Source organism: Heptranchias perlo, chromosome 14 (assembly GCF_035084215.1).
Source record: "Heptranchias perlo isolate sHepPer1 chromosome 14, sHepPer1.hap1, whole genome shotgun sequence".
NCBI classification, from domain to species: Eukaryota; Metazoa; Chordata; class Chondrichthyes; order Hexanchiformes; family Hexanchidae; genus Heptranchias; species Heptranchias perlo.
In genome coordinates, this window is record NC_090338.1 from 44,144,142 (window position 1) to 44,391,333 (window position 247,192).

Genomic DNA, 247,192 nt, shown 5'->3' on the forward strand with positions numbered 1-247,192 from the left:
ACAACATAAAAAGAAATAGAAATCACACCAGAACATTTGTTCTAACAACCTTGTGCATACCTTGGTGAACTACAAGTGCTTAAACTTACGTTTTCTAATGCTTCTATGTGGTGCACCCCCTGTGGCTTCAATAGAGGTAGAGGCAGGCTGCTCAGATCCCTGCCCTGACTGCTGAGATGTTTTGGCCTATGACCTCTGCGTTTTGGAGCCCTTGAGGGCCCCGCCAAAGACTGCTCCACCTGCACCTGTGCAGGGGCAGACTCAGCCATCAGGAGAGGAGGCAGCATTGTGGTTACTGGTTGTGGGAGAACAACAGATGAGCCATCAGAGCACTCTGAGTGGAGTTCCCATTTCCATGTCCCCTTTCACCACCATCCCTCTCCTGGGCCAGCACAACGTCACTTCTGCCATTCTGCTGGAGAGCAGCTTGGTGAAGATCAGTGATGCATTGAAAGGCCACTGATGAGGTATCTGTCATCCTGTTTAAGGCGGCAGACATGCTGTCTTCCAAAGTCTGCATGGCCAGTGCTAATGCCGTGCATAGACTTATTTGTGAGCCATGCTTGAAGGTCAATAGAGGTGACCACTCTCTACATTGCAGACATTCTCGCACTTACCTGTGACATCACTCCACTAATGCTGGAGTGGGACTCCTCCAGCATCTCAGCTATTGTGGAAATATTCCAGTACCTCGGAAAGGTGCACCTGCCCCTCAATCATTCTCCTTCTCAACCATGGCTCCCGTGGTTCAGCATCTATGTCCAGCTGAGCAGAGCATGGAGAGGAGTGCAACCTCCGACGTGGACTCTCCACAGCTGCAACTGCCATCAGTATCTGCTCGTGCTCACTTGTGACTCTCCTCGACTCCATTTCTCCTTTCTCCTCCAAAATCTATGTTTGAACTGGTTCTTTAAATACTATAGTTCTGATCGCATCATTTGGGTGTGCAGGATGCCCGCTGTGCAGCTTGGAGGCACGATTCCTGGAAGCAAAGATAATTGCCTGCAATCGAATTGCAATTGCAGACTTAAACACGCACACTTGACTTCCGGGTTCCCCACATGCAAATCCACCCACCCGCTGAGTTCCCAGGCCAAGTTAAAATCGAAGCTAGTGTGACACTACACAAATTTATTTGAAGATCTATCTTATTTAACAAAAAATTAATTTGACTTTTCTTTCCTTCAGTTTAATATATAGTTGTCCCTTCAATACTCCATTAAATCCAATATCAGGAGTCAGTGTGTTTTTTTGTGCCAAAGCCCATAACAATAAAGCTTGGATTGGTGAAATTTCATAGGTGTATTATTTAAAGCAAAAACAAAATGGATACATGTAACTCATGCTGTGGTACTGAGCCATCGAAACCAAAAGCTTCTAGGTTTGATTACCGGCCTATGTGCTACAATTGGCCTCAGCACCCTAGGTGGGGGTAGAGGTGGGGGTAAAATATCAGCCAGGGTTCCTGCTCCTGATCCAATCCAATGATCCTTGCTGGAAAATGTGTGTCTATCTGGTTAAGACAGAATGGGCTGGGCTCGGCTCGGCTGTGATGCCCACATTCACTGACCAAGCTCTCAGATGAAGGATGACCACTTTGGTGAGGTCCCAGAGGGTACTTGGCATCCATGAAACACAACAAAAGTCAGGAGAGGAGAAGAAGCAAGGGGTTAGCCAAAAATGCAAAAAGCAACATCAGCATTATATTTTTGTAAGAAAGTAGCCATGTGCATTCAAGTTGTATTCCCTTGAAATAAACACTAAAACTCATGAAGATATGGACAAACCAATTAAATAAAATGTTAGAGTAGCATTTTCCTTATCCGCAGTAATAGAGACCCACCTCCTCTTGGTGTGAAAACATTGTAGATATCAAGTAATGTCCCACAGGACAGTGCAAGGTCGCAGGCAGTGGATAAGGTTACTTTCTGATACTCTGAAGCACTGTGTTGCACGGAGGGAAGGGCCGTTTTATTGCAATTTTCTGAGGTGTTTCTTAGATCTTGGAGCCGATTCGTGAACGGTGCTAGATTCAGGGGTGGAAGGAGTCAGTACCAGGCCAGGAGGGGAGAGCAATGAGGAAGAGCTGCTGCCGACGCGGCTGATGAAGGACACTTGAGTAAAAGTCCCGCTGGGGCAATCTCTGCAGTCTGTGGTGGTCCATCTTACACTCAGCGTAGGTATCCTTTCACGGGGCCCCGTACAATTTCATGGGTTCCATGGCCTTAACACCACCCCTGCAGTGGCAAGGGTATGGAGTTGTGATGGGGACTGAAGATGATGGCTTCAGTCCTATCAATGTTTAACCGACAGAAATTATGGTTCATCCACGACTGGATATCGAACAAGCAATCTGACAACACAGAGACAATGGAGGGGTCGAAAGAGAGGTGTTAGAGAGGTAGAGGTAGGTGTTGCCAGTGTACATGTAGCGGCTGACCCCACGTCTGTGGATGATGTCACTAAGGAGCAGTGTGTAGATGAGGAAGAGAAGGGGCCAAGGATAAATGCTTGGAGGGCTCTAGAGGTTAACAGTGCAGGGGTGATTGGCGAGTGGAACTTTTGCATAAAGGTATCACCTGATGCAGCACTAACCCCTACAGACAAGAACATCTTCCAGTCTATCCTCAGTTAGCTGCTGTCAGACAGCAGTAGTTGGCTAAAATTGGCCTCAGTGTCCCTGGGCTGAGAAGAGAAAAAGTCATCCAAGATTCCTGCTCCAGGACAGATTGGGTTCAGCTACAATGCTCCATAATAGCGTGCCGACACTAACCATCTGACCTTGCACAAAAGAAGAAGAATCACTTATGTGGGGTACTGGAGGGTTTTACCACAGCAAGAGTCAGCACCTTCCAGAGAGTGGGAAAAAGGGAGAATTTTCTTTTAAAAACACACCCCATTTATATGACAGGGTACTTTCTACAGCAGCAGGGAGGACTTTAAAACAAATGCACTTGTTTAATTTTCCTGCTGACTGGCAGTAAGTTAAAACTCAATAAAGATGAAATTAAAATGTGATTAGCTCACTGGTAACTACATACAGTTACTACTACAACCTGTCTTTAAACTCAGTGATCTGAAAAGAGAGCCATGATTAATCATTAGGAACTAATTCCGTCTCAGGGGTAAGAATGGAAACAATACAAAAACATTTTTTTTTGACAAGTATTATTGGCTGCTGATTAATCCTACTGCATTATGAGCTTTGCAGCCATCTTCCCCCACCAGGAGTTACATCAGTCCTCATCTCCAAGCTGTTTTCATACTTGCAAGTAACAAAATTAGCAGTCGGTAATCCAGCGTAATGATATTAATGGATGTCAATGTGTCACTTCGCCTGCTTCCATGCATGCCCAGCTGTGTGCCTCTTTATATAATGCAGTCTTTGGGAACTATACAAAAAAGCAAGGGGCCTGTAAAACAGAGAAAGTTTTATTTTGTTAGGGAGCTAAAAGCAATCCAATTTTTGTTGCATCAGTGGTCACAGTATATCAGTGATTGCATTGAACACCAATTATCATTGTATCATTACTAAACAATAATTTACATTAAAAAATCCATCTCTTTTACCTCAATAATAAATATCATAAGGTTGAAAAGAAGCATTCAAAAATTAACTGACTCATAAAAGCAAAGTATCGATAAAGTCAATTTTGCTGCTCTGGGTTCACAGAATCATTAGCTTTCAGTGTTCCAAAGTTACTGTGCAAAGAGTTTAATGTTGAAATCTCACATCTTTGCAGCACCCTGGGCCCAATTATCAGAGATTATTTACCAGTGCAAATGCTTGTCAGACTATTTATTTTACAGTAAAACGTTTGATCTTGCAACCAACTTTTACGACTTATTTGGTCAGAACTTAGACTTTTGTGCCAATTTTCTACAGCTTGACACTGATGCCAGACTTGGAATGGAACCAGCACAGTAATGGAGCACCTATAGACCAAAGCACCCTCTTGATTCATTAAAATTAAATTACAAAATTAAAGCAGTATCACCGAACCTTTACCCATGCAAGCACAAGGCAATTGACAATAGAAAATTGGTACTGCAGCACACTCACATAGCACAACTTAAGTCGCATACACATTGAAATTCTGTATTTGTATCAGTTTTCTTATTCTTGCCACTCCCTGTATCTTCTGCACCAAACGCTGTTAACCCAAGCAAAACTAGTAAAGAGATGATTATTATAAACAGATCTCCTTCAGTTGTGCATTACCCGTGTGGAGCTTGTTGCTCATTTTGAATAACAAGATCCTCATAATGGCAAGAAAACTGAAACCATTCCAGAGGAGACATAATCATTTCTATAAAACTTCACATGATTATGCTAACTACATAACTTACAAAATTACTGCAGGCAATCAATGAAGGAGAAAATAATCAGATCAATTAATTTATACTTCAGCATATTCCAAATGTAAATTTTCACCACTTATGTCATTTATTTTCCATTTTACTACTTTTATTTTTAGTTGTGTCAGTCATTAAGCTGAAATGAAATTGAAATCCAGAATTAATGTACTATAATGTTTGCTCTGGATATTTTAGCAGTTTAAGTCATGCTTCATCTACTCCAGAGGCTTGAACTATCATCATTTCTCATTTTAAAATATTTTGCAGTGTAGTATATTTTATTTTATACATATTTTTGATTCCTGTAAAATATAGATTTTTACACAATAAATATTGGATTCCTCCCCCCCCCCACATCAAATAAAAGTAAATCAATTTTATTTCCTTTATTCCAAGGATTTAGTGCTCACTTGATAGAGGCAGAAATATTTTAAAGAACTTGTGTGTGCCACTGACGCAATCTTTCTGGTTATGACAATTTTATCCAGTTTCTTATGCTGCCACCTTTGCGTATTCTGATGTAATTTCTACAAAGTATGAAAAATATATTTTATGGTACATTGATATCCAAATGATATTTTTTGCATGTGCAAGTGAAAACTTTAATTAAGGCATTAAAAGACACAAAAGACCAACTAGTGGTTAAATTTAATCATATTATTGTGGAATATATATATAGTTTGTTTTGTTTAAACCCTTATTTTGGATGATAGAAATTTCAGTTACTGAGGAAAAAAAGGCAAACCAAAAAGTTTTAAATGAAACAAATTCAGGAAGCAATTTGAGCAACTTTTGGGGAATGGCCACCTGGTGGCCAAATTGTGCAATTACAGTGTGACGAATTTACATAGATTCTGTTATACACGTGGATATAGGAATTTATAATTGGAATAATTTTACACAAAAATGTGACAAAGAGTGCCATCAAGAAATAAGGTTTTGTGGACAGGAAGTGTACATGGACATAAGATTTTCACCTTTGGGCAAAGGTTTATATTGAGTATTCTTTTTTGTATGTTCTGATGTGTGTGAGAGTGTGTCAATGGGCCATAATTTGCTGTAGATGGCATCTAACAGCATCTACCACTAGTTAGAGTTGCCCTTGCACGTTTAGGTTTTTAAAATTTTTGAAAAGGAAGCGTGTGAGCTGATAACATCTCAGCGAGGGAAACCAGGCATCTGGGACCTGAGTGAACAGAGCAAGCAACTGGGTATCTCCTTATCCAATCAGATTGAAGGATTGTGAAATTAACAGCACAAGGACTGAGAAGCAAGTGTAAGTTAGAATGGGTGAATTCAATGTCAAATCAGGTACAGAAAGAGAAATAAAGAGGGAAAGAAAGATTGGATTAAGAGAGAGAGAAGAAAGAGACGGAAAGGTAAAGTAAAATAAAATTTAAAATTTCACATTTTCAAAATCTCCAACAATAATTACAACCTGAAGGAATGAGACTTCACCCTTGTAATAGTTAATTTTCAGTGCCAGAGAGGTTGACTGGCAGTAATTAACACTTATCACATCATTAGAAAGGTGCTTAGACTGAAATGGACAAGACTTAACTTTCTGTTCGTTCACCGCTCACAGCAAAATCTAGCCCATTGTACTGATTACAAACCTATTATACCTTATAAACTTCAGAAAGTGTATTCAGCTGTGGGAAAGAGAGAGCAACTGGGATCATAGAGGGAGAAGGAAGTGTGAGAAAGAGTGGATATTCTTTTCTCATGCTATTCTTAGTTCAATTTTCAACAACAAAAAATACCAGTTTTGAAGCTCACCTGTGTTTTCTTCACAGTTAGAAAAGGTAACTACTCTAAATTCTTACACTGATGAGAAAGAAAGAGACTCACACAGAAAGAGAGATGGGCAGATGTGTTTCCTCAAAAATAATTTTACTGTTAAAAAATGTAGATTGAATTTTAAAAGCAAACCGAGCTTCTTTGTGGGAAACAAATAGGAAAGGATGGTAGAAGGAGGGAAAGGAGAAGAGAAACAAGCTGAAGGTGAGGAAGCCTCTGGCCTCTCACCACCCAACCTTGGAGGAATGAGTGGGAGTGGGGAAGAATGGATGGAGGGTCAAGAGTGAGGTGAATGACAGCGGAGCCAGGGGTTGAATGGGTAGTTTGAAAAACAAAAGGTAGAGATTGTGACAGGAGTTAGGAAGGGGAGAAGGCAATGAGAAGGTAAAGGGGTAGAGAATGTGCTGGAAGCAAGGGGGTGGGAGGAAGTATGGGTGATTGAGGGAGGGGTTGGGAATGAAGCCCGTGAGGGCCACAATTTCCCTGTAGCCCCCACCTGAAATGCAGCCTGGAGACTTTGGAAGCTCCTTCTCCCACCACACTATGCCACACCACCTCACCCACCCAAAAGGAATGAAGAAAATTTAAAAAAAAGAGAGTGAGAGAAACAGAAAAGGACAGAGAGAGAAGCAAAAAGAAGAGTTAGTGAAAGAAGCTGAGGAGAGACAGAAAGCAACAGAAAAGGAGTGACAGAGAAACAGCAACAGAAAGACAACAGAGACAGACAAGTGAGAGACTATTTTTTCTGACTTACCATATGCAATGCCACAGGAAATCATCGAGTATGTAATAAATCTATATCTATATTATTAAAATATGTTACACCTAGTGTACATTTCTTTTTCACCATACTCAAATTTGTGTTTCACAGTTTTTGAAACAAAAACATAGAGAAACAAAGACAGCCATTTAACATATGAGGAAGAGGGCTGTATTTCCTCTATTATACTGCTCAAAATTAGAAAATCAGGGAAAATAGGGCCAGGAGACCTACTACTATATCTCTGCCTCTACTATTCTCTTTCAATTTCTCTCCATCTTCCAGCGCAAGGAAGTAAGCAGCCTGGCCGCAAACCAACAAGCAACATCACCAAAAACATATCATCAAGATCCCTACGTACAAGACAATTCAATACAAAAAAAACATATAGTGGCATTGGATATCATTAATATGCATTGTAAACTCCACATTATAACCATACTGTATCATTCTAATTTTCTCCCTGCTTTCTCCTCCTCTTCTAAAGATGCTGGTTCTTGAACAGGTACAGTTTCAAATGCATTGACAGTTCATCCCAGGAGCTATTCTTCACATTTAAGCCAGGACAGTGAATGTAGGCAGACTTTTAGACAACGGGGAGGACCACAGCTGAGCCTTTCTCTGTCCTCGCTTAACATCCATACACAGTTTTCAGCATAAGCCATTCCACAGTGATCAGAAGTGAGAACCCGAGCTGATTTTTCCTCTCCTTGTCCCAGGAGCACTGAGGCCAAAAGCAGTGCTTCGACTGCTGAGATCAACTAATTCAGCACAGACCAAGGATTGAACGTGGGTCTCTTCTGATCTGTCTGCCTTAGTACTACACCAGACAGTGATTTCTCAACTGAGCCATCGTGGAGCTTAGTAAAGTATTCCTAAAAATGTGAAATCAAATTCCACTGGCAACAAATAAGTACTGCATATTTTTAACTTGAGGTTTGTCTTTTTTTTTGTTAGTGCTGAACTGGGTCAGAACAAGATTGACAAATTAAGGCCATTTAATTTGAATATTAATACAGTTTAGTACAATGAGCTCACAACCACTAAGATACTGGAATATAACTACCTACTTGTTTCCTCCAGAACCTTACTAGCTGCCAAAGAGGAGATCTTAACCTCCGTCTGACAGGTAAATTCATAGATGAAAACAACTATGTTCTGTAGCAGTTCCTGCCAAATCCTTCAGACTGTCACCTTGTACAGATAGAATGTAACTGCAATAGGGGCCACTTGAGGAAGGGTAGGTTTTGCTTTCTGTTGAACTGTTTTGCATCTCGTTTTATTCAGGTTATGCGAATATAGCATAAATTTAAATTAGGTCATTTTGCTTTCGATTTTGTTCTTAAAACCGAATTATGTTTCTGTGCATCTACCATAGAAAATGTCTCCAGAGTACTATTCAGGGGATTTCAATGGGATCTTTCTCACAAAACAAGCCTCCCATGGAAGCATGCCAGCAAGTACTTACTGACACATTATGAAGGTCACTCGTGTTACATGGACATCTGTTATACTAGGAGAGAGATGTAATTAATAACAAGAGTAACCTAAAAACAGTTTGAGAACTAACAGAACCTCACAGTGTCAATTTGGAAAATCTATATTCAAAGCGAGCCATCCTTAGTTTTAACTTTTGGAAGGTTCAACATTTTGGTTTGACATTACCTACACAATCTATTAATAATACGTAATAGAAAAATTACATAAACAAGCTGGTAATTTCCAGATATAAAGTACATGTAGCCCTTTCAGTCTAAAATGTTCTACTTAGTACTACTGTAATAAAATGACTTCAGTTCAATAATTTCTATGAAATTTAGGTTGGATTAAAAACTAGGTGCTAGAAGTGAAAATAAATGTCCAGATACAAGATAAAATGCAAACTACTCCCAGCATGCCAGGGTCACAATAGAATTTTCAGAGCAGATTATTGATGCCTCTACCAGGAAATGAATGTGTCTGAAAACTCCTTGGTGTAACTGTTACCTCTCTTTTCTCCCCTCCTCTCCTGGGATATGGTTCCACACAGAGCTCTACAGTCTGTGTGAGGCTAGATATTGAGTTTCTGCAGACTATTTGATTGTGGAGGACGATCCCTAATCTCAAGCAACTTCCACACATGTACACTTTCCACAGAGGGTCATTGGATAGCAATCAGGAAGAGAAATCCTTGGCTGATTTTTAATCTCCCTAGCCAGGGGTTGATGAGGCCTGTAGTAATGCTCCCACTGCTACCCTGTCTGAGATCACCTAGCTCAGTAAAGACTAGGGACCATACCTGGGATCTTCCTGGTCTGTTTAGCAGTTCATTTATTAATTGAGCTACCAGGGATTGTTCTTTTCTAATAACGGAATGGTCCCCTGGATGATGTCATAATGTAAATAGATATTGCAAGCAATATGGTGGAGACTTACTAATGTAAGCTTAAGAGACACAAACATATTAATGGTGCATTAACAATAAATATAACCTCGAACATTTCAGCTATAACACGTCTGAGGAAATTTTAAGTGCAAATTTCTGCTTACATTTGCTATTTATTACCAGGAATCACTGACAGTTCACAATCATTTATCTAAAATCAATAGGATGTGACAAAATGAAGTATTTTTTGTCTAAGAATTAGTTTGGTACTGGTTTCTTTAATCCTGTCACAATGCATAAGGAATTAAAACCCGGCTTCATCCAGAGAAGAATGTTCCAGCTCATTTTGTTACATAATGTTGCAACAATCAGTAAGTTGATCTGACACAAACAAATGTTTCGGGGGGTGGTAGCAAGCCACTCAATTCAAATTCAAACATTCAGTGTGATATTTTCAAGTACTTATTTTGCAATTTAATATTCATGAAGTCAACCATGTTGGTGTGAGATTAGAGTCATGTATAGGTCAGACCAGGTAAGGATGGCAGGTCTCCTTCCCTAAAGGACGCTAGGTTTTTATGACAATCTGACAGCTTCATGGTCACTTTTACTGATACGAGCTTTTTATTACAGATTTATTTCATTTTTAAAAAAAATTGAATTCAAATTCACAAACTGGGATTTGAACTCATGATATACTGGATTAGTTAATCCACAACTCTAGTAACAGAACCACTACACTACTGTATCTAAGGGAGTGCCTCACCACATGGACTGCAGTGATTCAAGATGAAGGCTCATCGCCACCTTTTCAAAAGCAACTAGAGATGGGCAATAAATGCTGACCTTGCTAGCAACTCCCATTTCCCGAGAATGAATTTTAAAAAATGTTGGAATGTATTAAAAGGTCAATATTGAGCCAAAATAGTGGGGTAATTCCACCACCTTATAAATCATTGATGTGACCGCATTTAGAATTTGGTTACAGTTCTGGTCGCTGCTGCACAAAAAAGAATTTGCAGCTATTGAGAGGATACAGAAGAAGGCAACGAGAATGATTGAGAGGATGGAGGGATTGAATTATGAAGAGTGATTATGTAAATTGAGCATTTTCTCACTGGAAAAGAGAATATTGAGAGGAGATATGATTGCTGTTTTTAAGATTCTAAAGGGACTGGATAATGTAGATCATGACAAGCTATTTCATTTTGTCCAGAACAATCGGACCAGAGAATATAACCTGCACTTGAAGGGGGGTAAATTCAAAACAAATCTGCAAAAACATTATTCAGTGAGCGAGAGGTAAATCTATGGAACAGGCTCCCTAGGGAAACAAGGAAGCAAAAAGTGTTGATGCAGTCAAATGCAAATTCGATCATTTCTTTCTGAAAATAATATTTTGGGATACAGTATATGATAAATTTGAGACATGATATATGGTAAGTGCAGCATGCTTGGAAGGAACAAGTGACTTTGCATCTATGGTTCCCAAAGTTTTCCACCATTGGCAAATTTTCCTTATCTCATGTCTGGGTCTGTTGTAAACTAATTGCAATAAACTGATTGTCATGATTAGTCAACAGCTCCATTATTGTTGTATCATGCGACTACCAAGATGGTAGAAGAGGAACTAGATGGACCTTGGTCTTTTTTCATCTTGCAATCCCTATGTTCCTAATTATTTTATCAATTTATTAACAGACCTCCCAAGTGTCAGCCTTGGCTCAGTGGTAGCAGTCCTGTATCTGAGTTCAGGAGGTTGTGGGATCTAAGCCCCACTCCAGAGACTTGAGCACATAATCTATACTGGCATTTCAGTGAAGTACTGAGGGAGTGTTACGCTGTCAGATGTGCCATCTTTTGGATGACACGTTAAAGCGAGGCCCCATCTTCTCTCTCAGGTAAATGTATAAGATCCCATGGCTCTATTTGAAGAGTAAGGGCGTTCTCCCCGGTATCCTGACAAATATTTATCCCTCTAAAAACATCACTACAAAACAAATTATATGGTCATTATCTCTTGCTACTTGTGGGACCTTGCTGTGGTAATTTGGCTGCTGCATAGCCTACATTATAACAGTGACTACACTTCAAAAGTACTTCATTGGCTACAAAGCGCTTTGGGGCATCCTGAGGTCATGAAAGGTCATGATATAAATTCAAGTTCCTCTTTCTTTCTATGACTGCTGATGGTGAGTTGGAGAATACAGTGTTTTATAATAATAGGGGAGTTTATATCATATAGGAAATGACATCAGTGCTATTGATTTACAGTAAATGAATAAGTCAGGATATAGAATCAGTATGAGTGGAGTTAAGAAATAACAAGGGGCAGAAAACACTGGTGGGAGTAATTTATAGGCCCCCTAACAGTGGTTATAGTGTTGGACAGAGTATAAATCAGGAAATTAGAGGAGCATGTAACAAGGGTACTGCAATAATCGTAGGGGACTTTAATCTTCATATAGGCTGGGCAAACCAAATTGGCAAAAGTAGTTTGGAGGACGAATTTATGGAATGAATTTGAGAGAGTTTTCTAGAACAATATATGGAGGAACCAACTAGGGAACAGGCTATATTAGATCTAGTATTGTGTAATGAGATAGGATTATTTAATAATCTTATAGTTAAGGATCCTCTGGGGAGGGTGATCATAATATGATAGAATTTCATATTGAGTTTGAGAGTGATGTAGTTAAGAGCGAAACTAAGGTCATAAATTTAAACAAAGCCAATTACGTAGGTATGAGGGGTGAGTTGGCTACGGTAGATTGGGAAATTAGATTAAAAGATGTGACGGTAGATCAGCAATGGCAAACATTTAAAGAAATAATTCATAATTCTCAATGAATATACATTCCCTTAAGGAATGAAAATTCCACGGGAAAAATGATCCAACCGTGGCTAACTAGAGAAGTTAAGAATAATATTAGATTAAAAGAAGAGGCTTACAATGTTGCCAAAAAGAGTAGTAAGCCTGAGGATTGGGAGGGTATTAGAAATCAGTAAAGGATGACCAAGAAATTGATAAAGAGGGAGAAAATTGAATATGAGAGTAAACTAGCAAGAAATATAAAAACAAATTGTAAGAGCTTCTACATGCATGTAAAAAGGAAGAGATTAGCAAAAGTAAACGTGGGTCCCTTAGAGACAGAGACAGGAAAAATTATAATGGGGAATATGGAAATGGCAGAGATGTTAGACAAATATTTTGTATCTGCCTTCACAATAGGAGGCACAAAAAAATCCCAGAAATAGTGGGGAACCAAGGGTCTAATGAGAGTGAGGAACTTCAAGCAATTATGTTTAGTAAAGAAAAAGTACTGGAGAAATTAATGGGACTAAAAGCCAACAAATCCCTGGACTTGATGGTCTACATCCTAGGGTTTTAAAAGAGTTGGCTGCAGGGGGGGGAGGGAGAGAATCTACTGATTTGAGCTCCAGGAGCTTTTTGTGTGGTGTAAAGAGCCCATTTTACAAATCTGCAGACATGTTGATCTAAATCAGACAAATCAATGAACTTACACGGACTGTATCAAAACGGGGTGCTAAATCTGATTCCCCTATCGTTGTGGGAATCTCAGCCAGTTTTGGATGCATTAGTTTTGATCTTCCAAAATTCCCTAGATTCTAGAGACAGGAAACAGAGAGTAGGAATAAATGGGTCTTTTTCAGGGTGGCAGGTAGTGACTAGTGGGGTACCGCAGGGATCAGTGCTTGGACCCCAGCTATTCACAATATATATCAATGATTTGGATGAGGGAACCAAATGTAATATTTCCAAGTTTGCTGATGACACAAAACTAGGTGGGATTGTGAGTTGTGAGGAGGATGCAAAGAGGCTTCAAGGTGATTTAGACAAGTTGAGTGAGTGGGCAAATACATGGCAGATGCAGTATAATGTGGATAAATGTGAAGTTATCCACTTCGGAAGGAAAAACAGGAAGGCAGTGTATTATTTAAATGGTGATAGATTGGGAAATGTTGATGTACAAAGGGACCTGGGTGTCCTTGTATACCAATTACTGAAAACAAACATGCAGGTGCAGCAAGCAGTTAGGAAGGCAAATGGTATGTTGTCCTTCATTGCAAGAGGATTTGAGTACAGGAGCAAGGATGTCTTACTGCAGTTATACAGGGCCTTGGTGAGATCACATCTGGAGTACTGTGTGCAGTTTTGGTCTCCTTACCTAAGATAGAATATACTTGCCATAGAGGGAGTGCAGCGAAGGTTCACCAGACTGATCCCTGGAATGGCAGGACTGTCATATGAGGAGAGATTCGGTCGACTTGGCCTGTATTCACTTGAGTTTAGAAGAATGAGAAGGGATCTCATTGAAACATATAAAATTCTGACAGGGCCAGACAGACTAGATGCACGGAGGATGTTTCCAATGGCTGGGGGGTCCAGAACAAGGGGTCACAGTCTCAGGATATGGGGTAGGACATTTAGGATTGAGATGAGGAGAAATTTCTTCACTTAGAGGGTGGTGACCCTGTGGAATTCTCTACCACAGAAGGCTGTGGAGGCCAAGTCACTGAATATATTTAAGAAGGAGATAGATAGATTTCTAGACACAAAAGGTATCAAGAGGTATGGGGAGAGAGTGGGAATATGGTATTGAGATAGAGGATCAGCCATGATCATATTAAATGGCAGAGCAGGCTCGAAGGGCTGAATGGCCTACTCCTGTTCCTATTTTCTATGCTTCTATGTTTCTAGAATGGTCCACGTGGATTCGAAGGTAGCAAATGTAATCCCCCTATGCAAGAAAGGAGGGAGAGAGAAAACAGGGAACTGTAGGCCAGTTAGCCTAACATCAGTAGTAGGGAAAATGCTAGAATCTATTATTAAGGACGTAGTAACAGGGCACTTAGAAAATCATAATATGATTAGGCAGAGTCTACACGGTTTTATGAAAGGGAAATTGTAAATGACAAATCTATTAGAGTTTTCTGAGAGTGTAACTAGCAGGGTAGATAAGGTAGAACCAGTGGATTTTTGGATTTTCAAAAGGCATTTGATAAGGTGTCACACAAGAGATTGTTACACAAGATTAGGGCTCATGGGATTGGCAATATATTAGCATGGATTGAGGATTGGTTAACGGACAGAAAACAGGAAGTAGGAATAAACGGGATATTTTTGGGTTGGCAGGTTGTAACTAGTGGGGTGCCACAAGGATTGGTGCTTGGGCCTCAGCAGTTTACAATCTATATCAATGACTTAGATGAGGGAACCGAGTGTAATGTATCCAAGTTTGCTGATGATACAAAACTAGATGGGAAAGTAAGCTGTGAGGAGGACGCAAAAAGGCTGCAAAGGGTTATAGACAGGTTAAGTGAGTGGGCGAGAAGATGGCAGATGGAGTATAATGTCGGGAAATGTGAAATTATCCACTTTCGTAGGAAGAATAGAAAAGCAGAATATTTTGTAAAAGATGAGAGACTAAGAAATGTTGGTAGTCAGAGGGATTTGGGTGTCCTTGTACATGAATCACAGAAAGTTAACATGCAGGTACAGCATGCAATTAGGAAGGCAAACAGTATGTTAGCCTTTATTGCAAGGGGCTTGGAGTATAAGAGTAAGGAGGTCTTGCTGCAATTATATAGGGCTCTGGTGGGACCACACCTGGAGTACTATGTACAGTTTTGGTCTCCTTACCTAAGGAAGGATATACCTGCCTTAGTGGGTGCGATGAAGGTTCACTAGATTAATTCCTGGGATGAGATGTTTGTCCTATGAGGAGGGATTGAGTAGAATGGGTCTATATTCTCTGGAGTTTAGAAGAATGAGAGGTGATCTTATTGAAATGTATAAAATTCTTAGAGGGCTTGACAGGGTAGATCCCGAGAGGCTGTTTCTCCTGGCTGGAGAGTCTAGAAGGAGGAGTCATAGTCTCAAGATAAGAGGTCGGCCAGGACTGAGATGAGGCAAAATTTCCTCACTCAGAGGGTTGTGAATCTTTGGAATTCTTTATCCCAGAGGGCTGTGGATATTCAGTCGTTGAGTGTATACAAGACTGAGATCGATGGATATTTGGACACTAAGGTAATCAAGGGACATGGGGATCGGGCGGGAAAGTGGAGTTGAGGTCGAAGATCAGCCATGATCTTATTGAATGGCAGAGCAGGCTCGGGGGGCCGTTTGGCCTACTCCTGCTCCTATTTCTTATGTTCTTAAGTCAAATTTCATTTGCACTGACTGGTATTCTTGGATCTTTACAGATGCTTTAGGGATTGAATTCCATGACTGTGTCCATCATCCTGTGAAAACCATAAATGAATGACCATATAAAATATATGCCGGCCATCACTCCCCCTCCCCCACCCCCAGGCCCCTGGTGGGTCTGATGCCAGTGTCCTTGTCGGCTAAACTTCGTCTTCTTCATGTCCAGTCAATCATGTCTTTTGGGGCATGATTGGCATCCCCAGCACACCTGTTACGTCCTGATGATGCACAAGGGCCAATTTTATGTAGTCCTCTTACTCATCAGTTTTGGCACGGCAGTTCATAACCGCTGCTGGGTTTGTGCCTGAAGTCAGGTCCGAAAGAATTTCTAGGCCCTGGTGTCTGTCTGCAGTGAGGGGAACTGGAGAGCATGTAGCATTGGGTGAAAGTTGGGGTGTGGTAGGGCATGACAGGCTTGGTGGCACCAATTTGTATTTTTCTAAGATATCTCTACAAACTTAAATTTGTTATTTTGCGATTGGTTAGTGTATCTCTGTTTTTGTCACTCTCTGTCTGCCCACTTTTCTCTCAACTTAATACACTTTCTGAAGTTTACACATTGCAGGATATGACCCTCATCTTCCATATTTTGACATCGCATGATTTTTTTTGTGGTTACAGAATGGACGTTTCTAGAGTACAAAATCAGGTAAAAGGTATGCAATCGGTAAAGTTAGTTACGCTTTTTTCCTTTTTCTCCATCTCCCTCTTTCATACACACACACACACACACACACACACACACAGTTTTAAAAACTCAATATTAGTTTTACTGAAATTAAGCTTTTGAAATTTGACATCTATCCTTTCTTCAAATAATTTTGAAAAAAACAAATAGATTATTATGGAATGGTATGAATGCTATTCAGAAATCCTGTTCAGTGATGTAGGTAGGCTTTACATTGGCATTTTAAACCTTTGTCTGACCCAGTAGGGAAATGCAAATGGTAGCCTGGTGGTGAGTTTAAATCATGAGTTTAAATCCCACCATGGTAATTTATGAAATTGAATTTTAAAAAGCTGGTAATTTGTGGGCTAGTACAGAAAATGACCAAGAAAGGTTTTGGTTTGTCATGGCAACTCATCTGGTTCACTTATGTCCTTTAGCGAAGGGATCTTGCCACCCTTACCATGTCTGTCCCATATGTGACTCCAGTCCCAAACTGTGTGGTTGACTCTGAATGCCCTCAGGGCAACTAGAGATGGGCAATAAATATTTTCTTGCCAGTGCCACCCACATCCCAAGGACATTTTTTGAAATGGCAAATGAGCTAGTGTTTGTTATTGCTGAGGTCTGCAAACTGGTTGAAAAAATGTCTTCTGTAGTGCCACAATGTAAAACTCATGCTTTGATCGAAATAAAATACAACATTGTGTTTGGGTGACTTTCAATACTCTTAGTGTAATGATCAGTGCCACTAACACACTTTAGAAACTGTGCAAAAGGGCTCACATTCCACCCTTAATTTCTTTTTGCTCATCTTGAACAGCAGGTTTGTACTGGGTGGTTCCAAGGTGTAAAATTAACCTATGGATTTAAGATGATGCATTGAACTCCTTGGTACCAACTCAATTGTGTAGCAGCAAAAGATGATTATGCAAGATGTCTTCAATCACACCAGCCACACCTGAAACATTTAGAAAGTACTTAATCAGTATTCCTCACAAAGCTTGACTAAGCACCTGCAAATTAAATTCTGACTATTGCTTTTGTTTAACATGTTTAGATCAGTTGATGGAATGATGGATCAGTTGGGATGCGTGTTTGGATTAACCAACAGTTTAAACTGTTTCTGTAAACCAGTTTTCTGCTAGAATGAATAGTGAATGATCAGACCTTGCACATGTGCTGCCTTTAAATAAATAAACTGTAAGGAACAATAGGAAACAGGAACATAGGAACATGAGTAAGCCATTCAGCCGCTCGAGCCTGTTCCACCATTCAATGAGATCATGGCTGATCTGTATCCTAACTCCATATCCCTTAATACCCTTAACTAGCAAAAATCTATCGATCTCAGATTTAAAATTATTAATTGGGCTAGCATCTACTGCTTTTTGTGGGAGAGAGTTCCAAACTTCTATCTCTCTTTGATATATCGAGTTATATAGAAACTACAGCACAGAAACAGGCCATTCGACCCAACTGGTCTATGCTATGCTCCACACCAGCCTCCTCCCCCCCCCTCCCTTACTTCATCCAACCCTATCAGGATACCCTTCTATTCCTTTCTCCCTCATGTGCTTATCTAGCATCCCCTTAAATGCATCTGTGCTATTTGCCTCAACTACTCCTTGTGGTAGCGTGTTCCACATTCTTACCATTCTTTGGGTAAAGAAGTTTCTCCTGAATTCCCTATTGGATTTATTAGTGACTGTTTTATATTGATGACCTCTAGTTTTGGATTCCTCCACAAGTGGAAACATTTTCTCCACGTCTACCCTATCAAACCCTTTCATTATCTTAAAGACCTCTATCAGGTCACCCCTCAGCCTTCTCTTTTCTAGGGAAAAGAGCCCTAAGCCTGCTCAGCTCTTTCCTGATAAGGATATCCTCTCAATTCTGGTATGATCCTTGTGAATCTTTTTTGCACCTTGTCCAATGTCTGTACATCCTTTCTATAATATGGAGACCAGATGTGTGAAGAAATGTTTCCTAATTTTTCTCCTGAATGGCCTGGCTCTGATTTTAAGGTTATGTCCCCTTGTCCTAGACTCCCCCACCAGTGGGAAAAGTTTCTCTCTATCTACCCTATCAATTCCTTTCAAAACCCTAAAAACCTCAATCAAATCACCCCTTAACCTTTTATATTCCTAGGAATACAACCCTAGGTAATTAGAATCACTGTTATAAAAAAGTGCATGCTAAACACTAGTGCAAATGCAATCCAAAAATTTCAGCTTTCTAATAAAGCTGTTACATCAGATTTTGAAATTCTTGTCTTGTTCCTAAGTGGCAGAAATTGTGCTTTTGGGCTGAAAATTGGGAGTTTTGCAAGCTTTTCGCCTCTCTTTAATGAGGGAATCGAAATTTCTGTGGTTTGATTCTGGCTTAAAAGTTTACAAGCTTGGCTTGGATTGAATTGAACTGAAATAAACAGTGTGTAAAGAGGCCTCTTGCACATCCTCAGTACATGTACGTTGGCGTGTTCTAGTGCCTCTGACCTCGTTTTCTCAGGGGTAGTCTAAATAAATTAAAGTTCAGCCTCAGCATGTTTAGTTAGGAATCTAAAGTTGACAGTGGAATCTGGGCACTAAATTCTATTTTAGTGGAAGTTGAAAGTCAGACTCCTTACAACTTAACTCCTTAAAGGCATGATTACGCTCCCAATTTTGATTTCTGAAAAAATCCTTTATTAATTTTTTGTTTACATTAATGTCCTTATACTTTATCATTGTTCTGCTGGCTAACTCTGGCTGGGGTATGGTGCGGACAGTCCTCCAGTACCTCACAGCAGTGAGTGTCCGCACACTACTTGACTGGAAACATCAGAGCAGAGTCCAATTCTAATCTCGCGCCTACATTACAGGGTTTTTTGTTTTGACCGGGTTTCCCACGATTCTTGACCTCTGAAGGCTGGCACTAGTATCTGTGCATTTATTGTTGACTCTGTTGCGGTAGACAGCCAGAAGTCTTATCTTGTTCTATCGGCATATTTATAGTCTCCTTTAAAAGTCTGGAGCGACTGAGAACTTCGTATGCAAGAAAGATTAGAAACGGTGTGTGTTTCTGCCCTACATAAATCCGAGGTAATTAGTTTTTTTATGTTTCTATTAAATAATGGTAGTTGCTGTAGTAGTAAATTTACATTTCTACAATAGTTTGTAACATCTGTGTCACTTTAAAAGAGTTGAAATGCTACAATGGCTTCAAGCACAATAATGAAGAACTTGCTGATGTGATCCCTGGATTGGATATGTTTGTTTTGCTAAGACCATGAAGGGTTGGAATGGCCCAGTTTACACTGAAAAGTAAGAACATTTCCAGAACCCTGTGTTTTTTTTGTGCGGCCGTCTCTTCCCCCCAGGCCTGTTTGCAAAGCACTTTTCTGCTCCATACTTAGCAACCCAGCTCGAGTTTCTCAAGAAACTGTATCGCAAAACTGGAGAAATAAGCAGCGCAGCACACACAGACGCCACCTCTCGTAAACAATATATTCTGGGGGCAGCTGTCTAGCTTGTTCTCACCCGATTGAATTGCTCGGATCAGAACATCCCACAAATTGTGCTGCGGCTATAATCAGCTGCTGTGCCGATCACAAGATAAATGAGCGGAGAGACCCCCAGATGGGAACCGAGAAACTCAGGAATCGAGGAGCCAGCCTCGAGCAATCTACCATCAGAGGATCGATCAAAGAAAGAGGAAGCGGCGGGGGGGCGGAGAGTGGGTGGTAAAATAAAACTGAGGGGGAAAAGAGACAGAATGGAAAATAAATTAGAGATTCCAGAAAAGGCGGGCGGCGGGGGGGGGGGGGGAGAGAGAGGAAATGGCTGAGAGAATAAAAGAGACAGAGAAGATAAAGAGATGGTTTAAGAGATGGGAATCGGAAAAACATGAGACAAAGAAGGGAGATAAAAGAGACTAAGAGGATTGAAGGTGGAAGAGAGACTGAGATGGAGGTTTAAGAGAGTGAGCGCTCTTTCCTCCTTGTGGAGAAATATTTGGCCTCTATAAGTCAATTCCCCGTAGTGAGGTGCCTATTACTGTATCAGGAAAACAGCAGTGTAGCGGACTCATGAGCACAAGCCTATGTCCTGTTATCCTGCAGCACAGTACCATACATTAACACACTGCCCCACAACACCTATGCATAGTGCATTTTAACAGGACAAGAAAACAACCAGTCGTTTTCATTTTAGTTCCTTTTTATATTACAGTATTTTGAATTGCACATACAATTTCTACTATATACGAACACAGCAGGTGCACTGCAATGATGTGTTTTAGTGCTGCGACAGTTTATACTTCACGAAACCAGATTCAAGGTGTAATAAAGTTTTTGAGGAACCAGCGAATTTTCATAAATGATAATTTCATGTGGTAATGTTTACAATAGTCATTTTACATCTGTATGGATTGAACACTGCTTTTATACTGATGGAAAGTAATGACTAAAATAAGATATAATATCAAACCATCTTTAGGTGTTCCTTGCAGATAACTTAGTTTTTCTGGTATAACAGGTTATAAAATGGCTAAATGTTTTGGAATTATAACAGCTCAAGTAACTGTATTAGTTGCTTTTCTGGTTTTTGGAAACTCATTAAAAAGTTTTTAAAAACGTTTTTAATTGGCCAATTAATTGGCACTTGGAAAATTATGGGCTAATAAATGAAAGTCAGCATTAGTTTGTTGAAGGAAAATTGTATTTGACTGACTTGTTTGAGTTCTTTGATGAAGTAGTGGAAAGAGTTGATGAGTGTAGTGTGGTTGATGTGTATATGGACTTTCAAAAGGCATTTGATAAAGTACCACATAATAGACTTGTTAGCAAAATTAAAGCCCATGGGATTAAAGGACAGTGGCAGCATGGATACAAAATTGGCTAATGGACAGAAAGCAGAGAGTAATGGTGAACAGTTGTTTTTCAGACTGCAGGGAAGTATACAGTGGTGTTCCCCAGGGGTCGGTATTAGCACCACTGCACTTTTTGATATATATTGACCTGGGCTTGGGTATACAGGGTATAATTTCAAAATTTTAAGATGACATGAAACGCAGAAATGTAGTAAACAATGTGGAGAATAGTAAAGGACTTCAGGAGGACATGGACAGACTGGTGAAATGGGCAGATACATGGCAGATGGAATTTAACACATGAAGTGATACATTTTGGTAGGAAGAATGAGGAGAGGCAATATAAACTAAATGGTACAATTTTAAAGGGGATGCAGGAACAGAGAGGCCTGGGGGTGTATGTACAGAAATCTTTGAAGGTGGCAGGACAAGTTGAGAAGGCTGTTTAAAATCATATGGGATCCTTGGCTTTATTAATAGAGGCATAGAGTATAAAAGCAAGGAAGTTATGTTAAACCTTTATGAAAAACTGGTTAGGCCTCAGCAGGAGTATTGTGTTCAATTCTGGGCACCGCACTTTAGGAAGGTCGTCAAGGCCTTAGAGAGGGTGCAGAAGAGATTTACTAGAATGGTACCAGGGATGAGGGACTTCAGTTATGTAGAGAGACTGGAGAAACTGGGGTTGTTCTCCTTAGAGCAGAGAAGATTAAGAGGAGATTGATAGAGGTGTTCAAAATCATGAACAGTTTTGATAGAGTAAATAAGGAGAAACTGTTTCCAGTGGCAGAAGGGTCAGTAACCAAAGGATTTAAGGTGATTGGCAAAAGAACCAGAGGCAACATGAGGAAACATTTTTTTTACACAGCAAGTTGTAATGATCTGGAATGCACTGCCTGAAAGGGTGGTGGAAGCAGATTTAATAGTAACTTTCAAAAGGGAATTGGATAAATACTTGAAGGGAAAAAAATTACAGGGCTATGAAAAAGGACCAGGGGAGTGGGACTAATTCAATAGCTCAGGCACGATGGACTGAATGGCCTCCTCCTGTGCTGTACCTACCATGATACTATGTTCAGTTTGCAAAACTTAGTTCTGCATCTCCCTCCAAGTCACACAGCACCCTGATGGACATATATTGCCATTCCTACATCGTCGCTGGGTCAAATCTTGGAACTCTCTACCTAACAGCACTGTGGGAGAACCTTCACCACATGGACTGCAGTGGTCCAAGAAGGTAACTCACCACCACCTTCTCAGGGGCAACTAAGAATGGGCAATAAATGATGGCCTTGCTAGTGATGCCCATATCCCTAGAATGAATTTTTTAAAATCTTCCACAAGAAAGGAAAATAATGGTTTTAAAAAGCCTGATACTGTTCTCAAAGCTGTGTTTGAATCTTTTGGCACTCCCTTAGAACAGGAAGTAAACAGTAACTCTACCCCTAACTTTAATTGTAATCCTAACCAAATCCGTACTTAACACTAATTTTAAGTGGTCCTGAAACAAATCTTGAAACAGTCACTTATTGAAGCCTGAAGCTGACTATAGAAGAACAGAGTAGAGGTTGCCTTTATATGTTTAGTTATATTACTTAGAAATGTGAGCAACACACAAAAAAGAATCACCAGGAAAGGTAATGGAAATTATTCAAAAGCTGACAAAATCTAACACGGGGAGAGTATCTACAGATACTGAGAACTAAAAAGGCCTTATTTCCGAGCTTGGATGTAATTCTAAAACTTTTTTTGATGAATTACAGTCCACCATAAGTTTGTGCTATCTTAAATTATTTTTAAGTGTGAGTTTTGCGGTGTCAATGAGTACTGGGACATTTTTAGAAGGAAGCAAATTGAGCCATTTTGGGGATAAAGCTTGTGATAAATGGCAAGTTTCTACCATGCACATTTTGGAAAATTGAATCCACTGTCTAATTAGAGGAGGCCCTTGTAAGTTTCACCAATGTTTAATAAAGTCTAACTTCTTGAGGATGCAAAATGTATTTATGGACTCTTAAGCTTACTCATGCTGATTCCTTGCTCACCTAACATCAAAAGAAACAGAATTTGCTACAGAAAAAGTTCCCTGTCAATTTCAGTGAAAATCCAGTAAAAAGGCTGTTAGTAAGGTGAGAATTTAGTGTTTGAGCAGAGAATGTTACCAGACATGCAATCCAATGCATGTCTGTTTCCAAAAAGTATTCAAACAATGACAAGAGAAAACCATTTGTCAAGTCGGGTGAAAATCGATAGAGGAGTTCTTGTGCTATAATTAAGCTATCATGTTGCTTCTTTGACAATGTAAATGGGAAGTCCGATGAGGGAAAAAAGCTTAGTTAAAATCCACTGAACTACTTGTCAGTTATTGGAAAGAAGTAGTGCTCTCCGACTGATGGATGAAAAGGCAGCACAGTAACAGAAATCCCTTCACATGCCGTTCCAGTAGAGTAAGGAGAATTAATAACAATTGAGCACATACTGACAAAAATAAAAGCTGGGAAAGTCAATGTTCTTATTTTCTACTTGGTTAACTAGATAATGGAACATTCCTGTCTATTGTTTTACATGCCTTGTATCTGAAGCAAGACCAATCTACTATCACAGCTTTTTTTTTCCATTTATACATTTGTTTTCCAGCAAAACACTACTTTAGGTGTTAGGACTTTAACATGCCAAACTTCTCCTACATTGCCATAAATTAACCCTATATCCATATGATAAAGGTATACCCTTTACTGATATCAATATTTGTTTATATAAATGCTTACTAGTACAATGCAAATTGTGAAATAATGTCTTTTTACATCAGACTCTGGTGAAGTGTTGCCAATGTATAAAACACTCAGAAACAAAGATTTATACCTCTGTATGTATGTACAAAATGTGGGATAAATCTGGATAATATCATAGTCCATTTACAAAATATATTTAGCCTTGGGACAAGTACTGCTTTCCTATACTTAAGTTTCTCCCAATACTACAGTAATGGTGCAAATTAAATTTATTTAAATTATTTCGGGAAACTAATTCACATTGAAAGCTCTGTCTCTTTGGATTCTTAAAATATGTAATTTCACATTCTAAATACACTTAAAAAGTACAGCCTTAACAAGGATGTCCTCAAGAGTGGACATTTAAACTAATTTTGTGATCAATGAATCAAAGTATTTTTGAGGGGGGAGGGAGAAACAGTTTTTAATTTTGTTTTTAATTTTAGCTTAGAGGATTCCCAAAGAGCCCAAAGGCCTCTACAGAGATAGGAAAGCAGCCGATTTCATATCATGAGGATGACTGAAAGGTCTAACATAATTATAATGGTTCCCATTAAAATGAGCCCCCTGTTTCAAAATTGGTTTTGCTTGGATACCATGGGGCAGAAATTCATCTGGGCCCAGACTTGGCGCCCCCAACCGAGAGGCCCGAGGCGTGAAGCCAGCCCGAAATTGGGCCTCGGGCTTCATTAACATTTCATGCACGAATTGCGGGCGACTGTCGTGCCTCCACAGGCACCTTGTGCATTTGAACAGCACGAATGTCGGGCCGCTTGCCTCACCAGCAGCAGCCGAAGATAAGTCCCGGGAGGGGAGTTGGCACAGGCAATGGGGGGAGGGGCACTTCTGCTCCTCATGGCTCCACAGGAAGTTTGTTGGAAAACTTGGAATTTTTTTTTTAAATTACTTTTAGTTGGTGGCTGCCAAAGAATCCTGAGCTGGGCAGGCTCGATGCACATCACTGCCCAATTTCACAGCTGGGGCCTAAAACAGGCGTTCGGCCCATCATTTAAGGGACTCAATGTCTGCTTTAGGTGGCTGCCAGGGATGCCTGAAAAATGGCTTGATCCACTTTGGGTCTCCGAAATTCAGCCTCGTTGCACCGTTTTATACCCGTAAAATGGGTGCAACAAGGTCCAATTTCTATAACTTCTGTAGTATACTGTACACCCTGAAAAGCAATAGCTTTAAAAATAACATTTGTTTTATGGTAATTTTGATAAAAACATTCACATAAATAAAAGATATTAAATGTTATTATAGCAATTTATCCTATTTCTAGCAAGCTTCAACAACTCTTAGATACCAACACCCCTCTTGATCCTTCTTCCCCTTCACTTTCCTCTGACCCTATCCCTCCCTCCAATCTCACCCTTTGTCGTGTTTTCACTATCCCCTCTGACCTTCCCCTCTCTGACCCTGAATGATCACTCCTCAGCAAAGGCTTTAGCTTCATCCCCTTACACCTCCACCTCAATGAATTTCGAGCTCGACACGATGCTGAGCTCTTCTTCCGTCGCCTCCGCGCCAACTTCTTTGGCAGGATTCTTCCACCCACGCAGTGGACCCTTTCTCCCATCTTCAGAATTCTCGTTCCACCTGGACCCCTCACTCTGACCTCTTACCCTCTCTTAATCTTCTCATTGAGAGCTGCCGGTGTGACACGGCCATCTCATTTTCTCTACTCTCCTCACTCACTCTAACCTACCTCCTTCTGAACTCGCAGCACTCCATTCTCTCAGGTCCAACCTTGACATTGTCATCAATCCTGCTGACGAGGGCGGCGCTGTTGTTGTGTGGCGAACAAATCTCTATCTTGCGGAGGCTGAACGCCAACTCTCCGACACCTCTTCCTACCTCCCCCTGGACCATCACCCCACCCCCGAACATCAAGCAATAGTCTCCCAGACAGTCGCTGACCTCATCTGCTCTGGAGATCTTCCCTCCACGACCTCCAACCTCATAGTCCCCCAACCCCGCACAGCCCGTTTCTATGTCCTTCCCAAGATCCACAAACAGGACTGCCCCGGGAGACCCATCGTTTCAGCCTGTTCTTGCCCCAGGGAACTTATTTCTTCCCATCTTGACTCTTTTTTGCTCCCCTTGTCCTGTCTCTTCCAACCTACATCCATGACTCTTCTGACGCCCTCCGCCACTTTAACAGTTTCCAGTTCCCCGGCCCTAACCGTCTCCTTTTCACCATGGACGTCCAGCCCCACTACACCTCCATCTCCACCAGGACGGCCTACGGGCCCTCCGCTTCTTCCTTGAATGGGGGCCCAACCAGCCCCCATCCACTACCACCCTCCTCCACCTGGCTGAACTTGTTCTTATGTTGAACAACTTCTCCTATGACTCCACTCACTTCCTCCAAGTAAAAGGTGTTGCTATGGGAACCCATATGGGTCCCAGCTATGCCGGCCTTTTTGCGGAATACGTGGAACATTTCTTGTTTCAGTCCTACTCAGGTCCCCTCCCTCATCTCTTTCTCCAATACATTGATGGCTGTATCAGTGCTGGTTCCTGCTCTCGCTCCAAACTGGAAAATTTCATCAACTTTGTTTCCAATTTCCACCCTTCCCTTGCCTTCACATGGTTCACCTCCGACTCTTCCCTTCCCTTCCTCGACTTCTCTATCTCCATTTCTGGGGATAGGCTGTCAACCAATATCTATTATAAGCCCACCGACTCCCTCCCACAGCTACCTTGATTACACTTCCTCCCACCCCGCTTCTTGTAAGGACTCTATTCCCTTCTCCCAGTTTCTCCGTCTCCATCACATCTGTTCTGACGATACCACCTTCTGCACCAGTGCTTTCGATATGTCTTCCTTTGTCCTCAACCGAGGAGTCCCCTCCACTGTAGTTGACAGGGCCCTCGACCATGTCCGTCCTATTTCCTACACTTCTGCCCTCACCCCTTCCTTTCCCTCCCATAACCACCCCATTGTCCTCATCTTCCACCCCACCAGCCTCCACATTCAACATATCATCTTCCGTCATTTCCGCCACCTCCAGCGCCATCCTATCACCAAACACATCTCACCCCCTCCCCTTTCAGCATTCCGAAGGGACCGATCCCTCCATGACACCCTGGTCCACTCTTCCATTACCCCCAACACTTGCGCTCCTCCCCACGGCACCTTCCCATGTGAGCGCAGGAGATGCAATATCTGCCCCTTCACCTCCTCCCTTCCCACCATCCAAGGCCGCAAACACTCCTTCCAGGAGAAACAGCAGTTTACTTGTACTTCTTACAAATTAGTATACTGTATCTGCTGCACGCAATGCGGTCTCCTCTAAATTGGGGAGATCAAATGGAGACTGGGTGATCGTTTTGCTGACCACCTCCTCTCTGTCTGCAAGTGAGACCCTGGCCTGCCGGTCGCTTGCCATCTTAATTCACCTTCCCACTCCCACTCTGACCTCTCTGTCCTCGGCCTCTTACACTGTTCCAATGAAGCTCAATGGAAGCTCGAGGAACAGCACTTTATCTTTCGTTTAGGTATTTTACAACCTTCCAGACTCAACATTGATTTCAATAACTTCAGATCATAACCACTGCTCCCATTTTTTCGGTCAGCAGGTGCTGCTAATGGTTCTGCTGCTGCCATTTACAGTTGCTACTGATCAATCTTTTGTTTCTTAACCTGTCCCATTACCTCCTTCCTTGCCTTGCACCATCATCCCTTATGTCATTTAATCACTCGTGCCCTCCACCCTATCAAAGACCTTCCCTTCTGTTCTTTCCTCCCCTTCCTCCCTTCCCCTAGCTCTGTACTTGCTCAAAAACTTTAACTCTTTTAACATGTTCCAGTTCTGACGAAAGGTCTTCGACATGAAATGTTTCCTTCTCCACAGATGCTGCCTGACTTGCTTAGCTTCTCCAGCATTTTTCTGTTTTTATTTCAAATTTCCTGTGGAGATGTTTCAGGTCAAAGACCTTTCATCGGAACTGGAAGATGTTAAGGAGTTAACAGTTTTTAAGCAAGTACAGAGCCAGGGAAAATGGGGGAGGGGAGTAAAGAACAAAGGGGAAGGTCTGTGATAGGGTGGAGGGCAAAAGTGATTAATTGATGGTGCAAGGCAAGGAAGGTGGTCATGGGACAGGTTAAGAAACAAAAGATGGGTCTGGAGTTGCTGTAAATGGCAACAGCACAACCATTACCAGCACTTGCTGTCCGGAAAAATGGGAGCAGTGGTTATGAGCTTCTCCAGCATTTTCTGTTTTTATTATGTATCGTTACATATTGTTTAATGAGCTGTACACTATCGGTAGAATCACTAGGATAGTGATTTACTAATAGCATTATAGTTATGTTACCACTAATCAGTTTTTAAAGATAAAACATATGGGTATTTTGTTTGTTACATTTCAAATAAAACTAGTGAACTGGCTTGTTGCATTTGCGATGCCCTATGCTAATTACAAATCTGTGGTAATAAAATAAATACAAGTGCTCAGGCCCATATGGAAGGGGCGCAGGTAGCAACTGCAGCCCAGAATTTCCTCGATCTGACTTACGCTGAAATCTACATCGAAATGTATGCTGATCTTGCCGTCGGCAATTTAGGCCATAATATCCTGCGGATCTCATTTCCATATGTCGGAACGTAAAAATCTGCGTAAAGCAAGCACAAATTCAGTGTAACCATTAGGGGCCTGAAGAAACATGCGGAGCAAACATCATCTTCCTTCTTCTTATTGATGTTATGAAAACATATACATTAAGCACTGCTGCATGTTTAAGACAATGCAATTGTGGAAGCTTATCTCTTTTCAGAATCTGATGTCATAACAAAGCATTCAAATATAAATAAAAATCAGTGTGGATCCCAGTGAGAAAAATTGAAAAATAAAATCGCCAAGAAAATCGCTATCAAACTCCAGAAATAAAGTTTGAGGCCTGTCAAAGGCCGAAACTCCTTAGTTACACCAATTTTGGGTTAGGTGAGGGCGTGCTGCGCCTAAATGTTTGGACGTACATTTACGCCTGTTCAGGACTGCGGTAAATGCAGGAAACGTCCGCTCCCATGTCTTTTGGGTGGAGGTAGAGCTATGTTCATGAGCTAAGCAGGGTTTCGGCGGACATAATTCAGGAGTGGCGTAAATGATCAAGTGAATTTGCGCGTTGTAAGGTTTTGGCATAAAACTGTCATAAGTCACTTACACGCGAATCTTCTCAGTTAAAAAGCAGTGCAACGCGGTTCTTACACCACTGGTACACTGAGAAGTAGGAGGAAATTCCGGTCCCGCATTATAAACAGTTTCTGTTTCGTGAGTAAAGACATGCTGGGTACAAGTCATAGAGACCAGAAGGTTTCAGATTCAATTCATGGTCTTTGCTGAGTTAGCTACAGCATCATTCGGGAGCTACAATAGGTCTTATTGCTCCTGGGTTATCCAGTGACCTTCAATGGAGTGCATGTGAACAAGATCTGTGATGCCACCAGCCACCGACGAAGCTCTCGCATGAAAAACGGCACCTGTGGAATCATGTGCATGCAAAAAGTCTTCAAGGCCATACTTGACCAAACCTCTCGAAAGTGTGGTTCAATAAAGTTTGAACAAATTTCAGAAATCTTTCTAAGATATTGAAGATCTTCTAAACTTAATTTCTAATAAATTCAATCTACCGTAGTGGGAACTAAGCCACAAGACAGTAAGAAAAAATGTCACAAGTCACAAGGTTAAAGCAACTGATTCCGTCGCCTCGTTTATAAATTCAGTTTATTAATTTATTTTAAAATGTGTATTCACTAGTTTCCCAAATTAAATTTAAATTGGAAAGCCAATACACTCAGTGCTATAAGTGGTTAAAATAATAAGCAATCTAATGCTGCAAGGTATTTTCAGAGAGCAGATCAGCTGGTCAGTCAGATCAACGTTGCAGGGCCCTTCATTGAAATGGCATAGCACGGTGTACATTGGTGTCCTACGGGTAAATATCACCAAATGGGACGAAGCGTGCAGGAGAAAAAGAGTTGGACTTGAAAGGCCAGAATGCCTCTTTTAACAGCGGGTGAGCCCAGCCGACCTGATCAGAAGTGAAATCTCACCGGCATCCCGAGTTGGGGTATCGATGTGTCGAGTCTGAAAGTGACAAGCTCCCGATGGGTTTTTTGAAGCGCTGGCTCCGGGAAGGTTGAGCTGAACACAAAGTATCGGCTGCGGCTGGAGCCCTGGATTCAATGTAACAATCTGCAGCGTTCAATCCCGAGCCGGCATCGCCCGGCTCACAGCCCAGACACAGACAGACAACATCGTGTGAAATTAGACAGCGACTGAAGAATCAGGCTGCATCTGCGCGGCATTTTGTGTGTGTGAGTACAGAAGTTACTGTACTCACCATAAAGTTTTTGGCCAGGGTTGCTGGTAGAGAGGCGGAAACTATCTCGTGTCGTTTTCTGAACGGATCGGGTTTGGGGGAAAGAGAAGAACCAGCTGGAATATCCTGCCTTGCCCGTGGCACTGGGCTGTGACCATTTTGCGTGTGTTGGATTCTAAGTTTGGCGACCGCCGAGATTGAGTCTGAATTTAGACCAAAAAAAAGGAAGCGAAGAGGGGAAAAAAAATCTACCGGTTTAAAGGGCCAAGACTGTCGTGGGTTTAATGGAAAGTTTAACGTCCGTGATTTAGATGAAGGTTTAGCTTTGAAGGGGAGGGGAGAAGGATTTATTTTTAATGCCGATTGTGAGTAGTTCCCAAGCGAATGGGGAGCCCCGCCTGTGTCCCCGGTTCAATCCCCTGCTTCCAGCCAAGCGCGGGGCTCTTTGCCAAGGGGGAGGAATTCGGGAGTCAGCCGGTCAGTTGGGAGCCTCTTCGGGTGGAGAGGAGAACCGCCTCTTGATGCAGTCTTTCGATGCTCGCAGCAGCCCGCGAACCACACGGCGGCCCCAGGGTAGTCCGTTCGGCCCCGGGGCTCAGGGCGCCGGCTGCAGCCCAGCTCTTCAAGCCGGCCCGGGGGCGCTGCTGGCGTCTCGACGCAGTGCAAGGATTGCTTCTCCAGGTAAGAACCGATTAACGAGATCATTAAACGTTGGCGACGTGATCATTTTTTTTTGCTGTTGGAAGTCAGAGGAAGGGGCGGGATTTCAAAATACCTGATCATGTTTTGGGTGATGGTTACCGTCTAAATGTTGATAGCAACCTCAGGCTGTCGTTTGAAGAGACCTCCGTTTTATTAATACGTGTACACTTAAGAATGCGTTCAGAAATGCAATGGATGTTTTATCGCTAGCTCTCATTTTTATATTACTAGAGTAGCAAACTATGTTTTAATAGAATTGTTAAAGTAAACGGTTGAACTTTTGTGACTGAAACGGGCGTCCGATAATCTGTTTGGGGGCTGGACAAGAATTGCTCTCTAATTCCGAGTGTGCCTAATTTCAGAAACCTTTGATGGACAGGTGTCTTTTTTGGCACAAATGACTATGTTGGATTGCTGGAGAACGAGTCCAGACATTCCAGTTTTAACACCGTTGTCTCCATTTGCCCTAATGTCCCTATGGAGGGTTTTGTCTGATTCATTGCTGTAGGCACAAATGTATTCTTCCAAGTTGGCAGCTCTAATGTGAGCAGGAATACATTGCTGCCTTCACAGTGGCAAAGTTCAGGCTGTGAAGATACTGCCACTGAAAAGCCAGGTGCAGTTTCTCTGTACATGCAGTAAAGCAAGTGTTATACCCATGTTAGAAACCCAGGGGCTGTATGTCTATGCCAAGCATATGGATCAAAGAATTGCTCCAGTTATGTAGGATATTTTCATCAGGGCAGCTCCACAGCAGAATTATTTTTGGCTGGAAGATTACAGAATGTGGTGGGCAGTGTGGGACATGAAATTAAAGGGATGTGGTGCAAAGGGTGATTTTTGGTACTGAGTCAGCTGCCAAGTTAAAATGGCAACTGTTCAAATCGGTGCTACTGTGAAAGAAACCTGAGATGGATTTGGTTTACATTGGCACTGATTTTGAATGCTAAAATTGACATAAATTATATATTTTCAAGGATGAAGTTTAGCTGATTCTGCATCTGGTCTGACCTCTGAAACACCACATAGACAAAGCAAAGGCTCAAAAAAGGCACGAAAGAAGTGATATATGCTTATAGTTCCCTCTGATACTAATACAAGTTACAATAAGCGGTCCATTCCAGCTCATTAATAAACCATAGAAAAATAATTAAATTATTTGACATATGTATTGCTGCCTACTATTACTATGCCCGTGCTATTTGGTTGAATCCACATATGTTTGTGTTTGCTGAAATAACAGAACAGCAGGATATTTATTTCTTCAATGACCTTGTATAACAAGGGTCAGCTCTGGATTTCAAGAACTTCCATCAGAAAAAGAATTATATTTGAGCAATGTTTAACACTTGTGCTATAGAAATGTCTGATAACAGGGAAAGGTCTAAAAGATGATTACAACTCACACAGGCACAGCGTGACAATAGGACCCGATTTATCAATCTTGTGGCTATTATAGCCAACTATAAAGAAGCAATTTTTTCATATTTTTTAAAATAGAGAATACACATTAGGGACCAATTATATCTATTTATCTGACAGGTTGATTGGATGATATGACATTGGGCCTGTCTGTTGTTAGAATCATAGAAGTTTACAACATGGAAACAGGCCCTTCGGCCCAACATGTCCACGTCGCCCAGTTTATACCACTAAGCTAGTCCCAATTGCCTGCACTTGGCCCATATCCCTCTATACCCATCTTACCCATGTAACTGTCCAAATGCTTTTTAAAAGACAAAATTGTACCCGCCTCTACTACTGCCTCTGGCAGCTTGTTCCAGACACTCACCACCCTTTGAGTGAAAAAATTGCCCCTCTGGACCCTTTTGTATCTCTCCCCTCTCACCTTAAATCTGTGCCCCCTCGTTATAGACTCCCCTACCTTTGGGAAAAGATTTTGACTATCTACCTTATCTATGCCCCTCATTATTTTATAGACTTCTATAAGATCACCCCGAAACCTCCTACTCTCCAGGGAAAAAAGTCTCAGCCTATCCAACCTCTCCTCATAAGTCAAACCATCAAGTCCCGGTAGCATCCTAGTAAATCTTTTCTGCACTCTTTCTAGTTTAATAATATCCTTTCTATAATAGGGTGACCAGAACTGTAACAGTATTCCAAGTGTGGCCTTACTAATGTCTTGTACAACTTCAACAAGACATCCCAACTCCTGTATTCAATGTTCTGACCAATGAAACCAAGCATGCTGAATGCCTTCTTCACCACCCTATCCACCTGTGACTCCACTTTCAAGGAGCTATGAACCTGTACTCCCAGATCTCTTTGTTCTATAACTCTCCCCAACGCCCTACCATTAACGGAGTAGGTCCTGGCCCGATTCGATCTACCAAAATGCATCCTCACATTTATCTAAATTAAACTCCATCTGCCATTCATCGGCCCACTGGCCCAATTTATCAAGATCCCGTTGCAATCCTAGATAACCTTCTTCACTGTCCACAATGCCACCAATCTTGGTGTCATCTGCAAACTTACTAACCATGCCTCCTAAATTCTCATCCAAATCATTAATATAAATAACAAATAACAGCGGACCCAGCACCGATCCCTGAGGCACACCGCTGGTCACAGGCCTCCAGTTTGAAAAACAACCCTCTACAACCACCCTCTGTCTTCTGCCGTCAATCCAATTTTGTATCCAATTGGCGACCTCACCTTGGATCCCGTGAGATTTAACCTTATGTAACAACCTACCATGCGGTACCTTGTCAAAGGCTTTGCTGAAGTCCATGTAGACCACGTCTACTGCACAGCCCTCATCTATCTTCTTAGTTACCCCTTCAAAAAACTCAATCAAATTCGTGAGACATGATTTTCCTCTCACAAAACCATGCTGACTGTTCCTAATCAGTCCCTGCCTCTCCAAATGTCCGTATATCCTGTCTCTCAGAATACCCTCTAACAACTTACCCACTACAGATGTCAGGCTCACCGGTCTGTAGTTCCCAGGCTTTTCCCTGCCGCCCTTCTTAAACAAAGGCACAACATTTGCTACCCTCCAATCTTCAGGCACCTCACCTGTAGCTGTCGATGATTCAAATATCTCTGCTAGGGGACCCGCAATTTCCTCCCTAACCTGCCATAACGTCCTGGGATACATTGGGGAGGGAAGGGGGCAGGGGGCGCGTACTGTCTACAATATGCTTTCCAATTATACATGGGTTTAAATAGAAACACACAAATAGAAGAATTCAGCTTATAAAATACAAGTAAAACTGAGATCCCCTTACCACCGATGAAGGACATGTAGTGTATAATGGAGTCATAGAAACTCTGTCACAGCAAATGGAAGCAGCATTTGCGGTTGGAATCATTTGGGCAGTGGGTCTTTTTTAATTCTTCACCATGTGAAGAGGTTTGTCTGGCTACAGAATGGTTGAGGTGAATCTAGAGGAAAAAGTGTCCATTTTTTTTAAAATAGTGACCTGTACCCAATAGCTTCTACCAACTCCCCAAATAGAAATATTAAGGTTTCACAAATGATTATCCATTATACTTTTAAAAATATATATATTTATGACTAGCATTAGTAACATAGGAACAGGAGTAGGCCATTCAGCCCCTCGAGCCTGTGCCACCATTCAATTAGATCACAGCTGATCTGTATCTTAACTCCATCTTCCCGCCTTGTTCCGTAACCCTTCATACCCTTGTCTAACAAAAATCTATCAATCTCAGTTTTAAAATTTTCAATTGACCTAGCCTCAGCAGCTTTTTTGGGGAGAGAGTTCCAGATTTCCACTACCCCTTGTGTGAAGAAGTGCTTTCTGACATCACCCCTAAATGGCTCAGTTCTAATTTTAGGTTTATGCCCCCTTGTTCTGGACTCCATCTTTAGAGAGTAGATGGAGAGAAACTATTTCCTATCAACTTCTTTGATCATCTTAAATATTTCAATTGGATCACCCCTTAGTCTTCTATATTCAAGGGAATACACACCAAATCTATTCAACCTGTCCTCATAATTTAACCCTTTTAGCCCAGATGAATTACTATGGCGACACTGAGTTCTAATGGAATGTATAGAAAGATAATTGAAACTCCTGTAGTAATTCATGCTGGTTAATTTTGGGTAGTGATCTGATTTGAGAGTTCTGAAATATGCCTAACATGAACAAAAGTAATTCTGTAAAAATCATTCGTGGTCTGTGCTCTCTTGAGCTGAACAGTGAGATGGAATATTTTCCTCACTGTCATTCCACCCTCTGACATTATACATAGCACACAGCCTCTAAGGAGCACCGGGATCGTCTGTATGATAACCTCCTGTTGCTATGGTAATGGTCAGCTTCTGTCAGACACAACTGCCAGAGGTGTGTAGGGTCTTAAAAGGAAACAAAATGATGCACGTTTAACTTTGAGACCCTAAAATAACTTTTTTTTTGTTTTGCAATAAAGTGTGTAAGAAATATCACCATGGGAAGCTGATATTTGAATAGTAGCTAGAAGACACTGTGGTGATGGTGTGCTCTATGGTGGGAGATAGTGAAATGCAGAAATGTTGGCAGGACCACTGCAGTCCTACAGAAGTGTAACTTGTGTCAGCTCCACAGAGCTGTATTGATGGTGCCGATGGAGGTGCCACCAGCCCAAACGAATCCCATCCATTTAGCCGAAGGAAGTAACACAGCCATTGTTAGTAGTGGCTCTAAAAGGAGCCAATCTAAAATCATCAAAAATGTTGTGATCTGCCTGTTTACAGAATGAGACCATAAATCTCAGCCCTCCAAAAGTAAATTAGATAAATGGCTTATGCAGAGATGACTTTTCTGATCAGAAAATGAAAATGGCACCAGTACTGGGGAAGGAGGAAGCTGGTCCATTGGGATGGGCTCCACTTAAACTGGGTTGGGACCAGTGTCCTGGCGAATCGAATAACTAGGATGGTAGATAGGGCTTTAAACTAATAAGAGGGAGGGAGGGAGGGATGGTTCAAGTAAGAGTAATTTTATCAGTCTAAAAGGAAAAGTCCAGGCTGTAGAGCAGAGTAGCGATTTGGGTAAAAACAAGCAGAGTGTGTCAGGAAGGAACAGAGAGTTTAACGAAGGTAATAGAGCATTAGTGACTAAGGTCATATCAGGGGGAAAAAAGCAAAATTAAAGGCGTTGTATCTGAATGCACAAAGCATTTGTAACAAGATAGATGAATTAATGGCACAAATAGAGATAAATGGGTTTGATCTTGTAGCCATTACTGAGACATCGTTGCAGGGTGACCAAGGTGAGGAACTAAATATTCCAGAGTACTTGACTTTTAGAAAAGATAGGCAAAATGGGAAAGGAGTTGGGGTAGACCTGATAATAGCGAAATGGCCTACTCCTGATCTTAATTCGTATGTTTGTATGTATAAAGGACAAAATAAAGACAGTAGTGACAAAAGATTTAGAATCTGTATGGATGGAGCTGAGAAATAACAAGGGGCAGAAAACACTGGTGGGAGTAGTTATAGGCCTCTTAACAGTAGTTATAGTGTTGGACAGAGTATAAATCAGGAAATTAGAGGACCATGTAATAAGGGTAATGCAATAATCATGGGGGACTTTAATCTTCATATGGACTGGGCAAACCAAATTGGCAAAAGTAGTTTGGAGGACGAGTTCCTAGAATGCATCCGAGACAATTTTCTAGAACAATATGTTGAGGAACCAACTAAGGAACAGGCTATATTAGATCTAGTATTGTGTAATGAGACAGGATTAATTAGTAATCTTATAATAAGGGATCCTCTGGGGAAGAGTGTTCATAATGTGATAGAATTTCATATTGAGTTTGAGAGTGATGTAGTTAAGTCCGAAACTAGGGTCTTAAATCTAAACAAAGCCAATGTTGTAGGTATGAGGGGCGATTGGTAGATTGGGAAATTAGATTAAAAGATATGATGGTGGGTAAGCAATGATGAACATTTAAAGAAATAATTCATAATTCCCAACAAAAATACATACCCTTAAGGAATAAAAACGCCACAGGAAAAGTGATCCAACCGTGGCTAGCTAAAGAAGTTAAGGATAGCATTAGATTAAAAGAAGAAGTTTACAATGTTGCCAAAAAGAGTAGTAAGCCTGAGGATTGGGAGGGTTTTAGAAATCAGCAAAGGATGACCAAGAAATTGATAAAGAGGGAGAAAATTGAATGAGATTAAACTAGCAAGTAATATAAAAACAGATTGTAAGGGCTTCTACAAGTATATAAAAAGGAAGAGATTAGCGCAAGTATACATGGGTCCCTTAGAGGCAGAGACAGGAGAAATTATACTGGGGAATAAGGAAATGGCAGAGACATTAACCAAATATTTTATATCTGTTTTCACAGTAGAAGGCACAAAAAACATACCAGAAATAGTGGGGAACCAAGGGTCTAATGAGAGGGAGAAACTTAAAGTAATTAAGATTAGTAAAGAAAATATTTTAGAAAAATTTATGGGACTAAAAGCTGACAAATCCCCTGGACCTGATGGCCTACATCCTCGGGTTTTAAAAGAGGTGGCTGCAGAAATAGTGGATGCATTGGTTTTAGTCTTCCAGAATTCCCTAGATTCTAGAATGGTTCTCAGGGATTGGAAGGTAGCAAATGTAACTGTGCTATTCAAGAAAGGAGGGAGAGAGAAAACAGGGAACTACAGACCAGTGAGCCTGACATCAGTAATAGGGAAAATGCTCGAATCCATTATTAAGGACGTAGTAACAGGGCGCTTAGAAAATCATAATATGATTAGGCAGAGTCAACATGGTTTTATGAAAGGGAAATCATGTTTGACAAATCTATTGAGTTTTTTGAGGGTGTAATTAGCAGGGTAGATAAAGCGGAACCAGTAGATGTAGTATATTTGGATTTTCAAAAGGCATTGATAAGGTGCCAAATAAAAGGTCGCCACATAATATTGAGGCTCATGGGATTGGGGGTGATATATTAGCATAGATTGAGGATTGGTTAACGAACAGAAAGCAGAGAGTAGGAATTAACGGGTCATTTTCGAGTTGGCAGGTTGTAACTGGTGCAGTGCCGAAGGGGTTGATGCTTGGGCCTCAGCTATTTACAATCTGTATTTAATGACTGAGATGAAGGGACTGAGTTTCATGTATCCAAGTTTGCTGACGATACAAAGCTAGGTGGGAAAGTAAGCTGTGAGGAGGGCAGAAAGAGTCTGCAAAGGGATATTGACAGGTTAAGTGAGTGGGTAAGAAGATGACAGATGGAGTATAATGTGGGGAAATATGAGGTTATTCACCTTTGGTAGGAAAAATAGAAAAACGGAATATTTCTTAAATGGTGAGAAACTATTAAATGTTGGTGTTCAGAGGGATTTAGGTGCTCATGTACACAAAACACAGAATGTTAACTTGCAGGTACAGCAAGCAGTTAGGAAGGCAAATGGTATGTTGGCCTTTATTGCAGGTGGGTTAGAGTACAGGAGTAAGGAAGTCTTGCTGCAATTGTACAGGGCTTTGGTGAGACCACACCTGGAGTATTGTGTGCAGTTTTGATCTCCTTATCTAAGGAAAGATATACTTGTCTTAGAGGTGGTGCAACAAAGGTTCACCAGATTGATTCCTGGGATGAGAGGGTTGTCCTATGAGGAGAGATTGAGTAGATTGGATCTATATTCCCTGGAGGTTAGAAGAATGAGAGGTGATCTCATTGAAACATATAAGATTCTAAGAGGGCTTGATAGGGTAGATGCTGAGAGGATATTTCCCCTGGTCGGAGAGTCTCTAGAAGTAGGGAACATAAGCTCAGGATAAAGGGTCAGACATTTAGGACTGAGATGAGGAAGAATTTCTTCACTCAGAGGGTCGCAAATATTTCGAATTCTCCATCCCATAGGGCTGTGGATGCTCAGTGGTTGAGTACATTCATGACCATGTGCAGAAAATAATCAATAGTCATGAACAGGTGCAGAAAATAATCAATAAGGCTAATGGAATGCTGGCCTTTATATCTAAAGGACTAGAGTACAAGGGGGCAGAAGTTATGCTGCAGCTATACAAAACTCTGGTTAGACCGCACCTGGAGTACTGTGAGCAGTTCTGGGCAACGCACCTTCGGAAGGACATATTGGCCTTGCAGGGAGTGCAACATAGGTTTACTAGAATGATACCCGGACTTCAAGGGTTAAGTTACGAGGAGAGATTACACAAATTGGGGTTGTATTCTCTAGAGTTTCGAAGGTTATGGGGTGATCTGATCGAAGTTTATAAGATATTAAGGGGAACAGATAGGGTGGATAGAGGGAAACTATTTCCGCTGGTTGGGGATTTTAGGGGTAGGGGGCACAGTCTAAAAATTAGAGCCAGACCTTTCAGGAGTGAGATTAGAAAACATTTCTACACACAAAGGGTGGTAGAAGTTTGGAACTCTCTTCCGCAAACGGCAATTGATACTAGCTCAACTGCTAAATTTAAATCAGAGATAGATAGCTTTTTGGCAACCAAAGGTATTAAGGGATATGGGCCAAAGGCGGGTATATGGAGTTAGATCACAGATCAGCCATGATCTTATCAAATGGCGGAGCAGGCACGAGGGGCTGAATGGCCTACTCCTGTTCCTATTTTCCAATGTTCCTAATAGATTATTGGATTCCATGGGAATCAAGGGATATGGGGATCGGGTGGGAAAGTGGAGTTGAGGTCGAAGATCAGCCATGATCTTGTTGAATGGCGGAGCAGGCTCGGGGCCGTCTGGCCTACTCCTGACCCTATTTCATATGTTCTTATCCATACAGTTTTGCTTATAACACGTGATTAAAAACAGGCACTGTTGCCAATTTGATTGTGGCCTGTAGTGTTAAAAATTGCCCCACATAGATTTTTGAAATGTCTGTGCAATTTGCAACAAAAAGCAGCTTGCATTTATAAAGTGCCTTTTGCATAGAAAAATATCCCCAGATGCTTCACAAAGATGTAATCAAAAAAGTGGATGCTGAGCCAAAGAAGGGAATATTAGGACGGATGACCAAAAGGTGGGTTTTTAAGGATGGTCTTAAAGGTGGAGAGGCAGAGGGATTTAAGGAGGTACCTGAAGGCATGGCTGCCAATAGTGGACCAAAGGGAGGTGGGATGCACAAGAGACCAGGTCAGAGGAATGGAAAGTTCAGGAGGGGAATTGTAGGACTGGAGGAGGATACAGAGACAGGGAGGGTCAAGGCCATGAACGGATTTGAACATAAGGATGAGAATTTTAAATTTGAGGTGTTAGGATAGAAGGAGAGTTTTGGATGAGCTGAAGTTTATGGAGGGTGGAGGATGGGAGGCCGACCAGGAGAGTGGACCAGCAGAAGATAGGTTGATCTAAGGATAGAGACGGGCAATGTTACGGAGGTGGAAGTAGGTGGTCTTTGTGATGGAGAGGGAGATGGGGTCAGCAGCTGAGCACAGGGTCGAATAGGACACTGAGGCTGTTTGAGGTAAGGGTAGAAGACAATGGCTTCATTCTTCCCAGTGCCTAGCTGGTGGAAATTGCAGCTCATCCAAGACTTGAATGTTGGTCCCTGGCACTTGGTGACTGGGAAGGAGACCAGGAGGGCCTCATGGCCCTGCTCCTCCTGGACCCACAAGGAAAGGTTAGAGAAAAAAAAATCACTTACCTTTTTGCACCTCTGCTAGCTCTGGCTCATCTTCCGCCAGGTTGTCCTGATGGGGAAGCAACAACGTCTTCTCCGCACAGGCCTCCAGCTAAAATGGCAATTGTGCCTCGATGATGTAATCGGAGCCCGGTTTGCATATTTAAAGAAGGACACCACTGCCTTCCAATAGGTGTCCCTTTCACCTGCTCAGAAGAGCAGGTTAATATCGGAACTCATGGGAAGACAGCGGGATCAGTGTGGGCCATTTTAACTGCCTAACCGCCCAGTTTCTACCGGGTGGGAAGAGTTAAAATCATCTCCATTGGTTTCCCAAGCTGATCTGTAATTACAGTAGTTTCTCTTTAAAAAGACTTTAGAATTCTAAATATGAACTCTTATTCCACACTTGTGAAATACTCTCTTTTTTCTGTATTGAAGTCGCTTTTAGTTTGAAATTTATTATACAACAAGTGCAAAGCTGCCATTTATTAATCTATTTTAATGAGAGCTCTTAAACCATTTTCGTTTTTACTACAGAACTGTGCGCCCAATGATTTCTGTATCAAAACCCCACGGTGTTGGTCTTCCATTGGTTATATCCAATCTTTTTCCATAAGCTGCATTCATTGCAGTACAATTTGGCCATCCTTTACTTATCACGGTCCGATGAAGTGTCTCATCCATTTTTCGGATGAGACATTAAACCGAGGCCCCGTTTTCCAACTCAGGTGGATGTAAAAGATCCCATGGCAGGATTTGAAGAAAAGCCGAGAATTCTCCTGGTGTACTAGCCAATATTTATCCCTCAACCAACACCACTAAAACAGATTATCTGGTCATTATCATATTGCTGTTTGTGGGATCTTGCTCTGTAAAAATTGGCTGCCACATTTCCTACCTTACAACAGTGACTACACTTCAAAATATAGTTCATTGGCTGTAAAGCGCTTTGAAATGTCCTGAGGTCATGAAAGGTGCTGTATAAATTCAAGTCTTTTTTCTTTTCAATGGCCATTTTTTAAGGAAGCGAGTACATGCCATTTCATTCTCACCAACATTTGCACCAGTTGCTCCATTACAAAGGCTCGAAAGGGTGTGAGCAATTCTTAGCTCTGTCAAGTAATCTGTTGTGAAGTCTTCATAGATGTACTTGATAATTTTGGAACAAACCAAGTCTGTTTTTTAAAAAAAATTGAAGTTCTTCTCAATCACATTTAGCTTGTTTTGGTTCATGGTAGTGATTATACAATGGTTACAAAAAACTTTCAGTAGATTTGACATATCAAAAGCAAAATACTGCGGATGCTGGAAATCTGAACTAAAAACAGAAAATTCTGGAAACACTCAGCAGGTCAGGCAGCATCTGTAGGGAAAGAAACAGTTAACGTTTCAGGTCGATGACCTTTCGTCAGAATTAGAAGAAGAGAGAGATTTAACAGTTTATAAGCAAGTACAGAGCCAGGGAAAAAGTGCTGGGGGTGGTGTGGATGGGGGAGGAAAGAACAAAACGGAAGATCTGTGATAGGGTGGAGAACAGGAGTGATTGAATGATAAATGGGATGATGGTGCAAGACAAATGGGGGGGTGGTAATGGGACATATCTTCAGGTTTCCTGGACACTGTGATCGCTCTTAATCAATTGAAGAGAAAAAATTTGCAGGGCGACGGGGAAATGGGACTAACTGGATTACTCTTACAAAGAGCCAGCATGGGTTCGATGGGCTGAATGGTCTCCTTCTGTGCTGTAACAATTCTATGATTCTAATTATTCTTGCTTTTCCACCAGATCTTTCAACAGCAAAATAACAAAACAATTGACATAACAAAATAAAATGTGTTGAAAATTTTTGTAAGACATCTATCTGCTGTGTACTGAATATATGGAGCTAGGACCAATATGGTGCTGTTCTTGCTGTATACTCTGTTCTTTCTCAACAAATTGTGGCTTTGGGCTCATGCACTTGGCTTTCTGAAATTATTGCGTTGTTATAAATCATGCCCGACTGACCTGCCAAATTATGATTTTTTTTTAGAACAATCATTGTATTCTCTTGCTTCAATATTACAAACTAGGTGAACTCCTTCAACCACAGAAGTAGATTCTCACCATGATCAAATGTTTATGTATTGCATCCATTTATGTTTGATCTTAAAGCTATCTGCAAGTCATGGTGCACTAAGACTAGACCTACAGAAACAAAAATGAGAAAGTAATGCAAACAATTAAAGCTCTAATAATGAGGATAATTAAAGCAGGCTGCCAGGCACATACTGCTCTTGCATTTATTAAGACAAGTTAATGAAATAGGAGGCTCTCCGATTTGTCACCTGATAGCCCCAAGTTATTGTTGCCTTATTTCCTTGCTTGATGAAGAATGGTTGGCTCTTTGTACTATTCTACCTGTTAATACTGGGACGTATCTATGGGCATGATGGGGAAATTCTAAATAAACAACTTTTTTTGTTGAATGCAGCCTGTACAATGCTACCCATTGCAAATGGGTACTTACTTGGACTTATTGTGAGAGAACAAAAGAGAGGTACTAGTTTGCATTAACGAGAACACTGCATCTATTTGACCCAGAGCTGAGCATTGGACCACATATCCCCTCTATCACAAAGACCGCCCACTTCCACCTCCATAACATCCTCCGTCTCCACCCGTCTCAGCCCATTTTCTGCTGAAACCCTCATCCATGCCTTTGTTCATCTCCAGACTGGACCAATCCTATGCTCCCCTGGGCGTCCTCCTATTCTCCACCCTCCATAAACTTCAGCTCATCCAAAACTCTGTTGCCAGTATCCTATCCCGCACCAAGTCCTGCTTATCCATCACGCTTGTGTTCGCTGACTTACATTGTCTCCCGGTCCCCCAATACCTTAAATCTAAAACTCTCATCCTTGTGTTCAAATCGCTTCATGGTCCTGCACCTTCCTATCTCTGTAATCCCCTCCAGCCCTACAACTCTCCGAGAATTCTGCATTCCTCCAACTCTGGACTCTTGTGCACCCCAAAATTCCATTGCCCCACCATTTGTGGTCCTAAGTTCTGGAATTCCCTTCATCAACCTCTTTACATCTCCATCTCCTTTGCTTAAAACCCACATCTTTGATCAAGTTTTTACTCTCCCTTCCTAATATCTTTCTTTGGCTAGCTGTCGATTTTTATCTATTTATGCTTCTGTGATGCATGTTGGGGTGTTTTTCTACATTAAAGGTGCTATGTAAATGCAAGTTGTTAATCTAAATAAAATAAACTTAAATACTGATAAGTGACAGGACATTTCATTTAACTTATTCTAACAGAGATTACTTGCAGTAAATTTTAAGAGGAGCTTGCTTTAAAATTAATATTCAATTTCAATCTTTCCATTTGCAAAATAAATAAACTTTTGCAAAGTATGTTTTACCACCTGCTGTAAAAGTAATAACTTGATTTAATTTCTCTCATTTAATGAAGCTTTGTTTAGAGTGCCTTATACTATTTGCACTTGTAATACACACAGCACAGCTTTTCATATGGGGGCACACCCAGATCAGCTGTTGCTAGCAGGATAGGGTGAGAAATGGGAAATCACTTGTACGCATTCTCTTGAAATGTTCCATATTTTCATTAGAACAGGAAGTAGCTGGGATACACTGAGGATTAATGTTGTTATCATGGTAACAAACTCTTTGCTGTGACGAGATGCACCTCACTACATGTCAATTTCTTTCAGCAAGGAGATGGTGCGCGAGCAGAACTGGGCACACCCAAAACTTGAAAATCGTTAGATTCATGTTATCATAAAGCCCTATATAGACAAACTTGTATGCTTGATAGATGCTTTGTTTTTCAGTTTTTCAAACATGGACAACAAATGAAATTCTCCAACCTACTATCCTGTTGGAAGCAAGTGCATACTGCATGTGTGAAAGATGTATTTTGTGTTGGCCTAGCCCCTTGGTTGGCCCTTATCTTCACTGCCATTGGTTTCAGTGGGAGAAGTGACTGTGGATTTTTTAAAATATAATTTGCTGTGATATGTAACATTTCTCACTTTTTACTGCTTATGGGAAACTAGAAAGATTGTAATTAGGCTGAGAATTTAATTGGTGGGGGACTTTGAATTTTGTATCAGACAACTTTATATATCACTTTTTCTTTAGAAATATATAATTATTGATTTAAAAATGGGCAGTGTTCTAAAGCTGGAATATAAAGGGGAGCAAGTTATGCTTCAGTTATAGAGCCTTGGCCAGACCCCATCTGGTGTATTGCGTTCAGTTTTGGGCAGGAAGGATATATTGGCCTTGGGGTGGGTGCAGTGCAGATTCACCAGAATGATACCAGGGTTTAAAGGGTTAAATTATGAGAACAGGTTGCATAAACTTGGCTTGTATTCCTTTGAGTTTAGGAGATTGAGGGGTGATCTAATTGAGGTGTTTAAAATTATAAAGGGATTCAATAGGGTAAATGCAGACAAACTATTTCTTCTGGTGGGGGGAATCCAGAACAAGGGGGCATATCCTTAAAATTAGAGCTAGGCCTTTCAAGAGTGAAATTAGGAAGTACTTTTTCACACAAAAAGGTAGTGAAAATCTGGAAAAGTCTTCCCAAAAGGATATGGATGCTGGATCAATTGAAATTTTCAAGACTGAGATCGATAGATTTTTGTTAGATAAGGGTATCAAGAAGTATGGAACAAAGGCGGGTAAATGGAATTGGGGTACAGATCATCCATGGTCTAATTGACTGGCGAACAGGCTGGAGGGGCTGAATGGCCTACTCCTGTTCCAATGTTGGTAGTTGAGGTAGAGTTGTAACAGATAAATTTGTATCTTTTATGCTTTTATGTTAGGGCAGGATTTAGTCTTATTACTTGGGTAGTGTGACAGCACCAATACTATTTGTGTAATCTTTCAAAGTCAGTATACTGGATTTGTAATGGAATCGTACTGCAGCTTTTTACAATATACGGTTGACTCAGCAAATGTTGTCAACCAACAATACCCAATAAACTCTTGCATAAATAAATCTGAAAGAATCCACATGCAGCAAAACTCCAACATGATTAAATATGGAAAATTCTCTTGTGTACAGTAGGATTTAACTTTACAGTTAGAATGCTTTGCTGCTGTTAATTTTGATTTGGATTGCAAACAAATGGCAGGACCTGATTTGGGGGGAGTGGGATTCTGAAGAGCACCCACAGTGCAACACTGAAAGAACAATATGCTCGGATATGACTTGTTAGTCCTGGAATTGGTAATGTTATGATTCTGGGAGTAATGAAACTCCAAACTATCCATAATATAGCATCCGTTTATAAAACGTGAAGGAGTGTTGCTGCATTAACATCAATGTTTCTGACTTGAGTGGACTAACAGAACTGCAGCTACATATTTCCTCCCATTTGCAGCCTGACCCTGTTGCCAAGGCAGCACGTTGTTCACTGACAGATGTAATAGGCTCACTATCATGTCGGTCAGTTTGTTTGACCCTGAGAATGTGTGCAGAAACCAGCAAAACCGGCTGCATTAAAGGAGTTCTTCCCTATTGAACACAAATGTTTGCCTGAAGGCTTAGCAGATGTAAATAGTGAGTATCTGAGCTACGTATACCTGGAAGCTTCATATCCGGTCCCCAGTCTGTGTTAAATTTAACTGATCTCAGCCAAGGTGGCAATAGAGCCACTAGAAATGGCCTCAGTCCCCTTGAGTTAGGAAAAGGGAAATTGGCTGGGATTCCTAGTTTTGATAGCTATCCAGCACCCCCTATTGGAAGTGTGCATGTATGAAAGTTGGATGAGGACAGGAGCTCAAGTGAGATGCTGTCCACAGTTAAATAGCCCACTAACACTCACTGTCAAGACTCGAGCATGAACAATGGTCACTTGAGTGACGTACCAGAGAGCATGGAACCATACTCCAACAAGGAGTCAACAATTTCAGATTTGGAGAGATGGGGGAAATTGGCAAGGAAAAAAACAAAAGAACACAAAAAAGGAGAGAAGAATTTTCAAGTGTATTCCGTAAGCAATATATATTTTGTACAATGCTTTACATGTAGATTTGCAAGTAATGATATCAAACAATACAGTCTTCTTGCACAGAACATTAGCATTTACCAAATGACCAGTGTGTTAAATTGAGGAAACTAATGTAGCTGCTTTTAAATGGGGGAAACTAAAACGTCAGTGTGCGTTCATGAATGTTTTGCTCATGGTCGGCTAAACTAAGACACACAATGACTCGTGAACCTGAGTGAGTCATTGCTGATATTTTTCATATTCAATATTTGTTTATCCCTTGGGCCACAGCATGCTTAATGAATAAATGCAAACAATTATACTTTCTGAAATAGCAAACTGTTTGTTTAAAATTTGAGGGGAAAATCTGCTGAGTTTAAAATAGAAAAGATAAACTATTCTCAAATCATGAATTACTATTTCAGGGAGACGATGGGAAAATACCAATTTAATAAGCAAACTTATAAATCCCAATCTGATAAAGTAAATGTTCTATAGCAATTTAGGGGACTTCAGTTGAACCACAAGGCTGTACCCCTTACATTATGAAAATTTGTTTATTGTTTTTCAGAGATGAGATTTCATTGTTTACTTTTCCCAGAATACTTTTATTGATATCGAAGCTTATAGAATCCCACGATGTTAAATATGGTATTCCCATTATCCAATAATTCCTATTAAGTGAACACTGTAATCAGATGGGATGATTAGGGCCTCAGGAAAAGCTGAGTTTAAAAGAATACTCCCCTCGACTGGCCTGTTCTGTTTTCCTGTTCTGCAAGGGCTCTCAAAGTGGAAGATCAGAGATTGCTTTGATCACTCACCATGCAGATGCTTACTGGCTTCATGTGGTGACGTACATCTCCATTTGGTTAATCTGCTAGAAAGCATCGGTGTGTTCCGAGGAGTGGCTGAGCTTCAAATCTGACTCATACAGTTCCTAAATATTTTTGGAGCTGTTGTAATGTGGATGGATGTACCTTTTTAGTTTTAGTCTTCTCCCAGTGAGTTGCAAGCAGCAGTTTCTTGAAGAATATCTCCTGTGAAACTTCAAAGAACACTCAAACTTGATTTTATAACTTTCAGGACTGATGTATGCCCTTAACTTAATGTTGCATCTATACAAGAAATAATTTTTTTCTTTCCCTCCTGTTTCGAATGTAGTGATTCATGCTGAGGTATGGTTCCATGGTTGCTGACGGGTCTTCAGTACTTCTCCCAAGTGATTATTCTTCACTGAATGTCAACAATCCTGGCCACACCTGATATCTAAATACACAGGCACTTTCTAGCAAAGGGCATGGAGTATGAATCCTGGCTGCTTATTTTTTCCTTCCTAGCCTGGGCATTGTGAACTGAACCAGGGATCATACCTGGATGGTCTGTATGACTCAGCACTAAAGGATGAGCTAAACATAGTTGATAAGTCATTCACTTGTTCTACAGCAGTTTAAATTTAAAATTGTTTCACTAAACATTAGTAGTGAAGCTCTCCCAATAGCTCAGTTTGTAAAAGTACTATATAACTGAGCCATACAGACTAGAAAGTCCCAGGTACAGTTCCAGATCTGTGCCGATCTCAACCATTCTAATTAGCCTCAACATCCCTGGGCTGTGGACGGGAACATCAGATAGGGCTCCCCCCTCTGATGGCTATTCAGTGACCCATGCAGGAAAGTCTACATATGCGGACATCTGGTGAGGACAGGGTCAGGCTTAGCTGCGACGCCCCCCAAAGTCTGCTGACACTCACTCTCTAGGATCACATCATAAAAACGGAGGCTGCACAGTGCCCAATGATGAGTCAATGCCAGAAGGAGAGGAGGAGCACATTGTCTGTGGGAAGGGGAGGAAAGAGCCATAAATAACCCAAAAGAATGAGAATAGCATGCAGCAGCATTCAAACTCTGCACACAACTCTCCACACTCTAACACACAAAACAATGATTTGTTGTTTGACTTTAGCCAAAACTGCCTGGAAAACAGTTACAATTTTTTTTAAAACTTTATATTGTACTTAGCTTTTATTTGATAGGGATCAGTTTAAATAGGGACATTCATTTCAATTTTAATAGATAAAATCATTGCATGTAATAACAGTTTACAACATTCCAATTTTTAAAAAACTACCAAAGGTGCTTAGATGCAAATAATCTGGAAATTGCATGAATAGTACTGCTGAATTTAGCAAAGGTTTGTTAAGGAAATTTTTTTTGTATATGTATTTTTTGTGGTAATGGGGAAGTGATACTTACCCTGCTCTGTAGTCTCTTTTCATTCAGTTATTTGATGTATGTATTCTGAGGATTAGACCCATGACATAGACTGGAAAAAATAATCTAATAACAGCAATTTTCTTGAGGATATCTATGTACCAAATGTAGCAACCATCATATTTGAAATTCTATTTTTTGGGAGGAGAGAGGAGAATGCATGTCTAAACAGCTGCGAACATTTTTTTTCTTCATAAGTTATTTTGTATTCAGAAAGTTATGGAACCAATTCCCTAATCCAGCAGGTTCCTTTTCCCTCCGGGTGAGCAGGAATGACAGACAATTTACTGAACCTATTGTGTCTGTCACAGTTTGAATAAGTGGGCATGCACAGCTCCAACCCATCCACTTGCAATAGGGTAGCTGCTTTGCTTGCAATTTTAAAAACCTATTCCAATGGTATTGAGCATATTTGGTGCATTGTTATAGTATTCTTGATTTTCAATCCCCCCAATCATTCCAAATCAATGTATGCACTTATTTGACTGACTGTTCTGAAACAATGTAGTTCCCTTAACCAGTTAGATGATGACTAATGGAGTCAGTTTATTTGCGTTATGTTCTTGAATATGAATGCATTTGAATCCTTCTGAGGTGTGAGAGTGAATAATATTGGAAAGGCAGTTCATTTAAAGTTCAGTTATTTCTATTTTTTAATTTAGAATTGAAATAATGGAATATTTGCCAAATGACTGGTCAAGCCGCATGCTTGCTGGGGGAGTCCATTTTCTGAAAGAAACCTTTTCAGACTGTAAATCTGATTGATCTGAAAGTGCTGGGGCTATGCAAAATGCACCCAAAGGTCTTCAAAATGACAAAAAAATGTATTTGTCAGTTTTGCAAGAAAAAATGAATCCAATAAATTTTGAACAATGATTTAATGAGGTGTGCTTCAGCTCAATGTGATAACACCGGTGTGTTTTTTATTGTTTAGTTATACAACTACTATGATTAACTGCTTTAAACACAACTTTATTTAGATTGATTAGTAGCTTTATCCTTTTTCATTTATATCTTTTATTTTCTTTAAGCAGGGGAGCTGAGTCCATCTTTTCAATACCAGGCAACCCAACAAACTTATAATTGTAATGAGGATGGTGACAACAAGGTAGGTGCTTCACAATACATTTTAGGCCATGTCCAACATTATAATTTCCATGAATAAATGATTTCAAAATGTTGGGAAAAGTCACTGATGTGGAGACAGTCCAATCAGTTAAATCTTTATATCTAGATCATTTATTTTTTGAAGCTGGTTAGGAAAGGATCAGTTGACGAGAACTCAAAAATATAAAAGGATTTGACAACAATTCAAAGTGTGTGAGGAAATTAAATTGTGTAACTCGTATAAAACGTGCAGTTGGTTGCATTTGCAGTCTAAAAGTCATTATTTGAATAACCATTTAAATACAATACCTGACTGAACTTCACTGGCCAATCACTGAAAAAGGGAAACCAGCAAATTTTATGAAAGACAATAAATCATTAACTTTAAATTTAAACATAAAACACAATGCTGTCCTTTACATGGATCTCGGATCTCTGATCCTTCATCACTGGAGTTTTGCCTTATTGAAACTGCTGTATTAAAATGGATGACTTTTTTGTTCTATTCCTGAGCCCTGTATTCGGGCATCCCACTAAATTATAAGTCTGAAAACAACCATGGTGAAACACGTGGTTGAGCAATTTACACATAACACAAGTATAGATGTACATGCTTATCATTTAAATTCTAATATAAAGGAACTTTTACAAACTTCCAATACAGAAAGAAATGAGCTCACTGTACACACATTACCAACACAGTACAGAGTAGAGACACTCTTTAATTTGGGGGTGAAGGCCAGTCAACACTTACTCAAATGTGTAGTATTTAAAATAAGATCTTCAGACAACTACATGTATCAAATAAACACTATTCAAAGTTTAAGCACTATCTTCTTCATACCTAATTGTGATGGAGTACATGAAGTAAACTCAATTCTGTACTCTTTAATAAACAATTCATTTCTTTTACCAGATTAAGAACATCTGAAATAGTGTATTTTTGAAATAAATTATTTATTTCCTGATTTTAAGTTGCAGCAAATGTGGGTATAAATTTTTATTATTTATTTTCCAAGGCCCGTTGTATGTAAAATTTCAAGATATTATTTGGTTTAAACAATTGGTGTTTTCAGATCTGTTCCTTGGGACCCTGCCGGGATCCTTTGGATTTTACTGCCCTGCACCTGTTGTATATGAACAGTGATGGGAAAGCGTTGGGAATTAATGAACATCAGAACCACTGAAGAAGGCAAATGGGATTTGCATGATAAAGCCAGAAAAGACCAATTCAATTTGCTGATAATTTTGAGGCAGATGTCATTGGGTCACAATTTAATAACGATGCATCATTTAAAGGAAGCTTGCGCCACTGTGAGTAATTTATTAGTTCTCGTCAATAGGCCAACATCTTGACAGCCAGATTAAACGTTGGTCTGTCAATAGTCAGATGCTACACAATTAGCAGACACGAGACACAGCTTTTTTAAATGCTCAAAACTATAAACCTGGTGAATGGCTTGATGATTATTATGTATATTGGCAGCTGTCTAGTTAGGAAAAAGAACAACATTTATTCATTGCAAAGACCCAAGATTAACCACATCATATTGTGGAAATCTGGTAGCAATATAGAAAACTGCATCAATACAACAAAGTTGTACAAGCATCAATATGAGGAATGTAGAGTTGAGGTAGAAGATCAGCTTTGATCTTAGTGATGGTGGAGGAGCTCCAGGTGCCGTATGGCCTACTCCTGCTTCTATTTCTTATGATGTGGAGATGCCGGTTATGTTCTTCTGTCAGTACTGGAGAAATGGAACAACTTTTCCCTTTGTCAGCACCAACAGCAACAACTTGCATTTATACAGCATCTGTAATGCAGAAAAAACATCTGAAGACGTTTCACAGAGACATAAGAGACAGAAATGGATGCTAAGCTAAAGAAAGAGAAATTAGGAGGAGTAACCAATAGTCATATATAGCTTGGACAAGATATAAATGGAGAAGAAAATTGGTTAGGGTGTAAAACGGACTACAGATTTGCAATTGCCTGTTTGCCTGTGTCTTAATGCCTGCCTCAGAACAGCAATCTCTCCTACACCACTGAATTTTCCATTTCCTATGTATCCTTATGGTTCTCTGATACTTGTGCCATGACACAAGTTTTTTTTACACATAGTGCCGCTTTACCTCCTGGGCTTGGGTTGAAATTTGTCAGTCTTGTCACTTACAACTTTTACGGCTGACAGAGAGAAGAAGCTTTCATTCTATTAATCTGGGCTGGATTTAAGCCCAGGACTTGGTGATGAAAGGACAACGTGCTAACTGGTTGCACCAACCAGTCCCTCTCTTTTGAGGTTTTAAATTGGTGGTGACCGTTTGCATTGCTTCTAACTTCAGGTTCAGAAGGACCTAAATTTGAGTCTTTTAAGATCAGCAGTGTTTTTTTTCCCCCCAGGTTACTTAGTGTAAATGGAACTGATCTAATGGCCAGGAGTATAAATAAGAACTAATGACATTTTCAGCTGCACACCACATGATTGCATCATTATGAAGTGGTCAGTCCTAATTAGACTGCTGGGGATAGACAGTAGCCACTTGGTCCCACAATTGCTCTAACACACCCTTGGAGATAAAGTGATACTACGTATACATAAACAAACATTTTGTCCCAGTGCCAAAAGGTGCTGGTTTGTTTTGGTTTTGTTTTTAAGAAAGGCCAAACCAACCAAAGCCTACAATTTGATAATTGAACCTAAATTTATTTAATTAGTTATTTTTGGTTTGCTGCTCCACCTGACCTTCGACCTCATAGATCAACAATATAACTGAATCTACTTTTAGACACGCCTTCATAACTGCATAATCTTAATTTTAAAAATAGATCTATTATTCAATAACTAGGCTTAAAGTATTTCACCAGTGCTGTGGCCAATAATTAAACTACTAAATATTCATGCCTGTGACAACCCATAATGTATCTGAAGGAAACAAAGTGGCTGGAGCATTTGAGACTGAAAACAAAGAAAAGTTCTATATTCAGCAAGTGCTAATTCATAGTGTATTTGCAATTCTGTGAACCTTTTATGTTGGCCCATAACCAGAAATTGGAAGGCAGAGTTGAATCTGTTTAGTATTGTGTGTTAGTGTATTCCAGTACCCTAAAAACAAGATGATGGTTGTGCATGGTCCTATTTTACATGTCTATTTACAAGAATATGAATGGATTAATTTCAATGAGTTCCTCACAGCCGTGACAGCAGTTTGATGTCTAGCAAATGACTTGAGATGGCACAGCAAAAATTATATTTTTTTCTTGCCTAATTTGGTGGAGCCACCATAGGAGGGAGGGGAGAGGGAAACTCATTGTGACCCTAGACCAGCAGTAATGGAGGTGATTGAAATTTTAATTTATTAAAACGTGAAACAGTGGCTAGCCAACATTTGTCCTGCACTAGGTAGTAGAGCAGGAGTTAGCTGATCTGAACTGAGGCACCAGTTGGGGCACTAAAATGGTCATAATGTCACTGGACTGTTACCCAAGGTACACTAATGAGGCAGAAGCAATGACATTCCTCCCCACCCCCACAATACAATGATGTTATGGACAGAATTTCACAACAGAATTCAAAATGTGTGACAAGAATAAAGCTATTGAAACTTTTTTACAAACTCGTCTTTTTCAACAGCAGTATAAATAATACATTTGATGGATAAATTTGGAATCATGAGGAAATTTGGCCTACATGGAATGAAAAAAAAACAGTATTCCATGGTTATCTAGCAACTCCTCTCAATGCAATTAAAAGAATCTGAAAATGTGGTTGCACAAAAAAAACTGCCACCCTGAGGTAACTATACAAAGTGGTAATTGTTCGATAGATAATACATACATTATCAGTTTTTCCAATATTTACTGTGCTAATTAATTCAAGTAACAGTTATTCATGACGGTTTGGCATCACAAGTGAATTTGTTTTGGACTTTTGTTTCAACAACCCCTCCATATTTTTATAACCTTCATTTTGTTGGCCTTTTGCACATCCTCCTCCCTTCATGTCACAATCGACAACTGTGTCTTCAGATGTTTGGGTCCCACTATCTGGAATTACCTCCCTAATCCCATTTTTCTCTCTATTCCAATCTGTCTCTCTCTCACGTTCTCTTCTCTCTTTCTCTTTCTTTCTTGCTCTCTTCCTTTCTCTCGCTCTATCTCATTCTCTCTCTCTTTCTCTTTCATTGTTACAAATTTAAATATTTCTTGACAGCTTATTTTACTTATCATTGAAAAGTTAACTGACCAATTTAAAGATTATGATTAATTATAATTGTGAATCACATGGATATTATGGAAAGCACTAAATACTTGTAGTGAGGACAATGAATTGCTTTACTGCTATACAATCCAAAGGAAAAGATTTGAAGTTGATGGGCACTGTACAGGAGGCACATCAAAGGCAAATACAAACCATTTTGACCATGTTTAATCACCTTTATATACCACTGGCTTGTCCCTAGCTCTTTATTAATAGGTCAACTTTTTTCATTCAGTCCAACAAAAGCTTGTGTTACCCAATATAGAATGTGAGGTTAGAGTCATGTAGATTGCTGCCTAGGTGTCCTGTAGTTCTACTTTTATGAACAAAATTAGAATCCTTGATGAAGATCCAAAGTCTATAGTGCAAAAGACTACCGGGTTTGGCAAGGGAGGAGGAGGAGGAGGAGGAGGAGAACAACAACAACAACAACTACAACTTGCATTTATATAGTGCCTTTAACATAATAAAATGTCCCAAGGCACTTCACAAGAGCGTTATCAAACAAAATTTCACACTGAGCCACATAAGGAGGTATTAGGATGGATGACAGATAGGAGAAAAAAGATAAAACAAGATCAATCGACAAATAATGATTAGGTGGTCCTGTTAAGAAAAGATCTCCATAGTAGTTTGGGAACCTGTGCATTATAGGAGGAAGGGAAAATTGAAGGAATTAAGGAGTTCCATAATTTTAAGATCCTGTGAAAGATTGGATTGGAATCGGAGATAATGAAAAAGCAGTTAACAAATCCAAGAAGTAGAAGAATGGAGCTGATATAGCCATAAACCTAATTTCTGAGAGAATTCTCCCAATACAAATTTACAGCTATCATCATGACCTAAATTTGAAACTGAATTTGGTTCACAATCAACAAATGTTTGAAAGATTCTGACAGGTATTTTAAAATATTTTAGTTGAACTGTGATCTAATAATCAGACACTTTGCAACAAAACTAAAAAATGAACATGTAGGATCTAATTTCTCAAAACTGTTAAGCTGCTGATGAGGTTAAAGTGTACATTAACCTGTACCCTATGAATCCATAGAACTCATTGTCACTGCATTCCACAGTCTCTTTGTGTAGTGAGGTATTCACTTTGGGTACAATATTGAATGATGTGTGAATTACTGCTAAATATTGTTTAAATCTGACCAAAACAAATTGACATCGATCTCCTGCAGCTGATAAATTTTGAAGTTTGTAATCAGTAATTTGGAATGGTACTAAGAAGGTCTTGCGCAAAGGAAATTTTCTATCTATTAAGATTCCTGTCAATGCTGCTGTAGAAAATGTCCATTCTGTAACTGTAAGATTTATTTATTGGGCAAAATGGAGTAGATCCATCAAAACAGTGGTTGGATTTCTGTATTGGCTTCTTTTGATTTTTACGGTTTACACTGGCGAGAGCTGTGACTATTCAATGCATATAATCAGAACCAATCGACCTGCAGCTAAAGGTTACTTGTTTCTAAATTTCATGTGATGCATTTGCTTTCTGACCATAAGGTTGGTTATAATTTACAATAACGTTTTTATCTTGCCATTATTTTTTCTCTTTTTTTCTCCTTTTCCTTTACTTTCCTCCTTGTTGGGGTAGAGTTCGATGGCTGCTAGTCATCCTCCAGTTCTCCACCCAATGGCCAGTATTTGTGTGTGAACCTAGACACATCATTACACTTGCACACTTTCAGCAGGAGTTGCTGGCTAGTGATCAAGAGTCGAGAACCCTGGTTGATTTTCCCCCTTCCCTGACCTAGCCAATTATAATGTTCCTACTGCCATTCTGGCTGACAGCTAACTCAGCACAGACCAGGGTTCAAACTTGGAACATTGCTGGTCTGTTTGCCTCAGCTAATCACTGCATACATTCACTGAGCCATCGAAGAAGCCTATTGTAACTTTCTTCTGGTATATGTTGTATAGTGGAGCTGGGCAAATGTTACAAACTAGCACACACTTCTTGGTCAGCAGTGTCCTCTGAATTAACTGAAAGAAAAACCTGCAATTGCTCAATTTCTCATTTTACTCTGGAGGTGCTGTTAGAGTTGTCAAAGTACTAATCTCCTGTATCAGACCTATTTGGATGGTGCACGAGTGTGGAACTGAGCCATGAAGACAAGGAATGGTCACAGTTTTGATCCCTGGTCTGTGCTGAATTAATTCATATCAGCAGAGCAGCATCACGGTGCTACAATTAGCCTGAGTGCTCCTGTGCGTGAGGAGGAGGGGGTGTGAAATTAGCCAGATACCTGTTCCTGGCTTCTAGCTGTTGATTCCTGCTGGAGAAGGTGTGTGTGGACCTTGGATGAGGACTGATCAGATTCAACAATGATGCCTCCATAGTCAAAAAATATGCCAAAACTTGCTGTCCATACACTCGCATGAAGCTAGGGCAGTTGGGTGAGGTACCAGAGGGCAGCCGTGAAACCACATCCCAGAAAGGAACATAAGAACATAAGAAATAGGAGCAGGAGTAGGCCATACGGCCCCTCGAGCCTGCTCCGCCATTCAATAAGATCATGGCTAATTCTCGACCCCAACTCCACTTTCCCGCCCTATCCCCATAGCCCTTGATTCCCTTAGTGTCCAAAAAAAAGTCAGTGGGAATCATGTTCTGAGTACATGATGGTGGCAGTAAACCTCACCCACTGGCAGTACAAATCAGAAAATGGCAAGCATGCTGCATATTTGAAAAACTACCCTTCAGTGCCTTCAGGAAAGACAGGATGAATAAAAGTTCAGTGTAACCCAGTCCAGTAACTCATTTACACAGTGCTTTATATCACAGAAGTGCTTCAAGCAGAAATGGTTCTAAAACCTCAGAATATGGGCTTCCCACTGACATTGAATTTCTCACTGCCAGCTTCTCAGCTAACTGTTTCCCATAACCCAGCAGTTTTGTAATCCCTTGTTCTGTGTGGATCACCCTATTGTTCCTGTACTTGCTTTGATGTTAAATGCTTCTCGCATATGTCTTTATGAATGGTGGTTATTTGTCTAAGTATCTTTGACAAGAAGGAGGAATGAATGGATTTTGAAAGCCTTTTTTCCTCATTGCTGTAATAAAATTTATTGCATACTAATGTCCTAATTAGCACAGGAAAAGTCAATTTGATTCTTTAGTTTTTGAATTGTTTCCTCATTATAACATTCTGTTGCAGTTATCTGTATTAACAATAGAGTTTTCCATTGAATTACTGTCGTTCTTGCTCAGTTGTACTTTATTGCTTGATTGCCTGCCTCGACGGTTAACAGAAATAACGATCAGAAATGTTTTGGTTTTGTGTTGGCTCTGGCTTTTCCAGTAACACTAACTACCAGAGGAATTATTTTGTTATCTGTAATGAGTAACGCAACTGGAAGGTAAATTAAGTTAATTACCAAAACTAAATTATTTTTCTGATAGTGCAGCAAGCAAACACCATGCAAAACAGTTGTAAAAGCCACATTTAAGATATTTCTTCCAACACAAATATACAGTTATCATAGAATCATAGAAGTTTACAACATGGAAACAGGCCCTTCGGCCCAACATGTCCATGTCGCCCAGTTTATACCACTAAGCTAGTCCCAATTGCCTGCACTTGGCCCATATCCCTCTATACCCATCTTACCCATGTAACCGTCCAAATGCTTTTTAAAAGACAAAATTGTACCCGCCTCTACTACTGCCCCTGGCAGCTCGTTCCAGACACTCACCACCCTTTGAGTGAAAAAATTGCCCCTCTGGACCCTTTTGTATCTCTCCCCCTCACCTTAAATCTATGCCCCCTCGTTATAGACTCCCCTACCTTTGGGAAAAGATTTTGACCATCTACCTTATCTATGCCCCTCATTATTTCATAGACTTCTATAAGATCACCCCTATATCTCCTACTCTCCAGGGAAAAAAGTCTCAGTCTATCCAACCTCTCCTTATAAGTCAAACCATCAAGTCCCGGTAGCAAGCTAGTAAATCTTTTCTGCACTCTTTCTAGTTTAATAATATCCTTTCTATAATAGGGTGACCAGAACTGTACACAGTATTCCAAGTGTGGCCTTACTAATGTACAACTTCAACAAGACATCCCAACTCCTGTATTCAATGTTCTGACCAATGAAACCAAGCATGCTGAATGCCTTCTTCACCACCCTATCCACCTGTGACTCCACTTTCAATGAGCTATGAACCTGTACTCCTAGATCTCTTTGTTCTATAACTCTCCCCAACACCCTACCATTAACGGAGTAGGTCCTGGCCCGATTCGATCTACTTTCACAATACATGACTCTTCATGATTCCACTGTCAAGGTGAATTTGATTCACAGATTACTAATATACAAATTTATTTAACCAAGCGTACATCAATTTCAGAGCAGTGGCACAGGCAGAATCTCCGGCAAGGAGGGTCTTCTCTGAGGAAATGTAAATGGAATTAGCCATTTTTGTTTTTAGAGGTTTTTGCCATTATTGGATGTTTATTTTCCCAGAACCCGTATTGAGATGAGGCAGGAGAGATCCTTGCCCTCTCCCTGTTCCAGAAGCACCTGTCAATTTATTGTTTTTATCCACCCATCTCTGCTGCCACTAATAATTAACCTTTTGAAAGCTGCATAAGTACAAATAGAAATATAATAAAGTTTATTCAAATATTGAGTGACAATGTTAGGCGTTGGGGTCCTGCACATTTGCAGAATTTAGAATTATAATATTTAGCACTATAATATTTAACATTATTTTTGCAGATATCTATTCAGAGCCTCCCTGAGACAATTAAGGTGGGAGTATAATGGTGGTTCTCTGCTCTTGCATCTATGCACTCCTAAAATTGTGGAAATGTTGCTGAATAGATGTATTCACAATATTTATTCAACTGTGAGAAGGCTCAGCTGTGATTTAAAAGTTCTGTGGCACTGAACCCAGTGGCACTTCAATTTCAAACAGAAAAGTTTGGTGGTTGGTAGCTTTGGGACAGCCTGGGTAGAAAAATGGAAGAGTCATGTATTGTGAAAGTTGTGTTTGTATTCTGAAGGTGAAGTTAAATTATCATGTTGCCTACCAATTTTTTTTAAGGATGTGAAGGCAAATTATGTATATTTTTTTTGAATGTAAGCATTTTTGGACAACCTTGAATTCCTGGGTGCCACTGAATCCTGGAAGAGGTGTGGGGAATATGTAATTTCATGTATTGTTTGAAGTTGGGCCTTATCAGAAGAAGAAAAAGGACTTTCATGTAACTCACCCTTGCAGTCCACATTGGCACAAAATTCCCCATTAATTTTCACAGTAAGTTTTAGTGAGACTTGGTTTTTAACTACATGTTGTGCAGAGTGGTAAGACGCAAATTTGTGTATGTAAGTCATATCTATCTATCTAAAATCTATCTTTGCTCTCCCAATTTAAAAAAAACACAATATAAATTTTACTTGAATAAAGTTTTTCAAATTTGTCCTTGGCTTTTGTTCAAATAATTTTGGGAAAAAAAAAGGTTTTGTTAGAGACTGAGAAGCATTCTATCATTTGGCTAGTTTAGATGCCTTTGATATATCCTTGGAAATTGGGCACACTTCACATCCTCAGACTGCAGAATCTGCCTTTTGCTAACAGAGTCACTCTCAGGGCAAAAATATTAAGTCCAAGCCCAGGTTTATGGAAGATGGTGAGAGCTTTAAGTCAAAACATTAATGAAGATATTGAAAGACATAAAACTAACGCAGTGGATACATTTAATAATGTTACTGTGAAATATGTAGCCTTCTGAACTTTTTTTGTTTCAAATCTTTTGGGCATTAGAAAAAATGACTTTTTTTTCCAAAAAGAACTTCGATTTATTTTGATTGGTGTATCAACAAACTGTGACAGTGGAATGTTTATATATGGATTTCCATGTGGATTTTATATACAGAATCCAATTATGCATAAATAGGAAGTTTCATGGATTATTTTTGTAACATATATAAAAAAAACATATGGAGGATGGCACTTTGGGTTGTGGTTCAATTCATAAGAAAAATCTTATGCAAAGCAGAAAATCCCATGTTCTAAAGTTGATCTCTGTCAAGGCAGTGGTAGGGTTGCTACAATTAGATTCAGCTCCTTCCCTGCCCACCCCCACCTTCCCCAACCCTCTACTGGCAAGTGTACATGTGGATTTTGTGTGTGAACAGGATTAGCGCACTGTGATGCTGCCATGACAAAATATCCTGCCAAAACTTACCAGGCTCGCACATGAAGAATAACCACTTGGGTGATATGCTGGATAGTTTTCAGCACTCATGGAACAGTAGGAGTCATTATTTTCAGGTGAGAAGAGGAGAAAATTAGCAAAAAAAAAGTTACATTACATTTTCAGAAATGGATTTTTTTTTTTAAATTCTCCACTGTTGAGTTTGTTATTACATAAGCATAAATGGACACTTTGAGAGGATCATTTGACAATGGGTAAAACCTAAAGGAGTCTTTAACCAAATTGAGCTCCGAACTCAATGTGTGTTGTTGTATAGATGAATGTTGTACAATTCAATGTTGTTACCAATTTGCCGAACATTAGAAGGAAACAATTCTTTTATCAAGTTTTGTGAAAATCCAACATTCAAAAAAATATTAAGGTGACCGGTTGATTTTCAAATACAGAATGCTAGCCTGTTTGGAAAAGAATCCAGGGAATGAGGACAGGAAATCACTTGCCAAATATTGTTAAATTCTGGTTAAAGCTTTATATGTTCATCAAGGTGAACGGGCAGAATGCAAAAGGAGGGGGTGTAGCCCTGGTAATAAAGGATGACATAAGGACAGAGGTGAGAAAGGATCTTGGCTCAGAGGATCAGGAAGTAGAATCAGTATTTCTGGAAATAAGAAATAACCAGGGGCAGAAAACACTGGTGGGAATAGTTTATAGGCCCCCTGACAGTAGCTATACCATTGGACGGAGTATTAATCAAGAAATAATAGGGGCTTATAACAAAGTTAATGTGAAAATTGTGGGGGACTTTAATCTTCATATAGATAGAACAAATCAAATTGGCAAAGGTAGTTTGGAGGACAAGTTCATAGACTGCATTCAAGACAGTTTCCTAGAACAATACATCATGGAACCAACCAGGGAACAGGCTATTTTAGATCTTGTATTGTGTAATGAGACAGGGTTAATTAGTAATCTCACAGTAAAGGATCCTCTGGGGAAGAGTGACCATAATATGATAGAATTTCACTGAGTTTGAGAGTGACGTACTTGAGACAGAAACTAGAGTCTTAAACTTAAATAAAGCCATGATGTGGAGATGCCGGTGATTGACTGGGGTGGACAAATGTAAGGAGTCGCACAACACCAGGTTATAGTCCAACAGCTTTATTTGAAATCACAAGCTTTCAGAGCTTTGCTCCTTCGTCAGGTGAAGTGAGGAGTTGCATAAAGGCACAGCATATATAGTCAGAGAACAATGCCTGGTGATTACAGATAATCTTTCTAACTGCCCTTTATCACACCTCGGCAGAGAGATAATCACAGCAATCAAAGGAGTGTTCAAACAGGTTAGTCAGGGAAACATTACATCCAAGAATACTGAGGTGGGGTCACGAGGGGTCAAATGTAGCAGATGCTGGGGTTTGTATTAAAAACAGATAACTTTTTTTTTGCTGGAAATCGCAGCAGGTCCGGCCGCATCTGTGTATGGAGAACAAGCCAACTACGACTTGAGTCTGGATGACTCTACGTCAGGTGGGGTTACATGTAGCATGACATGAACCCAAGATCCCGGTTGAGGCCGTCCTCATGGGTGCGGAACTTGGCTATCAATTTCTGCTCGACGATTTTGCGTTGTCGTGTGTCTCGAAGGCCGCCTTGGAGAACGCTTACCCGAAGATTGGAGGCTGAATGTCCTTGACTGCTGAAGTGTTCCCCGACTGGGAGGGAACCTTCCTGTCTGGCGATTGTTGTGCGGTGTCCATTCATCCGTTGTCGCAGTGTCTGCATGGTCTCGCCGATGTACCATGCTCCGGGGCATCCTTTCCTGCAACGTATGAGGTAGACAACGTTGGCCGAGTCACAGGAATATGAACCATGTACCTGGTGGGTGGTGTCCTCTCGTGTGATGGTGGTATCTGTGTCGATGATCTGGCATGTCTTGCAGAGGTTGCCATGGCAGGGTTGTGTGGTGTCGTGGATGCTGTTCTCCTGAAAGCTGGGTAATTTGCTGCGAACGATGGTCTGTTTGAGGTTGGGTGGCTGTTTGAAGGCGAGTAGTGGAGGCGTGGGGGTGGCCCTAGCGAGGTGCTCGTCGTCATCGATGATATGTTGAAGGCTGCGAAGAACATGGCGTAGTTTCTCCGCTCCGGGGAAGTACTGGACGACGAGGGGTACTCTGTTGGTTGTGTCCCGTGTTTGTCTTCTGAGGAGGTCTATGCGATTTTTCGCTGTGGCCCATTGGAACTGTCTATCGACGAGGGCGTCTTTCAGCGTCTGTAGGTGTCCATCGCGTTCCTCCTCGTCTGAGCAGACCCTGTGTATTCGCAGGGCCTGTCTATAGGGGATGGCCTCTTTGACGTGGTTAGGGTGGAAGCTGGAAAAGTGGAGCATCGTGAGGTTGTCCGTGGGCTTGCGGTAGAGTGAGGTGCTGAGGTGCCCGTCTTTGATGGAGATTCGTGTGTCCAAGAATGAAACCGATTCTGAGGAGTAGTCCATGGTGAGCTTGATGGTGGGATGGAACTTGTTGATGTCATCATGTAGTCTCTTCAGTGATTCTTTGCCGTGGGTCCATCGGAAGAAAATGTCGTCGATGTATCTGGTGTATAGTGTTGATTGGAGGTCCTGTGCAGTGAAGAAGTCCTGCTCGAACTTGTGCATGAAAATGTTGGCGTATTGGGGTGCGAATTTGGTCCCCATGGCTGTTCCGTGTGTTTGGGTAAAGAATTGGTTGTCGAAGGTGAAGACATTATGATCCAGGATGAAGCAGATGAGTTGTAGGATGGCGTCTGGAGATTGGCTGTTGTTGGTGTTGAGTACTGAGGCTGTCGCAGCGATGCCGTCGTCGTGGGGGATGCTGGTGTAGAGTGCCGAGACGTCCATCGTGGTGAGAAGTGTTCCTGGTTCAACTGGTCCGTGGGTGCTGAGTTTTTGTAGGAACCCTGTAGTGTCGCGACAAAAGCTAGGGGTTCCCTGGTTCCCCACCTCAGTATTCTTGGATGTAATGTTTCCCTGACTAACCTGTTTGTACACTCCTTTGATTGCTGTGATTATCTCTCTGCCAAGGTGTGATAAAGGGCAGTTAGAAAGATTATCGGTAATCACCAAGCATTGTTCTCTGACTATATATGCTGTGCCTTTATGCAACTCCTCACTTCACCTGACGAAGGAGCAAAGCTCCGAAAGCTTGTGATTTCAAATAAAGCTGTTGGACTATAACCTGGTGTTGTGCGACTCCTTACATTAAATAAAGCCAATTACATAGGTATGAGGGGCGAGTTGGCTATGATAGATTGGGAAATTAGATTAAAAGGCATGATGCTAGATAAGCAGTGGCAAACATTTAAAGAAATATTTCAATATTCTCAATGAATATACATTTCATTCAAAAATAAAAACTCCATGGGATAAGTGATTCATCCGTGGCTAACTAAAGAAGTTAAGGATAGTATCAGATTAAAAGAAGAGGCCTATAATGTTGCCAAGAAGAGTAGTAAGCCTGAGGATTGGGAAAGTTTTACAAAACCAGCAAAGGATGACCAAGAATTGATAAAAAGGGAGAAAATAGAATATGAAAGAAAACTACTTAGATATATAAAAACGGATTGTAAGAGCTTCTACAAGTATGTAAAAAGGAAGAGAGTAGCAAAAGTGGACGTTGGTCCCTTGGAGGCTGAGACAGGAGAAATTATAATGGGGAATAATGAAATGGCAGAGACGTTAAACAAATATTTTGTATCTGTCTTCACAGTAGAAGACACAAATAGCATACCAGAAATAGTGGGGAACCAAGGGCCTAATGAGAGTGAGGAACTTAAAGTAATTAATATCAGTAGAGAAAATGTGCTGGAGAAACTAATGGGACTAAAAGCTGATAAATCCCCTGGGCCTGATGGCCTACATCCTAGAGTTCTAAAAGAGGTGGCTGCAGAAATAGTGGATGCATTGGTTATGAACTTCCAAAATTCCCTAGATTCTAGAATGGTCCCCATGGATTGGAAGGTAGCAAATGTAACCCTGCTATTCAAGAAAGGAAGGAGAGAGAAAACAGGGAACTACAGGCCAGTTAGCCTGACATCGGGAAAATGCTGGAATCCATCATTAAGAAAGTGGTAATAGGGCACTTAGAACATCATAATATGATTAGGCAGAGTCGACATGGTTTTATGAAAGGAAAATTGTGTTTGACAAATTTATTAGAGTTTTTTGAGGATGTAACTAGCAGGGTGGATAAAGGGGAACCAGTGGATATAGTATATTTGGATTTTCAAAAGGCATTCAATAAGGTGCCACATAAAAGGTTGTTACGCAAGATAAGGGCTCATGGGGTTTGGGGTGATATATGAGCATGGATTGAGGATTGGTTAATGGACAGAAAACAGAGAGTAGGGATAAATGGTCATTTTCAGGTTGGCGGGCTGTAACTAGTGGAGTGCTGCAAGGATCAGTGCTTGGACCTCAGCTATTTACAATCTATATTAATGACTTAGATGAAGGGACCGAGTGTAATGTATCCAAGTTTGCTGACGATACAAAGCTAGGTGGGAAAGTAAGCTGTGAGGAGGGCAGAAAGAGTCTGCAAAGGGATATAGACAGGTTAGGTGAGTGGGCAAGAAGGTGGCAGATGGAGTATCATGTGGGGAAATGTGAAGTTATTCACTTTGGTAGGAAGAATAGAAAAACAGAATATTTTTTAATGGTGAGAAACTATTAAATGTTGGTGTTGAGAGAGATTTGGGTGTCCTCGTACAAGAAACACAAAAAGTTAGCATGCAGGTACAGCAAGCAATTATGAAGGCAAATAGCGTGTTGGCTTTTATTGCAAGGGGGTTGGAGTACAACAGTAAGGAAGTCTTACTAAAATTGTGGAGGGCTTTGGTGAGGCCTCATCTGGAGTACTGTGTACAGTTTTGGTCTCCTTATCGGTGGCGTTGCAATGAAGGTTCATTGGATTGATTCCTGGGATGAGGGGGTTGTCCTATGAGGAGAGATTGAGTAGAATGGGCCTATATTCTCTGGAGTTTAGAAGAATAAGAATTGATCTCATCGAAACACAAGATTCTGAGGGGCTTGACAAGGTAGTTGCTGAGAGGATGGTTCCCCTGGCTGGGGAATCTAAAACTAGGGGGCATAATCTCAGGATAAGGGTCGGCCATTTAAGACTGAGATGAAGAGGAATTTCTTCACTGAGGGTTGTGAATCTTTGGAATTCTCTACCCCAGAGGGCTGTGGATGCTGAGTCATTGAGTATGTTCAAGGCTGAGATAGATAGATTTTTGGACTCTGGGGGAAATCAAGGGATTACGGGGATCGAGCGGGAAAGTGGAGTTGAGGTTGAAGATCAGCCATTATCTTATTGAATGGCGAAGCAGGCTCGAGGGGCCATATAGCCTACTCCTGCTCCTATTTCTTATGTTCTTAAGGTGAATGCTGGTATTCCTTGACAGTCAGAATATAAATTCTCTTCTACTTCTGGCATGAAGGAAGCTATTTTTGTAATTGTGTATTTTGAATATGTTATTGCTTTTAACCAAATTGCAATTTCAAAAAAGTAGGCAATATGATCCTATCTAGTCTATAATAAACTTATGATTATTTGGCTGTAATATCCAGGAAGTGACAACAGCTCAAGGCCATTGCTGTTAACTGTTAAAAGGTGACTTTGTGTTTAGAATGGACAAAAGATATGAAACTGGGCTTTTTATTTGGTGCTGCGCCTTCCATCTTCAACATTTACAACATCCTGTTGAAAGGGCTGGACTTGTTCTGTTTTCTTGTTTTCTCATATGGAGCATAAACATCAGCACATATCAGTCAGGCCAAATGGCTTGTGATTCTTTGTAATTTGTGAATATCTCTGTCAGGCCACTCAAAAAAAGAGGCTATGTTTAATAGTTATAGGAACAGCCTTTTCTCTCGCTAGGTTTCTCTCCGATGACTCGGCTAGAACGACCTAGACTCTTTGTAGACCCGTGGAAGCTTTACCGTGAAAATTAATTGAGCCCAAGATTTGAATTTGGATTCACTCATTAAAATGAGACTCTCTGACTGTGGCTGCTGAATTGTCTCATGTGAGGTCACTTCTATAAGTTCAAGGGCAATAATTAGTACAGTCTACTTCTGATCGTTCAAAGTTTTTTGTGTTTTTTTAAAAAAAGGGAATTATCCAATAGCTTGAATTAAGTAATGTAATGCACTCTGTTCGTCTCAATTCCAGAGCAGTTTTGGCAAAGGCCTAGAACGGGCTGCCTGACTACTGTCTTGGTTGAGGAATAGCTAACCAATGCACAGTATGTAATAGAGAGATTTTTGGGGTGCAAGGAGCAAAATGGCATGAAAGGAAATAATCTTCTTAATCAGCTACTTAACAAACTCACAGCAAATGACAGGAAATTTGTAGTTTCCTAACTATATAACTTTTTGTTTCTCTTGGCCCCTCCCAGGCCCTTCTCTCCTGTGTCCTCCCCTTCCTGTCATCCAGTCATGTAACTTTTCATTTCTCCCCTCTCAGATACGTTCCTCCCCAATCCCAATCCCAATCCCTACCCTACCATCACTACTCTTCTGTCTTCCTACACTCATGCCGCCATCCCAGGATTGAATCCCCCTTGAATAAGCCCACAGCTTCCCAGCAAAGTACCAGTTGCTGCCTCCTTATGAATAGAAACCCCAACTGCCTCCTCCTCTCTCACCAACTTTCCCACCCAACATGCCCGCTGGCGGCTACCTCTGGCAACCTCCTTCCTACCACTACCCTCTTGGACTCTCCCAGCAGATCAACAATCACCGTCCCACTCCACGTTTCCCCCCAGAATGTCCATTCACACACGAACAAGGCCTTTGCCATCCAGGACCTTATTGTGGATGATTGCGTTGACACCCTGGCTTTAACTAAAACTTAACTTATGGATGGTGACACCTTGCCCCTTACCAAAGCCTCCTGCCTGGCTATACTTTCCACCAGTATCTACCCCCCCCCCCCCCCCAAACCAGAGCGCCACGGTGGCAGTGTGGCCATTATCACCAAGTCACACTTTGATCTTTCCCGCTATTCCACCAGTACCTTCTCTTCCTTTAACTACCTCACCTTGTTCTACCCCTCTCATCTCCTTTAAAATCCTCATACTGCCACCCTACCAGCCCCATCCAAGTTTCTCCCCAAAATATCCTGTTCCTCACCCGCTTTCAGCCTCTGCACTGAGCGATGACTCATCTGTTTAAATTTAAATTTCCATTGCCGATTCTTTTGCCTCCTTTCCCCTGAATTCACTACTTTCATGTCCTCGCAAAGTTCTCCCCCCACCCCCCCCCCCAACCGGAAAAACTTCCCTACCAGTATTGATGACACACCCTTGACTGTGCCTACTGTCTTGGCCCCTCTTCTCTCTCGGCCCCGATCATTTACAAAGTGATCTCCAACAACCTTATAACCCTCACCATCCATGTCCCTCAACCCCCTTCTGCATCCATTCCTGGAAAAAAAACCTCTTCTCTCAAATTACTTACAATAGTACTTCAAATTTCCATCACAAGATCTGGCTAGACCACGTCAGCATCATCGGGCCTCACTCTCCCCTACCAGCCTTAGATGAGCCACAATTTCCTCCAGATAAATATTAGGAAGACCAAAGCCATTTAATCCCTGCCACAAACTCCGTACCTATGCCACCGATTCCCTTGTATCTCTGTAACCTCCTCCCGAACTCTTTTGTTTGTCTTATTTCTGACTGCTTATGCATTCCCCACCCCACTCCATCTTTGCTTCACTATTGGTAGGCATGCCTTCAGCTGCATAAAACCCACGCTCTGAAATTCCCTCTGCCACTCCACCACTCTCTCCTCCTTTCAGACCCTCCTTAGTACCATCTCTTTCACCCAGCTTTTGGTCACACCATATATCTCCTCATTTGGCTTGGTCCTTTTTTATTGCACATCTGTGAAGCATCTTGTGACGTTTATGTTAAAGGTGCATATATAAATGCAAGTTTGTATCTGACCATCTGGATGCAGTGGAGTTGCCCAACTTTCTAAAGAATCACTTTAATTCCAAAATGTGATCATAAAGAAGCTGAAAGCAAACTTGCAGTTGTCTTCTTTTGGTTGAGCGCTTTTGCCACTATAAATAGCCCGATCTCCACTGTTCTCAGTGAGGACATAGACTCATATAATCCAGAGTGGAGCAGTCTGCCACCAGATCTGGTGTTCTTTCCTGCTTCACTAAACACACTGTGCTGGTTCCCATAAACAGAACCTCCTCAGAACCGAAAACAACTGTAAAGTACACTTTAAAGAAGCACAACTTTGGATGTTGCCCTTTCTAGAAATAAAGACAATTTGTTCTCTTTTGGCATCAGGTCTTGTGCAGCTGAAGATTTTGGCACTTTAATACAGTTAACTCTCATGGCTACAAGCGTGATGGCATTCAATTGCATCACAGCGTGTTGATCCCTGAAAGCCACTTCCAATGGGCCCAAGGAGAATGGCAGATGAAGGTCATGCTCCGAAAACCAAATCAAAAACAAACCCCTAATGTAAAAGCACCTACAAATATAATCCAGCAATGTGAGCTCCCCACTGGGCATGCACAGAAGGCGTTGTTATCGTGTCAGTTGCTCAGTAGGCTGTGTTGTGTTCTTGTTGCATGAAGCAACAAAATGTGACGTCAGTCTAAGCCAGCTGATCGAGTTTATTTTCACTTTTTAAAAAAGTCATTATTATAGTTCACTTTCGCCACTGTCTTCCCCCCCCTCCCCCATTAAAGGGGGAAAAAACCAAAATTCAATACAAAAAAAAAGTAAACCAGTCTTTGTGGTAAGCCAACAAACTTCTTCAGCTTGCCTTGACTCACTTCCTGAAAAGAAAATGACATATTAGCACGGATATTGAATATTTTTGCCTGTGTAATTCTTCTATAGTAAAGGTGGAGCTGATGTGGGGCAGTGGATGTTGCCTGCTATCTGCAGTCTGTGTGTGTGTCTCTCTCTCTCTCTCGCTGTGTGTCGGTGGAGCCCCTTGCCTCCGATCTGGGCACTGGGCTGAGCTGTCAATCAGCGACGTAGTTTATCGTAGCCAGTTTCAGCGTGAGCAGTCCCTGTGAAATCTACATGTCAGGGGTACACTGAGCCTCTGTCAGCGGCTCCAACCCATTGCCACCCGGAGCATTCTCCAGCAGCGCCCGCTCGCTGGGTCTGCTGGCCACTCCATGCACGAATTGAGAGTCCGCCTTGCAAAGAAGGATCCGCGAAAGAACCGCATTGGTGAAAATCGAGCACGATTACTTACCTATTTATGTTTGGTGACGCCCCTGGACGGTTCCATTTTGAGCCTTGGAGGACCAGCAGGGAAAAAAAACGAGAGAAAGAAAGAGAGCTCTTAGATAATAGGAAAGCACTGAACATGTAGTGAGAGGTGAAGGAGGATGAAGTGGGCAAGATCAGCGATTAAAGTGATGTCAGATTAAAAACCTAAATCAGGTATACGAGAATGCTTTTAAAGGCTTTGCATAGTGTTGCGCATATTTCGAATAGCAGTATTTGGGCGTATGTTTGCATTGAACGAAGGTTGCACCAAGCCAGCTTTGCTCCGATTGCATACGAGTCTCCAGCCTAAGCTGGCTTTTGTTTGTGCTTTTTTTCGTGCACTACCGTCAGATCACAGCCCCCGCCTTGTTTTTGTTGGTGCTGTCTTATATTTTTATTTCCTTATTCCCCCCCCCCAACCCCCCTTTTTCCCTTTCAGTGGTTGCTCGGGCTACGCGGCGACTTAGTGCGTCGGTTATTTTTTTGTATTTATCGGGATTATTGCATGGTCAATGCTGGGATCGTTTGCATTTCTCTAAGATCGTGTTTAGGCCTGAATTGTAACTGTACATTTTTGTCTGCATTGGGAGGAATACAAAGGCCCTTGGCCTTCTAGCTGTTTGATGTACAGTAATTACAGATGAGCAAGAGTGGCAGATTTTAGTGACCCAACAAAGCTTTAGCGCACTGTTTGGCCATTTATTTATTTATTTTCTAGGAAGGGTGTGTTTCCTTTTACACCAGCATGTGTAATTATTATAAAATATAATTTTAAAAACTATTTTTATGCAACTTAGCTAGTGATTTTTTAAAAACTAGAAAACAACCAAATGGTTTGAGGTATGTGATAGGCTTTGCAGGGAGATTCTTTCTGTGGCCTTCAGGTTTTCACTGCTGCTGTTTGGATTCAGTGGGTTTCAGAAACTTTTAACAGTCCAGATGAAAAGCGGGATCCTACTTTTCCATTGCGAGTATTAGCCTGGATTGTTGCCTTTATTGTCTACGTTGCAAATTCGAGATTGTATTCTTCAGTCTGGCTCAAATTCTGCAAAATATCTTTCTCCACTCAAAACATGCTATGTAGTAAATAATGGCCTTTAGCTTAAAAAAAGATTTTTAACATTTTAAACATTTGGGATCTATTTTTAAAAAGACTCTGCATGTTTTGTTTTCTAACAGTTTGACAATATTTTATATATCGCTTGTGCCCCAGAGAGCAGTTACCTCAAATGAGAAGCATTTCATGTGCTGATCACAGTTAGATTCTGATTTTGTGTGATTAAAATAAAATGGGTTTAAAATGCAGCATGCAATTTACACTTATATAGGCAGTTCATTCTATCCAATATACAAAAGAAACCCAATTCATTATTCCCCATTCACCAACATTTTCCATTTCCACTTTTTAAAAATGTCCTTAATCCGCAACTTCCTCATTCCCTTTATCCAGCCGCCTCTTGTGCATTGCCCTGGTTCTTGTGTGGTGTGAACTGGTCTCCTGTTCTCTGAGGTAACAACAGAACTCTGTCTTAGGTGTATCACTTGTTCTGTATCTCGCCTGTGTTGCTGTTTGGAGAGGGGGTGGGGGAGGGAGAAGAGACACTATTTGGCAAGAAGTGCAGGGGGTGGGGGGAGCACAGGCACATATATCATCACTGAGGGGACCATGCCTATTTATATTATTTATGTATCTATTTTGCAGGGGCTCCTTGCTTCCTATTACACAATGGTTAAGTAAATGCTACTCTCCTAGAACTTTTCACTTTATTTTGTGGCAAAGATTTGTTGGGTCTGCATTTACTTCATAAATTTTTGTGGGCTACTGAACTTTAGGAATAAGACTGGATTGATTTTAAAGTTACCGTAGATATTCTTTGTTTATCCATATGGAGGCTTCTCTTGTGCAAGTAATGTAAGATTGGTTACACAACACTGAGAATGCTGCGTCTTTATGATTTGCAGTGTAAACCATATTACCTGATGGAAATTCTTTGCTTCAGACTATGAATACTTTTATTGTGACGTAGAGATTGAAGGTATATGGCCTTGCATGATCATTTTTAATTACCCTTTTACTTATATGATCAATATTGACCACAGTCGCAATTTTTTTTATATGAAATGGACTATTGGATAAGACCAGCAGTGAGTTTTATAAACGTGAGCTTAACTCAATTGGTAGCACTCTCATCTCTGAACATGATGGTTGAGGGTCTAAGCCCCACTCCAGAACTTGAGCATGTAATCTAGGCCGATACTTTAATGCAAGTCTGAAGGAGTGCTGCATTGTCAAAGGTGCCAATGTTTTGATGAGATGTTAAATCAAGGTTCTGTATGCCTGTTCGAGTGAATTAACTGGACATACAAAATCCCATGACATTATTTGAAGAAGAGTAGGGAGTTCTCTCGGTGTCATTACCAATGTTTGTCCCTCAACCAACACCAGCAGAACAAATTAACTGGTCATTCTTCTCATTTGCTGTGTGCAGATTGGATGCTGAGTTTGTCTACATAACAACAATCACTGAAGCTCAAAAAAAAATTTGTAGTGAAGTGCTTTGAGATGTCCTAAGGATAAAGTGCTATATAAATGCAAGTTTTCACTTAATAGTTCAGTTTCATTGTTTTTCATGTTCAAACTGTGCAAATCACTACCTTGAAACTCACCATCAGCCATCTATTCTCTATACCTGATGCATTTCGTATATCTTTGGTATAACAAAAGTTTATCCCATGGCTAAACTTGCTGGTGATAATTCTCACAGTGACATTTAAAAACAACAGCACACTGTGTTGAATGATCACCTAAAAGTCCATACTGCATACTGCACTCCGGATGACGTTTAAATCCAACCTAAATGTCTGATTTATTGATTGTGTTGTTTATTGTACAATCACCACAGTGCATTCTGCTTTTATTTCACATGTGGGATATGTTTATATAACCCACTTGCCACATGGAACTGTGTTTGAGAAATGTCTCTTTCCACACTTGTTAAATAAAACCAATAATCCACCATCATTAGTGTAACGTGCTGTATTTCCTTTATTGCAACTGTATTTTCGGTGATTTTTTTCCCTCCACTCAAATTGGGAAGTGTAGTTTCTAGACTGCCTCATCTGCTGTGAATTTGCAGGGAGCTAACTGAACAATTCTGTAGCAGATGATGGAGTCAGGATTTTGCTGTCTAGTGAGTATTTGTCAGCATTAAAAACTTTTCTCCACAGATTTGATCCCTTTAATCTTTGAATAACACCAAATGCACTTTCTCTTTTCCTTTGTAATTTATTATAATCTTTATTAGCAGTATACATGGAATTCGTGGCACAGAGGCACAAATCCACAGGGGAAATATATCAGTATTGCTGGTCTATCAAAACTATGAATTAAAACTTACCTCTTCACACTAGTGTCTGTCAGAGACAGTTTAGTGCTGGTGCGAACATGGTACAAAGAGTCTCTCCCATTGGAATATGTACAGTCTCCCATCTATACGCATTCTGGTTTTGCTCTTGCTGATTCACTGCTGAATGCACTGGCTCTGGTTTAGGAGATGCAATGTTGTTTACAAGCTCTGTCATTGCTCCAGCTATATAAATAATGTGCCTGTCTGTGTTCAGAGTACCACACTGGGAAAAATCTTACTACCTCCACACAAATTTTGGATTTTAGTGTACATTTAACAGTTTAAATTGAATACCTGCTTTGGTTTTACATCAACAGTATGGGACATTCTGTATAAGTAAATACTTATGTACATTTTTTAGACTCTGAAGTTTACTGAATTTAAACACTAAACTACTTGAGGAGGAAAATAGGATCTAGAACTGTGACACCTTCCCCCCCACGCCCCCCCCTTCCACATTTTCTCAGTTGCGCATTATGGGCCACATAGGTATAGTTTGATAAATTGGTTATTTTTTAGTCCTGAGTCATTAACAAGTTATGACCTTTGATTTTCTGGCAATGTATTCTATAGAATACGCACCCCAAAATTGTAAGTGTATTCCTTTTTCCTCTCTTCAGGTGCATCTAATTGATTTATTTATTTAATTTGTGTTGGAAGCCCAAGCAATTAATGTTTGGACTTGAAGGTTAATGTCTTTTTCAACAAGAGGAGGAGCATAGCGTTTGTCCCACAGTGACCTTTATTAAAAGTGGGTCCCTGTTCAATTTTTGTACGTAATTTCTATACATAACATTGCCCATCACAGCTTTAACATGGCTCTGCTCAAAAGAGCTGATGGTTTTGTGAACAAGATTTCCATCTGTTTGTTCATACTTTTCTTGTATCCCCTTTTAAAAAGGGTGTTTTTTTACACTGTTAGATCAGCTTTTTTGTACTTTCACTTTTAGAATACTTCTTCCATTTACTTTTATTATCTTTCAGGCTTCCTTTATATATCTTTCTCATTTCATTCAAGTTTTCAAATGTTTACAAAACATACTTGACATGGTAAAAACAGTCGAGCATCTACATACATATGTAGGAATAGAGAAACAGTCTTCTAATCAGTCAACTGCTATGGGGTGCTTCCATTGCACTATTGAGAAACTAAGCATTCCCAATTTTTTTTCCTTTTACTAGCTTACTTATTTTTATTTTTAATCTTTTTCTTCCCTTCCCCTTCCAATGACTGAAGTGTCCATGTCCTGTGTTAACACTTTATGATGTTTCCTGCTGCTGTTGCTTAGGGAGACTCCATATGACCATTGCCACTGCTAAAGTGCAGACAGTGCATGAAAGAGAGGCCCAGTGGGCAGTGTCACCCAGGAGGTCACATGAGACTTGATCAGAGAATCAGCAGCTGGTTGGGGGAACAAAGGAGATGAGGCCCTGAAATTGCGTGTCTCAGACCTTTGTACGTTTTTGAGCAAATATTAGGAGTCGTGGGATGGTGAAGACATCTTAAGTGATGTTTTCACATGAAGCAATGTATTTTGTATGTATTCATGAGAGTGCAGGCTGGATATTTGCCACCAGATGCTCATTTGTCTGAATATTCTTTCTGTCTTGGTTTTGCTTCACTTCCATTAACTGTGAGATACATTTTTTTTGTTAAAATTGATACTGGCAGACAAGTTTACAACATTCAGCTCTTTTTTTGAAGAGATTAGTTATTTTGTTAAATACACCTTTCTTCCCCCCCACCCGACCATATTTAAAAAGCAGTGGTGTAAAGAAGTCAAAAGTAAGACATTCCAACATTTTTTATTGGTAGTTGTACTTGGAATGCTTGTGACATTGGAGATACCCTCTCTGGTATAGTGCAGTGATTGTTTAGGCACTGCTTCTCAAAAGTTTCACTGAATATTAATCTTTTCATTGACCTTAACATTTCCATCTAAAAAGTGTACTACAATTAGGTTTTGCATGGAATGTTAAAAATATAAAATAATTGCATCACAGACAGTGGGATGTTGGTTTCTGATCTTAGATATGCTGTGGTGTTCAGCAGAGGGAAGGAAGAGAAATATGACAGCATATCTCACCCACAGCACTTCTGCGTGGCTTCAAGTGACTGGTTCGATTGACCAGAGGTTTGGGAGCAGGTAGCCTGCCCCTCTGGTACAGCTGGTGAAAAGTGGATCAGGGGACTTAGAGGGGAAAAAATAATTTATAAAGTGAGAAGGAAATGATAGATTTTAATCCTAATAGTTTTTTTTTAAATCCTAAAAGCTTCCTGAAGTTCCGTGAGCTGGTGTGAAGTCCAGAGAGAATGTCGTATACAGGTTTGAGTGACTGCAGTATTGTTTAGGGACTTAGTTGTATATCTGAGCATGCCATGAATTAGTGAATGTCCTCAACTCTAACAACAAGTGCAAGGAGCTCATGGATTTCTTCCTCACCAAGATAGAGATCATCCATTCAGCTGCCTCTACCGCTTCCACCCCTTTCCTTTGCCCACAAAGCCCAGACACCCCCTACCCTAGCCCTGAAACCCTATCTGTCTTTAGGTTCTCTCCAGTCTCCCCTTGCGCCCTATCCAAGCTCATCACATCCATGGGACCCACCTCCTGTTCCCTTAACTCCATTCTCACTTCCTTGACCCTGTTCCCACTAAACTGCTGACCACCCAATTTCCCTTCTTAGTTCCTGTGCTATCTAGTACTGTAAATTTTCCTTCTCCATGGGTACTGTCCCTCTTTCAAAACTGCCATCATCACCCCCCCCCCCCCCCACCGAGAAAAAACCCACCCTCAACTCCTCTGGTCTTGCAAGTTATTGCCCTCCTCTCTAAACTCCCTTATCTCTCCAAAGTCTTTGAACGTATTCTTGTTTCTCAAATTTGTGACCATCTTTCCTGCAATTCCCTGTTTGAATCCCTCCTGTCAGGTATCCACGCCTCCCAAAACAACCATGATCAAAGTCATGAAAAACATTCTCTGTGACCGTGGTGCATTATCACTTCTGCTTGTTCTCAATCTATAGCCTTTGACACGGTCGACCAGACCATTCTCCCCCATCACCTCTCCTCTGGTCCTGCTCAGTAGAACTGCCCTCACGGTTTCACTCTTAACTATTCGATTGTAGCCAGAGCATCTCTATCAATAACTTGCTTTCCGCCTCCACACCATCACCTCTGGATGTTTACAACCTCGGCATCCTATACGACCCTATATCCTCTCCATCGCAAAGACTGCCTCCTTCCATCGCAATGACATCTCTCATCTCTGCCCCTGCCTCAGCCTCTCTGCTGCAGAAATCATTATCCATGCTTTTGTTACCTCCGGATTCAACTTTTTCAATGCTGTCCTGGACAGCTTCCCATCCCCCATAAACTTCAGCTTATCCAAAATTCTGCTGTCTGCATCTTATTCCGCAAAAGGTCCCACTTGGCCATCACCCCTGTTTTTTGCTGACCTACATTGGCTCCTGGTTCCCTCAGTGCTTGAAATTTAAAATTCTCATCCTTGTGTTTAAATCCCTCCATGGCCTTGCCCTTCCTATCTCTGTAAACAGCTCCAACACTATAACTGCAACCTCACTCAAACTCTCCTTTCTTCTTAGACTGCCCTCTTGTGCATTTCATTCTCCCTCCCCACCCTCCACTTCCCCTCTTCATGTACATGCCTTCAGCTATCTAGGCCCCCCTCTCTGGAATTCCCTCCTTATACCCCTCCATCTCTCCACCCCCCTCTCCTCCTTTTAAGATCCTTTTTAAAACCCAAGCTCTTTGACCAAGCTTTTTGTCACCTGTCTTAATTCTCCTTTGGCTTGGCATCCATTTTTCTATTATGTCTCTGTAAAGCACTTGGGATGTTTTTCTACATTGAAGAGGCTATAAAGAAAGAAGTTGCATTTACATAGCCACTTACTCCACCACAGGATGTCTCAATGTGCTTTACAGCCAATGAAGTACTTTTTGAAATGTAGTCATTGTTATAGTGTAAGGAAGGTCAGCAGCCAATTTGCACACATCAAGGTCCCCCAAAGAGTACTGAAATAAATGACAGACAATCTGTTTCAAGTGACATTGGTTTAGGGATAAATATTGGCCAGTACACTGGGAGAATTCTCCTGCCCTTCTTTGAATAGTGCCATGGGATCTTTTACGTCCACCTGAGAGCAGACAGGGCCTCGGTTTAACATCTCATCCGAAAGATGGCACCTCCAACAGTAAAGCAGTCCCTCAGTACTTCACTGAAGTGTCATTCTAGATTATGTGCTCAAATCTCTGGAGTGGGGCTTCAACCTGACTCAGCCAGCCTCTGACTCAGGCGAGAGTGCTACCACTGAGCCAAGGCTGACATCTTGGTTATATAAATGGTGGTTGTTGTTGTTGTAGTGGTTGTGTGTGTGTAGATGATGTAGTATATCTGAAATATAAGGCTGTGACAGTACATTTTGATTGGGACTTCAGCAATTAATATAAAAGGTTAATGGATTGTAACATTTTAATAAGTTAAATCAACTGAACTTGTCATCAAGCCATGGAACAATTTTTTAAAAATTATTTGCTAGTTGGCATACTTATCAGTGGGGAGAAAAGTATAACCAAAAGGGACTAGGGCTCAGTGAATATGATAAATAATGGATACTCAGTAATAGCTGAGTATCCATTTGACCAGGAAGTGTTTCTGTATTTCTAGTAATATAATTTTTCTCTTTATTGAATTAATCTCTTTGATCAATAGAATATATGAATTCAAAAATCAGGTACATGTTTATTAATGGTAAAATGAATTTAAAAGTATGTTAATAATTACAGAAATATAGGGTTTTGACAGTTTGTTCATGCAAATTTTATTGCATAACTATCTTTCATTCAGCTGTGAAAATAATTAATTGTTAGAATCATTGGAAATATTGGCATCATTACAAACTATTAAAAACTCAACCTCTTTCTGCGTTACTTTTGTAATTAATACATGTCAAATAAAGATTTTGTGGGCTCTAAATTTAAGGGTGATGCAGTGGAAGAGAGTGAGAAACAGTATCTTTTTACAAGACAGAACTGATAAACTGTGCAGTCCAGATAAGTGGAGATACATCTATTGTAATGGCTTGAATAAGCTGCACTTTGTCACCTGCACACAATAACTGTGGAGAACGTGTTTACAGTAAATGTAGGATACCTTTTAATTTGATACCAAATGTGTAGCTAATGTTACAACTTTGCAGTATTTTTTTACGTTAATTGTCAGTGCTATGCCTGTGCACTAATTCATTAACTAGTATCTATTTATCTTGCACTGTATTTTTCCCATTTCTTATTTAGACATTAATGGTCTGAATTGCTGTGAATGCATATGTATTTGCAGTTGTGTATTTTTTGCTGTTTGCTTTGTGTTTAGTATTAGGAAAAAAAGAACCCAGAATAATGTCTAGTTAATATTTGGTTAATATTTGGTTAACAGTTGGTGTAGTCAAAGGGATGGATGGAGTAGGTGTGCTTTGGTGGTCTATGAGTGTGCAGGTATAAAAAGGGGCACTGCTCAAGTCCATGTACAAATGTGTTCATTTATATTTGTAGAATGTATCTTTATTCTTGTATACAGTTGCTGTATACAGTTAATATTGTGAATCTCTGCAATCAATTTAACGTAATCTTACACACTTTTTATAGCTGAAAAACCAATTACAGGTCAAAGCTGACTTAATATGAATGTGCTATAATCAAATGTTCTGCACTAAATACTTAACATCTGATATTTTCACTAATTTAATCAAAAGCTAAAGAACCAAGAAATGGACTGAAATGATTCCTTTTCACTTGTTTAAAACCCACATCATTTTTGAAAATCTTGCACTTTTAGATAAATCTCCTAAAGGTTTTACAAAAATAAAGCTTCTTCACCCCCACCCTCCTGTGGAGCTGGGAAAGAAAAAGTACAAGATTTTTTTTGATCTGTGTCCATACCATTACTTATAATCCTGATCAACCACTTCTGCTTTTATCAGATAATCTAGTAATATTTTGAACTGTTTTAAACCTTTCCTGGACTACATTGTAAATCAAATCTTTCAAATGTTGGGGCAATCTAGTAACTACAGCAATATGGTATTGTATTCTGAATTCAAGACTTGCATTTATATAGCGCCTTTCACGACCTCAGGATGCCCCAAAGCGCTTTACAATCAACAAAGTACTTTTTGAAGTGTACTCACTGTTGTAATGTAGGAAATGCAGCAATCAATTTGCGCACAGCAAGCTCCCACAAACAGCAATGTGATAATGACCAGAAAATCTGTCTTCGCGGTATTGGTTAAGGAATAAATGTTAGCCAAGACACCGGGGACAACTCGCCTGTTCTTCTTCAAAATAATTCCATGAGATCTTTTACGTCCACCTGAGAAGGCAGATGGAGCCTCGGTTTAATGTCTCATCCGAAAGATGTTTAGAGGCATGAGCTAGAATCCCAGTTTCATCTGATGTCTCCACTTAGCCTTCCTCAAGGGAGTGAGGATGCAGGGGAAATGGGGGAGGAGGAGTTCTTGTTCTTTCCTGGAGGTCTGGGGCGGAAATTACTTTTCGGTCTTTTGTTTTGCACCTCATATTCAGTTGATCAAAAATCAGCATTGACTATGTCCATGGACTGGACAATTCCTCTCTCGTGACTAGGCACAACACAATAGTGTTTTTATTTGAGGGGCGAGGAGATGGATGGCCTTGGAAAAACCCTTTGCTGTAAGTGGTTAAACTTTGGCTCTGATCTCTCTGGTGGTTCCGTGAATTTGTGCATTGAATAGCTGAGCCATACACCAAGAAGGTTCCAGATTTGATTCCCAGCCTGTACCGAGTCATCTTACCTTTGCTGGGAGGTTGCTGAAGGTGCCACAATTGGGATTGACTGGGGTCCCCACTCCTGGTTGTGCACATGTTGATATCAGGAGATTGAGCTTGGTTGTGTTGCCCTTCAGTTGAATAACCTCCTGACACTAGCACATGAATAATAGCCATTTGGGGGACACCTGGTGCCCATGGAACGATAGCCAGCAAGGAGACTAGGGCATCATGAATGATGAGGAGAAAATTGGCAAGGAAAATTAGAAGAAAACGGTGCCTTGGTGCTTTAAAGGAGCACCATCTTTATAGAAAAAAGGATCTCAGCAAATATTTTTCATTTGTTTACAAATACACACCTAGAGAATGTAAATTGTATTTGAAAACTTACTTCCTGGATTTAATTATAACAAAAACATGTCTCTTTTCTCTCTTTAAACAAAAAAGATTTGCCACTTTCGTGAAGACCATACTGCTTTTGTGTAAAAAGTTAGGAGGCAGCAACACAAACCAAAACAATAGGATCATGACCTCAATGAGGCACTTTGTTCAAAAATCCTGAGAATGTTGGTATAAGGAACTGGAGGGATAGACTTTTAAGTGTAACGTGGCTGAATCTGCTCCCCTAATAATTTTGTGTGTCTGACTTGCTCAGGGGGCTGTTTGTATGTGACCGACTCTCCTGTATAACACGAGGCTGAGCTCCGTGAACGCGCGGCGGGAGCGCGCTCGCCCCCGAATGTTGTGAATCAAACTTTTTAAGGTTGTGCCGTTCGGAGCCGGGAGTTTAATCACAAACTTAGCGACAGCGGGAGGAGAAACGGAGCTTGCAAAAAAAAAACCCCAAATAAAACCCACACCGAGCCAAGTCGGTAGGAGGCAAGGCGAGATCTTGCGGACCAGAGGGGAAAAGAAAGGATCACAGAGGCGGCTGAGGGAGGGGAGGGGAGGGGAAGGAGGCAGTGAGTGAGTGAGTGAGTGAGCGCGGGGTTGGATACATTGACCTCGATACATTGTTTCAGCTGGAGCGGCTCTTCCTGATCAGTAACAGCAGGTAACAGCGCGGCTCCTTCAAACTTACCATCGACCCGGGGCTTACCAGCGCTGACCTCCGGGGAGAGGGGAGGGGAGGGGGGGGGTGTTATTGTGATGGTTTATATATTGATTGATTTATTGATCTGCGGCGCTGGCTTTAGACGGATAGAGCGCGGTTGAACTGAAATTGAATCCAGTTAATGGGGTTCGCTTCCCCCCATTCCTGGGATCTCTGTCACTCTTCAGAAAAAAAAAGCCTGGGTTGGGATCCCGATTAAAAAAGCCCTGCTCACCACCCACCCCAGGGTGGGGGGGGGGGGGAGAGAGAGAGAGGGTGGGGGGGGGGGGGGAGAGCTGTTTAACTGAACTGGGGGGTCCGGCTCCCCTCTTTTTTTTGTTATTTTGATCCTATTGTTCGGATTCGGGGGCGGTTAATGGATTCACATTTGCCTCTCTTCCCCCCCCCCCCCCAAGGAATGGTCCCGTTTATTACCCCCTCCCCCGTGCCCGGTGAGACAGTTGGGATCGTTGGCTGGGCTGGGCTCGGACTGGCTCGCTTGTGCCAGGTTCGGCTCGGCTTTGCTCCTTTTCTTTCCGGAGATTCATTGTTGCTTTGTTTGGCTGCGAGCACGTGGTGCCCTGGCGGCGCGGCCCCGAATCGCTGCTCCACTTGCATTCTCGTATTGTACACTGGGTTTTATACCAAACCACCTGGGGACGGTCGCTGGGAGCCGGGCGACCCCCTCTCTCTTTTTGCTTTGGTCGTTGCTACAGAATGTGCTAGTTGTGAGCTGGTTCTCCAAGTGCAGCAGCTTTGAACGATCATTATCGCTGTTACGCTCGGCAGAGTAAAAACCCATGTTTTTAAATGGTTACATTGTGTACTCTTTCTCCTTTCCGACTGCTGGATATTAAAACAAAAATATATCACGGTCACAACTGGGAAGTTTACCTACAGTAAGTTCGCGACTTTCTAAATTTCCAAATTGAATTGAGATACAAATTGAAAACTTAATCTGATACACAAAAGGTTTTATTCTGGGCATCAGATTGCAGCATATGGCCTTCTCGCACAACCCCAGTGTCAGCCAAATGCTCCCCTTGTCTTGTCTTCCAACCCATTTGTCAGATTCAAACATCTCTCTGGATTTGTCATCGTTTTGAGGTGGGCTCTCAGTAGATGTATTATAAATGGTATTCAATAGTAATGGAACTTTAAAGTATGATTTGTTTTATATAGGTTCCTTATAGTTCCACAAAATCCTGACACTTATTTCTGATTTGGATGCGAATGTCCTGCATACACCTGTGCAGTTATTTACCCCTCTAGTTTCCACCTTATGCAAGCCTGACTCCTCCATAGAAGCCTTCTCCAACAGAGATGTTGGAGATCCTTCTCCTTGTTGATAGTTTTTTTTCTGCTGGTCAGAACTCTGCTGGCATGACAGAACTCAGCCAGCAGTCGGATTCAGCTCTGCAAGATAGTTTAGTGAAACACAAATCATAAGGTATGCTGTTTACGGATGATCCTGGCAATTAGAAATGAAAGAGAAGCTTTGGTTGAGTTTGAATTTCTGATCCTAATTATATCTGTCTAGGTACATTGCACATAAGACTTTGAACACATTATAACAACAATCCATTGACGAAAGTGTTCAATAGTATTACTTGCAAAATGCCTTGTACTTAAACGCATATAATTAGGAGCAGAACTACTAACTCAGCCAAACTTCTTTGTTTTCTGGTTGGTAGAACCATTAGAAAACTTCACTGGAATAGGATGACAGTATAACAGTTAAGACTTGCTTCACAATGCTATAGCAAGTAAATGTAGAATTATCTAATTCCAGTTCATTTAAAATGGTAATGACTTAATTTGTGCCTATCTTACAAATCTGTTTAAAACATGGACACCATAGCAAGTAATGTGAAAAAATGATTTTCATATTTTATTTCAGTTCACTTATAGTACAGTACTTCATTCTGCTGTATATCATTTGGTGGTGGGATGCACCTCAGCCATGAGGTTGAAGAGCAGACCAAATGCAAAACCCTCAGTTTTGGATGTGTACCTCTTAGCAACCAGTTACAGAGCAACTTTGATGCAAACCTAGGAAAAGATAGCCAGCCAACTTCAGACATGGAATGGGGGAGGGGGGGGGGCTTTAAATAACTGAATCTTTTGCAACAACAATTTATTTTTTAGTGCACTCAATTAAGTTTTTGATAAATCATTAGACAAGGGAACATGTAGATTGAGCTTGAATAGATTGTAACAGATTGTGGTGGTTTGATTTTTTAAAAAAACGTATATGTTGCATTGTTTACAAATATTGTGGAAACATATTTTAAGTTTCCTGACAGCTAGAGGAGTGTGTGTGTGAGAGAGAGAGAAAGGGGCAGGAGGGGAGCAATTTTATAAACATTGGTTTGTAAAACATAAACTTAATCAGGTAAGTTAGTTTACAATTTGAAATGATGCTTAGATATTGAGGGACGTCACAGTGGCTGAAGAGGAAAGACTTGTATTTATATAGCGTGTTTCACAACCTCAGGATGTCCCAAAGCGTTTTACAACCAATTAAGTATTTTTGAAATGTAGTCACTGTTGTGATGTAGGAAACACTTATATGTAGGATGCTGTAATGCACTGTACTGTGAAGTGATGGATACAGATTTGTGCTCAAGATTCTCTACACCATGAGCTCTGGCTCTGGTACTACTCTCACTTGTGAGTCAAAAGGTCATGGATTCAAGTCCCACTCCAGAGTCTTGAGCCCATAATCTAGCCTAACCCTTCAGTGCAGTACTGAAGTGCTGTCTTTCAGATGAGACTTTAAATGTCTGCTCTCTCAGGTGGATGTAAAAGATCCCATGGCACTATTCGAAGAAGAGCAGGGAAGTTCTCCCGGTGTTCTGACCATTATTTATCTCTCAACCAACATCTAATACAGATGACCTGGTCATTATCTCTTTGCTGTTTGTGGAACCTTGCTGTACAAATCAGCTGTCGCATTTCCCTACACTACAACAGTGACTTCATTTCAAAAGTACTTCATTGGCTGTAAAGCATTTCTGTATGTCCTGAGGTCATGAAAGGCGTTATATAAAAGCAAGTTCTTTCATTCACAATTACCTTCTAGTCCTGGCTATGCTTCCATGTCATCAATTCTGCAAATGAATGATAACTATTTGAGGACAGGGAGGCATTTTTCAAACTCTGATTTAAGTAAGCTAATGTCTCATCACAGTTCAATAAGCTTGCAGTAGTATGTCCTTAAGCCAGTTGCAGTAATATAGTCCTTGTGTGGAAATGGTGCCAGTACACATTTGGATCATGTACCAGTGGCTTCATATATTAGTATCCCAACATTGCCCTTTGGTGTAAATTGATTAAAAGAGTTGTACATTTATGGAAATGGGATCATTCTGAAACGTGGGTCTTTGTGGTCACGAGCTTCTGCATGAGTATTTAAAGCTTTGATTACCAGAAAATGTCCTCACAGTGACAGTGAGTTACACCAATGTTTCACAAAGTGGTATTAGGAGTTATTTGTGAAATACTTTTTGTTCTCTGTGTAACTCCAGGTAAAACAATATTTGCATCTGTTAAAAAAAAAATTGATAATTTCTGTATGTTGCTGACTATTGTATGAATCATCATTCCAGGCAGTATATTGACTTTGACCATTTGCACCCACACCAAGTTGAGTTTTTCTTTGCTTGAATTTAACTTGGTTGCCTACTTTTTGATCTTAAACTGGATTAACGAACACCGTTTCAGTTTTGTACTTTGGATAAGACATTAAACTGAGGCCTGTGGTTCAAATGAACATTAAAGAACCTACGGTAATTTCCTGGAGCTATGGCCAATATTCCTTTCTCAAATAAGATCACCAAAGACAAATTAACTGATCGTTAACCTTATTGCTGTTGTGGGATCTTGCTGTGTGAAAAATTTACATGAAAACAGTCACTGCAGTTTTTTTCTTAAATAGTTTATTGTATGTGATGTGCTTTGGGATATTACTGAGGGACATGATAATGTTCCATTTAAATGCAAGTGTTCCTCCTGTGTTTTTTTTGCAAGTATGGTATCTGGCAAAGTTTCAGTCTTGGGTATTCTCCCCATCAATTTTAGATTAAATATTTGTTGGTTGCAAGATTATTGATCATCATTATTATTAAATAGTGGATATTATCAAAGTTGATCCTGGCAGACAATAAAACAACATATCAACAGTTCAGATTCAGACAGTTTGTTTCTGGAGACAGTGCAGCATGTGCTTGATCTAACTACTAGTAAAATCAGCTAGACACATCTGGCAATTGTCGTTAACAAACTAATTTACCTATGCTAGTATTTACATATAAGTGTCGTTATGCAGTATTGAGTTTTTTGTAGGCTCAATTCATATACTGAATGGTTACACTTTTCACCAATCTAAAATTGGCTTTATGATTGGGCAAGTTGACAAAATATTCCATGGTGTCAGATTTTTAATGTATTGGGTCTGGGGACGAAGATACACTGGAATACCATGAAGTTGAGATCACAAGATACTTGCAGATGAGGAAGTCCATTCAGCCCATCGTAATTTATCCATCCAAAAAGGCCTTGTAGTCTCCCCATTTTTGCAACTAATTGTTTCTATAATGTTTCCAGGGTTTTTGCCTGGCAATCCATTCCAAGCATTGATTACTCTCTGCATGAAGAACATCTTGATATCAGCCCTAAAATTATCTATTACTGATTTGAGCCTGTGTCTCCCTGTCCCACTCCCACAGTCTAATTTAAAGTAGTATTCCAGATTATTGTTTCCATTCCCTTAACTATCTTGAATACCTTTACAGGATCACCTCATTGTGCCTCCTTTCCAGGATTAAAAGCCCAATTCTTTCCTTATAACTCAGATCCCTGATACTAGGGATCAGACTTTTGGCTCCTCCTTGCACTGCCTCCAGCGCTTGACTGTCTCCCCCTTGTGTCTTGATGACCAGAACTGGATACAGTACTCGAGGTGTTGTCTGGCCAGAGCACTATGTGGTTTGATCACAACTTCCACTGAAATGTATTCAGCTGTTTTGGATAAGTTATGTAGAGTAGACTGAGGTTTTTTTTCTGAATCTAGCCCTTGCTGCGCCTTAATTGGGGATGCTTGATCTTGGCATTGGGTGACCAAAGTCAAAACAAATGTTCAGTTCCCTAATGCTGGCACCCTTCATCTTGAGCAAAAAATATCTGTTCCTGTTCTTCCCCAAGTTGATAGTGAAGAGGATAGCTGTAGACCCCAAGAAGATATCAATGGGTTGGTGGAGTGGGCAGAAAAGTGGCAAATGGAGTTCAACCCAGAGAAGTGTGAGGTAATGCACTTAGGGAGGGCAAACAGTAAAAGGGAATACGCAGTAAACAGGAATATATTGAGAGGGGTAGAGGAAGTGAGAGACCTTGGAGTGCATGTGCACAGGTCCCTGAAGGTGGCAGTACAAGTAGATAAGTTTGTGAAGAAGGTATACGGAATGCTCTACGTTATTAGCCGAGGTATAGAATACAAAAGCAGGGATGTAATGATGGAACTGTATAAAACGCTGGTAAGGCCACAGCTGGAGTATTGTGCACAGATCTGGTCACCACATTACAGGAAGGACGTAATTGCTCTGAAGAGAGTGCAGAGAAGATTTACAAGAATGTTGCCAGGGCTTGAAAATTGTAGCTACGAGGAGAGATTGGATAGGTTGGGGTTGTTTTCCTTGGAGCAGAAGAGGCTGAGGGGTGACTTGATTGAGGTGTACAAAATTATGAGGGGCCTAGATAGAGGAGACAGGAAGTACCTGTTTCCCCTAGCGGAGAGTTCAAGAACTAGAGGTCATAGATTTAAGCTGATTGGCGGAAGGCTTAGAGGGGACATGAGGAAAAACTTTTTTACCCAGAGGGTGGTAGGTGTATGGAATTCGCTGTCCGAATTGGTGGTAGAGGCAGGGACCCTCAACTCTTTTAAAAAGTACTTGGACGTGCACCTAAAGTGCTGTAAGCTGCAGGGCTACGGACCGGGTGCTGGAAGGTGGAATTAGAATGGGCACCTGGTTGTTCTTCGAGCCGATGCGGACACAATGGGCCGAATGGCCCCCTTCTGTGCTGTATCTTTTCTATGGTTCGATGGTTCTATGGTTCCTGCCCCCCAAATGTAAATGGGTCTGGTAATAACATTTAAATCTAAGACATTTTTCTGATTGGATAAGGAATTCCTACTCTCTGTGCCTGACGCATACAATTTTAGTTCAAAGCAGCCTCATTTATCTGGCCTAATCTTTTCTGTTTAACCAGGTTCTACATAATTGTGGTGTATGGATTTGAATTAATATGTCTGCTAAATGTTCTAAATGAACTATTGGTAGTTAGTGGCAACATACAGTTCAGTCTTACACATGGAAAAATTCAGTGTGATTAATTTTTGCTCTTACATATGTTTGATTAAATTGACCAACATTTGCATAACAAGTTGTATCTGGCACTACTTTTTCCTAGCAGCTGTGCTCATTTCTACAGGCTCCACACACTATCCCTACCTGGCAACCATTGTTAACCTAGTTTTAAGCTCCCAGTACAGTACTTGCATGCTAGACAAAGCATAGACCTCTGATTTTAAAAAAACAGTACCAACCTCAAATAAAACTGTCCAAAATAAAACTGCCCACCGCCGCAAGACAATTAAACTTTCACAAAAATGCAGCAACATTCAGAATAACATTCCTGTGTAAACGTGACAATGCTGTGGCCCACCTACTTAGAATTATAACCCAACAAAAAGCTGCAAAATCCTTCTATAATGTACTTAATTTAAATTAATGCGCTTGTACAACACTAATGTAAAAGCCAAAATAATACCTACTTTTAACGGCAGACATCTGCCTGCAATGGCTGAACACTTTAGGCATATGACTGACTTAATGCCACAGATTGAACTATTTAGAATCTTTTACCCAATTCTCAGAATCCTGATCATCACCCCAAGTCCCTCGAACAGCTGTTCCTCCCACACTACACGGAACATGTGCTGTGTTCTCTTCCTTTCTTGGTGTTCTGTCCGTGACAACTGAACGCACAAATTCAACTATATGTGGTCCACTTTAATTAATATCATAAAATGCACAAGAGTAAATTTCATAGAAAGGTTACAGCATGGAAAGAGGCCATTCGGCCCATCAAGTCCACGCTGGCTCTATGCAAGAGCAATCCAGCTAGTTCCACTCCCCTGCCCTTTCCCTGTAGCCCTGCAATTTTTTCCTTTCATGTACTTATCCAGTTCCCTTTTGAAGGCCATGATTGAATCTGCCTCCACTCTGTCTAGACCCTTCATCATTTTGAATACTTCTATCAAATCTCCTTGCAACCGTCTCTGTTCCAAGGAGAACAACCCCAGCTTCTCCAATCTATCCACGAAACTAAAGTGCCTCATCCCTGGAATCATTCCAGTAAATCTCTTCTGCACCTTTTCTAAGACCTTCACATCTTTCCTGAAGTGTGGTGCTCAGAACTGGACACAATACTCCAGTTGTGGCTAAACCAGTGTTCTATAAAGGTTCATCATGACTTCCATACTTTTGTACTCTATGCCTTTATTTATAAAGCCCAGGATCCCATATGCTTTTTTAACCACTTTCTCAACGTGCCCTGCCACCTTCAACGATTTGTGCACATATACCCCCAGATCTCTGTTCCTGTACCCCTTTTAGAGTTGTGCCCTCTAGTTTATATTGCCTCTCCTAGTTCTTCCTACCAAAATGCATCACCTCGCATTTTTCTGCTTTAAATTTCATCTGCCACGTGTCCGCCCATGCCACCAGCCTGTTTATATCCTCTTGAAGTCTATTACTATCCTCCTCACTGTTTACTACCATTGCAAGTTTTGTGTCATCTGCAAATTTTGAAATTGTGCCCTGTACACCCAAGTCCAAGTCATTAATATATATCAAGAAAAACAGTGGTCCCAGCACTGACCACTGGAGAACATCACTGTATACCTCTCTCCAGTCCGAAAAACAACCGTTCACCACTACTCTGTTTCCTGTCCCTTAGCCAATTCTGTATCCATGTTGCTACTGCCCCCTTTATTCCATGGGCCACAATCTTGATGATAAGCCTATCATGCGGCACTTTATCAAACGCCTTTTGAAAGTCCATATACACCACATCAGCTGCATTGTCCTCATCTACCCTCTCTGTTACCTCATCAAAAATCTCTATCAGGTTAGTTAAACACAATTTGCCTTCAACAAATCCTTGCTGGCCTTCACTAATCAATCCACACTCGTCCAAGTGGCTGTTAATTCTGTCCCGGATTATCATTTCTAAAAGTTTCCCCACCACTGAGGTTAAACTGACTGGCCTATAGTTACTGGGTTTATCCTTACACCCTTTTTTGAACAAGGGTGTAACATTTGCAATTCTCCAATCCTCTGGCACCACCCCTGTATCTAGGGATGTTTGGAAGATTATGGCCAGTACCTCTGCAATTTCCACCCTTACTTCCCTCAGCAACCTAGGATGCATCCCATCTGGACCGGGTGACTTGATTTTTTTTAATAAGGTTGTTCTTCCACTTGTGAAGCTGGACTGTACAACTTGGTCATTCCTTTCTGCTCAAGGTGAGATCAGCTTTACTTGTGGAATTAAAAGCATAGAACGCCCATCATCATCTTTTGTCCTCTATGATAATGAATTGGACCATGGAAACCTGAATCTTTTTTGCATGATTGATTGAGTCCTACTATTGACCTTTGACTCAGGATATCAGATCTGTAACATGCTGAATTTATGGGTTATTCAATATGTGAGCATTTTTTGGTCCATTATGTACTTTTTGTTTGTTTCAGTATAGGAACATAGGAACAGGAGTAGGCCATTCAGCCCCTCGTGCCTGCTCCACCATTTGATAAGATCATGGCTGATCTGTGATCTAACTCCATATACCCGCCTTTGGCCCATATCCCTTAATACCTTTGATTGCCAAAAAGCTATCTAGCTCAGGTTTAAATTTAGCAATTGAGCTAGTATCAATTGCCGTTTGCGGAAGAGAGTTCCACACTTCGACCACCCTTTGTGTGCAGAAATGTTTTCTAATCTCGTTCCTGAAAGGTCTGGCTCTAATTTTTAGACTGTGCCCCCTACTCCTCGAATCCCCAACCAGCGGAAATAGTTTCCCTCAATCCACCCTATCCGTTTCCCTTAATATCTTATTAACTTCGATCAGATCACCCCTTAACCTTCGAAACTTCAGAGAATACAACCCCAATTTGTGTGATCTCTCCTCGTAACTTAACCTTTGAAGTCCGGGTATCATTCTAGTAAACCTACGCTGCACGCCCTCCAAAGCCAATATGTCCTTCCGAAGGTGCGGTGCCCAGATCTGCTCACAGTACTCCATGTGCGGTCTAACCAGGATTTTGTATAGCTGCAGCATAACTTCTGCCCCCTTGTACTTTAGTCCTCTAGATATAAAGGCCAACATTCCATTAGCCTTATTGATTATTTTCTGCACCTGTTCATGACACTTCAATGATCTATATACCTGAACCCCTAAGTCCCTTTGGACATCCACTGTTTTTAACTTTTTACCATTTAGAAAGTACCCTATTCTATCCTTTTTTGATCCAAAGTGGATGACCTCACATTTGTCTACATTGAATTCCATTTGCCACAGTTTTGCCCATTCACCTAATCTATCAATATCGCTTTGCAATTTTATGTTTTCATCTACACTGCTTACAATGCCACCAATCTTTGTGTCATCGGCAAACTTAGATATGAGACTTTCTATGTCTTCATCTAAGTCGTTAATAAATATTGTGAATAATTGAGGCCCCAAGACAGATCTCTGCGGGACTCCACTAGTCACATCCTGCCAATGTGAGTACCTACCCATTATCCCTACTCTCTGTCGCCTTTCACTCAGCCAACTTCCTAACCAAGTCCGTACTTTTCCCTCGATTCCATGGGCTTCTATCTTAGCTAACAGTCTCTTATGTGGGACCTTATCAAATGCCTTCTGGAAGTCCATATAAATAACATCCATTGACATTCCCCTGTCCACTACTTTAGTCACCTCTTCAAAAAATTTAATCAGGTTTGTCAGGCACGACCTACTTTTCACGAATCCATGCTGGCTCTCTCTGATTAACTGAAAATTCTCGAGGTGTTCAGTCACCCTATCCTTAATTATAGACTCCAGCATTTTCCCCACAACAGATGTTAGGCTAACTGGTCGATAATTCCCCGGTTTTCCCCCTCCTTTCTTAAAAAGCGGAGTGACGTGCAATTTTCCAATCCTGAATCTAGAGAACTTTGAGAGATTATAGTTAGGGCTTTTGCAATGTGCTCACCTACTTCCTTTAAAACCCTGGGATGGAAACCATCTGGTCCTGGGGATTTGTCACTCTTCAGTGCTATTATTTTCTTCATTACTGTTGCTTTACTTATGTTAATTTTATCGAGTCCCTGTCCCCGATTCAATATTAGTTTTCTTGGGATTTCCGGCATGCTATCCTCTTTCTACTGCAAATACTGACGCAAAGTAATTGTTCAACATGTCTGCCATTTCCCCATTGTCAATGACAATATCTCCACTTTCCATTTATATGGGGCCAACACTGCTCCTGACCACCCTCTTTTTCCTAATGTAACTATAAAAGTTCTTCGTATTGGTTTTGATATCCCTTGCAAGTTTCTTTTCATACTCTCTTTTTGTAGCTCTCACTATCTGTTTTGTGACCCTTTGTTGATCTTTGTATCTTTCCCATTTGCCAGGATCTGTGCCATTTTTTGCCTTTTTGTATGCCCTTTCCTTATGTCTTATACTGTCCCTTACCTCTTTAGTTGTCCATGGCTGTTTTTTTTGGCAAGTAGAGTTCTTGCCCCTCAGGGGTATAAACCGATTCTGTATCACGTTAAATGTTTCTTTAAACATTTCCCACTGATCAGTAGTAAAATGTTCCATGGCACTTCACAGGAGCAATTTTCAAACAAAATTTGACACTGAGCCACATATTAGGACAGGTAATCAAAAGCTTGGTCAAAGAGCTAGGTTTTAAGGAGCTTCTTAAAGGAAAAGAGAGAAGTGGAGAGGTTTAGGGAGGGAATTCCACAGCTTAGGGCCGAGGCAGCTGAAGGCACGGCGCCAGTGGTGGAGCGATTAAAATCGGGGATGCGCAAGAGGCAAGGATTGGAGGAGCACAGAGATCTCCCAGGGTTGTAGGGCTGGAGGAGGTTACAGAGATAGGGAGGGGCGAGGCCATGAAGGGATTTGAAAACAAGGATGAGAATTTTAAAATCGAGGCGTTCCCGGACCGGAAGCCACTGTAGGTCAGCGAGCGCAGGGGTGATGGGAGAACGGGACTTGGTGAGGGTTAGGATATGGGCAGCAGAATTTTGTATGAGCTCAAGTTTATGGAGGGTGAAAGATGGGAGACCGGCCAGGAGAGCAATTAAATAGTCAAATCTAGAAGTAGCAATGGCATGGATGAGGGTTTCAAGAGCAGATGAGCTGAGGCAGGGGCAGAAACGGGCAATGTTACGGAGGTGGAAATTGGCGGTCTTGGTGATGGAGCGAATATGTGGTCGGAAGCTTATCTCAGGATCAAGTAGGACGCCAAGGCTGCGAACAGTCTGGTTCAGCCTCAGACAGTGGCCAGGAAGAGGGATGGAGTTGTTGGCTCGGGAACGGAGTTTGTGGTGGGAATCGAAGACAATGGCTTCGGTCTTCTCAATATTTCGTTGGAGGAAATTTCTGCTCACTTAGTACTGGATGTTGGACAAGCAGCATAACAAATCAGAGGCAGTGGAGGGGTCGAGGGAGTTGGTGACAGATAGAGTTGGGTGTCATCGGTGTATGTGTGGAACCTGATGTGTTTTTGGATTATGTCGATGAGAAATAGGAGGGGGCCAAGGTTAGATCCTTGGGGGACTCCAGAGGTAAAAATATAGGGAGATGGGACCCATCGATAAGAGGGATTTAAAATTCAGAAGCTAAAAATCTAGAGCAAGAAGGATAGAAAAGACCCAAATATCACACCTAGTACTGATTATTATTCAGCAACCACCTTGATTAGATTCCAACCTCTAACTCACTTTCAGGTATCTGTTATTCTGTACATAAGCTATTTAAACTCCTGATAATCCACCTGTAACTCACATGCGAGTATGTTAATTTATATATAAACCATCCAAACCCTCGATTAGATTCCAGTCTGTAACTTATTCCTGAGTATCAGTTACTCTATATATAAACCATTTGTAATCAATTAGATTCAAGTCTGTAATTCAGTCCCAGGTATCAGTTATTATAATGTCTACATTACAGTGCAGATTCACTGGAAGTAAGGTTTTGTAGATAGGAAGTGTGTGCAGATGCAAGAGTTTTAATAAGATATAGATATATGCTAGCTGAGCCTTGTTGGCATTTACTTCTGGACATCCAGGGGCCTGGACCAAAGCTGTAGTTTAGCTTGGTTCCATTCTGAGCTGAGGAATGGAGCACAGAGTGAGGTACAGAATATTAAAAATTTGTTACTTGGCTGCCCATTTACCTCGCCAGAGAAATGGGGCTTACCTGTTAAATAGTGTTAGTGATACAGCAACCTGTGATGGTAAATGTTCTGAGAGGAAAAAAAATCCTTGGATCTTATTTCCAATCAGATAGCTGTTCCTGGGACAAGATATTTTTGTTTATCTGATCAAAAAATCAGGATGTGTCTTTGAAGCAGAATTTTTTATGGTTAATAGTAAGATGGGTCATTCACAAAGTGTATCACAACTTCCTATTTGGATATTATTTCCACTTGTTCAATGTCAGACTTCGTTGGCACTCTTTTGGGAGTTATAATCCATCAGAGTGATTCACAATCATACCGGTGCATTCTGGGAGTTGTAGTTCGAGGTCTTCCCAGACTGGGGGCCAATGTCGGTCAGCGAGCACAGGGGTGATGGGTGAACGGGACTTGGTGCGATTTAAGATACGGGCAGCACAGTTTTGGATGAGCTCAAGTTTATGGAGGGTGGAAGATGGGAGGCCGGCCAGGAGACCATTGTAATAGTCAAGTCTAGAGGTAACAAAGACATGGATGAGGGTTTCAGCAGCAGATTAGCTGAGGCAGGGGCAGAGATGTGTGATGTTACAGGAGTGGAATATAACATTCTTTGACTTGTTTTGGAGGAAAAATCCCGAAAGTACATGAAAGCCTGAAGGGAAGATTAGTGGAGCATTTTTAGATGGCCTGATGTCATGCTACCCTGCAAAACTTCAAACTTTTACATTAAAATGATGCATTCTGGTTCATATTAACATTTTATACTTCACAATTAATACATTTTTATTGTTTGAAAAAACAAATGTCACTTTTTTTTAATCAAACCACCATTTCCCTGTTGAAGTTGTTGTTGTTGGAAATGAATGATACTGAAGGGGAGAAGAAAGGGAGCAGAAGCTCGAAGCAGAAACTAGAAGAGTGCCAGCATTAATTGAAAGGGCGGGGGAGGAAGTTACCTCAAATGTCACTTTCCCACATCCAAACTTTACCATGGCAGTTTACTCCTTCAAGACCTAGTTCAGAGACACTACCCCATTCAACTCCCCATCCTTTTATACAGACAATCTCTTCTTCAAATCTCCCTGTTCATATCTGCACTCTCCTCTGTCTCCCATTAATTTAACCTGGCACTCTTCTTCCCTTCCACCCTGGTTAAGGTGATAGTCTTTCACTCTCTAGGTTCCAGCTGGTCCTTGCCTCCTCCCTTGGTTTCATATTGTCACTGTTCTTCCTCCCCCCACCCTTTCAATTGCTGCTAGCATTCTTCTAACTCCTTCTAGCTTCTGCTCCCTTCTCCCCTTCAGTGTCATTCATTTCCAACAACAACAACTTGCATTTATACAACGTCCCAAAGCGCTTCACAGGATCGTAATCAGACAAAAATTGACACCGAGCCAAAGAAGTAGATATTAGGACAGGTGACCAAAAGCTTGCTCAAAGAGGTATGCTTTAAGGAGCGTCTTAAAGGAGGAGAGAGAGGTTTAGGGAGGGAATTCCAGAGCTTAGGGCTCAGACGGCTGAAGGCATGGCCGAGGAAGGGAAGTGGGGAATGCGCAAGGGTTGGAGGAACGCAGATTTCTCGGAGGGTTGTAGGCTGAGGGAGGTTACAGAGATAGGGAGGGGCGAGGCCATGGAGGGATTTGAGCACAATGATGAGAATTTTAAAATCATGGCTTTGGTGGTCTCGGAGCCAAAGTAAGTCAGCGAGCACAGGGATGAAGGATGAATAGGACTTGGTGCAAGTTAGGATCCGGGCAGCAGAGTTTTGGATAAGCTTAAGTTTATGGAGGGTGGAAGATGGGAGGCTGGTCAGGGGAGCATTGCAATAGTTGAGTCTGGAGGTAACAAAAGCATGGATGAGGGTTTCAGCAGCAGATGGGCTGAGACGGGCGATGTTATGGAGGTGAAAGTAGGCAGCGGTCTTGGTGAAGGAGAGGATATCCCCTTCTCTCTTACCTCCATTTCTATTCTTTTCAGCGTGTGTGGAATAGATTACAATCGCCCGCACGGGCGCACACACACATCACTTCCACCTGAATCCAGCTGCTGATACAGATTGCCACTTCCTTTCTGCACCATAGCTAGTACTAGGGCAGTATCTCTGTATATTGTAGGAGAACAGGCATTCTTACCTACAGTATACAGAGATACAGCAATCCCTGTCCTAGTGCTAGCAGCAACATGAATAGGAGAGAACAACTCGGGCCAATACATTAGTGGCCGAACTCTGGTAGAAGTGTCACGGGAAGTGTGAGGGGGTGGGGGGGGGGCACCAATCTGTGCTGGATTTCATCAGCAAATGCTGATGAGCTGACTGCCCAACAAAACATTGACTGTCAGCATGAAACGCTGAATGTTGGCATATACGCTCCAGGCAGATGACCAGTTTTCAGAGCAATAAGCATGATTTTGTTTAATGTCTTTTTAAGTGCAGAGCCATAAGCATACATTCAAAGAAACTCTCTGTGCGCTAGTTCAAATGTCCTCTACTCTTATGGTATCTTTTACTGTTGTGGCTGCAGCGGGAGTTCGGATGCAAGAAGTATATGTGGGCCATTGGCTGGCTTTCCGAGTTAAATCCAGCCTGAGAAGATTGCTAGAGTAATATGACCAATGGAATACAACTTGCATTTGGTAAATCAGACAAATGGGGTCTGGGAATTTGGAACCCAGCTGAATCCTTGTCTCTGTATTTTAATTAGGCTGAGTTTGGCTTTCTTCCCAGCTACTGAAGAGATGGTCTGTTTGAAAATATTTTTTCATGAATTGTGACTTGGTGAGTTGAGATCAGATAATTAATTCTGGAAGGAAGGTTTATTTTTGACCTCATCTTTATTGAACAAACACACATTAAAACACAGGAACTTCTATGTTTCATATTCTCCAATTTTGTGCAGAGAAGAGGGGGATCGATTTACTCCATCTGTCAGCATTCAGAGAGAGGTACCCCAGGCAAAAAGGAATGTTATTTGGAAACTGTTTAACAATATCTCTAGTAACCACAGATGTATGTTAGAATTTCCCATGGCATTTGGAAGGGGTATTGTTCACCAGATAGTGGAAATCTGAATTTAAATATGGGGCTAATGTTGGTTTTGTTCCAGTTTATACCTTAGCCAAAGATCGAGCATTTATATGCTATGATGTTGGGTGTTATTTTGCAGCTATAATCAGTTGTGGTAATACTTTGCCAGATAAAATGTTTTTCGACCTTAACCAAAATTCAAATTTATTCTCTTTCCGTAAGCCTGTTTTGAAAAAGTTATTTCAGAAATCGAACACATTTATAAATTATTTCATATTAAGAATTATTATCGTTTTTTTTTATAAAAGCATGCCCATTTTGGGTATTGTGTACAGTTCTGATCACTGTACAAAAGGGGGACACGCTGACTTTGGCAAGGATACAGAGGAGAGCAGCTGAACCAATGCCTGGGATTGGACACCTGAGTTATGAGAAGATGAGAAGAGACTACAGAAACTTGGAATGTTTACACTGGAGACGAGAAGGCTCATGGACACTTCACAAAGCTTTCAAGATTCTAATGGTCCTAGATAAATTGTACCCAAGTAAACTATTTGGCTAAGCATAAGCTCTGTAATCGGGGGAACACACCCGAGCTCAGGAGGAGGAATGTGAACAGGCGATTTAAATTTAAATAACTCTCTCAGATTTTGGTGAATGTGTGGAACAGACCGCAGAGGAACAAAGTGGAGGCAGAGAGTGCCATCAAATTGAAGAAGGAATGGAATATTTTTTTGGCAAAATAACAACAGGATATGTGCAAGAGTAAGGTGTCGTACATTTTGAACTTTGGGACCAGCCAGATGGGCCGTAATGGTCTTTTCTGATCTCGCACATTCCTGTGTATGAGGCACAATAAATTCCAACAGCACTTAGAATTGTGGAGAAGAGAAAGGAAACCTTCTAGTTCCTCCATTGCCCCTTCTTATTTTAAAATATATGATAACTTGTGACTTTATCGAGGTGAGGGATGTTTATGCTAGAGGATGGAACACTTCCATTTTGGCACCAATGGAACCTCTCTCTGATCAGACCAGATACATCAAGACCAACTGCAGATTAAAACTCCCTCTATTCTGCAACGATGCAGCATGAGAAGAGTGTGGGAATGAACTTTTCTGTTTCCATCAGAAGTCACCTCTGTTATTTCTGAAATTGTTGATCTAACTGCTGCAATATGGGCTTACGTCCACTAGGAACTGAGTTGGGGCTATTCCAATTCACTGCGGGTATACTGTAAGAAAGGGTAGAAAGAACTTGCATTCTGTATGACACCTTTCATATCTTAGTACATCCAAAAGCGTTTCACAGACAATTTGTGTGGAGCAATGTCGCACAAACGGGAAAAGGGTAAATGACCAGATGATTTTTTTTTAGTGGTGCTGGTTGAGAGATAAATATTGGTCACTACATCGAAGCTCTCCCTTGCTTTGAATAGTGCTATGAGATCTTTTACATTCAACTGAGAGGGCAGGCGGGGTCTGGATTTAACGTTTCATTCGAAAGACAGCACCCCTGACAATGCAGCACACCTTCAGTAGTGCAATGAAGTGTCTGCTTATATTCTCCTGGAGTGGGGCTTGAATCTTCTGACTCAGAGGCAAGAATGTTACTACTGAGGCAAGGCTGAACTAAGAATACTATACTATAGTCTTTCTCTTGTATCCCAAGTTTGATACGGATTCAGTTGATTGATACTGCCACCTCCAAAACCTGATCTGAATTTGTTGGATTAAATCTGCTAGATTAACTGCTAGACACTGCAAGAACAGAACATCTATGTAATGGCATCATGATACTTGGGAGTGTATTTACCAGAAGAAAGAGCTTGATATTTAAAGCTCTCTTATTGGGAAGCTTAAAACTTCATAATCTGCTTTTAGTAGCAGAATGGGGGAGCTTGACCAAATGATGATATCATCACACGCTGATGTCATTGCGTCACAGCTATTCGCTTATCTACCCTTCCTGAATGCAAACCGCAAAAGACTGAATTTATACTGCAGTCTGCAGTTCAGGTGTCACATCATTGACTGCTGGGGTTTGGAATTCTGTCTCTCCAGTTGGATGTGACCTGATATTAGTGCCGTTAGCCCTCATTTAGACACAACCTTCAGCGTCCTGATGAAGCAGAAGCTGCTTCGTTGTGGCGCTAAAGTTTCCGCGTGATTGTACGCGTAATTGACATCCTTTAGAGCTAATAGAGTAGATACTTGTCTTATACTCGGGCTGGTCTCAAGCCCATGTTTAAGACACGAAGATATGATTTTTGAAGCATTCTATTGCCTTACTTTAGTTAAATGTATTGAAAAACAACTATTGGTGAAAATCTGAACTTGAAGACACATTTATGTTGTTTGGGTTACTATTAGAACGCTTGACCAAAACTAAATTTCTCTGATGTGAATTGTAATTCCTGCCAGCTCTATACTTCACCAAAACTTCACACTCTGGAAAATAATATTTTTATTTGCATGAAAGTTATGCAGTGTTGCCTTAAGAATCCAGGAGAGCTCTGTAGTAAGAGCACCCACCAAATAATATGCAGGTTTTCTGCTGGAAGTCTGAAATCCTCGAGATTTACCAGTGCTGTTCTTTGAATCACTACCTTTCTTGAAGAGAAGGGGTATCAAGTTGTAAAACTGGAAAATGCTAGAAATCCTCCCAGGGATAATGTCATCTGTTCTTCTGTTATATTTTTATGTTCTGTTTGTTTTTATTGAGTATTTTCATGTTGTAAAACACCTCCATGTAGCGGCAAGCTTTTTGAGAATGAAAAGGCTGTTTACATAATCACTTACCATAAATGTCAATACAAATAAAACTTGTTTAACCAAAAAATATTATTTTTACTGTTTAGATTATGAATGTTTGAATGTAAAACATAATACAGATGATTACATGAATCCCTTTCTTTTTTGAGGACAGCTCCAGTTGAATCATTTCACTGAACCTGTCTGATTTCTGTACTTGAAGTGTACAGTGTAATGCACTCTCTAGCCATGGCTTGTAATGTCTACTTGTGGAAGTCCTCAAGGGAGATATAAGCTGTCATGAAGTCTCTTGCAGAATTGAAAGGAATTCATTGCGTCATAGAATGAATGTATTCTCTCTCTCTCTCTCTCTCTCTCTCTCTCTCCCCCTGTCTGTCCCTCCCCTCCCCTATCTCCAGTGAATACATTTATACAGCAGCAAGGTGATACTGTAAGTGTGATTAGGGCATAATGAGATAATTTGCTTCTTGTCCTCCAGAGTAACTTGCATTGATGAGTTCAGGAATAGGCCTGTGTGGGAGTTTGAATTATATGGTGCACTTAACAAAAGAAGCAGTCTCATCTTTTGGATTTTGTAGATCTCCAAATGCATACCGGGCTAATCCAACATATCCCCCCACCCCCCACCAGTGCACCTGCTAGCTTTGCTAAGAATGCCAAAACGATTCACAAATTTGCCCTGAATCGCTTCTCATTACACTAGAACCCTGAGGAACTCTGATAGGATCGCAATAAATTTGTGTTAAGCATAGGTGAGTGATAATGGTGCTGCATAGACATTAAGACTTTTCAGGTCCAAGTTAATCAAGATCTCCATGATTAACCTTGCAGACTAGTTCATGAACAGATGAATGTGGCCAGGTTCAGTAAAGGCAGACAAGAGCTCTTGGGGGAAACTGTAAAATGATCAAAAAGGAAAAAGTATAAATCAGTGGTTTGGATGCTAGCTGGAATAACATGTTCCTGTTTCCGGGTATTGTTAGTAATTTCAGTCTTTGAAGATCACACCAGTAAATGTGAAAGTATGAATGATAGTTCACAACCTAATAGTAGGGGCCACATAAGGCAGCCTGGAACGATGTTTAAAACCCAAAGGTTTATTGTGAAAGCTTGCAAAGAATTTTGTGGCAAAATTATTTTTCCATTCTGTCTGTATTATTGTGCTGTGGTATTTTAATCTATATTTACAGTGTAATGTTTCAGTGCATGTTTTGCATGTTGATTTGGGTTTCTGTATGCAGCTGCATTGTCTGCCCTTACTGAACCAGGCCACATTCGCCAGCTATAATCTTATTCATTTTCACGTTGATAGCCTCAGTAAGTAACCTTACTACTATTTTCTTCTTACCAAATTTCTCCCTCTGCTCCTCTCCTGAAAGCTTGTTGGAGTACGGTATAATAGTGTTGGTTTCCTTCCAGTTACCCAAGTGTGGAGCTTTGATGGTGAATCATGGCAAAATATTTGACTGGAGGATATCGAAACCCAATGCTGCCCTCAACTGATTTGCATTTTTCCCACTGCTCGCTTTCCCAAAGTTTGTTAGCATAGTTGCCAGCAGGAGAAGACGATAAAGTCAGTTTGAGCAGTGCCTATTGTTGGCTGCAACCTTTGTCTTTGTGCCAACTACCAATTGTGGCAATAAACACAGAAAGCCAGATGAACACTTGTATAAAGAGTTAAGGAGACATCAGGGGCAATTCCAGAATATGGAGAGAGGCATAACCCATCTCTGTGCAGACGGCAGTCCATTTATGGGAATTATCAATCCAAAGGTTTATTAATGGAATAACCCTTTGGTGGCAGTTCATGAAAACGGAGGTTAGATTTATCTGTGTGTTGCTGCCAGTAGCAGCCCCAAATTCAGTGGCAGTGCAACAAGTGCCATAGGGTATGGTAGCCTTGTGGTTATAGTGTTGGACTAGCAACCCAGAGGTCATGAGTTCAAGTCCCACCATGATAATTTGTGGGTTACCACCAGAAAAATACTTATGAAAGTAAAAATGCAGCTGGTTCACTAATGTTCTTCAGGGAAGGGAGCCTGCCTCCTACATGTGATTCTAGTCCCACACTAAGTGGTTGACATAATGCCCTCTGAAGTAAGCTAGCAAGGTTACTTCATTTGTAAACAATTGCTACAAAGTTCAATAAGAAGAAAATTGGACAAATCTATTGATGAAGACCTGAGCATCATACCAAGATAAGACTGGTAATTTCAGCTCAGTCAACCCTGCAAAGTCCTGCTCACCAACAGCTGGTGTCCAATTTGGCAGGCTTGACTTGACAGACTAGGCAGGCTTGACTTGACAGACTAGTCAAGTACCACAGTCATACTCAGAATCATGTCCATCAGTCAACATCTCATACACCTTCTGGATGGACCCACTGGAGGTGGGGGCACAGTGATATTCACAGTGATATAGTTTGTTGGGGTGTCCCTGGGAGATCTCGACATTGACTATACCCCGTGGCTTCAGGTCAGACAACATCAAGGAAACCTCTTGCTAATCGACACCTACCACCCTCCCCTTAACTGATGAATCATTACTCTTCCATGTTAAACATCACTTGGAGGAAGCTCTGAGGGAAGCAAAACCACAGTGTACTCTAGGTGGGGGACTTCAATGTCCACCACCGAGTGGCTCAGTAGTACTACCATGAACTAAGCTGGCTGAATCCTGAAGGATATAGCTGCCAAACTGTGCCTACATCAGGTAGTGAGTTAGCCAACACGAGGAAGTAACCTACTTGACCTCTATCTCTTAAAAACGTACCTGTTGCAGACATATCTGTCCACGATAGCATTGGTAGAAGTGACCATCGCACAGTCGTTGTGAAGGTGAAGTCTTGTTTCTGCCATGAGGACACTCTCTATCATGTAGTGTAGTAGTACTACTACTGTGCTAAGTTAAATAGACTAAAGACAGATCAAGGAGCTCAAACCTGGGCATCCATGAGACACTGTGGTCCATCAACAGCAGCAGAATTATGTACCACCACAATCTAACAACAGGACCTGGCACACCCCTCACTCCTCGATCACCATTAAGCCAGGGGCCAACCCTGGTTCAAAGCAGAATGTAGAAGGACATGACAACATCAGCATCAGGTGTACCTTAGAATGAGGTATGAAGCTCCTAGAATGGGTTACCTGCATGCTAAAAATGTGAAGAAGGTCCTTGTCATCCATGATCCTATTGTGAATTATTGCACTGACATCCTGGCTTTGACTGAAACTTGACTCATGGGTTGCAACACCTTTCATCTTACCAAAGCCTTTTCGCTTGGCTAGACTTCCCACCATTAGTCCTGCCTAAATCAGGTTCCACTCCTTGCCACATCACCAAAATAGCCCTAACCAAGATCAGAAATGATGTCCTCTGTTATTGGTCGTGATGCATTATCCGTCCTCAAGCTCTTTGCAACCTTTGACACCACCCTTTAATGCTTCTCTTCTGTTTTACTGCTCAGTGCTTCCACTCTTACCTATCCAATCATAGCCAATGTATCTCCAGCAATGGCTTCTCTTCCTGCCACCGCATGGTTACCTCTGGAGTCCTCCAACTACCTATCCTCTCCTGATCTACGTCGTTCAAAGATATGAGGTTAGATTCCACACGTACACTGACAACATCCATCTCTTCTCTCGACTCGACCACTGTGTCGTCAGACAGATTGTCTGCCGTCCATTCTTGGATAAGCCTCAATTTCATTATCTTTGGCCCCCAGTATAAACTCTGTACCCTTGCCATTAAATTCCATCCCCCTTCCCAGCTACTATCTTGGGTTGAACCAGACTATTCTAACCTTTGCATCCAAATCAATGCTGACCCCATATCCTCTTCATTACAAAGACTGTCTACTTCCATTTCTAACAGCGCACGCCTCCACTCCTACCTCAGCTCATCTGCAGTTAAAACTCATCCATGCCTTTGTCATCTTCAAACTTCACTATTCCAATGATTTCCTGGCTGGCCTCCCATCCTCCACCCTCTATAGATTCCTGCTCATTCAAAACTCTGCTGATCATCTCTGCCTATCTCGCACCAGGTCCTGCCCACCCATCACCTGTATCCTTGCTGACCTACATTGGCTCCTGGTCCCCCAAGCCTAAAATTTAAAATTCTCATCCTTGTGTTTAAATTCCATCATGGCTTCAACCTTCCCTTACTCTGGGCACCTCCTCTGGCCATACAATCCCTTCCCTCCCCCCCTCAAACTCTTACTCTGACCTCTTGTGCATTCTCCCTTCTCTTCACCCCACCATTGGTGGTTGTACTTTCGGCTGCCTGGACCCATGCTCTGGAATTTCCTCTGCCTCTTCTCCATGTTGTTGTTTGTTGCAAACCGCACGGACCCTTCAAAAATTTATAAATGAGTTTGTGACCTGTAGTGTTAAAAAATTACATTATAAAACAATATTAGTAATGACTCTTGCCGTGCTTGTTTCTGTTCAGTGAGTATTATAAGTGAAACTGTGCATATGAGTTTATTTTAAAGTTACTGATCAGAAACGTTCTCAGTGCATATAAACCAGTTAACTACTTATTTTTGGGGGTGGAAGTTTATGGCCTCACTCTGTAAACAAGCGCTATATAAATGCAAGTTGTTGGTTCTTTAGTATGAACACACACAGTAATAGTTTGATCAATGCCATTGCTTTTGCACAGTGTACAGAAAGGTCATGCCCACACCATGGAGTGTATATGATTGCGAAAGTGTGCCGATTGCTCCTTGTCCCTGTGCAGGCTGAGCCCAGTGGCTTGTGGGGCTGATTACATATGTGATATATCATCTGTGCACATATTTTTAGTCCCATCGTGGCAGATTTAAGGATGTCGTAGTATTTTATAGCTATGAAAGTGTTCAATGTTTTGTTTAAAAAGAATATCTCACTGAGCAGTAAAATAAAAAGAGATCTCAGCCTGAGGATGTGTTTTTTCTGCAGGTTGGATGTAGGAACATGTGCACTGTTAGCTGAACTGACAGATAGGAAGATAACTACAAGAAGGGATAAGATGTGCAATCACTGATGCCCTATTAAAGTCCAGTTATTGTATTTGAAGCTTTGAGGATAAAAGCAGAGCACAGAGGTGTCTGCAGTAAATTCAAAGTATTTTCTTTCAACAAGCAGAACAGTAATTTTTAATACCTATGTACAGTTTCTCCAATGCTCCAATTCTCCAGTTTAATCTTTTTAATTAGTTTGTGGAAAATTGGTAGGTTTCTTTACAGCTTTCTTTAGTTTGCATAATGCCATCCTCCATGCCAGCATTGGTAAAGGTTGAGGAAGGGGAGATATTGATCTTGTGTTTGTGTTCCATTTTTTTCTCTCTCTCTCCTCTTGCACACACTCTTCTCATTCTCTTTCTTTCCCTTTCTTTCCTTCCCTATCTTTCCTCTTTTTCTATCACTCTCCACTATTTCTCTACCACATACTTCCTCTTTATCTTGTTCTCTCTTGATTGCTCTCTTATTTCTCTCTCTCTCTCTCCCTCCTCCAAAGACAAATGCATTACAACAATAACTCGATGCGTCTTTGATTTTTATACCTTTCATCCCTGTGTGTCATGTGTATTCACCTACTGAGAATATGAACAAGATGCTGCTCTGAGACATTAACCATTCTGCACTTAATCTGTCGATCTCTTTCTCCTTTTGCCCCCCCCCCCCCCCCAACGCATATGCGGAAATGTTAACCTTTTGCTGACTGAATCCTGTGCCCAGCCACATTCTCAGGCTGAACCAGACTATTGACAATCTTATGTTCTGTTCAACCCCTAAGCTTAACTTTAAACCTTATATCCTGTTCATGAACAAGACCGCTGTCTTTCACCTCCACAAAGTTGGCGGCCTCCACCCCTATCTCCGCCCTTCCACAGTCATCATCATCTGCAGGCTCAACTACTCTAATGTTCCCCTTGCTAACCCCCCATCTTTTACAGCCGGTTCTCTAATACAAAAGAAAGACTTGCATTTGTTTAGTGCCTTTCACATTCTCTGGATGTCCCAGAGCTCTTCACAGCCAATAAAGTATAATCAAAGTTATTTTATAGGCAACAAGGCTGCCAGTTTGCACACAGCAAGATCCCACAAATACCAATGAGTTGAATGACAAAATAATCTGCTTTGGTGGTGCTCGGTGCAGGATGAATGTTGGTCAGGACTCCATAACAACTCCCACCTAGACTGTATTATGTTCTTAAGAGTGTAACGAGGCTTGAACACATAACCTGATTCAAAGCAAGAGTTGAGCCAAGATGACAGTCATCATTCCTTGACCAAAAGAGTGTATCATAGAATCATAGGTTACAGCATGGAAGGAGGCCATTCGGCCCATTGAGTCCGCGCCGGCTCTATGCACGAGCAGTCCAGCTAGTCCCACTCCCTTGCCGTATCCCCATAGCCCTGCACATTTTGTCGTTTGAAGTACTGATCCAGTTCCCTTTTGAAGGCCATGATAGAATCTGCCTCCACCACTCCTGCGGGCAGTGCATTCCAGATCCCAACCTCTCGTTGTGTAAAAAGGTTTTTCCTCATGTCACCTTTGGTTCCTTTGCCAATCTATGCCCTCTGGTTCTTGACCCCTCTGCCAATAGGAACAGTTTCTAGGAACAGTTTCTCTTTCTCTACTCTGTCCAGACCCTTCATGATTTTGAATACCTCCATCACATCTCCTCTCAACCTTCTCTATTTCAAGGAGAACTACCCCAGCTTCTCCTGTCTATCCACGTAATTTAAGTCCCTCATCCCTGGAGTCATTATAGTAAATCTCTTCTGCACCCTCTCTATGGCCTTCACATCCTTCCTAATGTGCGGTGCCCAGAACTGGACACAATACTCCAGTTGTGGCCAAACCAGTGTTTTATAAAGGTTCATCATGACTTCCTTGCTTTTGTACTCATTGCCTTTATTTATAAAGCCCAGGACCCCGTATGCTTTTTTAACCGCTTTCTCAGCCTGCCCTGCCACCTTCAACGATTTGTGCACATATACCCCCAGATCCCTCTGTTCCTGTACCCCTTTTAGAATTGTGCCCTCTTGTTTATAATGCCTCTCCTCATTTTTTCTACTGAAATGAATCACCTCGTATTTTTCTGCGTTAAACTTCATCTGCCACGTGTCCGCCCATGCCACCAGCGTGTCTATATCCTCTTGAAGTCTATCACTATTCTCCTCACTGTTTACTACCTTACCAAGATTTGTGTCATCTGCAAATTATGAAATTGTGTCCTGTACACCCAAGTCCAAGTCATTAATATATGTCAAGAAAAGCAGTGGTCCCAGCACCGAGCCCTGGGGAACATCACTGCACACCTCCCTCCAGTCCGATAAACAACCGTCCACCACTACTGTCTGTTTCCTGTCATTTAGCCAATCCATGTTGCTATTGCCCCCTTCATTCCATGGGCCACAATCTTAATAGCAAGCCTACTATGTGGCACTTTATCAAACGCTTTTTGAAAATCCATATACACCACATCAACTGCATTGCCCTCATCTACCCTCTCTGTTACCTCATTAAAAAACTCTTATCAAGTTAGTTAAACATGATTTGCCTTTAACAAATCCGTGCTGGCTTTCCCTAATCAATCCACACTCGACCAAGTGACTGTTAATTCTGTCCCGGATTATCATTTCCACAAGTTTCCCCACCACTGAGGTTAAACTGACTGGCCTATAATTGCTGGGATTATCTTTACACCCTTTTTTAAACAAGGGTGTAACCTTTGAAATTCTCCAGTCCTCTGGCACCACCCCCGTATCAACGGATGTCTGGATGATTATGGCCAGTACCTCTGCAATTTCCCCCCTTACTTCCCTCAGCATCCTCGGGTGCATCCAATCTGGACCAGGTGACTTACCTATTTTAAGTACAGCCAGCCTTTATAGTACGTCTTCTTTTTCAATTTTTAGCCCATCCAGTATCTTTACTGTATCTTTCTTTACTGAGACTCTGGCAGCATCATCTGCCTTGGTAAAGACCGATGCAAAGTACTCATTTAATACCTCAGCCATGCCCACTGCCTCCATGAGTAGATCTCCTTTATGGTCCCTAATCGGCCCCACCCATCCTTACTACCCGTTTACTGTTAACATGTCTGTTGAAGACTTTTGGATTCCCTTTTATGTTGTCCGCTAGTCTATTCTCATACCCTCTCTTTGCCCCTATTATTTCCTTTTTCACTTCCCCTCTGAATTTTCTGTAATCTGCCTGGTTCTCATTTGTATTATCAGCCTGACACCTGTCATATGCTTCATCTTACTCTCTATCCCCTTTGTCATCCAGGAAGCTCTGGCTTTAGTTGCCCTACCTTTCTCCCTCATTGGAATGGACCTTGTCTGTACCCGTATTATCTCCTCTTTAAAGGCTACCCAATGTTCAATTATAGTTTTGCCTGCCATTCTTTGATTCCAATTTACCAGGGCCAGATCTGTTCTCATCCCACTGAAATTGGCCCTCCTCCAATTGAATATTTTTACTTTAGAGTGGTCAGAGTCCTTTTCCATAGCTATTCTAAACCTTATGATACTATGATCGCTGCTCCCTAAATGCTCCCCTACTGACACTTGCTCAACTTGGCCCGTCTCATTCCCTAGAACCAAATCCAGCAATGCCTCCTTCCTCGTTGGGCCAGAAACGTATAGTCGAGAAAGTTACCTTGAACACATTTCAAAAATTCCTCCCCTTCTTTGCCCCCATGCATTCATCTGCTCTATCCTCCTATTTCTATACTGGATAGCGCGTGGCACCGGGAGTAATCCGGAGATTACTTCCTTTTGAGGTCCTGCTTGTTAATCTCTTTCCTAGCTTCTTAAACTCTGCCTGCAGGACCTCATCCCTTTTCCTACCTATGTTGTTGGTACCAATATGGACCACGATCTCTGGCTGTTCACCCTCCCCCTCCAGAATGTTGTGCAGCCCTCAGTGACATCCTTGACCCTGGCACCAGATAGGCAACATACGATCCTGGTATCACATCTGCGGCTGCAGAAACGCCTGTCTGCTCCCCTAACTATGGAATCCCTTATCACTTTGCTCTCCTGATCTTTCTCCTCCCCACCCACCCACCCCCCCCCCCGCCTTGTACAGCTGAGCCACCCATGGTGCTATGGTCTTGGCTCTGGCTGCACTCCACAGAGGAACTCTCTCCCCCACCAGTACCCAGAACTGAATACTGGTTAGAGAGTGAGATGCCCTCAGGGGACTCCTGCACTACCTGCCTGGTCCTCCTTGTCTGTCTGGCAGTCACCCAGTCCCTCTCTGCCTGCACTGTCTTAAGCTGTGGGGTGACTACCTCCTGGAACGTGCTGTCTACGTAGCTCTCAGCCTCGCAGATGCACTGTAGTGACGCCAGCTGTTGCTCAAGCTCCGAAACCCGGAGCTCGAGCTGCTCCAGCTGACGATACGCTACCCTCCCTCCCAGGCCAGTATAATCCTTCCTACGTTCTGGTGCCCAGGACTGAACACAATACTCCAGGTGTGGCCTAACCCTCTAGTTCTCTAGATATAAAGGCCAGCATTCCATTAGCCTTTTTGATTATTTTCTGTACCTGTCCATGACATTTTAATGATCTATATACATGGACCCCCTAAGTCTCCTTGGACCTCCACTGTTTCGAGCTTTTCACCATTTAGAAAGTACTCTGATCTATCCTTTTTAGGTCCAAAGTGGATGAACTCACACTTGCCTACATTGGGCAAACCTGTGGCAAATGGATTTCATTCACTTAATCCATTAATATCTCTCTGTAATTTTATGCTTCCATTTTTTTTAAAATTCGTTCATGGGCGTCGCTGGCGAGGCCGGCATTTATTGCCCATCCCTAACTGCCCTTCAGAAGGTGGTGGTGGAGCCGCCTTCTTGAACCGCTGCAATCCGTGTGGTGAAGGTTCTCCCACAGTGCTGTTAGGAAGGGAGTTCCAGGAGTTTGACCCAGCGACGATGAAGGAACGGCGATATATTTCCACGTCGCGATGTTGTGTGACTTGGAGGGGAACGTGCAGGTGGTGTTGTTCCCATGTGCCTGCTGCTCTTGTCCTAGGTGGTAGAGGTTGCGGGTTTGGGAGGTGCTGTCATCTCTAAGTTGTTAATTAATACAGTGAATAGTTGAGGCCCCAACGCAGATCCCTGTGGGACACCGGTAGTCACATCCTGCCAATTTGAGTACCTGCCCATTACCCCTGCTCTCTGTCTGCTGCCGCTCAGCCAATTTCCTAAACCGGTCAATAATTTGCCCTCAATTCCATGAGCTTCAACTTCAGCTAACAGTCTCTTATGAGGGACTTCATCAAATGCCTTCCGGAAATCCGTATAAGCAACATCCATAGACATTCCCCTGTCCACTACTTCAGTCACCGCTTCAAAAAATTCAATCAGGTTCGTCAGGCATGACCCACCCTTTACAAATCCTTGCTGGCTCTCTCTGATCAACTGAAAAGTTTCAAGGCATTCAGTCACCGTTTCCTTAATTATAGACTCTAGTTATTTCCCGACAACAGATGTTAGGCTAACTGGTCTATAATTTCCTGGTTTCCCTCTCTCACCTTTCTTAAATAGTGAAGTGATCTGTCCAGTTTTCCAATCTAAAGGAACAGTTCCTGAATCGAAAGAACTTTGGAAGATAAGATTATAGTTGGGGATTCTGCAATGTTCTCACCTACTTCCTTTAAATCCCTGAGATAGAAACCACCTGGTACTGGGGATTTGTCACTCTTTAGTTCCATTATTTTCTTCATTACTGTTAATTTGCTTATGTTAATTATTCCCATCCCTGATTCACAATTAGTTTCTTTGGGGTGTCCGGCATGCCATCCTCTTCCTCTACTGTAAATACTGACACAAAATAATTATTTAACATGTCTGCCATTTGCTTATTTTCATTTACAATATCACCATTATCAGTTTTTAATGGGCCCATATTGCTCTTAACTTAATATAATTGTAAAAAAATCATGTCGATTTTGATATCCCTTGCAAGTTACTTTTCATACTCCCTTTTTGTAGCTCTTACTATCTGTTTTGTATCTCTCCCAGTCACCAGGATCTCTGCTTTTTTGCATCTTTGTATGTTTTTTCTTTTAGGTTGCCCGGTTTTCATTGTTCAAGTGGATATAGTATGAATATTTTACGTACCATTTTACTGAAATCCTGGTTACAATACTGGAATGTGCATTTGGCCTGCTCCTAGGCCCATGTAGTTTCTGTAAGGAGCACCCCAGCAAAGCAGAGATTGTGAATTTGCTGTGTAAATTTGCACACAGTGCTTCACCATGGCGTGCCTCAATCATTTTACCATATGCTGCAGCCCCTTTCCTCTTTACCTCTCCACCCGCCGCCCCCCCCCCTCCCCCACCAAAAACTGAGTACCACTACTTTCCAAATTGACATATTCTAAAATATTGATGTTTATAACATGCAATGTCCGCTCAGCACCTTAAGACTCGCATCTGGAATGTCATAAAACTTGGCATGTAATTTCCTCTCAGGCTTTGATGAAAACAAGAAGGCTAGGAAACCTCAGTGCATCCAGTCATGTCTCTAAACATTCTTGTAAATTGTCACCTGTTAGTGGATTTCCATAACAATTCTGAGGGTTAACTTCTCATCTGACACTGGATTGGTTTTTTAAAAAAAAGTCAGCATAGCAATTTGTTTCTGTATCCATTTCAGTATAAAGTACTACATGTTTTATAATTAAAGTTTGAGGTGAGAGGAACTTCCCAAAGGAGATATTTATTGCTGTAACTGCTATGCATAGATTGGAATTTCAGTGCTGGGAATTAAACATGTTTCCATTCTGGGTATCAAGTGTCAACATTGAGCATTTCCAGGTTGCCTATGGTAAGTTACAGAGTAAACCTCTCTTTCTGCACAAATACTGTGCTTTAGCCTTAACCACAATCTCAGAAGAGCAGACCCTACTGCACCAGTGGGAATTTTTTCATTTTCTAAACCAGTCATCCTTGAGCTCTCTGAGTGAAATTGTCAATTTGAGTTGACTTATGGGCAACTTTCTAGAAGTACATGTTCCATGTGGTTAGAGTATGATTCCTCCCCCATCTGCTGTTCTGATGAAATGGCATCAAAGGCTGACAAACGGGTTGTGGATCCTCCTCTCAAGCAATAAAGTTGGCAATGGTCTGGGGATGAGCCTGAGGTGATAGTCTGCTGATGGTTTTTGTCTCGCTTGTACAGTGAAGCCAAGTATGATATAATAGCTACCCTCTCCACTGATGTTTTTGTAATAGGAATTAATGTGAATCCCTCCAGCATGATAGCCACCAGGAGTGTGTGTCTGTACTGCAAGTTGCCCTGCTGCTCTAGTCACTGTTCAGGGCTGCTTAAGGATGTCCAAGGATTGTACATAAAGACATAAGAAATAGGAGCAGGAGTAGGCCATACGGCCCCTTGAGCCTGCTCCGCCACTCAATAAGATCATGGCAGATCTTCTACCTCAACTCCACTTTTCCACCCTAACCCTTGATTCCCTTAGTGTCCAAATATCCATCGGTCTCAGCCTTGAATATACTCAACAACTAAGCATCCACAGCCCTCTGGGGTAGAGACTTCCAAAGATTCACAACCCTCTGAGTGAAGAAATTTTTTCTCATCTCGGTCCTTACTGGCCAACCCTGTATCTTGAGACTATGACCCCTAGTTCTAGACTCTCCAGCTAGGGAAACAGCCTCTCACACCTACATTTAGAACATGGGTGCATGTGTATCATGAAGACAGTGTGTGTGGACATAACCTTTGGCCGGGCAGGATAGGATAGGACATGACATGAATGAAGTGGTACCCACTAGAATATTGTCCTAGCGTATACTAAAGCTGCAAAGGCTACTGGAAGCAGATTGTCTAGTTAGACTGACCACTGTGACACCTATGTTCCTATTGTCTGTGTCTGGTAGACCTGTCATGTGGTTTCTCCAAACTTGCCACCTTAACAAAGATCATGGGGCCAGTGAGAGAGTATTTGAAGGGACCACTGAATGAAATCCTGATACACATTGAGACTGTTTCTTCGGATTGTGTTCAAGATTCTCGTTCTTGTGTCTATGATGTTGGTGCTAGAATCTCACTGACCAGTATCTTTGTGTGAAAAGTTTCTCCTGCAGTGACAAATAATACTGTTACAGCAATCGTGTGGCACAGCTCCTGAAGTGCGTATTCATAAAAGGAACATTGTGAAGAATTGGGACTCAGTTTCTTCCAGGCGAGTTTTTTTTTATTCGTTCATGGGATGTGGGCGTCGCTGGCGAAGCCAGCATTTATTGCCCATCCCTTGAGAAGGTGGTGGTGAGCCACCTTCTTGAACCGCTGCAGTCTGTGTGGTGAAGGTTCTCCCACAGTGTTGTTAGGAAGGGAGTTCCAGGATTTTGACCCAGTGACGATGAAGGAACGGCAATATATTTCCAAGGCAGAATGGTGTGTGACTTGGAGGGGAACACGCAGGTGGTGTTGTTCCCATGTGCCTGCTGCTCTTGTCCTTCTAGGTGGTAGAGGTCGCGGGAGGTGCTGTTGAAGAAGCTTTGGCGAGTTGCTGCAGTGCATCCTGTGGACGGTACACACTGCAGCCACAGTGCGCCGGTGGTGAAGGGAGTGAATGTTTAGGGTGGTGGATGGGGTGCCAATCAAGCGGGCTGCTTTGTCCTGGATGGTGTCGAGCTTCTTGAGTATTGTTGGAGCTGCACTCATCCAGGCAAGTGGAGAGTATTCCATCACACTTCTGACTTGTGCCTTGTAGATGGTGGAAAGGCTTTGGGGAGTTGGGAGGTGAGTTACTCGCCGCAGAATACCCAGCCTCTGACCTGCTCTTGTAGCCACAGTATTTATAAGGCTGATCCAGTTAAGTTTCTGATCAATGGTGACCCCCAGGATGTTAATGCTTAAGTAGTGCTAGTCAACAGCATTTGTGATTATACTATGGAAAGTAATAAAATGAGGAAGCATTCCTCAAGGTCAAAAACTATTCAGTAAATTTGTGTTTTCATGAATGTATCTCATTGTTCAAACCACAAGTGATTTTTAAAAAAACGCACACAGGAAAATGTGAAGTAATTGTACAATTGACATTGTAAGCTATTTGTGTACTCTATATGTATGCCTGTGAACAACTAATATTACTCCTAATAGAAAAAAGTTTGAATTCACTTCCTTTTTTGTTAAAAGCTAGATAACTTCCATGGTGCAACTTTTATTTGTTCTGGTGTCTTGTTATATTAATGAACTGACTCCTAGGGTTTTCAATGCCTTGTATTGTAACTAAACTCAAACTATGGTGCTAAAAGTTTCTCATGAAAATGCAGAACTCTGTAGAGATGTTCTTTTGCACGCTGTAGGCTGTGTTTATTGTGTGTGGTTGTGAGGTGGTGACCATTTATGTGAACTGGGATGGTGGGGCAACTTCTCTAACCCTATATCTGAACCAAAAATTCATCTAGGAGCCATGTCTGTTTGTGTTACTGAGTACATGTAAATTAAGATTTGGACCAATTATTACCAGCACAAAGCTGTGCTAACCCATTTTCAGATAGGGGTGATGCTATATTTTATACTCAGATTCGCCTGAGGCACAGGACCCCAGAGCTGTTGCAGACTGCTTAAAGCAGTCAGGTTTGTTCTGTACTTTTTGTAGCCAATTACTGTACCATGTGCAGGCCAGGTTCCACTTTATATCGCTAATTATAATTGTATAGGCTATTATTAGTCATTTAAAAAGTTTGTGTGATTTTTATTTTGGTGTGTAGGCATGTTGCTGGTACTGGGCCCTTGAGAATATTTATTTAACTTGAAGTTCCAAACCTGAAAATGGACACTATTGAGTTCAAGTCATCACACATCTATCCTTGTTGCTTCAAGACTTTGATGGCAAGAGAAAAGACCAATCAGAGGTTCCTAATGGTGTAATAGCATTTACATCCACCAGCATCCTATTGGCATAAGCCTGTGCTGGAGAGGACGAATTTTCCTACCGAATGGTGCTTGCAGTTCCAAGTGCATTTTGTAGTGAAGACTGTGTTCACTCTGGAACGATCATCCCATTAGAACTGAGTTGAGCTGAATGTTCACAGTTTTGTAAGAACCAGGGAAGTGCAATATATTGAAGAACAGGAGTTGCATTTATGCAAACACAGGATGTGTGTTGAGCTCATTAACTGTTGACTGGTCAGTGAGCTGCATTTAACTCTTATACATTAGGCCCCAATTTTAACCCAACCCTATGAGATGCTCCTCCAGTGAATCCAGTGGCTTCAGCAAAGCTGATGGAAAGCTGTTGTTAATCATGTGAGGACCCTTCAGATGCTTGTGGCTGATGATTTCTGGGTGCTCGGTTCTCTGAGGACTCAGTTGCAGAATGCAGCTCTTCACCTCCTGCCAGGACAGTCAACCAACATCACTAAAACAAACTATCTATCATTTATATCATTGCTGCTTGTGGGACTTTACTGTGCGCGAAATTGGTGGCAAAATTTCAAAAGTACTTCATTGGCTGTAAACTGCTTTGGGACATCCTGAGATTGTGAAAGGCACAATATAAATACTTTCTCTAGGGTCAGATCGAGTGATGGTGCATCTTTTGGAAGGCCGGCCTCCTCTTCCTGAAGTGGCACAGAGGCGTCAACATTTTCAGCACCTGCAATTAAAGAGAGGGACAAGGGTTAGCTTTTGGTGTAAAGGGGGAGCAGAGAGAGAATGAACGGCTGGTAAAAGCAGCTGCAGTTTGTTATGCAGAGTGTGTAGGGTGAGTTAGAAGTAAGAAGGAAAAAGGAGATGTGAAGATACGATGTGTGATGTCTCCTCCACCATTGCCACTCGCCGTGACTCTCCCCCTGGCCCATAATGGCCAGCACGTTTTCTTCCAGAGGGAAGGGGTGTGCAGGCTTGCTCTTCCTCCTCTGGTCGTAAGCTCCTGCCATATGTTGTGCACAATCTTCTTTTGCAAGAAGCAAGGGAGTATGTTAATGACAGTCTTGTGAGGTGTTTTGAGAACGTACCTGTCATGGTACAATAATGCGGATTTTGTGTGCAAGATTTGAGTAGTGAGGAAGTAAGGGTTGAAATAGTAGTGTGAGTAGGAGGTGCGAAGTGTGAGTAGGAGGTGCGAAGTGTGAGTAGGAGGTGCGAAGTGTGAGTAGGAGGAGAAGGTGGAGTGAAGTATGGCGCAGTGATTGTAGGAGAGTGAAGGGAAGCGGGCGAGGGGAACATAGGAATTGCTAGACGATAAAAGACCACGGTCCATCTAGTTCTTTTTCTACCATCCTGGTAGTTACATGATGAAACGATAATGAAGTTGTTGACTAATCAGAGCAATCAATCTCAATCAATTAGTCCACAACAGACCCACACATGACATGAGTAAAACCCTTTTGGGAACCATAGATCCAAAAGTCACCTGTTCCTACCAAGTATGCTACACATACCACATGCAATGTCTCAAATTACTCCTATACTGTAAACCAAAATGTTATTTTCTGAAAGAAATTTATCTAATTTGCATGAGAATGAATCAACACTAACTGCTTCCACCATCTCCCTAGGTAGCCTGTTCCATACATTGACCACTCACTCGCTCATTGAAATATTGTTTCTGCAAATTAGTTTTGAATTTACCCCCTCATCAAATGCAGGATGTGACCTGTGGTTCTACTGTTCTAGACAAGTGAAATAGCTTGTTATGGTCTACATTATCTAATCTTTTTAGAATCCTAAAAATAGCAATATCACCTCTCAACTTTCTCTTTTCCATTGAAAACATGCCTAATTTACATAATCACTCCTCATAATCCAATCCCTCCATTACCTCAAATCATTCTGGTATCCCTCTTCTGTATCCTTTCAATAGCTGCAATATCCTTTTTGTACAGTGGCAACCAGAACAGTACTGTACAGTATTCTAATTGCGGTCGCACCAATGATTTATAAAGTGGCAGGATTACCTCACTATTTCTGCTCAATATTGACCTTATAACGCATCCCAACATCTGATTTGCTTTTCTCACTGCCACAGAGCATTGTTGCAATAGCTTCAATTTATTGCCAATCTTGTCCCCAAGATCTCTTTCATTTTCCACGAACATTATTTTCTTTCCATTTAAGTAATAGTCCCTTCCTGAATTTTTTTGAGTAGTGTAGCTGCAGGTGGTGGAGGTATGAGGGCGGAGTAATTGAGATAAGAGGTAAGATTCTTACCATGACTACTCTGGTGTGGTCATTGCATATTTACCTGCATTATTGCCATGTCCTAGGAGCTAAGCTTCTGACACTAACCTCCTCTGCAACCTCTTCCCACTGGCGACGGAGGTGTTCCTGGAGAGCTTTTTGCACCCCCCTCGCCCCCCCCTTCCACCTAGACCAAGTCCTCCAAAGATGCATCAGAGAATCTGGGTACCCTATCTGTACCTCTTCTCACCATTTTGGACCTTTCACAGCGTTTTCCTGCTACCTGCACCCTGAGTGCGCCTTTCCTTTTAAGAGATGCCAGCTGCCTTGAAGTAGCATCAGTGAAACCTGATTTCCTGCCGCCCAAAACAGGCGCGCAACCAATGAAGAGCGGAGGTAGCACTGGGTGCACACCTGACTCATTATAATGATCTGGCAGCACCAATTTGATGTGGTCTTTGTGACTACATGAACAGGTAGGTGCAGCGCACTTGTGTGTACTTTTTCAGACGCGATCAAATTTCTAAGCCAGTGTATTCTCTGATTTACCATGAGCAAAACCACAGGAGATCTGCTTGTGTGTGTGTCTATATAATATATGGTTTCACTATTTATATTGCTGAATCAGGCAATGACGGCAGCTGTGTTACTGTACTTGATTCTGCTGATGAGAGTGGCTAATACTAGATTAACTCTTTGGATGATTTTAATATCTCCTAAATTAATTATAGATGGATTTTGAATTCCAGCCCAAATCTCTCTGACCTCATTCAATCACATAAAATGCAAACAAAGTTGGCAGTAAGGAGACTTATTTCCAATGATTCCTGTTCTAATTGAGTGTTTTATTGAAAATCCGCATAAACGTAAATGTTTGCCACTTGCAGCTCATGCGGCACTATGTGATAGAGTATATCCTCTTGACTGCAACAAACCTTCCCATTTTTTAAGAATAAAACTTGTGTGTTTTACTGGTCTTTCTATTTGCCAGTAAATTGTAATTTTTGATAAAGAATATAATTTTGGGCTGTTGGGAAATTAAAGCCTGTCTCCTGTGCCTGTGGACCATAAGAATCTTAATGTGAAATGTGTTTGGGCAGATTCAACACAGTTTCTTGTGAGCATGGGCCCACACCACAGAACTGACCCCAATTGGCAGTCTCACTCAGAAAGGCCATGGGTTGACTGGTGTGGGAAGTGGAAAATGTTATATTGATGCTCTAAGGAGTGCTTTTCTAATGTTGGGGCTGAGGCACATTGTTGGGCAGCTTTACTTTACTAACCATGAAGTATTTGATGCTGACACTAAGTGCTTGAAATAGGAACGGTTCCATTTTGCGGTGCTTGTACCTCTCACTTTGATGACCAAAAAAAAGCCTGAATGTTTCTATTGTAACTGTCATATAAAGTTACTCCCAGATGCAAACCACCTGCTTCAAGCAATGACTTCTCCATTGAGATGTCAGAGATTCCTGTGGATTAAAGATGGGTGTGTGATGCCATAACTAGGGACCGCCCCAGAATTAAGGCTTGACAGAAAGTGTAACCAAGGTGTATGGACTTTTTTTTTTCAAGAACCTTAGGTGGAGAAGCCCACTGAAGTTGAGAAGATAAATTGACAAGTAGGTATTAGGTGATGCCAAACTTGATTTTGAAAAGTGTACAGGAGGAAGGGAAGGCAAATGCATTGAGGCCAACAAGGTCCACAAAGTAATGAAAGTTCTCTAGTATACCCTTCCAGAATCTCAGGCTAAACCTAGAGGCCAGCAGCCTGTATAATTAATTCCATGATTCCATTTAAACCACACTTTTTTCAAAATGCATGTATGTAAAAATATGCTAGTTACAGTATGGAGAAAAGCTGTTATCATTTCAAAATCAAATGGCAGGAATGTGCAATACTAAATCAGCAGGTATCAGCAGTGGTGAGAATAAGAAATAATTTTATACTCCGTAAGAGAAATTTTACGTCCAGTTACACCACCACTGATAGTGATGGAATTTAAGGACAGGAAATAGGCACGGGCTTTCTTTATTGCTGTGATTTAAAAAAATTACTTGGGAAGAGAAGTGAGCCAGTGACTAACATGGAAAATGAATGTAATTTAAGCAGATTGATAATTAAAATACCATTTAATTGAATTATAAATGCACATTCTGCAATTTCCCTTTTTCCTTGAATAAATTGTCCACTATCAAATTGCATAAAACTAAAGCTGTGCAGCTATAATCTAGAATAATTTCCACTTCCTCTTTATGTACCACTCTTTGCACTACATGATGACCTGCAGCTGCTTAAGTAAAATCACACTTTCACTGATTGAAATATTTCAGTTTATTAAATAGGAAAAAGTGGAGTTTCCTTAGGTCTTGTTTTTACATTTAAACAGTGGGAAATTAAATCTTAATTTCTGTTACCCAAATTTCAGAATCGTATGTTACCAATAATTATCTTTTTACTACTGTGAGCACATGCCCAAGTGCTCTCAGGCTCCCTGTTCCTTACTAAGCCCTGGCCACTTACTCCTTCCCACACCAAGTTTCAAGCCCCCTCCCCAATCCACTCTTCCTGTTCCTTGCAATCCTTGAGCCCAGCTCCAGTTTCTCTCTTGCCTTTTGTGAGTTGCAACGTTTTGCACTGTGGTTGTAATCCTGCAAATTTCAGTCATTTCTTATGAAGCAGATTTCCCTATTGCTGCCTCTGTTACTGGAAAGTTTTGCACCAATTGAAGTGCTTTTGACATCTCACTCTACCTGTTACTAGTTCTAGTTTGAAAATCTTGGTTTTGATATATATTTGTTTAGTTTAATTTTGAGAACAATATACCAAATGATTAAATCAGCACACGAATCTGGCTCAGTCTGAATTCCATTCCCCATCCTGTAGAATGCTGACTTTCCCTAGTCTCTATTAGATTTACACTTGTGTTCAAGTTACACAAAGGCAAGGTTCAGAGTAATCATTCAAGTGCTTCTTTCATTGACCTCAAATAGAATGTGTTGTGGCTCCAGGTAATTGCAGTGTTTTTAAATTGCTTTTTGATGTAGGTGTCTGATTTCTTGAATTCTGTAATTTCATGGTCAAAATTCACCACTAGTGAAATCTTGTCTGTGAAAACCGCTCACAATTCCTGTTGGCGTTAAATCTCAATTCCTGCCCATGTCTGTCTTAAAGATGCCAGTAGTGCTTGGATTATATCTGTGCTTCTTTTGTTGCGCTTTGCAGAGCGACGACAGTCCCAGCCCAAAACGCCGGCGTCTCTCTCATTCTGTCCTTGAGATCCAGAGTGCATCTCCTCCCCAGACGCCACCAATGCGACCATGGGAAATAACAGTGAATAGGCGGCCACCCTCAGCCCCTTTCAACCAGCGACGATTCTCAGGGGAACGGTGCAATACACCAGCACATCACAGGAGAAGGTGAGTACCAGATTAGAGGTATACTTCCAGCTTCTCAGGGCATGTACAGTTTGCTGCAAGGCTGGCTAATAATTGGAAGGGGAGTTGATAGCAATGGTATCCATGTCCAAACATGGGAGCGCTAAATTTCATCACCAGATTTTACAGGCAAGCTCTTTGGAAGATGCGCTTCTTTCCTTCTGAATTTAGCTATCTTGGTTTGATAAATTCTGGCATGTAGCTGAGGAGGGAGTATCCTGCTCTCTGTGGTTGCCTTGTTCCATCTTGTATTGGGTACGACATTTCAATACATTACTCTTTCAAAATAGTGAGTTGGTTCTTGAAGTATGCGTGTTGCTACAAGGAATTAGAATGCACTTGAATAAAATCTAAAATTGGCTCATTAGTATTTATTTGCTCGATTGAGTTGTAGTATTATATCTTAATGCTTTATGCAGCAAAAGACTATTGATCCATCTAGCCTATCCTTCTGAATCTCACATCAGTTTCCTTACCATGATTCTGGAACTAATGGCCTTGAATCTCCTTTTCTAACAGGAGTTCATCTGGTTCTTTTTTTAAAAATCTGCCATGGTTTCCTGTTCCACCCCCCCATTATTAATCTTTCTACAAACCTATCACTGTTTTACTTCCTTTGATACCATTAACTTTAAATGGTGTCCCCAGTCATCAAATCCTGTGCTCGATGGAATGTTCCTGGTCCAAAATTCTCCACACCCTTCAAAATGTTAAAAGATCAAGTACCCTTTCACTCTCCAATTCCCAAGGTAGGCTCATAACTCAGCCTTCTAAGTTCAGGAATCAGCTTCATAGCCCTCCTCAGAATGCCTTCAATAACTCTACAAGATAACTGTGGTACAGAGACCAAAAGTGAACATAGACTCCCAGATGTAACCTCACCAACTTCAACATTACCTACCTCCTTAGACTTGTAATTCACATCCTCAGCTGTGCATCCTAACATTTATTTGGTTTCTTCACCATCTGCAAACACTGAACTGACAGCTTTTAACAGCCTATCCGCCAATACCGCCCCCCCCCCCCCATAACTTTTTCCTGCTTGTTATCTCAAGCACAGTTCCATTTAATATGTAGTCTATATTCTCATTTCTTCTACCTAATTTCATGACATACACTCATCCATGTTGAACTCCCATTGGCCATCTGTGTCCATTGACCGAGCCTGTCCAGATCCTTTTGGATTATCACACACTGGTTAGCATCATCAGGCACTGATTTTGATGTCATCCACAAATTTAGATACCTTGAACAATGTTCCATCCTTTTAAGTCACTTATAAAAATTACAAACCGCCAAATGGCCCAAACATAATCACCTGTGGGACTCCACCGGGAACTGCTTTCCACCTATCTATCTTTATGTTTCAGTCATGCATCTGTCCGGCCTAATACTTTGTCATCTATTCTATAGGCGCACACTGTGAATCTGTTTTGTAGGACAATATCAAATTTCTTCCTGAAACTCTGGTAGATAACTGACTTCTATCTGTAACTTCCTCAGTGAATTACAGTAAATTGGTGAAATACAACCTGTCCTTTCTGGGTGGTCTCTAGTCAGACCCTATACTTCCAGATGATCCCTTACGATATTCCTGATCAAAATCTGGAACACTTACCCCACAATGGTGATAAGGCTCACAAGTTGGTAATTTGAGGGTTCATCTCTCACCTTTTTTTTTGAAAGATGGGGTTAAAATTGCCACTTTCTATTTCCTTTTGATGTTAACTGCTTCCAATGAGTTTGAAAGATGTAAGTATGGGATGTGTAATCTCCTGAGCCAACTCTACCAGCACCATTAGTTGGAAATTGTTAGCCAGGAGCTTTGTTTACCTTCAGTTTCCTATGCCTTTTTATTGTGCCTTCCTCCAAAGTCCAAAGGCTTCCATTCTGTTCTTTATCTTATTTTCCTCTCTCAACATAGGTGTCACCTTCCCCACCCCCCTCAATGTAAAAACACTTCCCTGTTCCCAGACATGACCCTCCACCCACAAACTGAGCACATCATCTGGTCTGACATTTCAGTACTCTCCTGAAGAAGTGCTGCATTGTAGGAGGTGGTGTCTTCTGGTTGAGATGTTTAATAAGGCTTTGCCTCTCTGTTCAGGTGAACATAAAAGATCTCATGACATTATTCAAAGAGCGCAGGGGAGTTTTCCTGGCATCTTGGCCAAATTCACCTCTCAACCAAAACCACAAAATCAGTTGGTTATTTTTCTCATTTGCTGTTTGTGGGACCTTGCTGTGCAGAATTGGCTGCCACATTTGCCTACATGACAGCGACTACACTTAATTTAATTTATTGGCTGTGGAACACTTTGCAATGTCCTGAGGATGTGAAAGGTTCTATATAAATGCAAGTTCTTTTGTTTCTGATATATTTGAAAGAATGCTTTGCAATAGTCCTTTTATATTTTTCAATATATTCCTCTCGTTCCCTACTTGTGCCTCATCAGTTCCGTGGCCTTCTCACATACCACAGAAATGTCGTTGGGAACTTGTATGACTGACAGTCTACTACCAGCTACAGTATATAATTTTTATGCCATGCATGAAGCTGACCAACTTGACCACCCCTCTCCCGCTCCATACAGCAGGAACTCTGACCATTGCTGTTGAGTCCTTTAGTATTCCTTTACCTGTCACTTTCAGATGCCATGTTGATTTCCTATTTTATATGCAGAGGTTCATTGCAGAGCAGGAGCTGGAGGCTATAAGTGCTTGCATCCCCTTTATCTGCAATTCCAAACAGTTGTACACTATGATGCTGTTCTACACAATACTAATGAGCTGCTTGACTGCTCCTTTTTCTGGAAAGTAAAAATAAATGTCCATTTCCAAACAAGCAAGAGCAAAGCACAATCTCATACATATCTGTATGTATTTCCATCTCCATTTCAGATCTCATTCCTCTCTCCTAAATTCACTGCCCTCCTGTCCTCTTTAAACCTATTCTTCGATGTAAACTCTCCTACGCGTATTCCACTCGACATCACCATCGCTTGTGGCCTTGCTACTTCATGGTCTTGATTACCAGCAAGACAATCTCTGGCCATCCCCTGTATTCCTCACTACCTGCATCCCCTTACCTCCTTCAACCCCACATCCTCTATGCTCGCACTGTAAAAACACCTTCTCAAATCACTTACACTGGCGCTCTTGTACGCCATACTGCCCAGCTTTTGGCCCTCTATTTGCTATGATACCTCTGCAGTTGTTAAATTACTTAACCACTCTTCACCTCCATGTTTGTTGCCTTGTACCCAGCAAAACCTATCTCCTATCCCTGCTTTCATGCTGCGCTTCCACCTTTGCTCCCTTGAGTCCATAAGGCACCTGGTGCACAGCTGGCTTAGCCATCCATCACTAGATCTGGCTTAACCATGTCAAGCTCTACCAGGCTTCACTCTCCTCTGCCAAAATGGCCCAGTGCTGTAGAATAATTCTGAACGACTGCTTTGCTCCACTCCCAACTGCTTTTATAAACCCCTCTCGCCTCTCCCCGCTTCCTTCACTCTCGCCTCTAACAACTAACGCAAGAGGAGTTTATTGACTTCTTTGTCAACAAGATAGAGACCATACATTCACCAGTCCTAGGGATCAACCCTGGTTCAATGAGGAGTGTAGAAGAGCATGCCAGGAGCAGCACCAGGCGTACCTAAAAATGAGGTGCCAACCTGGTGAAGCTACAACTCAGAACTACATGCACGCTAAACAACGGAAGCAACATGCTATAGACAGAGCTAAGCGATTCCACAACCAACGGATGAGATCAAAGCTCTGCAGTCTCGCCACATCCAGTCGTGAATGGTGGTGGACAATTAAACAACCAACGGGAAGAGAAGGCTCTGCAAACATCCCCATCTCCCCATCCTCAGTGATGGCAGAGTCCAGCACGTGAGTGCAAAAGACAAGGCTGAAGCGTTTGCAGCCATCTTCAGCCAGAAGTGCCGAGTGAATGATCCATCTCGGCCTCCTCCCGATATCCCCACCATCACAGAAGCCAGTCTTCAGCCAATTCAATTCACTCCACGTAATATCAAGAAACGGCTGAGTGCACTGGATACAGCAAAGGCTATGGGCCCCGACAACATCCCGGCTGTAGTGCTGAAGACTTGTGCTCCAGAACTAGCCGCGCCTCTAGCCAAGTTGTTCCAGTACAGCTACAACACTGGCATCTACCCGACAATGTGGAAAATTGCCCAGGTATATCCGGTCCACAAAAAGCAGGGCAAATCCAATCCAGCCAATTACCGCCCCATCAGTCTACTCTCAATCATCAGCAAAGTGATGGAAGGTGTCGTCGACAGTGCTATCAAGCGGCACTTACTCACCAATAACCTGCTCACCGATGCTCAGTTTGGGTTCCGCCAGGACCACTGGGCTCCAGACCTCATTACAGCCTTGGTCCAAACATGGACAAAAGAGCTGAATTCCAGAAGTGAGGTGAGAGTGACTACCCCTGACATCAAGGCAGCATTTGACCGAGTGTGGCACCAAGTCAATGGGAATCAGGGGGAAAACTCTACAGTGGCTGGAGTCATACCGAGCACAAAGGAAGATGGTAGTGATTGTTGGAGGCCAATCATCTCAGCCCCAGGACATTGCTGCAGGAGTTCCTCAGGACAGTGTCCTAGGCCCAACCATCTTCAGCTGCTTCATCAATGACCTTCCCTCCATCATAAGGTCAGAAATGGGGATGTTCGCTGATGATTGCACAGTGTTCAGTTCCATTCGCAACCCCTCAAGTAATGAAGCAGTCCGAGCCCGCATGCAGCAAGACCTGGACAACATCCAGGCTAGGGCAGATAAGTGGCAAGTAACATGCGCGCCAGACAAGTGCTAGGCTATGACCATCTTCAGCAAGAGAGAGTCTAACCACCTCCCCTTGACATTCAATGGCATTACCATTGCCGAATCCCCCACCATCAACATCCTGGGGGTCACCATTGTCTAGAAACTTAACTGGACCAGCCATATAAATACTGTGTAACTACAAGAGCAGGTCAGAGGCTGGGTATTCTGCGGCGAGTGACTCACCACCTGACTCCCCAAAGCCTTTCCACCATCTACAAGGCACAAGTCAGGAATGTGATGGAATACTCTCCACTTGCCTGGATGAGTGCAGCTCCAACAACACTCAAGAAGCTCGATACTATCCAGGACAAAGCAGCCCACTAGATTGGCACCCCATCCACCACCCTAAACATCCACTCCCTCCATCACCGGCGCACCGTGGCTGCAGTGTGTACCATCCACAGGATGCACTGCAGCAACTCGCCAAGGCTTCTTCAACAGCACCTCCCAAACCCACAACCTCTACCACTTAGAAGGACAAGAGCAGCAGGTACATGGGAACAACACCACCTGCACGTTCCCCTCCAAGTCACACGCCATTCCGACTTGAAATATATCGCTGTTCCTTCATCGTCGCAGGGTCAAAATCCTGGAACTGCCTTCCTAACAGCACTGTGGGAGAACCTTCACCACACGGACTGCAGTGGTTCAAGAAGGCGGCTCACCACCACCTTCTCGAGGGCAATTAGGGATGGGCAATAAATCTTGGCTTCGCCAGCGACGCCCACATCCCATGAACGAATTTTTAAAAAAGCCCACTTAGCCAAAAAAAAACAGCCTTATCCCTACCCTAGTCCTGAACACACGCAAGCATGTATACTTGTTCTCTTTTCCTCCCCCCTGCCCCTCATTTTTCTCTCTCTCACTCACTCACTCACTCACTCACTCACTCACTCATATTTCTCCCTATCTCCTTCCTGCTGTATCAAAGCTCATCACATCCTTCGACTCCATTCGCACTAAACTCTTGAACACCAAATTCCCCTTCCTGGTCCCCATTTAGCCAATGTGGTAAATGGTTCCTCTCCTACTTTTCAAAACTACCATCATCACCCCACTCCTCAAAAAATCCACCCTTGACCCCTCTATCCTTGTTCACTACTGTCCCATTTCCAACCTCCCTTTCCTTTTCAAATTCCTTAAATGTATGCTAGAGAGTGAGCCACAGCTCGCTGAGTACCCATCCAGGCGATGAAGGTGTATTGAAGGTTAAAGAGATGGCTGGGCCTTCTCCTATTCATGATGGTCATTGCCCAACACTTATTTGACATGCATGTTACCTGCCACTTGTCAGCCCAAGCCTGGATGTTATCCAGGTCTGGCTTTATTCTGAAATAGGCTGTTTCATTATCGGAGGAGTTGTGAATGGACCTGAACACTGTGGAATCATCAGTGAACAGACCCACGCAACAGCAACAACAACTTGCATTTATATAATGCCTTTAATGTAATAAAATGTCCCAAGGTGCTTTACAGGAGCATAATCAGACAAAAATTGACATCAAACCAAAGAAGAATACATTAGGACAGGTGACAAAGCTTGGTCAAAGAGGTAGGTTTTAAGGAAGGTCTTAAAGGAGGATGGTGGGGGTGGGGTTTAGGGAGGAAATTCCAGAGCTTACTACCTAGATGGCTGAAAGCACAGCCACCAGTGTTGGGGTGAATGAAGTGGAGGATGGACAAGAGGCCAGAGTTCTCGGAGGGTTGTAGCGCTGGAGACGGTTACAGAGATAGGGACCTTGATCTTATCGTGAGCTCTCATAATTCCTGCTGCTTTAGTTTGGTGTCCACATTCCTTGCACTTCTGTAAAGCTCCATGGAACGTTTTTCTACATTAAAGTTGTTATATAAATGCAAGTTGTTGTTGTAGTATATATGAATGCATAAAATGGCTTATCCTGAACCAGTAATTAATGTCCCGGCATTTGAATTTACTTTCAGTTCCATATTTCAGCATAAGACTCGCTGGACATTAATTGTTTCTGTTTGTACATGATGATGGTTTTTAAGAATATATACTTTTTAACATGCTGTAATCCCCTTCTGTTTTGCTAGTCAGATTGCTCATTAGAACTAATGAGTCTTGGTCTGCTTGTGTATAATCAGGTGTACTTTGGATTCTGGTGCTTCTCGGCTGTTCCTCTGTTAAAATCCACTAATATTTGCATTGATACTCAATCTAGCAATGTGAAATTAAGTAATAGAGGAATTGTGCCACACACAGGTAAAATCTATTTGATAAATTTTATAATCACACATTCGGAGGAAATAAAGTACGTCATAGATTCTAGTATTTATGTTGCTTTGATACAGATGTCTGTGACACTGCAAAGCACCTAAACAGGTACCAGTGTCAGTCTGACACTTTGAAAACTGGTTTATGTTTCAATTTGTTTGTATGGTGCAAACCATTTGCGTCATGGAAAAATTCAATATTGAATTTATCCTCTTCAAGAGAAAGACCTTCATAGCTTCTTGAGAATTTGGTTTTGAGTTGTTATTTTTCCAGCAATCCTTACTGTTTTTAACATTGGGGAGGTAGGAAAAAATCGCATTCAAGGTAAACGGATAGATGTGGGATGGCGATATAGCGCAGTAAAGAAGTGCAGGCTGAATGGACAGTTTTTAAAATATATATCTATTCAGCAGTTGGAGGAGCACAGACAGTCTCTCCATTCTGTTAATTATCATCATTGTGGCTGTCATTGGAAAAATGCCCGTACTTGCTCGACAGGTACCAAAACAAAATGAAGTTATTGATCAAACCTCACAGGAAAAGCATACCCTTTATTGCTATTTTAGAGGTCTTGTGACCTAAACTCCATATCTTACTGTTCCTCATTTTGCCTCCAGTACAGGTGACTTGTTTCTGGAGCTCTTAAGTAGAAATTGTCATCATGTGTTTCTGTGCAGTTTTGCAGGTTGTTTTGCACATTGGGTCAAGTGGATTGCCCTGAAAACTGGTGTCTTCTGTGGATGACACTATGTTTGCCTTTTCTTAAGTTAAGGGGTTATGACTAACAAACATGTACTCCATTGCCTACCTGCACCCACTTTGTCGTCTTATTATACCGGGTCGTATAAGTTGCCCTGAAAACAGCACTCTCCTGCAGATTGGAGTTCAATTTAAATCCAGTAAGAATTTTGTAGTGCTGATAGGAAATAACCACTGCTGTTGCAGAGCTCAGCAATGCTTAAACATTACTAAAAAATGTATTGCATCGCTAGAAATGTATTCACATAGTGGAAGAGTGTTTCCCATCTCTGTGTTTTGCATGAATGAATTTCAATCTGGAACTTGTGCCTTTAACATAGAAAAAACAGAGGCAAAAGGGGAATAATGGATGCTGAGCTGAAGAAAGGGAAATTAGGAGGGGTGACTAAAAGCTTGGTTGAAAAGGAGGAAGTGGAGGTGTAGAAGCAAAGGGATGTAGGGAGGGAATTCTAGAGCGTATGGCCTAGGCGGCTAAAGGCACAGCCACAATGGTAGGGCTAAGGAAGTGGAAGTGGACAAGTGGCCAGGGTGAGAGGAATGGAGAGTTTGGTGGCAGCGGTTGCAGTACTGGAGAAAGTTACTGAGGTGGGGATGGGCAAGGCCATGAAGGAAAAGAATTTTAAATTTTGAGTTGATGGGGAGCCAGTAGAGGTCAGAGAGGACAATCTTGATGCGTGAGCAGGACTTGGTGCAGGATAGGATACAGGCAGGAGAATTTTGTATGACATGAAATATCTTGAGGGTGAAAGATGGTAGACTGGCCAAGAAACCATTGAAATGGTTAAGTGTAGAGGTGATACAGGCATGGAAGAGGGTTTCAGCAGGAGCTAGGTTGAGGCAGGGCCAGAGGTGGGCAATGTTATAGAGGTGGAAGTAAATGGTCTTTGTGATAGAGTCTATCGAAACGAAGCTTGGGATCGAATAGGATGCAGAGGTTGCAAACAGTTTCAGCCTGAGATGGTGACAGCTCTGAGGGAGATGGAATCAATGGCAACGGTTCGGAGTTTGTGGTGGGGACAAAGATAATGGCTTCCATCTTACCAATGTTTAGTTGGAGAACATTGCGGCTCATCCAAGACTGGATGCTGGACAAGCAGTCTGATAACACAGAGGCAGTGGAGTGGTCGAGAGGTGCAAAAGACATCTCTTTATTGCAAAAGGATCTCTTTCAGGGACTCTCAAAAGTAACTCTAGTTGGGAAGCAGTGCTTGGCTGTTTCAACATAATGGGTCTTGGAATAATGAAATTCCTTGCGCCGACCATGGCTATATTGTTGAGATGGAGCTGAGCCAGGGCAAGGCACTTTGCCAGAGAGAGTAACATTTAAAAAAGGAGCCTTCGCTCTCACCAACCCATGCTTTTCTCGTTGATTGGAACCTAGTTGCTTCCCTTCATTCTAAGCTAGCTAAGGACCAATGCGTGGCTTAGGTTTTCTTTGGGGAGGGGAAATAGTGGAAGAGGGGGATATTGAGTTGGAGGGCCTCAGTGACTGAATTTATCAAACAGAGATAGCATTTAGTCCTCAGCAGGACTCAGCCCTAAGATTAAAATCCTAATTTGCATTTTGACAACTCTCTTTCCACCCCCTCTACTTCTTTCATGTGAAGTTGCCAATCTGTTCACTGGGATATTCAGGGCAGGGCAGTGTCAGTTGCTTAGTTAAAAGAAAGAAATTAAAATTAGCAGGGGTTGTGCGCTTGGTTGTATTTTCACAGCAACACCGGGGGCTTGAAAATATCTAGTCACCTGTCCATCATAATCAAAGTCTAAGAGGACATAAAGGAGAAAAAAGGGGGATCAATGCAGATAAATAAACTTCAAAATGAAAATGTGAAAATTGTCTAGATTTGGTGTATATTTTTAAATCTTTTCTCTTTACAGTTTCAATCATTTTACATTCTTGCCGGTTTGTTGCAGTCCTCCTGCGCGACGCCAGTGGGGTAGGCGTGACAGGCCTTTGCATAATCCCATCAACCAGGATGAAAACTACCACCATCCTCCATATTCACAGCAACTGCCTATAGATGAAAACCGATCTTACAATCACACAAATCTATCACCACGTATGCTTCACCCTGCTGCACATCCTCCGCAGCAAAATCCTGTCATGGTGGATCTCCACGAACAGGTTAGAGCCATTTAACACCTTGTCAGATAAATGTTGCTCTGTTCTTCAGCTACATTCTGAATTAAATGGGTGTCACTGGTGCAAGAATAACCGCCATTGTGAATTTTGCCAACTAAAAATACACAATGCATATGTCTTAATTTGGTTTTAAGGTGGAACAGCAGTCAACTGCTACACATTACCACCCACCCTGTTGTGTGGCCTAAAAGGGACCAAGGACAGTTCAGGTCCTCTTTCTCCTGGGCCACCCTACCTCACAAGACCATTCGACCTTGCTTCCCCTGCCAGACTCTGGTCCTCTCCCACTTCCAGATCCTGGGATCCACTCTCAGTGTTCTGCGACCTCCATCTCCAATTCTCCCAGATCCCAGGAACCTGCCATAGTGTGCCCAGACCCTGGAACTGTTTCTCCCCCCCCCCACCTTTTAATTGTATCCGTGTGATTTGTATCAAATAGTGTTAATTGTATTCAGGTGGTGCGTATCAATTGGGGACTCTCTTGTATCCATTTATAAGAGAGTGTATCTAGGGTGTGGGTTGTGTTGATCTCTGTGAATAAAGGCTTGGAAGTAACTGAAGACCAGGCTTTAGTATTCTATCCTTCACCCACCTGGCTATCCAATTTTTAACACACACCGCCCCCCGCCCGCCCCGCAAAATGTTTGATCATGAGACCCCCATCCCAGTACAGAACTGCTAAACCCCAAGCCCCCTTTCTAGTGTTCCCATATCCCAGCGCCACCCTCTGTGCTGATAAGTCAGTGTCTCTGCTAACGCTGCTTGGTATAACAACTGTGTCTTTAAAAACTTCTGGCTTACAATGAGCAATACCACAGTAGATCTGTGTGTGTTTGTTCCAGTTGCACAAGGTCTCGTATTCCCAATTCTTCAGTTAGATCCCAATCATAGGGGAAGTGGTGGCCGGCTTGACTGGCTTTCTTCCTGAGGCTGGGATTGGGAGCAAAATTGGCTTGCAATTTTGAGTATTTCATCTAACTGGGAAAATGATTCATGATTTGGTGACCTAAAGCAAAGAGGAGTAAAAAATAGTAAGACATTGGCTAGCTATTGCCCATACTGAAAAGTAATACTTTATGCTGAACTGGGTTGTGCGAATTAATTCTTGTGCAACTGCGACCTATTCATGTCTAGTACCCTTGAATCAATACTTCTAAATAAGCACATTTTAAAAAGCTGTACAGTTTGTAAATTGGCCAAATTGTTGAGATTCTTAGCTATCCAGTTCAGACATGAAATCTTACTTATTCCATACAATAGGAACTGTTTAATTAACTTTATCCAGATGCATAGACAAACATGAATAGAATGTTCCTGCTGTTGGTGTCATTTCGGCATTGATTTCTTAAAACTCTATTTGCAGTCCTCTGTTGTGAGTAATAATTCTTCCATTTTTTTTCTAGATGCATCAAGGAACAGTCCCTGTGTCCTACACTGTAACCACAGTAACGGCACATGGTTTCCCACTCCATGCAGGGCAACATATCCCAGGGTGCAACACGCAACAGGTCCCAGCATGCTCAGTAATGTTCAGTGGACAGCACTACCCGGTCTGCTGCGTTCCACCACCTGTGAGTTTAGTAACTTGAGAAGATGTGGCATGTTAATCCAGTATTCTTTGGCTGTCAAAAAAAAAATTGTTAGTTTAGAAGAAAAGAGTTATGGTTGACACACCCCTTCCCTCAAAAGAAAATTACGGTTTCTAAAATATTCTTTAGTATCTGAGCAGCTTCTGTGAAGTTAACAAAGTTTCATATGGTCACATTTTTAATTATAATAAATTTGATGGTAATAAATTCAAGGGTGCACGTTCATCTGAATTCAGCATCCGTCTTGCATCAGAGGAGCCCCGTGGGAGCTGAAACTCAGGCTTTAAGTTCCAGCTTCTTGTTCATTTTGATTTTAGTAATTTTTGGGTTACAGTTTGAAGGTTGCATTGACGTTTTCACGTCACGTTCAAAAGTTAAGAAAGTTTCCGCTTTTTCCGGTTGTCCTTTAAGTACAAATGGGGTTTGTTTTAATGATGTAAAATCGGTGTTAAATTCTAGTGGGATCTTTCATTGCAAAAGTCTTCAGAAATGCAGATTGTTTATCAAAAACTGAAATAAAATAGTCTCCATTTATGCTTTTTAAAAATTTGTTGTAAGATTGTTCAGCATCTTTTTACTTATTGTCTCGCTGTCTCGTAAGGAATACTCGAGGGCACTCCTTTTGTGAATTTAATCTTGCCTGGATTTTATAATGCTGTATCAATAAATCAACTGATTATTTTGGAGATTTCATATTTTATCCATTATCAAAATGATTGACGGTTGAGACACTTGAACCCACTTTAAACATGTTAGCTTTGTGGCGATGCTTTCACTCAGTGTTTGCTCTTGGTAATGTGTTAACATTGTGCTGAATTGTGCACTTCAAATTAGACTGTACAATCAGTGCACATGCCTCTCACCCAGCCAATGAACTGAGGAGCAAAAATACATTTTAACAGCTGTTTAGCTATTGCAGCAATGTCCTCTGTCTTCGCTGCATGTGGATTTCAGTGACGGCTAGGATGCGAGTTTAGTACAACCCCATACCCTTGCTTGCCGGCTTCATTACAGGATAATTGAATAGTTCATTTTATGTGCTTGGTGCAGCCCTTCCTACCTGTAGTATTTTAAAACTGCCTCACCACATGAAATTAAAAGAACTTAAAAGGTATTTATTTAGTTAACTGTGCACAATTCTTTTGATATTTTTCAATATTGTGTCAAATGATTTAACTGTTGCTTCTTTAGGAATAGTAGCAGTGTAACTAAAGCCTCTGTATGAGCAGGGGTATAAATATACCATTTTAATTTTCCTTATCTTCTCCTTTCGATCCTCCCACCCATTTGTGTTTGCTTAAGCTGATTGGGGATGTATTTTGAATCTTTCCTATCTGACTTCAGTTGTAAAATAAATGTCACTAGGTTTTGTGGAGGAGCTCTTCAGCTTTTAAGTGATCTTGTTGGATTCTGAACCCACTGAAGCAACACCTGTGGAGACTCGTGTCCCCATTTAAAGGAGCAGTCCTGTCACCATCTAGTGTCTAGCAGTAGAAATTAATAGATATGTTATAATGAAACTATATATGTTTAGAGTCTAGGAAAGGGAGTTTCTTTGAGAATGGAGTATTTTCCATGTTGTCAGTTATTTCTCCAGTGAAAACAGGACTAACTCTGGTGTTGGACACATTTTATATTCAGTATTATATGTAGAATCCCATTTAGCTGTGTATATGTCTGTCTATGAAAAGGTTGTGGATTGAAAGACTATAACAGTTTCCCAGTGGTTGAGTTTAGCCAATGTGCAAGTGACCCACACAGACTCGGGAAGGTCCCAGATTTGATCCTTGGGACGTGCCAAGTTTGCAGTCTTGGCCCAGGCAGCAATATGGACAATAAAATTCGCCTCAGTTGTGTAGACACAGTCATCCAGTCCTCCTACTCCAGACTATCTAGCAAGCTCTGCTGGAATTGTGCACTTGTGAACATCAGGTGAGGACAGGATTGGACTTGTGATACTCCCTGCAGTTGAATAGTCTACTGACTCACTATCAAGGTTCACACGTGAACAATGCTCGCTTGGGTGCGATACTGCAGGACAACTGACACCTGTGGGATCCTAATGCAGCATGGACAGGAAGGGAAATTTTTTTTTAAATGGCTGAACAGCTCTTTCTCACTTGAATGACAATGAAAGCATATCTATCAACAACCAGTATCAATCTATAACAAGTATAACTTGTTTCCCTGTTTGTTAATCCTTGCTTTTTATCTGTTTCATACCTTTTTTATTCGTTCATGGCATGTGGGCGTCGCTGGCAAGACCAGCATTTATTGCCCATCCCTAGTTGCCCTTGAGAAGGTGGTGATGAGCCTCCTTCTTGAACCACTGCAGTCCGTGTGGTGAAGGTTCATTTGTCTCTGAAATGATACAGAAGTGAGCTGTTCACAATATATTGTGAATTGTGTTGTAAATTTCTTAACACTTGTCTTTAGATAACCGAAGCATGTAAATTTTCAAAACTCCTAGGAATTTAATAATGTGACTGCATCTGTTTGTGTTATCCATCTAGTGCCATTTGTTGATGATCCCTGGAAGAACCTTCTCACCTTGTAAATGTCTTTTTATCTTGTTTTTCAGCTGATTCATGCGTGCACAATGCAGCATCTGCCAGTCTCTTACCAAGCCTTCCCTCCACTTATCTCCAGTGAACATTTTATACTGCACCCTCCCCATCTGCCACCCCACCAGCATCCCCACCTTCCCCCCTTGGGCCAGTTTGTTCCAATCCAGCCACAGCACCCACGACTGGTAAGTAAAATATTTAAAGAAAACAACGCCTAAACCTAAAGCCAAATTATTCAGTGAAGCTACTCTTGTTTGTAATTTAAGTAATTCTCTGAAAGACAATATTAAAGGTTCACCTGTTTTTTTTTCCCCATTGAAATCTTACATGTTTCAATTCAGCTTACATGAGTGGATCGTGGGAGTGAAATTGGACTTGAGCGGGGATGTGAAATGGGTGGTATTGCAGCTGCTGCCAGTTATACACCCCGCCCAGATCCGACACCGTTCATTTTGCTTCCCCGCCCAAGTCAAATCTCTAACCCCGTGTGTTTTATACGCCAGCAAAAGAAGTTTACTAAATAAATGATTTCTTTCAAAGCCCCCATGAGTCATTTAGTAAAAGAAATGTGTAACAGAGCCAGACAGACCAGCAAATCCTAGATCTGATCGGTGGTCTAAATTGATCAGCTGATCTCAGCTGAATTGGCGATGGGGTGGTTCAATTAGCCTGAGCCCTTGGGCTAGGAAGATGGAAATCTAGCAGAATTCCTGCTCCTAATCTATCTACTGAAAATTATTCTCCAGTGTTTAGCACTTGCATTAAAAGAGGAATGAAATAATAAATGCAAGTCTGTTCTGCTATTTCTTGAAACGTAATATTATATTCAAAGTGGTCCATTGTATTGAGACTCCTCTCCAGGACCTCGATTTGACCCAGCCCAGATTAATAAGTGGCACTCACAAACCGGTATTCTGTGTTGAATACCAGTGAGGGTGTTGACATCTCGGGGGAGTGCAGTCAGGATCAAATCCACGGCACCGTGGGAGACTCGGCTGCACAGGGGGGGGCAAAAGAAATGCAGTTGTTATAGGGGATTCGATAGAGAGGGGGATAGACAGGCATTTTTACAACCGCCAATGTGAGTGCCACATGATGTGTTGCCTCCATGGTGCCAGGATAAAGGACATCACTGAGAGGGTGCAGAACATTTTGAGGGGGGTGGGGAACATGTGGGAACCAAAGACATAGGGAGGAAAAGGGTCGAGGTCCTACAGTCAGAGTTTCAGGAGCTAGGGAGGAAGTTAAAAAGCAGGACCTCAAAGGTAGTAATCTCTGGATTGTTCCCAGTGCCACGCGCTAGTGAGAAAAGGAGTAGTAGGATAAGACCGGTTAATGCATGGCTGGAGCAATGGTGCAGGAGGGAGGGGTTCAGATTCCTGGGGCATTGGGACCAGTTCTGGGGCAGGAGGGATCTGTTCAAGATGGACGGGTTACACCTCAACAGAGCTGGGACCAGTGTCCTCGCGGGGAGGTTAGCTTGTGCTGTGGGAGAAGGTTTAAACTAATTTAGCAGGGGTGGGCATGGATGAAACACTAGAGAGGAGAAACAAGGTGCACAGAGGACTGGGAGGGACAAGAAGCATTAGAGTAAAGAATAGTTCAGAAATAGGAGGGATCAGACCAGGGGCAAATGCGAGGCAGTCTAAGATGAGATTGGAGTGCATGTGCGTAAATACATGTAGAGTGGTAAATAAGGTTGGTGAACTGCAGGCTCAAGTCGCCACATGGGACTATGATATAGTGGCAATAACAGAGACCTGACTCAAAGAAGGGGAGGATTGGGTACTTATCTTTCCTGAATACCTTGTAGCCAGGAATATTAGGAAAGGAAAGAAAGGAGGGGGGGGCAGTATTGATCAAAGAAACTATTATAGCACTGGAAATGGACGATGTAGTTGAGGGGTCAAAGACCGAATCTATTTGGTTGGAATTAAGGAACAATAGAGGCGCTATTATGCTACTGGGTGTATACTATAGGCCACCAAATAGTGGGAAGGAGATAGAGGAGCAAATTTGCAGACAAATTACAGAAAGATGCAAAAATTATAGAGTAGTGATAATGAGGGACTTCAATTATCCCAATATAGACTGGGACAGTAACAGTGTAAAGGGCAAAGAGGGGGAGGAATTCCTGAAATGTGTTCAAGAACTTTCTGGAACAGTGTGTTTCCAGCCCATCCAGGAAGGAAGCAGTGCTGGATCTTGTTCTGGGGAATGAATAGAAACATAGAAAATAGGAGCAAGAGTAGGCCATTTGGTCCTGCGAGCCTGCTCCGCCATTCAAAATGATCATGGCTGCTCATCTAACTCAGTACCCTGTTCCCGCTTTTTCCCCATATCCCTTGATCCCTTTAGCATTAAGAAATATATCTATCTCCTTCTTGAATACATCTAATGACTTGGCCTCCACTGCCTTCTGTGATAGAGAATTCCACAGGTTCATCACCCTGTGAGTGAAGAAATTTCTCCTCGTCTCGGTTCTAAATGGCATACCCCGTATCATGAGACTGTGACCCCTGGTTATGGACTCCCTAGCCATCGGGAACATCCTCCCTGCATCTCGTCTGTCTAGTCCTGTTAGAATTTTATATGTTTCGATGAGATCACCTCTCATTCTTCTAAACTCTAGTGAATATAGGCCGAGCCGACCCAATCTCTCCTCATATGTCAGTCCTGCCATTCCAGGAATCAGTCTGGTAAACCTTCATTGCACTCCCTCCATGGCAAGGACATCCTTCCTCAGATAAGGAGACCAAAACTGCACACAATACTCCAGATGTGGTCTCACCAAGGCCCTGTATAACTGCAGTAAGACATCCCTGCTCCTGTACTCAAATCCTCTTGCAATGAAGGCCAACATACCATTCGCCTTCCTAACTGCTTGCTGCACCTGAATGCTCGCTTCCAGCGACTGGTGTACAAGGACACCCAGATCTCGTTGCATCTCCCCTTTTCCCAATCTATCACCATTCAGATAATAATCTGCCTTTCTGTTTTTACAACCAAAGTGGATAACCTCACATTTATCCACGTTATACTGCATCTGCCATGTTCTTGCCCACTCACCCAACTTGTCTAAATCACATTGGAGCCTCTTTGCATCCTCCTCACAGCTCACATTCCACCCCAGCTTTGTGTCGTCTGCAAACTTGGAAATGTTACATTCACTTCCCTCATCCAAATCATTGATATATATTGTGAATAGCTGGGGCCCAAGCACTGATCCCTGCGGTACCCCACTAGTCACTGCCTGCCACCCGGAAAAAGACCCGTTTATTCCTACTCTCTGTTTCCTGTCTGTCAACCAATTCTCAATCCATGCCAGTATATTCCCCCCAATCCCATTTGCTTTAATTTTGCACAGTGACCTCTTGTGTGGGACCTTATCAAAAGCCTTCTGAAAATCCAAATACACCATATCCACTGGTTCTCCCCTATCTATTCTACTAGTTACATCCTCAAAAAACTCCAGTAGATTTGTTAAGCATGATTTCCCTTTCATAAACCCATGCTGACTTTGTCCAATCCCGTTAATGCCCTCCATGTGTTCTGTTATCACCAATTTAATAATAGACTCTAGCATTTTCCCAACTACTGATGTTAGGCTAACTGGTCTGTAATTCCCTGTTTTTTCTCTCCCTCCTTAAATAGTGGGGTTACATTTGCCACCCTCCAATCTGTAGAAACTGTTCCAGAGTCTATAGAATTTTGGAAGATGATCACCAATGCATCCACCATTTCCAGGGCTACTTCCTTTAGTACTCTGGGATGTAGATTATCAGGTGTGGGGATTTGTCAGCCTTTAGCCCCATTAATTTCCCTAGCACTTTTTTTTTACTAATACTGATTTCCTTCAGTTCTTCCCTCTCACTAGACCCTTGGTTCCCTAACATTTCTGGGAGGTTATTTGTGTCCTCCTTTGTGAAGACAGAACCAATGTATGTGTTTAATTGTTCTGCCATTTCTTTGTTCCCCATTATAATTTCCCCCATTTCTGACTGTAAGGGACCTACATTTGCCTTCACTAATCTTTTTCTTTTGACATATTTATAGAAGCTTTTACAGTCAGTTTTTATGTTCCCTTCTAGGTTACTCTCATACTCTATTTTTCCCCTCTTAATCAATCTCGTTGTCCTCCTTTGCTGAATTCTGAACTCCTCCCAATCCTCAGGCTTGCTGCTTTTTCTGGCAATTTTATATGTCTTCTCTTTGGATCTAATACTACCCCTAATTTCTTTTGTAAGCCACAGTTGAGCCACCTTTCCCGTTTTATTTTTGGGCCAGACAGGAATGAATAATTGTTGTAATTCCTGCACAAGTTCTTTAAATATTAGCCATTGCCTATTCACCGTCATCCCTTTTAGCAAAGTTCTCCAATCTATCATAGCCAACTCGTACCTCATACTTTCGTAATTTCCTTTATTTAGTTTCAATGGGTCAGATGGAACATGTTTCAGTGGGGGAGCATTTGGGGAACAGTGATCATAATATTAGGTTTAGAATAGATATGGAAAAGGACAAGGAACAATCAAATGTGAAAATGCTTAACAGGAAGAGGGCAAATTTCAGTGAGTTAAAAAAGGAGCTTGCCCAGGTGGATTGGTATCAAAATTTGGTAGGCAAAACAGTAATTGAACAATGGGAGGCCTTCAAGGAGGAGTTGGTTCGGGTACAGAATAGATAATTCCTACGAGGGGGAAAGGAAGGGCATCCAAAGCTAGATCTCCCTGGATGACGAAAGATATAGAGATTAAAATGAAATGAAAAAAGGGGCTTATGATGAATGTACAGTTCATATTACAGTAGAGAACCAAGCCAAATACAGGAAGTACAGAGGAGATCTAAAAAAGGAAATAATAGGGGCAAAGAGAGAGTATGAGAATAGATTAGCTGCTAACATAAAAGGGAACCCAAGAGTCTTTTATAAACATATAAATAGTAAAAGGTTAGTTAAAGGAAGCGTGGGACCGATTAGGGACAAAAAAGGCAATCTTCTTATGGAGGCAGAGGGCATGGCTGAGGTACTAAATGAAATTTCGCATCCGTCTTCACTAGAGAAGAGGATGCTGCCATTGTAGCAGTAAAGGAGGAGGTTGTAGCAATATTGGTTAGGAGAAAAATAGATAGAGGAGGTACTTTAAAGATTGGCAGTACTCAAAGTAGAAAAGTCACCTGATCCAGATGGGATGAATCCTAGGTTACCGAGGGAAATAAGGGTAGAAATTGCGGTGGCTCTGGCCACAATCTTCCAATTCTCCTTAGATATGAAGATGGTGCTGGAGGATTGCAAATGTTACACCCCTGTTCTAAAAAGGGGAGAAGCATAAACTCGACAATTACAGACCAGTCAGCATAAGGGTGGTGGGGAAACCTTTAGAGACAATAATCCAGGACAAAATGAGTTGGCACTTGGAAAAGTATGGGCTAATAAATGAAAGTCAGCACGGATTTGCTAAAGAAAAATAGTGTTTGACTAACTTGATTGAGTTCTTTGATGAAGTAACGGAGAGGGTTGATGAGGGTAGTGCGGTTGATGTTGTGTCTATGGACTTTCAAAAGGCATTTGATAAATTACCACATAATAGAACTGTAGCATATTAAAGCCCATGAGATTAAAGGGACAGTGGCTACAAAATTTTCAATGGGACAGAAAGCAGAGACTAGTGATGAATGGTTGTTTTTCAGACTGGAGGGAAGTCTACAGTGGTATTTTCCAGGGGCTAGTATTAGGACCACTGCTCTTTTTGATATATATTGATGACCTGTACTTTTGTATAGAAGGTATAATTTCAAAGTTTGCAGATGACACAAAACATAGAAATGTAGTAAACAATGTGGAGGATAGTAACAGACCTCAGGAGGACATAGAGTCTGGTGAAATGGGCAGACACATGGCAGATGAAATTTAACACAGAGAAGTGTGAAGTGATACATTTTGGTAGGAAGAATAAGGAGAGGAAATGTAAACTGAATGGTACAATTTTAAAAGGGGTGCAGGAACAAAGAGACCTTTGGGTGCTAATAAACAAATCTTTGAAGGTGGCGGAACAAGTTGAGAAGACTGTTAAAAAAGTATTTGTGATCCTGGGCTTTATTAATAGAAGCATAGAGTATAAAAGTAGGGAAATTATGCTAAACCTTTATAAAACACTGGGTAGGCCTCAGCTGGAGTATTGTGTTCAATTCTGGGCACCACACTTTAGGAAGGATGTCAAGGCCGTAGAAAGGGTGCAGAAGAGATTTACTAGAATGGTGTCAGGGACGAGGGACTTCAGTTATGTGGAGAGATTGGAGAAGCTGGGGTTGTTCTCCTTAGAACAGAGAAGGTTATGGGGAGATTTAATAGAGGTGTTCAAAATCATGAATGGTTTTGATAGAGTAAATAAGGAGAAACTGTTTCCAGTGGCAGAAGGGTCAGTAACCAGAGGACACAGATTTAAGGAGATCGGCACAAGAACCAGAGGCGACACGAGAAAACATTTTTCTATGCAGCGAGTTGTAATGATCTGGAATGCACGGCCTGAAAGGGTGATGGAAGCAGATTCAATAGTAACTTTCAAAAGGGAATTGGATAAATACTTGAAGGGAAAAAATGTACAGGACTATGAGGAAATAGCAGAGGAATGGGATTAATTGAGTCGCTCTTTCAAAGAGCCGGCACAAGCATGATGGGCCGAATGGCCTCCTCCTGTGCTGTACCTACTATAATACTATGAAATTGAGCATGTGATGCCCCTGTGGTCAGCCAACCTGCCAGCGACCGCTGTCTATGCTTGCACAAGAGGAATGGGTACTTGGGCGAACACTAGTAGAGGGTTTCTACCACCCACAGCACCATACCAGAAAAGGGAGGGGGAGCAAATTGTTAGAAAAATCACTTTTGTAAAATAGTGCGTGTTGCTGCCCACACCCCAACAGCAGTATATTAGCAGTTTTATGACAGTGTGGTGAGTACCTGGTGTCTCTGAGCCATTAAAACTCATGGGATGGAATATATAAAACAAGTATTAATCTGGCATATTAGAAACTCAAAGTCGATAATGCCAGTTGGCAATTTCTAAACTTGATTTTTTTTTAAAGATGGAAGTTTAAAATTTGCTGATAAATGCGTTTAAGTGTTTATCCATGTCTCCAATCCATACACACCAGGGGAGGCTTAGATTCAATCTCCTGTGTGCAGAGTTAACTAATCTCAGTTGCGACAGTGCTTGGGGTGCTACAACTGGCCTCTGCACTTCTAGTTTACAGAGTTGGGAAAAATCAGTCTGGGGGAAATGAGAATTTTTTTTTACACAGTGAATTATGATGATCTGGAATACACTGCCTGAAATGGTGGTGGAAGCGGATTCAGTAGTAACTTTCAAAAGGGAATTGGATAAATACTTGAAAAGGAGAAATTTGCAGGGCTATGGAGAACGTGCAAGGGAGTGGGACTAATTGGATAGTTCTTTCAAAGAGTCGGCACAGACACAATGGGCCGAATGGCCTCCTGTGCTATATGATTCTATGAAATACAAATGATTTTAGTGCATTTATTTTCTTTTGTGAGAAAGGCCTCAGTTCCCGTGGCTCTTGTAAATTGCAATAATTATTTTTTCGACTCTTGACGTGCTGAATAAGTCCAGTAGTGCATTGCTGACTGTTACCCATATTTTTGTCGTAGTTCTCTTCTGTGCCTAATGGTACATGAGGCGATCCATTTCTTGCACTGCTTTATATCCAGCAGGTCATGCTCTGAGTTGTTTCCATAACAAAGTCCCTTTTTATGTGGACAGTTTGTTAGCCTGACTCACAGTTCCCTATCAGGAGAATAGGCGATGGTTGGGGTGGGTGGGGTCACCACTCTGCTCCCAGTGAGCACGAGTACCCTGCTGGATGTCAACCCAGAACTCTGGTTTCCACTCACTGGGTCACTCACACTGTTGTACTTCCAGTTAATTCAGTATTTTAAAAACTGCTTTGTTTTCAAGTTTAAGTAGGAAATACTGGTTGAATCTATTCTACCTCTTACTTCTCAACAGCCCCTACAGAGGATAGAGAATGAAGTAGAAATGAGAGGGGACCAGCACCCAGTTGGTGGTTTTACATACCCACCTTCACATCATCCCCCTGCCATGCCTACTTCCGTCCCTCTGCAGTATCTTCCTCATGACCCCTTACACCAGGAATTGCCCTTTGGAGTGGTAAGTATTCTCTCCAACTATCTTTGTATAATGGGGCAGTGTAACTCGAATGATTGTGTGAGGCTTTTTGATAGCAAGTGACATTGAGTCCAAAGGTGATAAAATCACACTGCCAGGAGAGGAGAGAGTTGTGATCTAGAAATATATGATGTTGTCTATGTCTTAATTTGTGCATCATCCTGTTACTGCTGTAACTATGATCATCATCTTTTAGCTTTTTAAAGAAAAGCAATGGCACCATTTAATTTTATAAAGCAAATAATTCTAGAAAGGGACGCAGAATGAATGATTTCTGGATTGGCTGCAGTTAATACAAAGTGACTGTTTGTTTGGCAGGCATACTTTTTTGTCCTGTGTAAGCACGTTGTGTCACTGTAGGAACCTCATCTTAAGCGCATCTCATTATATACAGCCTCCGTTCTCCTTAAGTAATGAATCTGATGTTTTTCAGGAGGTGCTTCGTATAGGGACTAAGAATCCATAATTACATAATTTACCTGTGCTTAGCACAACAAAAATTCCATGGCAACCCAAGGTGGTTAAGTAAATGAGCACATAATGCTGTTTTCTGAGGAATAAAGAATAGCTTAGAAAAGGCTGCAATAATTTAGTGGAAGGCAGACTGAATATTGTAATGAAAGGAATGACATCACTCATAACATTTTGTTCCTGCTGCAAAATTGTGAATTTTACTTCATGTGTGCTTCAGTCATAGAATTGACGGGGATTGTCACAAAAAGAAGTTTTACAAAAATGCCAAGAGTATTTGAGGAGAGATTGTGTTCATATTCTGTGTGTTTATGTCCATAAAATATTTTAATGTTTCTTTTGCAGATTGGAGCAAATAATGCTCTTTTTACTCGGGTCGGGGGGTGGGAAGATCATTGTGGATGGTCCTTTTATACAGGTGTAAATTGGATTGATTAAATAAAAGCTCTGGGTGTACATATGGTCACAGAGTAAATGCAGTCCAGGATTTGCTTTATTCACCCTAATTGATTGTAGCAAGGTTCTCATGGCAGAGGGTAACTAGATGCACAACTGACTTCACCCTAGGTCAGAACCTTTTGTTGCACCTAAGTTGCTGCTGTAACATAGGTAGTGTGTGTATTTGTTTGGTACTTTATTTATGTTATGAGATGATGCCTGAATCTGAGCTAAAGATTGCCATACATATAAGCAGATTTAGTCAAGGTGGCAGCTAACTAAAACTTAATCTCTCGCTCTCTTTTTTTGTGTATATATATGTACACATGCACTCTCACACACGCACTCACTATCTTTTTCTTTCTTTCTCTTTCTTAATTATGTACAAACACAGTGGACCCATTCATATGCGCACAGACATTTTACTTCAAGGCATCCCATGGTAGCAGGCAGTAAAGGATGCGTGAAAGCAGAAAATGCCAGAAAGAGGAATGCATCCATGGGGATTTGTGTTGCAAGTCCACATCCAATTTACGCTGGCAGGCGTCCATGCTTATCCTAATTGGTACTAGCATGAGACCTGTCCCTGAGGTGGGACTTGTTTACACGGATGCTGATTCAGAACTTGTTCTTTGGGCATTTGATAATGGCAATTGGGGTCAGATTTCAGGGTGAATCTGATCTCCTTTTGCAACTGTATATAGGTGAAGCAAGTAAGGATGTATTTTAGCACTCAGTATCATCTTGTGCTAACTTCCATGATAAATGCACAGCTTTTTCTTTACACTGTATAAAATCAAGGTTTGTGGAAGTGAGGCAGCTAACTTGTCGGCTGTACTTAAAGCAGGATTCTTGGCACTTGGTTTTAATCACAGGCCTTGAACATGACCCATCTACATTATTTCTGCATCTTATGGGTTTTGTGAATTTTGAGATTAAATATCTTTTTGCAAGAGTAGTTAACTAGTCACTTAATCATATCATCTGACTCATATAAACGCTGGGTTTTCTCATCAGTCACAGCTCCCACTGGTCTTGCACAGGGTAGATTGAAAGTCGTAGTCTCCTGATATTCTCATAACAAATAATCTAATAACTTTTTGATAATGGCCTAGAATTAATATGTTACAGGGAGCAACTTTCAGAGTTTTAATTGAAATATCCTGTCTTTATTTTAACAGCCATATCCACATGTTATGCCACGGAGAATGACTGGACAGCGATACCGCTTACAACAGCCTTTGCCACCACCTCCACCCTATTACCCCAGCTTCCTGCCATATTTCCTGTAAGTGATGCATTTGTTAGTACAGAGGCGAATGGGCTCTAAGTCCTGTGTGTTGTGTTACCAACTGGAACAGTGAAGTGAAATATTGTAAGGCAGAGTGAGTAAAACCCAACAGGTCATTTTTAGCCTTCAAATTTCTTTTGATACATTTCTTAATGTTCTCAGGTACAGCTACATTTCCAAATGTAAATGTATACCTCACCTAAATAACGAAAAAACGGTTGCTCAGATTTGTTTTATATTCATTCATATCATTTAAACGGGTTTGCTGAAGCTGATCCAGTCTTTAAGAAAGTTTGGATATGTGTAGCACTCCTCTGGTGGACTGTTCGATCTGTTTGGACCCAGTTTTTAAAACTGACATCATTACCGCACCAGTCTATGTATCGCTGCCAGTGAGGCTTAATTCCCTCTTCAGACTTCCCTAAAATTCTTGTTTATTGTACATGTATTTTAATCACAGAATGGCTAGGGGCATGATGGTTATTGGATGTGAAGATCAAGTGACGACACTGTAGCAGTGTGTCTGGGAACTATAAGAAAGCTGTACAGTATGTCGCCCATTACAGTGAAGACTTGTACTTGTTGATTATCTGTTCAGAATGTATTGAGTAATTACTGGGTTGTGTTTTGTACACAGTATCACTTTGTGCTTTCTGGGCACCATAAACATTGAGCACTATATCCAAGGTCATAGTTCACCTGATCTTATAATGAAAGGTTACTGCAACACTTAGCCCCCAGCACCAGTTATTTAAGTTCCATTCCAGCTAGATCTCTGCCAGAGACATTTAACAAAAATCACAGCTGCAAGAAAGGCAGTTAACATACGGAACTAATTAAGCATTAGAGAAAGTTAACATTTTGGGGGTAATTTTTCAACTTGCAGTCCAGCAATGGATATGAAAATCAGGCGATTTCTAGAATGGTCTGCTGATCCGCAACACCAGTTTTACGCCTAGGCGGTAAGTTGGAAATCCACTCCTGGGTGTCTGATTCACTAAATCATTTATATTGAGTCAGGATTGTCCATCCCACAACAGTTGTGAATTGTCAGTCCTCTGCTGGTACAATTATCGAGATTAAAATTGACGATGCTGGCTGAGCTAGCCATTTTCCAGTTTGAACCAAATTCAGGTTGAGCCAATAAAAACGATCTTCAAAAGTCGCTCTGTCGCAAGTACATTTGTAAACCGCCTTAAACTGTAGCATTGGTTTTATTTAATATTTGAATTTGAGGTATTTATTCTGTTATACTTATTCTTGGTGGGTTTTTTTGCTAACTTTGTCTCCTTTCCACCCTTCCTCTTGTAGGCTTTGATTCTTACTAGAGCATGGTCCACTGGGCCTGGCAGCCCTCTGGTATCCTGCCTGAGTGGCCATTCTTCAGTTAATGTTGGCAGGCAATTTAACCATAGGGACCATCACAGCCCAGCATAATCCATACATGTGCACTTTCTAGCAACAATTGCTGGATAGTAATTAGGAGCAGAAAACCTGACCGATTTCTCCCCTTTAGTGCCCGGGGCATTGATATGCTCTAATTGCGGCACTGGCTGAGATCAGCTCACAGACTGGGACTCAAACCTAGGATCTTCTGGTCTGTACTGTTTAGTGCTAAACCAGGAGGTGCTTTTTACCCACTAGGCCATCAAATTGGTGTTTTTAGTTGTGAACATAGGTCAGTCTTTTAATAATTGCTGATTTCTTTAAAGCTGTTGGCTTTCCACTCTCTGTTCACTGCATGTCTCTTCTAAATGTCTCTGGTGCAGTTTGTTTTTTTTGTTTCCCCAGTTTTTTCATTTATGTTTTGATGATCCTACAGGCGTCCAGCCTTGCTGTCATCCTTGGCCTCCGTCTCTTTCTCCCCCATATGGTAATTAATTGTTACTAGTGTTCTCCTCTTTCCACTGTCCCCTTCCTCCTCAGTCATCTTATTATTTATTTTTCTGTTTTCATCCCTTGGTACATCTCTCATGTTTTCTTTTGCTTTGTTCCATGCCATTCAGCCCTATTCTGATTTTTGTGCCTGCTCTCCCAAGTCCTTTTTTCTGACAAGAAGCTGGTTGCTTGGGAGAAGGGGATTTGGGATCTGAAGTTGAGCTGCTTTACATTTAAAATCTTCTTTCACTGACCTTCCCAGATGTGGAAGTGGAACTTTAATTCTTCTGCTATCCATCATTGTTTGATAGTTCTAGAATCCCTATCCGGTTTACATTCAAAATAAACCAGTGAGTGAGTGATTTTAAATCAAAAATTGTAAGGAGTCACTGCTGGGAGCTAGTTTTTCAGCTCTCCAAAATACTCCATTAATTCTTATGACTTGAGATTTGCTTGCTTAATTGCTCAGCTGCCCAATTTGTTTTTAATGTCAGTTCTGCTAACGATACTGCCTGTTAGATGGATACTTGACTCTGTTGGAATAGTTTACTGCTTCAAACCTAAAGAGACTGGGACAAAGGCTAGTTCCTTTTTAATGGGTGTAAGGGAGTGTCTGTTACAGACACAAATGCCGCTTGGCTTTTTTCAAAAAGTAAAACCAGGCAATTGGCACAAATTTTGTTTGGACTTTCTTTAACTTGGATACAAGAATCTTACTGCACATTGTTTGCTGCCAAAAGGCAGCATATAATGTAAGCATATGGACATTTGTTTTTGGAGTGGCAGAGTGTGTTAGGGGTGTTCCCCAGGGATCTATGCTGGGACCTCTTTTTATTTTTTTCCCATTTTTATTTAAATAATTTGGGCATAGGCACAAGAGGAATGATATTGAGGTTTACAGAAGATACCAAATTAGAGAGCACAGCAAACTGTAAGGGTGATGCAGAAGAACATAGACAGGTCAGCAGTGTGATCAGATAGTTAGCAGAAGAAGTCCAATACAAAGAAACGTGGAGTGGTGCATTTTGGCAAAAAAAGAAAGTATACCCTAAATGGTAAGATTCTTAACCTAGCGGTGGAACAGAGCGATTTATGGATGGAGAGGCAATGATCTTTTAAAGGTGGGAGTCAGGTAGAAAAGGCCATAAAAAGGGCAAATCGGGTTCCACATTTTACATTTAGGAACATTGAATACCAAAAACAAGGAATTTGTGCCAAGTCTGTGTAAGATATTGGTTAAGCCACAGTTGTAGTACCGCTTGTAGTTCTCGGTACCCCATTGTAGGAAGTATATTAAAGACATTGAAAGTGTAGAGCAAAGATTCAATAAGAATGATACAGAGAACGAGAGGTCATAGCTATGAAGAAAAGCTTTCAAAGTTGGGACTTTTTTCACTGGACAGAGAAGATTAGGAAGAGATCTAATAGAGGTTTCCAAAATTATAAAAGGTTTTCAGAGGGTAAATAGTGAAAGATTGTTTCCATTGACTGGTGAATCAGTAACGTTTACCTATGTTTCAATTTTTTTAAGTGTAAAGATCTAAATTCCTTCCGAGTCTGAAGGAGGAGCATTTACAGCTCCTAAAAGCTTGCATTGGGCTACTTTAAAAGGCGGGCCACATATTATGCTTTACGGGGGAAATACCATGACAGATAATATATTCTTCTGAAGGAATAAATGAAATGATGGATTTGTTTTGATGTCTGTTTTCATATAGAAGATTACATTTCTTTTGTTTCCTGTAATACAGATCAATGCTTCCAGTGCCTCCTGCAGTGGGACCAGCCATTAGTGTGGAGCTAGAGGTGGAAGATGTGGAAGTGGAAAATTATGAGGTGTGTGTTTCTCATTTCTCATGTCTAGCAGCTTTACTAAACTAACATCCACTTCACCTGACGAAGGAGCAAAGCTCCGAAAGCTTGTGATTTCAAATAAAGCTGTTGGACTATAACCTGGTGTTGTGCGACTCCTTACAATTGTTCATCATGTTGATGTCTTAACATTTGGGAATGGAGGTGTCCATCACTAGCAATATAGATGTTTACAGTTCCGGAAAAGGTGATAGGAAACTTAGTGGAAAAATCAGTAACTCCATTACTAAGGAGGTGATTCAGAAAATGAAGTAATAGTTTGTGAAATTGGGACTGTATTTGAGTTGCAGTCTATGGTACAAAACAATCATTGAAATTTTGAGTTCAAAATTCTCAATCTCATTCATAAATTCCTCCACAGGTTCACCTCATCTTACCTTTGCAGCCCTCTGCCGCAATCCATGTTTCTACTCTGTCAAGCACCTTGGGACATTACTATGTCAAAGGCACCATATGAATGCGTGTTGCTATTGTTACTGATCACTATCCCATGACTCCTGTTGGAAAGTGTCCCTGTGTGGACATGTTGAGAACAAGATGGAACTTGTCTGTGCTGTTTTCCACAGTCAAGTAGCCTGTCAATACTTGCTGTCTAGGCTCACATATGATAAATATCCACTTGGGTGAGATACCGGCAACCTTGGAACTGCACCCTAGCAGGAATCAATGCCTACAGAAGAGAAAGGGAGAACATTTGGAAACATAAGTGCAGCATGTAGTAACTGACCAGACTGCAGATGGATCAGAATTGGCAAATAAATATTTGTGGATATAAAACTTTCAGGAGAGATACAGAAGAAAAAAAGCAAGGCACGGTAGCAGCATTAATGAGAGACAGTATCGTTGCATTAATGCATAAGGATTTAAATAGAGAAATGGTTGTAAAAGAATCCCTTTGAATTAAGCTGAGGAAAAGCAAGGGATCGGTCATGTTACTGAAGTGTATTGTAGACTGCTAAACAGTGGAAAGGAAACTGAGGAAGCAATTTGTGGACATATGAAAGGCATGTATTAATTACAATTGTAGGGGGGTTTAATCATCAGAAAATAGATGACAGAGAAAATGTTTGTGGTGATGGGAGGGGAGGTTTGCAGTATGTTCAGGATTGTTTTCTCAGTCAGTACATCGCTACTGCAACAAAGACAGAAAAAGAACTGGTCGAACTCCCATGGTGTTTTACGATTTATCAAGAACAAGTTGTCTTCAGGTGAAGCAGGGTTTGAGGTGGGGGATAATTGGAAATGGGCATGCGGATGTAGTTCAGTGCCATTTAAAGTCACACATTATGTCCTTATTTTTATATAATTTATTTTATTTTTTGTTAAATAGTAACACATACAGGAATTTGGGAAGCAGAGAAGTAGAGTTGATTGGAGCATAAGAGTTTCTCTGCAGTAGAGGCTGAGGAGCTGGGAGAGGTGCTACTGCACCACCACTGTCGGGAGGGTGTAAGTACAGCATGGCAATTTCCATTATAAATGTGGAGATAGGAATTTATAATGTAAAAAGTTGGCAGGAAGTCTGTACAGACGTCAGATTTTTAATATAGATATACGAAAATGATAAAAAGGAAGATTAGATCAGTGTGAGGTGGTGCATTTTGGTAGGAAGAATAAGGAGACCACATATTTCTTGGATAATAAGAGTCTAAATGGGGTAGAGGAGCAAAGGGATCTCGGAGTACAGATACACAAATCACTAAAAGTAGTGACGCAGGTTAATAAGGCCAAAAAAAGGCAAATCAAGAGGTTCATTTCTAGAGGGATAGAATTGAAATGCAGAGAAGTTATGTTAAACTTGTGCAGAACCTTTGTTAGATCACACTTGGAGTACTGTGAAGAGTTCTGGTCCATATTATAAAAAGGATATAGAGGCATTGGTGAAGGTGCAAAAAAGATTCACAAGGATGATACCAGAACTGAGAGGATATCCTTATCAGGAAAGACTGAACAGGCTGGAGTTCTTTTCTCTGGGAAAAAGAGGGGTGACCTGATAGAGGTCTTTAAGATAATGAAAATGTTTCCACTTGTGGGGGAGTCCAAAACTAGAGGTCATAAATATAAGGTAGTCAAGAATAAATCCAATAGGGAAATTCAGGACAAACTTCATTATCCAGAGAGTGGTAAGGAGTAGTTGAGGCAAATAGCATAGATCCATTTAAGGGGAAGCTGGATAAGCACATGAGGGAGAAAGGACGAGAAGGGTATACTGATAGGGTTAGATGAAGTAGGGAGGGAGAAGGCTCCTGTGTAGCATAAACGCCAGCATAGACCAGTTGGGCCGAATGGCCTGTTTCTGTGCTGTAGACTCAATATAACTTGATAGACTAAAAGGGAGTTTGAGGAAATTAGCAAAAAACATAAAGGGTAATGGGGCTTTCTCTAGGCGCAAGAGGATAATCAAGGTACGGATAGGGCCATTAAGAAATGAAGGGGATATAATGGGCGAAATTTTGCTGAGGGAGAATATCTAATGCCATATGCCATTAGACTTGCCCTTGCACATTCAGGTTTTTAAATTTATAGAAAATGCGAGGTAATAACGTCACAGCGAGGGAAACCGGGCATCTGGGAACTGAGTGAACAAGGCAAGCAACTGTGTATCTCCTTAACCAATCAGATTGAAAGATTGTGAAATAAACAGCATAAGGACTGAGAAGGAAGTGTAAATTAGAGCGGATTGATTCAATGTCAAATCAGGTACAGAAAGAGAAATAAAGAGAAGGAAAGAAAAAAGAGACAGAAAAGGTTTAAAAAAAATTAAAATTTTACATTTTTTAAATCTCCAACAATAATTAAAACCTGAAGGAATGAGACTCCACACTTGTAATAGTTAATTTTCAGTGCCAGAGAGGTTGTTTGGCAGTAATTAACACATCACATCGATAAAAGGGTACTTAGACTGGAATGGACAAGACAACTTACTTTGGTGAATTTAGTTCGTATCTTACCGCGCAAACACAGCAACTTCAAGCATTTCAATAGTGAGCCAGACAGTGAGGTGCCGTTTTTGCGAAGCTAACAGTGGAGCAACGTAACTTGGACAGCAGCTTTTGGATATTTGAGTTTAATAACGCATCTGCCCCTCGCCTGAAGTTGCTGTTCCATTTGTGCATATTGAGCGCCATTAGCCTCACCGTTATTTTGACAGCAAAATCTGGGCCAATAAATAAGTACTTTGCTTCAGTTTTCATAGGAGTTGATACTGGGATTGTAGTACCACCAGAGATGGATGTAAAAGTTCAAGGAGAATAATTGAACTAAATAAGTTAATCAAACTTAAGGTAGACAAATGAGACAGGTTTACAACAGAGGATCCTGAGGGAAGCTGGAGGAAGAACAACAGAGGCTCTGACTCTAGTTTTCCAAAATCCTGGTAGAAAAAAATTGTGCTAGAGGGCTAGAGGGTGCCAAATCTGACCCCCACCCCTTTTTTTTTTGAAAAAAAGGAAACTCGGATAAACCAGGAAATTATAGGCCAGCTGTTGGTAAACTACTAGAATCTATAATTGTTAAGTACTTGGAGAAACATTAATTGGAGCCAGTCAGCAATGATTTGTAACGGGCAGGTTTGTGCTTGCCTAATCTTACAAAATTCTTTTGGATGTGGGTTTTGAAAGAGCATTTGATAGGTTCCACATAAAGTAAAGAACTTGCTTTTATGCAGCATCTTTCACACCCTCAGGAATTGCTAAAGTGCTTAACAGCCAATTAATAAATTTTGATCTGTAGTCACAGTTGTTTTGTAGACAAATGTGGCAAGCAATTTGTGCATAGCAAGATCCCATAAACAATAGCAAGATAAATGACCAGTCAGTCTGTTTTTGATGGTGTTGACTGAGGGATAAATGTTGGCCAAGGCACTGGGAGAACTCTCCTGCTCTTTGGATAGTGTCATGCAATCATTTGCATCCACCTAAATGGGCTGATGGGGCCTCGGTTTAACTTCTCATCCAAAATTGGTGCATTGTGCATAGTTTTGAGCACCCCATTATAGGAAGGATATAAAAGCAATAGTAAAGTTGCATCTTTAGGATTTTACCAAGGATGAAGGGTTATAGTTATGAAGAAAGAAAGACTTGAGAAGTTAGGCCATTTTTCACAGGAGCTGGGAGTGATTAAGGATGACCTGGTAAAGGACTTCAGGATTATTAATTATTATGATGGCTGGGGGCGGGAGGAGTATTTCAATTTTCAGCAAGACTCTTAACAAGGGGCTACAAAATTAAAATAATCACAAAAAGGGGAGGTTAGAAAATATTTCTTTACACAAGGGGTGGTTAGAATGTGGAATGTTCTGCCATTAACAGTTGTTGGAGCAGAGTCCATAAATTATTTTAAGAGGGAGTTAGCTTGTAAAAGAATACTATTAATGGATATGGGGTTTGAGCAGGAAAGTGGGATTGGATTAAGTGGCTCATGTGGACTAAAACAATGCAACCGACTCTGCGGGCCAAATGGCCTGTTTCTGTGCTGTGACATTCTATGATTCCATGTTATGTTGGCAGGTTCGAGGTTTTTTCATCAACTGAATATGAGAGATGTCCTTCCATACTAGTTTTAAAATCATGCAGTATCAAATTATCAGCATGCTGTATTTGATTTTGAGTACACTGAGTTTATTACTAGTCAAGTTGAGTTTATTACTAGTCAAGTTGAGTGCTATCAATAAAAAAAATGAAAAATTGCAATTGCTGGAAGTCTGAAATAAAAACAGAACCGTTTTGTAGATTGTCATTGCTGTATGCTAAGGGTCCTGTTAACATACAATCCTAATTTAATGCAATTTTGTAAATTGACATTTTTTAAAAAGTGCCTTGCAAAGAGAATTAAACTTTTCTGTTAACCAATCCACCCGCTTTCAACATTTGAAATAACTTCATTGAGACAAGATGCTTTGGTAGATTCAGTTATCAAGAGACAAGCTAGTTTCACATTTTTCAGAGCAGCCTTTGTTTAACTGGGGCAAGAAGCACAAAGTCTTCCAGTATTTACTTGTATTGCCAGAACAAAATATCGCTGAAACCCTTTTGATTCTCCCTTACCCTATCATTGGCCTTTTATATTTACAGGCACTGCTAAACTTGGCCGAGCGACTGGGAGAAGCTAAGCCGCGGGGACTCACCAAAGCAGACATAGAGCAGCTTCCGTCCTATAGGTTTAATCCTGAAAATCACCAGTCAGAACAAACCTTGTGAGTAGCATTTATGCTGTTAGCTTGTCTTTTGGTTCTGATCTGTTCTATCTCCCCATCCCCACATTATGAATAATAACTGTCTATATAACGAATTGAGGATCTTTGTTACCTGAAAATATACTCAACACACGCAGAACAATGTTACCAGTTTATCATTATTATAGGAGGAAGTAGAATGGTGAGTTTGAGTGGCTGTTCATTCTGCTGGCCGCACAACAGAAAGTTAGAATGAACTCTTAAGGTTTAAAGAAATGTTTCCCTGAGTCCTGTTGTAGCAAAGCAGCTGGCCACTGTGCTTCCCTAAACAAGAGTGCAAGAATGTACCCTGAGACTAGCGCCAGGGACTAACTGCTTCCGCTGTTGATGACGTGCATGCGCATTCGGGCCCAGAGCATGTTGGGCCGTGCGTGCATATTGTGGGTCACCAACCGCCCTCGCTGCCGTTCACTAAAAGCGCAGTCCGGAGGCCAAGCATCAAAAATGCAGCTGGTGTAGGTAGCAATAAGCGGGGCGGAAGTGGAAAAGAAAGGGGGAGCAGAAACAACGCGGGAAGGGGGAGTAGAAACAACGCGGGAAGGGGGAGCAGAAACAACGCGGGAAACAGAAGCAGAGGGGAAGGGGGAAACAGAAGCAGAGGGGAAGGGGAGAAGCAGGGGGAAGGAGGGCACAGAAGCAGCACGGGAAGCAGGGGTGGGGGGGGAGTGCAGGGGGGAGCAGAAGCAACAGGGGAAAGGGGGAGCACAGAGGGAACAGAGCAGGGGCAGGGAAGGGAGAGAATGGTGATCCAGGTCGAAGGTGAAGGGAGGAGGGAGGGTAAGAGAGGGACAACGTGGTCCAGACAGGAAAATGAATCACGTTCTCCTCTTCCTCCTGCCTCTTTTCCCCCGCCCCCCCCCCCCCCCCCCCCTGAGACCTGGATCACGCTCTTGAGCATGAACAACGGTAAGTTGAAAGCCTGGTGTACACACGGCAAGTGATGTCATCAGACGCAGTGTCACTTTTCACTTTGTAATGTAAAAGGTGACCCGTACCCACTTTCTACCCAACAAACCTGAAAGCATTCCATGGCCCGCACACAATATCCCATCGGTCACTGCAGCTCTCCAAGAGTGTTTAGTTTGACGGGAGTGATTAGCGACAGTGTGTGCACTTCTGGTTTTCAATCGCATAACATCCTTCTGCGCATGCGCCAGGCCACCCAATGAGGTCATTCTCAGCTCATGCTAAAAAGTGACGTCACTTCCAACGACGTCGCCCTCATTGAATGAAACGCACCTCACTAAACCAACTTAGCAGCTCAAATTATATAAAATAGTCAGTGCTGTGGATTTGTCAAATTCAGTCTCAGAGAAACGGCTACAGCCCCCCCCGCATGATCTTTCAGTGCCCATTCATGGGGCCACATATTTAAAGGGGCCCACAAGTCAATTGCTGGATTGGCCTGGCGTGGAGTGTTTTCAGAATCAAAGCGAAGTGGGATTGTGGAGGCCTCACTCCTCCACCAGACAGGGGAGTTCGTTGGGAGTTTTTATCCGATCATGCTGATAGCATTCAACAAGGTTCCACATAAGAGATTGTTAACAAAAATGAGAGCACATGGAATTGGAGGCAACCTATTGGCTTGCCCTCCACACTTGTCTCCAAACCTGGACATCAGTTTGTCGATGCTCCAACCTGACTCCACCCTATCTAGGTCAACCTTTCCCACCACAGGACCTCTGACTTCAACTTTGGACTCCCTCCTATTGTCTCCTCTCTATTCTCCATTTATTATCAGGACATATCTATCCCAATTTTGCTATGTAACCACATCTATGCAACTTGAGTTTCTCTGTGTCCATTCGCGTGCGCGTTTTGGCTGCTGCTCCGGACCTGAGCCCATCGCTTCTGTTTCCCCTTTTTTCTTCTTTTCTCTTTAACCCTTCAAGGCCCCTCTCCTGTCGTCATGCCTCCTTTCATTTTTCCCCTCTCGAGTACTCTGCCTGCCCCCCCACCCCCTCAAAAATACCTACCCCAACCCTTCAATGCTGCTCGACCTTCCTGCTCTCCTGCCACTGTCCCAGGCTTGACTCCCTCTTGGATAAGCCCACAGCTTCCCTCTGTGCCTCTCTTGGCATCCCCCGAAGGGCTCATCGAGGCACTCATCGCTGCCTCCTTACGAGCAACAACCCAACTGCCCCATCCTACTCTTTCACTGACTTTCACGCCCAGTACGCCCGATGGGGGCTAATCTTCCCAATCTCCTTCCTGTCCCACTCACCCCTCCCAGCACTGACTCTGTGGACTCTGCCAGTGGATCAGCTATCACCGCTCCTCTCCACATCTTCCTCCAGCATGTCCGTTCACTTGTGAACTAGGCCCTTGCCATCTATCTGCTTATTGTGGATGATTGCATCAACATCATGGCCTTGACGGAAATCTGGCTTCCACCACTGGCTCCGCCCAGACTGCCATGTTGGCGGTGTGGCCCTTATCACCAAACCAGACTTTAGTCTGTCCCCCTACTCCTCTGGTACCTTCTTCTAATTTGAGCATCTCACCTTGTTCCACACCTCTCACTTTTCCTTTAAAACCCTCATTTTCTATCGCCCACTTATGTACCACGCCAAGTGTAAGAACATAAGAAATAGGAGCAGGAGTAGGCCATACGGCCCCTCGAGCCTGCTCCGCCATTCAGTAAGATCATGGCTGATCTTCAACCTCAACTCCACTTTCCCACCCAATCCCCGTATCTCTTGATTCCCTTAGTGTCCAAAAATCTATCGATCTCAATCTTGAATATACTCAACGACTGAGCATCCACAGCCCCCTGGGGTAGACAATTTCAAAGATTCACAACCCAGTGAGTGAAAAAAATTTTCTTCATCTCTGTCCTAAATGACCGAACCCTTATTTTGAGACTATGAACCTTGGTTCTAGACTCTCCAGCCAGGGGAAACATCCTCTCAGCATCTATCATGTCAAGCCCTCTTAAGAATTTTATACTTTTCAATGAGATCACCTCTCATTCTTCTAAACTCCAGAGAATATAGGCCCATTCTACTCAAATCTCTCCTCACAGGACAACCCTCTCATTCCAGGAATCAATCTAGTGAACCTTTGTTGCACCCCTTCTAAGGCAAGTATATCCTTCCTTAGGTGAGGAGACCAAAAGGGTACACAGTACTCTAGGTATGGTGTCACCAGAGCCCTATGTAATTGCAAGACCTCCTTACTGTTATATTCCAACCCCCTTGTAATAAAGGCTAACATACCATTTGCCTTCCTAAATGCTTGCTATACCTGCATGTTAACTTTCTGTAATTCGTGTGCTAAGATACAAATCCCTCTGACTACCAACATTTCTTAGCCTCTCGTCTTTTAAAAAATATTCCGTTTTTCTATTCTATTCTATTCTTCCTGGCAAAGTGGATAATTTCTCATTTCCCCACGTTATACTCCATCTGCCACCTTCTCGCCCACTCACTTAACCTGTCTATATCCCTTTGCAGCCTCTTTGCGTCCTCCTCACAGCTTACTTTCCCACCTAGCTTTGTATCTTCAGCAAACTTGGATGCATTACACTCGGTCCCTTCATCTAAGTCATTGAAATAGATTGTAAACGGCTGAGGCCCAAGCACTGATCCTTGCAGCACCCCATTAGTTACAACCTGCCAACCCATAAATGACCTGTTTATTCCTACACTCTGTTTTCTGTCCATTAACCGATCCTCAGTCAATGCTAATATATTGACCCCAATCTCATGAAGCCTAACCTTATCGATTGCCTTTTGAAAATCCTAATATACTACATCCACTGGTTTCCCCTTATCTACCTCTAATAGATTTGTCAAACACAATTTCCCTTTCATAAAGCCGTGTTGACTCTGCCTAATCGTATTATGATTTTCTAAGTGCCCTGTTACTATGTCCTTAATAATAGATTCTAGCATTTTCCCTACTACTGATGTCAGGCTAACTGGCCTATAGTTCCCTGTTTTCTCTTTTCCTGCTTTCTTGAATAGTAGGGTTACATTTGTTACCTTCCAATCCACGGGGACTGTTCTAGAATCTAGGGAATTCTGGAAGATCAAAACCAATGCATCCACTATCTCTGCAGCCGTGTCTTTTAAAACCCTAGGATGTAGTCCATCAGGCCCACTGGATTTGTCGGCTTTTTGGCTCATTAATTTCTCCAGTACTTTTTCTTTACTAATCTTAATTACTTTAAGTTCCTCACTCTCATTATTAGTTGGTTCCCAACTATTTCCAGTATATTTTTGTGCCTTCGACTGTGAAAACAGATACAAAATATTTGTTTAACATCTCTGCCATTCCCTTATTCCCCATTATAATTTCTCCTGTCTCTGCCTCTAAGGGACCCACTTTTTGCTAATTTCTTCCTTTTTACATACTTGTAGAAGCTCTTACAATCTGTTTTTATATTTCTTGCTAGTTTACTCTCATATTTAATTTTCTCCTTCTGTATCAATTTCTTGGTCATCCTTTGCTGATTTCTGAACCCCTTCCCCCAAAATATCTTTCTTGCTTTCCTCCCTCAACCTCTGCACTAAGTGACTTCTCAACCTCGGTGACTTCAACCTCCAGATCAGAGCATCATGCTCGCTCTCTCTCTCTCGCTCTCTCTCTCGCTCTCTCTCTCGCTCTCTCTCTCGCTCTCTCTCTCGCTCGCTCGCTCTCTCGCTCGCTCTCTCGCTCGCTCGCTCTCTCGCTCGCTCTCTCGTTCGCTCTCTCGCTCTCTCTCCTGAGTTCATTGCCTTCCTATCCTCCCTGAATCTCTCCCTCCATATAAACTCCCCTACCCATATTCACAGCCACCCCTTCGACCTAGAATCATAGACGCATAGAAAGGTTACTGTACGGAAGGAGGCCATTCGGCCCATCGAGTCCGTGCCAGCTCTATCCACTCCCCCACCCTTTTCCCGTAGCCCTGCAATATTTTTCTTTTCAAGTACTTATCCAGTTCCCTTTTGATGGCCATGATTGAATCTGCCTCCACCATCCCCTCTGGCAATGTATTCCAGATCACAACCACTCGCTGTGTAAAAATATTTTTCCTCATGTCACCTTTGGTTCTTTTGCCAATCACCTTAAATCGATGATCTCTGGTTCTTGACCCTTCCGCCAGTGGGAACAGTTTCTCTCTATCTATTCTGTCTAGTCCCTTCATGATTTTGAATACCTCTATCAAACCTTCTCTGTTCCAAGGAGAACAACCCCAGCTTCTCCAGTCTATCCATGTAACTAAAGTCCCTCATCCCTGGAATCATTCTAGTAAATCTCTTCTGCACCCCCTCTAAGGCCTTCACATCCTTCCTAAAGTGCGGTGCCCAGAACTGGATACAATACTCCAGTTGTGGCCATACCAGTGTTTTATAAAGGTTCATCATGACTTCCATACTTCTGTACTCTATGCCTTTATTTAAAAAGCCCAGGATCCCGTATGTTTTTTAACCGCTTTCTCAACCTGGCCTGCCACCTTCAACAATTTGAGCACATATATCCCCAGATCTCTCTGTTCCTGTACCCCTTTTAGAATTGTGCTCTTCAGTTTATATTGCCTCTCCTCATTCTTCCTACCAAAATGTATCACCTCACATTTTTCTGCTTTAAATTTCATCTGCCACGTGTCCGCCCATGCCACCAGCCTGTTTATATCCTCTTGACATCTATCACTATCCTCCTCACTATTCACTGCACTTCCAAGTTTTGTGTCATCTGCAAATTCGGAAGCTGTGTCCTGTACACCCAAGTCCAAGTCATTAATATGTATCAAGAAAATCAGTGGTCCTAGTACCAATTCCTGGGGAACGCCACTGTACATCTCCCTCCAGTCTGAAAAACAACCGTTCACCACTACACTCTATTTCCTGTTACTTAGCCAATTCTGTATCCATGCTGCTACTGCCCCTTTTATTCCATGGGCTTCAATTTTGCTGACCAGCCTATTATGTGGCATTTTATCAAATGCTTTTTGAAAGTCCATATATACCACATCAACTGCATTGCCCTCATCTACCTTCTCTGTTACCTCGTCAAAAAAACTCAATCAAGTTAGTTAAACACAATTTGCCTTTAATAAATTCATGCTGGCTTTCCCTAATCAATCCACACTTGTCCAAGTGATTGCTAATTCTGTCCTGGATTATCGTTTCTAAAAGTTTCCCCACCACCGAAGTTAAAGTGACTGGCCTATGGTTGCTGGGGTTATCCTTACACCTTTTTTGAACAAGGGTATAACATTTGCAATTCTCCAATCCTCTGGCACCACCCCTGTATCTAAGGATGTTTGGAAGATTGTGGTCATTACCTCCGCAATTTCCATCCTTACTTCCCTCAGCAACCCATCTGGACCAGATGACTTATCTACTTTAAGTACAGCTAGCCTTTCTAGTACCTCCTCTTTATCAATTGTTAGCCCATCCAGTATCACAACTACATCTTCCTTTACTGAGACACTGGCAGCATCTTCTTCCTTGGTAAAGGCAGATGCAAAGTACTCATTTAGTACCTCGGCCATGCCCTCTGCCTCCATGAATAGATCTTTTTGGTCCCTGATCGGCCCCGCCCCTCCTCTTACTACCTGTTTACTGTTTATATACCTATAGAAGACTTTTGGATTCCTTTTATGTTGGCTGCCAGTCTGTTCTCATACTCTCTCTTTGCCCCTCTGAACTTCCTATATTCTGCCTGGTTCTCACTTGTGTTATCAACCTGACATCTGTCATATGCCCCTTTTTTTCTGCTTCATCTTACTCTCTATCTCTTTTGTCATCCAGGGAGCTCTGATTTTAGTTACCCTACCTTTCTCCCATGTGGAAATGTACCTAGACAGTACCCAAACCATCTCCTCTTTAAAGGCCAACCATTGTTCAATTACAGTTCTGCCTGCCAACCTTTGATTCTAATTTACCTAGGCCAGATCTGTTCTTGCCCCACTTAAATTGGCTCCCCTCCAATTGAATATTCTTACTTTAGAGTGGTCCATGTCCTTTTCCATAGCTATTCTAAAACTCATGATACTATGATCGCTGTTCCCTAAATATTCCCCCACTGACACTCGCACCACTTGGCCCGCCTCATTCCCCAGAACCAAATGCAGCAACGCCTCCTTCCTCGTTGGGCTGGAAACATGCTGGTCAAGAAAGTTCTCCTCAACACACTTCAAAAATTTCTCCCCCTCTTTGCCCCTTGTAATATTACTATCCCAGTCTATATTAGGATAGTTGAAGTCCCCCATTAACACTACTGTATGGCTTTTGCACCTCTCTTGTAATTTCCCTGCAAATTTGCTCTTCTATATCCTTCCCACTAGCTGGTGGCCTATAGAATATACCCAGTAGTGTAATGGCATCTATGTTGTTCCTTAACTCTAACCAAATAGATTCTGTCCTTGACCCCTCCAGGACATCCTCTCTCTCCAGCACTGCAATATTCTCCTTAATCAATACTGCCACCTCCCCTCCTTTCCTTCCTTCCCTATCTTTCCTGAACACCTTGCTATCTCACGTGCCCTCTCTACTCCCATCATGTCAATCGCGGATTAGGCCATCTCTGATCACTTCCTTGTATCCCTCTCCACCCACATCCCCCTTTCCCCCTCCCAATCCCACTTCCTTCTGTGTTTGCTCCTGGAAAAAAAACTCCCATGTCACTTACAACGGCACTTTCAAATTCCCAACTGTCTAGCCTTTGGCCCTCCATTCACCACGACATTTCCGCAGCTACCGATCTGCTCAATCACACGCTCACCTCTACCTGTGATGCCCTTGTCCCCATTAAAACCATTACTCTCTCTCACCCTTGCCGTTCCTCCTGGTACGGCCCTCATCTCTACCCCCTTAAGTCCAAGGGACGCTGATTTGAATGTTTATGTTGGACAACTGGTTCATCCTGGAATGCAAAGATAAACCCCGGCTTCTCCTCCACTGCAAACTCTCTTCTTAAACCCCTCTCTCCTGCCTCCTCCACCCTCACCTCCAACAACAAATACAAGGAGCTCATGGACTATGTTGTCACTAAAATTGACACCATCTGTTCAGCTGCCTCTGCTGCTTCCCTCCTTTCCCCTAACCCACCAAGCCAAACTACCCCTATGGTTTCCCCCTACTCTAGCTCTGAACTTGCATTTTTCTCTAGTTTCTCTCCTATCTCCCCTCATGCCCTCTCCGAGCTCATCTTGACCGTGAGACCCACCTCCTGCTCCCTCAACCCTATTCCCACCAAACTGCTGACCACCCAACTTCCCTTCCTGGCCCCCGTGTTAGCTGATATTGTTAACAGTTCCCTCTCCTCAGGTACTGTCCCCCTCCCCTTTAAATCTGCCATCATTACCCCCTCCTCAAAAAACCTACCCTAGATCCCTCTGTTCTGGCAAACTACCGCCCCATCTCCAACCTCCCTTTCCTCTCCAAAGTCCTTGAACATGTTGTCGGCTCCCAAATCCGTGCCCATCTTTCCCCGCAGCTTTGAATCCTTCCAATCAGGTTTCTGCCCCGCCACAGTACTGAAACGGCCTTTATCAAAGTCACAAATGACATCCTATGTGACTGTGACCATGGTAAACTATCCCTCCTCATCCTTCTCGACCTGTCAGCAGGATTTGACATGGTTGACTACACCATCCTCCTCCAACGCCTCTCCTCCGTTGTCCAGCTGGGTGGGACTGCGCTCATCTAGTTACATTCTTATCTATCCAGTCGTAGCCAGAGAATCACCTGCAATGGCTTCTCTTCCCGCTCCCACACTGTTACCTCTGGAGTCCCCCAAGGATCTATCCTCGGCTCCCTCCTCTTTCTCATCTACACGTTGCCCCTTGGCGACATCTTCCGAAAATGTATCAGGTTCCATATGCATGCTGACGACACCCAGCTCTACTTCACCATCACATCTCTCGACCCCTTTACTGCCTTTGATATGTTACACCGCTTGTCCGACACCCAATACTGGATGAGCAAAAATTTCCTCCAACTAAATATCGGGAAGACTGAAACCACTGCCTTCGGTCCCCGCCATAAACTCTGTTCCCTAGCCACCAACTCAATCTCTCCCCCGGCCACTGTCTGAGGCTGAACCAGATTGTTTGCAACCATTTTGATCCTGAGATGAGGTTCCGACCACATATCCCAAATGTCTGCTCCACCACCAAGACTGCTGAATTCCACCTCTGTAACATCGCGTGCCTCAGCTAATCTGCTGCTGGAACCCTCATCCATGCCTTTGTTACCTCCAGACTTGACGATTCAAATGCTCTCCTGACCGGCCTCTCATCTTCCACCCTCAATATACTTGAACTCATTCAAAATTCTGCTGCATGTATCCTAACTCGCAGCAAGTCTTGTTTACCCATCATCCCTGTGTTACATTGATTTTAAAATTCTCATCCCGATGTTGAAATCATGAGTATTTTCGTCCCACATCCTATCGGTGGCAATACCAGAATGTGCTACCGCCACCATAGTGGTGGCAGTGGACGTGACCAAGAAAGTAAAGCATGCAACTGGGTATTGTGGGAGTGTGTCATGGTCCCAGCCTTCATCTGTGACTGGCTTATAGGGAAGATGAAAGTTGTGTCGTGACTGAATTTGGGTTGCCTTGCGCTAGTGTTAGAAAGAGCAAAGCAGTGTGTAAAGGTAAGGAAGCACCCCATGTCAGAATGCAGCAGGTTGAGGGAAATGTCGGTATGTTATATGCATGCAATTGTAGTATGCTATTAAGAAATAACAACAGCTGTCATTTACTTCTGTAAACATCAAGGTTTGAATTTCATCTTCATCTGGAAGGATGATTTCTTTACTATAGAAACTGCATTCATCTGCTCAGCCAGCTCTCCCCAGGCAGCCTTGACTGCAGCTTGCTGAGCAGGGTGTCCCTCACATCCAAAAATGGTATGCACTCCTTGCCATCACCTTCCTCGGCATGACCTGCAGGAGGCTCTCAGAAAAGGGAGCTGTTTTTCCACGTCCTTGGAAATTGGCAGGCTCCTGGTTCACCTCGGGACAATATGCAGCAGAAAGAGAACATCGCAATTTTCAGACAACGGGAAGTACAGGTGCAGCTCAAAGGAGCTAAACCTCTACTTTTATATTTGCATCTAGGACATCCAGTGTGTGACAAAATCACGCTGGGAGCACACAAACAGTATATAAATGAAAACCCAGGGAGACGCACCCCACCCCCGTGCTTCAGAAATGTACCAGCACAAATATGCCCATGCTACCAATGTACCCGAGCAGAATTTCAGCAGCTAAATTACCAGCTTCACTTGGAGAAGCGATTGGGATGGCGAGTTTGGGGGTGGATAAATTCACACTGGTGCAGTAAGAGTAACGTTATGAGATCGGGGTTAATATGTATTATTAGGGAAGAGCAGAGGGTTGGGGTGTTTCATTTCTTAGCACAGATATCCCAAATTATTAGTACAAACATCAACCAACAAAAATGTAGAACAATTATATTTGAGTTGCAGTTTTGTTAATGTATCTTTGATTAGAGTTCTGTATATACACTGTGATACTGTGGTTACAATTATTTCAAGTACATTATAAAGCACATTCATTCTCTGTTCTGTCTAGGTGTGTAGTGTGCTTTAGCGATTTTGAGACAAGGCAGCTACTTAGAGTCTTACCCTGCAACCATGAGTTCCACGCAAAGTGTGTTGATAAATGGCTGAAGGTAAGAAATCTGTTTTGTTGGGTTCTGAAATTCAAAGACTGATGCATGTGTGATTCCTTGAGTTAATGAAGTTATCCCCGCTAGAGATTAATGTCGGTCTGCTAAAAACAAATTTGTGTGAATTACAAAGAGAGTATACAGTAGGATGCTCATCGGAACATGTACAGAATAGTCATAACATCTATTGATCCATTGGCAGCAAAACATGGAACGTTACACGAATGATTTATTTTTTCACATTGCCTCAAAGTTATCCTTTCATTCACATCGATCTATCAGGCATTGCCATTTAACCATTGGAAATTATTTGTAAAGTTTAAAAAAACTTGTGCTATCTAGGTATACTTTGTTTTTTGTTTTCCTCTGCCAGCCAAAAGGAGTTGACACTGTGCTAGAGTCCAGTTTCAGGGCACAGCCACTCTCTACAGTATCTCAGCCAAATGGTTATTATTCATATATGAGCCTTGACCATGTGTGCGACCTATCCGACCAATGGGGTGGGGATGGGAATCACAACTGACTCAAAAATGTCCTCACCCAACATCTACACGGGGTGTACTTCCTGCAGGGTAGTAATCAGGAACAGGAATAAATTACAATGAATTACAAAGAATGTACAGCACAGAAACAGACCATTCGGTCCAACAGGTCCATGCCGGTGTTTATGCTCCACATGAGCCTCCTCCTACCCTTCTTCATCTAACCCTATCAACGTATCCTTCTATTCCCTTCTCCCTCATGTGTTTATCTTGCTTCCCCTTAAATGCATCTATGCTAGGCGCCTCAACTATTCCTTGTGGTAGCGAATACTACATTCGTACCATTCTCTGGGTGAAGCATTTTCTCCTGAATTCCCTATTGGATTTGTTAGTGACTATCTTATATTTATGGCCCCTAGTTCTGGTCCCCCCCCCTCCCCCGTAAGTGGAAACATCTTCTCTACGGCTACCCTATCAAACCCTTTCATAATCTTAAAGACCTCTATCAGGTCACCCCCGAGTCTTCTCTAATCTGCAGAAAAGAGTCCCAGCCTGTTCAATCTTTCCTGATTAGTATAACCTCTCATTTCTGGTATCATCCTAGTAAATCTTTTTTGCACCTTCTCCAGTGCCTCTGTATCCTTTTTATAGTGTGGAGACCAGAACTGTTCGCAGTACTCCAAGTGTGGTCTAACCACGGTTCTGTACAAGTTTAACATAACTTCTCTGCTTTTCAATTCTATTCCTCTAGAAATGAACCCCAGTGCTTTGTTTGCTTTTTTTATGGTCTTATTAACCTGCGTCGCTACATTTAATGATTTGTGTATCTGCACCCCTAAATCACACTGCTCCTCTATCCCGTTTAGACTCTTATTTTCCAAAACATAGAAAACATAGAAAATAGGAGCAAGAGTAGGCCATTCGGCCTTTCGGGCCCGCTCCGCCATTCAAAATAATCATGGCTGATCGTCTAACTCAGTACCCTGTTCCCGCTTTTTCCCCATATCTCTTGATCCCTTTAGCATTAAGAAATATATCTATCTCCTTCTTGAATACATCCAATGACTTGGCCTCCACTGCCTTCTGTGGTAGAGAATTCCACAGGTTCACCACCCTCTGAGTGAAGAAATTTCTCCTCATCTCTGTGCTAAATGGCATGCCCCGTATCCTGAGACTGTGACCCCTGGTTCTGGACTCCCCAGCCATCGGGAACATCCTCCCTGCATCCAGTCTGTTTAGTCCTGTTAGAATTTTATTTATTTCTATGAGATCACCTCTCATTCTTCTAAACTCTAGTGAATATAGGCCTAGTCGACCCAATCTCTCCTCATACGTCAGTCCTGCCATCCCAGGAATCAGTCTGGTAAACCTTTGTTGCACTCCCTCCATGGCAAGGACATCCTTCCTCAGATAAGGAGGCCAAAACTGCACACAATACTCCAAATGTGGTCTCACCAAGGCCCTGTATAACTGCAATAAGACATCCCTGCTTCTGTACTCAAATCCTCTTGCAATGAAGGCCAACATACCATTCGCCTTCCTAACTGCTTGCTGCACCTGAATGCTCACTTTCAGCGACTGGTGTACAAGGACACCCAGGTCTTGTTGCACCTTCCCTTTTCCCAATCTATCACCATTCAGATAATAATCTGTCTTTCTGTTTTTACAACCAAAGTGGATAACCTCACATTCATCCACGTTATACTGCATCTGCCATGTTCTTGTCCACTCACCCAATTGGAGCCTCTTTGCATCCTTCTGACAGCTCACATTCCACCACAGCTTTGTGTCATCTGCAAACTTGGAAATGTTACATTCAGTTCCCTCATCCAAATCATCGATATATATTGTGAATAGCTGGGGCCCAAGCACTGATCCCTGCGGTACCCCACTAGTCGCTGCCTGCCACCCAGAAAAAGACCCGTTTATTCCTACTCTCTGTTTCCTGTCTGTCAACCAATTCTCAATCCATGCCAGTATATTCCCCCCAATCCCATCTGCTTTAATTTTGCACACTAACCTCTTGTGTGGGACCTTAACAAAAGCCTTCTGAAAATCCAAGTACACCACATCCACTGGTTCTCCCCTATCTACTCTACTAGTTACATCCTCAAAAAACTCCAGTAGATTTGTTAAGCATGATTTCCCTTTCATAAACCCATGCTGACTTTGTCCAATCCTGTTAATGCCCTCCAAGTGTTCTGTCATCACATCTTTTATAATAGACTCTAGCATTTTCCAGCTACTGATGTTAGGCTAACTGATCTGTAATTCCCTGTTTTTTCTCTCCCTCCTTTTTTAAATATTGGGGTTACATTTGCCACCCTCCAATCTGTAGGAACTGTTCCAGAGTCTATAGAATTTTGGAAGATGATCACCAATGCATCCACTATTTTCAGGGCCACTTCCTTTAGTACTCTGGGATGTAGATTATCAGGCCCTGGGGATTTGTCAGCCTTTAGCCCCATTAATTTCCCGAGCACTTTTTTTTTACTAATACTGGTTTCCTTCAGTTCCTCCCTCTCACCACACCGATGGTTCCCCAACATTTCTGGGAGGTTATTTGTGTCCTCCTTTGTGAAGACAGAACCAAAGTATATGTTTAATTATTCTGCCATTTCTTTGTTTCCCATTATAATTTCCCCCATTTCTGACTGTAAGGGACCTACATTTGTCTTCATTAATTTTTTTCTCTTGACATATTTATAGAAGCTTTTACAGTCAGTTTTTATGTTCCCTGTTAGTTTACTCTCATACTCTATTTTTCCCCTCTTAATCAATTTCTTTGTCCTCCTTTGCTGAATTCTGAACTGCTCCCAATCCTCAGGCTTGCTGCTTTTTCTGGCAATTTCATATGTCTCCTCTTTGGATCTAATACTATCCCTATTTTCTTTTGTAAGCCATGGTTGAGCCACCTTTCCTGTTTTGTTTTTGCGCCAGACAGGAATGAATAATTGTTGTCATTACTGCACACGTTCTTTAAATATTAGCCATTGCCTATCCACCGTCATCCCATTTAGTAAAGTTCCCCAATCTATCATAGCCAACTCGCACCTCATACTTTTGTAATTTCCTTTATTTAGATTCAGGACCCTAGTTTCGGATTTAACTACTTCTCTCTCCATCTTAATGAGGAATTCTATCATGTTACTGTTGCTCTTCCCTAAGGGACCCCGCACAACAAGATTGTTAATTAATCCTTTCTCATTGCACAATACCCAGTCTAGGATCGCCCATTCTCTGGTTGATTCCTCAATGTATTGGTCTAGAAAACCATCAGGTACACGCTCCAGGAATTCCTCCCCCACAGTATTATTGCTAATTTGGTTTGACCAATCTATATGTAGATTAAAGTTGCCCATGATTATAGTTGTACCCTTCTTGCATGCGTCTCTAATTTCCTGTTTAATGCCCTCCCCTACATCTCCTATTTGGGGGCCTATAGACAACCCCCACCAATAATGAGTATGTGGCCTCCTTATTATTCCTACCAAAATGTACCACCTCGCATTTATCTACATTGAAATTCATTTGCCAATTAAACATCCTTTCTGCATGTTTATTAATGTCTTCCTGTATTTTGTTGTAGTCCTCCGCGGTATTAACTGTACCTCCCAATTTTGTGTCGTCCACAAATTTTGAAATTGTACTTCCGTTTCCCTAAGTTCAAATCATTTATGTATATAGTGAACAACAAAGGTCCCAGCACCAATCCTTGTGGAACACCATTTCCCACCTTTTGCCAGTCTGAGTAACTACCTATAATTTCGACTCTGTTTTCTGTTTTATAGCCAGTTTTATAGCTTGCTATCCATTCTGCCACTTGTCCCCTGACTCCACATGCTCTGACCTCAGTCATGAGTCTACTATGAAGCCTTTTGAAATCTAAATATATTACATCTACTGCATTATCCTTGTCTACACTTTCTGTGGCATCTGAGTCATTGAATACATTCAAGGCTAAGTTATACACATTTTTGATCAGCAAGGGATTCAAAGGATATGGGGGAAAGTGGAGTTGAGGTAAAAATCAGATCAGCCATGATCTCATTGAATGGCGGAGCAGGCTCGAGGAGCCGAATGGCCTACTCCTGCTCCTATCTCTTATGGTCTTATGATCTAATTCAATAAAGTTGGTCAAGCACAACCTTCCATTTTGAAATCCGTGCTGACTATTCTTTATTCTTTATTATATTTTCGATTGCTAGATGTTTCTCTATTACATCTTTGGATTCTGTTATCTTTCCTACGACTGACATTAAGCTAATTGGTCTATAGTTCCCTGGACTTGTTCTATCTCCCTTTTCAAACATAGGAATCACATTAACTGTCCACCCGTCCTTTGGCACTATTCCCTTTTCTAATGAATTTTTATATATATGTAATAGTGCCTCTGCTATCTCTTCCCTAACTTCTTTTAATATGCGTGGATGTAATCCATCCGGACCAGGGGTTTTATCCTTGCGAGGTTTGATTAGTTTATCAATTATCTCCCCCCTTTCTATCTTAAATGTCTTCACATCTTTTTTATCTCTTCTAATGTCATGATGCCCACCATATTAGTCTCCCTTGGTAAATACTGAAGCAAAGTAATTATTTAATATTTCTGCCATTTCGCTGTCATTGCCTGTGAGTTTATCGTGTGTATCCCTTCGTGGCCCTATCCCTATCCTGATTTTTCTTTTGCTATTTATTTGTCTGCAGAATACTTTGTTGTTTTTTTTATATTCCTTGATAATTTAATTTTGTGGTTTCTTTTTGCCTTCCTAATTTTTTTACTTCTTTTCTAACCTTTTCATATTCCCTTTTGTCTTCCTCTCCTTTGTCGTCTATGTACTTAGTTTATGCCTTTTTCTTCAGTTTCAATTTTGTCCTTATTTCTTTATTTATCCATGGTGTATCATTACTGGCTAGCTTGTTCTTGCTTTTTAGTGGGATATATTTCTCCTGGACTCATTGATCACCATTTTAAATGTTTCTCACTTCTGTTCTATTTCTTTGTCAGTAAATTTTCCAGTTTATTTTTCCTCATTCCATTCTCATCCCCTCAAAATCAGCTTTTTTTCAAATGTATTATTTTGGTCTTTTTCTTACTTGTATCCTTCTCAATCTTTATCTTAAACCTTTTTATGTTGTGATCGCTATTGCCTAGATGTTCCCCTAAACTTACTTATCTTACTATTTCTGGTTCATTTCCAATTCCCAGTGCTTCCTCTCTTGTTGGGCTTTTTACATACTGGGTGAGAAATGAGTCCTGCACACATTCTTAAAAATTCCCTGTACCCCTTTACCTACCTCTTGCCAGTTTATTTGGGAGTAGTTAAAATCTCCCATGATTATTATTCTATGCCCTGTACTCATTTCACATATTTGCTCACATATTTCTTCCTCTACCTCCTTTCCACTATTAGGTGGTCTGTAGTATACCTCTATTAGCGTGATCGATCCCTTATCTTTTTCAATCCATATGGATTCTGTTTCTATCCTTCTGTTAGTTATGTCCCTTTTTTCCTATTGCCATTATGTTGTCCCTTATTAGTTCAGCAATTCCACCCCCTTCCCCCTTCCCTATCCTTTCTGATTAATTTATAACCTGCAATATTTAGTTGACAGTCCTGTTCTTTATGTAGCCATGTTTCAGTTATTGCTACTACATCTGGTTCCTCGCTACGATTTATTGCCTCCAGTTCCCCCGTTTTATTTCGGATGCTGTGTACATTGCTGTACAGGCAGTTTAAATCGTCTTTAGTAATTGTTCCTTTTACTTTTACACTTTTTACTTTATAATTTTTCTTATTTATCACTCCAGCTGTGTTTATTTCAGTTATTTTATTGTTTTGCAGACTTGGAGAATTTATGGTTTCTGCAACACTGGCCTGGACTTTACTCTGGTCTCTTTTTCTTACTCCTGTTTTATCTTTTTTACTAATATTTTTGTTTGCGCCCCCGCCCCCCAGCCCTTATCAGTTTAAAGTCTTATTAACCACCCTATTTATTCCTTCTGCTAGGACCTTGGTCCCAACCTGGTTCAGGTGTAGCCTGTCCCAATGGTACAGCTCCTTCCTGTCCCAGTAATGGTGCCAGTGTCCCATGAAAAATAACCCTTCTTTCCCACACCAATCCTTTAGCCATGTGTTTACTTTCCTGATCTGTTTGTCCCTCTGCCTAATCACATGCGGCTCAGGTAATAATCCTGAAATTATTACTCTGGAGATCCTGCTTTTCAATGTAGTTCCTAACTCCTGATACTCCCTTAGCAGGACCTCCTCCCTATTCTTTCCTATGTTGTTGGTTCCAACGTGGATCACAACAACTGGACCCTCCCCCTCCTTATACAGATTCTTTTCCAGCTGTTTCGAGGTGTCCCTTACCCTGGCATCAGGTAGGCAACACACCCATCAGGACTCTCGATCCTGACTGCAAAGAATCGTATCTATGCCTCTAATTATCCAATCTCCTATAACTACCACTTTCTACTTTGCCCCTCCTCCCCTTGGACAGTCTCCTGCTCCAGGGTGCCTTGGTCAGCATTCTGGCTGTCCTTACCACAGTCTTTTTCCTTATCCTCACAGGTATCAAGTGCATATTACCTGTTGGAAAGGACTAGTGTCTATGGGGGGACCTCCTCTATCTCCCTTCTGTTCCCACTACCTTGCTGACTACCAGTCACACTCTCCCCCTCCTGTACCTGTGCTATCCTCTGACGTGTGACTGGATTCTGGAGAAAACTGTCCAGATATTCCTCCCTCTTATGTGTCGGAGTGCCTCTAACTCGCACTCCAGCTTGAAGTTTCTGGCTGGAGTGTCTCAAGCCAGAGACATTTACTGCGGATATGGCAATCCGGGACAGACTCGCTGTCCGCAAACTATCACATAGTGCAATCCCGACACATAACCTGCACTGCCATTTCTAGTTTTTATTTGTTTATTTACTTAGTCTAGTTATTTTATTTATGTAATTTTTTTTTAATAAAAGGTTTTAATTCATTTTCTTTTTTTTTAAGATTATCCTAGATCCTTATTCTAGTTCTTTGTCCTAGATCCTTACCTCAATACTTAACCTCGATACTTAGCTTAATTCCCTCAGGTTCCACTGATTCTGACGTTACTTTTTCAAATTTCTACCTGTGGTTGATTTGGTCTCGCGGCGCTCTCACCGCTTTTAATCTTGGGCCTCCGCTGCCGCTCAAGGATGATTTTTCCCCTCTGCACAGACCGGGGATCAAACCTGGGACCTTCCTAATTTATATGGTGCAGCTACTTACTAGATAGCCTCGCTAAGTCATAGAGGGAGCACTTATCTTGATGTATGTTCTAGAGAATATCAAATAGATTCCAGTAAATTTAAAGCTGCAATTCAGTTTTAGGAATCTGATGATATTCTCTTGTGGTTTATAATGTCATTAGAACAATTTAATTGAATTACTGCCTTGTAACTCACTGCAAGCTATCTGTTCTATATTCAGTGAGTGAGAGAGAGACAAGACGATTACTGACCATAATAATCTTGTTTCTTTGAATGATAACAATTGCTGGACAAACAATCCCCCTCTCCTTCCCTTTGTTTGAGGGGAGAGTACGGGGCTGATGGTGAAAAACTAAATGACTGAAGTGCTGGAGTTGCACAGGCAGGTACCTTGTGAACAATCCCATGAGAGGTACATGGTTCATGTTAATTGCCCTGTGGCATTCCTGTGCATTCTTAAGTCTCTGAAGGCACTGTGTTTGTATGTGATGGTGAATAATTATTTTAGATTTTTAAACATGTTTTCATATCCTATTTCCGTATGTTAGCTTAACACTTCAGTATAATGAGGAATGTGCTTGTGCTTAAGCGCTGTGTGGCTTAAAAGTCCACAGTTGTTTTAATTGTGCCCATTCATTTTTTTATATGATCAATTATCAAGGTACTACTTTTGATTTTTTTTTTTGTTAGCCTGAACACAAATAAACAACTTATAGTAGTACAAAAAAAACTCTCAGCTTTCCCCCCTCTTCTCCTGAAGGTATTGATTCATGCTGAGACATGATGCCATGGACATCAGCCACCTGGTGTGACTTTGTCCAAATGGCCATTCTCCATAATGTGAGCTTAGTCAAAGCGTGTTAGCAGGGTGTTGAATCATGGGGAAGGGACTGGTGCATCTGTCCTGCCCTTACCTGATTCCACACATGTTCTTTCCAGCCGGGGTTATTCTGTTACAATGAGATTGGGGGGGTCCTGGCTGATTTTTTTTTTGATGCCCTCACCACTTTTCCCTGCAGTTGAGCTCAACTAACTCAGCACACACCAGTGATCAAACCTGAGACCTTCCTGTTCCATATACAAATATATGAATAAAAGGGCAAGAAGACAACGAGGCCCATCAACGCTCAGCTTATAGATAGTGTGACCCTCATGTATTGCCCGCACCAATCACTATTAATAAATCTTGGGGGGGGGGGGGGGGGGGAGGGAGGAGGGAGGAGGAGGAGGAAAGAAAGCAAGCAAGCAAAGGGAATGGAAGCTAAGACCAATTTCAGGAAAAGCTTTGGGAGATTTTCCCCCGACTCTCAAAGGCACATCAAGCAAGCTGCAGAAGACCATAGTTGCCCATGATGCATTAGTCATCACATTTAACTTAACCCCCCCCACCCCCCCCCCGGCCATATGACCCATGACAAAAATAGGATCTTACAGGACTGGAAATTTAACTGTGCGTTCACCTTTCCTCATCTATGCTTGAATCCATATGCCCATGTCCTAGACTTTGTATTAATATTGGATATCTCTCTGGGATTATGTTGATCTATATTCCCTTTAAGATCTTCTGTTTTGACTCAGTTTGTAGTGATTTTGTCGTGGAGTTAGAAGTTTGTGGGTTCCTGTCCCCCTCCAGGATGTGAGCACATGATCTAGGATGACACATCAACACAGTGTTGAGCGAGTCCTGCATGTTGGAGTTGCTCCCTTTCAGTTTAGATTTTAAATCGAGGCCCTGACTGCCTATTGAGGTGGATGTAAAAGATCCCATGGCACTACTTGACGAGCTGGAAGATTTCCTGATTAGCATTTATCTCTCAACCGACACCGCCAAAAAAAGCAGATCATCTCTCATTTGATGTTTGTGGGATCTTGCTGTGCACAAATTGGCTGCCACGTTTACATATATAACAGTGACTACACTTCAAAAGTATTTAATTGACTGTGAAGCATTTTAGGACGTCTTGAGGATGTGGAAGGTGTATTATAAGTGCCAGTTCTTTTTTAAAATAGCTTCATAAGATCACCTACAACCACTTCTTTCCAATATAAAAATTTCTTGTAGCACATAGGCCCAATCCAGTTTATCAACTTAGTTCCCTTTCTTTTGACCCATGCCCAGGCCAGAATGTCCCCCCTGCAGTACGGTGCTTAGAACTCTAGACAATACTCAAGGCAAAGGCGGCCTACTTCTTTATACAACCTGATTATCGCTTACTCAGACTTGTGCTCTATCCTTCAAGCTGTAGATCCTGTTTTTCTTTTTCACCACCTGACTATTTAAGAGTGTTTTTCACTAAAACCCCGCTTGATCTCTTTCCCATAAACTGTTACCATTTATTTGTCACTCCCATTGTTTTTTTCACTTCTCCAGCTTTATGACTTTACATTTACTAAAATGACAGCTCCTCTTTTTCGACCAATCTCTCAACCTGTCCAAAACCCCCTGTAATTGGTGCAGTTGTTCTGTGCTATTTATAACCTCTTAGAAAGCTTTATTGCCACCTATTCCTCCAAATCCTAAAACACATCAAAGAAGAAAGGAAAAACTTTTTTTTTATTCGTTCATGGGATGTGGGCTTCGCTGGCAAGGCCAGCTTTTATTGCCCATTCCTAATTGCCCTTCAGAAGGTGGTGGTGAGCCGCCTTCTTGAACCACTGCAGTCCGTGTGGTGAAGGTTCTCCCACGGTGCTGTTAGGTAGGGAGTTCCAGGATTTTAACCCAGCGACGATGAAGGAACGGCCGATATATTTCCAAGTCGGGATGGTGTGTGACTTGGAGGGGAACGTACAGGTGATGTTGTTCCCATGTGCCTGCTGCCCTTGTCCTTCTAAGTGGTAGAGGTCGCGGGTTTGGGAGGTGCTGTCAAAGAAGCCTTGGCAAGTTGCTGCAGTGCATCCTGTGGATGGTACACACTGTTTAGGGTGGTAGATGGAGTGCCAATCAAGCGAGCTGCTTTGTCCTGGATGGTGTCGTGCTTCTTGAGTGTTATTGGAGCTGCACTCATCCAGGCAAATGGAGAGTATTCCATCACATTCCTGACTTGTGCCTTGTAGATGGTGGAAAGGCTTTGGGGAGTCAGGAGGTGAGTTACTCGCTGCAGAATACCCAGCCTCTGACCTGCTCTTGTAGCCACAGTATTTATGTGGCTGGTCCAGTTAAGTTTCTGGTCAATGGTGACCCCCAGGATGTTGATGGTGGGGGATTCGGCGATGGTAATGCCATTGAATGTCATGGGGAGGTGGTTAGACTCTTTTATATAGCACCTTTCATGACCTCAGGATGCCCAAAATGCTTCATAGCCTATAAATTAGTTTTAAAGTGTAGTCACTGTTGTAGGCAAATGCAGCAACCAATTTGCGTACAGCACGATCCCACAAACAACAATGAGATAAATAAATGACCAGATGGTCTGTTTTTGATCATGTTGATTGAGGGATAAATGTTGACCATAACGCCAGGAGAACTCCCCTAACCTCCTTCATTAAGTGCCAGAGGATCTTTTACATCCATCTGAAAGGGCAGATGGTGCCTTGGCTTAACATCTCATCCAAAAGACAGCAGCTCTGACAGTGCAGCATTCCTTCAGTAATGCACTGAAGTGTCAGCCTAGATTATGTACTCAAGTCTCTGGAGTGGGGTTTGAACCCACAACATTCTGACTCAGAAGTGAGAGTGTCACCACTGATCCACGTCTGACACCTAAAGCAACAATGCTAACAGAACCATTCTTGTGGTATTTCACTGGTCACCTCTTTCCATATTGGTCACAGTCCCTTAACCCTTTGCATTCTCTGGCTCTCAGCCTGTTAGTTATCCACTTAAAAAGCTTCCCCCCCCATTCCATACCTTTCTACCTTGTAAATAATCACATGTGGCACTGTGTCAAAGGCTTTGCCAAAGTCTAGATATATTGAACTTACTAAGTTCTCTATTGTCAACTAACTCTTGTATTCTGAAAAAAACTCTTGTAGATTTGTCAAGCTAGATCTACCTGTAAAACCTGTTCATTACTTATTATAACATTCTCCTGAGACTTCTGTATTCTCTTTCATGATGCTTTCTATTATTTTACCCAGTACTGATGTCAAGCTCGTATACCTATAATTCCTTGGGTTATTTTTCTGTTTTTACAAAGATACAAAAGGGTCCAGAGGGGCAATTTTTTCACTCAAAGGGTGGTGAGTGTCTGGAACGAGCTGCCAGAGGCAGTAGTAGAGGCGGGTACAATTTTGTCTTTTAAAAAGCATTTGGACAGTTACATGGGTAAGATGGGTATAGAGGGATATGGGCCAAATGCAGGCAATTGGGACTAGCTTAGTGGTATAAACTGGGCGACATGGACATGTTGGGCCGAAGGGCCTGTTTCCATGTTGTAAACTTCTATGATTCTATGTCACCACATTTGCTGCTTTCAATCTTTTGGCACAACTCCTGTGTTGATTCCCTTAAAATATCTGTTTGGATGTGACCAATTTCATTTGCCACTTCCTTTGATGCTCTGTTATGAAGTTCATCAGGGCCAAATGCCTTTTTCCTAAGTGTCCTTAGTTTCTCTATCATCTCATTATGGATAATGTTTAAATGTGAGGCACAGTATAACACCAGGCAGGGTGTTCTTTTTCTTGTAGTTGATGGAGCTTTTCTTCTACGATGATGTCCATTGTGAAGAAATTGTTATAGTTTGCATAGAGCTATTGATTTTAATAAATACGTAGATCATTGTTGCAACATTTGTAATAGCAATAGTAATTTTTTGATTCTTCTTTACCCAGACCAATCGTACATGTCCTATCTGTCGAGCTGATGCTTCTGAAGTTCACCGAGATTTAGAGTAAAGCCATTTCCGCAGCACAATATTGAAGACGTTACCTAGGTGACGTGGGGGAGCACACTGTTCACCCACTCATCCGTGTTACCTTAAGCCTTCCCCTTGAACAACAGCAATCTAGGATCTTATCTGGAGTCCTGTTACCTCTGTTTGCACCGTGCGATTTGATGACTTCAGCACACACCTAGTATCTTCGCTTAGAAACAGTTATGGAGTTGTGTTGTACTAACATTGTGTTCCAAACTCCAAAGATTTTAACCTGCGTGTATTTTGATGTGTATTAACATTTTATAGTTTGTATGATCATTCCAAGTATTGATACGAAATTCGAGGGGTTGTGATTTCATCATATGCTCGAAAAGAAACAGTAGGTGGAAGACGATGGGGTACTCTGCCCAGTAAACCCTCCAGCATACTGTACTGATGGAGCGAAGCAGGATGTTTGAGATGTGTGTGTGTGCGCGTGTGTCTGTATGTTATCTGTGTAATGTCTGAATGTACCTATCCATGTTTTCTTGTATTTGTACCATACACTGGTCTAGTTCTCCTGTGTGCCTTTGCACACACTATCCTAACCACTTCCAAAATATTTCCTGTATTGTTTGCATGAATAACAGTGCGTGAGTGTGTTTGCGTGAAAGGTTAGAGGAGGGAAAATATTTAATGTGCACATATGCATGCGTGTCCAGCCAGCTTGGACTGGTGATGACTAGCTCTATCCAGCTGTGGGTGGGGGTGGGAATCTGTGCTCAGCTATTACTGCCATGCACTGTACTGCACACATACCTAAGCTCACAGCCTTTGTGGTGCAAAAATTATTCCAAGCAGCTAAATTATTTAGGATTTGTGGTTGTTGATTGCTCTGTAGATGCCACCAATTGTTTACCAATGATTTATGTGGTGGGATAGTGGATTGTTTACTGTTTTAATTAGTCCTGACCTGAGGGACGGTGGACTCTGTAGGAGACCCATTGGCCAGGGGCCAGGGCCCTGTGTTCTGTGTTAGGAAGATTTTTGCTTTGGTACTTGCACAGTTACAGTTACCTCATTTTGCCATGTATGTATTTGAAATTTGCTAATATATATATAGGAAATGGTTCTGATGCTAAACATTTTGTGTTTTCATCCCATTTGAATCATATTGTTGTAGCATTTAACATAACTAGTTATAATGTATTATACATCTGTAAACCAAATTGTTTCAGAGACGAAATTTTTAACAGATTTGTACTTTTTTTATGAAAGTTGCTAGTTATGCTTTACCAGGTAGTGCAATCATTTTTTATTGTTGTGGCTGATTTGAGAGGGTTGTTCACTAATAAATGTATGATGTATACCAACATAACCATGTTGCATGGCTGAATTTCATTTTCTAACTTCAGAGAACGTATCACTCATATTGAGCCTAAAAGGAAGTAGATTGGTTTGAGTTGTCAATTGCCACCACCACAGGGATTACTGTGTGGGTGCCGCTGGTGCTGAGCCTAAGGACACATTACTACAATGTCCTGTGTATATATGTAAACGCAACTCTTATTTTCTCTTCCCTGGCCCCAATAATCTTATGTGTGGATGAAATTTCTACTGAACAGATATGGGTGAAGTGGATAGTACATTGGATTGTGGTTCACTCCAGCTTTGATGAGTGGCTTCTTGTGGTTGCTACACTGCAGGTAGTGTTTAAGCATACACGCTGCACCTGTGGATACTCTATCTGATTGTCACTGTTATTGAGGTAACTGCTTTATTGATTTGGCTTAACTATATTCTGCCATTATTGCATTTTTTGTAACTAAGTGTTAAATTTCTCCAAGTTCTTTAAGGCCAAAATGTTTTTTTGTGGTTATGAAATTCTTTGTGTATTTTTGACTGCTTGACAAAATAGTAATTTTCTGTTTTATGCATGCAATGTCAGAATATGTTACTCACAAGATAAAACGCCTTATATGCTTCACCAACAATGGCCCTTGTTTCCTTGGATCTAATGTTAATGTAAACACTAAAGCCCCACTATAAAAATTATTAACTTCCACACATTATAAGTAATGTTAGCTTATCATTTAAAAAAAAACAGGTGATTTCTTTCAAAGATTTTGAACCACAGCCATGGATCTTTCTCTCCCCAACCTTACATAATAACAGGAAAAATCATGGAACTAGAAATGGCCATTCTTTCCAACAGAAGAGAGTTTTATTTTGTGGATTTTAGGTGTGTATTAAAGTGAGGAATGTTACTTCCACCACCACCACCTATTGTCGGCATCAAGCACTCTCTGTATCTAACTGTGCTACAACTGATCGGAGTAAAGCATTCTTTGCAAGTGATTTTCAAACATTTGAGTGACCTTGTGCAAATATTGACATGTTCTGAGAAACCTCTACAAATATTGACACAATTCTGTGTGCTAACTTCCAAAACACTATGTTGCTACCGAAAGGAAAACCATGTAATAAGTACAGAAAATATTTTATTAATTAGGATACTGCAACCAAAATAATAATCATCAAAGAGGCAAATCTGATGACTTTATGGTACTCCCTACTATCCCCTTCAGGGCCCCAGTTTGCTTCGAGTATGTCTTACCATATCATTGTAATACTTACCATATCACTACTGCATCAATGTAATACTTTCCATCTGTCACATCAGCCATCCTGTAACATGTCTGATTGAGATAGCCAATAAATACTGAATTGGGTAATGGCCTCATTCCTTGGACGTTTTCAGTGAATGATCATAATCGTACCCAAATCTTTTTTCTTCTCCACATTTACCAGACCCAAACTAGGACCTTTTCATTGCCTACAGCTATTTCATGTTGTTTGTATTACCTTTTTTTTCCACATTGAATACTACCCTGCTATTCCTTGATCCCTCTGTTTAATTTGCCCAGATACCATTGAGGGTTGTAAGAATCTGGCCACACAGCTTTATGAGTTTGATACTTCGAGAAGTTCAATTCTCCATGTTTTGAATTCCAGCACTCATTGTTTCCCAGAGAGAACTGTGCTCTTTCATTGTTTGCTTTTCATTGCCAGGGCAATTTATTAATCCAGTTATCTAATTTACCATTCAATCTGTATGCCTTTATCTTCTTTAGAACCAATATTTGTGAACTTTGCCAGATACTTTGAAAGTCCAACTATATTGTACCACCTTCTCAAAGATTCACAAGACATGACCTGTTATTTCTGAAACTATGCTCACTTCCTTTAATATCTTTTTCTCTTTTGACGAGCATTTCATGCTGTAAACATTCATATTTCCCTAAAAGAACTTGGATTTATACAGATCCTTATTGTGTTCTCAGGATGTCCCAAAATGCTTTACAATCAGTGAGTTTTGAAATGTAGCCACTTATGTAGACAAATGCAGCAACATCTCACAAACCAGCAGATTGCTGAATGAACAAAGAATTTGTTGTTGATATTGGTTGAGGAAGGAATGTGGGCCAGACCACCAGGAGAACTCCCAGCTCCTTTTTAAAAAATGCCAATTGGGTCTCAGTTTAAAGTCTCATCAGAAAGACACCATAGCCGATAATGCAACACCTAATACTTCAGCCTAGATTATGTGCTCAATTCCTCAAGTGTTTTCCCCTGCTACCAATGGTAGGTATAGTGCCCTGATTCATGCCATGCTCTTTGTTTATCCTCATTTATTAGAATTACCTTGCTTTCCTATCTGACCTTCCAATACAATTTCTGTATAATAGATTTAGTCAACAATTAACATTAGGTCTTGTTTTCAGTGTAGTTTTATTTGGATGTTAACATTTTAGACACTTCTCCCAAGTTACAAAGGAGATCCATGACTGGTCAGACATATACAGTGGCAGCTTCAGGGACCAAATCACCAATTCCAATGTTGTCCTCTGAATCTTTGGTCCTCCCAAATGTAAGGCTTCCAAAGCTAATGTCCTAAACACAGCTCCATCATGGAACTTGGTATAAGTGTAGGACCTCTTCACAATTTGTTTATCACTCCACTAGGTACATTACAGCTAAGAGGGATGAGGATGTTTGCTTTCTGAGGACTCATTTGAGGAAGAAGAAAAGGGCAGAGTAAAGGCACCAAAATAGTAGAAAAGAATCCAAATCCTGAATACAACTATTTTAAAGTCTGATCCCAGTGTTGCAGGTGTCTATGGCTCAGTAACAAACTGTAGGGGAAGGTGGCATGCTTTTTGCAATTCCAAAAGGACCTACTCCATCACCCAGGTCTAAAATCCTAAAGCCAGCCATAAAAGCATTCAGTAGTTCTACAGCACAAACTGCTCAGCAATATACCCAAGATTGCTGGACACCACTTCTAGCCTCACATTGCCATATACCAGACCTACCATATAGCTTAAAGTGAGGAAGCTGGTGAGTGAGAGTCTTACAAGCCCTTACATGGGGTATAGCCAAGGCTTATATTGAGAGATTATGCAGTCAGACAACATGTAACACCCTGCAACTGAGGACAAGAGATGTTTGAGCTGAGTATCTCAGCAATGTTCATCATGAAGTGCTCTTTGATGGCATAAATACCTTTTGGGGACTAGGTTGTTCACAAGATAACAGAATTAATGGATCATGAAGCTTGTTTTCAACAAAGCTCTATGAGAAACCAGTGGTAACTAAGAGTTGAAAAGGTAGACCTTCATAGCTTTAAAAGCACTTCGTTGACAGAGATAAATTATCATCCAGACCACCCACTTTGCAGTCCAAACCTCCCAGTGATACAAGGGCCATTGTATTGTCATCCTCAGGGCAGGAGGGTCAAATAGAAAAAAAATCTATTAAACATCATAGATCTTTTATCTTCATGAGCTGCATAGGTGCATACTATGGAGGTTTGGGGACACATACAAAGTTTATATCCATGTTTGCATTAATTTGCAAATAATTTCAAGTTGCTAATAACGTCACAGTGTTGTGGTTCAGGAGTTATCCATCAATGAAACAACAGTGAGAAAACAGCTCTTTTCAAACCTCCAGGCCCACAAAAATTAAACAGGACAAGCCAGTTAATAAGAAATCTAAGTGTAAATATGACTATGGTTGTGTGGACAAGATCCCAGGGTTTGAGGGTTACCTGTGGCTCTCGGGCAGCAGGATGGATATCCAAGCTTTATTTAAAGGGTTCCTTTTCAAAATTCATCTAGAGTTTGCTATTGGTTGCATTTGTGGTTTTACTAAATAAGGTAATCTATTGTTAAAATGTAACATTTCTTGCACACACAAGTATTTTTTTGCCTGTTATTTCATACTTCCAAAAAAGTAGCAAACAAGTCAAAAATTGACCATTATCATCCAGATAATTAGTTCAAGAATGGTAGTTACACATAGCAAGTTCATAGGATTTCTGGTGGTGACCAAATGGTACAAATATATGGTTAACTTTTCAGGCTACTCTCAGTTTGTCAAAGCTTCATCAGTAATAGTTGCCTACAATAAAGCTCTATGGCTAGATTGTATTTTGAGGTTTTTGCTCTAAATATTTTTGAGGTTCAGCATCTCAGAACACTACCATAGACAAGACCTTGTTCCCTGTGACCCAAGGTGTCCCTTCACCTGCTTTATATCTATGGTATGTAGCAAACCCAAGGATTGTCACTTATTTCAGCTTATATATGGTTATATCACATGCCCTCATATGATCTTCCTTAACTTCGGTTGGAGCTTTTTCACAGTTCTCTGAATACACCAAAAATAAAGTTTCAACTTGAAGACAATACTGCCTATGTGAAAATCAAAATGGTAAGTATGCATGAAATAAATGGCTCAACTTACCTCTTGGTTTCATATTTCACCACTTTTCTGGTTATTGACTGCAGAGCGAACTTAAGTAATTTAAGTGGTGTCTGTTGGGGCCTGGGTGAACTAAAATGCTGTTCTCTGCGTCAAACAAAACATTAAGTAGCTAAAAATCAATCTTGGCAGATTAGTATATCCTTCCTTTACTTTTCCAAAATGAATCAATGAAACAAAAATTTGATTCAACTGCCACAATTAATTTAGACTTCTAATTTTAAAATGAGAGATTTGTATTTTCCATATTTAAATACTGATTCGCAAGAATCTCCACAAAGTGCTGACTCCATGGATGCAAATCATTAGAGCTCCATGTTCTAACTTCGTGTAACTCTTGATTAAAAAAAATTGACTTTTGAATTTAATTTAGAAACTATAGGCAAATTAAATCGTAAAATTCAATTGCAAGTGATTTAACCTATTTATGTAGTTAAATAACCGGTCATCCCTTAAATGTGTACATTACACTTTAAATGTGTCTGTAACATAAAAATTCCATCATCATGATCTATTAAATTAACCATGCTGATTCACTCATATATAGACAGATAACATAAATGACCTATCCGGAACCAGCAACCCTCACAAAACCAGTCATTTCATTTTTCTAAACTTGCAATCAGGAACCAACAAACGCCACAAACAATCAAACCAATTTCTCCAAGCCCTTTCGAGTGGGCATCTTGCTTCTCCAAAAGCTCACCCTATACACCAAAAAATAATGGGACTAAAAGTCTGCATGGGTTCTGCCAATCTCCCACCATAACTCCAACTGAACTTCCTGGAAAATGGCAGAGACCTGGTTGTGTCGGGTCTCTGCTATTTTGGGAGGTTTCTGACTTGTCGTGCATGGGGTGGAGCCTCTGCCTGCCCCTTACAAGGCAGACATTTGGATGGTAGAGCCAGGGTACGGAATCCTTACATCAAGAGTCCCCACTTCATTGATTCAATACCTAGCGTATCTGTGGAGGCTCGTATGTTGATGTGAAATGACCTAGATCCAAGATGAAATGTCATTTTATTAAAAAGCAAATTTGGCCTCCTGGTGGAACTGAGTAGGATGTGGTTGGGGGCAGGTGAGGAAAGCTGGGTGTAACAGTTGCTTTTGATGAAGAGCAATGCCTGAAATGTAAACTTGTCACTTTTCTCCACAGATGCTGTGCCTGACTTGCTGACTGTTTCCAGCATTTTCTGTTTTTGTTTCCCATTTATAAGCCTACTTCTGTCCCTCCCTGGAACCAGGGGCTCGAGTTGTGTTGTGTCCCCAGCTTGCATTGTACCTGGGCCATACTTGAATGAAGAGGCTAAATGACTCCCAGAATGCACCAGTATGAGTTTGTGTCATTGATGGATTATAACTTCCAGAAGTGTGCCAGCTAAGTCTGACATTGAACAAGTGGAAATAATATCCAAGCAGGAAGTTATGATACACTTTGTGAATAAAGCAGAATTTATGATTAATAGTAAGATGGGTCAAAGACACATCCTGATTCTTTGATCAGACAAACAAAAATATTTTGTCCCAGGAACAGCTATCTGATTGGAAATAAGATCCAAGGATTTTTTTCCTCTCACAGCAACCTGTGATGGTAAATGTTCTATCACTAACACTATTTAACAGGTAAGCCCTATTTCTCTGGCGAGGTGAATAGGCAGCCAAATAACAAATTTTTAATATTCTGTGCCTCACTCTGTGCTCCATTCCTCAGCTCAGAATGGAACCAAGCTAAACTACAGCTTTGGTCCAGGCCCCAGGGTATCCAGACGTAAATGCCAAGGAAGCTCAGCTAGCATATATCTATATCTTATTAAAACTCTTGCATCTGCACCTATTTACAAAACCTTACTTCCTAGTGAATCTGCACTGTAATATAGACATTATAATAACCGATACCTGGGACTGAGTTACAGACTGGAATTTAACTGAATATAAATGGTTTATATATAGAGTAACTGATACTCAGGAATAAGTTACAGACTGGAATCTAATCAAGGGTTTGGATGGTTTATATATAAATTAACATAATCACATGTGAGTTACAGGTGGATTATCAGGAGTTTAAATAGCTTATGTACAGAATAACAGATACCTGAAAGTGAGTTAGAGGTTGGAATCTAATCAAGGTGGTTGCTGGATAACAATCAGTACTAGGTGTGGTATTTGGGTCTTTTCTATCCTTCTAGGTTTTTAGCTTCTAAATTACTCTCATTGATGGGTCCCATCTCCCTATGTTTTTACCTCTGGAGTCCACCAAGCATTTAACCTTGGCCCCCTCCTATCTCTCATCTACATGCTGCCCCTTGACGACATCATCCGAAAATACAATGTCAGATTTCACACGTACGCTGAAGACACCTAACTCTACCTCACTACCACCTCTCTCGACCCCTCCACTGTCTCTGATTTGTTATGCTGCTTGTCCAACATCCAGAACTGGATGAGCAAAAATTTCCTCCATATTCCTAAATATTGGGAAGACCAAAGCTACAGTTCCCTCCACAAACTCCCTTCCCTAGTCACCGACTCCATCCCTCTCTCTGGCCACTGGCTGAGGCTGAGGCTGAACCAGACTGTTCACAACCTTGGCATCCTATTTGACCCTGAGATGAGCTTCCGACCACATATCCACTCCAGCCCCAAAACCGTCTACTACCACCTCCGTAACATCTCCCGTCTCTGTCCCTGCCTCAGCTCATCTGCTGAAACCCTCATCCATGCCTTTGTTGCCTCTAGACTTGACTCTTCCAATGCTCTCCTGGCTGGCCTCCAATCTTTCACCCTACAAAAACTTGAGCTCATCCAAAACTGCTGCCCGTTTCCTAACTCATACCAAATCCTGTTCTCCCACCACCCCGTACTCGCTGACCTACATTGGCTCCCGGTCTGGCAACGCCTCGATTTTAAAATTTTCATCCTTGTTTTGAAATCCCTCCGTGACTTCGCCCCTCCCTCTCTCTCTAACCTCCTCCAGCCCTACAACCCTTCAAGATTTCTGCACTCCTCAGATTATGGCCTCTCACGCATCCCCGATTTTAATTGCTCCACCACTAGCAGCTATGCCTTCAACTGCAATGGTCCTAAGCTATGGAATTTCCTCCCTAAATCTCTCTGCCTCTTCTCATTTAAGACGCTGCTTAAAACCTCTCTTTGACCAAACTTTTGGTCATCTGTCCTAATATCGCTTATGTGGCTTGGTGTCAAATTTTGTTTGGTAATGATCCTGTGAAGTGCCTTGGGACATTTTACTACGTTAAAGGCATTATATAAATGCAAGTAGTTTTTATAAGTGTCTTAACTTGCTTTGATATTTCAGCAAACTGCCAGCAACATACCCACAAAAGGAAACAGAACGACCTTTCCATTGATTATTTTTAGCAACTGCATTGTCTTATACCTCCATAGGGACTATCTTCAGTTTGATAAATATCACAACTTCAGACCTTGGTTTTAATTTTATTAAGTGAATTTATTTTACAAAAGATGAACACACAAATAAGAGAACATATACTTACAGCAGGAATTCTTTAATCTAGCTATGCACAGGAAAACAAAGGGTGTTACTAGCTATAACTAAGTTATTCTTTTATAGATAACTTCTATTTATGCAGTTCTTGAAATCTTGTCTAACTTTGGAAGATAGCTAATATATCTTAATTCTTCTCTACCAATTTTCTCATGGACAGTTTTAACTACATAAAAACCCTTTTACCAGTTGCCAAGGTTTATTGGATTTTAATAACTGACATTCAGATTCATAAATAACTGGCTGGCAAACATAACTGAATAAATCACAATATGTATATATTTGAAATATGTGTCTTGGTTTTTCTCAAGTCTTGCAGGCAACTGAATAAAACGTGAAAGCTAATTTTATTAAAACTCCTTAAAAGGGAAAGCCACCAAATCGAAACAAAAAACCTTTATTTTTAATCACAATAGAATCTCTAGATAATTTTGCAATGAGGTGAAATGTGGCATTAGGCTGACTTATGATCAGCAAAATCAGAGGATTAAACCCAAGACCTTCCTGGGCTGTATGGTTCAACTACTAACTGGATAAACTCACCGAGCCATCATGGTGTCATTTAAATAACTCAAATTTTGATGATGTCCCTAAGTTCAATGCTGTGATAAATATCTCATACTCTTGCTTTACTGCAGTAAATACAGAAAACTACGTGTGGAAACTAATTGTACCCAAACTTCCTCAAGGTTTCACAGACATATGTATGTTGGTTTTATCTTATCAGATTTATATAGCGATTTTATTTTGCTATAATACAGAAATCATGCAGTACTCTACAGTTTTGAAAACCCCCCCCAAGGTTTTTAGTATTAGAGCGGTTTAGGTTCAGTTGGATGTACAGATGCGTATTCATTCCAGTTAGTTGGAACAGAACTTTCCAAATGCACAAATGAATCAGCAACTGTGAAGCTATACATGTCAGAATTTGCCTAAACCTCTCAAAGCACAAATTGTTCAGGGCCATGGCATTCAGCATTACAAAAGCTTTTGTACATATTTTGCTTAGTACGGTGTTCTTTCTGCATCAATTCTTGCTAAGAACTCAGTAGTGGAAGCCTAGTTCATCTAAATAAATATCTCAAACCATGAACATCAATACTTTCACTTTAATGGAAATACAAGGTAAGCACTCATACTATACTCTAAGTTGCAGTTTTTAATCTTACTGTACTTTTACTGCCTCTCTATACAATACCTGTCAACTCATCATAAAGTATAAAATATTTTATTTCTCAAATCATCCCAGTAGTGATGTTTAAAATGCAGATGAAAAAATGCCTGGTATACTGTCCATTACATCATGCCTTCTACAATCAAATGATTCTCTAGTCAGCTAGGCCTCACTCTTCTATTGGCAAGACTGTGACCAGTAAACCTCCCCTCCTCACCCCACCCAACTCCAGTTGTTTAACATCTCTATTTTGGGAAATACCTGTAATTCATCAGTTCTTTTCTCCTCAGTTTTAAAAGAATATCCACATTTAGGAATCAATTCTATTGTTCTGGAATATTATGAATTTTTACAGAAAAATGTACTCATACCACAAAACCTTTCGTTATTCAGCCTTACTTATAATCTGGAGTGGTAGAAACAGTATCAAAAAAAATCACAAAATTACTATTGGAGGAAAGCAGGACTCTGCTTTAGAGTGAACTGGACAATGTAATACATCTGCCATAACATACTGGGTATGAAACTCATAGTACCCAGTTATCAGTACAGAATAATCAGGTGCCTCATTTGTGGCATCGCTAAGCTTCCGCAGGGGGTTTACTACAGTTGTAGTACCCCTGCCAACCCAGATGCAATTAGCTAATTCAACAAACTAAACATCGCTATAAACAAAGGTGATATTCTGTATTACATAGTGACACACTACATTGTAACTTAATTTGGATCTAGTGCTGAAGCTAGAAAACTAGCTTCTGTATGCGCTCCATTAACGTTGTGCATTCATCCATGGCGCTCCTATTGAACTTGTAGCAGTGAGCTCTTTCAGCCTGGGCAGATAGACTTAACTGTATGATAGAGTTATCTGGAACGTTTTATTTTTAAATGAACAGTTAAATAAAGAACTTGCATTTATATAGCGCCTTTCATAGCCTCAAGTCCCAAAGTGCTTTACAGCCAATTAATTACTTTTGAAATGTAGTCACAGTTGTAATGTAGGAAAACATGGCAGTCATGTTTCAGCAAGGTTCCAAAAACAGCAATGAGATAATGACTAGATAATTTGGTTGAGGGATAAATATTGGCCAGGACACCGGGTAAACGCTCCTGCTCTTCTTCAAATAATACCATGGAATCTTTTACATCCACCTGAGAGAGCAGACGTGGCCTCTGTTTAATGTCTCATCCAAGAGACAGCACTCCCCCAGTACTGCACTGAAGTGTCAGCCTAGATTTTATGCTGAAGTTCTGAAGTGACAAACCCACAACCTTCTGACTGAGGTGAGAGTGCCAGCACTAAGCCACGGGTGATATGTATTCTACTGTCTCTTTACAAGAATGATTAAAGGGGATACTGGAGGCTGGTTTTGTGTAAGTGGCTTCTTCTGTTGAAACATACAACGTTGTAGCTATAAAATACAAGCTTTTGGTTTTTATGCTGCAGTAAAGGAAATTCTAAGCACACAAGGAGAAATGGAGTGGATAAATAAAACTCAGTAATACTTTGACATTTTGGGTGATGTGAACCTATTTCATCAATTTAGAAACTTAAAAGCACAAAAAAACTTTAAAAATTACAAATTACTCACACAATCCTCCAGTAATTAATATTTTGTATTCCATTCAACTTCAATAAGTTACAAGACATGGGACGAGTATCTGAATTTACAGCATCATACATAGCAACTTCTTCAATTTCAGATTCTTTGAACATGGAAAACTATATTCAGAGTTTAATTTCAGATGCAGTATCACTCAATGCCCTGTTCTTGTTAGTCTTTTGATAGATCTCAGGGTGGGGTGGGGGGTGGATTTTGGTTTTGAAAATGGTCATTTCTAAGGGGACAGAAAACAGTGTAGCAGATTTTGGCTTACGGTTTGTATTTACAGCTCACTTAACACTCAGTGCATGTCACTAATCTACTCACAGTCTGAACAGGAACAAGCGGTTCAAAAATTTGTTCTGCTCCAGATATGTAAAAAAGTGACAAACAAGTTGATCCAAACATTTACAAAGAAAAGCCATGAAAGATTATCCTGACAATTTAGCAAGAAAAATTAGCACCGACATTAAAAAAATGAATTTTTCAAAACTGCTTTACAAAAAAGCATTTTCACTTTCAATTTTTTTTTGAGTAACTAACTGAATTTGGCGTTTGAAAAAAAAAATGTAGGTTTGAGAAACAAATTGTGAAACAACAAAAAAATGTGGTCCTTTCAAGAGCATTTCCCTGATTTTTTACAAATAAGACTATTACTATCAGGAACATACTTTTTATATGCATATGTTAAAAAAGAAACCAGGATTACAGCGGTAGGCTACCAACCTGACAGTTAAAATGTCTAGGAGGAAACTTCTGTTTGGGTATTATTAGACTGTTGGGGACACTTCTGCTACAAGATTTTACTTCCAGTCCCAAAATCACAGTCAATACTTGTTTCATTGCAGTTTGCACCATCCTCAAAATTTAGAACTTTACACTAACTGCATTAAATTGAGAGTCAACATCCTGAAACACACCAGGAAGAAGGGCATGACTTAGCATACGCAGGGCAAAAGTTGTTGAAGCTGTAATATTTTGGGGGAAAATATTTAAGACAGGAAAGACCTTATTCCATTCAGTGAAAAATTGCTCCCCAGACATCTAAATTCCTAATCTGAACAGGTTACCCAATAAATAGGTACTATACACAAACATTAAGTGAGATTGCTTCTCTTGGCAGTTGCAATCTGTAGATCCCAGCCTACATAGTCATATACATAGCAATTCATGTAGATTGCAAATATTTTTCCATTGTTTTTGCACAGATTATAGCCTGACATGAAAAACCAACAAACAACAGTCTGCGCTATACCTATGGAATGTAATGGCAATGATATGAATGCTCAGTGAATAATTCAATAATTGATAATAGCAAGCAAAAGACAGAGACTAAAGAAACCATGGCCATCGACATCACAGTCAAGTTACTAAAAATAAATACAAAAAGTAATCAAGCTTGTAGTTTTTCCAAGTCAATAGCATTGGAGGAGTTTAACAAAACCAATACTGACTGCTATTTTGTAACCTGAACATAAACTACTGCTCTCATCTGCAATCAACTCATATAAATGATTATAGCAACTGGAAATATTGACTGCCTTGGATGTCAGGAATGAGAAACAAAATGGTATTGATTGGATTATAGGTATATTAAAAAAAAAATCAATTTTATATGCAAGGCGAACTACACTGCAAATAGAAAAGCCAAAATGAATATCCTAAATCTGAACACTATCAATTTAGGAATTGCAACCCAACTCAAATTGAAAACATTTACATACGCACTAGACGTTAAAGAAAACTCAGGCATCTAATCTTGGAGTAGAGTATATACGCACTCCAGAATGATTAAAACTATATCCGCAAGTTTTAAAAAAAACTTTTCAAGTTATAAGTGTATTCAAAAAATGCTACAAACAAAACAAAAAAAGAAAAACAATGCCAATGTTATCACTTCATTATAATTAAACGAACTAGTAGAATAATTTTAAGGCCAACAGCTGTTTTGGTGGTAAAATAATTTCATTATTAATTCCCACCCGAAATATATTCAAGATTGAGACACAAGTCATAATGCATCTTGGTAGAACAGCAAAACAAAGGACAACATGCAAATGGTTAAGATGCCATTTAGTGAAAGAAGTGCAATAATCCTAAACAATATTCCTGACCGAACAGTATCGAAGAAACAGTACATATACTTGATGCATTGCGACAATCTGATCGAGAGGCCATCAGCCACATAGTTTAAAAGGGGGTCGTTCTCCACTAAAATGTTAATTTTGTTGGTCATATCCTCACAGTAGGCTATAAATAGGTATTTTTTTAATACATAAAGAATTAAAGATTTACAGCACTTCATAAATAGGTGCAGCAAAAAATTAGTTAATTTGAAATATCACTGGATGCAACAAATATCTGTACATGTCAGTACAATAGTGGAGAATGACTAAAAAATAACCTAAAAATTGCTTAGGGTAGGAAGCTCAAAAAGAACAAATGAGTGGAGTCAATATAGTCTTTTAATGCTGATACATCAACTCGACTATCTGGCGCACTGTGAACAGCTACCATCGGTTGTAATTAAGTTACAGAAAATGGTTTAAAAAGAAATCTATGCATATAAAAATGATTCAACACAATAAAATTCTAAAACGGTTTTAATTTATACTGTTGGAATAAATTACACCTCGAGTATGACAAGCCTGCTCAGGTATTAAACATGGAGCAGGCTCTAGTTACCACAGGCACTATAGGCTGACAAACTACTTTCTGAGGCTTCACCACAGCAAAGGCCATGGCAATTAAGAACTTAAACCAGTTCAGGTTCTAACAATTCAATAACAGCCAACCCTCCTTTGGTCTTTCTTTTTTTCATCTTTTAATAGAAATACAACATAAATATAGGTAAGTGGGAAAACAAAACTAGCAGAAAGAGGGGTAGGGGCTCTCCGATGGTGCAATCTGGGGTCTGTGAAGGTGGGTTCATTTATTTTTATATCTTCTGATCAAAAACTGCTCCAACATAGCAGATTTATTTATTTATTTTTTTAAATAGCATAGTGATGGACAGCGCAGTTCATCCCAGGAAATGACGAGCAACCTAGCTGCATAGACCTTTGCCAACCAATGCAGCAGAAACTTGGCTCGTTCGTGAGAAAGTCTCGGTGATCCGTTATACTGTGCAGCTATTGAAAACTGATCCCATAGTTGGCTTCTGATTCAATCATCAGTAAGATCTTGAACGAACAAGACTTCACAGCGGCTCAATCCTGCCTGCTGTAGGGTGGGGGGATTTGGCTCTTTTTCTGTGGGCAAGCAGGGCAGTACTCTGCGTGGAAAGTTAGCAACTATTTGAAATTTCTCAGGAGATTCTTTCAAGGAGAACAAAAAGTCATGTATTACCTGCAATTAAAGAAAAAAAGATTAATTTCTAGAAGAAACTTAATTTTTGATATTATACTTTCTAAAAAAAAATGCAACAGCCTTTTTAGTCCTTTTCCTTCCCTCCTCTCCTGGCCTTGACACATTGCTGAAGCACAGTTCTACAAGTGCTAGTCATCTTCCAGTATCTCACTCAGGTGCCCATTATTCATGTATAAGCCTTACTAGTGAGCGCCAGCAGAATATCAACCACCGGGGGAGATCACAGACGTACCCAATCCTGTCCTCCACCATGTCTACACGGGCGCACTTCAAGAAGGCGTTACGGAATAGTAATGAAGAGCAGGAACCCTGCTCAACTTTCTCCTCCCTAATCCCATTCGCTGAGGCCAACTGAAGTGTTCCTACTGCAACCATGGCTGAAATCAGCTTAATTAGCAGAACCAGGGGAATCGATGGTCTATGTGTTTCAGTTACCCAGTGGGCAAATTCACCCAGCCATCAGGGGAGCTAGAATTTGGTCCAATTTTATAAGAACAGAAATAGGAGCAGGAGTAGACCCTCCGGCCCCTCAAGCCTGCTCCGCCATTCAATAAGATCATGGCTGATCTTCTACCTCAACTCCATTTTCCCACCTGCTCCTCATATCCTTTGATTCCCTTAGCACCCAAAAATCTATCGATCTCAATCTTGAATATACTCAACCACTGAGCATCCGCAGCCCTCTGGGGTAGAGAATTCCAAAGACTCACAGCCCTCTGAGTGAAGACAGTTTTCCTCGGTCCTAAATGGCCGACCTCTTATCTCAAGGCTATGGCTCCTAGTTCTAGACTCTTCAGCCAGGGGAAACATCCTCTCAGCATCTACCTTGTCAAGCCATCTAAGAATTTTATACGTTTCAATGAGATCACCTCTCGTTCTTCTAAACTCCAGAGAATATAGGCCCATTTTACGCAATCTTTCCCCATAGGACAACCGTCTCACCCCATGAATCAATCTAGTGAACCTTCATTGCAACCCCTCTAAGGCAAGTATATCCTTCCTTAGGTAAGGAGACCAAAACTGTACACAGTACGCCAGGTGTGGCCTCACCAGAACCCTATATAATTGCAGCAAGATCTCCTTACTTTTATATTCCAACCCCCTTGCAATAAACACTAACATACCATTTGCCTTCCTAATTGCTTGCTGAACCTGCATGTTAACTTTCTGTGATTCATGTACAAGGACACCCTGAATACCAACACTTCTTAGTCTCTCATCTTTTAAAAAAATATTCTGCTTTTCTATTCTTCCCACCAAAGTGGATAATTTCACATTTCTCCATGTGCCACCTTCTCGCCCACTCACTTAACCTGTCTATATTCCTTTGCGTCCTTCTCACAGCTTACTTTCCCACCTAGCTTTGTATCATCAGCAAACTTGAATACATTACACTCAGTCCCCTCCTCCAAATCATTGATATATATTGTAAACAGCTGAGGCCCAAGCACTGATCCTTGTGGCACCCCACAAGTTACAACCTGCCAACCCGAAAATGAACCATTTATTCCTACTCTCTGTTTTCTGTCCATGAACCAATCCTCAATCCATGCTAATATATTACCCCAATCCCATGAGCCCTAATCAAAAGCAACATACTGCTGGAAATTTGAAATAAAAACAGAAAATGCTGGAGAAGCTCAGCCAGGCAGGCAGCATCTGTGGAGAAGGAAACAGAGTTAACGTTTCAGGTCGAAGACTTTTTGTCAGAACTGGAAGATGTTGAGAGTTAAAGTTTTTGAGCAAGTACAGAGCCAGGGAAATGGTGGAGGGGAGGAAAGAACAAAAAGAAAGGTCTCTGACAGGGTGGAGGGCACGAGTGATTAATTGACAAAAGGGATGATGGCGCAAGACAAGGAAGGTGGTAATGGGACAGGTTAAGAAACAAAAGATTGATCAGTAGCAGCTGATCCCTCCCCTCCCTCCCCCCCTCCCCCCTCTTTCCCTGGCTCTGTACTTGCTCAAAAACTTTAACTCTAACATCTTCCAGTTCTGGCTGAAGGTCTTCAACCTGAAACATTAACTCTGTTTCTTTCTCCACAGATGCTGCCTGAACTGCTGAGTTTCTCCAGCATTTTCTATTTTTATTCCATGAGCCCTAATCTTGTGTAACAATCTCTTATGTGGCACCTTATCAAATGCCTTTTGAAAATCCAAATATACTACATCTACTGGTTCCCCCTTATCTACCTTGCTAGTTACATACTCAAAAAACTCTAATAGATTTGTCAAACACGATTTCCCTTTCATAAAACCGTGTTGACTCTGCCTAATCATATTATGATTTTCTAAGTGCCCTGTTACTATGTCCTTAATAATAGATTTTATCTACTACTGATATCAGGCTAACTGGCCTATAATTCTCTGTTTTCTCTCTCCCTCCTTTCTTGAATAGCGGGGTTACATTTGCTACCTTCCAATCCACGGGGACCATTCTAGAATCTAGGGAATTCTGGAAGATCAAAACCACTATCTCTGCGCCACCTCTTTTAAAACCCTAGGATGTAGGCCATCAGGTCCAGGGGATTTGATGCAATAGTCCCCTTAATTTCTCCAGTACTTTTTCTTTACTAATATTAATTACTTTAAGTTCCTCACTCTCATTAGACCCTTGGTTCCCAACTATTTCTGGTATGTTTTTTGTGTTTTCTACTGTGAAGACAGATACAACATATGTGTTTAATGTCTCTGCCATTTTCTTATTCCCCATTATAATTTCTCCTGTCTCTGCCTCTAAGGGACCCACATTTAATTTCACTAATCTCTTCCTCTTCACATACTTGTAGGAGCTCTTACAATCTGTTTTTGTATTTACAAGTAAACTCTCATATTCAATTTTCTCCCTCTTCATCAATTTTCTGGTCATCCTTTGCGGATTTCTAAAACCCTCCCAATCCTCAGGCTTACTACTCCTTTTGACAACATTGTAAGCATCTTCTTTTAATCTAATACCATCCTTACCTTCTCTAATTAGCCACGGTTAGATTATTTTGTGGTATTTGCCTATATGTGCTGGTGAATAAATAACTTATATTGTTTTGCATTAGACTTTTGGCAACAAATGAAATTATAAATAGAGCTTCCAGTGTTCAGTTCCATTCGCAACCCCTCAGATAATGAAGCAGTCCGTGCCCGCATGCAGCAAGACCTGGACAACATCCAAGCTTGGGCAGATAAGTGGCAAGTAACATTCGCGCCAGACAAGTGCCAGGCAATGACCATCTCCAACAAGAGTGTCTAACCACTTCCCTTTGACATTCAACGGCATTACCATCGCCAAATCCCCCACCATCAACATCCTGGGGATCACCATTGACCAGAAACTTAACTGGACCAGCCATATAAATACTGTGGCTACAAGAGCAGGTCAGAGGCTGGGTATTCTGCGGCGAGTGACTCACCTCCTGACTCCCCAAAGCCTTTCCACCATCTATAAGGCACAAGTCAGGAGTGTGATGGAATACTCTCCACTTGCCTGGATGAGTGCAGCTCCAACAACACTCAAGAAGCTCAACACCATCCAGGACAAAGCAGTCCGCTTGATTGGCACCCCATCCACCACCCTAAACGTTCACTCCCTTCACCACCGGCGTACAGTGGCTGCAGTGTGTACCATCCACAGGATGCACTGCAGCAACTCGCCAAGGCTTCTTCGACAGCACCTCCCAAACCCGCGACCTCTACCACCTAGAAAGACAAGGGCAGCAGGCACATGAGAACACCACCACCTGCACGGTCCCCTCCAAGTCACACACCATCCTGACTTGGAAATATATCGCCGTTCCTTCATCGTCGCTGGGTCAAAATCCTGGAACTCCCTTCCTAACAGCACTGTGGGAGACCCTTCACCACACGCACTGCAGCGGTTCAAGGCGGCGGCTTACTACCACCTTCTCAAGAGCAATTAGGGATGGGCAATAAATGCTGGCCTCGCCAGCAACGCCCACATCCCATAAACAAATAAAAAAAAGTATTGTTCTGCACCAAAGTATTTGGGAGCAACGGTCAAATATGGAAAAATATTCAAATATAGAAAAATGTTCAGACTATCACAAAAGAAAAGGCTTGGTGACTTTAAAGATCTGGTTACCAACTACCCAACTATATCTATTTCACTGCTGATGGGGGGAGGAATGAGAAGGAAGTGTTGCATTGTGATTATTGGCCAAAATAAATAGCTTATGCAATATGATAACCATCATCACACATAATTGCAATCAATATACACGGTTTCACAAGCATGCTAAGCATGAATCCGTAACCTAAAAAAATTGCCATTTCTAAACTAAAGACAGCTTATTGCAGTCACTAAAAATAGCAACTATTGCATTTCATAAGAGTGCCAATAACTGAAACTGCATTAAATGTAATTTGATAAGCTTTTCATTCCCCCAAGGATTTAAGGAACACCATTTAAGGAATACAAAATTTCAAGCATTTTTCACTATGTAAATAGGAAGCATGGAAGATTCTTACTGTTAATGACTGGGTGAATAGAAATCGTCGCTCCACTCGAGTATCATTTGGCAACTTAAAGACAATTTTAACACTGTCTGGATTGTCTGGAAATGGCTCAGGGGGAAGACGTTCAGACTTGCGTTCTTTCTCTTCCTGCAAACTCTGCAGCCATAAAAAAAAAATTTTGTTTTTCTCACATTTACACAAAGATACAAGATAACAATTAATACAGGATGATGATAGGAACCTCAGCTTAGGATTTCAAACGTCATTATTTGAATTAGTGGGCCAGAATTTACGGTAGCCAGTGAACAAACGGCACCCGCCGTTAGTTAGACATGCCCTTGCCCGTTTAATTTCCATGAGATCTTGCACTGGTAGTTGCTGGAAATGGTGCGACGCCCTCTACAGGGCATCTGGGATCTGTGTGAACAGGGCAAGCAACTGCATATCTCCTTAACCAATCAGATTGACGGATTGTTAAATGAACAGCGCAGAGTCTGAACCAGGAAGTGTAAGTCAGAATAGTGAATACAATATCAGGCGCATCTCAGACATCAACTTCCGGATTTTTGTGTTTTACCTCGCATCTGCCCTCCCCTGAGGTTGCTGTGCGATTTACGCATAAATAACGATGAGCACCTTTAGCCTCATCGTTATTGTGACAGGAAAATCTGGGCCATTAATGTTAGAATTCACCGTGTAATGAGACACGTACACTGTTCCAACCATTTTCAGTCATCGTGGTCAAATCTGATCCAGTTCTCAACCAATGCCAACATGTGTACTTCCAATAGGTGTTACTGGATAATGATCAGGAATAGGAACCCTGACTGATTCTTTCCTCCTTAAGCCATTGGCAAGGAGGCCATTTTTCACCCCCTACCATGGCTGAGATCATTTAAATCAGGGATTGAACAAGAGACCATCTGCATGGCTCAGGTATTCACTACCTTAAGCAGCTGAGCCATCAGAGAAGCAAGATCAGCAATTAAACCTTCACACGTGGATGAATAATGTCATAACATTACATATCTAGACTCCCTACAATGAAAGCGTATGTTTTATCAAAATAGTTTCACGCAGTTTCTTAAACAAGAAACCTTCTTACTCGTTGTCTTCTTTCTTCTGCAAGTATCTGTTGCCTGGCTTCCTCCTCTTCCTTTCTCCTCTTTTCTTGAACCTCCTTTCTCTTCCTTTCTTTTTCCTGGTCTGCACGAAGTGAAGCTAAATAAGCTTCATCTTGCTGTTGTCTTAACACTTGCGTCTGATTCCTCTCCTCTCTGTAGATTGAAGAGATGAGAACAGCAAGGATATCAAATATTGACAAAATCAGCTGTCAACAGATCACCAATAGCTCCAATTATTTGCTATTTAAAAGACAGCAAATCCTGATTAAACCACTTTTGCCAGAGAAGTAAATATTGGTAGAAAGTGAATTTACTTGGGATTACATCAAAAGGCGGCTGCATATTGTGACACCATTATTCCCGGCCAGAATGGAGGTGATTGGGTAATTCTCCCGTCAATCATGCCCACTGTAATTGACTGGAATCGATTTTACGCACTTAATTTGTGTTATGAAACTATCCTCCACTCACTGCTTTTTGCTGGAGAAATAATCAATTTGTATTATGTAACTATACTCCACTCACTGTATTTTGCTGAAGAAATAACCCTGCTTTTATCGGGAGACTTCGCTGTAGTTTCGGCCATGAGTTGTTTGTTGCAGTTCGTAGAGACTCTTTTTAAATAGACTCTGCTGTAGTGCGCTGTTTAAATAGACTCTGCTTGCTGAGTAAATAGACTGTGCTGTAAAATAGACTGCTGTAAGTCCTGCTGTAAGTCCCGCCCCGCCTCCAACTCATTGGCTGACACAGTGCAACTCATTGGCTGACACAATGTGTCAATACTCACTGTCAAAAGAAATAGGAAAATAGTCCAAAAAAGAATTGCTCGCCCTTTTTCTATCCCTTCCCCAAGTTGACTCCTGGCACGCAGATTGACTGCCCGCTGAGAGAGCTGAAAACTCTTGCTTTTGAAGGGATATCAAAAGCATTCCTGGTTTTGTTACTAATAAAGTGCAGGGGCAAAGAGCATCATCACAATATTTGTTGCAGCTTCTATTTGCCTCAAGCACTAGCCCTCTGGTCAGTAATATACCCAGTGACCTGGCTGAGATTGTCATGTCACCAATAGGGGACACCCATGTCTACATATCAACTGGGACTCAACTCAAATCCAAGCCTCTTGATACAAGGAACACTGCACAGAGAAAAAGCTACATTAAGAGTAAAAATGTCCTTTTTAGAAATTATATAAAGAACTTCAATAATATATCATGGATTACAGGATGAAACAAAGTTGACATTTTATGTGCGGCCTCAAAACTGATCCAATTTTGTACTCCTCTAACTTTCCCTTCTATTCTCCCTTCATCTCTTCCTGAAGGCATAACTTATTTTGAACTTTAATAGTTCCTTTATAAAGTGATCAAGAAGGCCAACGGAATGTTGGCGTTTATTGCTAGGGGGATAGAATATAAAAACAGGGAGGTATTGCTGCAGTTATATAAGGTATTGGTGAGACCGCACCTGGAATACTGCATACAGTTTTGGTCTCCATACTTAAGAAAAGACATACTTGCTCTCGAGGCAGTACAAAGAAGGTTCACTCGGTTAATCCCGGGGATGAGGGGGTGGACATATGAGGAGAGGTTGAGAAGATTGGGACTCTACTCATTGGAGTTCAGAAGAATGAGAGGCGATCTTATTGAAACATATAAGATTGTGAAGGGGCTTGATCGGGTGGATGCGGTAAGGATGTTCCCAAGGATGGGTGAAACTAGAACTAGGGGGCATAATCTTAGAATAAGGGGCTGCTCTTTCAAAACTGAGATGAGGAGAAACTTCTTCACTCAGAGGGTAGTAGGTCTGTGGAATTTGCTGCCCCAGGAAGCTACATCATTAAATAAATTTAAAATAGAAATAGACAGTTTCCTAGAAGTAAAGGGAATTAGGGGTTACGGGGAGCGGGCAGGAAATTGGACATGAATTTAGATTTGAGGTTAGGATCAGATCAGCCATGATCTTATTGAATGGCGGAGCAGGCTCGAGGGGCCGATTGGCCTACTCCTGCTCCTATTTCTTATGTTCTTATGTAAACATTTCTGATTTTGCTTAATTCACGATATATCCAATAGTCTTTCTAGCCACAATTAAATGCTCATACTCCGCATGAATAAAAGTTTGCTCTTGGTGCAATAAGTCAGACTCTGGCCTGTCACCACTGGGACATGAACTCAAATTCAGCCCTGGCTGATCAAACTGGAAATAAGTAAGTAGAGACCACTTTTCCAAGATTGGGACTGAGAGAGTGAGAGTGAGAGTGAGCTGGATTTACTCAGCACGCGGCTGTGCTACACCTGACTTGGGAATGTCTGACGCTGAATACTGAAATTGGTTCATTTCCAGTACTAACCTTAATGAATGCAAAGGATTTTTTTATTAAAAAGAACTCTACATTATTTGAAACAGCTCTTACTCTAAGAGACAAGACCATGGGGAGAATGCACCCTTGACCCATAATTTTATGGTTTTAAGATGCATTACTCCTAGATAAATATACATACCATGGAATTAGTTACCTCAGCAATACAGTATTCCAGACTAAATTACAGTAACTGAAGCCTCTCAGCCATTTACAGAAGTATTATTCCATATCGTACCTATCAAGTCGTTCTGATACCAAATATGTAGCATTAGCGTCCATAATAAATGTCAGCTGATTGACAAAGTCATCAGCCTGAAGAAGGCCTTCCAGACGACCAACTACCGTCATTCTTTGTTCTTTCAACATAATCATTGCCAAAAAGGGATAGGTGTTCTCTCGTAAAGCTTGAGACACTGAAATATATAACCATATGTGTTAGCTTAAGATTGAAAAATATATTAAAATAATCTCTTTTTCCCACTTTTTGCATTGCTGCCACCATGCCAAGATTTGGATTGTGGATCCCACATATAGAATGAATCATGGATCAGCTGGAGTCATGTTGCTATGGCATAAATTAGCACTTCAGTAATGATTTCCTCTCCATGAAATGAATACCTAGCTTTCCACCAAGTAAGAGCAGCACAACAAACTGATCAAGTCCATCCCACTGTATATTTCATCCAATACTAGGCCAAACAAAAACCTCATTGGTAGAACTTGGTCTGGTTTTCCAATAGTCAGCAACTCTGTTTCAGTAATGCTACAAAGTGCACGTTCTTTGGCCACAGGAAATATTATTCTGTATATAACTGATTAACAATTATTCATGGAAGGAATTATGTCCTTAAAAGGGAAACAATAACCTGGGTAGTGACTGCTGAATCCAAATTACAGCACAGAAAGCAGGTGAGTGACAGCAGGCACATGGGCGAGAGAGAGAGAGAGAGAGAGAGAGAGAAACAGACAAACAAAAAGGATCACAAGATGTGTGGGAGAGAAGAGAAAAGCTGGCATGTAAGAGATCGAGTGAGAAAACACTTGCTTTGGGTTGGGGGGGGGGGGGGGGGGGGTGGTGGGAGATGGATGAACATGTGCACATGAAAGAGAGAATGAGCATGCAAGAGGGAGAAGTGGATGCACACAAGAGTGAGAATGAATGCACGCAAAAGGTGGAGACAGACTATGTGTACACGTGTATACTTACTCCTCCCTTTTTTCACAAGAGTGAAGGAGAGGGGCGTGTGTACGTGAGCTAGATAGTGGGGAAGGATTGGGCGCTGAGAGAGAGGAACCAGCATGTGCGAGAAGTGAAAGGAGCAAATGTGTGCGAGAGAGGGAGTGGGCTGAACAGGAGGGAGGAAACTGGCATGCAAAGGAGGGATAGTGTGTAAGGAAAGGGAGAGCAGGTATGATCATGGATGAGGGTTAGCTGTTAACTGGAGCGCATCTATGTGAGCAGTGGGAGATCTAAAAATACACAACAACAGTATTCCAACAAGCAGGAGTAGAGTACAGGACATAGATCTTTATCCATGATACCCCACATGACAAGTACCTGATTTGGGCACTACCCAAATACTAGAGAAACATGACAGAACCCTGAATGGCACTCATTTACCTTAAAAAGTCATATGCTCAGACTTCTTCACACCGAGATGGACATGTCATAGCTGCAGAAATTGGACAAAATGTCCAACTTTGACCTAGAGGTCCAGCAAAACAGTTGCAAGAACCACCTAATCATTAAGTGGAGTGCAATTTGAATGTCAGATAAAGTCGATGTGAACCCAGTCTTCTGACTAGGAAGTGAAATGCTACACATTCCCAAGATATTTTTCAAAAGTAATGTGGATCAAAGATCTCATGTCCAAAGCATGGAATTTTTATTCCTCCATTTACCACTGTCAGCAAACAAGAACGCTCCAAGGTTTCCTTATTGCTTTGGATGCCAGTTAATGGGTTTTACACTGCTTTCACTCTAATTTTTTTTTGAGTTTACTACAAAAGTCTTCATTTCTAAAATAGTGCATGCTAAATGGACACTTTCTGGACAAGGTTCAAGCTGTCTCATCATGTTATGTATATCTGAGATATGGCAAAACTACTATAAGTTTTCACACGTCACCATGAATGCTTTTCAATCACAGTGTGGTCATGCGGTATTTGCAAAAGCAGCTTGGAAAATAAAAATCTCTTAACAGCAGTCAAGCCCAAAAACAAGAAACTCAGTCACTTACACTAAACGTGTTAAGTGGAAATTCAATTACAATATCTCCCAATTTGAGTACAAACATCTTCTTAAAGCTCATCAATGAAACTGGCAACATTGCCCAGGGAGGAGAAATAAAAATATTACATCTCTGGGATAGAAAAGCAAACTATGTTGCTGGAAACTATTTTTAACCCATTAAAAACACATGGAAAAGATCAAAAAAGCCTAATACTAAGTTATTTAATTTTGAATGGGAACATGGATTTTCCTTATTAATTTAATAAATATATTAGCATGGAAGAAATTGGCATAAATTTCACAAAAAAGGATCTTGATGGGAATTCATGTTCAGTACTTATAAACAAAATCCTCTCCAAGGTTCTGGACCAGGTGTTGTAGAAATGTTCAATTTGTACCACACAAGTAATGCAAGATGCATCGGGCTATTTTTTTACTTTTGTCACTTTATTTTATCTCATGTCAGTCATAAGTATTTCTAATTGTAGCAATCAAGCATGAGCTATAAAGAGAATTACTGACTAGGTAGATATTGAATCTGAGAAATAATTCATCCTCTAATACAGGAAAACAGGCAAGTCAATCCATACACACACACACACATATACAAATTTAATTTCACCCACGTGCACTTCGTGTTATTACACTCTTACTTCTGGTGTCACAATTTTGTCACAACTTGACATTTGGTAATGACTGGTTATTTTAGCTTTAACGGGTACACCTGTTAAAGTTACCATTATATTTGCCTTTCAGTACTCCCAACTATTGGCAGTGCCTTAGCATGAATTGCCATGGTTCAACGGCCATTTGCTGTGCACTAGGTTTGTAGGCAAGTTCTATTTTGTTGCAGCCCCCATTCTTTGACCTTAAGCCCACTCTTCCCCCAAACCATCTATGCCTGATGCCTCCCTCTGCCAATGTCATGGTCTCTTGCTCCCACTCTCTCATCTTCATGGCTCCAGCCACCAAATCTGTGACCACTTGATCTCTTCAGCAGCCTCCTACATGCTTTCCCTTAGTTGGCCGCTTTCCACTATTTTTCCAATCAACCAACCTGTGGCCTCCCGGCTCCGTTTAGTAATGTTAATGGCTTTTGAAATGCCAGTGCACTTTTTACTGCTACACAGAGGCAACACAGTGGCATTTCAAAAGTTAAATGCACCTAAAGCCACTAATATTACCAAAAGGAATCAAGAGGCTGCAGATTGGATAATGGTGAAGACCGGCAGGAGGTTTTTGAAGGGAATGGGGTTGGTATGTTGCAAGTTCAAGCAGTTGGCCAAGGGAGAGTGCGGGAGGCTATTGGAGGAGTTACAGGGTTTGGTAATTAAGCCACAGTAATGTTCCCACAGGCCTTCCACTACTGGAGCAAGGAAGAAAAAGAGAGAACCAAAACAGAACACCACAGAGAAATGCAAAACAGAAAAACAAAAAGTGACTAACAACTCAATGCAAATAAAAAAACAACGTAAGACACAAACAGAAACACCAACACAATACACACAAAATAACATTCACTATGAGTTATGCTGCAGGAGATCTAATATACTACACTTATATTTTATAGCAGAGCTATTGAGCACAAGCTGACAACCACAATCATTCATGGAAACTATTGTTGGAAACAGGAACTGTCATCAGAGGTGGAAAAAGAAATGTAGTGTGACCCCACCAGACAACATGGCTTCAGGCAGGATTTTATTTGTCATGCAATCATCTCATTAAATTTAAAACAGGGTAAAATTCATCACTGCACGAGCAGACTTTACTTTAGTAAAAATAAAAAAAAACACTTACCCCTGTAGCCCTCTGGCTTACCGGTGGAACAGGCCCAGAAAAGCATCCTAGTGTTGATGAAGTTTACAACCTCTGGGGTGCACACTGTATTACTGAAGTAGAAACAAACTGACATTTAGTCATCCTTCAGAGAGAAGCTGCCAACCCCCCCCCGCCCGCCCCCCCTCATGCTGAGGTACAATTCAATGGATGCCAGCAAGCTACTAGTACCTCGTTAGGTGACCTTTCTTCACGTGAGTGTCAGTAGGCTGCTGTGATACCCCTTTTGGTCAAATAGCCGCCTTACACTCTCTACCTAGGCGCACACATGAAGAATGGACACTTGAGCAAGGTACTGGAGGCCTGTGGAATCATATCTCAACAGAAATCATTGAGAGGAGCAAACTGGAAGAAGAAACTGTCCTGGATAATGCCCCAATTAGTGCAGTACAAATGGAGCATAAATCATAAAGGCATAGCCCATTGCAAATAAAGTATTTACTGTAATCAGAATTTTAAATATTTCTAAACTCAAGTCTCCCTCTGCAGCAGCTCAGAGCTCCAACTGTTGTACACGATTCCCAAAAGGGTCAATATGAATCCCTGCCATTACTGAAATTGATGAAAGGCATTCTTTACATCTTCGTCCCAAATTTTCTCCCCTTTATACTCCATTCCTAAAGGCAGTGAGAAATGCTGGACTACACTTCCATGGTCACTGGAACACTCTACTATTTCACTTAAATAGCCATTCTTTACAAATAATCTATGGGAACAAGTGACAGCTGGCTATTCAATCATAAACTCAGTGAAAGAGACCAATCCTATCCTTGTCCTTTATCCACATGCACATGTAATTATAGTATTTCTGGCAAACGTCAGTAGCTCAGCAGACCAGATTAAATCTGGGCTCCTCCTGGTTTGTATCGTTTAGTACCACATTATTTGGTGTATTTACACACCGAGCCACCAGGAGCCCTCTAAAAGGCAATATTTACTTCTTTGAAACTAGGGCAGTAAACATGCGGGGCAGATTGGCCACTTGTTATAGAAAGCATCTGATTTTCATTTACAATGGGTGGGCAATTCGCCCTGCCAGATTGCTGACCAAGCAGTGAAGATGAAAATTACCCACCCCCCACAAACCCAAGGTCTTTTACACAGAGTTGTGTCCGCAGCACAGTACAGTAATGTTAACATGTCTGTATAACTGATGAGTATAGTGTTCTAACAAGTTCCGTGCAAGTATCCATATTTTGTTTTTTGAAAACTCAAATTGCAATTCATTCAATGTACAAGTGTTGGTTTTGATTAAATGATGAACCAATTCAGAAGTACTACATGCTACACTCACTTACCGACAGAACTCATCTGTGTCCTGATGGTCATCTCCATGAAGGTAAACTAATAAATAGCGAAGCTCCCGTTTGGCATCGTTCAGTGCCTGTATTCAACCAGTGAAAATAAATTGTAAATAATGAGATTAAAGCCATGTTAAACATGTTCAATACCGTTATTATTTGAAAGGAAATAAAGTACAAAAATAAACTGATGTTGGATCAAAGTTGACATGGCTAAATTGTTGAATGCTTAAAACCAGTTTGTATAGATTTAGCTTAGGTAAACTAGAAAATCACGTATGTACATTTAGGCTGCTAATGAGACTTTAAAACAAACGCAGGCATCTCTGCCAGAAACATATTACATATTTTTTCATAGAAATGCATATGCAAGACTCCCTGATGGTGCATTAGTAAGCTGTACAAATAGGGAACATTCCAGGTTTAATCCTTGATCTCCTCTGGCATGGCAGTGGATGCACAACAATTGTTCTTGAGTGGGGAAAATTGTCCAGAGTTCTGCTGTCCAGTGATCCCTGCTCAAAAGTGCATGTGTGAATATCAGCCATAAACATGCTCAGGCTGGTGTATTCCATGGATGAAAATTCTGCTGAGTCTTACCGTCTGTGCAGAAACGTAAAGAATGGCTAATTTACCAGGCACCAGAGGCGTACTTATTTGATGGAACCTAGGGGCCATGCAGTTTCAATTCAAAAGTAATTAAATAAAATCATAGAATGGTTACAGCACAGGAGGTGGCCATTCAGCCCATTGAGTCTGCACTGCCTCTCTGCAAGAGCAATCCAGCTAGTCCCACTCTCCCACCCTTTCCCTGTAGCTCTGCAAATTTTTTCCCTTCAAGTACTTATCCAATATTTTATCTTTTTATATTAATTTGTAGCTAGGTCAAGTAGTGCAATAAATTTAGAACTGGGCTTCTGTTCACAATATGTTTGTACGTAGGAGAAGGTGAGACATACACAAATCCTGTCTAAAGTGGAGTGCCCACTCGAAAAGATGACTCATCTCTATTTATATGGATCATTTGTAGACTGTATTTATAATGTTTACCTGCTGATTTATTCTTGCTTCTGTATAATTTCATTTATTACAATGAATGAGATTTGTGGCTTTTAGCCTGAGCTCTATGGTCTGCTTTATGTTTACCAAGAAACCTGAAGCACAGTTGGTAGGCAAGGCATGCTCCAACACAAGGGTTCATAATGTACAGTGGATAAGCAATCTCATACAATTTAAAGTATAAGGCTGAGTTTTAGTCCATATGAAGTGCAGGCTTGCTTACGGAAATGGACTTCTTGCATTGAGCACAAATAAAAATTATTGGGGAGTACCCTGAATTGTATCACTGGTGTCTGAAACTGGACCTCAACATGGATGGGGAGATAAATGTTGCAGAGCTGGGGGACAGGGCGGGAGTTAAGTAAAATCACAAGCATACTCAAAATATAAACGTTGAATCATTAGAACTGTAAAACTACCCTCAGTTGCAAACTTAAAAACAAAATTGTTAACATGAACTTTTGTACAGACCTGACTGTAAGTTCCTTGATAGAAGACTGGATGGATCCTTCCATACTGTTCCTCAAAATTCTGAATAAATGCAACTACATCGCCAACAGGATCAGTAACACGGCTCCTAGGATCTGGCCGTATAAACCGAATAGCAAACCTATGTAAAACAGAGAGTTTAAGTTCAGGATAATCTTTTTTTTTAAATATTGATTTTTAAAAATTCTCCCAGTATCTCACCTAAAGATGTCCAGTAGTGTATAATAGGTGAATCGGAATGGAAACATTATCAAGTAATAACTCCATCCTAAGAGCCCCTGCAAAATTCAACAGGTGTCATTGTTATCCATTCAAAGAGTATAAAACTATATGAACCCACAATTTTTGTTGTTCTTTCATTAAGACAAACAAAAATTAAAAGAGTCAAATTTAGTACACATGGTGATGCGAGCACAATTTACTTATTGCTTGCCCATACTAGCTGACCGGGGCACATAAAGAATACAAGGAAACATTGGATGCATGGAGGAGAGCAGATACAATACAAAAAAGTGTTTAGATGTGTTCAGAAATTCTCCTTCAAAATAAACTAATTTCCTGGATGAGGGCTCTTGCAAACCCAACATAGATATAATTGATCTACCTCTTTAAAACTATCATACCTAATGTCATGATTTCCCCTGCCCTACGAAGAACTTCTTTAAAACAAGCTCATGGAATAAAATGTGAATTATGCAGATAATGTAAGATGACACTAAAATTCTACATATATTCAACTTTGACAAGGAGTTCCCAACCATTTTGCTAATATTGAGTTACAAAACAAGCACAGCAAGTAAAGCCAAAAACAAACATCAAATTTAGTTATAAACAACTCAAAATACACTTCTACAATACAATTTCAACTTAAATGCAATGAATTCTTAGAAAATACATTTAGAAATTAAAATTATGAACAGCCATAATATGTTCTCACCCTAGGCTGAGGCCTTGAAACTACATAACTATAGACCCTGTGATCTGCTGTGTGGACTTGAAGTGGACGAGAGGAAGGTGGGTTGAAGACACTGGGAACTCCTTCTTGTTCATTTAGCCTATCCTGAACAGCTGCCTAGAAGATAAAATGGGGATGGAGGGGAAAGAGAAGAGGGAAGAGAGGATTAAGAGTAAACCAAATAATCAGAAAAAGAAATCCATAAAATGGGTTAAGTTATTTCATCTGGCATATTAGCATAATTATAAAGGGAAAATGACAACATTGTTTAAATTAAGACAATCACTTTCTGTTGATGTCTGCTGCAATGTTAGCATTCATATATCAAAACAAAGAACTGTAAAATTATGAGTTTAAAATCAGAATTTTTTTGCTTAAACAGGAAATAGCACATTAAAGGTGATTTTAAAATCAATGCTGCAGCCGATTATAATCTTTTGCACACATAATTTTGTAGTTTGCTTCCTTTTTACCTCAATATTCCAATGGTGCTGCTCGAGTGTACGGCGGCATTGGTCCATTGACTCGATACCAGTCAAGTCCTATGGTGAAAAATGTAGTAAGAAAAATGTTTTTAATTAAAACAGTATAGGCAGCAAATTCACATTCAATTATCAATTTTGTAACCTTAGGGTTAACATTAAAATTTCAGACTTGTTCTCTGATTTTCTCTTCCTTCCTTTATGGGGGTGCAGGAGATTGTCTTGCCTCCACTCTACAACCCTATCCCCAATGGCTGAGGCCAGAACAAACCATTTGGGGAAACCATCTGACAGGTGCAAGTGCATTCAATTCCTTCCGCCCTTGCCTTGGCAACAGCTTACCTGCAGTCCAAGAATCTCACCTTTTGAAACATCAGGTCAAATCTGAATTTGTCACCAGATTTAAACTCTTCATATAGTGTATAGATGAGAAGCCATATGGTTACAGTGTCTCATTCAAGAGTCCTGAATAATACTGTATTGTTATTACAGTTCTTTCAAAAAGCATTTACTCTGTGCAATTATGATTTCTGCTTTCTCAACTCCCAACTAATTAATGACTAAACTTTTTTTCCTCCTAAAGTTCTTCTTCATTTAGTTTTTTTTCAGTACATTTCCCAATGAATAGAATTTTATTTTTTTTTCAAAATAACTTACAGGTTAAAACAGTTTTAACAACATAGGTTCAACAGAAGCATATTTTTAAACATTTTATTACTCTGGCATCTATTTTAATTCTTGGTTTCATCTCACCCAAAAATGCCAGTAGGCCAAAACCTACAAGAAATACTTATATTTTAGTTTATTAACTATTTTTGATATTAAGCTCTTTTGAATAAGTTTCTGCATAGCACACAATCAGAGAACAGTTACAGCACAGGAGGCGGCCATTCGGCCCATCAAGTCTGTGCTGGCTCTTTGTAAGAGCAATCCAGTTAGTTCCATGTCCCCACTCTTTCCCCAATAGTATACTATACTTTTACTAAAACCTCAATTTAAATGCTTTACAGTAAGTTTATCATGCATCAATTCTACAACTAACCTTTAAATAATTTCTTTCATAAGTAGAAATTAGCACTGTACTAGGTATGTTTCTTCTGGAAAAAGAAAGTTAAATTGGTTACAGTTGAGATTTTTGTCAGGTAATGTTTACTTAGCTCTAAACGTGATTCAATTAATTCTATTTTTAACGGTTAGCGTTCTTACTGTTTAGAATGTTTAAATAAAACTGTCGTTGACAGAGGGAAAAAAATGTAAATCATGCCAGATGGGGGTTTACCAGATAATGTTGCGAGTACAGAAAAATGCCACAGGTGCAGAGGCTTCAGCCTTTCAGCACGATTAAATGAACCTAATAAATGAATTAAAAAGTACCCTAGAACGATAACTCATGTCACTCTCTGGGGAATTCTGTTAGTTTAACAAATTTACCTGAAACTGCAACAGTTTCTCTGTCTGTTCTTGCGTTAGTTCCTCCTCTTCATTCCCAGGCGCCGCCATCTTGGATATTGCGTTACAGGCCTGTGCGGAAGTAGATGATTTTTGGGTAAAGTCACGATCGTGAAACGCAAAAACTGCAGCCCAAGAATATTCGATTTCTGGGGTTGCGCTAAAATTCAAAAAGGAAACGAAGTATTTCTGCGCATCCCGGTTTGGATTTTAGTGCATTCCTTCCCGAGCCGGTGACGAAAACAGCCGAGGCTCTTCGGCAACTCTCGGGATTACCCCACACCGACCCTATCCACAGCCGGTGGGATTGTAAGACTCTGCTCTGCTCGGACGGGTTGAGCTGGTTCTGAATCCGCCCATTACAGCGCGCGACATGGTCCCCAGATCCGGGCCCGCGTTCTAGAACTTTGAACCGCGGCTCCGGGACTCCTCAACATCAAAACCTGCAGATAAAGCGACAGCTTATTTAAATGGCAGGTCCCTTCATTATCTTTTTTAAAAAAAATACTGTCCTCCGCAAAATTAAACGAAACCAACCGAATGCAGGTTCGGCGGAGGAAATGTTGGAAGACGGTGGCTGATCACAAACCTACTTGAGCACAAGACTGTGTTAACGAACGGTAATGCTGACAATCACTGATGTGCAATAGAGAAACCAGAGATGGTAGATAGAATGATACGCATATTTAACGATAAAAATGCAATGCACCGTTTTCAAAAATTTTTTTGGCCAACTAATTTTAAATTTTAAGCTAAAAGTTGCTGGGTTATTATGATTAAACATTGACTTTTTGAATTGAATTTTAAAGTTTTCTACCTTGTTAAATTTGTGCCTAGCTCGCTATTTCCACGAAGGTCTCAGAAGGACAGCATTAATTTCCAATGAAATGGATAAAAGTGTTTTTGGCTAAATCGACTACATGGTGTGACACTATTCCCTATGCTGAATTGACTGATCAGAAGTAAGGTTAATACTGCCATTGGCTTCAAAGTTCCTCGGCTACGGAAGGAAAAACAGGATTCTCAATCGGGTGACCCCTGCTGGGTAATGTGAATGAATGGACATCGGATGAGGACTGATATGGATTGGCTGTGATGCACTCTATGCTCAAATAGCTTGACGACATCCACTGGCTAGGCACACACATGGAGAATGGCAGCTTAAGCAATTTACTGGAACGTGACTGATGCCAATAAAAGCATTCTCATTAAATGAATCATTGAAGATTCATTTGAGTTATATCTCTCACCCTGTTAAGCCCTTTTGTGTCATACAAAATTCATTAATTGATACTTTGAGTTCTTATTCCTAGTTATCAATATTAAGCTTTTTTATTATAGGTACATCCTACATGACCAAGATATGATAGAAGCATTTTTGATTATTTAGATGAATCACACCGTACAAAACAAGTTTAAAACAAAAAATGTTTTTAAAAAAATGACAAACTCCTATTAACTTTATATCTGATTTAATTCTGTAACTATTTTTTTGCCATTATTACTACAATGCACCTGGAAATGGAGGATGATCTGAGACACAACTTTTTGTGGTAAATAGAAAGTGATATTCAACAACAACTTGCATTTATACAGCACCTTTAACATAGGTGCTTCCCAGGAGCGTAATCAGACAAAAATTGACACTGAGCTAAAAAAGAAACTGAAGAATGAACAGATTATCTGACTTGTTGCCTGAACATAAATAGATGCTGTAGACTCAACTAGTATTTTGTATATACCCAAAACACCATACAAATTAATGCTGGAGAAAATTCAACACTCCACCCAAAATTATTTCAAAATTAAAATCCCATCATTCACAAAAATAAATTAAAGCAATGCCCCTGCCCTCTGCTGTGCTCGTTAAAAGATTTAGCCCCATTGACTTTTTATATTCACATGTCACTGTTTTCCAGTTGTAAGATGCAAAGAGCTTCTGCTGCTACTGGAATTAATTTGTACTTATCACCCGAAGTATAGATGATCCTGCATTACTGAAATATTAGTAGCATTAATACAATGCCAGTCATAGGTCTAATTTTTTTTATCAGTGGTATAAACAGAATATGCTCGATTTGGGGAGTTCTATGTTTACTTTAGTTCATATAAATTAAATGCATTACATTCTAATTCTTCTATAATGAAACCTACAAATACAATCTATAATAATGGAGGCCTTCCCTTGGTAAATAATGGAAATTGGTGGATAATTGGGCCCCCAGGTTTGTAGATGTATGGTACAGCAATAGCATAGGCATAATAATTAAGAGAAGTAGCACAGAAATAACATAAATCTAACAATTTTTACTTGGGGCTGTGAAATTGATTTACATCAAATAGGAGGAGAATGGTGCAATGAGATGAAATCTCACAATAGGTTTTATCTCAAAAATTCTAGTGGATGAACCTGGATGGTGGTTAATTGGATCACAGATAATGGAGATTGCACTGTATGTTAATGTACATTTAAAAAAGTTCTTAAAAAATAAAAGCAGTCTAAGTATATTTTTTGATCACACCAAATGCAAGCAGTTCAAACAAGCTCCATCATTGCACTAAGACTGGAGAACAACATGTTACTTGAAATATTTTTGGTATGAACCGATAAAGCAAAAAAGGCTCCGCAATACACCATAACCTTACCGATTATAAGTAATTAAAATTACTACAAACTCCAAATGGGGGATAAAGCTAAGGTTTCATGATACTGAAGTCAAAGCCAGACCATAAGGCTGCAGTTCCCAACAACAAGATGATATACAGTTCCTTCAATTTGTATTGAGCCTGGTAGTAACAGTGTGGAAGCCAGAGAGAGTAGTGATATCATCCTCATTCAGAACCTCGATTCCTAAACTAGATTTATGAATGTAAACAGTAATATGATGACAAGGTTTCAGTACTTTATTATTTGTAAAATGAAATTCCAGAGAGATGACAACTTTAGGACATGGTTGCTAGTGGCTGTGTCGCCTGTGTTGTGGTACAACACACATATTTCAATCTGCCCACTCTGGGACTGGTTTTCACCTGTCCTGATTTTACTGTTCTGATTTAGTTTGTCACTTTAGTTTTAAAGATCAATTTTCACACACCAATCTTCTCCGGGACCCAGTGAGGAGGGGGGTGGGCAAGTCGAAGGATCTCCTCAAGGGTCTGCTCCTGGGCCTGGCCAAGATGACCATCTACAGGTACAGGCTAGACGCGGCCCATGGGGATAGTCGCTCCGACTGTCTGCCTCTCTTCTGCGGCATCCTCCGCTCCCGGATGGCCTTGGAGAAGGAGCATGCGAAGTCTGCTGGTGTGCTTGAGGCTTTTTGCGACTGATGGGCACCGAGGGGACTCGAGTTTTTTTTTATTCATTCATGGAATGTGGATGTCGCTGGCAAGGCCAGCATTTATTGCCCATCCCTAATTGCCCTTGAAAAGGTGGTGGTGAGCCGCCTTCTTGAACCGCTGCAGCCTGTGTGTTGAAGGTTCTCCCACAATGCCGTTAGGAAGAAAGTTCCAGGATTTTGACCCAGCGACGATGAAGGAACGGCGATATATTTCCAATCAGGATGGTGTGTGACTTGGAGGGTAACATGCAGGTAGTGTTGTTTCCATGTTCCAGCTGCCCTTGTCCTTCTAGGTGGTAGAAGTCACGGGTTTGGGAGGTGCTGTCGAAGAATCCTTGGCGAGTTGCTGCAGTGCATCCTGTGGATGGTACACACTGCAGCCACAGTGCGCCGGTGGTGAAGGGAGTGAATGTTTAGGGTAGTGGACGTGGTGCCAATCAAGTGGGCAGCTTTGTCCTCGATGGTGTCGAGCTTCTCGAGTGTTGTTGGAGCTGCACTCATCCAGGCAAGTGGAGAGTATTCCATCACACTCCTGACGAGTGCATAACAGACACTGACAATAAAATTGAAATCTAATTTGATTTTGTGATTGATTTGTAAAGAAGACAAATTTATATCCAACCCTACCACCACCACCACTGCACCCCCCCCCCCACCTTTTAAGGGACATAACTAAAAAAAATGTTTTTTTAAATCCTCTCTGGGAATTTTTTTTCTTTCAAAATATACTTTATTCATAAAATTTGTAAAGGTACATACAATGCAATTCAAGTTATGCTTCAAACAATACAATACAGTTCATACAATTTGCAACGGTACAAACAGTACAATTCAAAGGTCCCGGTACAATCAATACAGTTACACACCATACATTATACCTACAGTTCATGGCATCCTAGGGTGCCTCATTGCATTACAATCATTACGGGTTACAGATACAGTACATTGTGTAACATTCATTTGTCATTTTACATTCTGCCCGAAGGGGTTTTTCTCTGATTCCGGCCCCTCAGTATACAATGGTGGGAGGGCTCTAAACGATGGCCTTTCCCCACAAAGCCTTTGTGACGGCCGCACCCAGCTTCAGTGCTCAGCACGTAGTCCTGGACCTTGGAATGTGCCAGTCTGCAAAACTCGGTTGAGGACAGCCCCTTGCACTGGAAGACCAGCAAGTTTCGGGCAGACCAAAGGGCGTCTTTCACCGAGTTGATGGTCTTCCAGCAGCTGTTAATGTTTGTCTCGGTGTGAGTCCTGTGTTACGGAGCTGCTCAGGACGAACCTGGACAGATACCACTGCATCTCTCTCCAGACCTTTTTTGCAAAGGCACATTCCAGAAGGAGATGGGTGACGGTCTCATCACCACCGCGTCTTCCTCGGGGACAGCACGCGGTGGCACTGAGACGCCAGGTGTGCAAGAAGCATCTGACGGGAAGGGCCCATCTCACCACTAGCCAAGCTATGTCTTGATGCTTGTTTGAAAGTTCTGGAGATGAGGCATTGTGCCAAATGACATTGACAGTCTGCTCGGGGAACCAACCGACAGGATCCACCATCTCCTTTTCCCGCAGGGTCTCGAGGACGTTACGTGCGGACCACTACCTGATCGACTTGTAGTCAAAGGTGTTTTTCTGCACAAACTTCTCTACGAAGGACAGATGGGGCGGAACGATCCAAATGGATGGAGCGTTGCGTGGCAGCATGGCCAGGCCCATCCTTTGCAACACCGGGGACAGATAGAACTTCAGCACGTGGTGACACTTTGTGTTTGCGTACTGAGGGTCAATGCACAGCTTGATGCAGCTGCACACAAAGGTGGATATCAGGATGAGGGCGGCGTTGGGTATGTTTCTCTCCCCTTTGTCTGGAGATTTGTACATTGGACAAATGTGGACACAGTCCATTTTTGATCTCCAGATAAAGTGGGAAATGGCTCAGGTGACAGTCGCAGCGCAGGAGCGAGGTATGTGCCAGACCTGCGCCATGTACAGCAACACCGAGAGTACCTTGTATCCGATGACCAGGTTCTTACCCACGATCGAGAGGGATCGTCGATCCCACAGTTCCAGTTTCTGCTTCACTTTAGCAATACACTCCTCCAGTTCTTGGTGCACGCCCCGGCCCACCTGAACCAGATCCCCAGCACCTTCAGGTAATCTGACCTGAGGGTGAAGAGGACAAAGGATCAGTCAGTCTAGTTCCCAAAGAACATGGCCTCGCTCTTGCTGCGATTCACTCTGGCCTCCGAGGCCAGTTCCAACTGGTCGTAGATGCTCATCAATCTGCGGATCGACAGCCGACTTGGCAAAGGATTTGATGCAACACATGAACAAGACGAAGAAGGACAGCACTGCCTGACTCCAGATTTGATCTGAAAGCTTTGCAATTCCTACCCATTGATTGAAACTGCGCTACTTATGTCTGTGTAGAGCAGTTGGATCCAATTACGGATTCCCTCCCTAAACCCCATTTTAGAGAGCACGTCCATCATGTACGTGTGTGATATTCTGTCAAAGGCCTTCTCCTGGTCTAAACTGATGAGGTAGGTGTTTACCCCCCTGCCTGTACGTAGGCGATCGTGTCCCTGAGTAGCGCCAGGCTATCAGAGATCTTCCTGCCGGGTACAGTGCAGGTCTGGTCCGGGTGGATCACCACCTCCAGGGCTGACCTGACCTAATTGGCGATGACCTTGGACAGAATTTTGTAGTCCTTTTTTTATTTCAAAATAAACTTTATTCATAAAATTTGTAAAGGTACATACAACGCACTTCAAGTCACGCTTCAAACAATACAATACAATTCGCAACAGTACATACAGAACAAATCAACAGTCCCGGTACAATCAATAGTTACGCACCATACATTGTAAATACAGTTCATGATACCCTTGTGTGCCTCACTGCATTACAGTCCTTACCAGTTACAGATACAGAACATTTCAGGCCTTTCCCCATTAAGTAGTGAAACGGGTCGCCAATTTTTAATTTCTTCCTTCTGCTCCGGGAATGCCAATAGCACCACCCCTTTAAGCAGATGCAACTGGTCGTGTGCCTCAACATGTCCAATAAGTTATCCTGCAGGAATTGTAATGATTGGTGGAATGTGGTTCCAGCACACCCGGGAGCGCTCACGTGCCGCGGGGCGTGGCTCGAGGCGCGCGGTTTAATAGAGGTGACGTAAGGTAGATGGAGTAGTTTCCGGTGTATCGCAGCTAACTTCCGGTTTCGCTCAGCGGCAGGAACCAGTTGAAGATGGCGGAAGATTTTGGTTTCTTTTCCTCCGACAACGGCACCACGGGCAGCGCCGAGGAGGACCCGGCCGCCGCCTTCCTTGCGCAGCAGGAGAGCGAGATTGCCGGTATCGAGAACGATGAAGGGTTCAGCATCCTGGACGGGGGAGAGGTGCCGCCGGCCTTACAGCCGCACTCGGAGGACGTTGGCGGTGAGAGAGAGGGAGAGGGAGGCGCGGGGAGCGCCGGCAGTGGTGGGCCTGTGGTGGAGTCGGGTGCCGGCCGTCCCCTGGGCCTGGCGTCTGGCCGGAGGCTGTTGGAAGTTTGTGCCGGCCAGTTGTGGTATTTTAATTGATTTGTTCCGGCCTCTCCACTGATGAGTATTTACCCTTTCCTCGATTCGGTATAAACCGGGCAGTGCGACTGGAGTGACTCCAGCTGGATACCTGCCCGAGCCGGGGAAAGCAGCCTGTGCTGAGGGAGACTCGGAGCCTCCGGCCTCTCAGCTCGCCGCAGAGCAAGTTGAGCTGGGAAGCGCGGCGTTGAATATCGCAGCGTCATTGGTCTAGATGACATCGCCTGCTGTAAAGGAGTTTTTTTGTGGCTGTGTGCCTGTTCACCCTTCCTTATTTTCCGCTTTGGTGCTGTTTAGAGCGATATTTTTTTATTACTATTATGCATCTGTCAATAAGTTGATTGAAGAATAACTTATCAGTACTTCAGCTTTGTCGTGTTTCCCGCGTTAAGAGTCCCAGAGCAAATTTGCTTGCGTTTTGTTTAAACTGTAGATGAAGCACTTCTCTTCCGCTGTGCATTGTGATTTTGAATCACATCAAAATTTTGTGCAGGATGCTGATTTTGCGCTTCGTTCAGTTTTAAACATGTTCAGTTAAAAATGCACTAACATTGCCTTTCAGCATTTTTCCACCGATGACAGCAGATTCGTGACCTTTAGCGCACACTGTCTTTGCACCTTATTAGGTGCAGTGACTTACGCAATCAGCCGCTTCCTGTAGAAATGTTTCGCTTGGCTTTGTTTAATTTTCAACCATCAATTATCACAGTAAACGATCCTGCTGAATTATTACTAAAATTTGCTTTGAAAATGCTTATGGCTTGAAGCTGCCTAAAATTGTTAATCATTTGGTTTTAAATTTGCCGACTGTCCTAAGATAGATTAAAAATAAGTAATTGAGGACCAAAGGAAGTTTCAGTGGGTATTGATAAGATAGTGGAATAGGCAAAAAGTTGCTGATGGCATTGTGTACTCTTTTTTTAAATATGGAAGTAATGACATTTTGGGAAATGAGCAGAGGTTTAGGTTTACATGACATTAAAAATAGCACCTGAAGTGGACAAGACCACTTTCTTTAAACTCAATATTGGAATTTATGGCAAGAGGTGTAGAATATAAATATCAACATGTTAGTGACTATGCATAAAACTGTTGATGTACCATGTGCAGTTTGGGGCTCCATGCTATAATGACAACTTGCATTTATAAAGCACCTTTTTTAACATAGTAAAACATCTCCAGGCACTTCACAGGAACAAAATCAGACAAAAATTGATGCTGAGCCAAAAGAGACATTAGAACAGGTGATTAAAAGCTTGGTTAAAGAGGTAGCTTTTAAGGAGGATCTTAAAAGGTGGAAAGTTTAGGGAGGGAATTGTAGAGCTTAGGCACGACTGCTAATGGTGGCGTGAAGGAAGTCTGGGATAGACGAGGCCAGAGCTGGAGGAATGCAGAGTATTGTTGGGTTGTAGGGCTAGAGGAGATGAGAGATTTGAACACTAGGATGGATATTGAGGCAATATAAAGGGTACAGTGCTAATTCACTGATATTTTGTATGAGGAAATACAGATGGGAAAATTGGAGTGGTTTTCATTTGGACAGAGGAGATTAAGGGGAATTTGATAGGGGTATTTAAAATTGATAGGATGGGACAGTAGATAGAAACGGAGACCATGTCAGCATTTAATAATAGGTTAGCTATGTTTGAATGAAAAGGAGATAAAAGAATATGGGAACAGAGGAAATACACGGGATTAGGACTACTATTCACGTGGAGGATAAATATCAGACTGGTGGGCCATATGTCCTATTCCTGTGCTGTTCTTTATATGTAATGGTGTTAAGAAAATGGTTAATAAAGGAAAACAACTTCTTTGTTAATATTTCATCCTGTTGTAAGGTTAACAATGCTTTCCCTGAATCCAATATACTGTAGGGTTTCCAATGCTGGATCTTGCCCCTTATCAAATTTACTTAAAATATCCCAAACCCTTGAAGGCTGTGATGAAGAAACAGTAACATTCAATTAAATGTGTGTTGATGTATTTTATTCTGTATGAAGTTTTTAAAAACTGTTTATAATCCAGTGCTGGGTCATTGTGTGCAATTGATGTGTCTACCATCTTTAATTGCCAATTTAAATGTCTAGCCTTGCGCGCACACAGTGCTTGAATTATTAATTGTATTTAAATGCTTAATGACAAAAGCTGTCAATTAGCTTGAGTTGCCAAATGGAAAAGTACTTTTTTAAAATGTATATGAACCTTTAATATGTTTCATATGTGGTTGACTACTTATCAAATTGCATGTTGTAATGGTTCAGTTCAAATCCTTTAAAAGATATGATGCACTTGGGTGAAGTTCTGTGGTGGTGGCAGTGCCATGTACCTTACTCAACCTTCACATTTGTGAAGTGCAAATTCTGATTTGGCTTGATTGTGATCCCTCCCTCCCTCACAGCAAGGTAACTAACTAATAGCAATCACATGTAGAAATCCTGTCTTTGTTTGTTCCTCTCCCCCCCCCCCCCCCCCCACACACTTTTTTTTAAAGTCTGATATGCTAAGGTAAATTGTCAGGTTCTCACTGTGGTTGAGATCAGTTAAGTCAGTACTAGAACCCAAGGCTGTCATTGTTTGTATGGCTCACTGGCTTGTACATCTACTCATAATTATTTGGAAGACCCATTATTCCTTACCGTTGGTCCACAATGGATATGAAATGCTGGAATAGTGAGTTCGTTCTAAGTCACGAATTGCAAATTGTACCAGACCTTCCTCACCAGTAGAATAAACTGAGTATCCTGCCTTCTTGCATAGCAAAATCCAAACAAAGAGGTAATCATTAACTCCAGACTGTTCTAAAGTCTTTTGCATGCCTTTGCCACCTCCATGGGCAACATTTTGTTGAAGGATACCATAACAATTCCATGATGTGTGCTGCATCTAGTTGTGCAGCATAAAACATCAGTGGATCTGTCTGATAACTTTCAATTAAGCAGCGTAAAGAGATGTATTCCCTGCTCCCAACATTTTTTGGCAAGGAAGGTCAGGCAGCAGATTTTAAATAATTGGATTGTATCTTTCTCTGGATTTCATTTTTCTTTCAATGGCAAACTACCTTTTGTATGTTTGTGTATATAACATGAAAAGCATGCAGATATCCCTTTCTGCTTATAGATGCAAAACATTTTAAAATAATGTGTTGTGCAGTTTGTGCTAGAAACTGACTAGATTCCAATTTTCAAAGTTCACTGACCCAGCACTTACTCTGTGATCTGGGTCTCTGTTTATTTAATGATTACACTTTGTGCCCTTAAAGGGGTGCAACTTAACAGCAATTTGCATTAAATGGTATCATACTTCATCTTTGAGCAACGCTGAGGGAGATCCACTAGTATATCTAATATATTGAAAATCTTGCATCTGCGCACCCTTCCTGCTAGCTCTCGTATTATAAATTTGTATGTCCATATTTATAATGGAAATTGCCCATGTAAAGTGAAGGTGCTGCATTATGTCTGCCCTCCAATTATCCTTTCACCTGAAGTCCTGACACCCTGTGTGTAGCACCATGGGAGAGTGCCTCAATTTTTTTTTAAAAGATTGAAATTAGCATTTTATTTGTTCATGGGATGTGGATGTCGCTGGCAAGGCCAGCATTTATTGCCCATCCCTAATTGCCCTTGAGATGTGGCAGGAGAAAGTGAAGATTGGGATTGGCAGTTTGGCAGTGGTGAATGTTGAGTGCATTCATCTATGCTGGAATTGTTGGAACATTTTTATAAAATTTGTACATAACTAAGCAAGAACAAACCCAAATTGCTAATCTCTACAATACTTTTTTCTGCCTCCATCTCTGCACTTCACTGCACCAATTCAGTATTTACCAAGGTTTCCAGCCCTCAAGGCCATGAGGACAAATAATGTCATTGACAACATTCCTGTAGGTAGAATGATCGCTAATGAAAGTAGCCATCATTGCTTAAGAATTGAGCTGCACTAAGTATTTTCCACATGTGCTTCAGTATAAATTTCATTTAGTGAGCTTTTTTGAATTTCTGCTCTTGCCCTCATTTGTTGTTCCTGAAGGCAGTGATACGTCTGATATGGTTCTACAAGTACCAGTAGCTATTTGACAAATAAAACATAACTAACGTTGAGCTTATCCTCATCTGACATTGGCCCAGACTTTCCATCAAGGGCTGCTGAACAGCAATCTGGGGTGAAATTTTTCCCTTCAAAACGAGGGATACAAAGTTAGTTATAGTCCAGCTGCCCTGGCTGAAATCTTAACACAGACCACGACTTGGATTGTATGGTCATTATGCTTTATCATACCACTTACTCACAAGCATGTTTGTCCATCTGTTTAGCATTATGGAATTCTAGTTGAGTTGTTGGATTTTGGTTAAGTGAAATAGTGGGTGTTGCCAGTTTTTTCATTTGTTTTTGCTATATTTTACTTTGTTTCCCCACATCTGCCATTGTTCAGCTACCTGCACAAGTTGAACCTATTTTGTATTAAAGGGCAGTGTTTACCTATACTCTCGAATTCTTTTGGGTAACGTACAGTTGAGACACTGAGTTGTACCTCAATTTCCTCCCCCCACCCACCCCCACTTTATCAGTCTGCTTGTCTGACACCTAAGCTTGGTTGAGCCACAATTTCCTTCAGATTAAACACTGGGAAGACTGAAGCCATTGTCTTCGGCTCCCGCCACAGACTCTAGCCATGTCACTGATTCGATTCCATCCCTTTGCTGGACACTTTCGTGGGTTGAACCAGAATGTTCGCAACCTCATTCAACCCCAATCTAAGCTTCTGGTCCCATATCCTTTGTCACAAAGACCGCCTACTTCGCCACCAACATTGGCTGCCTCTGCACTTGCCTCAGCCCACTTACTGCTGAAATCCTCATCCATATCTTTGTCACCTCCAGACTCTACTATTCCATTGTTCTCCTGGCTGGCATCCCATAGTCTATGTAAATTTCAACACTGCTGCCTGTATCTGTCCCACATACCAGTCACTCCTGTCCTTGCTGACCTACATTGGCTTCTGACGCCAACACCTCCAATTTAAAATTCTCACTCTTGTGTTTAAATCCTTTTCGTGCTCTTGCCCCTCCCTATCAGTGTAAACTCTTCCAGCCTTACCCACCGCCTGCCATAACTCTCCATTCATCTGACTGACCTGTGCATTCTTCCCCAAAACCACCACCATTGGCAACAGTGTCTCCATCCACCTCGTCCTAATCTTTGGAATTCCCTCTCCTAAACCTGCCCCCTTTTTTTTTTAAAGACATCCTTAAAACCTACCTTTGACCAATCGTTTCATTACCCCTCCTAATATCTCCTTTAGGTCAGCATCCTGTCTGACTACATATCTAAAATTTCTTGGGATATCTTTCTACCTTTTAAGGTGCTAGGTAAATGGTAGTAGTATTTGGCTGACTACAATACTGTTTCTCTAACATTACTCCTGGAAGCACACTGTGGAATGTCTGGGCCAATGTCAGATGAGGATAAGCTCAACGTTAGTTATGTTTTATTTGTCAAATAGCTACTGGTACTTGTGGAACCATATCAAAGACGTATCACTGCCTTCAGGAACAACAAATGAGGGCAAGAGCAGAAATTCAAAAAAGCTCACTAAATGAAATTTATACTGAAGCACATGTGGAAAATACTTGTGCAGTAAATGACCTCCTGTTATCAAAGGGAGAAAAACTCACGTTTTGGATGTAACTTCATTTGTGTGTCTGACAGTAAAGAAGCTGCTTCCACTAGTGGCACTGTCAGGTCCACTGTATTGATTGTGGCTGCAGGCAAAGCTTTTACGTGGCCCACACTTTCAGCGTTGTTAGGCTACACAACCTTTCTTAAATTTGTGGATAATCAATTGTTAAATAAGTCTCAAATGCAATTTTTAAATGTGTACCAATTGTAAACACAGTTCTGCAGCTGAATTCCCATGCTTCCTTTCTTTTCAGCATCCGTGGAGAGAACAGACAAGTTGGTATTTTGGGTGTGAACCCATGTCAAACCAGAAGCTATTACAGAATTTATAAGGGAACAGAATAAAGGGCAAGGGAGGGTAAAACACAAAGACAGAAATAGAATGACCTGTAAATGCTTAAATGGAAAACATGAGATGGTTAAATAGTAATATAACTGATCTTGTTTCAGGGTTCTTCTGATCACTGCATACTTTAATTTTTTTTAAGTATATTGGTTGATAATAGAATTTAGCTCAGCTGTGCTGCTCTCAGTAGTGACATTTGCTGTCCAATTTCCCATGAAGGATGGCTATTTGAGTCAAGTGTTTAAAGTTGCTAGTACCTATGGAACAGTACCTTCAGGAGAAAGTGACAAAGCATTAAATATAAATTTGGGCCCAGAATTTCCTGTTAAGTTTTGGCGTAACTATAGCAGAAGAGCAGAGTTGCACCAACCCCCCCCCCCCCCCCACAAGGAAATTTGAATCCAGCTATTTTCCCCCAGTTTAATGCCAAAACATCACTACATGCAAGTTTCCTTGATCGCTTGTGCTGTTCGAGTTATATCCCACTTAGCTCATTAACGTGTAAAAGACCAGCTAACATGAATTTGCTCATTTATGCTAGTTCTTAACGGGTGTAAACTTACATCCAAGATTTTCAGTGCAACAGAATCCGAAGTCACTGTTTCTAGTGTTTTATAGTGATATTTGTGGGTGGTGGGTTCTCAGACTTGCACCGTATTTTCTTTTTTTTTATATATGGCATCAGAAAAAATCTTCCCCTGTTGCATTCTCTTAAGCATGCTGTGCTCAATGTGCATGAATGGTTTGATGACTTCACACATTCACTTTCATAATACAAAAAAGGACTTGAAAGTGGCATATGTTCCACGATTTCCTCGAGCTCCAATTCTTTATGCTAACATTTGCTTGTTTTATGCTGATTTTTGTGTTTCCAGCATATGCTAATCAGATTCTTGGAAATTTTGGTTATGTTGCTATTGGCAAGATTGGCGTAGCAACCAGTGTAAATAAGATGGAGGAAATTCCAGCCCAAACTTTCCAAAGCACTTGAAATGGAACAATAAGATTCCACTTTTAATTGCTATGTCAGAAACTTGAGCATTGTTGTTTTGACTGCTCAGAATGAAATGTAGCTATCTTTCTTAAATAATTTAATGAGTCTGTTTTGAAGTCTTGATGGAACTGGCTATGTTAGAACACCTCCAATAGGCAGATTAGATTATGTTCTGGGCACATGATCTCTAGATCCAGCTATTCGTATCTGGTTATATTTTGCATACAGTTGAATGCAATAAACATTGTCTTGAAATTTCAACTTATTCAAGCCATTCATTTGCTGTTGTATACCATTTGCTTATGTATTTTAAATTTCTTTTTCCCCTCTTCATAGAAACCATAATTAATTCATTCAGCATCCTAAAACTCTAATGTTTCCAAAGTTTAGATATTCCAGTGCAAATGAGCATTCATGTCAATACTCACGGGAAGCTATTGTCTTCACAGTGCAAGTACAAGCAGTGGGTTCCAATTGGAGTCTGCTTGATACAACTTGCTGTTTCCTCATTTAGTAAAATCTCTGGGCCATACTATGAGTCTTCAAGAAACAAGTACATGGTATACTTTTGGGGATAGAGTTGAACCATGCCAGTTGTCATGTGTGGGTGATTGACTTATGTCATCATTGTCAAATCTATTTAACACAAACACATCATGGAAGAAAAGTATCCCTCTAATTGATGGCACTGTTCCTGCACATAATGTTTTGGATTTTCCTAGCCCCCATCTAAATGACTTATCGTCTTATGGACAATTGGTTGCAGTTGTATTGAGAATGTTGCCCTACATTTAGTTGATAAACATTCCATTGTATGTTTATATAGTCAATATTTCCCCTTTTCAGATGGTTTTGAAGAGGAGCTGGCTGCAGTTAATGGAGAAGTATACCAGGTTAGTGTGGAAATGTTTTCAATAAATGCAGTAATCTTAATGCTAAGAAGTTCAAGCACTTGGCACAATCTTTTATAATAAACAGAAAATGCTGGAGAAGCTCAGCAAGTCAGGCAGCATCTGTGGAGACAGAAATGGAGTTAACATTTCAGGTTGCAGCTGCTACTGATCAATCTTTTGTTTCTTAACCTGTCCCATTACCACCTTGCCTTGAACCATCATCCCTTTTGTCATTTAATCACTTGTGTCCTCCACCCTGTCAGAGGCCTTCATTTTTGTTCTTTCCTCCCTCCCCCACCCCCTTTCCCTGGCTCTACTTGCTTAAAAACTTTTAACTCTTAACATCTTCCAGTTCTGACAAAAGGTCTTTGACCTGAAACATTAACTTTCTTTCTCCACAGATGTTGCCTGTCTTGAGCTTCTCCAGCATTTTCTGTTTATTTCAGATTTCCAGCATCTGTAGTATTTTGCTTTTGACACTATCTTTTGACTACTTGAGAAATGACCGATTAATTTTGTACAATATATAACCAATAAAATATCAAACATTTTATGTTTGACTTGCTGTATGTTGGTAATCTACTGGAGATGGTAGTTGAGATTGTTTTGGTTAACAAGTTTAAATAAAATTGTGATCCAGTTGACTGATTTTACTCTGTTCAAATTCCAGAAGATTTGTATAAGAAAATAGTGTCTGGATGACGTACAAAATTCTCATTGTAGTGGTTACAAAAACATGGCATTAAACCCATTTCCAGATGCAGTGGCGAGGCTGCGCAACGTTAAATTGGATTCTGATGGTTGGGCTTTTAACTTTGAGACTTTGGGTCAAAAGACAATGGCAGTGATTCGGAATGAAATCTGCTGGAATTTCCAAGCTTCAGATTTTTTTTGATTAAAATTAGTAATAAATCCTACTTCTAGAAATAGTCCCTTAAGCTTTACCTGGAAGCAGAAATAACAACTAGAATTTTGGTTGAACAGTGTAAATCATCAAACCTATTTGGTTGTTAAACAACTTATTTTCAGTTTGATTAGAATTTTTTTTTTAAATGAACAAAATGAGAGGAATAACTCTTGGACAACGTGAATTACAAATATGGGGAATTGTAGACAATTCAGGGATTGGTTCTGTTCACTGACGGGCTGTCAGTGGTGTGAATTTCTGAGGCACTTTTCCAGCAGGCTTGCAAGAGACATCTGAAAATGGCAACCTTATCTGGTGCACCTTCTAGCAGCTGGTTAGTTCAAAAATAGAAGGAATGGGGTGTGTGGGGGGGGGGGGGGTGTAAGGAAGGAAGAGAGAGAGCGAAAAGGCTTAGTGATGGGTAAAGGGATGTGATATCGTAAAGTAACTTTAACATTACACCAGAAATGGTATTGATGTCACATCATTTGGGCATTGATGTCATAAATCACTTTAAATGTTACAATAGTGATGACCAGCTTTAGTGAAGTTATGTAAATGATTGTGTTGATGTCATGAAGCTTAGTGGTGGTGCGGCATATGGTGGACTAAAGTTTAATGAAAGGAACCTTTTTTAAACATCAAAATGAAGAGAATAAAAACTCTGATTGGACCTATCAAAATGTTCTGGGTACTAATAGTATGCTTATTTTAACATGAACTAAAGATGAAACACTTAGCAGAATTGTCCATATTCTTATACATTTAGCAGGGATTGATAATTGCAGACCCATCAATAGAAATTGAGTCGTACTTGTGTAATGATCTGTTAATACAGGAGTCAAATGGTCCAAATGACAGTTATGCAGCGATAGCTCGAGCAGACCGCTTGAGCCAGGAACCAGAGAGCATTCGAAAGTGGCGAGAAGAGCAGATAACCCGTCTAGAAGAACTTGGTAAGAACTTTGTGTGTACAACATTGCGCAGTGACTTCACCAGTCTTGTTTTTGTAACCAATAACATGAAAGAAAAATGTGGGTTTGCCTCTGCTGTTCAGTATTAGCATTACTTCTGTCCACATTCCATATATTAGATCTCCACCTGTAATTCTGCTTTTATAAGGAGGAGCAGCTGGAAATGTAAGCATTACTTAGTAAAATGTAATTTATTTTAACCCCATGTAACAGGTGAATTGTTCAGTGTATGGGCTAAGTGTGGCTATTGTACACACTAAAGAACTTGTCTGTCAGGTTTTGCTATTTTTGTATGACTACCTGTTTTTGTGACTAACCTATTTCTCTTTTCATGTTTCAGTTGCATGATTAAATTTTACTCAATTGTACATACTGAGCAGAATTCTTCAGTCAAAATGTGAATTAGCTGTGTCTATCTAGTGTATGTGACAACCTCCAATTCCCCAAACCACATTGTCCAACTTAATTTAACTACTAGAATAGAGCCCATCCTGCCAAAAAGAACTTCTTTAGAAAAGCTGAAGAATTGGGAGACTTATGAATTTTTAGGTTTTTTTGCTTGATTTGGCTAAGTATTACCATTAGCTTATTAGAACAGTGTTCATCTAGAATATAACTGGTTTATGCCGTGTCTCTGAAGCTTCTGCCAGTATCTGAATGTGGCTTTGTAAAAATGACTAGCAGCAATTCAAGCAGTTTCCTTATTAAATTTAAGAATATTATTTACTGGTGATGGCTAGGTGCTTCATTTTACAGAAGCTTAGTCTAGATGTGTATAATTTCTAATGCAGATACAAGTAGGTCATTGGCATCTCGTGGCTTATTTACAGTAAACCATGGTACCATTATGCACATGTGCCATCTTTATGGATTTGTCATGGAAGTGGGTCTAGTTGTTTGTGTTTTGTATTACATGGAGGTTGGGCTGCATGCATCTTGTGCAGGTCACTTCATGTCACTTGAACTCTCATGAAGACAACTGAGAATGAAGCACTTGAATGATCAATTTGGGACCAAGAAATTGGGGGGAAATACAAACTGAATCAGGTGGTAGCAAGAACAGCTATTGGTTGTCAAACTTGTAAATCAATGTTGGAAATGTAAGATAAGTAAAAGTTTGGTTTTTTTTTACTGTTCTACATCTATAGAATTTTTTTCCTCTGTAGATGCTGCTTCTCGAAAAGCAGAACTGGAATGGAAAGAGAAAGCAAGAAAGGAACTGGAAGAGTGGTATGTTCGACAGAATGAGCAGTTGGAGAAAATCAAGAAGAATAACAGGTATGACTAAAAATATTAACTTTATAAAAATAAAGTCCAACTTGGCTGTAGAAAATATTTAACCCTAAACCTAGCACTGCAATTGTAAAAGGTTGCAGAATGCCTGATGTCAAAATTAGCAAGTTGTTGTCCATTAAAAGTAACTTGTAAAACATTGGAAACATAGATTTGTAATTGCCTTGCTCATCAAGTTTACATTTGAGTCTCTGAAACTATTCTGTATTGATTCACCAAACTTGTGAATAACTGCAGAATAAAATGATTTAATTCTTGCCAAGCTAGTTTTAAGTACAAGTTGGAGTGAAATTTAATTGAGTGAATGTTTTCAATGTGTTGGTGATTATTATAGCAGTAATCCAAACTAACCAAAAAGAATGTTGGATATCTGATTAATACTTCAAGCTTTCCTGAATCCAGAGTGGATGTGGAAATTTATAACTTTAAAAAAGATTGCATTACTGTTTCCAGTTATGAAATTAACTATAGTCCTTCAGCTTCAAAAAAAACTTCAAGGCTCAAGTACATTCACATTTTTTGAAAGATTATACATGTATAATTCATATTATGAAACTAAGTTTAGTTCTGTGTTCACTTATGAAGCCATTGTATAATTAAGGATACATTTTTATACTTTGAGGACATATAAAGCCATTATAGATTTGGGTGTGTATTCATGCATTTTGTGTTCATTTGCATACATATAATGAAGTTACTGCATATGTTCAGGAGGAATATGTTGACATGACTAGGCTTGGCACAACTGCACTTTGTGATTGTGAACTTGGGGTGGGGGTGAAACAACTTATTTGATCTTGGTTTCTGATGGTTAGTTAGGCTGGGGGGGTTCCTAATATGTTGCAAAAATTAGCATCTGTTGGTAAGAAAAATACTCATTCTTCCTCTTTCCTCCATCTCACCTGTCCCTGAGCACCTAGCTATCCTTAAGTCAGGGAGAAGTGTTTTATATTAAAAAAAACACAGAATTAATGAGTAGCTTTTCCAGTTTTGATGTGTTTTGGTTTTAGTCAGATTTTATTTTTAGCTGTTTTCATAGATTGAGAGGTCATTCAACATCAAATGTTTCTCCTGTTAGCCATGTGATGGTCAAGCATCTGCTCTAGTGGAAAGAATTACAATCCAAAAAGGCAGGAAGAACAGCTACACAGAATCCATGCAAGTTTTAAAATCTCTCATTGTGTTTATAATTACAGAACCCTTTGCCAGTCTGTTTGAGGAATATTCCTAAATGAATTCTTCCTGTCAATAGTTAAATTATTAACTGCACAATTAGAATAAAACTGTAAGATTATTAAACTTGCAGCTTTGCAAGTATGACCTTTAAGCAAGTAACAGATTACTTGATAAGCAATGTAAGTACATAAACATTGGCTACACAGGATTTAAAAGCAATCAAATACTATGACTTTTAGCAATTAGATCTTTTTATAACACAATACACCTTTTGTAGATGTGTTAAGCTCAGCAAGCCTGTTTTATGCCCTCGTATACTAACTGAAGCCTTGAAGGACTTTATTTTTCTCCTGTTTATGGATATTTGCAGAACCGGGAACACAAATCTTTGAATGTGGTAAGATCCATACACAAATCTTTGAAGACAGCAGCACAAGTTGATAAGGCTGTTAAAGAAGCAGACAGGGTCCTTAGCTTTATAAATAGAGGAATGAGTTCAAAAGCAAGGAAGTTATGCTAAACATTTATAAAACATTGGTTAGGCTTCAGCTGGAGTATTGTGTCCAATTCTGGGCATTACACTTTAGGAAGGATGTCGAGACCTTGGAGAGGGTGCAGAGGAGATTTACTAGAATGGTACCAGGGATGATTGGCCAGTTATGTGGAGAGGTTAGAGAAGCTAGGATTGTTTTCATTAGAGAAGGTTAAGGGGAGGTTTAACAGGTGTTAAAAAGTCTGAAGAGTTTTGATAGGGAGGGTTGGTAACTAGGGGACACTGATTTGAGATAATTGGCAAAAGAACCAGAGGGGAGATGAGTTATAATCTGGAATGCACTGCCTGAAAGGATGGTGGAAGCAGATTCAGTAGTAACTTTCAAAAGGGAATTGGATATCTACTTGAAAAGGGGGGGGAAAACAAATTGCAAGGAAGTGGGACGAATTGGATAGCTCTATCAAAAAGCAGGCATGATAGGCCAAATGGCCTCTTTCTGTGCTATATGATTCTGACTTGCAGAAATGCCTGTATTCTTGAAATGGAGCTTTGCTTGCAATATTGGAGCATACCAGTAACATTTGAAGAAAATTTGTAATAGAATTGAGACAATTTGCTTTTTTTATTTGGGGTGTCTTGACAATTTTTAGTTTTAAGCATGTTTATAGGCATTAATATCTTATGTTTTAGAAGTAACTACTTCATAGGTGCAACTGTATGCAGTGACAGTGGATTTATTGAAAATGAGTCTTTAAATGCAACTTTAGTGACCTTTGCAAAATTAGTTTTACTTGGGACTACTACAAATATAGATAGTGCTCTAACAATACTCTTGCTTATTTTCAACTGCAGATTTCCAATAGAGGTTTCTCAACTTCTAACCATTTCTTTCCTAGTTTTATTCTAGGCAAAGGTGAAATACTGCAGATGCTAAACTCTTGTTAAAAATATTAACACTGTCCTTCCTCTTTTTTTTCTTTATCTTTTCTCTACCCACCTGTTGCAACTTCTGTGCTCCTTTCCTGTTGGTCCACCGGTTCACTCTTTCTGGACTAACATGCATGTGCACTAGGATCGCTGACGAAGCTTTCTACAAACAGTCCTTCGCTGATGTGATAGGCTACGTGTATGTTGGCTACTTTCTTCTTTTTAACTATACATTAGTGCTGTAACATTTTAGAATTTTTTTCTTTTTGCTGTTTCAAATCTAACAGTTAATGGTAGTGCTTTTGAGACATGAAGTGTTTTACAATGTCTGTACATTAGTTTTGCACTCTGGGCTGAGCAATAACATTTGCATAACTAGCTTTTTTTAATGCAATTATTTTAGGAACTTAAGTTTTTCAATATAGCAAAATTGTAGTTTCTTCCCTCTCAAAGGCATAGACTCATTAAGACATGGTTCCATGTCTTTGCTGACTACACTGTCCCCAGTCCCTTAGCAAGTGGCTGCTGATCAGGTGAGACTAGATGATAATGTGTTGGAGCTAATTTGACTGGCATTACTGTCAAACTTCATCTGTTCTCAATAGACAAGCATGTACTTTCCAGAAGTTATTGAATCATAATCAATAGCACAGTCCCTAGCTAACTACTTCTAAGCCCACAGCACTGAGGCAATTGCAACATCTTCAACTGGTCTGGCTTAAAATCAGCAAGCTTAGTATGGACTAGGGATTGAACGTGAAGTTTTTACGTGGCTTTTTCAATTCGAATATTCAAATTTCAGTGATTTATAGCATAGTGGACTATTGTACTGTCCAAGTACATGTTAATAAAAATATTGTGCATGGATTAAACACTGAATGATGTGGGGAATGTGTAAATATCCTGGGAAATACAGCTTTTCTAAATAGTGAAATTCTCATTTATAACTTAATTTTAGTAACACTACTCACTTTTTCATTCACTGGAGCCTGAACTCCTCCTAGAGGTGTTGTACAAGCTAGAAGGTATAACTACAGTCATCCACAGTTCAGCAAATATTCCTAGATTGGGGAAATGCTTATATACACAAAGGCTGTCAGCATACCTGACTAGTTCTTCTCCCCCTTCCCTCTACCCCTGCAGAACACATGATATAAAAGAACTTATGTTGGGTTATTAATGCACTTTTGGCTGTCAGTGTGCTTTTGTAGCCTCAAAAGTTAAACCACGATTTCAATTTTGCTGTAATACATCCTTGATTCACTAATTAAAATTTAACATTTTTAACCAAAACAGTGCTTTTTGACAGCATTTAAATTAAAGTATTCACTTAAAGATAACACTCATCTTCAGTTTGCCATGCCCTTTGATCTGGTTTCCTCAACAAACATTTTGTTTCTCTAGTGCCTATACTGAAATCCTTGGGGCACAACCAATCTGAAAAACATCCTTTGCTTTCTTCTATCTAGCCATGCAGCTATAATTCCTTTTAATACTATGTGTCTGTTTTCACAGCAAGTCTCCATATAAAGCTTCAGTAACTCCATAGTTGGAGTACTGTGGTTTTGGGCACCCCACTATAGGAAAGATGTTAAGGCAATGGAAAGGTTACAGAGCAGATTTGCTGGCATGCTATCTGGTATGAGGAAATACAGGTCTGAAGAAAGGTATGGAAAATTTGGGGTATTTTCATTAGAATAAGGGAGATTAAGTGTGTTTAAAAGAGATATTTAAAATTCTGAAGCAGTGGGATAGATAGAAAGTTTCCAGTGATTTGAGGGATGTAGAACAAGGAGACATATCCATAAGATTATACATTTAGGACAGAGCACAAGAAACTTTAACACAGGGTTGTGAGGCTGTAGAATATACTGAGTTGGTGATTGAAGCTGAGACCATGCCAACTTTTAAGAATAGGTTAAATAGGTGGTGAGGGAAAAGGGAATAAAAGTATGAGAATAGAGCAGCCACGTGGGTTTAGGGCTGCTGCTAATGTGCAGGATGAACACCAACACTAGTTGGCAGAATGTCCTGTTTCATTGTTGTAATTCTCTATTGTATCCTTCCCAGCAGTGTTGTTGCCCATGGTTTGTTCATAACTTAACTAAAGGTAATATGCATTTTTGAAGTCTTCATGCAGAGATAGTATCCTTGCTTTGAATTTTACAGTATGTTTGCTCATCTATTGGGTGTGGGAGGAGAATACAAGTTGGCAAGACCAGTTATGCACACTGAAGCAGATAGTATTGGCTTTGGAGCACTCTAATATCTGGGCTGAAGGATGACCTTTGCAGTTGGCAGCAATATAAAACTGAAGAAATTTTTAAAAGCCTGCTGCAAAAGAGCTTGTTGAAGAGAATACACAGATCTGAAAGCATTTACTGACTGCTCCCAAAATACTACGTCATGATTGAAGTAATGACTTTGAATGGTGGTATTGCTTGGAATTGCCCCTTATATGCAGGCGTTACCAAGCAGAGCTAACAATCATGTACTGAACCAAGAGCATCCAGTGAGCTACATGAAATTTAATATCCAAATAAGTTCAGTTTGGCTTCAAGTTGCCAGTAACCACTAGGTCCAATTCTGAGACACTAGCTCTGATACTGTTCTACCTAATAGTTTTAAATGTGGTGAAGGTACTATAATTTCTATTTTTTTTTAGATATCGATGACTCGTGCCTGCACTTCATCTCCTTTCTTCATGATCCATATTGTAACTGGTCCAATGACTACAGTGTAATTCAAGATGTACTTGCCTGTTTGTCCTAAAAGATATTTTGATTAAACTCCACCCACTCATTTTGATTCTGTTTGTGCCATGCTGTAACCCCAAAAGTGTCTAACCCTTCACTAATCTGCTTTCAGACACATCTCTGTCCAAGTTGATCTTCACCCTCCTGGTAATGAGCTCGAAGGATGTTTAGTTTTGTTTTCTCTGGAGTAACGAAACTAATTAATTCCGTACAGCATTTGTGGGTTTATACTCTTAGTTGTCTTCAAACCAGCATTGACAGTTTCTATATATTTCAGTGATTGTTTATAACTTTTTATAGCTTTTTTTTGCACCCTGATTGAGTAATTTTTTCACCAGTCATTGTCCAAACTAGTAGGTATTGTGACTAAGTGCTCCATCTAGGGAAACAGAACCTGTGTCTTGCCCTCGGGTAAAAGAGAACTGTGAGGAGGGGGTGAAAATTGAATTCCTGACTGCAGAAAAATGTTTTTGTATGTTATAGTGGGAGCTGAAGAGACTGTACAATAGCCTTGTAGTTATGATGCTGGACTAGAAACTCTAAATCATGAGAACAAATCTCAATGACCTGTGAAATTGAATTTAATAAGATTTAGTAATTTTTGGTTAACACCAGAAAGAATTTACTTGCAACTAGTTTACTAATGTCCTTCAGGGAAGGGAACCTGCCACCTATACCTGCTGGGACCTACATGTGATTCCACTTCCACCCTATGGTTGACTCTTAGAAGAGCAACTAGGGATGGGCAATAAATGCTGCATGAAGTGTGGCGAGAAGTCGCAATGGCTTCAGCCATAGTTCTGAATTACTCTAACTACATGTAACTAATTGTTCAAGTAGGGAACAAACATACATTTAATAATGCACTTTGCTTCTCATTCATTATGTTGGCAGGCTGTGAAAAGTGACCTTTTTGTCATTAAATTACATGATTTCCATGTTAATTTGCATTTCTTCATTAACAATCCACCCTTTCATTCACTTGGTAATTAATTTTCATTTTGACACATGAAATGCAGTTCAGTGTGGAAAGTGATAGTTTAATATTGTTCTTACATGGCAAGCTTGATGTATGTATTGGTGACAAGACTTGTAGTTTGCACATGCAAAAAAAAATCCTGAAGCTAAAGAATTTAGAAACATAGAAAATTTACAGCACAGAAGGAGGCCATTCAGCCCATGTCCATTCTAGTTGAAAAACAGCTACCCAGCCTAATCCCACTTTCCAGCACTTGGTCTGTAGCCTTGTAGGTTACGGCACTTAAAGTGTATATCCAAGGACCTTGTAAATGAGTTGAGGGTTTCTGCCTCTACCACCCTTTCAGGTAGTGAGTTCTAGACCCCTACCACCCTCTGGGTGAAAAAACATTTTCCTTAGCTCCCCTCTAATCCTTCTATCAGTTACTTTAAATCTATGCCCTGTAGTTATTGACCCCTCCGTTAAGAGAAATGGGTCCTTCCTGTCTACTCTATGTAGGCATCTCATAATTTTATGTGTCAATTAAATCTCCCCTCAGCCTCCTCTGTTCCAAAGAAAACCCCAGCCTATCCAATCTTTCCTCATAGCTAAAATCCTCCAGTCCTGGCAATATCCTTGTAAATCTTCTTTCCTGTAATGTGACCAGAACTGTGTGCAGTACTCAAGCTGTGGCCTAATGTGTTTTATACAGTTCTACCATAACCTCCCTAAATTTCAACTGTTTAGATTTGTCTTGTCTGGTGTATTATGAACATGCTTGTTAACTTTCTTATTGGAACAATGACCTTTACAAAACCAGTTATTTGGAAAATCAACATGAACCTTGAATAGTGATGCACATTTTGACTCTTTGAGGAAGAGCATGCTGAATTTCTATCTTCAAGGCCTATTATATGGAATGAATGCAGCTAATACATCATTTGGTACTAAGTCATGAAGGTTCTAGATTCAATCCCTGGTCTTTACTAATGTAACTGATCTTGCCTCAAGTTTGAAAAGGGGTGGAATCAGAAATTCTGCTCCTGATTGCTATGACCAAGCCTTGCTGGAACATCCATATGAGCATTAAGTGGGGAATGGTAGGTGCAGTATGATGCTCCTGAGTTGATTAGTCTGTCTAAGCTCACCTGTTGAATAGCTGCTTAAATATGGTCCTGCAGAGCATAGTTGCTGCAACTGTACCTAAGGAGGCTTCATCGTCTTCGGGAGGGGGAGGGAGGACTTGTAATCTTCAGGCAGTTGCCAGCAGTAGGGCGTAAACATATCCATATCACCAACATGTAGCAAAGTTCTGTTAGAATTGTTTGAAAACATTAGCTGACATACATTCAGTAAACTTGTAAATGTGATGCTTATTTACAGTCTTGCTTCATCTGTGGCTTATCATTTCAGAGCTGCTGAAGAGGCCTTTGTCCAGGATTGTGATGAAGATACACCTGGAACAGAATGGGAGCGAGTAGCCCGCCTTTGTGATTTCAATCCCAAAACCAGCAAGCAGTCAAAGGATGTATCACGTATGCGTTCTGTACTGATATCACTTAAGCAGTCACCATTAGTCCGCTAGACAGATGCTTCATAACACTATTGTGTGGGCTTTCTTACTAGCTCTAGTTGCATCCCACGAAATTGATGGCCATTAGAATAGAAGGATGAGTGTTAGTCATTCCTGTTTGGACCAAACCAGTGTAAATTACAAGATCTGATAAGTGTGTGTGATTTTTCTTTTTCAACTGTTCTGTGTGGTTTGTTGCCAATTCCTTGGGTTATTGGGCAGGCCAGTAAAATGGTTGCCCTCACACACTCCTGAATCTCGTTAAATGTTTAACTTTCTCAATTATTGATATCCCACACTGTCCTTGTGCTGCATCACATGACTATTTATGCATGAATTATGAGTGCAATCTATTGGCCCTTGTTTAAAAATCATGTTGACTACACTGTTATGCATTAAAAGTTAAATATTAAAACATTGTTTTGCTTATTCAAAGGCTCTGTCTAAAACAGTACAAATATTGAACTGCATAAACAATTGTGCCCTACATAGCTATTTGAACATCCAGAAGAGCAAACTTATCAGGCCTGAATCTTAGGATGGTGAAACATTGTGCACCTCCCTCCCCAATTGTTACTAATGCTAACCTGTGGCCAATTTTTGGGTTGGGGTGGTGGTGGAGGGAGGAGAGGAGGAGGATTTCTGGGAGAAATTCTGCAACTCTTGGCCTAAGGCAGTCTCCAGGAGACTTTGGCTATCCATTACCGTACCAATGCACTTAACTAACCCCCCCCCCCCCCCCCCCCAACACACACAGATGTTCTAATGTCCTGTAAAGTCCTATATTACTAAAGACTGTACAGAATTAAAAGACCACTTTCATCTATGGGGTCAGTCTCATAGTCCAGATTCTACACCACTTTTTCATTCCTTTCAATTGCCTTTCTGAAATATCCATTACCCTCTTAGGAACTTGGAGCATTGTCTGTTTGCACTGCCTTTCTGGCTATTCTACGTATTTGTCACTATCTGGATGAAGTTACATCTTAACAGTGTATTTACCTTTTCTTGTCTAAGCCCTCTTCTAGAGTTTGTTGATTGGATCAGAGTTCAAGGTTATTCCCTGTCAAAATCTTTAAACTGCCTCCCCCCCCCCCCCCCCCTTCTCTCTGTAAATGTCCCTAGTACCTAGTCTTTCTTCAACACAAGTGACACTTATGCTCCCTCAAGACCAGGATGTATTTCTCTTTTTACCCCACCCCTGCCTCCCATAGTATGATTCCCAAACTATACACAATACTTCAGGTGGAGGACTGAACGAATGCTTTGTATAAACTCTGGGTCCTGAACACACTTTGAACTGTACATCCCAGGACCCAGTTAGCCTGTTTGCCAGCACTGTTGATTTCAGACTTGCACTTGCATTGTGTTTAAGTTTTTTTTTTCCTCTCTTCCTTGGTGACTTTGTATGTCTAAATGCATTTTTTTTTAAAGTTATGCTTGTTCCAGATAAATGCAAGTTCTTACTCCCAGTTGCCTTAATGATCTTTTATCATCTAACCACCTATTCCATTTCTGTGCTTCTATTGGAGTGTGCCTTCAGTTCTGGGGAAGGGCCCTGCCCATTCTCCAGATGCTGGCTGATTTGTGTATTTCCAACAGTTTGATTTGCATAAATCTTGTTTTGATAGTCAAATCACTTTTTTAAAAGTTGACAGCCCAGGTGGAATATTAAAAAAAAAAATTCTCCCACACTAAGACTTTACAACCACCATGTGTTTGGACAGAATCCAGCTTGTGTACTTATTGGACAGAAGAGCCATTGTACATTTCAATCACTGTTGAAATTTGATACTTGGAATGACCTAAATAGTGCAGAGAATACATGTGACTTATGCCAGGGAGTGTTCTGTACACAGGTTAAATTCTTCCCCAGCCAGTTGTGATTATGCTCTGATGTTTGTAAATGTAGTGTGCTCAATTATTTACTGTAACATTCACAAAGTAATTTGGTGTAACTAGTTCATCTTGTCTTGAGATATTAACTACACCTTAAATATCAATTTATATAGCTGTTTCTCCCTTCCCTGCATTTGAGGCACCTATCCAGCCTGATAGCAGTCTGGTTTCAATTGAGTCTCCAGTAAATTACCAAACCTCAATTGTAAACTAATTACTGTGGTCAGTGCTTCAGTGGGCAAGTTGAAGTAAACGGGATGGTGATTGGGATGTATAACCTTAAGATTTTCAGACTAAATATGTGACACTTCCTATAGTATGCAAGTATCAGTCCTTTTTTTTCTTCTACAGTCCACCCCTCCTGGTATTTTTTTTAAAAATTTCACTCTAGCACTTTAATAGACTGGGTGGGTTTCAAATTCTGCAAAATTGGTTTTCTATTATTTAATGGCCTTGCAGTTTCCAGAATTGAGTCTCCTTGTCTCCCTTTTCCCCCTGAACAAAAGTTTCAGGAAAAGATGAAGTATTGAGCTGTGCAGGCAAAGACAAAAGGAGGCCAAAACTGTTGATTCAATGCTGAATCTGTCATTACTTTTTCGGGGAAACCAGAGGTGGTAAAATAGCTCTCCATGTACTTCTTGCAAGAAACTTGGAAAATCCCAATCAATGTGTTACGGATTAATGATCTTGGATATACACTATTACAGATCACCTGGATTACCCACATTCCCTTTCCTTTGAAAGGAGCCAAGTGCAGTACCACAATGGCAGACCACTACATAGACTAAAATTAATAGATTTATTTTTAAATGCAATATACAGGCACAGCATAATAAAGTGAAATACTTAAACATAGGCAGAAGGGGTTAAAATACCTTTAATGTATTTCTTGCAGCTTGAAAATGGATGGGATTCTTGCATGAAAGTTTTTGTAGAGCTTCATAAGGGCATGTTGTATAAATTTGCAATCCCTCCTGTGGACAGATGTCCAGTCAACATTTAATGGTGAATTAATCAGCTAGAGCTTTTGCTGCATGCCAAACTTAGTCTTTCATGTCACAACCCCCTGTGTTTAATATCAAAAAGCAACTGAGTTCCACAAATTCACCCCTTGAAGAAAAGCATCAATATTGAGACATTATTGTCTTCCTTAAACCTTCCCCTTGATCATTCAGCCATCAGAAATAATACATTTTATTTCTCAATCTGTTCATCTGCATATGTTAGCATTCCAAGAGATGGCCTTTACCACTAAATGATCTAATTAATTTCTGAATACCGGAAATGGGGCCTACACAAAGCCAGGCAATTCTCATTGAATGTTGATCTGGTTTGCAATGTTCATTAGCCACTCCCTATCTGAGAGAAAGCAATTCTATTTAAAAATACAGTTAACTTAAAATCTTTTCAATTTGATTTATCCTATCTAAAATTGAGAATATGGATGTGATGGGAGTTTGTCCTGCATCAACAACATTTCTATCATATTAATGTGCATTCTATGTGTGCAAACAAGACTGTGCTTGGATGGTATTGTGCACAAGGAGGTTGGAATGTTTTCACTTGTGACTTTGAAGAGGTAGTGTTGGGTAAGATGTTTGCTCTCACTGGGTAAGGAGGAGGGGACACATTCATGTGTTCCTGAGTGATTGTGATGAATAGATCTCTAGGAAGTGGTCAAGATTGCCTGATACAGCCTACTGGAGGCTGTACATTCATTTACATAGGCATTTACCCCATAGGTGTTGTCTGCATGGGGGAGCAGTTGTGTTTCACCAGAGAGCTGTGCCAGTTATTCTTTATGCATGATTATTGCCTCTGTTCATTTTTGATTTTTTTTCCTCTTTCCCTGAGCCAATTTTTTTTTAAAAATCCATCCTATGCAATCTTGCCTCGTGTGTTTTAGATTTTAGCATTATCCATCTACCTGAGTGCAGATTTTGTTCATGCCCTTCTTTCTTAAAAAAAATACTACATTTTCATTAGTCTGTTTATCTCAATGTATGTAGCAACTGGTTTGGGTTTGTTAATTTTTATCATTCCTTGCTGTAGCATATAAGAATCTAATATGACCACTGTCACTTGAGCTCTGTCCAACCTCCACATTTTCCATGGTTTCATTTTTCACTACTAAATACTGTATCAACTATCACTTGCATCAACTGTTAATCCTTGTATCGAAAAGCAGTCTAATGAGTTGAGCCCTTCCCACAGCCAATTTGAAAGATCCCACTCATTGTTAATTCCTGCCTTTTTGTTAATAAATGAATCTCTGGTACAAAGCCAGCTTTGTGGCTGGATATATATGAATCTTTTTTTTTCCTCCCTCTTTCTTCCCCCCCCCCCCCCCCCGCCTTTACCTTGTCTCATTTCCTCTGTGTATATGATCTTGTGCAGTTACATTAGTCTTTGCAAATAATGCTTAGACCAATATAAAACATCTGTTTTTATAAGTGTCACTGTTCATACAAGCAAACAGCTGGTGCTTCTACCATTATACTTTGTGCCTATTGCTCACCTCCCATTTGGCTTGTGTTGCAAGCAGTACTCGATCACCAGAAATATTCACACAGGGTGCTGGACAATGAACGCTAAAATGTCAGCTAAGTTAATGATGGACATGTACAGGTTTTGTGCAGATCCCAGTCACAGGCTCATAATGAACAACAGGCTGTTTCTAATTAAACAGTAACAACTACCATTAAATAAATTTCTACAATTAATTCAGGCCAGTGATGTATCTAAGTTTTCACTGTATGACACCTGAAATGTAGAGTGCCAGTTTGCATTGAGGCCTGTAAGATTGCTAAGCTCGGCACCAAAGTAAGGCATTCCCTGTTGCTGAATTATTTGATTGCTTCTGTTTTAAATTTATTTTGCCTGTCACTTGTAATTATGATGATGATCAAGGTACTGTGGTAATGAATGGGATCTTTTCTTAAAATATCATAAAATGTTACAAACTCTTGATATATTCATATACATTTTAGTGCAAAATTGTAAATATGTTCTCAATTTAATTAAACTTTCACAAGGTCATCAAATGAAACTGGTTGGTTTGAAGGGCATTAATGTTAATTTACATGTGGCACAAAACTTTGACTTTCAAATCACCAATTCACATTGTTAAGTTTAGGGGGATGTATTTCACTATAATCACAGCCTTGTACATTGATTCTGTTTGGGGAAAAAGTCACATTTGCTCACGTAATATTCCTGCCTCTGAAACAGATTATGGGTTCAAGCCCCACTTCAGGACTTGAGTACCTAATCTAGACTAGCACCTTCATGCAGTAGAAAGAGTGTAACACATTATCAAAGCTGCTGTCCTTTGGATGAAATGCTAAACTGAGGCTGTGTATCTGTTTAGGGTAATGTGAAAGACCCCATCGCACCATTTTAAGTATCATAGTAGGCACAGCACAGGACAAGGACATTTGGCCCATCAGAGCTGTGCCAGCTCTTAAAGAGCAATCCATTTTGTCTCTTTTCCCCATAGCCCTGTGAAGAAGGAAGTTCTTGTGAACAAAAAGCAAAACACTGCAGATGCTGGAAATCAAACAAAAACAGGGAACACTTGGCAGGCAGGATTTATAACTAAAATGTCAACTGACTCAAGTTTTCTCTATGGATGCTGCCTAACCTGCAGAGTTCTAATGGTGTCTTGGCCAATATTCATCCCTCAATTAGCACTACCAAAAACAGATTAGCAGCTCGTAGTGTTTGCTGTGTGCAAAGTGACAGCTGTATTGCCTACTTAAAGAGCGACTTCCCTTAAAGAAATTTACTGGAATGTAAATTGCTTTGCGATGGTATGAGTGACATAAGTTGCAAAATATAACCTGGAAAAATCCAAGTTGCTTTGAGTCAGTTTGTGGATTTAGTACATGTGGTTCATGGATGACTATAAGCTAAAAGAGGTTTTAAAGATGTCCTTAAAAGGAGAGGTGGGGAGATTTCCAGAGCTTGAAGCCTAAGGCATGGTCACATGGGCAAAAGAAGTGAGGATGCACAAAGTGAGAGTTGGAGAAACGCAGAGTTCTGAGGGTTGTAGGGATGGAGATAGGGAGCGACAAGGCCATGTAGCATTTGAACACAAGGTTGAGAATTTTAAATTAGAAGCTTTGGGAGCCATTGTAGGTCAGTGAGCACAGGGGCGATGGGTGAGTGGGAGTTGGTACTGATTAGGATACAGGCAGCAGCATTCTGGATGAGCTGACATTTCATGGAGGATGGGAAGCCAGCCAGGAGAGAATTAGAATATTCAAGTCTGGACGTTCCATGCTTGGATGAGGGTTTCGGCAGTAGATGAGCTGAGGGAAGAGTTGAGGTGGACTATGTTAGAGGTGGAAGTCTTTTTGATGGAGAGGATAAGAGGTCAGTAGCTCAGCTCAGGGCCAAATAAGATGAAGTTGTGAACAGTCAGCATGAAGCTGTGACAGTGACCAGGGAGAGGATGGAATTAGTGAGGAATGGAGTTTGTCACTGGGACAAAGACAATAGCTTCGGTCTTCCTAATGTTTAATTAGAAGATATTGCAACTCATTCAGGATTAGATGGACAAGCAGTCTGATAACACAGGCAGTGAAGGAGTTTAGAGAGATTGAGAAGTAAAACTGGTATCTGTGTACACGTGGAACCCGATGACATGTCACCAGATGATGTTGCCGAGGAGCAGTATGTAGTGAGGAAGAGTAGGGGGCCAAGGATAGATCTTTGGGGGATTCCAGAGGTAATGGTGCAAGGGTGGGAAGAGAAGATATTCGTAGAGATGCTCCTGCTCTTGGATAGGTAAGAGTGGAACTAAACAATGGCAGTCCCCCTCAGCTGGACAGCAGAGAAAAGATGTTGGATTTTAAAATTCTCATCCTTGTTTTCAAATCCCTCCATGGCCTTGCCCCTTCCTATCTGCAATCTCCCGCAACCCTCTGAGATCTTTACGCTCCAGCAGTTCTTGTCCCCTGCGCATCCTGTTTTAATCGCTCCACCATTGCTGGCTGTGCTTTCAACTGCCTAAGCTCTGGAATTCCCTCCTTAAATCTTTCTCTGCCTCTCCTTTTTAAGATGCTCCTTTTTAAAAACTACCTCTAACCAAGCTTTTGGTCTCCCATCCTAATATCCCTTTCTTTGGCTTGGTGTCAAATTTTCTTTGATAACATACCTGTGAAGTACCTTGGAACATTCTACTACATTAAAGATGCTGTAAAAATGAAAGTTGTTGTTGATGCTAGTGTGATTGACCATGTCAAAAGCTGCAGCGAGGTCAGGAAGGGATAATGCACTATAGTGGATGTCTTTTGTGATGTTACTTTGCAAAAACCATAAAAGATGTCAACAGGCTTTAAACTGAGGACAAGTGCACAATAGTAAATATTCTGAATGAATACTTCTTCAAAATATTCATAGGGGAAGGCATAAGCAACTTGCTCTCTTCAAACAAATATCCTGAGAAAAATCATTACTTTTACTGTAAATGAGATGGAAGTCCTAGACTGGCTAATCAAGATCAAAATAAAATCCCAGGGATTAATGGTATTTGTCCTAGAGTGTTGAAAGAGACTAGAAGAGATTTGTAAAGCACTGACCATCATCAGTCATTGGACATTGAGGTGATGCCAGAAGATTAGAATCAGGCTAATGTCACCATTTTTGAATATGAATACAAAACACGGCAGCCATAGATGCATTAGATTTATTTCCATTACATGTAAAATATTGGAATTATCTGGTGTCAACTTGAGGACCAGCTGTACATTAAAAATCTAGTAAACAGCAGTCAACCTGGCTTAAGAAGGGGAAGATCCTGCCTGACCAACCTTTTGTCTCCTTTGAAGAATTGCGAACCCAAATGGACTGTGGTAAGCCCTATGACATGCTGTATCTTGCCTTATAAAAGGCTATTAATTGAACTCAAAGGAATTCAAAAGAACATAAGTAGCAACAGGAGTAGGCCATACAGCCCCTTGAGCCTGCTCTGCCATTCAATAAGATCACGGCTGATGATCTACCGCAACTCAACTTCCCACGCTATCCCCATATCCTTTGATTCCCTTGGAGTCCAAAAATCTATCGAACTCAGTCTTGAATATACTCAACAATTGAGCAGCCACAGCCTAATTCAGGATAAACCTAGGGAATGGAGAAGAAACTGGTTGAAGCTTAGGAGTTATGACACATGTCACTCTGCTATTTAAGAAAAGTGAGAGAGGGGAAACTAGGGAATTATAGACCAGTTAGCCCAACGTCTGTTGTCGGGAAATTAATAAAGTCTATAATTAAGGAAAGAGCCAGCAGAGGTTTATAATGGGTAAGTCATGCCTGACAGACCTGACTGAATTTTCTGAAGAGGTAGTGGACAGGGCAATGTCTATGGATGTTGTTTATATGGAGTTCCAGAAGACTTCGATGAAGTCTCTCATAAGAGACTGTTAGTTCAAGTTGAAGCTCATGGAATTGAGGCCAAATTATTGACTTGGTTAGGAAATTGGCTGAATGGCAGGCACAGAGAGTAGGGATAATGCCAATGTACTCAAATTGGCAGGATGTGACGAGTGGTGTCCCACAGCGATCTGTGTTGGGGTCTCGACTGTTCACTATTTATTAAAGACTTAGTTGACAGGATAGAGAGCCATATATCCAAGTTTGCCGATGACACAAAGGTGGGCAGCATTGTAAGCAGTGTAAATGGAAGTATTAAAATTACAGAGAAATATTAATAGATTAAGTGAATAAGCAAAAGCGGCAAATGGATTTCAATGTTGGCAAGCGTGAGGTCATCCATTGTGGACCTAAAAAGGATAGATCAGAGTACTTTCTGAATGGTGAAAAGCTCAAAACAGTAGAGGCCCAAAGAGATTTAGTGGTCCATGTACATAATCAATAAAATGTCATGGATAGATACCTAAAGTAATCAAAAAGGCTAATGGAATGCTGGCCTTTGTATCTAGAGGACTTAGCGGGAAAGCAGCAAGTGCCAAGTTTGTGGCGCCACAGGTGGCTCAGCTGCACAGGAGGGGAGGAAGAGTAGCAGGGCTATAGTGATAGTGGATTCAATTGTAAGGGGAACGGATAGGCGTTTCTTTGGCCGCAAACGTGACTCCAGGGTGGTATGTTGCCTCCCTGGTGCTAGGGTCAAGGATGTTGTGGAGCGGCTGCAGGACATTCTGGAGGGGGACGGTGAACAGCCAGTAGTCGTCCATATCGGTACCAACGACAAGTTTTTTTTAAAAAAGGGATGAGGTCCTGCAAGGTGAATTTAAGGAGTTAGGAGATAAATTAAAAAGCAGGACTTCAAAGGTAGTGATCTCAGGATTACTACCAGTGCCACGTGCTAGTGAGTATAGGAACAGGAAAATAGACCGGATGAATGCGTGGCTGCAGGGATGGTGTGGGAGGGATTTCGATTCCTGGGACATTGGGACCGGTTCTGGGGAAGGTGGGACCTGTACAAGCAGGACTTGTTACACCCGAGCAGGACCGGGACCAATGTCCTCGCGGGGGTGTTTGCTAGTGCTGTTGGGGAAGGTTTAAACTAGAATGGCAAGGGGATGGGAACCTGAGAGGGGAGTCAAAAGGGAGTAAAGTTGAGAGCAGCAAGAGAGGGGAAGACCCAGGGGAAATTTACAATACAAATAGTACAAACAGTTGTTCAAGAACAAGTGAAAGGGAAAAGCGTAGAGCAGCAGAAAGAAAGTGTACTTTAGACACTACAGATAAAGTGAAAACTAGAAGGTGTAAGGCGATTAACCCAGCATCAAAGCTGAAGGTCAGGCTGGGGTGTGTGGCCCAACTAAGAGTTCTATATACAAATGCATGGAGTATAAGGAATAAATTAAATGAACTACAGGTTCAAATTCAAATTGGAGGGTATGACATGATAGCTATCACTGAGACATGGCTGCAGGATGGTCAGGATTGGGAACTAAATATACCGGGTTATAAGGTCTATAGGAGAGACAGGGAAAATGGAAGTGGGGGAGGAGTAGCATTAGTAATTAGAGATGAAATCACTTCAATGATAAAGGAGGATATAACGAGAGGTAAGCAGCCAACAGAGACCTTATGGGTTGAATTGAGAAATAGGAAAGGATCTAAGACTATAGTGGGAATTGTGTATAGGACCCCTGGCAGCAGCTCTGAAGTGCTAGATTGTATAAATGCAGAGATTAGACAAGCGTGTAAGAAAGGCATAGTGGTCTTAATGGGGGACTTTAACCTTCACATAGATTGGGAAAAGCAGACTAGCAACTGTCAGAAAGGTAGTAAATTTCTTGAGTGTGTTCGGGATAGTTTTCTACAGCAGTATGTCCTGGAGGCAACAAGGGGGCAAGCCGTACTAGATTTAGTAATGAGTAATGAACCAGATTTAGTTAACGGCTTAACTGTACGCGAGCATCTATCCAATAGCGATCATAACATGATTGAATTCAATGTAGTGTTTGAAAGGGAAAAAAAGGGAGTCAACTGCTAAGATTCTAGACTTGGGTAAGGCCGACTTCAATGGGATGAGACAGAGACTGTCCACAGTAAACTGGGCAAATCTGTTAATGGGTAAAATGACTGATGATCAGTGGGAAATGTTTAAAGAAACATTTAACGTGATACAGAACCGGTTTATACCCCTGAGGGGCAAGAACTCTACTTGCCAAAAAAAACAGCCATGGACAACTAAAGAGGTAAGGGACATAAGGAAAGGGCATAAAAAAAGGCAAAAAATGGCACAGATCCTGGCGAATGGGAAAGATACAAAGATCAACAAAGGGTCACAAAACAGATAGTAAGAGCTACAAAAAGAGAGTATGAAAAGAAACTTGCAAAGGATATCAAAACCAATACGAAGAACTTTTATCGTTATATTCGGAAAAAGAGGGTGGTCAGGAGCAGTGTTGGCCCCTTAAAAACTGAAAGTGCGGATATTTTCATTGACAATGGGGAAATGGCAGACATGTTGAACGATTACTTTGCGTCAGTATTCACAGTAGAAAAAGAGGATAGCATGCCGGAAATCCCAAGAAAACTAATATTGAATCGGGGACAGGGACTCGATAAAATTAATATAAGTAAAGCAACAGTAATGAAGAAAATAATAGCACTAAAGAGTGACAAATCCCCAGGACCAGATGGTTACCATCCCAGGGTTTTAAAGGAAGTAGGTGAGCACATTGCAGTTGCCCTCACTATAATCTTTCAAAGTTCTCTAGATTCAGGAACTGTCCCTCTGGATTGGAAAATTGCACATGTCACTCCGCTTTTTAAGAAAGGAGAGAGAGAGGGAAACCAGGGAATTATAGACCAGTTAGCCTAACATCTGTTGTGGGGAAAATGCTGGAGTCTATAATTAAGGATAGGGTGACTGAACACCTCAAGAATTTTCAGTTAATCGGAGAGAGCCAGCATGGATTTCTGAAAGGTAGGTCATGCCTGACAAACCTGATTGAATTTTTGAAGAGGTGACTAAAGTAGTAGACAGGGGAATGTCAATGGATGTTATTTATATGGACTTCCAGAGACATTTGATAAGGTCCCACATAAGAGATTGTTAGCTAAGATAGAAGCCCATGGAATTGAGGGAAAAGTACGGACTTGGTTAGGAAGTTGGCTGAGCGAAAGGCGACAGAGAGTAGGGATAATGGGTAGGTACTGACATTGGCAGGATGTGACTAG

General features: G+C 41.0%; 3 protein-coding genes and 2 long non-coding RNA genes across 12 annotated transcripts; 3 read left to right on the top strand and 2 right to left on the bottom strand.

Moving 5' to 3' along the window:
• Positions 1-2,984: 2,984 nt before the first annotated feature.
• Positions 2,985-30,712, bottom strand: LOC137332481 (uncharacterized). Its single transcript, XR_010965672.1, has 3 exons — positions 29,862-30,712; positions 28,327-28,423; positions 2,985-3,413 (listed from the first exon to the last, which is right to left on the bottom strand). It is a non-coding gene; the product is annotated as an uncharacterized lncRNA (long non-coding RNA).
• rnf44 (ring finger protein 44) lies at positions 29,780-178,364 on the top strand. Of its 7 annotated transcripts, none has more exons than XM_067996364.1 (12): positions 29,780-30,811; positions 49,734-49,807; positions 119,570-119,763; positions 129,515-129,761; positions 131,183-131,350; positions 133,950-134,120; positions 141,960-142,121; positions 144,230-144,336; positions 147,969-148,053; positions 153,162-153,283; positions 163,861-163,960; positions 176,459-178,364. In XM_067996364.1, the coding sequence occupies exons 1-12, from the start codon at positions 30,487-30,489 to the stop codon at positions 176,519-176,521; spliced, it is 1,818 nt and encodes a 605-aa protein (XP_067852465.1). In that variant the 5' UTR covers positions 29,780-30,486; the 3' UTR covers positions 176,522-178,364. The 7 variants fall into 7 exon arrangements, with proteins under 7 accessions (XP_067852465.1, XP_067852466.1, XP_067852464.1 ...); XM_067996365.1 differs by having other exon boundaries at positions 29,790-30,811; positions 49,731-49,807; positions 129,551-129,761; XM_067996363.1 differs by having other exon boundaries at positions 29,919-30,811; positions 49,731-49,807; positions 176,459-178,363.
• A 10,243-nt stretch (positions 178,365-188,607) lies between these two features.
• On the bottom strand, positions 188,608-217,170 carry faf2 (Fas associated factor family member 2). 2 transcript variants are annotated; one of them, XM_067996370.1, is made up of 12 exons: positions 215,992-217,170; positions 209,721-209,810; positions 208,281-208,349; positions 207,790-207,924; positions 207,054-207,130; positions 206,835-206,973; positions 205,302-205,387; positions 203,965-204,056; positions 200,167-200,344; positions 197,551-197,722; positions 196,458-196,601; positions 188,608-191,960 (listed from the first exon to the last, which is right to left on the bottom strand). In XM_067996370.1, exons 2-12 carry the CDS (start codon positions 209,787-209,789, stop codon positions 191,778-191,780), a joined length of 1,344 nt encoding a protein of 447 aa, XP_067852471.1. In that variant the 5' UTR covers positions 209,790-209,810; positions 215,992-217,170; the 3' UTR covers positions 188,608-191,777. The 2 variants fall into 2 exon arrangements, with proteins under 2 accessions (XP_067852471.1, XP_067852472.1); XM_067996371.1 differs by lacking the exon at positions 215,992-217,170 and adding an exon at positions 210,556-210,573.
• On the top strand, positions 209,816-210,958 carry LOC137332484 (uncharacterized). Its single transcript, XR_010965673.1, has 2 exons — positions 209,816-210,358; positions 210,576-210,958. It is a non-coding gene; the product is annotated as an uncharacterized lncRNA (long non-coding RNA).
• LOC137332483 (clathrin light chain A-like) lies at positions 216,277-236,045 on the top strand. The gene is made up of 5 exons (XM_067996372.1): positions 216,277-216,515; positions 224,527-224,573; positions 226,319-226,436; positions 227,621-227,732; positions 235,471-236,045. The coding sequence occupies exons 1-5, from the start codon at positions 216,326-216,328 to the stop codon at positions 235,640-235,642; spliced, it is 639 nt and encodes a 212-aa protein (XP_067852473.1). The 5' UTR covers positions 216,277-216,325; the 3' UTR covers positions 235,643-236,045.
• Positions 236,046-247,192: the final 11,147 nt, after the last annotated feature.

What these genes read in the sequence shown, in the direction of transcription:
- rnf44 (XM_067996363.1), top strand. Translation starts at nt 30,487, where the DNA reads ATGCCGATTGTGAGTAGTTCCCAAGCGAATGGGGAGCCCCGCCTGTGT. An exon ending in TGCAAGGATTGCTTCTCCAG is followed by an intron (nt 30,812 to 49,730) that starts GTAAGAACCGAT and finishes ATTTTCTTTAAG; the next exon opens with CAGGGGAGCTGAGTCCATCT. An exon ending in AGCTTCCTGCCATATTTCCT is followed by an intron (nt 144,337 to 147,968) that starts GTAAGTGATGCA and finishes CCTGTAATACAG; the next exon opens with ATCAATGCTTCCAGTGCCTC.
- faf2 (XM_067996370.1), bottom strand. Translation starts at nt 209,789, where the DNA reads ATGGCGGCGCCTGGGAATGAAGAGGAGGAACTAACGCAAGAACAGACA. An exon ending in AGAAACTGTTGCAGTTTCAG is followed by an intron (nt 208,350 to 209,720) that starts GTAAATTTGTTA and finishes TTTTCACCATAG; the next exon opens with GACTTGACTGGTATCGAGTC. An exon ending in CAGAAGAAAGAAGACAACGA is followed by an intron (nt 196,602 to 197,550) that starts GTAAGAAGGTTT and finishes TTATGGCTGCAG; the next exon opens with AGTTTGCAGGAAGAGAAAGA.
- LOC137332483 (XM_067996372.1), top strand. Translation starts at nt 216,326, where the DNA reads ATGGCGGAAGATTTTGGTTTCTTTTCCTCCGACAACGGCACCACGGGC. An exon ending in GCACTCGGAGGACGTTGGCG is followed by an intron (nt 216,516 to 224,526) that starts GTGAGAGAGAGG and finishes TCCCCTTTTCAG; the next exon opens with ATGGTTTTGAAGAGGAGCTG. An exon ending in AACCCGTCTAGAAGAACTTG is followed by an intron (nt 226,437 to 227,620) that starts GTAAGAACTTTG and finishes TTTCCTCTGTAG; the next exon opens with ATGCTGCTTCTCGAAAAGCA.